This window comes from Strongylocentrotus purpuratus, unplaced genomic scaffold (assembly GCF_000002235.5).
Source record: "Strongylocentrotus purpuratus isolate Spur 01 unplaced genomic scaffold, Spur_5.0 spur5_scaffold_6, whole genome shotgun sequence".
Lineage (NCBI taxonomy): Eukaryota > Metazoa > Echinodermata > Echinoidea > Camarodonta > Strongylocentrotidae > Strongylocentrotus > Strongylocentrotus purpuratus.
The window spans coordinates 47,510,874-47,799,231 of NW_022145612.1; the positions used below are offsets into that span (position 1 = coordinate 47,510,874).

The following is a 288,358-nucleotide window of genomic DNA, read 5'->3' on the forward strand; positions in this document are numbered from 1 at the left end:
CCTCTTCCTCTTCACTTCCATCTTCTCTCATCATCATCATCATCTTCCCTTCCTCATCTCCCACACAACATCCTCACTATTCTCCACATTCACCCGATCCTCAGCTGCCTCCTCCTCTGTCTCCCACTTAAAACTCTGAGGGTCACTCCCTACGAAAGCTCGGGATGACGAGACGAGACGAGACGAGACGAGAAGGAAGGAAGGAAGGAAGACACCTGACCTTTCTCCTACTCAGACAGTGCCATGCCGGCCTGCACGCATGCAGCTACACCTAATGCACCCCTGATGCATGGTGGCGAGGATTCGTTCTGACAAATGAATCTAATGTGACATTACACCAGTAAGCATCACCCGCACTGACGCAACTGTAAGGAGATCTCGTTGATGATACAGACGAAGGGTTTGTTGGGCAAATTCTGTTGTCTCACAGAATAGGATGCAAATGTGAAATGCCCTTGTATCCTATGTTCATCTAAGACGCCTTCAAAGGATTAACCGATGTAGAAGGGAATTTATCTTGCCGCTGTGTGACCTTTCTGGCGCATGTTCTTAATACACAACTCCCATTTCTTCATGTCTAGTTTCTCTGAAGTAACTTTCTCAATATACATCTTTGCTCTCTTTCCAAACCTGCAATAGTTTCTATATAAGGGGTTTGCAAGTATATTTCACAAGAAAATGAATAACAATATCATTGTTCCTCTGACTAGAACACCAAATGCTCTTACATTTCATTTCTCTAAGTGGCCCCTCTTTTATCCTTAATATTCATACACTGTATGTATTTCATACTCCCATTATTATAATAACTATTGTTTGTACAATGTATATTTTACAATATTAAAGAATCAATAAATATTTTCATCTTTCACAGTTTTTTGCCTACCTCAAAATTAATAGAAGAAATAGCTGTTACCTAATTAATAGTTGTCTTGATTTCTCACTCCACCTCGCTTCCACTCATTTCTCTTAGTATATTGGGTAAGTTAGTCTCAGCCCCCTCCCATCTTCATCTGAACCCCCCCCCCCTCCTCCTCCTTTCCCCATCAAATACATCATTGCAACATGATTGCAGCATTCATTGAGTCTTCAATTAATAATCCATTCTTACTGTCTAAGCCCCTGCTTGGCTCTCATTGTGGCTGCCCATCATAAATAAAATGAGGAGGTAATTAAGTCTCACTGGATGTTGCTCGATTCAATCACTTCACTTTAATCAAAATGTATGGTTTCTAATCTATAGATGGCTACCTTGCAGTTAATAAGCATATGAAGATGTTACAATAGAATTACATAATAAACACTCTTCCCACAGAAAATGCAGACAGAAAACAATATAAGAACAAAAGTTCAAAGTAATTAGTGTGGGTGTTGATGTTATTCACAAGAAGACTACTAATAATGCATAAGTGGAAAACGTATTAGAAACTGACAAACATGTGATACCATAGGCCACAGATATTGCTACATGTATATGGGATATTTCTCTATGAGCAACCTTATCATGATTTCTCTGTTGATAATTCAGAAAAAGATAAGGAACAAAAAAAGTATGTCCCAGTGTGACAGAGAGGGGTGGGGGGGGGGGTATAAAAAGGAATGTGAGAAGTTGGAAAAGGGAGCAAGAATGAGGGAGGACAGAGAGAAAGAGAGATGGAAATAGACAAAGACAAAAAGATGTACAGAGAACGAGAGAAGGGAGGGAGAGAGGGAGGGAGGGAGAGAGAGAAAGAAGATGGGTAAAGATAAAGAAAGAGAGAGGAATGGAGGGATAGAGGGAGGGAGAGAGGGAGGGAGAGAGGGAGGGAGGGAGAGAGGGAGGGAGGGAGAGAGGGAGAGAGAGAGAGAGGGAGGGAGAGAGAGAGAGAGGGAGGGAGAGAGAGAGAGAGGGAGGGAGAGAGAGAAAAAAAGATGATAGGTAAAGATAAAGAAAGAGAGAGGAAGGGCGGGAGAGAGGGAGAGAGAGAGGGAGAGAGAGAGAGAGAGAGAGAGAGAGAAAGCGAGCGAGAAATAAGTTCGGGGTATTGAGACCGACTAGTAAAGTATAGAAGCCTGTTCTTGTACTTTTAACACTACCAGCTGTTATCTGCATAAGATGTGAAAAGGTTGGGGGTCGAATCCACATTATAGAATCATGAAAAGAAAGAACAAATTATCCAGGTTCATACATCATCTCTAAAGGTGCAGATGCCTATTGCAGCTGCCGCGCCAACTGTTTCTCTCACCACTGTCGTAGCTAGCAAGCAAACAAGAGGCCCAGGAATAAACATCGATTCTGGGAATATCATTTGTACAGCCAGGATAAACAGTGTATGGGTGGATTATCACATGTGGTAATAAACAACATCAATAAAATGAGCCGATCTCAAACATTGGGAGTCAAAGGAGAATTCTTTCACATTGAAAAAAAAGGACAAAATGTGAGGTCATCCAAAAATGCTAAATTGCAAGGTGCTCTTGGATTGTGAAGAACTCAAGTATAAAACACTTAAACATGCATTAGCCATTAATGTTTTGGAGAGAGAATTTTTGTCTAATGCCATACATGATATCATAGATTACTTTAGGTCCAGACATTGATCGAAAGAGTGTTTTATCAATTCTCCAACACCTCTACTATCTTTCTTTCGCTATTACCTTCTTCTTTTCACAAGAGAAAAAAAAATAAAGAAAATGGAAAGAGTGATATACTACTTAAATGCTTGCATTCCAATAATGATGATCTTTCACTCTTTCCATTCATTCAGCTGAGAGGTGATGGGTTAGGCCGATAAGATGAATCGATATTGCTCTCAGGTAACCTATATTCCACATTAATGAAAATGCACCTTCTCTTTACAGCTAAACAAAATAGGTCTTCATGTAAACTCATGTCTATCTCCGGAGTGGAATCACCACTGCCAGCATCAATCTCCCTCCATTCATGATTAAAGTGACTAACCCTGAGGTTTCTATAAGAGAATGTGTTCTGGATTAAGGCCTAAAAATTTCAACTTGAAGTTTAGCTGCAGGAAAGACATGTTTTCAATTTGATTGTTTGGGGCCAGAAGGGCGCTATCTTTCTGTTAAATATATGAGTTAGTACCTTTCTGCTCCAACCACACGCTATATTCTCCTTGAATAACATCATAGAAAGACATAATATGTGAAATGCGAAAAATGCCTGCTGGTGTAAGCTAGGCCTACTTTCCGTATCTATCAGGTTCCCCTCATGAAGTACAGGACAAGAAGAAATAACACAATTACAAGAAAATTTACCACACTGTAATCCTTATCCCCTATGCTATGGCAAGAGTTAATGAATAAAATGGAACTAAGCATCTCAACGATGCAGAATCATTCATGAGCGATGAAAATGTCTTCTGTTGAGAGACAGAAGGGCGGTAATTCTTTTAGGAGTAAACACATGTCTTACTCTCATTAGGAGATGTAAACTTATTCATTAATCTACTTCAGGTGCGAGGAACCGGACTTTGGGACCTATCCTTTTACATTAGCAACACAGGTATGCACATTGTCTGTAACCAGGAGGGTGTTTCACAAAACTTGTCATCAGTGACAAATGACAGTTGTTGTTATAAGCTACTGAAATCCTTGCTTCTGATTGGTTATGAGCAGATTTGTCACTGATATTTGTCATTTGTCATTGAAAAAGACTTTGTGAAACACCCTCCAGAAGAGGAGTGCATTTGGGTTAGGGCACAAACCTTCTTCAATATCTATTTTAAGATACCAATCAGGTCATCATATGCTTTGATCTATTACACAGGGAAAGGAAAAATCCCTACAGAAATTACTGATCTATCATGAATTTTCTTCTGACTAATAAAGCACTGACAGGCTTTTCATCTTTACTGCTGTGATATGAGCATAAAACATAAAACAAAAGAAATTGTAGTGCTATTCAAGGGGGATTGAGAAGGGTAGAATAGAATCCAGAGTAAGTTTAGCATGCCTTGATAGAAACAATCAAGGAAATAGAACACAGAAATTAGAGGAATTAGAGGAAGTAGAGGAATGCACAAGAAGAAAAAAAAGGGTATACAGTAGAATAAACAGGAATGCAGAGAAAAGTAGTAAAAGGAGAGCAAACACGTGGTGCAATATTCTATTTCCAAGCACGAGCCCTCCTGTCTGACTATGAGGTGATCCAGATACAATACATACACCATGACAAGTGGAAATCTACAATGTCGGTCGGTCGGCCATGTTGCAATCCGAGGTACTACCTAACAATCCAAATTGGAAGAGGAAATGGGAGTGGAGCGAAGGCCCCTGCACTTGGTGTAGAAATGGCAGGGAGCAAGCTTCCAAGGTAGATGAATTGCCGGGATTAGATCGACTCCCTCTATACAATTTTCTAAAATTGATTCATTATTAGTTGGTGGCTAGGGTTCGGGGCTCCCAAATGTCAGAGTTAATAAGGGGACTGGGATGCCAGACATGGAGTTACGCACCGTGTGTGATGATAAACAAGAATTCATATCGCCCGGTGAAATTGGCCAGGCCCAAACGACTCTCATTCAGCCCCAGTGAACTTCATTAAAATGCCATTTGTACGATTGTGATTTTTCTCTTTGCAGGGAGTGTAACATTTAAGGTAAAAAGGTAGCACAGATTTGATTCCTGCCAGCTCTGAAATTACATCACCCAAGAGGAAAAAAGGAATGGAGGAAATTTGAGATGGGAATGAAAAACATGTTCCAAGTAGAACACATAAGCTGTACTAACCAACCTTGAACATGTTTAATCAACCAAGCACTACTTTTTACTTCATTCTTCAATTTCCTTATTGCCTTTATACACTTTGCCTTATTCAACGTGGTAATATAAAAACAAAAATTGCCAAAGAATAATGTTTTCAAAAAGATTTACTTGTAAGTTAGCTATGGTTTATCCTCTAATGTGTTAAATACAATGTATTTTTCCCCATAGATTTAAAGTCATTGGAACCAAAGGAGGTTAAGTTCATGATATTATTTGAGTGAATTGTTAAATGGTAGTTGAAAAACATGACCATGTTGCATAGGGAAGATAAGAGAATTCACCTATACACAGAACTTGAAAAAAAAAAAAAAAAATTCCAATCGTTTAACACCGGTCAGACAATCTGTTAAAGGGATCGTTTAACAATGTTAAATCTGAGATACAAGGTCCCTCATGTTACCAGTGTCTGTGATATGGTGTAATATTGAAGCCCTAAAAAAATTGCACTTCAAAATGATCAAGAAGTGCCTCAAAAAATAAAAAAATCTTTGAGTGACCGGTTTTACCATACTCGTTTTCCCCAATAGACTGTAGTGTTATGAAAACCGTTCGGTGAACGGTTTTCAAAATTTGTAATTCCAATCATTAGTATCTTGATAATCAGACAGGCGATCGGCTTGTAAAAGTCATGGAGTTCCTGACTGACCTAAAGGTTTATAATTATCATCGCAGCATGAGCTTCAAGGATTGTTTTTAAAGGATCTAAGACAAAGTTACCGGATCCCTTTAAGAACCAGAAGGGTGTTGAATGTAGACTTTTACATCAAACCAAGGCCCTTCTGGCTCTGTAGAGATGATACATGTATACCTCCTGCTCCTGCAAGCAAATAGCTACAACCTTTTGCTTGACTGCTTACTCCCAACCTATCCCCCCCCCCCCCCCCCCCCCTCATCCCCTTTCTGGAAAATTCTCATAGTAAAACTGTCAGAGGTGATAGAGCACAAATCAGTCCGAGAAGGGATTTTCCCCTCCTCCAACACCTTCCATAAACACCCACCTAATGACAAAATAATATTCTTGACAGAAGAGTTTTCACAGATCGGGCGTCGAGCAGTCACCGATCAGAAGATGAAGGAGTTTAATCAAAGAAGGAAATGAGGAGAGTAACATGAACCTCACAAAACAAAGAAAATGGAAATATATCGTGGAGTCCATTCTCATTTGATAATTGTTTTGTTTTTTAATTATTATTATCATTATTAGCTAAATACACAAACAGAAGATAAAATGATTTTAAAGCAAGCTCAAAAAAGAATAGTGTATCTAATATTAATATCCTCTTGCTTGTTTGTTTTCTTATGTCCAAATATTTTTTTTTGAGAGGGAGGGAAAATATAGCCTTTTTACAGTGAAATACACTGATTTATACAATTAAAAAATAATCATAAAATGAGTACATTTTCAGAGATGCAATGCAAATTTTTTTCACGTTGGAAGGACAGACAAAAATAAAACAATAGAAAAGATTAGAGCTTATATTTGGGGGGATTATATTTTCCTGATCTCACAAATTGATGAGGGGTCACGACTTCAATAACATGCGAAAATGAGCAGACAATGAATTTGCAAATGTTAAGTATATACCTTTTCCTTTTCATCACAAAAAGAACACCAAATGTGAATGTCTGTATCTCTGTCATCTTTCAAAAAATATATCTGTATGCGATAAAAATATTGGCTTATATATACAATCTAGACTTCCATGATATTTAAAGTGAAGTATTGTCTGAGGATCTCAATATATCTGCAGTCTGGCAGCCAATAAGGTCAAGTGACTTGATTTGTCTAGCCAATGTTTGCATGCATCTGTGTCCGACCCGCAATATCTTCACACATCCCATGAGGACCCTCCGCCCCCCCCCCCCCCCCCACTACCACCACCATCACCCCATCCCATTACATTCTGCACCTGATGGGCAAATAGGTCAACACGCCCATTCGAAATAGCCATAGTATTGCTTTCTGGAATGGGTCTAGACGCTAATGGGTCTGGACAGCTTAGTTATGAAATTTTCCAGCTGACTGCATTTTTCATTCATTTCGGCTGACAAATGAATATTGTATTCAACCCAGTGTCATTCCAGACTGAAATATGGGGGATTTCTAAACTTGATGAGGCTTTCAATCTGTATGGTAATGGATTTGATCGTTTTGAATAAGCACTATGATTGTTGATACACACTGAAAAATCAGACATAGGTACTAACTACACTGTATCTAAATAGACCAGGCTGATGCAATGAATCTGAATGAGAGTAGGCAGACCATTTTACGCCAGGGGTCTGAGCTTCGGTTGACATTTGAGTGGAGCCAAGCGGCACGTTCCGTGGCTCATTGCTTGTTGTATAATTATAAGCTATCACTACAGGGATCCCCCATTCAACCAAAGCATGCAGGGTGTCTCATGTAATAGAAGAAGTGATCTGATTTAATCATATATTAATGCAGGCCACATGCAGCTAGCTCTGCCTGCTCCCCAAGATTCTATTTCATGTATAACTCCATTTAGAGCAGCAATCTCGTATGTATTCCATGGAGCGTGGGTAGAATTCAGAAACGAGAGGCCGCACACATTTTTCAATCACTCGGATTACATAGGCCCCAATGATATCATAATTTTGAATCCTGATTGCACTAACGATCTCTGCAATACAAGTAGTACACAGGCTTAAGAATGGAATTCCCAGTAGAACATATAAATGTGATTTGGGTCTTTCATTATGCACTGCACTACAAGTTTGTGTAAATGTCACACATTGTGTGAGCATTGTGTCATTTAAACAAATGTACATTATACAGCAAACTGCACTAGAATTCACTAAAAAGGAATGGGCGCAATCTTACAAACTTTCAAAGAGATTTAGAATGCCTTATGCGATGAAAGCGCAAGAATCTCAATCTGCATATAATATTTAATAAACCCTTAGCAATAGGAATAGTGCGAGGTCAGCTCTCTTTTCTTCAATAGCCATCTTACAAAATATTCCCTTCTGCAGCTCTTCACGTACAAGGCAACATGCCGATTCCTTTCTCATATACCACCACAGCCCTGCAAAAGCCTTGACCTAAGGCTGGTATATGTAATGCCTACAATACAGAGCTAGCAGCTCCTATCTTAATGCTGTACAGTACGCCCCCCCCCCCCCCCCCGCCAACTTAATTTCACCACAGTAGAGGAACCTATATAACTCTACCCATGAACTCGCATCATACGTGATATACACATTGATGAGCGAGTGGAAATCTATATGGTCCGGATTATGAATAAATTGACTTATCTGTGCGAGATGGAATGCCATACAATCTTGTGAGGCTCGCAGTGCAATCTTAGTGCCTTGCCTGATAACAGTATAATCTCAGTCGCATACCTACTAGATGGTGTAGGGTGTCCCCCCCCCCTCCCATACATGAATGAAAAGAATTAGCACCTGATGTAGAGATGCAGGTGTACATTTAGGTGCTTGCACAACACCACACAATTTGAAGTATGTGCCAACATCTTGTTGTTGGCAATATATGAAGTGTCACAGACCTGTCTATTCAAGTTAATTGATAATGTAAGGTGTTTCATCATATACAAATATAGATGAAATATAAGTACAGTGTTAGCACCTGATGTGTATACAGGTGTAGCTGTTTGGCAAACACCAGGAAGTTTGAGGTCAGTACCAAGGCCCTTTTGGATGGCAATATATTCAGCGTCACAACCGAAGCACTCCTGCCATTGACATTAATGGGATGACATAATGGAACACTTCTTTTCTCTTCCATTTTGATGATTAGGTTTTATGTGACCACTTCCAACATCTTCCCACACATTCAAGGTTCAATTTGGGGGCAAGCTCACCCACACAATATTTCAAGTCACCTTCTACTAATTCTCAGTTGTCAAATTCTAACCTGGTACCGACAAAATGAGCCACTACTGTATTTGAAATAAGGGATATTGAACTCCAGCGAGGGCTTCGTAAAAGAATTATATTAGATGCAATTTAAACATATTGTATAATATAGAAAACTAGCTGATTTTCGTACAATATTTGTGTATATAGTGTACTCCAGATCAAAATATATTCACTTTAAAGAATAACCAATATTAAACCTTTATTTATTTTCCACATTCATCACATTATCTTTTCCTGACAGATGCCAATTTTTTTGTTGCTTAATAGTTCCATATCTACTGCTGATTAAGGCCATAATAATGTACAACATATTTTCTTTTTATAGTGTTTTATCTCTGAGTTCTGTATCATATCAGTAATTCACAATGACAACCAATCTTTATATATTCTGTTGTTAACATTCAAAATATGAAAGAAAAGAAGATTGATGAGTGATTATAATTAAGACCCTATGGAACCATATTTTTTCCATTTATACACTGCAGTTATAATACACTGATCAAATTTATGCATTTCCTTTCTGATGGCGGATAGGGCAGATTTTTTTTTTGTATTAAAATTTTCGACCTACAAAAAGAGATATCATCACTGACGTGGAATATAATTTTGTCAAATAATGACTCAACAGCAAATGTGTTGCAATGTGAAAGTTTGTAACTTTGGTCTCCCAATGTCTCCATTAATTATTAACCTTCTAAAACTCTTTAAAAAATACACTGAAGTTATAATAACTTATGCCTAAAAGGAATCAACAAACTACAATTTTGTTAATGGCATGATGAACTTTATGCAATATACATGCATGGGGAAAAACCTTTGCCAAATGCTCTTTACGATCATCTTCTTAGATTGTAATCAGCACGTATTTCTGCATCATGCAAGCTTGGTATGACCCTAGTAGCAAATGCCCTTTCTTACTTATTCATGACCCAGCATACAAAAGCATCAGTATAGGACTGGATTGACTATAATACACTGAATATATCTTGTCAAGGTGCTATTGTAGAGCTGCAATGGACATGGTATAATTTGGAAGGAGAAACAATGGACGGCCCTGACAATGACATTGAAAGTAATTCATTTTGGCTGAGAGTAATGAAAAAAATTAACTTTAACCATGATAAATAATAAAGAATACAGAATAGTATCAATGTCAACTGAATTTTAAAAAAGCAATTTCATAATAACAGTGATTGAGAGATTTTTTTCGATGTAGTTGTATTATTCGAAGAGCATATAAATTCATTTTCTAACCAGCGGCAAGACCTGTTGCTTTACGGTGGTTTCGTTTGAATCTGTCAATTTCTGTTATTATTTAAAAAGCTTCCTGTGTCTGTAACATCCTAAACCTAACCCTATCCTAGAAACCTTATGCCACAAATAATTCTTACATGTATCTCACCCTTTTAGTTTGTTTGTTTCTCATCTTGTCAGTAAAATACTCGCATCATCCACTCTTTTTGTATACTAAGTCAAACTCCACCTGTGATATCTTTTAATCTCTGTGTATGTCTCTAACTCGGTTGCACCTGACAAAATATTGGCATGGCCTGCCCTCATCTCTAGTTGTTCTTCCTTCTCTGTTGTTCCTTTTGGGTTTTCTACTTAATGTCATCCCTTCAGTTCACATCCTTAGAACGCAGTAGGCAAAGAACAGACAAATACGTTTCTCTCTCTCTCTCTCTCTCTCTCTCTCCCTCTCTCTGTGTCTCTCTGTCTCTCTCTCTCTCTCTATCTCTGTTCTTTCTTGCTCATCTCCTTGCCTGGTTTGATATTCAAGATTGATTGTGTTTGCGTTTCTCTGCTTCCACGCTGTCATGCATTATGTATGCTAAAAGAGTGTACACATTCTATCAGCAACTATGTCTGCCTGACTGCATGTTGTAGGTAACACTCTACACAAGTCTTAGGGTCTAAATGCATTAGGTACCATGGGAGGAGATGCCAGTCCGTGTTAGAACTGCGTCTTTTCAGAGTGGAATTTCTTGGAGGTGAGTGTGGAAGGGGCCGTGGGTTTGATCTTCAAAGATTATTTCTTGCCACATGGGAAAACAAGTTTGAAGTATTAGATTTAAGATAGAATAATTTAGAAAAGTATATTAGAATGCACAAGAAAGCATGATAAACCCACTTTTTAATGTTGTGACGTTAAGATGTAGAGTAAGTCTGTTTAGCGACAGAACAACATTAAGTCCATGATAAAGATTTGAGTTAACATCCTCCTTGCTTCAATTTAATATCAGATGGGTTTTCAGAAGCTGTCATTCAAAAGACATAAATAGGTCAAACTGAGATTTAAAGATGAGGAATTCCTCAGTTAGGAGCCATAATCCTGTTTAAAGATAAACTTGAGTTCTGGTAATGCGATTGCATTGTGAAAGAAAAGATGTGGAATGGATCAGAAAAGTTGATCATATAGCATGTAAGTGATGGTGTGTAATGCAAGATTCTGGAGTCATCAAAATCATCATAAATTTGGCAGAGTCTTGGTAAAGTAACAATCACTTACACAGAAAGATGTATATGGGACAACACATGTGGTGTCGGGGCTAGTACTACCCTGATTTCCTTATCTTTCTATGCTCATTACTCAGCCAGTATACATTTTCTTCCAAAATTGTTTGGCACATGACATTTATTTGTAATCTTGAACATTCAGTGTAAGTTTTGTTAGATTCTCTGAGAATTAATTTTCTTTTTTTACCAGAACTCAAGTTTATCTTTAAGTCAAGATCTGAGTTGACATGTATTTGGCCTCCAGTAGACAATATAAAACATAACTTGTAGAAAGCTTTAGTGAAAGTTATCAAATCACGAAAGGTGAACCGATGTTCCTTAGAGAATATGTTAAATATATCTACCCCAGCCTCACTTTAGCATTATCACTTCATGCCTGTCAGTGCATTGCAGCAATGAAACACACTACCAGTATACATGTACCTAATGTGTTACAAGTATGCCACAAATAGCACTGAAACACTGAATATTTCAGAATAAACACTCTGTGGCACATATTTCTACATGAAACAATACCTACAATATCCTTATATGCCCAGCTGATATCATTCATTGACAATCACTGTCTTCATAATTGCAAATTTCCACATTGTAGTTTATATAGGAAGTCTTACAACTAAAGTCAATTATTTATATCTAGGAACACAGGAGGGATGTCCAGGAAAAGTGCTCTGATGCAAGATTGTAGATTTCTCATGTAAATATATCATCGAGTTTGACACCATGATCTAGCAAGTCTTATGAAGTCTGTTTCAAACAGCCTTAGGACGACCTCAATCGAGAAGGAATTGAATGTATATTACTACTGTAAGCAATGCATTACTGATCATTACATCAGAAGGGCAAAGACCCTTGTGGTGTAAGAGTCTTACTTTCAAACCTTTCAAAATACAGAAAATTTGAAAGAGCTCCAAGAGAGAGACATGGTTCACTCTTTAAATCTAGTGGATATGAAACCTACAGGATAGATAGAGAGCAGCAAGATAACGTACCAAATCACATGTTCATCAAGAAGTGATCATCCATTGATAGTCACATCTAATTAGTCGCATTGATAGTCACAAGACCTTTAAATCTGTTACAAAGCGAGAGAATTTGACTCCCTTTTGAGGCTCCGCAGACGATAATACATTTTCCCAAAAGATCACTATTTTCTGATGTTGTTTGAGAAACTACTGTACGTGCATTCCTATATGAATCAACAGCACATTCTCAAATCACGCTCGTCTGATTTTCCCTTTTCTATTTCCGCCGTTGCATGAGAGATCAAATACAATCAACCACTGTTTACTAATGTTAGCCTTTTGAACTGCAACACAACACAGGATATTCAAAGCCATGTTTCTTTTGTAACGGTTTTTCGAAAAGATTTATAGGGGAAAAATATGGCACAGAGAATGTTTATTGCTATTGACTTCTGGGTGCACAATCACTAGCTATCCCAGAAAATGAAAGAAAATGCAATTTGGAAGATTTCAATCTAAGGTGACATGCTTATAGTGTCATACCTGCTTAGTAAATGGTAGAACATTGTTGGAACAGTTGGGTTATACATTATAAATTGTAAATGTATGAACAATTCATGTTGGGTAAATGTAGAAAGTAAAGTATCCTTGGCTTTAAGGCAGCTATACAATTATATTCAAAATCTTAGAATTCCTTTAGTTGACATGAATATATGCTATATGCTATGTTAAATGTACATGTAAAGGACTTCCATCCATGAAGCACGTCATTTCATTAGAGTATGGTCTGAGATGGCTTCAGATTACTGCGATATTAAGCAATAAAAAATACAGAATAAATCAAAAATGTATTCAATCAAAACATCTTTAGGAAGGTGAAAACAAACTTCCACCTGATTTCTAGTAGATTACTGTAGGATGCAAATAGCACAAACTATTTTGCAATGGAGGGGATTTATCTCAACAACAGGAATATATACATAAATAGCATCTCTGTTCTAAATTTAGAAAGACGTTCTTTATTTTTGGAATCTACAATCCAAAATACTTTTGACATGTGCTGCTTCAACGTAACTCATAACCCCCACATCTTTCTTCAAGGCAACAACAGTTGACTTTTACTTACGTAATCTTGGCTTACAAACGCCTCCAGACAACACCTCATAATTAGCCTACGGAATCCCTCTACAAAATCTCACAGATTAGCTGTTGATGTCATGAGATGACGATCGTGAGAAAAGCTGTAGTTTTGAGTGTCAAGGAAAACAGGTTTGGCTGGGAGAACTCTACTCTATGTCACCTTGATGGGTAGGAATAGAAGCTCTGTGGTACAAGAATTGATCCGAGTTAAAATCCACCAAAAAGGCGCTGAGCGCTATAACACTGGATATGTCCCAGATAGAGAGATCAAAGAATCAAATTCTGAGAATATCCCTTGATATCAGAAGACAGTGAGATATATCCACCAAGAAATATGCACAATCAATAACACACTAGGAGAAGATGATGACTACCAATACTGAAGAGCTAGAGATAAGCTAGGGGAGATGAGGAGCACATCGTATTATTTGCATCCATATCACTACACGCTATCCCGTCTATCCGCATCCGTCGCCGAGTCCGGTTGTGCGCCCTTGCTCCATGCACACGCTTTCACTGGGGGTAAAGAGCGGCGGCACGTGTGGGGCAAGCTGTGCGTCACGCGCATAGCTAATGCACATCTCTATCCTAGCTCACAGCCCTCCATGCAAAGGAGGGGAAATCGAAGAGGATGCCTGCATGCATCCAATGTGAGTATCACCAGACACTCTGTGCTTTTTAAATGCATCTGTGTATGAGTGTATGTGTGTGTGTCCTGTCGGCCTCTGTGTGTATGTGTGTATGGATGCAGATGCCAGTATAGAGAATGCATTGATGTATACGCTGTGTTCCTCAATCACTACTACGTCTTGTTTCATTCGGTACAGCAGGGGAGGAGGTGGTGGTGGTAATATTGAGGTAGTAATAAATACATACTGATTCAAGGGAAGGTAGAACTCTAGTCGGCAATGCCTTCCCATGCTCAACATATCAATTTTCCCAACCCTGATTCCTTCTCCTCTCGCTGCTCTCCCACTTGGGCAAAAGGGTGTGGGTACGGGATCGACGGGGCCAGCGTGGGGGGTCTTTCCTCCATCATGCTTTTAATTCTAAAGACAACCATTCAGTCAGAGGTAAATCTTGTCTCTTATTCAAAGCCCATTGATAACTCTCTTTCTTCTTTCTGGATCAACTTCAAATATACCACCTGCCTTCAGAAAAGGCCAATTGAACCAATTCTCAAGATATTAATTTGATTTTGTGTAAGTCAGCATCTCTTAAAAGATGAAAAGATACATAGCACCTAACACGCCTAGATACATGTACAATGCAGAAAGTTTAAAAGATAATGAAATAGAAGAGAACTTTTGGAAAATCTAAAAGTCTCATCAGTATTTTAATATAGACCTTAGTCCTTTTTATAATCCTATATTTCAACCCTTTTTCGACTCTTGTCTCCCACTGACAGTAATCATTGGTCTTAAATAGTTTTCAATCAAATACCTTGGCAGAATATGGATAAAATTAATGTGAAAGACTAAATACGTCATTTGCTTACGTGGGTATTAATCAAATCTACCAAACTATCAGGCAGTGGCAAAATAACATGGAATTTAATTCTTAGTCCAATTACTTTACACACGTCAGTGATTAGACGAATCCAAATTAGTTTTGAATGCAGTGTGGCACAGACTTCAATTGGAAAAGCATTATATGAGGCGATTTCTTTCTATGTTGCAGATGTACATTAGTTTTCCTACAATGCAGAATTACAAATTCTCAGCAGCCCAACAAAGCACTAAATATAGCAACTTGCATGTGTAATGAAGGATATTAAGTTATTAATGCATTCTCGCCACAGCAGGGAGCAAAGAAAAGGAATTACTCGAGGTAAGCTTGAGGCCTGTGGTGTACGCTGCCATTCAATGGCATGTTTTGGCATTGGATAATGCTAGATTCAGTATTGTAAGTAAATGTATGCAATGTTTAAACACTATCGAGCAACTCAGAAGATCAAATGCAATATGCTCTTTAGAATTAATGAAGCAAAAATATTGTCAGCTGATGAACAACTGCAGCGGGTTAAAAAACTTCTTTATACTAATTTGCTACAATTTGTATTATGAAGCAAAAACTTGATCTGGAATAAAGCAGCCTACTAACTGAAGCTTAATTTTGCAGAGCAATGCAATTGTTAATCAAGACTGTAGGCATTTCTACGAATCTATATAGCAGAAGAAGCCTAAAATTCATAAAACCTTATCGCATTGATTTTCTAATGCTTCACATTCTTTCTGCTTTGTCACAGTGAGTCTCAACTGATTGGGAATGCAAATGAGGGAAATAATTGGATTTGTGATGTTTCCACTGGTTAGATGATCTACTCTACCAAAAAGCAATAAATCACATTACATGTATTTACCAGATTAAGACATGACTGATCTACATTACAACATCATACACAGTCTTAACAAGGTACGCAGATAAATACCTATATTGAGGAACCGAACACGGTCTACAATCAGATTTATGGGGGGGGGGGGGAATCTGTTGATACTTAGTCACTGGTATGGCTGAAGTTGGTTTAGACATTTCTGAAGTTCCTTTGATTTGATGAATTCAAGATTTCTCCATGCTAACAGAAAAACAAGAACTCCATAATTAAGAAATGTTACCAATATTTGTATCAAGTCTCCTCCATTCAAGTGGCATAGCGACCGCCCAACAGACTAAAACTCAACTTCATTAGCCAAAGACATTCTTCAACTCCATTGCAACGGATCTCCCAGAAGCAACCCACAAACCCATTATCAATGTTACAAAATCCCTTCTGAACTAGAAGGATCGCCTTATGGGAGTCAGAGCCTAAATAAACTTGGGGCTGACCTTGGAGTTGCTCCCAAATCTCATTAAGGGTTTTGATTCTCTTTCTTGCATTCCTGACGTAATGAAATCAGGCTCCCTCTGGGATGTGACCCTCCGCAAGGTTCGCTTCATGGCTGACTGCTGGCTGGACATAGGTCACTTCATGAAGTAGACAGTGTTTAAAGGCATTTAACAATGTTAAATCTGAGATGCATGGCCCTACGTGTTATCAGCGTCTGTAATATGGTGTAATATTGAAGCCCTAAAAAAAATCACTCTTCAAAATGTTCAAGAAGTGCCTCAAAAAAGTAAAAATCTTTGAGTGACCGGTTTTAGCATACTTGTTTTCCCCAATAGACTGTACTGTTATGAAAACTGTTTGGCAAACGCAAAATTTGGTTTTGATTTCCAATCATAAATATCTTGATAATCAGACAGGCGATCGGCTTGTAAAAGTCATGGGGTTCCTGACTGACCTAAAGGTTTATAATTATCATTGCATATCATTGCAGTATGAGCTAAATCCAGGACTTTGTTTCAGAATCTGAGACAAAGTTACCGGATCCCTTTAATGAAACCAGCTACATTCGCTTGATGGGGTTCATGAAGTAAAATGAAATCAACTACATTCCCTTGGTGGGTGGGTGGGTGGGTGGGGGAGGGGGAGTCGGATGTTTTGTATGATCATTGATCCCCCATTTTTAATTCAATCAATCAACCACATTGGTTTTCACAAACACGTCAACACTTTGCATTAATTCAGGTAAACATGAAAATTGAAGAAATTAGCGGAACAGAGCTATGATGAAATGTCTGCGCATGCCTAATGAGAGAGTGTACTTAGGGTAATAGAAAATCAATAATTTCTTGATGTCTCCATTCAAATGTCTTCGTGCAAAAGTGTTTGACGTCATTCCAATTTTCTTCTTTTCTTTTTCTGACAACTAAATCATTTCATTTCCCCTGTCCCCTATATCATGTCACATGGGCTTACACATGGCAGCAACTATGTAAAGTCAATAGGCTTTAAACAGACATTTCCCCCTCCTTTTGTTTTACATAGGACATACCAGACAAGGTATTCAACTGAAAAGCCTGTAACACATTACATTGATTTTGTTTATTAATGACATGATGTTTCACATGTTGACCAATTGCTTTACATCTCCTCATGTTTTTTTGTCGCTTTTCATTACAACGTTTATCCGATGTAGATGTGAAGACAGTCTGCCAAAATATGTTATTTGGGAAGAGCCACTGGCCATACATGTAGCTCTTCTTTCTTGGTAGAAACCTGACCCATTCAGGGGCACCAGGCTTACTTACATGTACAAGAACTGTGGGCATAGCAAGGATAGGTTTTCTTTCAATGGAACTACTTCCGCCGGTTAGTTCACCAACGTGGGAGGTAAACTGAGCCAACTTGAGCAGATCCTTGTCGGATATCGTGTCCCACTTCAAAGAAATTCTGTTAAAAAATTAATGGGGAATTTCCCTGAAGACGAACTTTAACAGCGTACAAACTTGTAAACAGAAAGATCATTGAACACAAATGCCTAAACATGCTGTAAATTACATCTGATCTTGAATGTATACGTGACATGAAGTTTGCAAGATACTCCATGTAGTGCAAAACTCATAACCATTAGTCATGCTGTCATGATTTTTTTGTTACATATCTTCAATTCTAAAGGTTACTTTCAGAATTCTTGCCGCAAGTAGCCGATTGTATTCACCAGCACACACGATTTACATGACGTAACAATGGAATGGTTTGACCTCCCGACCCTTTCAGTCTCTTGAATGCCTCCTGTCCTCTTCCCATCCCTGTAAGCACATCATGTTCAAGGACTTCCTTCACACACATGACATTTAAAAGCAGTATTTAAGTGCACTTAGCAAATTTTCCAAGAAAGAATGAGGGAAAACAAATATTCAAGTTTTACATCAAGTGTATCATATTAAAATGACATAAAATGGGACTTTTGTTGCAGATGTGCCAACAATGATGGATCCAAAGTCTTATCAAGACAACATGATCATTTTCATTTTCCTCAGGAAAACTACTCCTCTACAGTTTGGTGCGCTATCAATTCGTTGAGTCCTGAAATCAAAGTGTTAAGTCCTGTATTTGATTTATTGCATTGCTTATTCAAGTGTGCAAATTACATTTGATTGGCTTAATAGATATCATAAATCTCTCTTCTCAAATGTACTATTCAAATCTTACATACGCTTCATGTCTCAGAAATTGAACGCAAGCAATTCTGCATCATCTGCTGCACAAAATACATGTAGTTGTCGGCTGTAAGCACGTGAAGTAAGGGTATGTAGCCGCAGAATTATTCAAGCCAAAGCCACAACTAAGTCAAATAACACAGTACATACTCCTGTGATTTTTTTCATTAAGATTTCTAGGGAATGATGTAATCTTTAAAATACAGGTGATGTTTCATGCACGAGCACATTACAGTGCAATTAATAAGCGATTACAAAAGAGTGCAATATCCGAATACAAAGCAAATGTGTCTATTTTGCATCTGATCCCTATAGTTGAACATATACACGTACTTGACAAATGCAATTTCTTTTTTCAATAATGGTATCAATTAAAGACATGAAAAAACATTCTAAAGCCAACTTTACACTCCGATGCATCATTGTGAACATGAAATTTAGTGTAAATAAGCTGCGCTTCGATGATCAATAATTTCACACCATCTTGACACAATATGCTGTTGCCAATTTGATCATGCCGACATGGGTTTTAATCAGTTGCATACTGACGTATTGATCTAGAATGTGACTCAGCTCAGCTCCAATGACTCACTATCAACCCATTTCTTTATCGACACATCTCCCAACTTCATCTTTCCTTTAACTTGAACTTGGTTGACAGTACAGTTCACAACCCAGTAACCCCAATACTATGTTATCAGTTTCCTTTGATTCTAGTTGATAAATCTCAACTTGGAAAAATCATGTTTCCAAATGGCAGGGGAGTATATCTGATGAGGTGGATACACGGATGAAAAAATGATTTCGGGTCAAACTGTGAATGAGCTTGTCTTCCTTTCTAATAAATCTATGAAATCTTGAGCACGATTGTCTTTCATTGTCTAAAACCGAATAGGTTCAAATTGTATATCCGTAAATTTGGCCTCAAGTGCGTGGAAAAGAACACATCAAAGTTGTGCTACCTATCTTTCACTAATAATAACAAACAATTCTTGTGAGCTACAGCTTTGAGGGGACTTTACCATACTAGCTATTCATGTAACAAATCATGCCTTTGTGGAAGTAGATGTAATGTGCTTGAAGTTACAACTTTATACAACTTCATGAAATCTTTGAGAATTTCTCATTACTTTTGATAGCTGATGAATTCTAAGAAGAATTCTTTTTAATAAAAACCAGAGCTTTTAAAACAGGGCTGCAGTGCATATTTCACAAACGACTTTGGCGATTGGAAGGAGCCTTTTACTGACATTACATCTACTTCCACAAAGGCATAGGAGAAAAGGGTGTGTGCCAAGTCACATTGGCTAAATAGCTGCATATTTTTTGTCCCTCTCGCTCTATCTCTCTCTGGCCTTATTTGACATCTGCAAGAGGCAATCGTCATTTGGGAAGCAATATCTCCACCTTTTACAATCAGTCATTACCACTTTTATTCCCATTAACGCTTAAAAAAAATCACCTGTCAGTAGGATATATATAGGAACCCACATTGTGCAGAAAGATTGAGATGTCATTCGATATGAGCAAGAAAAATGGAGAGACAGGGAGAAATGGAGATGAGGGAAGAGGAAGAGAGAGAGAGGGGAAGAGAGAAAGAGAGAGGGGAAGAGAGAAAGAGAAGGAGGAAGAGAGAAAGAGAAGGAGGAAAAGAGAAAGAAAAGGAGGAAGAGAGAAAGAGAAGGAGGAAGAGAGAGAACATGAGATAGAGCATTCTGCAAAGTGGGAGTCGAAATGGAAAAGAGACAGAGGATGAGGGAGAGGGGAGAGAGAAAGAAAAAGAATAATAATATCTAAAGTGAGAATTTTACAAAGTTGAGACGGAGATGGAGAGAGGTAAAGAGAAAAAAAGGTAAAGAAAAAGCTGGAGATGCAGAGGAAGGGGGGAGAGTAGATGCAGCGGGAGAGCAAGAGAGAGAGAGAGAGAGAGAGAGATAGAGAGGGAGAGAGAGAGAGAGAGAGAGAGAGGGAGAGAGGGAAGGATTCAATTGCTTTCTCTCCTCTATTCATGAAGGCATCAACAACACAGGTATAAAGCGAGATGTATAATCGATTACCCTACACAGTGGGTCTCCCTCAGTATCCATTCTACCACTATTCACAGCTTCCTCTTCGCCTGATTCCAGACAGTTTTTCCTTTTCACAGCTAGAATACTGTCCTAGTCCTCACTATTTGATGAGCGTTATTATTTTATAACCATTTCTTTATTAGGGACAGCTGAATGACATTGCCTGTCTCTGAAAATAATATAAAATATTTCTAAAAATCTATATATACATCCATCTTCATCTTTCCGTCTTTTTTGTGTCTCCAAATGTGCTAACAGCATATACATGTAAGCAAACAAACAACAAACTAAACATTTAAAATATCTTTTAGAGGGAATCAAGAGGTGGAGGCAGGAGGCTTTCCCATCTCCCCATATCGTTTTCTCCTCTTTTTTTTTTTTTTTGGAGGGGGGGGGGGGGGGGGGGGGAAGTACCATAAGGGAGGACACCCCCTAAAACTGCCACTGATCGTTAAAATAGAATACCAGTAACTTGTCATTTAAAGGGTTGCTAATGCTCCAGATTGATTGGAATTCCTCCAATCAATCTCACACTTACAAACTCGTATATCTTTAGTATAGATTTGTAATTGTTTTGAATCAATTGTAACTCTTTATAAGATGGGGTCCCAAGAGCAATATTTCTAGCCTACCGGTACTGTACACAGAAATGACTGAATTATTGATGAGAGGTCATAATACAGTGATACCAGAACATAAACATAAATGGTCACATTCAGTGATTTTTCATTTTTTCAACAAAAAGGGTGGTAGTAAATATGTTGTTAAGGGCATGTTTGAGAGGAATTGCTGAGGAAAAACCATGAAAGGTTGAAGAAGAAGAGGAAATCAAGCAAGACAAAGTTATCAAGTAAACAATGTTATTCAGTAAACATAATATGATTCTAGTATCATATAAATGCTATCACGAAGCAGCAATCCATGTATATGTGGCATCTTATCCCATCTTGTTTGGATCAATCCTGAAAATTGTGTATGCCTTGATTTCCACCACATATCTCCACCATGAAAAATGGCCCGAGGGAAGAACAGACAAGAGCAACATTAACTGCATATCTCCATGAAACTCCTCTAATCATCGTCTGGCTAAGCAAGTCTGTCTCACTAGGCCTGTCCTCATCAGACCAAAGTTGCAAAACAACCTGCTATTTTAACTAGCCCGATCTCAAATAAGCCAGCTAATTCGCAACTTCATCAGCCCAAAGTTGCAATTAGCAGGCTATTTGGTTGAGAAAATATCCTGAGAAAATATCCTGAGAAAACTTGGTCTTGTTTCCCAAATAGCCCGTCTAGTAAGTAGCGGTCTAAAATGCGCCTGTCTGAGCTAGTTTGTGATGAGCGTATCGGTCTGGTGAAAACGCAGTTTCTATGGGAAAATATTCAGAGTCTGAAAATAGCGGGTTATTTCACAACTGCGGTCTGATGATGACAGGCCCTATATTACCTATATATTCCAGGCTAATCACTCTCTTCATTTCCAATATCATGACTCATCTTATAATAACGCTAGTCCAAATACAAGAACTTCCTTAAATTTATCCTAGACATGAGTGTACTTCTTTTTCTCGAAGAAGAAAAATCTAGAGAGCTTGAATAGACGTACGTGAAGAGGGAGAGGAAGAGACCGAGATGAGGAGGGGGCGTTGTGGGGGCGCGGAGATGAGTGAGGTGATAAACGTGTGAACTAAAAACTGAAGGCATGAAGGGAATCATGAGAGGCACATGGGAGAAATTGAGGGGGTGTGAAGGGACATAAAATGGCTGAAGTATTCCAGGAGTATCAGATGATCAAAAGGGAAAGTAAAGCCACTTGCTCTTCTGAACCTCTACTCTGTCATATATGGCAGTTACCACTTGAAATGGAATACACAAATTAATAAAGTGATGGCTGCTACAGTATCGGTTATCAACAACCAAAACTCCACGAACTGAATCAATATCGGTAACTGAAACAAACATATATGTACGCATTACTAAAATACTCACATCTTTACATATTATTACTTCAACACACCGCATGTCTGAAATGTTCCTTGCAAGTTTTAAATAATATTTGGTCATTGTAGGCCACATCAAAACCACTGTACTTTCGTGGGTTGGATTATTCATGAAAATTTAACCACAGCCTTTAAGACGAGCGAAAAGACACTCCTGTAGAGAGCGAGAGGAAGTTGAAGACAAGCCATCGTCGCACACGTCTGACTTGCTCCAGGCTATGCGTAGGTGGGTGCAAGATGCATACCCGAATACAGGAGTGACCCAATACATCAAACAGTATCAGTTTTCAATCAATTTTCTCATTGGGTTTGACCCGTCGTACTGACCAGAACATCAATGTCCTCCTTATAGAAGACATTAGGATGAAAACCAGAAAGACACTAATGCATACACCTATACTTTGACATACAGATATTACCTTACCCTCCTTACTCCCAGCAGGACAATATGAAATGCAGAAGGAAATGTATTTCATGATCACAAGTATCACATGCAAAAGAATTGTAAGCATAAAATGTAACTTACATGTAAGATCAGACTGCAAAATGCCTTGGGATAAAGTAACAACAACAGCCTTGTGAAAATACACCCTTTTCATGGCAGACATGGTAGACAATTGTACAACTGGGATGTTTGACATGAGACACTATAAATCACTTAAATCACTATTTCAGGGGGCTGTCGTATTGCTTGATCTAACATTATAAAGGTGGCATTTGATGGTGTTCAATCGACCATTTTTGAATATATGGTTTGCTTTCTTTTTATCTGTAGTATACATAGCTTAATTTTCATAAAGGGGATCATTCACTCTGTGCAGCAGAATAATTTCTCCTGATTATTTGTGAACAGCCGATTTTCTTAAATAGTACATTTATGTACTCCCATTAACATTGTTCATGTAGAAGATGTGTTAAAGTCACACTTTAAAAATTGATTGCTTATTCTTTTGAGCGGCAAGCCTACATGTATGTGTACTTGCATAACACAAGTCTGATCTGTCCATTCCTTGGGACTTAATCTGCAATTCATGAAACCTGCGGAGAAAGGTCAATTTCCACACATGTCCCCCGAAGCGCTGGCGAAGTCCATGTAATTTTTTTTGTTTTAGAATACTATTAAACTGAAACCATCATTCTAACACTAAAAAAAGCTCCTAAGAATTTGAGAATGTGATTCATAGAGTGAACTTGAAAGAAATTTAAAAGATTGTCAAATCAAAACAGAACATGGAGAGGTTGAAATTCAAATATGAGCGACAATTATATTTAATGTTGTTGAGACTGTCAGTCTTTGACAATGATGATGATGATGATGATGATGTTTGCTAAAGTTTGCAATAGTTTGGTGGTTAAACTTGCTAAAATTCAATTAACATATGAGCATCCTAATCTGAAATATACTTAAATGTATCATTAAATCCAATCCAATCCAATCCAGGAATTTATAAAGTGCCAATATCTAGTTGCCTAATCAAATAAATGAACAAGATCAATATTATAAAACCATCAACAAGTTCTGACACATGTATAGAATTTGGATTGTACAATAACATTCATGAATGTGTAGTAGTGTCATTACACAATTCCTAATAAGATGAATGTGATGAATGTCCATCTAAGTAGCGTCACTTGGTTCTCCTTGTACAAAATGACATCCCATTTTCCCCCGGCATAAATTGAACGCAACAAGACAAGGGCTAACTCTCAAAGCTAATAAAAAGCAGTGAAATGTCAAAGATGAGAGATGCCCAGGGCCAAGTATTTATACAGTGAACCTGATGCAGCCCAAGGACATGACTCTATTGATGTTTCAAGGAGGGGCATCCCTCCCATCTTTCACTCTCTCATTTTTCCCTACAGTTACATAACCATTCCTCACATCTTCAATTCTTTGGTTCTCTTATGTTCATGTATGATCCTTTTTGGGGGTCCCATATTCCACTTTTTTGAGTGAAAGAGATCATATCCATTCCTTACATATTTCATACTTTTTTTTTTTGTATTTCCACACATATCAAATATCAAAAGTTCATGTCTGACTGTTTGGATTCCAAAGTTCAACTTGTTCAACAGATGTAAATTTGATATGGATATCAAATTGTATTTTTCTTTTGCAAATGAACTCTTCTGATCAGTTGGATACAATTTCTTGCAAAAACGCCTTTTCAATAGACTTGTTTTTATCTTGGTCTTATTTGTATCCGGTTAATCACAGTACAAAAGTTATTAGCCATATTTCATGGTAATCATAAGTGAAACATGAACTCCATAGTACCTTTAACTCCTAAAACTATTTCTATTCAAGTTCATTTTGAGAGGTCTAGAGCCTGAGAATATACCATCTATTGAGAGCCAGAAGGCATTACTCCTACACTTTAACACAGAGTTAATGCCCTTCTAGCTCTGAACATACCATTCAAAGTGCCATCTCTATGTAAACTGATGCCCTTTTGCATGAAACACTTGTCACCAAATCTACCCTCTCTCCCTGTCTCACTACTTACACACCTTGCCAGAGGGTTCTACAAAAGCTGGTAATTAATGCCAGTCATACTGGACAAACCATCAACAGCAGTGGTGTATAGAATCCCAAAGTTTATTAAACCGCATATTGATTCTTTCTCTTCAAGGGGTGGAGAGGTTCTAGGGTTAACAGAAGGTGCAGCTGACCTGCCATGTTATAGCTTGCATATCAAGTATACTCGCAAACCAAAAGTAATTATATTCATATTTCAAATAATATATTTATTAATCAGCATAAGATGTGAACGTGTTATGAGAGTGACTGGTCCATGACAATGGGAAGATTGGATGTTACTTCTTGATTATCTATTTTACCCAAGTACTACAAGAGCAGATAGGCCCTCAATGTACTAGAGAACCTTCAATGTCCTGTTAGGGCCTCATTTAAAACTACACAAGGGCTCTGTATGATTTTACACAGATATGGCTCGAGTGGCCTCTACAAATTGTCAGCACCCTGAATGTCCTTCTTTGTGAGTTGTTATAATCTGAAAAGAAACCCCTCAAGAAAATTTACACTTGGAGGGTGCCCTGAGAGGGATCAGGAAACTGCATATTGCACATAGAGGGGTCTATTTAAAGACAGACTAAGTATGGACCCTGGGAACAAGCATGGATATACATGGCTATAAATATAGATGCAAGCTTTGATGGAAAACCAAACAACTCAAATAGGTCATGGACTACTGATATATATTTGGGCGTTATCTAATAACAGATACTCGGCAGGCACAAAGGCTAGCATTTAATGGTCCAACTATCTATGTTGCACATGTGCTCTGGATAATACGAGCTTGGTTAGGGTATTTCTTTGCTTCACTCCAAGGTTCAATCGTTATCCTGTCTCCTCGACCACTCCATCGAGTATCCACTATGCATGCATCCAGGGCTTGATCAGAGACACGTTTCACCTCTCCTCCCGCCCCGAACTTAAACCTCTCGCAGAGAAGAGAAAGAAGGGAAGCTAATATTTAGAATAGCCAGAAGGTCAGTGGGGCTGGTTAAAACAGAGAGGCGGGCGGGCGGACCGACCGAGTTCAACACGAAGGCCACAATGGTCCGATCTACAGCGATGAGGCTCTGCAAAGGGGGGAAACACACAGCCTCTGTGAGACGAGGTGAGACGAGGTGGAGTTCACAGTAGGGCAGCTATGGAGACTAATTTTCTTCTAATCAAGCTGGGGATTAATGCTCCAATTCATTGCCAATACTCGCACTGAGTTGTAAATTGAAACAAAGCTGCTTAACACATGTACATTGCAGTTATTTTGTTGGTGTTTAAATGTGAAAGAAAATTGGTCAGAAAGACTTCCAATGAAACAACTTATACCATGATCGAAGCTGCTAACACAGGTACGTTGCAGCTATTTTGTTTTGTGTTTAAATTTGAAAGAAATTCGAGCAGAAAGACTTCCAATTAAAAAAACTTTTACCATACATGTAGTGTCTTTGAGTACAAGTCATCTTCTTTCTATCTGTACAAAGACAGAGAACATACATGTACTGCAATATTGGTTACGCAACATGACGTGTCTTGCCCTTTGAGAGGTGTGTTTGACCTGATTACATTTTTACAATTCTGAAGAACAGCTGACACCTAGCTCTGTAACACACTAATTACATCTACCCTTTTGCTATCTTATCTCATTTCAAATCAACTTGTAAATTCTATCAGACCTGAGCCTACATGGATATTCATAAATCCATCCTACGAAAGATGTCAATACTAAAGGTAAAGTCTCCAGCTCTTTTTATCCTCAGGAAAAAGTATTTATAAATGTAACTTTTATTGTTGTTGTTATTATTTTTGTTGTTGTTTTTGTTGACATCACTATCAATACCATCACTAGTAGTATTACAATTCTGAAGAACAGCTGACACCTAGCTCTGTAACACACTAATTACATCTACCCTTTTGCTATCTTATCTCATTTCAAATCAACTTGTAAATTCTATCAGACCTGAGCCTACATGGATATTCATAAATCCATCCTACGAAAGATGTCAATACTAAAGGTAAAGTCTCCAGCTCTTTTTATCCTCAGGAAAAAGTATTTATAAATGTAACTTTTATTGTTGTTGTTATTATTTTTGTTGTTGTTTTTGTTGACATCACTATCAATACCATCACTAGTAGTATTACTACTACACTGTAATATAAAAGTAAACAACTATGACTGCATGGCATCAGTATAACCCTGTAATGTAGCATCTTTGCAACACATTCCTTCAAAGTTCGAACTTGGAAAGGAACAGTTTAAAAGAGATAAATGAAAGTTTTCAAAATCCAACTCATGATAACCACTCAGAGAAGTTAAGTGAACTCAAGAGAACGGTTGAGGAAACAAGCTTGTCAATCCACTAGTGTATATAACACGATACTGCCCCTCCTGGAAGAGTTAGGTACTGAGCGTGCACATGTTTGTATTGCAAGAGACAACCACGTCACAGTGTGGCCGGAATGGTTAAATCGCTGGTTGGGGTCCAGTATGGGGTGGTGACCAAAGCGTTTATTCAAAATGGATAAGATGAGCTATATCATTTCTCGGAGTGCATAACTAGGAAGAACGTGATCGAAAAGACTTTTAAGAAACTCAACCTATGGCAATTTCAACAGCGTTATTGAACATGACACTGACAGATCTGACATAATCTGAACATGAATTCTATAAGCAATACCATAGGGAATTGACTCTCCTTGAAGTTAATCTCTTGAAAGTCTTTTTGATTTTGTCAAAGTAAGATAAAAACAGACAGTTTCCACACAAATATAGCAGCTGTTTTTAAAATTCTTCCTTCTATTCCCTTTTATATTACTTTTTCTCCTCTGATTTCCAGTCATTCCCCTTTCACCTGTTTCTCCTTCAGGTTATATCTCCAGTATATTTCAGTCTTGTCAAATATAACATCTATAATAACAACGATGCGTCACTTAAAAGTAGACAAGTTTTTTGAGTACTCTCTACCCACGATATCATTCCAGGCATTGGTCCCACATGTACTATTCAGCGTCGAGGGAGCTGCAACATGATCCATACACCTGGAGGTTCATCTTACCAATACCATAGGTATGAATGTAAGGATCGGGAGGGTGGTTGAGGATCATAAAGAGGTCCTCTTATCCACTCGACAATATCTCTCCACATTGCCATGTTCCAATTCCTAATTTCTCTTTCCCTTTCCAACACCACTTGTCAAGTTGTTAATTAGGACATGCTCTAGATCTAGCTGAACAGAGTCACAAACATTTCCTAAAGTTAGTCACTGCATGGGCAGGTCCCAAAGCATTGGACCTATTGGAATGTGTGACTATTACTCTTTTGATCGCACAGTATTCAGATCAACCAAACAGAGACTCGGTATCAATATTTGTGACCATGTTTAATGGTTCTGTGTTGATGCATTAAAACCCTTGAACCTAAGGCTTTCCTTCCCCACATAAAAAATTGATATTAAAAAAATACAATACACACTAGAACTGGAAGCAAAATCTTCCCACAAAAAAAATCACGAGCCAATCCCTTTGGACTTTAGACTTGCAAAATCAGGAGCTTTAGACTGATGAAATCTATATAGGCCGTTAGGCCTCATACATTTTTTGAAAATATCTTTATTATCTATTTTTACTGTGTTCACATTCCTGTGACTTGAGAGCAATTTAACATGCCTTCGTGAGAAGACCACCCTCTCAAGACTGAAGATTCTGGGTCAAAATGTCATGAAAAATTGCATAAATCATATCAGATTTGTGCAGGTTGTTTGGAAAATGTCAAGAAGGATGTGTATCTTACCCCACTTAGATGACAGCAATTCAGGGAAATTCTTGAGAAGATTTTTGACATTTGAAAATAGTCGTCTCCCACGCTTCCGGTCATCATAGCATATTAGCATACTACGTGCAAGAAATGGAAAACTACTCTACTCTACGAGTGCCACAAAGCAGGATTCAGCATAAATGGATTAACCTTTACTATCGCATATAGATTGGAATAAATTTAGACAGGATAGATTCTTGTACCAGTGCAGTTCATGTTACATATTAGAAGCTGACCTGTGTGGCAGATCTTGCATATCAACCCTGTATAACTGTCTGTGGTACATGTTATTTGCTAAGAATTCCCTGCAAAGAGCTTCAATCATTCATAAAGTGCAAGAATTCTAGCATGGAGCTATAGATATACAGTAGATTAGAACATATCAAATTATATATACTGTAGAGAGAGAGAGAGAGAGAGAGAGAGAGGGAGAGAGTAGATTAGATAGATATATAGGTATATAGATAGATAAATAGGTAGGTAGATGGATACATAAATATAAAGATATAGATAAATAGGTAGGCAGATATATATCCAAATCTATAGATATATAGCTAGATAAACAGATAAATAGATAAATAGATAAATATGTAGGTAGACAGATAGATAGGTAAATAGATCTATAGATAGATAGATAGAAAGATAGATAGATATATAGATAGAATGAAATATAGATTCAGATTGTAGTCATGCAAGAGATTGAAATGGGGGAAGAGACTGTCACACAAACTACTATCTTCCAAACAAGTCAGAGTGATAATTGACTGACTGCCTGCCTCCAATTATTCCCATGATTTCACATCAAATTAACACCATCTCTCTATCCACGTTCAAAAGTAAAAAAAGGCCTGATGAAAAAGAGAAATTGACAGGCAGCCAAGCATGCTTTCCCGGGTGCCTGTGATTTGTTTACACACCATACAATCTATTGAGCTTCTATTCGCTCTGATTTCCTCCTAATTTTAAAACCGAGTCCACCGTCACCTTCCCACCCCGACTAAATAGAGTGAGCGACGCCAGCCACCGCTCCTCTTGTTACCCTCGTGAATGTAGCCATGCCCTGTCATAGAAAAGAATAATGGACTGAGAATAATGCCACCTATATGTATTCAATTCAATCCAAGGTGAAAGTGGTTATAATTATATGAATACATTGCTTGCGATCTAATCTTAATGTTCGCCAGATCCAGGAAAAATATAAATACTCAAGACTGATGTACTTCATGCTATTTATTTCAATTATGAAAATTATATTATTAATGTTCCACTTGTCTATGCCCTTTCAAAGTCTTGAACATCCACTTGGAAATAACTGAAAAACAAAAACAACTTTTCATTCTTTTGTAATCAAGAGCTTAAGGGTGTGGTCAGAGTTGAAATAAAAGGGTTATATTTCACTTGTAAATGTACAAATCAAGGAAGTGTTTATTAACAATGCATTTCTGTTATTGAATGGGGGGGGGGAAGAGTATTCAACAACGTGATCACATTGTGGTAAACATGTTGAATTCACATTGCGCTAGATCGCACTGGTAAATATGATTCCATAGACAAGAATCGCATTTACAGTACATGGAGGCAAACAGTGTACAATATATGTCCACAAAGCTGTCTATACATAAACATACACAGTTACTCCTCAACAAGCTTACTTTATGTCCATACATATATGCAACAGAAAAATGCATAGCTCTGCAGACGAGGAAATTCAACCACTAGTATTTGTAGAAGAATGCTCAGTCAATACTACATGTACATCATGGATGCGTCACATTAACATTAGCCGACTACCGGGGAAATGTTTACATTACATTCATGTCTTTCTCCATTGAATCCCAAAATCCTCTCTATTTGCTAAACTGAATTGATTTGTTCACATTATTGACATAACCTACATGTATGTAATGAAAGATGTGAGCCTTACTCAGGCATTTTTCTTAAATTCCCATGGAAGACCAAATTTTGCTGAATGGGCTACCCTGGTGATATAACAATAAATTTCAAAAAATGAAAATAAATAATGTGAAGCGGAAAACACCTGAAAATGCTTTGATGAAATAAAATGACGTCAGCATGTGCATGTCACAAATCTGTCTATTATACACGGATCAAGGATGACATGTAGAGGCCTTGGATAAGTGCAGCTCTCTTTTGAACTCCAATTTGCAATTCATTTCAGATTAAATGTTTCTTGTGCTGCAGGAGATTTCATTTTCAGGCCGTTAACTATGCCGTATCTGAACAGGGCTTTTGGATTCCACGTCATTCATATCGCATGAGACAATCTCAGTATGAGCAAACATTTCCGTAAACTTTGAGACAGCACATACCCCAGACAGAATTACAAAAAAGGACGAGTTAAAAGTACAACCAGGAGGCTAAATCAAGGACGTAAGCAGGACAAATATATCCTTAAATATACATTCCTTTCAAATGTTCTACTTTTAACTATTCAACTTCATGTCAAATATTTGTAAATAGCCATAAATGTTTTGTACCTTACAGACATAACAAAGATAGCCGAATATGAAGTTACCGCAGGAAATCGCAGACTGATGCACATCAGGAATATTGCAGTGTTCATAGATATTAATAAAAATAAAAACAATTGGGAGGGGGGAGTGGATTACGGTTTAATTTCATAAAACATAAAACAAATAATCTGTAACAATTCAACAAACACTAGTAAGTCTAAACAAAGTACATGAACATATAAATACTATAAGATAGAAAGTTGGTAATAAGATACATCACTGAATGAGAGAGGAAACAGTTGAGTTGAAGGAGGGAAGGTGAGGTCAAGAAATGGAACAACAAGGTGACATAAAATATGCAATGGTGGGGGCATTTCTGTTTGAGAGATATATTTTACACAGGGCATTTAACTCCTAAACTTTTACACAGAATTAATGCCCTTCTGGCTCTGAACAGATGATATTGTCTGAAGATAACCAAAAAGGTGTAAACGTACATGTTTATCCTTCACTACAGAGTTAATGCCCATCTAGCTTTCAACATGCTTCTTAGTGGACCCCTCTGTTTCCAATATGTATTCCTTAATTTTTGAAAATGATTATAACAGATTTGTAATGTTTTGTTGGAAACAGAAATAAAATTGGAATTGGAATTGAAAATACACAACAAATTGCACAAACATGATCGAAGGTATACAGAGATGCATGCAAACAGAAACAAATGAAGGATGATTTTTTTTTTTTTAAATATGAAGAATAACATACAACATCCTGAAATAAAACAATAAACATGTATAATTCCACACAATACAGTACATACATGCATGTCATTCCTTGTAAATGCAGCTCTTCTATAAGTCTCATTAACCATTTATTAATCCTCAAATCATTTCATAAATTTGTCCTGAAAAAAATCCAATCCAATGAAACAAATTTTGGAGGCATAAACCTCTTCAAACTTCAAATAATTATTATTATTATTATTATTTCATATTTTTAGGAAGAATGCCAATGTTGATGAAAGTGGCGTAATAATGCTCATTATAGCTGTATCTTAGATTGAAAAATGTTTTATTTACGTTCTTTTAGCGCTTGCGATTAGAAAAAGAATGAAGCTCAAGGCAGTGAATCTCGCTTAACAGAGAAAAGAGCAAAGAAAAAGAAGAAGAATTTAATTTGAATTTGAAAGTTGCTATTTTAATGACAGTCATCCAAAATCAAATGGACATAAGGTCATTATAAATTAGCTTTAGGATGAAAGAGAAAATTTAAGCAGAATTTTTCAAAAGTTCCAGTATAGTTGCATTTGTTTGTTGTTTTTACATTGTTTTGTTTTGTTTTTAAATTCGAATCATAATTATCATCTATACTTGACTATGCTGTGCAGTAATAGCAATGCCGAATATGCCAAATTAGCAAAGACAGATTAGAATATGATTACTACAAAATTATTAATCGCCTCACTGGCCCGTAAGTGTGCACTAATTCTATGTATTATGTCCATAAGACAAACTCATTACATCCCTACATTCACCTGAACAAATCTCATTGGATCTTGGGAATTGCTCATAGATCAATTTAGAAACTCCACATAATAAAAACTATCAAGGTTATTTCAATATATCAAAGAAAATTTTAGAGTTTGATTGCCTTTACGTCCCTTTGATATTCTTTGATCATCAATGATGCCAACAAGTTATGTATGTCTCTACTGTCACAGTTTATTATTCATTAAAAAAAATCAAAGGTTATTAAACCTTGAATTTCATCAATTGGATTTGCTTTCCACTGCCACATCAATTCACTTGTCATCTATATTACATAGACCCTCCACTAGAATGGATGGCCGCAACCGCTTCATGCCAGGTAATTAGTCAACAAGTCCCACTGCTGAATATCAACTGGTGCTGGGTGTACTCGTGCACATACATCAATGTCATTAGATGGGACTGAAATGCAAATCACACAGGGCACTTTCTCTAATTCTACATGGTAGTAGGATGCATTATGAATCAGGAGAGGGGGTAAATTCATGGAGTAGAGCCCATGCACATGATCAGGTTATTAGCAGCAAGGCAGAACTGAGATTCTGATTAAAAAAAAAAAAATTAAATATTCGAACTCAAAGACGTCAATATGAGGCTATATAAAGCATGCCATGATGTTAGGGATGCAAGGCTATATTAACAAGACATTTGTTCATTTGTTAGCCATCATCATACCTCCTTCCTCTCCGTTGCCCGGCGAGAAAGAGAGGATATCTACTTGTAACCAGCAGAGGGCGCTCAACCGGAATCCTAAAACTCCTGTCTGAATGTACAGAGAAAAAGGGTCAGATACTCAAGTCACACACAAAAAGAAATAGGTGGATAAATGTACAAAATGGAATATACTAAAAAAAGAAGCTAGATAGAAGCAAGGATCAAAATGAACTCAAATCCAAAAATTGAGTTCATTAACACTTCAAGTACATGTACAGACTAGCAGTCAGTGCATATCATCTGCAGAGAGCCATAAGAGCATTAACTCAGGTTTTATAATAAATTAACACCCTTCTGGCTCTTTATGGATAATATTCACCTCCATGTGTATATTTTGTTTAAATAAATATATATAATAGAACACAACAATTGTATTGTACTATTCAACTAAAGTTGGTTTAAAATAAATGCACAAAAAGTCAAAGTCAAATTCTATACATCTTGTGTTACTTATTCATTTAAGGGCAATAATGTCTTGTGCAAAATATCTAATACAAGATATTCAAATATTGTTTGTTAACATCCAGAAAGGCATTTACTCTGTATAAAGGTGTCAATGCCTTTGTGGCTCTCAAGAGATGATTTCTCCTAGTGTTTGAAAGTAATTGATGAGGGAAGCATGGCCGGACAAGATATTCCAGTTATCATAGTTCCGGCTCAGAGCAGTCAATAGACGCTCCTATTCTATTCTAGAGGTCAGTTATATTTTACACCTGTCATGCATTGGCAGGTCACAAATTCTCAAATGAAGTAGCAAACAAAATATATATATATATATTCCTCATTATATTTCGCAATGAGCTGGACAGTAAAAAGGGATCATGGTATTTTACATTTCCTGACTCAACTATTGTACAGAGAAAAAACATTTGAGTTGATGCAAGAATAAAATCATTAAAAAAAAATAATGGCTCTGCCAACTACATTTTTACTTGTTTTTATATGTAACATGCATATACATGTACATGCAGGCCTATCTATTTTCTGAGGACAGCCAGAAGGACATTAATCCTTTATACTTCTACATATATTTAATGCCCTTCTAGCTCTCTCAGATGTCACTGTACTTTATATCTGTATTGTTTCCTACATCATATATCGTGAAGTGTATGTCCTAATGCATGTTTTGTACATCTGTGGTTGTAGGTACAAACTGTACATGTACTAAGATAAATAATATCCAGTGCAATATAAAACTGATTAATTGTTCTTATTACGAGTGTATAGGATTCATGCACATGCATGAACTCTACAAACAATTAAAGAATAACAGGCCATATTCTTGATTCTTCATCAAATATTGAAGAAACTAACATGCATATTTACCCAAGTTCATCATTGGAATTCCGCAGAGTAAATTTCAAAAATTTCATAGAATTTCTGGTTAACTAATTTGATTTTTAATTCATATCTATTTCAATGAAACCTTATAAAGATAATATCATAGAATAGCTGTAAAATTGTCTACATGAAATTCAACCAAAGATTAACTCATCAAATAATAATGTTGATAATTCTGACAAGAATTAAAAATGATAAAGACCCCCCTCCCTCCCCCACATGACGTCAGTTCTACATCAAGTGTGTGCCCTTTATAAATAAGAAACATAATGAATTTGGTCAGAGACAAATGTGGAAGAAATTGTCTAAAATTACCTCTATTTGGTTTTTATTAGTCATTCTTTTCTTAACGTCAACAAAAATTACAACGGTAACTGCCAGATCAAGGCGTCTAAAATAAGCAAATTCCAGAGTCCTGACGTCAATCTGCTAAGGATTTGTAAATAATGATCCTTCTTATCTACTGTAAGATCTGATCAGTATCAGGCAAGGCGTAGGAGGGGGATTTACTGACAGAAGTCTGAGGATCGTTAATTGGGCAAGGTATCACTGCAATTAAAGCAAACTTATTTCAACCTTTGCACACAAGCTACATCGACTGCGGTGAGTAAACTTTAAGATTGATGATAAAACCTGTGGAAGGTATACACTATACTGCCCACCCTTGCATTCAAAGTCAAATTCAGGTCAATGAACACATGTTTAAATACCAGGGTAGATAGATTAACCCTTATATTGTTTTAGAAGTGTAATGTATTAAAATCCTTCAAAGAAAAACTCTGAAAAGTCTTATTTCCTCAATGAATAGTAACTCAAATTTTGTTAGAGCTTGAAACACAAAAGATTGACAATGACTTTGAGTCATGAAAGATCCTAAAAACATTAACAAAGTCATGTGGAGCTCGCTCATTCCAGGGAGTAGCAGCTGAATTATGGAAAAGAATACCCGATATTGTTAACGAGGCAGTCACAGTTGACTATTTCAAAAACAGACTGAAGACTCATCTGTTCGTGAGCAATTTTCCTATTTCCTGTTTTGAATGGTACTTTCTTATTATTGCCTAACTCTATCTCTTCCTTATTCTACAAAGCCTATAGAGACTGAAAAGTGATGTAACAAGTGCTATACAAGTATCGTTTATTATTATTATTATTATCAATCTGCGTCTACACATGTACTTTATAGACATCCAAACACATATCAAATAGACATAATGGTCCATCTAATAAAAGCACTTGCTAGCCATCATTCGCTATCATTATGATATCATTGATGAAAATCAGCTTCCCTCATTTCTCTCTCTTCCTACCCCACTCATCATCATTGTATTGCCGGCGACATCGCATCCCATTGATAATTTACAATTCAAATATTCCCTCGTTATTCAGCAGCACCAAGTGTACACACACAAAGCATCCACCTAGGCATGTACATCTAATGAATAGCACAGACTGACTCGGACTCCCCCGTCCACACAATCTCACGTTTCCATTTTCCACTTTTCAGTTGTATGCGTGACTTTTCACACATCAGCTGCGTGGTTGACGTAGATGGCTTGCTATAAATAGCGGCCATGTTCCTCCGATGGGTGCGAAAGAAGCTACTGTCTTTGTCAGAGCCGACCAGACATGTGATTTGGTATCCCTGGGAATGTCACTTCACGTTGACTGGGAGTTGGTGGTGGTGGGGGGGGGGGGGGGGGGGGGGGGGGGGGGAGGTCTCTACTACTTAAAGATAAAGTTGAGTCCTGGTCATGCGATTGTATCGTGAAAGAAACAGTGTGGAATCGATCAGAAAAGGTTGATCATGTAGCATTATAAGTATTGGTGTATACCGTACTGCAAGGTTCTGGAGTCACCAAAATGATAAGAAATTTGGCCCAGTTTTGGTAAAGTAACAAGCACTGTACACAGAAAGATGTATAATGGGACACGCGAACTTGTGGCATAAAAATCTGTCCCGCTTTTTATGATGTTACATGCCATATTTAGAATATGAAGGCATTTGAAAAGCATTTTTTACTCTGATGTTCTTCCACAGTTGCATAATAACAATGATAAGGCTCACAACTTATTTTTCACCTCTCCCCAGAACTCAACCTTCTCTCTCACTGGTCTATGAGCAACTAAGCATTTAGTATTATGTCTCTTTATCATATGAACTATGCCCTTTTAGTTCTCAACAGACACTTTTTTTTTCTGGTGAGAGCTAGCAGGATATTAAATCTGTTTAAACACACATGTTGTAAGCAACATGTCATCCTAGATGAAGATTTTATTAAATTCTTTTGTTGTTTTTTAATGTAGTTGTACTTTGGTTTTCATGAATTATTCCAAGGACACAACCAAAGGAATCAATCATATTGAATTATAATCTTAAATCATTCAAAGGTTCAAGGCTCACACATGATATTGCAATCACGATGGCTCACGCTCTATCCTGAATTGATTTAATAAGCATTTCACTACCAGCTTTAATAAATGTTTTACAATTGAGCAATACCGAGTGTCAGTGAATTAGTACATGGGGGCTCGGGGTGGCCCGAAAGTCATAAAAGAGCCCCCAAAAATCTGCATGCAAAACAAATTATTAGAGTGCAATTTTAATGCAAGCAAGCTTGAAAAGTAGCCCCAAAATTTGTCAAATAATTTTTTCCCTGCCGAGTGTGCATGAAACATGGAAAGGGAAACTTTTTTTCTTTTAGCACAAATAAAAAGTCAAGCAAAGTCTTTACTTGCACTTTAGAACTTATCACCTTTTGCTTCAAAAGAATGCATAAACATCCTACGTGTACACATTCATGGGATTGGAATCTCCAGCCTCCCCCCTCCCCCCCCCCCCCCCACTCTACAGACATGCACACACATATAGCTTTTGCTTCTTTTCTTTTCAATTTCATTCCTTCTATGCTCTCTTAGTTTTAGCACTTAGCAGCCACGATGTACACGTTAGTACCAGCACATAGATTTATTACCTAATAAAGCAAATAACGGATATGATGAACTTTTCAAGACTTCTACACCTCATGAAAAGAAATTGATAACCTGATACGATCACAAATTCTTCAATGACTTTGACAGGTGGATTTAGCAACCAGCAAGGCCTCCATTATAAATTTAAAAATTACCTTTTAAGAAAATTAAATGATCTAATCACTACTCTCTGGTGATGTAATGATTGACTTTCTTCTCTCTCGCCCTGGGCCAGATCGGTTACGTTCAGTCTGCCTCAGGAAGTCCACATATATTAACATTCAAGACAGCCATCCAACATTTTATCCCTCCCTTCCCTCTCTCCCCTCCCTAAGAGTGCGCATACGTGTGTGTGTGTGTCTCGTACGTAGCAGACTGGGTATTAGATGGATGGCCTGACTTATCATCCGATATATCATGGCATATTTACACCAATAGATGGCGCTACACATACATTGAGAATCTTTAAACTTGAACATGATCTCAACATTTTGCTCAGTGCTATTCCGGCATGGAAATAAATAGGAAACACATCACTTTGTACTATTTTCCTCCATTAACTATTTTTTAATACTCATCCTGCCACTTAGAAATAACTAACACTCAAAACTAACTATTTTTTGTTGTTTATAAAACATTGGGAAATACTGAAAGTCGTCTAAAATTAGGTGCAACACGAGATATCAAAAAAAATCTCAATTCTATCAGCCTTTTATTTTAGTAATGCTTGTTTTATCCTTCTACAAACAAATATTTCTAACCACGGCTATAATAGGCAACCTAACCATTTCAAATAATATTTGTCAAATGCCCTTGAATCGATTGACGTAATGACATTGTGTCAATATGGACTACAGGGTCATATCAACTTCATTTCACCCCCATGTATGTACATAGGTAGAAGAACTTTGCACATCAGCCAAGATCTAACTCCAGTGTTCATATGTATGCCCTTCACAATAATATAAAAAAATAATTTGCTATGGCTGTTCATGAAGGTTTAATAACCAATCATTACAGTATCAAATTACATTTTTATTTCTCATCAACTCATTTCAAGAAGTTGCTGACTCAACAAGGTACTACATTCATGTGTTTGTATCTGGCTTTTATTAACATTAATAAAATGATATCAAAAATTGTATGCAATCAATTAAAAGCCATCATTTTAAGGGTATATTAAGGAACATCTTTTGTTTAATCTACATATATCATACCTCCTTCTCCTTACAGGTATATGAGCCAAATAGTATTTGTCTTAATTGACAATACCTCATATATTGCAATAAGGTACATTTTATTTTTTTTAAAGAAAAGTGGTGGAACTGTGTACATCTATACCAAAAAACTGTAGAAAACAACATTTGTTAATTTAAAGCTTAAATTTTATTTTATGTGATAATATGACTCTCTGGGTAGTTTTTCTCTGTTTTCTAGGTGCTCCTATACAAATTGTTGTATTTGGATACAGACCTGCAAATTTCATTTTGTGAGAAACAATTTCACTACTGTAAGTATTCTTATTTTTCTTGGATATTTTGATGACCATAAAACTTCTACTTTATTCTGAAGAGTTACAAAGAATAAGCCCGGAAAATGCTAATAAATGGCTTACAGAGAGTATATCATTTTCTTTATAACCCATTAACCATCGCTTCAATATTCTCTCTCTCTCTTCCTCTGCTCGCCAGAGGGTATTATCATTTCATGCGGGTAGCATATGGGTGGTAAGAGTATTGAGTGTATTGTTGGTAATTGCATTAGTTTGTGATTATCTTGCTAGAACACATGAATTATGGAAAACCAGACAAGAGACACAAGCCCGTGTGTTAGGGGGATTACAGGGAAAGTTGAGGAAGTTTATATTTATAACAGATTACATTGCGAGTATGTGCTCTGGAGATCTCTAAAGCTTGACTGCAGTTTATGAATTTATCTTGGATTGCGTGGTTTGCCACATTAACCCACACAAAAAAAGAACAAAAAAAAGGATATGATTCATCAAAAAATGAAATTTGGACAAGACATGCACGTGTGGTAAATGGCTAAAATGGGTGATAAATGCTTCGACAAAACAGACAATGATTAATGAAATACACAATTACACAACTTGGACAGAGTGATAATTATCAGAAGAAAAACATAGTTATAGAACCCCCAAATTCTTATTTCATGCATTGAAAGAAGAAAAGGAATGAAATAACATTACAAGATATAAAACATGAAATTATTCTTAAAAATGAGATTAAATCTTCAAGACGATCTTACCGAGAAAGAAATGTTTATGAAGCCCTCTATAAAAAGGCAGCACCTCCTCCACTTTCCTACTCCAACCTGTGAACATAGAAATAGAGAAAGAGAATAATAAGCAAACATATCAAACCATGAATTAGATTATATAATGTAACACACCACTGGAAATACACAATAAGCTTTCATTTTCAAGAATTACAATTCAACTTACCAAACCAGAAGATATTGCATATTCTTGATTTTAAACAAAAATATTCAATTTAGAATTTTCCAAATTCTGTCAGACACCACCAAGGCCAAAGACAGAGTTTGAAATATTGTTGTACAAGATGAATTTTCAATTTAGGAAAGCATACATGTACTGTACAGCGTATGTATTCACTCACTGCATGCTACATTTGTTACATGCAATACGTTGTGGGTCATAAAGAAACATTGCGTGTGAAGACTTACTTTCAAGAAAATATATTCATTTTTACCCATTTTTCGCTACAGTGATTTCATTCAATTCTGGAAAATTACTGTAACATTTTACAGGGCATAAGAGTGCCCTATATTTGAGTCTGAGAAAATACCTAGTTTCGGCCCATTTATCCTGTAGGTTCTGTTCAAAAAGCCCGATTGTCAACGCCACATATTATAAAGTTGATTCAAATTGTATTCAGCTTCAAGTCGATACCAATAACAACTCTGCACTCCAGAAATGGGAAATCAAAAATTAAGAAAAATCATTTCCTGATCGAGAGAGCTGGGAAAATACCTATAGTGAAGAAAGTCAATAAACATGAATGGCCTTACATGTACTATGAAAACCATGCATTAATAGGGGCAACCAACTGTGAATGCAGTCACATTGCTGGCCAAACATTAGATTTATTGATGAATTCTCATTAGTCATCATATAGAACGCATTAAGTACATATACTTGTACAACATACTGTACTGCATGTACATGTACGCATATTATAGAACAGCCTGATTCAACAGAGCCTGGGAAGATTTTTTTGTCCTGCTTAATTTATTTTTAAGAAACCTCAGGGAATATACAGAAAACTCTTCCTGGAGATAAATGAAAGAAAAATCATCTATGAACTTGCCTACAAGCACCCTCCCCCACAATAAAGTGAACAATACAGAATTACATTTTTACACAAAACATTATCTGAGCCTAATTATTTAAAGTAAATGAGTAGTTGAGTACCCCCTGCATGCACAGTACATTGTGTACATAACATGCTTTCCTGAAGTCACAAAAACAGTCCTACAAGTATATCCCTTACATCATTTCCGATGGATAACTAAACCAGTTGGCAATGACTTTTTGCCATTGACTCGTGATATAAGCATCCTACGTCAATGGAAGTTCCTGTCCACATTTAAACTTGTAAATGTTGGTTTATATATAAGGGAGGAAGGAAACACATACTTGTACTGTGGTCCGTAGAGAGGCAACCTTTTTCAATAGAACTATAGCAGGAGTTGTTTTCATTGATAATAGAAAAATAACACTGAAGTGACTCCAGTGAGTACTACTGTACAGATAGCCTACGTATGACAAAGATTTATTGTAACTGTAAAAGCATGTAAAAACTGCTTGATATGACTCTGGATTTAGGTGTTAAATGGATATTTCTTTCTTTTTTTAAATTAATCAACAAGTCATTTTTCATACAGACTAAAATAGTAAAATTCTACATCTCTATTTCAAGCTGGGAGAATTTAACTTAAGGAAAAATGTTGTATTTTCAAATTGACTATACTTATCAACCATCAGCAAAATTTTAGATAGAACCCTAGCAACATGGTACATGTACATGTCCCGATCCCTACGTATATGACAATAGGCGCGTCTTCATCATCTCGTGATTGCCAAATAGGCCGCTATTTCTGATTTGGGAAATACTCCCAAAGTTACAAATAGCGTCTTCATCAGCTCGAGACTCGACCTTGCAACTTGAAGCTCGACCTTGAGAAATTAGCTCAAGATATTTTGCTCAGCGTTCGCGCACAGTGCGAGTCTTCTGTCTGGTGAAGATGCACCGGACAATAGCTGGATATTTTGCCAAATAGTGGGATATTTTGAAAACTATCCCAAGATATCTTGGGATGATAATCCCGACCAAATATCCCGCTAATTGCAACTTCGGGCTGATGAAGACGCAAATTAGCTGGATAGTTTGCGATCGGGATAGTTCAAGTAGCAGGATATTTGGCAATCTCGAGCTAGTGAAGACAGGCATTGTGTGATCAGAGCTAGCTGGCCAGCCATGCTACACTTCTCTCCACTTCCAAGCTGCTTCTGTCTTTAAGTAAATGCCAAGCAAGCAAGGGCCTGGTATTCACATGCTATGCTTCATTGAGTCGCTGGCCTGCATTGCAATTTTACATGAATTCACCTGGTAATTACACGAAGATAAAATCCATAAACCAGGCAGGCTGCTGCTGCCTGAACACTTAGAAAGCGAGCAAAGGATGTGCCCTCTCTCCTACATTGATCTACCTTTATCGTTATTGTCTCTTCGTACTGGTGACCTTTCCAAGTAGACCTTGGCACAGTCCTCCACCCCCCCCCCCCCCTTCAACTTCACCTTCTTAGCCATCATAATCGAGCAAATAAGGGGAAGTTCACCCTGATAATAACTTGGTTTTGATAGAAGTAGAATAATGACAGGAACAGTAAGTTAGTGAAAGTTTGAGGAAATTTCGATACAAAATAAGAAAGTTAAGAAAATTTTCAGTCCAGGCATGCACCCTAAATATAATTATTGCTAAAGTGTTTCCATACAACCCCTGTAGGGGGGAAAAAAAATCACATTTCGTCATCAATGACAAAGAAAATGAAAGGTTATGAAATTTTATGCACAGAGAAAATTGGATAGGACCTCACAAGATACATTGCAGTGTTGTCAATTTGTGTTGGATTGATTGCAACTTCAAATTTCTTATATTAATAAAAATTTGCTGCTCAAACTTCCACCGACCGGTTCCTTTATATTTCTACAAACTTAATATCAGGCTGGACCTCCCCTTTAAGGTGCAGTGGTCTTACTCTGCTTGAACCAGGAGTGGAATGCTACGCACATTAGCTCTCAAGTAGCATTGATTAGAAGGTATTTGCCGCAATGCAACCACAAAAGTTATCCTGAATATGCAGGGCCTACACCAAAAGACAATTCCTCAATTCTGATAAAACACTAGACTGTGCAGATCGAACATACATGTAGTCATTCGCTACAACATGGAATCAATTTTAATTTATTCATTTTTCTTCCTAAAAAAAACGCTTCTAATAGTAACAATTACCCCCCCCCCCCCTTTTCTCTCTCTCTCTCTCTCTCTCTCTCTCTCTATCCTCCCTCTCTCTCTCTCTCTCTCTCTCTCTCTCCTTCTCTCTCTTCCTCTCTCATCCTGTAAACCATTACATTTACTTCAATTGCAAGAATAATTTATAATTTTACATGGGCCCTGTTGCATACAACTTACAAATGATGGTAGTCCATATCAACTACCATAAGGCCTAAAATAAAAACTTGTTGTATTGCCCTTTGCGACCGACCCCAAAATCTGAAAATCTACAGTCAGCATTTAAAAAAAAAAAAAATTTAAAACCGTTTTTTAGATTTTGTTTAATTAATGAATACAAAAATTTGTATTTTGTTTGTTTAAATGGGATATAAATGCATAAAATCAAATTATTCCAAAATTCTCACTCGTGCAAACCATGGATAATTATGAGGTGGAAAAGATGTCAATGGAATGATGACGTTGAAACACATGTATTAAAGCATTAAAAACTGATAAATATCAGCCAAAAGAGGGCGGGGAAAAAAAAAGGGGGGAAAAAAAAAGGGGGAAAAAAAGGTAAAAAAAATAATAAAAAATTCCGACCGACCGACCCATGTTTTGGCACCCAAAGGGCAATACAACAAGTTTTTATTTTAGGCCTAGCAGCATCACTCAACAGCCAATCAAATCAAGGTTTCCATGGAAGTGACTGTTAATGGCAAAGTTCAATCAACACTCAATTTTAATGCAATGGGACCTAGGTGTGATTTCAAGATACTTTCACCAAACAAAAGAAGCAATTTTAGATGGACAAAGAGCTCTGATGAGTTACCCTTGGCCAAGAACTCAAACTCTCACCCTAATCTCATGTTCTCATGCCCAAATTCATGTCTTTTCATTTAATAGAGGTCAGAGAAAATGTCGGTGCACTCCTACACTAGCAGTGGTTAACAAAAATATGATGTATGCAACTATTACTTTCTCTTAGTTTATTTTGGTATTGTATTAATTGAAATGTATTATTTTGTTCATCTTTATTACCTTGTACTTGTCATACCTGTTCGTTTGGCTCACTATTGTATATTTACTGTATTTATAACTGTATTGTATAACTTGTAAACATGATCAGTTTTGGTCCTTGGACCTTTGAATCATGCATATTTATGTGTCTTTTTAAACCGAAATAAATAAATAAATAAATAAAAAAATGAAAATATAATTGGTTCAAGTTCAACCCACATCAAAGAACCTTGATTATTCTAACGATTAATAATTTGCATATGAGAAAAGTAGAACAGAAACAAAAATAAGAGCAATCGCTGTCCTACAGTGTACATGTGTGGGCGTATCTCAAATAATTGCAAAATTTCTTATTCACTGAAAGGTTATAGTCATATCCTATGAATTAATATCTAACTACCTTGAATATATCACTGAGAGAATCGTATTTAAGCCATGGGTCTAGTTTGTTCATGGATTCAGTATTAGATGTGGTAGTTAATATTATCTGTACTACTGAAGAGCTTGACACAACAATATTATGATAGGCATGAAGGATTTGGATCACTCCAATGCAGCACCTCTTATCCAAGATCATTCAAAATCATTTAAGCCATAGGTCTAGTTCGCTCATGAATTCAGGATTAAATGTGGGAGTTAAAGCTAAACTTGAGTTCTAGTAATGAGATTGCATTGTGAAAGAAAAGGTGTGGAATGGATCAGAAAAGTTGATCATATAGCAAGTACTGTAAGTAATGGTGTGTAATGCAAGGTTCTGGAGTCATCAAAATCATCATAAATTTGGCAGAGTCTTGGTAAAGTTACAATCACTTACACAGAAAGATGTATATGGGACAACACACATGGTGTCGGGGCTAGTACTACCCTGATTTCCTTATCTTTCTATGCTCATTACTCAGCCAGTATACATTTTCTTCCAAAATTGTTTGGCACATGACATTTATTTGTAATCTTGAACATTCAGTGTAAGTTTCGTTAGATTCTGTGAGAATTCATTTTCTTTTTTTACCAGAACTCAAGTTTATCTTTAATATTATCTGTACTACTTGTGAGCTTGACACAATATCATGATAAGCATGAAGGATTTGGATCACTCCATGCAAACACCTCTCATCCAAGATCATCCAAAATCATTTAAGCCATAGATCTAGTTTGTTGATGAATTCAGGATTAAATGTGGTAGTTAATATAATCTGTACTACACGTGAGCTTGACACACTATTTTAATAGGCATGAAGGATTTGGTTCACTCCAACGCAACACCTCTTAAATCATTTAAGCCATAGGACTAGTTCGTTGATGAATTCAGGATTAAATGTGGTAGTTAATAATACTACCCATGAGCTCGAGTGCTTGACACAATATTATGATAGGCATGAAGGATTTGGATCACTCCAACGAAACGCCTCTCATCCAACCATGCATTGACTCATGTACAACAGCAATGTTACAGAATTCTCGTTAGAACTATCACCTTTCTTCTTGATTAGAAACCAATTGAGCCTGGCGACCTTGGTCTTCATTAAGGCTTTTTGACTCACAATCAGCATACAGCCAGAAGGCTTGCTCAGTGTACATGTACATTGTATCTATCACAAGGAAACGCACAATATAAAACCCATTCACACACAGAGAAATTATTGCAACTCAAAGTTCAAACATCAATATTTGAACTGCAATGAGAATGTCACTTTTTCGGTGTGAATCAAAAAGTCTCACCAGTTAGTGAGATTATGGTCACGACCCACATCGCAAGTCCAGTGTTTTCAAATAATATCAATTCTCCCTATCGCATGCAGCGGAAAAGAAGCCAATGTAATTAAGTTACTGACAAAATTGCATGATCATGGATTGGGAAAAGAAGCCACTTGTGTTGCAGCGTACATGTACATGTATGAGCTCTTTAAATTGTTACTTGAATTTTAAATTTATTTCGAACTTTCGCCATTCTGTTTCTCTGAATTTTTTTCTGCTTTCATACAAATGAACCATGTACATTTTATCTTGCAATTCATCAGTTATTTGTCTATCATTTTTTTCTTTCTAGCTTACATGTAAACAACGAGGTCAGCCAAATATAGGTGAGTATGGAATGCGCTCCACCTACAGATAATGAAATAAAAAGAGATTGCTCTTCTACTTAAAGCATCAGATTACAGAAAGCTCTTACAACATATATTACAGCATGTCTAGTCTATAATACGATAATCATCTCTAACCGAAGGGGCGTACCCACTCTAAGGAAATTGAGCATACATATCAATAGTCAATACACATGTGCGAATGGAAGTTGAATAAATGACAAGTTTCCGCCATAAAAATTGGAGTAGCTTTGTAATACTTTACAACTGTCAATGTGATTAATTATTTGTATCAAAATGTGGCACTCTTCTTGACATGGATTGACCAATATAATAATAATAATAACTAGAATTTAATTCGTCACGAAGACGAATAAGGTGGTCTGTCTAAGTCTTATGATAGATTGGAGAATGGAAGAAGTTATAAAGACATGTAAACAATGATGATCATGATGAACACGGTGATGATCATGATAGTAAAGGTGATGATGATGATAATGATAATGTTATATGACGATAAAAACGATAATGTTAATGATGATGATGATGAGCATAAGCATGATCCTGACAACTGATTAAAAAAAATGAGGAAATATTTAGATAGCACATAGTCTCAGCTACAACATACTAAAATTTGGGAGAAAACTGTTGAATAACAACCGAGATACTGGTCAAAACACCTTGTCATGCAGATTCATGTTTTGAAAAAAGTGACCTCCCGTAGACATAACACGCAAATATGACAAATTATGCATCGTCGCCTTTAATCGAATATTTAACTATGATGACATCATCTAAATGAAAAATAAATGCCATATTTCTGATAGAGAATTATCTCAGCTACAACATATCAAAATCTGGAAGAAAATCGATCACCGATAAGTGAGATAATCACAAATAAACAAAGACAAAAATGACGTCATCAACAAAATACATTTGTTTGAGTTTAGATGCCAATATGATGACTTTGTTTCACTTTGTACGAGTCAGGGTGGTATGAAATCATATCTCCAACTCATGCATTTTCCAACCATGATATAAAAATTGGGGGTCGATGGACTATCTGAAGAGCTATTTCGATTTTTAAAATGGCATGTTTTTGATCAAATTTGCATTATATTGCCCATAGCAGCACGCGCGGTTTTTGAACTTTGACGCGCGCTCACGGCCTTATTAAAGGTCAAGAGTGACTGAAATTAATGTAAATTGTCAATTTCGTTAAGAGGAATCCAAATCATCTAAACATTTTGAATTTGACCTTTTCCGCGCGCAATGAAATGCTTAAAATGACCTGATTCGTACTCTCGTTTAATAGTTTAGTGATTTTGAGCAATTTTAAATTTTGACGCGCACATACGCGCGCGTCATGACCTTTATGTGACCTATGATAACATGACCTGTTGATTCTTGACCTGAAGTATATGTGATATGAATGTGAATGAACTTTGAGTACGCATCATGAAGATATGATGGATAATGTGATTTAACAAAATGGCGCATGGATGACGTCACGATAATTTAATGACCTTGAAAATGTTCCTGTCACGTCTCATGATGATTACTTATAACTGTGTCAAAATTGAGAAAGATTGGGTGGATGGATATTGAGAAATCAGTTGCACAAAAAAGTGGAGAAATAAATAAAAATAAATAATAAATAATAAAGAAAGAAAATTCTGACGAAATCAATAGGTGGTCTGTTGACAACAGACCACCTAATAATAGCCTAAATAGTCCACTCCAAATTTTATTAAACCGAAACGGAAATTCTTTTTGCCCAATTGATATGAATATGAAGTTGTTTCATGACATGTGATGTACATGTATAACCTACACCGACCCCCAAAATAGAAATCACTTGAGATTACCCATGTTAATACCGATCTACTGCATCACCATCGAAACATTAATATTCATATTGAATGTATGCATATTCATAACAAAGCAACATAAAACAAACTGTCATCTTCATGACTTGCTGAACCATTAAACACACCCATGAAGTAATATGAAACCGGCTGTCCTTGTGACAATAAAACAATGGAATATGAACCAAGGCCAGTTTACCTCACTTTCATTGTGTGAATCAAAGTATCAATAGTTCCGTTCACACTCCCATTATAGTAATATAAACACTGAAGTTATAAACAAGTACTGTAATAACTGTATGCAATCCCACGACAAGGGTTCACACAGGATTGGAACTGGTATTCAAAATCAACTACAAGCTGGGGGAAAGCATTCACATTAACTACAAGTTAGCGTAACCTCAACGTTAAAGTTTCCTCACCATGACCTTAACTTTAAATTAATGAACTGTTGTGTGAACCGCACTATATATTGACACTGCTTGCAATTTGGAGGAACATTACCATTGCAGGATGGAAATAAGAACAATATTAATTAAAGATGTAGATCCAATTTATACTTCCAAAGCTAGTGGCAGTTAGCGGGTAGCCTTCAAAGGATTAACTTCTTAAGAAAAATGCCGATATATAATATATACCCCATTCACACTGAGAAACCAACGCCAGACCAGCAACACACCAAAAAGAATTCAAATTATGACACAAGTTACAAAATTAAGGAATGCATATTTTCGACCTCTTTGACTGTGCATTAACATTAATCAAGTTTTCAGGTTTGTTTGGTTTGTAACTGTTGGCAATAAATCAAGCTAAGCAATTACATGTAGCTTCACAAAAAATGTACAGCAACAGTTCTGCATAACAAAATATGTTCCATCCAACAATTAACAAATCATTTAATATTTCTGAAGATCACAACCGACACTACACTTCCCTTTACAAGAGGCTACCCTGGTAAACAAAACAAAACTGCGCTTTGAGCATGTTTTTGTAAAGGCGCTACAGTAGTATATAAATATCAATATGTTATGTATGTAGTATGTACATGTATATAGACATGCTTATTTTTATATAATTCATGATACACATTCATGTGTATAATGGCAAACTATTCATGAGATAAATAAGAATACAGATTCTCAAATACCCAGTACACAAGGTGAATTAACCTTAAACTTGCAAATAATTGTTGAATCGACATATGAATAGGATCAAAGAAAAAATGGGAATCTACTTGATACAATGACTCTGAAACTGACCTAAACCACCAGAAACTGCTGGTGAGGAAAATATGATGCAATATGAAACCATTATCTGTATAGTGCTTTCAGTTTCACAAGACAGCTACCGTATCTGTTAGTGTAGTTGTCATCTTTTCTAATGTTTTCATAGTTTTGAATGGTATTTTGGTACGATCACATATATTTGTTTGGGTTTGTTTCAGCATGAATTATAGCTAATGCAATCTACTGCACATAGTTTCCTTAACAGGTCCGAACTTGCCTTGCGACAGCGGTGAGTATCGAAACTTCTTGTGATTACAAGGTAAATATCAGCTTTTAAAAGAAGCATGCAGTGTTTAGAATAAAAGAAAATATTTTGTTTGTCTTTTTAAAAAATATTTAAAAAATTGGTACGTTGTGAAGAAGAAATTTTTAGCAAGCTGTTTAATTTTCCCAACATAATCAGTGTTTTGTAGCCTGATTTATTCATCCTATATGACTCGAAATCGCAGCTCACATGTTCTTTTTTTATTTTTGCCCCAGTTTTTTTCTTTCAGAGGCATGATAATAGGACTTACTGTACAAATAACATTGCCAAACATGGATGAAAATAACTTCATATGAGGAACTCTAATCCAAGGTATACATGTTGTTTAAAAGTATGGTATACGGGTGCTGTAAATGTAAATGGTCAATATAAAGAATATTTATAGGAATATCTAACAACACATCTGCCCACACATTTCCATATCAACCACAACCCACATTATTTGTTAACCACCATTTGTCCATTACCCTCCCTCCTCAAGCACGTCATGCAACCATTCACAGTGAAATATAAGCAAACAGAAAATAGACGAAGAATATTTACCTTCAGAGCAAAAATAATTTGAGTCTCTTCGAGTTATCTGTCAAAAGCAGTAATCCATTTCATCTCGTAACATTCATTGCACTAATTTCATATACTAGGTCACCAGATCACCGCACACACATGTGTGCATATTATGAACTGTACATGCCGCGGTAAAGATACATTGATGTACATAGGCATCCGTGGGATATTGACTGTGAATGCATACACACTGTGAAAACCCTCATCATACAAGCAGGCTTCCCAACTACTGCCTGACATTCTGTGTATAGTCTAGCTTTGCAGACACGTTCAAAGAATTGGGAGAGGCTGAATAGCAAAGGCATGGAGATACAAAATAGGCTAAGTTAAATATAGGTCCATGGTAGAAGAAAGATCCATCTTATAAGGTGAATCATTTAAATACATGTATACGCAAAACAATTACCGTACATCATCTATCTTTTGAACAAAATATGCACAACAAGACAATGTTAAAGGCCCTGCACAGTGCAGTCTGCCAAATATGAAACATCATTACTACAGCCCATTAATATGATAGAAATGGAATTATTTTTCATAGAACTATGCCCCCCCCCCCTCCTTAGCCCTTGCTCTGTAGAAGCAGGGGATGTTGTAATCTCCTTTAAATACTTTCATTCAAAGTAGAACGATAAGCCTTTAGGAGCAAACACCTGTTACCCTATACATGTACCTTAACCCAAAATGTGGGGGAATTCCCCCCTATGAGGTCCTTGTTATTAGAAGCCCACATGCAACCATAAAAAAATCAATTGGTTGGAGTACTTCAGTTTACTTTGTAAATACCAAGATATCTTAGAATCGACAGCAGCTGCACAGTCCTTGTTTTATTAATGAAGCAGAATAATATATAAAATAGGAAATTTGCTTTTTGGGAATATAGACTGTACGTAATCAAAATTGATTCAAAGTATTACAGACTTCATGCATATTGGAGAAAAACAATCAGTGAGAAAATGAAAACAAAATTGAAAGTTGTATTATTGTAGGATGATTTCAGGATTTATGACCACTTTTTTTCTTCTTCTGTTTCTATCAATTTGATTGAATCATTCAAGGACTAAAGTAATACTTTATAGATCTATGTCTGCATGTAAATGTACAGCAGTGGAGGGGAAAACCACAGGAGTGGAGAGCCGTTTAGCTCCAGCATGTTCCTGAAAATGAGTTCTAGTAAAAACCTAATAAATACACATTTATATGAAAATAAAAAAGGGGGTAATTGAGCTTTTACAAGAGCAAATCCAAAAGAGCTTCTGCAAATTAAATGCATATTTTTTCAGTGACGAACATGATATTAAAGAAGTGGACTTTAAACTGCACACCCTTTCTAATCACCTTTGGCTGTTCTTGGTGTCCGTTCAAATTTCAATTCCATATAAGTTGACATACAGTAGAAGCTGTTTGTATTTACATGTATTTTGGTTATACTACAAAGTCTACATGTACATACTATTCACATAATATCACTCAACTCATTGATTTTGAAGGAAAATTCATGTTAGGGAACAAGGCCACTGAGTCACTAGGGGCATTTACACTGTCATCCAAATACGCCAGAAAATGCCAAACCGGAGCCTGACCGCGATGTTACCAAGGGCAACTATGCTTTACCGGCAGACATGCCAAGCCCGAAACATTCCAAATCGAAGTGTGATCTTTTGGCGTGTTTCGGCGTGTTTGGCAAGTATAAACGCTCAAAGTTGTAACATCGCGATGTTAGGTCACGTAACTTTAGGAGTGGAGCTAGATGTCGTCCTTGAAGAAAATGATAGAACGATAAATACAAAAAATAACTGAGAAGGTGATAGAAGGAAGAAACAAGAATAACATAAGGAAAGACAGAAAGAGAAAGTGATAGCATGATAAAAAACAAAGGAAAGGCATAATGAGAAGGTGATAGAAGGAAGAAACAAAGAACAACATAAGGAAAGGCAGAATGAGAAGGTGATAGAAGGAAGAAACAAAGAATAACATAAGGAAAGGCAGAATGAGAAGGTGATAGAAGGAAGAAACAAAGAATAACATAAGGAAAGACAGAAAGAGAAAGTGATAGAATGATAAATACAAAGAATAACATAAGAGAAGGTGATAGAAGGAAGAAACAAAGAATAACATAAGGAAAGACAGAAAGAGAAACTGATAGAAGGAAGAAACAGAGAATAACATAAGGAAAGACAGAAAGAGAAAGTGATAGAAGGATAACAAAAACAAAGAATAACATAAGAGAAGGTGATAGAAGGAAGAAACAAAGAATAACATAAGGAATAACATAAGGAAAGACAGAAAGAGTAAGTGATAGCAAGAGATAGAAGGAAGAAACAAAGAATTACATAAGGAAAGACAGAAAGAGAAAGTGATAGAAGGAAGAAACAAAACATAACATAAGGAAAGACAGAAAGAGAAAGTGATAGAATGATTAAAAAAAAAAAATAACATAAGAGAAGTACGTGATAGAAGGAAGAAACAAAGAAAGGAAAGGCAGAAAGAGAAAGTGATAGAATGATGAAATCAAAGAATACCATAAGATAAAGTGATAGAAGGAAGAAACAAAGAATAACACAAGGAATAACATAAAGACAGAAAGAGAAAGTGATAGAAAGTGATAGAAGGAAGAAACAAAGAATACCATAATGAAAGACAGAAAGAGAAGGTGATAGAAGGAAGAAATAAAGAATAACATAAGGAAAGACAGAAAGAAAAAAATGATAAAGAATAGATAATGGAAAGATAGAAGAGAAGATGAAAGATGGAAAAACAATGAATAACATAAGAAATGGTAGAAAAAGATGATATAACGAAAGAAACAAAAAGTTCACTGGACTGCAGCAGCCACAGCCGTGCATGCGCATTACCAACTGAAACACGCCAAAACATCACTGAGCTTTTCAGTCGATGATGTTTCAGCACAAGTGTAAACGGGTGCGTGAAACATCGCGATTTTAGGAAACGAGGTATTTGACAGTATAAATGCGCCTACTAACAGACAATACATGTATCCGGGTTAATGCTCAAGGTTAGAGGCATTCCAGGGTAGCAGATTCATTGTACATGTACATGCTTTCCTGCTCTCTTAATTACATGAATAATTTTCAGGGGTACCCATAATTTGTTTTTTTCAAGGAAAGGCAACCATTTTCCAACTACCGTATTTGCCGGCGTAAAGGCCGTAGTATTTTTGGAAGAGAAAATATCAAAAAGTCGAAACGACGAAAGAGTAAAAAAAAAAAAAAACGAAAGTCAAAACCAACACGAATTTGAACGTATGGGACTAGAAACGGTAATATAACAATACCATTATGGTACAGGACATTTCTAAACATCTTACCGACAATTTTATCTTGCATTGTTGACATGAAGACGAAAATAAACGTCCTAACACAACATTTGCCGATAGATCTTGATCTAAGTTCGTGGTAGGGGTATATCAGACATCAATCTGCCTGCGATCACTTTTTTAGCTAAACTTCCGGTAAATTATAAGAATATGGATGAATTTGGTATCAGTTTGTAAAAAAAAAATTAGTTTTTTCGAGAAAATTATGATTATTTTGTTTTGTCCGTTTGTTTTTTTTTTTCCTTTTTTTTTTTTAAATGTCAAAATCGGGGGTGCGGCCTATGCGGCGGTGCGGCCTTATCGCCGGCAAATACGGTACATGTATCCCTATTATCTTAAAGTGGCACACTAAATTATGTGTATTGATAATTTTTATTTTTGCTAATTAATATAAAGAAAATTTCTGTACGATAGTATTCACCTGTATGCAAGTATGCTATGAATGATTTTCAACTACCCGTAATTGGGAATTTGATACTGTAATAAACAATTTTCCTAATATAATAAAATGTATGTATCTTTTAATTGCATTTTTTATGAAAGAGATCATTCATCTGTTACACAAATTCTATTTCAATAGTCAGAATACAAATTTAATATATTATGTGTTGTGAAATAGAGCAAGCCATAATGTTTTTCTGACCAAGCATTTTGATAATGACATATCAGAGTTGAATTAAAAAGCTTGTCAGTAGGGTTTCAAATATAAGACTGTAAATCTTATTACGTTTTGAAAATGATCCATTTCTTTCTGCAGAAGCTACATTTTAATCAAACGAGCTACAGTACATGTGCATATTATGCAAGAGGCGATTGAGTCCATTTGTTTCTACACAATATTGTGTGCAACATTTGTAGACCATAGGGAATGTAAAGGGAAACACATGTTTCAACCTAAACACATTTCATATTGGGAATTAAGAAGAAGAAAAAATAGACTGGCAAGGGTAGTGGAAAATTGTAAATTGATATAAAATGTTACAAATTTCACATTTGAAACAAGGATTTAAAACAAAAAAAAAGATTCATCTAGGTCCATCTTAATCTCATACATGTATCGCTAAAGCATTCAGATGCAACATACATGTACATGTATGAGTGATGTCAAATATATGTGATTGTGTGCATGTACGTGTAAGAGTTGAGGTAGTGGGTGTAAAAACATTAATTAAAAGGAAATCCAGAGGTAAAATGGATCTACAAGGTATGCCAAGTAGCTAAGGGGTGACTAATTATAACCATTTCCCTCACTTCAGGAAATGAATTATTTGAGAGACATGCCTTAACATTAGTATTGTGACTTCACATAGCAAACTTATACTAGACCCTGCAAGTTGATGAGATATATACAATGTACACCAGTATGTACATGTGCATGTATGTGGATGTATTAAATTTGAGATTACATTGTACAGCTAGGCAACCATTTTCCATATAGTGAATATCTGGAATAATGTAAACTGGCATTAATGAGAATACATCAATGTCTTTCTAGACTATAGTTTGAAGTATGTGTACACTGTATATACATGTAATCTCCTTTTCCAGATTATATTTGAAGTATATTAGATACATGTTACTTCATACTATTTTTATTTTTTTATTGGATACCATGACATTCATGTGGGATCCTCCTCCCCCCCCCCCCCTCCCCCTCTTCAAGGGCAACAAAACAAACATTCAAACAATGAATAGATAGGAATACAATGACTTGGATACATATTCTGTGAAAACATTGACATTAACTGCCTACATATCGTCCTTGTTTTCACGAAGTGACAGTAGTGAGGAAAATCGTAATGAAAACAGCGACGATATGGTCTGTATACTATTTCCTAAACAAGCAGCTATTATAATTTGCATATATGAGTAAACATTCAGATATTTACAATTTGTTGTCATATACGTCATGTAGGCCCATTAAACCACAACCACAGTGGTTGTGTGTACCATAAAGCAATAATAAGCTGTACAAGTACAGTACATTGTATTTGCTCTAGGTTTCCCCATTTTCTTTGGGGTCATTCCACCATAAAATTCTTTTCAAGATGAAAAATGATTAAACCGGATGCAAGAGAACTAGGATTTAGTAGATATACTGAATTAAAGTATTGTGTTAAACTGGCATGAGTGGGTCTGGGTCTGGGTCATGATGGAAATGGGTCTGGCGATTGAGACTACTTCACCCCTGACATTTCCATAGCAGCAGAGGCTGCAGCTAAATATGGCATCCAGGCATGTTGTACTGACTCACTGGAGGCTAGAAGGAGCTAGCTAGCTCCCATGGATGCGTGCAGCAAAGGAGGAGGAGGAGGTAGAGGAGGAGGAGGAGGATGATGGAAGATGGAGACCTAGCTAATAAGAGATCCACAAGGAGGTGTTGCACACCCACAGATTTTCCACCACCACCAATCACAGGATTTACACAGTAATCTGACAACAATGCAATTTAAAGAACAGCTTTGTACATCATTTGTTTTTTAACACTAATTTTCTCATTTGAGTTGTTTAAATGGATGATGTAATGTTCATTTCCACAATTAGTATACCAGTATTATCAACTTTCACCTTCATTTTCTCTATATTCTTTCTTTTTTACTGAAAGGATAGTTAGTCTTTTTTTTCTTCCGACAAACATTTCCCCATTTGAGCCATCTAAAACTTTAAATGAATGATGTAATGTTCATTTCCACAAAGAGTATTATCAATTTTCACCTTCATTTTCTCTATACATGTACATGTACATCCTTCCCTTCTTTCTGTTGGGGTAGTTAATCTTTTTTCTTTTTCTTCCCACCACTATATAATTTCCCCATCTGCCATGTCCTATTCCAACGCTACTTAATTTAAAGGGCAGAGTGCACTTGTAAGATGATTTATTCACAGTAGGCATCTCTCACGAGTCTCAGGTGAATTTTCACGGCCACAAAGCCATTGCCCATTCAATGAACCACAAATTAAGTAGAAAACAATGCATCCATGCATGATACAGTGGAGAGCTGCGGGTACCGGGTAAGGGGGTGGAAGAAACTGCGTAAATTTACATACTGGAAAAAGAGCTTCTGAAATTTAAATCAAGCATATTATTGTTCAGCATAAACAGGCTATTTTTAGCAGTGGAATATGCCACGTTTGCAGATGGCAAAATATGCTTTCACAGTAAAGGACAAGATATTCATAATTCAGTTTCCTACAATAGGGGCAGTTACACTGTCATCCAAACACGCCAAAAAATGCCAAACCGGAGCCTGGCCGCGATGTTACCAAGGGCAACTACGCTTTACCGGCAGACATGCCAAGCCCCAAACATTCCAAAACGAAGTGTGATCTTTTGGCGTGTTTTGGCGTGTTTTGGCGTGTTTGGCAAGTATAACCGCTCGCAGTTGTAACATCGCGATGTTAGGCACGTGACTTCCGGCACTTCCGGATTGTTACCCGCGCTCTTTTAAACCACGTTCTTCCCGTGTGATATTTATAGCATTTCCATCGTCGCGCGTGTTATCCGTTCATTCAGCTCCGTTTGTTCCAATTCCGTTAACTCATCCTTTATTCAATCTTCGTTATTCCCGTCTGGCCATCTCTGTCTAGTAGTAGTATTTGAGTGTTTTGTTAGATTAATTAATTAATCGACGTCGGCGAATTCTCATAATTCCAATTAACAACGATGATTTTCTTAACCTTCCCATATCGTTTTTACTACTAGATTTCGATTGAATTTGGGAAAACTGAATCAGCAGCCGTAGTCCGTACTTCGTGCCTCAAATACTACACGCGAGATAAACAAAACATATCGCATGCATGCGCATGGGATGAATCGCTATTTAGCTAGCTATAGCGCTAGCTGGAAATTGCGCGCGCTAAAAATCTTATAGCAGGCCGGGGTCAAAGGTCGGGAAGACTGCACATGCGCATTACCAACCGAAACACGCCAAAACATCGCTGAACAGCTCCGTCAGTGATGTTTCCGCACAAGTGTAACCGGGTGCACGAAACATCGCGACTTTTCAAAATGAGGTATAGTATAAATGCGCCTACTGTGAACAAGAATAAGAGGCTGTTTGTAACACAGTAACCTTGAGGAAAAGTTAATTTAAATTATGTCTTTCCAATAAAAGCCACCTTGCCATGTTTCGGCATTCAGTGAATTGTAACCCCTGAAGTTGAAGGTTGAGCCAGGAAAAATCTCTCTTTAGTTTTTAACAATTCTGGTCTTCGCAGACATAACATGTACTTTTGAAAATTATGCACATGTACCCTGTATGTAGCTAGAAATCGAAGGGAAGAAATATATGCTCCCCCATGTAAAATTATTTTCTTAAATAATCTTTATATGCCATGAATATTCTATTTGCCATGTACTGTAGTCTGTATGCTACATCATACACTTAGATCTAATCTAATTTGGGATTTTACATGGGCATGTTATTTCCAATCTGGCACTCACAATTCTCCTCTGACAATTTCACAATCACTAAATTTGGCACCATAACCTTTAATGTACTTACATGTAAACAGCTTCAAAACATCATGTGACACATATACATTATACTCATGTGACACAGTGCAGCGGTGTCACTCATAAGCAGAAGGCCCTACATTATATGTTTCGATGAGAAACAGAAGGATGACAACCCCGGTGGGGTCACTCAATGTGACTTCCGGACCGCATGACAGTTACCACAAATGCATATAACCCCCTTTTGCGGTCAATTTCAAGGACATTTTGTGAAATTTAACCCCCTTTTTTACGTCAAAACAAGGACAAAATCGTACTTTGGAATACCCCTATTTATAAGATTGTAAGGACACTTTCGCAAATTTACCCCTATTTTACCATATTTCAAGGACAAGACTCGGCTCCGAGAATTTTTCTTTCTGGTTTTCTCTTTTCCCTTCCCGGTTTTCTCTTTTCCCTTTTCCTGACCCCTATTTATCAATTTCGAGGACACCTGTGCACCCCTATTTTCTTTATTTCGAGGAATATTTTGTCCGCGGACATTGCTTGAAATTGACCCCTTTTTCCGCGATTTTGGTAACGGTCATGCGGTCCGGAAGTCACATTGAGTGACCCCACCCGGGATGACAACCCTCTATCAGCAACTATAGTACTCTTTTCACACTGGTTTTGCTTAACCCCGTACTTTGCTTAGCCCCGTACTATCCTTAACCCCGGACTATTTTTTTTGGCTTTTCACACACGCTGTTTTTAGTCCCGTACTAGCGCCTATTCCGGAATAAGAAAATTCCCGCTGTTCTCACTGCATTTCGTTAACCCCAGATATCGTGAATGTTATGATTGGACATACTTCGCATCTGGTCAGCTGCGATACGCTCCATTGCGTAGTACCGGACTATTTTTCGTTTCTGTTCTCATTCATTTGCTTAGCACCGCAATTGCGGGGTTAGCAGGAGTTAGCCCTGCTATTTTGCAGGGTTAGTTAACCCCGTACTATAAGTGGGTTAGCCAACTTTAGCCCACTTTGGTAAAAACCAGTCTGAACAGAAAGTGGAATAGGCTTAACCCCGTACTATAGGTGGGGCTAAGACCCCCCTTAACCCCACCTATAGTACGGGGTTAAGCAAAATATTGCCAGTGTGAAAACAGTATAAGCTATACGTATGTAACAACCTTCTGACTCTCAACACACAATATGCATTTCAAGTGCAATACTTTAAAGTATTTACAAGTTCTAGTTCCATATACTCGACTATTAAAGACAACATGGATAGAAGTATCTATCTTTATAGAGTTCTCAGTTGTACTCCAACAGGTAGCAAAATGCTGATTTATTTGCAGAACAACTGTACACAGTTATGTAAGACTGGAATTCCATCTTTGTGAACTTGCAGCTTTTTTTTTATCTGATGGCAACTCCTCCTTCACCGGTATGTCTCTTGTGAATTCACTGCCTATTGTGTAGCCTTTAAGGGCGTGTTCATGCTTAACTTTTTTTGGCCAGAATCAGGCATCTGTTACGCGTTTAGTTTAAAACACGGTTGCGTCCATGCTCACTTTTGTAGAATCACCGAAAAACGGCGATCACGATCGCCGATCGTAAACTCACAAAAAGATGCGTTTACAATTTGTAAACGCGTTTAAATGGGGTCAACGCACTGACCTCTAGTGGGTCTACGTAGCATGCGCACACAGGTTTGCGAATCCAGCTGAAGGCCACCCAAGGAGAATTGCCTGGAGAAGTGAGCATGAACAGTGCACCGTGGAACTGCGATTACGATGAGCGTATACGATGAGCGTTACAAATCGCTCATTCTGCCTTCAAAATCAAGCATGAACGCGCCCTTAGAGAGGCTATTTATATTGGGGGGGGGGGTATTTCTTGCCCCTAATGAGCCAAACGAGAAGCTAACTAATTTTAATGAGTAGTCCATCCTAATTATTGAGATTATATTTATACAATAGAAGTGAAAGGTTGAAAACTAGTCCATATTCCATATTCGTGGTATTGAAGATCACCAGTCACCACACAAATTGGCAACTCAAAGATTTCATTCGTGAGCTACTATTTTCACTTGCCTTGTACTTTGTGATATAAATCATGTCATCAAAATACATTTATGCATCTCTCTTTCCTTGATCAATAGAAAAATAGATTACCAGTCTACTTTTTATTCAGGAGAATATAGAGACAAATTTCTGAACATATCACAGGTACCAGTATTACAATTTTTTTTTCCTTTGGAGAGAAAGGACATTTACAAAATTACAAGAACAAATGAATTGAGATTACATGTGTAATGATTAATGTTCAATGTAGGACTTCAATGTACATATACTCCTAATAGAAATTATGCAGTCGCTACATTCTGAGGACATCTCCCAGACTTTAAAAAGTAATTCCCTCCTTATTCTGTAACTATGTTACCGATATGTACATGTACATTGTTTTCTCATACTTCAGTTTCTATCCAAAAAAAAATCTACATTTCTATAAATAAACTTGATTTCAGGGTGAACATCCCATTTAAGTGCAACTTAATACTACAAACGTAAAGTCTTATGAGAGGGCGAAATCCACCTGAACTTAAAACTGGGCTGCGTATGTAACCCTTCAACCGGATGCCTACGCCCACATGGTGCACACCACCTCTCGAGCTCTCGGCATCTCCAGAGGGAAAGATACAGGCACTGCCTGATCGATGTAGTAATGAGTAAATTTAGGCATGAGGTGTAGAAGAGCACCCAAGACAATTTGTCATTTGACAGTCTCAACATGACATGAGAAAGTACATGCCCAGCTGTAGCACACACTTAACCCTTTCAACCCCAGTCACCTTACGAGGAAATTCAAGGTTGTGCCCAAGCAAGAATACTAGCACATGCAATAGGCAGTCAAAATTAAGTAACCTCTAAAGAAATCTTAATTACAAAAAGTTAGGTACCGAGAAAGAGGCTCTTTGTCTTTTTACCCCCCCCCCCCCCCTTCATCTATTCATGATGGCCATGCAGGCACACATGTAGGTGTTAATTTGGATATCCTTTTCAAAACACATTCACAATGCAGACAAACGCACAGACCAATAGAGCTACAGTATGTACATTACATTTACATATGACCAACATAGCCTACATGTAGGCCTAAACAGAAGGATTTTGTTTAGAAACCTGTAGCTTTTGTGGTCAAATTGTTATGTCACTGAAGTTGTGAATTCAAAAGAAATGACAAATGGAATGGGAGGTATGTTTTTTTTTCTTGAAAGAAGCGATCAATCAGGCATGTAAATCCCTACCCTCCACTTACAGACCCCCTCCCCCTCCCCAAAGAGACAAAAAGAAAGAGTGTATGAAAGAGGGTTCAAAACGCACGAGAAAGGGGGCAGGGGCCCAGGGGGTGTACCGTGCATGTGTGATCATAATATGGAGGTGTGATCATAATATGGAGCTGTGATTTTGAATGCAGAATCAAATAACATCATGCACGCAACCCATGTACATGTAATCATAAATGTGGGTCGACATAGGAAGAGAGTCTTGACTACCATACACTGATGCACCCACTGGGAATCATACTACATACAAGCAGTGCCTACTGTACGCGTCATCATGAATGTAATTCTGGAAATCACGTCACATACCTATTCAATCACTCACCGTTTTGCTAGAACCGGGCAAAGTGCATGATTCATCAAATTAGTACTGGTATGTCCATTGAAAGACAAAACATGTACAGTTCATACAGTAGTTGATAGAACTCAATAACTCAACACATGCAGACTGCATATTCAATAATACATATGCCAGTACAACACTGATTCTATTAATTATAAATGTTTTGACTATATACATTAGGCTTGGGAGCGAGAGCCGAGTACCCGACTCTAACCGATTCTGAAATCCAGAACCGAGGAGTCGACTCCAACCTCTAGAGAGTCGATTACTCGAGCACGTCGGTTCCGAGAAAAGGAGACTCGGTTCCAAGATAAGAACCGAGTCTTTAGCGCTGGAGTCGACTCCACAGCACCAAAATTCAAAGAGATACTTTGCAAAAGTGAACGAAGGAACATTGCCCGAACGAACTGGTGTCGATTCCACAGCACAGAGAATGAACAAAATCAGCTCTGTCAAAGCAGAATGCATGCGAGCGATGGGCGCACTAGCAGCATGCTGTTTTGATACACACATTTGTGTGTGTACATCATTCGTAGTACTGTGCATCACTGCTGCATGTTATCTGTAACTGCCCCCCCCCCCCCCCCCCCAGCTGAACGTTTGACCTTTGGTGAATTGCGCAAGAGTCTTGGAACAATGGCCCCATTTTCTCTCCTCTTGGAGCGTGTGATCAAGGAGTTGATTCATGTTTTCTCTCGTGCGCAAACTGATTTATGTGACTTTGTGTTTGCTCTCTCTCTCTCTCTCTATCCCTAGTCTCCCCTTCCCCTAGACATCAGACGTTTAGTTTTCTTCCTCAAATAAACTAAATCACACAACTCAAAATTTCCTCCTCCTTTCTCTCCCTTGAATTCTCCTCATCAAGTTTTATTCTTCTTAAAAATAAGTTTGACAGGTCTACAATTTACATGTACATTCCCCCACCCCCTATATCTTGTTTCCTTCAGTTATTTTGTTTTCCTTACAAGAATAAATGTGGCAGGTCAACATCTCCCCTTCTCCCTTTCTCTCCCCCTCTAGCATCCCCTTCTGTTATTATTTTTGTCTCAAGAATAAGTTTTGCAGATCTACATCTCTTTGTCTTGTGTTCTTTTTGGGGGTATTTAAACAAATAAGAATAATTCAGGCAAGTCAAGTGTCCCCTCTCGCTGTGGCATTAGCGCAATCTCTAATAGTGGCTGAAAATGCAGACTAGTTATTCTGAAACTAAGATCTAGCGCTGTTATCTGTTGTTTAGAAAGCACGTGGTTAGTAGTAACCATGGGAATGGAGTGCCACGAGCTGGGGCTGGGGTCATTAAAGTTTTTGGGTGGCATTGGGCGGGCGGGCGGCCATGTGAGCACGAGTTATTTACACTTAGCTCTCAGATAAAGGTTGGTCCCTGGGAGGAGAGCCAGCGGACCAGGCATGTTTCGGATACATTCCTTTTATTTTAGGCAGGGAATCAGAATCTTTAGTTTTACATAATGGATTGTTTACCGTAATATTGGAAATAATTGTTCTGCATTTCTTACATTTTAGCAGTGTAAGTACGAGTTGATTATTCCATCATTCTATGTTGAAGTTTAGAATTTAAATTAGACCTAACATGTTTTTGTTTGTTTACATTGTTGCCAAGTTGCCATGAGTTATTAAATAATTAATTACTTTATTAGCAGTGGTAATGTTTTTTTCTCGATTTGATCGAAAGTAGTGAAATAAATCATTTCATAACTGTTTATGAAGGTCTGCACTTTGATCTTCTTTATATATTGTTTGCATGTAATTGTAGAGATATCATGAGACGAAACAGATATAAACAAAACATCAATTTACACACACAAGTCACACATACATTCATACTTTTGATACTCATTTTTAAAAGTAAAGTTTTCCAAAAAAATATCTCAGAAAATCATCTGTTGCTATCGGTGCCACTGCTGAGTGGAGCCGACATGCACAGTACATAACATACAGTGTGTAAACACCTCCCTAGTGTGTGTGTGTGTGTGGCCTTTACAGCATTGTGGCTTCAATTACATGTACTGTATATGGCAGCCAGCGGGAGTCGATTCCACTTGGAACCGAGGCCGAGAGTGGGAACCGGAGTCGGTTCTCATCAACAAGGGAACCGCCCAAGCCTAATATACATGAAGTACATGTGTGCTCATGTACATATGGGTTCCCAACAATACATGGTAAACTATTTTTGTTCATGTGCAATACTTTGATAATAAAGAACCCTAAAGTCCAAACTACAGATTTATAATTTCCCGAATATTTACTGATAATCTGAAAGCATAGGCCTAGATATGTTTGATTCCCTTTCATTTTTGTATGGTCTATTTTAGTGCAGATGGTTTTATTTTTTTGTATTTTTTTTTTTTTTTACACAAGTGGGCCTTGAACATTTGATTCTGAGTGGATTTGGCACCTAAAAAATCTCATACATATTATTATTATTATTATTAATTAAATACAATGTCATCAGTGCATTCAACTACATCACACTACTTTGTACAGTTCTGCATTTCTTTCTTTCTACTTCTACACATTTACATGTATCTAGAATGGGGGCAGACAGAGTGACAGACACACAGACAGACCCTCATCACTGGTACTTTCTAAAATTACAGCAAATTGGATAAATGTTAATTAGATAAGATTGATTGTATACATCATTCAGCTGTGTATCTTATCCCATCCTCTTATTGCAGCCGATTTCTAACAAGGCATCGAGTTACAGGGTCTGCATCTTTTATCTCCAGCGCGACAGTACGTCTCCTTCCATTCAATCCTCTTAATATTCTAACGTGATGAGAGGGACTTTCAGACTCCCTTTCCCACTCATCTATTTCCTCATCCCTTTGGGCGTCCATTGTATATTGAACAAAATTACAGAACATGTAAACATATATACATGTACATGGAAAATGTTGAACAGGCACTCTGTGTATGCTCATGTAGGCATGAACGTCAATGTACAGTATATACATGTACAAATGCCTACAAGTTCAAATTGTTGACATAACACAATTTATTTTAAATTCAGGAATTCGGTAACATGACTAATTCACATTCTGGACATCAACAAAATCTGGAAGCGATATCATATTTACAAGGTATACCTTGGCCCTGTATTACAAAGAGTTGCAATGGATTCAAATCACTTGCAACTTCAAATTAATAGCAACAGTGTACTTAAAGAGATAGGAGTTGCAATTAATTTGAAGTGGTGATTGTTTCAAATCAATCGTAACTCTTTATAAGACGGGGCCTGGTAAGCATTTCATAAATGTACAGTACATATCACATCGTATTTGAATGGTTCTACATGTACTTTTAGATGCTACAGGCACCTACATTTAAAAAGCAAAACAGGCCCATACATAATATCTGCCTTGTTAGTTGGAGCAGACAATAAAATAAAATGAACTGACATTTACACCTCAAACTATACACTCACTGTACAGATTGAGAATTGACTCCACCTCACAAATAGACGAGTCGCAGTCATGTATTACCAGTAGTAGGAAGACCATATCTAGTCTTAATGAATCTACATGTAAGTGGCTACCATGCACCGAGGGCAATACCACTCCGAGATTAAAAAGCTTTTAAAGATCGGGATTAGCTTATTAGCAATCTAAAACCGGCCTACGACAACCAAAGTAATGAGGAAAGCTGTGGAACATCTCACTATATTAGAGCATGATTCAGACTGGCTCGTCTGATCATGACCCAGACCGTTTCATTTGTCCTTCTTTCTTTCCTTCTTTGATTTCAATTTTGTTTTCGTGTATGGGAAAAGTAAATTATTCTCACAAGCCTCATTCCTTGATAATAAGGTAATTTGTATGAAAGCAGAACAAAAATGAGAGACAGAATGGCAAAGGTTTTGATTAATTGGACCAATAACCAGGGAATTATGAATGTTTGAAATAGGAGATCTTTAAATCTACATGAATGTCAAGTGGACTGTGACATAGTCATGGAAAACTCTCCAGTTTGTTGTGTACAAATATCTCATTAATTTCTATTTTCTGCTATTTATAATTGCCTTCTCCCTAAGGGCACTACTCAAATTTTATAATGGATAGCACATTATCATGTCTTCTAAAAAGAAGAGTACCTGCTGAGTGCTGAGTCATACATTTTGAAATTTTGGTCATTTTGTGTGTTGAAACTTGAAAGTTTGAAACAAATGAAAAAGCTCTCAGGCGCTATAGATACCAATTCAGCCAAAACTCATAACTTTCTTATTTTTTTGTCCAATTTCATTCGAACTATCATCAGTCTGCTTTTCTGATTTTTCCTCCTTTCTTTTAGTGTACATGTAGTTGTCTTGACTTTCCTTGAATTGCTAATTTAAAAGAAAAAAATGTGCGTACTTATATTTTTCCCCTGAAAATTATACTTACATGAGAAATGTTAATGCAGTTTCCTAAATGTGCATGTACATTGTAGTTTGGGAAGGGGCAACTTCTTCCCCTCTCACCTCATTTCTTTTTCTTTTTTTGCCCCTCTTTTCCTTACTCCAATAAATTAGAATAAAGGATTGATTTCAACATTTGTAGTCAACAATAGCAGTGAATGTGATGCGTACAAATATCAATAACATGCAATGTGTGACTGGAATGGCTTAATATTCTCTACATGGCCCCAGGTATGTACATTGTACATGTATTCAAGCAAGAAGACGAGATTCTTTCTTATTTCTTCACAAAGGAGGATAGTGTGTGGGTGGTAGATCACCACATCTACATGTGATCGTGATACAAGATACTGTAGGGGAAATAGACGAAGGCGTGTTGGTTTACCAATCATCTGCAACACTCTGTATGAACATACAATGTATACATGTCATGCATATGTATGTAGGCAATAATCAATCAGATAACTTGTAGCCTGATGCAGTGTTGCACATTATGCCTCTACCATGCATAAATGTATGCGCACTGTAAGCATACCGGTAGATTAAACTGTACATACATATCCATGTTTATTACAAATCATATCTATTTATATCTGAAATGTACATGTACAGTATGTATGCATACCGTACACATATCTAGTAATTATCTAGGGCTCCAAGCCTCCAAAGTCCAAACTAACATTTTTGGAAGCGGATTCGGATGTAGACTTCTTTTTAATCAATGCATGAGCCTGTGTAAATCGTTTGATTTGTTTTTGTTTTTTAGGGTGGAGGGGGGAGGGGGGAGGGGGGAGGGGGGGAGGGGGAGGGGGGCGGCTCTGGACTGAGCTTTTTGGCACCTACACTGTACATTGACTGGGTGCATCAAAACCAAAACAATGGAAAACCAACATCAGAAAATCCATCTCTGGTCCTCTGGAGTAATACTAATACAATTAGTATAATAATACTATATTTAGAACTTCCCTCAAAACAAAAGGGCTTGAAAATGTCTCTTTGATGAAAAATAATGAGCGTTACTAGTCGAATCGAATTTAACAAGCAGCTCATTTAATTAAATAGTCTGATTTGCAATCAGACCCTTGTACCAAATGGTCTTACATTTTTGTGCTGTGCAAAGATTCAATCAGTTTAAAGGATAAGTCCACTCGAAAAAAATTACTTTCAATAAAAGCAGAAAAATCAGACGAACCAATCAAAAAAAGTTTGAGCAAAATCGGATAACTAATAAGAAAGTTATGAATTTTTGAAAAAGTATGTAAAACTATGGAACAATGAGAATCACAACACAAATTGCCAAGATGGTTATCAGTTTGTGACGTCATGTCCTCACTATTTATCAATTGCTCTACAGTATATGGTTTAATCCCATTAATTTCCCTTTTTATTCCCCAAAACTTGATTTCCCCATGCCTTTGCCCAGGTTATATGATTTGTATCATATTGCATGCATGACATTTCACAAAATCTTTTATTAACTTTGAAGAATTTACACTATTTTCTGAATATTGATTTTTATATAAATAGTTTTTCAAAATTCACATTTTTCATGATTTAACTGGAAAAAAATTGCTCGATATTCGTGCATACACACAAAAACATATTACTATTAATCTAACTTGGATGCTGGTGTGAAGAAATAAGATTCTTAAGGAGAAAATAGGAAATTTATATCATCAATATAAAGAAAATAATTAGTGGACAGTGAGGACATGTCACAGACTCATATTCATAATTCCTGCTAAGTTCTACAGAATTTTATGTTAGCTGCAAAAGGGATACACTACCTTTAGGGCTAACATCATGTCCATGCAATACCAATGTCATGAAACATTTAAAATTATGAACTTGTGATCTGCTAAGTTATACTATCTACCGGTACACATGTATTTTGTGGCAAAAACAAGACCTCTACTACCACTAGTCCACTACCACTGTACCAGTATATGGGACTACACAATGTTTTTAGCTGCAAATAGAATTCTTGTAGAGCCTCTTTTACTTGACAAGCACAAGGTACAATAATACGCCAACGGCGGTAGGCTATGTACTATACTGGAAGAAGGAGAAGAATGTGGCTGTATGGTGGTGTGACCATAGTTCGGGCGTGACCTACATATGATATCACCAATGGAAAGAGGAACATAAATCTAGTCAGAGACGTAATTTTCTTTGGAATTGGGTGTGAAATTATGAAAATATTGACAAAAGATCTGCAAATTTTGCAGTCATTTGTGTTTTGAAAAATTATCGACTTACTGATAAGGGTCTGAAAATCATCATTTTGAGAGCAGATATCCCTCAAAATTGTAAGTAAAAAGTCGTACAAATAGATTGTATGATATCTTGCCTTTAAAGCCCCACTGTACTATTTGTAGCTACTTGCTCCCTCTATATAGAAAACTTGATCCTCTTTTTCTTATGTTATTGAGAGCCGAGTTGATGAGATAGCCACCTGTCAAAGACCTTGCTGGGTGGTCTAATCCCTTCGGGCCGAATTAGTACAGATGGCCTTTAATACAAGTTATGAAATTACCTTATTTTTAATGGATCACATTAAAAAAAAATTAAAAAATCAGCTGTGAACCCCCCGTGCGTGAAGTAAGGTCTCATTGTTTTCAGGACTTTTTTTAGTTGCAGGGCGCACGCCGATCCTACATCAATTAGATCGTGGTAACTCCGGAACCCTCTTTGAAAGTTTGACAATAAATTTTCTAGTTGAAGTGTGAACCAATTTGTATTGAAAAACTTTGCTGCGCATTTGGTAATTGAAAATAAATAAGTTTGTGTAGAATACGAGAAATCATAGATCGAATATCACATTCACATTTTTTTAATATTTTCAAAAATCTCCCCGAACTTTGGTCACTCCATCAATTACAATGTCAAGTTCTTATAAAATATGTCACAATCTACATGATGATGGCTAGACTCTATAGATCTAGTAGTACTACAGATGCTAGCCTAGTCCTAGACCTATGCCTATGGCTAGATGTCTATGCTAAATTTGCCTGTGAGTATTTTGAGAAATAGGCGTTCCCTAGGCTTTAGCCGTGGCCGTGCTGCCTTTCTCTCACTGTCAGACTCGGCAGCTAGCGCGGCCCTACTAGTACTAGCCTACTACGTGTATCATGCACCGTAGGCGTAGCCGTAGGCCCTAGCCCTAGGCTGCGGCCCGAGTCCGAGACTGCACTGAGCTGAGCTTCGTCCCGCGGTCCTCTTCTCATAAAGCCAAAGTGATTCATATTGGTAATGATAAGCTTCTTGTTCTTATAAAGATTCTATGCGTACATAGGGTCTACTGAGCCCAGTACAGATTAATCCCTGCCCTGGTATTGTTATTAACGGACAGTCAAATGAAAATGAAATTTGAAATGCAAATGAGATCAAAATATTGAAAATTGAAAACAAATTTAAAAACGTGACTTACCAGACGAATTCACCCCTTTCTTTAACTCTAATCTGCAATTTGTGATATTACAAATTTTCCTACGATATAGATCCACGGATTCCAAAACGCTAGTAACGTGAGCAGCCTTGGAACAGGAAGAGAACCAAGGCTTTAAAATTATACTACAGTCGTTACTTTTTAGGATCGGCGTTCCGGTTCAGCAACACATAGACTAAGTTAACAATGCAATGCACTAGATCTAATCAACAATGCACAGAGCGAGCTGAGTGGAAGTATACGGTACATACACAGTAGACATGCACTATAGCGCATAGGGCTTGTGCATGCATAGAAAAATCATTGCAAGTCCGCCGCCCTCTTTACTGCTGAAACCACGTGACACACCTGGGGATGGCCTCTATCTCCGACTGGCTGAATAAGCTGCAATACCATTGGGTGATTACTCAACCGACGTGTTGCTTGGCAACATTGACGTCATCGCTCGCTCGCCTGGCCTTCGCCCGTATCTATCCTATTCCTAACCCAACAATTAATGTTTTCTCTCATTATTTCATCCTGCATAGTCTGCATCAACAGTTTAATAAGCTTACAATATACAAAAATATTTACACTAAAAATGAGAGTCTTTACAGTTTATAGCATTGATATGGACATCGCAAGAGAAAGGGACATCCCCCACTTTTATTTTTTGTCCAAAAATCTTGAGCGAACTTTCCCACTCTATAATTTTCTGGGAAATATTAAAATCTGAGGAAATTTAAAAACGTTCAAGACTTCACGAATATGCCGTAATAATAATAGGCCTATACATTTAACATTTACTTCTGTACATTTATCATAAACATGTCATTAAACATTTTCAACGTTCTCAAAATTCAGTTCTCACAGTTTGGTAAGAGGAACCTCTCTTAAACCCATCATTCGGTATAAATAATTCCCTTTTTTATATTCTTCGAAAGGCGACCGCAATGACTTCTGAGGTGGTCATAATATTGTATGCGCCTTTCGTTAGCCTTATCATCACCTTTTGAACTGTGCGAACATTACAATGACGTATATATTACGTAATCCGGACATCCTTTCTAATTATAGGCAACACATTTATACCCTCGGGTTTCGTTCTTGAAAGTCAGTGCGATCGTGTTTCAAGATGACAGCCACTTTTTGTACAGCACATGACACGAAGTCTGTCCTCATCAGACCGAAGTTGCAAAATGACCCGCTATTTTAACTAGCCCTGCAGAGTTTTCACTAGCCCTCGTCGAGAAATAGTCCGGAGAAATGTTGGATTTGTTTCCAAAATAGCCTGCTAAGTTTTGGGAAATAGCGGGCTAATTAACCCGTCCGAGCAGGTTTGTGCGTTTCAGTCTGGTGAAAACGCAATTTCGAGCTACGGGAAAATAGCGAGTTATTTTGCAACTTCGGTCTGATGATGACAGGCCTAGGTAGGTGTCTGTCACGCCTGTAAACCGCAGACGAATAGCGCCCAATCATGATATAGATCTGACACCCGTGATTCCACCTGCATGTCAGTGACTCATTGGGGGATTCGAACCTTCAACCTCTGGTGTATATGCTGTTCTTACGGGCCACACCTATCCCTGTTGTATAGGCTGACAACAGAAGACGCTCATTCATAGTGCCCTTTGGTAATTAAGGCATTAATCCTCACTACCAGGTCCCTCGGAGAGGACCTAAAGCCGTCGGCCGTCTGGTTGCTTACTTACAAGCATTTATGCTTTCTTAGCAGTCAGGTAAAAATAACCATCACATCAGATCATACTTAATTTCAAAGTCAGGCCATTCTTTGAATATTAGCATGCGGTTTCCACATTTCTTTGCTAGTATAATGTTGTTGTGTTGTGTTTAACAAGTATTCTACGAAGACTATTTTTATATTATTAAGGCGTTATTTGAAATAAGCATAATACAACCTGAAATTGGCTTACTTAAATGAATTTAAATTGTATTTAATATTATAGTTCTGTTTTTCCAAAAATATGGTATAGGCTTAAGTCTTGAAAAAAAAAGATGAATAAAACTGAAAAATAAAGAATATGGTTTAGACCCTAAGATCGATGAAGATCGTACCTTTTAAAATCGCAGTCATCAGGCTTGCAACGGAGCCCCACAACCCCCCTCCCACACACATACACACACTTTCAGAGTTGTTCAGATGTCACTATTATTATGTGTTTTGTGTCTCATAGATCCATTGTATAATAGTTCTAAAGCTGCATGTTTTTTCCTCATTTTGACACACGCACATCATGTTCTCTGTATTTACCCGTATTGTGTTAGGCCTATATCGATGTCATTGAAAAGCGAGACTAATCTATATCCGTCTTTAAATTCTTAAAATAGAACTCTATTTGTAATAAGCCCATGCCTATATCTTTAAAATGAATTGTACTATATGGAATGACGTAAATACGTTTGGTCGAAATTATTGACGAAATGTTTGAAGTCCGGCCACAATGCTGGTCACAAGTCATGTCAAAATGTATATGGGCAAATTGACGTCATCACAGCATCGTTGCAAAACAAAGATGACGTCATACCTTCTCAGTAGGCGCTGTTATAATGTAAACAGGCATACATGTGTATGTATATAGTTACCTATACTTACGTACGTATGTATGTATGTTTGTATATATAAATATATATATTATCACTAAAGGTATTATCGTTCTCTTGAACATTAAATTTATGTTAAAAACAACAAATTTGTATCATTTGATAATAGGTGGAAATACATATCGTGGTTTAATTTGTTGTGTCTGTCCCACCAGTCCTGTATAATCAGTTATAAATATACATTATTATTTCTAACTCTATTGTTTATAATTATGTATGTATATTTATATAATTTTTTTGTTATGATTTTGCAAAGTCGAAAGCAATATTGAATAAAGATGACTCCATATCATAGAAAAATATATATAGGCCTATATATATGTTTTGTTATTCCCAAAAGGCATGTATTTTAGGCCAAAAGACATTGTGAATTGATTGAGGTGGACATGAGGTGTTTCATGTGAAGTAGAATATGAACTAAAAGTTCTGCAAATATTTGGTACACGTTCAAAGGACAGAAAATAGGTTTTCTTTGGTTTTCTACTGTTTGACCTTCACCGTGCTTAGCATTATTTCCCCACTTTAACAGCCATTTAAAAAATAGAAATAAACAGTCATTTAGAATATAAGTCCGTAATCTGTTTTCTCCAGTGCAGGCCATATTTGCAAACGCTGCATGTGCAAATGACTGACAACAGTTTGTGCCTGCAAACTAAAATTCCGCCATCAGCGTTTATTACTTGTAAAAATGAAAATATGAAATTATGCTTATTTTTGTCTACATTGACAATGCGTCGCAACAAAAACAAACTAACCTTTTAAAAAAAATGCTTCCCTTTCCCCCATGCACGTGACCCGTTATTCGCCCTAAATTATCATCAATCAGGCCGAATGTCTGAATAATTAATTAAATATACAGTAGTGTCTTATCGTATCTTGATACTCAACATGTTTGAATTATTTATTGAGAGCCCATATACAAAGACCTTTCAAGCAGTCGCGTATAATGATCAAAAACTTTTGGGCGGTCAAAACAAAATTCACATCACCACCAAGTAGCATAATGCAGGGGCGGCGGAGCGTCTTCCAAAGTAGGGGAGGGAGGCACCAACAAAAAGGGCACTTTCTGGGAAAAGGGGGCACCCACAAACTAGGGAAACATAAAAAAAAAAAAACATACACCATTTTCAGACACTGGTATATACCCCTACATCGTCTTGATTGTGACTACACTACCCGGGATGACATCAATATTAGTTTCTTTCTTTACGTGCATGGTACAAGTTACTTAGCAGTTAATTGGGTGTGATGGTCTAAATATTAATTTTCGAGCGAGCCAAGCGTGCGAGCAAACAAAATTTGAGATGTGTGAGGTCCCAGTGCAAAAAATTACATCTTATAAAGAAAACAAAAAACAAACCCTGATGAGTATCAATCACAATCTAATGAAGAAAGACTGAAAGTTCTTTTATAAGTAACAAAGACATAGTTACATTAACATTTATATTTGCGATTCAAGAAAAGGGAGCTCTAAGCCGCCTTGAATTAGGGGTGCATGTTATGGAGAAAGAAAAGGTATACATAGGCACCTATATAAGGGGAAAGGACAAGTTATTATAAAAGAAAAGGTGCTCGTGTCAAAGTAAAAAGAGCAATTATCAGAGGTGAAAATGGTACTTCTGGCACCTAAGTGAAAAGAAAAACTGAAAAGAGATGAACATTTGTAAATCATTTGGTATCGAATTAGAAATAAACCACGTTTGAATTTTAGGGATGGTGCCTCACGCGCATCTCTCTCGGGCACGGTATTTGGAATAGGTAAAATTATAACACAACGTGATATAATAAAAAAGCACTTCTTATAATGCTGAATGACAGCGCAGATTCTTAGGAATTTGACTTCATCTTTCATGCAAAAAAAGGTGGAAAAGAAGAGATTTTGTTTTAATATCATTTTCTTTTATGAGGCTCATCATTGTTGTTGTTGTTGTGGCTGTTTTTTTCCCCTTGTTTTTTCTTGTTTTTCGGAGCCTGGAGCACCAAATTATACCAACCGTGTGATCCAAAGTGATACCCCTGTCGCTATCATGTCTCTACAAAATTGACAGACCTTTTACTCTTTTCTTGTAGAGCCTTCGATCTATTTGTTTCTTTCCAAGTAAAATATAACCATCAAAGTCGCGTGTGCGTAATAGTCTGACGCGTGTTTCACACGTACGTGAGTCAATACATTTTAGGGAAAATAAGCTACCGTCATCGGTGGCGCAGTCTAGTGTCGGCAGTTGTCATATTGTTTTAATGAATTATTAAGCTAATTTAGTTTTTCTCTTCTAAACCCACCACGCGGTATCCTTGCCAACCTTGGCAAGCTTGGCGATACGACTCCCTAAAGTTCGTCATAACCTGCGCAAGAAGATGATGAATTGGGCAGGGTTCCATAATCGCGCCAACGTCACTTGACAGCCAAGAAATGCTTCGGGATAGATTTTAAGTCTTTTATCTTATTATTTAGTATTCTGTAGAAAGACAAAGAGGGTGGGATTGATTCAGCAAAGATAAATAAGGCATATATAGCTATCACATTTTTGGATGTCTATAGCCTATAGGGCATGTACGTAGTTAGAAGAGAAAGAAAAACTTGAGAGGGTTTAACAAATCAGAACGGTTGAAATTGCAATAGAGCAGACCAGTGATGAAACATCAATCAATCCATTTACTTTAATGGAATTTGGAAAATAAAACAACAAAATTCCGCCCCTTTTCTTTGGCTTCAAATATGATGCTGTGGTGTTGTGTTTTGTACGTAAACTAAGGGAAGTGGGTTTTTTTCTCATATTTTTTTAAAAACAGAATGTAGATTATAGTTGTACGTGAATGACTGACATTGGCAATATTGATTCATAGAATGTTGATGACGAAAATGCCAACATGACAAGGTACTCAAAACGGCAAATACGTTAAAGTGGACTTGGAGAAATCCAGGGCATGGCAGAATCCGGCTTTGGTCACACACTTTGACGTCAATTTCAGACGTCGACTACAATTGGAAGAATGAGGTCATGATTCGAAAAAGACCTTCTATCATTGTATCAGTCATAATTCGCTCATCATGACAGACATTTTTTGTTGGGGGGGGGGGGGTCTTTGGCAGGGAACTATAAGAACTAGCAACTTAGAAAATATACAGACATATTATTATGTACAATATTATTATAGGAGGGAGGCAAGCTCGACTGTATATATCTCATTCGATTTACTTTTTTTAAGGGGGAGGCGCAATTTCGCGTGAAGCAAATTAATTTGTAATCATTAGCGTCATCCCACCCCAGCATTCGGCAAATCAAACAAAAGCAAAAATAATCAGGCCCTCGTTATCTTCGAGCTGAGTGCACAATCGGTTTTCTTCCTCCAGGTACCACACGGTTACCATAGCAACGTCATTCGGGCAAACATGAAGAACGTGCGAGAGAAGATTAGCTCAATATTACCGCCTAATCAGGCTGTACATTTAGAAAGCGTGGGGCAGCAAACCAAAGGCCTGCTTGTTGCTCGATTTATATTTTTCCACGATGACGTTTTAAGGGCTGCGGATGTACAAAGTGAATTAAGATAGCGCAATAATTTGTTTTCTAAAGTGGAAGGCACGTACGGTGTTTTCGCTTTAATCTTTCAACCATCTACTGCTTTACAGACATGGGCATTTGCTTTTCGAATAACGAAGTGTGGATGCTCATGTTGCTTTCATGTTTGTGAATAGAGAAGAGAAATAATTATTATGGGCAGAAAAACGATCGAGGGGAATTGGATAGAACGGAACGAAAGAATCACTTTCTTCTCGATAGAGGAGATAGATATATCGCTGCTGGGACGTATATAGGATTTTCATCATGAAGGCGGGTCATGTTTGTGAATCGTGTCTCTTAATTTTGTTATTTTTAAAAAAAAATGGGGAGGGGCAATAGAAACGTATTAGGTTTTTTACGGGGAGATGTTTGTTTTGGTCCACTATGCCATCTGCCGTTCATTGTCCCTATATGACAACCTTCCTCTTGAATCTAGGATGTCTAGTAAACAGGGGCGGCGATCCCGGGGGACGGGGGGGGGGGGGAAACGTCCCCCCTCAATTTTTTTAAGGGGGGGGGGGGTCGTCCCCCCTCAAAATTTGAAAAAAGTGCCCAAAAAAATGTATAGCAAATACTGACTAAAGATTGCAACACACTTTTAGGCTCTGGAGGGCCCAAGAGTGTAGTGTTTAGACAAATAAAAATGCAAAAATTTTCTCACTCAGCAGCTACGCTCCCTCGCATAATATCCTTCAAAATGTATAAGTAAATACCGAGAAAAGTGAATTGTGGAAAAAGTATATATTGCTTGTTTTTATACTATACTGGCTAAGGAATGTAGTTTTTTTATACAACCAAAACTTCAAAACCTGTGAGAGGATAGTAACTTCCGTCACCTTCACCCTTCTCATTCACTATGCTCCCTCGCACTTGCGTATTGATGGTGATGGGGGGGGGGGGGGGGGGAGTTCTCCCTCAAAAAATTAAATTCAAACGTGGTTTATTTCTAATTCGATACCAGTGATTTACAAATGTTGCTGAAATGGCATTTTTCCCTGAGCTTCTGGGGGCTCTGCCTCCTGGACCCCACCAATTAAATGCCCTGAGGCGGTCCTTGGATGCTCATCTGATCGTAATTACATGCCTAAAACCCCTGAGCTTCTGGAGGCTCCGCCCCCTGTACCCTACTCCAATTAGTGACCTGCATGTCAGTGCAAGTCACAAATAAGGTATCAAAATATGCTACTCTGACCGTAATTAAATTCCTAAAACCCCTGAACTCCCGGGGGATCTGCCCCATGGATGCTCATCTCACCTCAATCAGATGCCTAAAACCCCTGAGTTTCATGGGGCTCCGCCCCTTGACCCCCGCCAGGGCTTTGCCCCTGGACCCCACGCCAATTTACGCTCCATTGCTTCGCTCGCTTTGCTCTACCTGATCGTAAATACTTAGCCCCCCTCCCCACTTTGAAAAAAACGTTGCCAGGGCCTGCGTAACATGTGAGAGTGGTGGTAATGCGGTCTTTTCTACCCCCTCAACGTTTTTGCTCATTACGCCACTGCACCCTCGTCCCTCACATTTCGTCCCCCCTGGTCATGAAAAGAAATCGCCGCCCCTGCTAGTAGAGTAGTTTTGAACGACGTGGCCCTTGTAAATATATATTAGAACATTATAGATGGGTCTGATTTCACCTTCGGAAGAGAGGATATTTATTACCACTTGGAGTTAAAGAGGATTGTACAGACTTTTAGCAACAACAAAAATCAAACCGCTAATTATTTATCCTTGTCCATCTATTTAAATGAACGAACTATTACATAATCCGAACATGATTTATTGGGGATTTACAATAGGGTAGTGGAGTTGATTTTCCGACAGCCTTTGCGATCGTATACGGAGATTTTATTATAACATTCTTCCTCTTTTCTACTTCATGTTTTTTTCTCGGTATTGATACACCGAAAGTTTTGTGAATTCATGATTCTTTTATTACTTGTATCAAAGTTATCCTACTTCCAAGAGATTTAAAATTCCATCTGTTTTCCTGTACGAGGTTGATAGTATTCATGGAAGTTAAAATGATTTCTTTGGAATTCATTTGAAAAGTGCATATGTTTCACAAACTACCTCTTTCTTTCCAAGCAACTCTTCGTCCTTGACCATTGTTAATGTTAAGCCCTTCACGATTCCTTTATTATCTATATTAAAGTACATTGTGTGTGTATGTGTATCATTACTAAACTCGCAATATAAACTACACCCTCTTTAGAAAAAAGATTGTTCCTGTCCATCATAGATTGATCTAATTTTGGAGATTCTGATATTCTGAAATTTAGGATCATTCATCGTGCGCTAATTACTGCTGCCGGAGCTAAAGCTAGGGTAATAATTTCCAAAGCTCTTTGGAAGCGCATAGAGACGTTATATAATGTGATATGCTCTATACAAGAACCAAATATCATTATGTCCTATAGTTATAGTCTTATTAACTAAATACAGAATAAATGAGAAGAGGAAGAGAAAGAGATAGAAGGAGAATGAAAAGGAGAAGGAGAGGGAGAAGGAAGAGAAGGAGAAGGAGGAGAAGGAGGAAAAGGAGAAGAAGGGGAAGAAGAAGCTAGAGCATCAACAATACATATCAAAGAGGCATTGATGTAAGTTTTGTTGGGGCTTTCCCACTAAACCCACTTTCATTTTAATTGATACAATGTTTGTTTCATGATATCACACAAAAATAACATACAACCAACAATGTGCATGATGCATGAATACTGAGTAATTCATTGTAATTCAGGGATATGCAGTGGACAATATGTTTTTAATCTTCAAAGTGTTGTTAAATGATAGAACTGTACTAGTAGGAAAAAAGATAAAATAAAGTAAGGTTGAACATCTTTTTGTATAAATCATCCATTGATGGGGAGAGTTCTACAGAGAAATATATATGTAGAAGAAGACTATGTATGATTTACCCGAAGAAATTAGGTTTAGACAACAGTATGCACCTGAAAATTATAATTGAAGAATATTATGTGAAAAGGAAAAAGAAAGAAGTAAAACAATTTCAACCAAATATACTTCAAAAGGCACAAGGTGCTAAGCTTTCTTTTTTGTTGTTGCATACAATCAGAAAAGGTTCTTTCAAGCAAAATGGATATTCTGTTGAAATGTAACATTTAGTAATCCTGTTCCTTAAACTCATAAAACCTCAAATAAAGAAACATTTCATCGAACAAAATGGAAGCAAAATAATCTGTACAATGGTTACTCATCTTTTGTTGATGTGTGTCTCTTTCAACAAATTTCATTCTTATATTTACTAGTTTTAAAATAAAAGAAGTTTACTCTATGAATCTATTCCTTAAAAAAAGGAAGATTAAATGAGCCTGGCCATCACCTGATATGAAGAAAAGGGAAAAATAGAAGTAATACAAATTTATGCAAAGAATGCTCATAAGGCTCTCACGCATACATAAGTAATTAAGTACCTACATATACAATATGTAATTTTAAAAACTGAAAATCAACTTAAATGGTAATATAAATGTATAGTTATGTGACAGGTTTATCTTATTCTCTCTTTATATTTTATTATTGTGTGTACCTCTCCTATAGGTAGAATGAATGCATTTGAATTAAAGGATGTCTGGCCTCATACCTCTTGCACTTGACCGAAAGCTGCATCTTTAGATACAATGTAATGTTTTGACATGATTTCTAACCATTACAAAACAAGATTGGCCTAACAACTTGCAGAAACTTTACTTGTTTTTTAAAACAGTTTGATGGTATTCAGCAATTGTTTTGTTATCAACAACTTAATAATAGTCACAGATACATATTCAACAATGTACACAACCAAATGCATCACAATTAGCAGAACAACAGAAGGAAAAACCATCTACAATAGCTACTTCTACATTGCCTGCAAAAAGGAAAAGAAAAATCGGCATCTCAAGTCTTATTCATTACACTTGAACACTACAGTTTTTTAAAATCACATAAATATTAATTCACTTCATGCTTTGTTGCACCCGTCGTTTACATGTACATTAGTTTCTTGCCGGCCTCTCTGTATATTCTAATTAAGTATGAATGCAATCGAAGGTGCATTTCTAAAAGCAAATTCATCAGCATTTACATTTATTTATGAGTTATCTCTTTCTTCGCTTTGATAGACTGATGAAAAAATCAGTGGACTGCCTCTCTCTACGTTTGTCACATGTAAAATGTTTATATTGTAAATGGAAAACATCCTCTAAATATTGTATTAATAATAATAACAATGCATTTATACAGCACATTTTCCATATGCATGTTTAAATGCACTTAAAAATTATGTTATTAGCAGAAGAGGTGAGCTTTTAGATATTTGGATATAGTAAGAGTAGTTTATATTTATATAGTAGCTGTGCTATATAAATGGACATATTATTATCGTGGCAGTCTTAGAATTGAATGCATAACAAAGAAAGAATTAACCCATTGAGTATGATTTAATCTTTAAATAGTATAACGCACACTTTCCCTGCACTCCAGCTCAAAGTATCTCAGTCCCGGTATCCAACAAGTTAATACAGTCTGTACTATGCAGCTGTGTGTAAGCACAATAACAAGATACATTAACATACAATTGCCTCACAACATTAAAATTCCTTTACTCTACTTCCTAATTGAAATACAAATATTTGTTAAAGATGGTAATGGATTGTGCAATTCCGTGGTATAATGTAACCCAAACGGTTCCAGTCGATGCACAGAGTACATACTTGAAACTAAGTACTACGATTAGATTACTCTCATCAACTGACGTATGCATACAGGGTGCTTCCGCTCAGTGAGAGAAGAGATTTGACATTGCTGGAATTCAGACCTGTTAAAAAGAGAGAAAGAAAAACAAAATGAAGTGTTATCGAATGAAAAGTGTGACATGAATTTTATAATAATAATAATGTCAAGCTTAAATAGTGCATAAAATGTTGCCATCTATGTGTGCTTAACAAATAGCAAATGGTAGTATGAGTTGTTAGACATACAGCTGCTAATATAAGACACAAATGAATATAAATATTGCAAATATCAGGCAATACGAAAGGTTAAGATAGGGGCAAGTCTCTTGTTCATGATACGGTTTTAATATACTTTTACTCTTTTTTTTCTTCTCAGAAATAGTTTGATACAATCTATGTATGTGAATTTCAAGAAAATCATCTTTTGTTTTGATCATCAATACATTTTAAAGATCTTTCTTTTTTTTAAAGCCATTGGTTTACTTATCTGCATGTTTGATGTGCAAGGTAATATAAAAACATTAGGATGTAATGGTGAAAATGTGTTTTCAATGACTAATAATAATATTATACAACACCTACGTGGATCCTTGTCATTTGATTGGACGATTGTTGGTCACATGATATTCAATAGATGGTATATTGCACGGTCGTGCATTTTTGGTTATATGCGCCCTGCATTTTTGGTTATATGCAGACTGCGTACCTCTCTGCTGCATGTGCGCGTATCCCTGCGTGTATCTGACGCGAAGGCAATCTGCATGTAATCGAGAAGGCTTGACTCGAACTTTAATTTATCTTTATAAGGAGTAAAGCATAATTTGTTGATTAACGTTCTATTAGGTCTTCTTCGATGTTGTATAAAACAAATAATGAATGTTTTTCATTCGTTTAATAGTGCAAATATTTTCATTCGTTGAAAGATTAACGTTAATTCTATTCAACTCGGCTGACGCCTCGTTGAATAGAATGTTAATCTTTCAACTCATGAACATATTCGCACTATTGAACTCATAACCATTCATTATTTGTATAATATTGAATGGCATTCTTTTATGAGGCACAAGGGTATATTTCATTCGCTTTGGATTCTACTATTTCACTCCTCGTGCCGACTTGTGAAATATGTTCATCAGCTCATTGGAAATACCCTTGTATCCCATTCATTCAGGCCATTCTATATTATATAAATATCATCATGTCAATGCTAACATTACAATCAATAACAAGCCCTAATCCTTCACTCACCATTACTCTTGTTCTTTGACAGGTACAGCTGGATCTTCTTCCCATGTAGTCCAAAGATGACCCCCACATGGTGGGTCAGCTGGTCAACGGTCAGCAGGTAGTCACCAGGGGGGTTCTCCAGGAGCACCGTGCCCCGCCCACACGTAGCCCCTAGGGTGGGCTTGGCATCACACAGCTCTACATTCACAAACTTGCAGTAGGGGTTGGGGCCGTTGGTTGAAGCAGAGGCAGCAGCCGTAGCACCCCTGGAGGAAGCACCTGGTGCTTCTTGATGACCTCTTGCGATGATCAGCTCAAGGCTGGGTCCTTTCAGCTGTAAAGGTGATAGAAATTTGAAAAATAATGTGAGTACTCAACGAATAACTAAAATAGTATAATGTGTACAAGGACTCTAGTGCAAAATCTGATGCCACAAAAATATCTGGTATACAAAATAATGACATCATTGAAATTAATTTCAATTTGAAGGGATAAAGGATCATAAATTAAAATTAAAATGGTGTGGTGAATATCAAAGATGCATTTTCTCGCAACCTAACATCTGGAGATGTGCGGACTACAGAAATCAAAATTGCCACAACAGGTGATCACCTTGTGGACTTGTCATGAAACCGATTCTCAACTAACCTGAAATGTTTCTCTGATGGTCTCCTCTGTTCCAGCAGGCAATGGGGCCAGTCTTAGTGGTTGCTTGATGGTGTTGAAGATGTACTCCTCATGAGCTGGGATGATCTTCGTCAATCTATCGCTAGCTGGTTCGACGTTGTAGAAGATGGTGATGGCATCTGTGGGCATCAGGCTTGCCTGCAGCGCAAAGAACAATAAAGAAATCAGAATTGGAGCGTAGTTCATACTAACATTTGCACTTTGTACACATCGAGGGGTCAGTGACACAAAGACGTAACTCTATTTTGGCCATTTTGAGAAAAAGTGGTTTGTTGGGTGGAGTTACGTCTTTGTGTTTCCTTGAAAGCCTACATTTTCTGAACATTTTAATATCAAATACTCATTTTGGCAAAATATGGAGTTGAAGTCTTTGTGTCACTGAACCCTCGACATGATCTCTAGCGAAGAGCATGTTGGTCATTCAATTGAGGCTCTTCTTCCTTTGAAACTAAATTAACAGCAATTTAAAGGACTAGCCTTCACTGTGCTTCTGTAAAAGCTACCATTCATGTTACTTATTCCATCACAAAAACCAACAATGCTTGTTCTTTCCCTAGCGTACATACTCATTGTATGTACATACAAATTTACTTCACTGTGGTACCTCACACTGACATACATCATAATAATAATAATAATAATTGATTCTTATTGAGCGCTACTACAGACAAAGTGATCAGAGCGCTATTACAACAGAAAAGAAACATACAAATCATAACAATCAAACAAGGAACAGTAATTAAGATATTATGAACAAAAAGAAATTTAGCTACATCAAAATGTACATCATCCGGGGAAACCTTCCAGGAGCTGCTGCAGAAAGGGATTATCATTTCAAGGATCAAAGTTTTTTGATGATGATCAAACATTCAAAGGAGCTCAACGTTTCATTCAGAGTGGAAGAATGGCCACGTGACTTGAAAGATCATAAGATTTTGATGTAAGGAGGTATGAGAGACATTGTTACCTTTTTCCTGAGCTTCTGGATACGATTGATAACCTCTCTGGCCGCACCCTCGTCCAACATGGATTGATCCGGCGTTACATCGAGAAGTACAAGGATCTAGAATGATATCAAAACCAAACATAAAGAACGACTTTAAAAAACAACATATACAGTGTGTTCCATCATGATGTAGCCTCCTATAACAGAATACACGACAGAGCAAACAATGTCCTACTATGCCTCTTGATAACCCAGAGCTGCACAGTCACCAAATTCCAGGATTTAACATTTTTGTTGGATCCAGAGGAGTTGTCGTTCTCAACATATCCTAAAAACATGATTTTTTTCAAAGTTACATGAAGCCGCCACAAAAATTAACCTCGTTAAGATAGAATTGCACCAAAATTATCTTCTCCGAGATTTCTCCCATGACGCTTCATATCATTTAAACAAAAGTTTATGATTTGATGGTTGAAATACCGATGAGGCCTTTGTGACCCATTAATTACATTAGTAGCTTGGCGATTGATTATTATTATTTGTTCTCCTTCTCTTTAACTGACCTTTCCATCTGAATGAGCCTGGTACTGTGAAGATCCTGATGCAGACTCCTCCATGTTGTAGCTCAACCTCAGGTCATCCTTTCCTAGCACATGACCCACGACCTCTATCTCACCCTTTGAAATGAACCCCTGAAGCTGAGCATCAGTGAGCTTCCGGATCTCGTCCGAGACCTTCTTGAATTCTCCCTTGAGGCGCTTGCCAAGGATCATGTGATCTGGTTCCGCATGCAGGGAGACGTGGTACTTCCCCTTGTCCTGTGAGGTCGTGACCTTCCTCACGTTCAGTTCCTGCAATGAAGATTCAAAATTGATAGTGAGTAAAATGGACCTACAGTTCTGAATTTGTATTCACACTTAGTTCTTAACTGTAAATGAAACTAGAGGTGTTGAGGTCTGGTGGATAAAGTTCAATCCCTGCAACATCACAGATGTTTTCTGGTACTACATCAATCTATTTTTGCCACTCTTGACCTAGGTGATGTAAAGGGCCACCCGAAGGACAAAGCACGACACTTCAATGTACCAGTGTATTGTCAGGACAACGAGGTAAAAGAAAAGTAATGTCATGTGCCTTTGAATAGCTTACAGGATGGTGAAATATAAAAGCATCATATCATCATTATTGACTAACATTGCCATCGTCATGACAACACAGATAACAACATTATACCCAATTTTAGTATTAACTGACAATATGATCATAAAGACCTTCACAGGATTAACTCAGCAATTGTCCTAATATTATTGCCTTTAGAATATGGCCATTCATGCCATTGTTTGCTCTCACCATTTACTGACATTTCATTGTTGAAGTACAAAGTATTATCTAAATATCTCTATTGAGAAACCAATAGTGAGAGCAAACAGTGGCATGAATGGCCTGCCATGGTTAAGTCCAACTTAAAGTCGATCTTACTCTTTGTGAAACACCCCCCAGAACTCTTACCTCAATGACATACTTCTCCAGGGACCTGATATCATCCAGGCACCCCTGATCGGTGTTGATGACGACCACCTCCTTCAGGGGATACTTGGTGGGTATGGTGGCCCTGTCTCGGATCACCCTCGCAAGCTCAATCACCGTCTGCATGTTGGACACGGCCGTTTCAATCTTGCTATCGATCAGATCCTCCCTGTTCAAGAGTCAAGGAGCAATATCAAATTGGCAACTGCAGTATTCTCTTGGAACATTTGGCGTTTATAGGCAGGCATAAATGATATTATATCCTGCATCAAAAATTTGTTGGCTTTTGATTGGTTGAGAGCTCGTCACATGACCAAAAATATTTGACCTATTTTTAGAAAGTACTATATGAGAGTACTATTTTGGTTTACTATTTGGGAGTTGAAAAAAAAAATGTGAATTTTTTTTTGAATTGAATCAATTTTTCTTTCAAATCTTAATTTTTAATGAAAACAAAATATTTTAATCTTTTTTTTTTTTTTTTAAATAATTTTTTTATGCAGGATGTAAAACAAATATACCATGCCTTCTATTCGAGGTACTGGTTAAACTATGGGCCTCGGTGACTCCAAAAGTACCATTTGCTTCGGGTGCCCCTCAGGAAATAGTACTATTGGAGTCACCTCTTGCGCATAGTTTTAACCAGAACCTCTCAAGGCAGTGTATATTTGTATATTATGAGTAGCAGAGAGAGAGAGGGGGATTCAAGGATATGGAAAGGCAACACAGACAAGCATGTTTCAAATGCCTAATGTGTACGGGCATGACTAATTCACTGATTGCCATAGGAAATTACCAAATACAAGTGTGGCATCACTATCATTGTGCATAAATCAGGTTTAGAATTCACAGAGACAAATTATCAACCTAAAATTGGTAAGCCATAGCAAAAATATCACAGTTCTTAGTCTAAACACATAGTTCATCACATTTTTAAGCTACTCACAGAACAGGAGATATCAATATCATTTTTATTTCAAATTATCCCTAACACCTCTCCCTCATCCCTTATTCCTTCTCCTCATTATCATTACCATGACAACCTTACCTTGGTTTGGGCTGCATCAGGTAATGTACACTCCTGGTGTCCTGTGTAGAAGCCACGTCCGTCTCTACCAGGTGCCTCAGGTTCTGGTACATGTGCTCGGTGAGGAAGGGTGTGAAGGGTGACATGACACGCACCATGCTGAACAGCACACTGAAGAGAGCATGGAGAGCGCCCTCACAGTCCTTGCTGCCTCCTTCTCCCTAGAATGGCAGAAAGAAGCGAATGTGGACTTAAAGATAAAGTTGAGTTCTGGTCATGCGATTGCATTGCAAAAAAAAACGTGTGGAAGCAATAAGGAAAAGTTGATCATGTAGCATTTAAGTAAGGTTCTGGAGTCATCAAAATTAAAATAAATTTGGCCCAGTCTTGGTAAAGTAACAAGCACTGTATACAGAAAGATGTACATGGGACTACACAAATGGTGTTGGGCCTACTTACCTTGATTTCCTTATCTTTCTATGCTCATTATTCAGCCAGTATACATTTTCTACCAAAATTGTTTGGCAAATGACATTTATTTGTAATCTTGAACATTCAGTGTAAGTCTCGTTTGATTCTGTGAGAATTTGTTTCTTTTTTCTTTCCAGAACTCAAGTTTATCTTTAAGTTGGTTCCCTCACTGAGCATAAGGGAGATCAATAATATCCCTAAAACAAAAACATTTTTGTAAGGTTAGAGGGCCCTCTGTCTTCAAAGTGTCCATGTCTGTGAATGTGCGTAACTGCAGATTGAACTAAACACGCAACAAACATCAAATTATAGTCTTCCCTATAAGGATACATACTGATGCAAAAACAAACCAACAGTATAGAGAAAAGAACTGACTTTAGCAAAGAAACTGAGAAGCCTTGAATATCATATTTCACAAAAACAAAACAAAAAAGACCAAAGTGCATGTAAAATGATATGAATTTGTATTTATATTACACGCTTGTTTTTCCAATATAAAAAATAACATACCCGTCTTTTCCCCCGGAATGACAATATTTTTGTTCGTATTTCAATTAGGTTTTTTTTTACACAGACTCTTCAGGATATCGGGAATAAAACAAGGGTAATCATTATAGGATTAAAAAAAAAAATTGTTTCTCATTTTCATATCAAATATTTACAGCTGCATGGAGAGAAACAGAATGAATTGATAAATACCTTCAGTCGCTTCCTGTTTGACCGGACATACCAGTTGGTCAGCATGTCCACAAACTTGACCAGTCTCACCACCACCGTATACAGACGGTACGCTGTCATCAAGAAAGGGGAGGAATGTTCAGGACATGATGAGCAATTGTACACCTTACACAAATGATAATCTTCAAGAGAAGTATCTCCTATAAAAGTTCTTGACACATGCTCTGGGGTCAATTGCGCTGCCCTCAATTTTCTACACTAACCAAACTCCTGGACCAAAAACTACACAACCCCCTAACCCTATTGGGTAACTCTGATGCAAGGAAGCACAGAGATAATGTCACCAGAGCAAATGTTGGGTACCCATGAAAGTCCTCATGGAAAGATAATATTTGAAGGTAAAATTACAATAAATGCACAATACTTGTTTTCTACTGGCCTAAGCGACCAGCAAAAGATATCTATTCTGAAGACAATTGTTAAATAACCTAGAAATAATTTCCTAATCGAAAGAAGAAAGAAAAGTGACATACATCACTCGAACATAATTGCTCAAAAATGATATTTATTTATTTAATTATTATTTATTTATTTATTTCTGATATTTATACAGGGTGGCACATATCACCAATTTGAGGCCATAAGGCCCTTTTTGGTAAGAATAAAACAAATAACAGCATCAAAAACAAAATAGATAAATACACAAGCATACAAACATCCTTTGACTAGAATTAAACAACAGGGTTAATTTGAGATGGACCATTCTAAAGAGTTAGACCAGGACCTAGGTGAGACCAGGCCCAGAGAACTCACCAGCCATTTCTTGGTGGAAGAACTTTGTGAGAGACTGTGTGAAGGATAGGATCCACCTATCCATGATGTTATCTGTTGGCTTGAAGGTCTGCGCATTGTGACTGAACTTCACATTCTCCTCCTGTAAGATACAGAGAATGGATGCACATTACAATCAACATACTACAGACACAGAATAGAATTGCTGAAAAATTGTATATAGAGGCTGCTCGAGGAAGTGGTTCAAATGTACAGGGTCCTTGAATACAAGTTTCAATGAGAAAAAAACACTTACCAAGGGAACATATAACAAACAAATGGTCTTCATAGCCAGGTGTTCATGAAAGAAGGTATAACCATAACTCCTTTTTTTACAATCAAGCTAGTGGGGGTTTAGCCCACAGGGTACAATAATGATTTGTCAGACATATTCTGCTAGTGAAATAAAAAATGTCTAATAAGTTCGAAACAAGAATGAATTTACACTTGGACTCGCTATCCTCATTGGCGTGTTGGTATAAAACTAAGACATTATGGAATAAAATTTAGTTTCAAGAAATAGATGAGAAGCACTTGGTTTGAATTAGTTCCACAGGAATCGATGAAAGCTGGCCTTGCTAGTTTTAAGGTTGTTTGAAGCTGAAAATACTAATATTACTCCACCCAATTCAATTATTCTTTATAATTTAGATTTTTCTGACATATCCTCCTAAACGTTTGTCAGAAATAATGAAACTCCCCACAAATCTGAAATCACTTGACATACCAAATGTTGACATTATTTGCATTTCCTGTGAAGGGAGGTTTGAAATAAGAAAATCTTACCCTTTCTAATCTCTCTAAATTCTGCATGAGGAACCTGTAGGCATTGAACCATGGCAGAAAGATATCCTTGAGAACATCCCTCACTCCCGTCTCCTGGAAACGTAAATTCTCAGCTCGGACCACAGGCGAGTTGATCAGATAGAGCCTATGACGAAAATATTTCAGTGTATAATTGTCATCTAGAAGTACAACAGATATCATATTCTTTATTTGTATGTTCCTTATCTGAATTGAAAATGCAGAATCTAGATGCAAACCATAGACAAATTGACCAGATTAGGTCAGGGTAGGTTATGAATATAGAAGTGCATCATTGTAAACTAGATGGATCTTCGACTGCAAGCACTTGTTATCAATAACAACTGCTTAATGACAAATGACAAATTTGCTATCAGCCAATCAAATGCCACTATTACAGTAGCTTATAACTTTTTGTTTAACTTGATATTGATACCAAGTTTTATGAAACAGGGCCCTGATCTGGGAAGGAGATACTGTTGCATTATTGTTAACTCCAAAGACAAGAGTTAACTTCACACAATGATTTATAAGTTTATCTTGCGAACCAATTGAATTGACAGTAAGGTGCCTCTGTGCTTGACTTTAAACCACATATGACAATACATGTGGTCCAAAAGTAGACCACATAATAATCTTGATTAGATGCTAATGCTCTATTTGCTACAAGTGATGTCTCAAGTAACACCCTCGTTTTGAGAGTATGATTTTGATCTTACTGAAAGGTGACCCAAGTATTACTTCATTAAAATAATAGGATTTCATCTTGCAATTGTCAGTATTCTGTTGGTTGTAGATTTACGTCTAATTATTCGAGCATGATTTTGATACTACGCAAAGGTTACCCAGGCATTACTTCATCAAAAACATTTCAGCATTCTTTCGAGGGTTTATGTTGGGTGTAGATTTAGGTTTAAGGTTAGGGTTGGGGGTAAGCAAAGTTCATGGTCCAGTGTTGAGGTTAGGAACTTGACTAGTCTTCAGTGGTGCATGCATCATAGAACCTACCTGAGGGCATCTGCACCATACTGTGTGACAACATTCATGGGGTCAGGGTAGTTCTTCTTACGCTTGCTCATTTTCTGTCCGTCCGATGCCAGGATCAACCCGTTGGCAATCAGGTTCTTGAAGGCAGGCTTGTCAAAGAGGGCCACAGAGATCACGATCAAGGTGTAGAACCTAGCAAGGACAAAGTAGAATAGCCTTGATGAGTTTTTTTTGTTTGGATAGGTTGTAATGCCCAGAAAGAGATAGAAAAATACACCCATATTACAAATTAAAAGGTTAAAGCTAATCTTGAGCTCTGGTATGGGAAAACTATTTTGAGAGAAAATTGCTATGATTTATCCTGGCTTGTTTATCATGCAGTAGATCGGTTGTGAAATAAAAACAAACACACAAAAACATACTGGGCATCATCTTCTGTATTAAGCAAATGGCGTTGGGCCTACTTACCCTGATTTCCTTATCTTTCTATGCTCATTACTCAGCCACTATACATTTTCTACCAATTTTTTGGGCACATGTCATTTATTTGTAATCTTGAACATTCAGTGTAAGTTTCGTTGGATTCTGTGAGAATTCATTTTCTATATTTACCAGAACTCAAGTTTATCTTTCAGACAGTACATCAACAAACAAAAACGTAAATGTATCACATGAACATAAGTTATGGTATGGAAATATGGGAGTGTCAATGTATGGATAAATAAAAAAAAAAATAATATCCTATCCACCTTTCTCCAAAAGGTTTTTCAAAGTTTTCATTAGCGTTTGATGTCAGGAAAAACATTAAAAAAACATGTATAGATATCAGACCTCTGTGTTGATTGATAAATCATTGTTTCCTGCATTGCATATGTATGCACAGTATAAAGTTACTAAGATGAACTTTACAATATTCCTATATCTATAATTTGAAAGTAAATAGTTAAATTACCATCCTCTTGTCTGGTCGATACCCTCAGCAATGAAGTTGGCAGGGAAGCTGTCTTCAAACTCCTTCTTGTTCTCAAACGGGTAGTGCAATTGGGCATAGGGCATACTGAAATGACAGTAAAATAAGGTATGCATTAGTCAAGAGGTATGAATCATTCTCATTAACACAGATACTTATGTATATCCACAAGACAAGTAATAACATTACTAAACCATTAATACGTAACAACTGAACACCCTGAAAATCATGCTGTATTATGAGTAGGTAATTGACAATTTCCTCAAAAGCTGTTCAAGAGTTTTTTTTAAATTCTTCTTCTCATTTCAGAGATATACTTGTTCTATATATGAGGACATCCCATTCAATTGAACAGCCTTTCAAACCATAAACCAATGGCTGTAAAAGTATGAATATTCATTTACATTTATAATCAAACAACATAGTGAAATGTAATATCATTCATTTTTTTATTATTTTAGGACAGCTTATGCTATGGTCACAATGGTTCGTACGAACGATAATTTCGTACAAATCTCCGTTTTTCCATTGTCTTTCTGAATTTCCATTGTCTGAAAATTGTTTGAACTGCGTTCGTAGCAGTTCGAAATGGCATTTGTGACCAAGGCTTTACATCTGTCAATGAAATGCAACAATCATATGGCAGTCATCATCCACCACTGATACCCCCTCCCTCCCCAATGATGAAAGTACCCCCTAAATGTTTAGACTGATGCTACACCACTGACCACATACATACCTGCCACTTTCAAACCAGCAATCAAAGACCTCTGAGACACGACGTAGGGGTGGCTTACCAGGACGCTTGGATGGGATGGTCAGCTTATCAACACTGTAAAGCACAGGGGAACAAGAATCAAAATGTACAATGTCTTCTATGTCAGTGTCATAAAATCAACTTTGAGGATTAGCATTCAATTTTGAATTTCAATATTATATATTGTCTCAATATTTAACCTTTCAAACAATCTTTGTTCTGGTAGAAAGCATTATAATTTTATCATCTTCCATAGAAGTGTCACAAATCAAGTTTGAGGATCAGCATTCCCATGTAAATTTCAATATTTCTTTGCTTAAACTTACGAAAAGATTGACATAAACATTTTTTGATTGATGAAGATTGATGTATGATCCAACTGCAGAAGACTGGATGTTAAACTGTTTCTTTATGAAGAACTTTTAGGACTAGAGTTCTCAAGAACTAGATGAATCTTTGATGCCTCCGCCATAGAGCGATTTAGAAAACTAACAGAAGCAATTTTTAATATTCAAGTGTGATTATAAGAATAAAAATTCTTACCTCTCCCTGTGAAGATCAGTGATATCTACCCCCGTCAGTTCATTGAGCTCCTGGATGGAACCAACGCAAACAATCTCCTCGAGGTCCTCGCTCACCCACAGAGGGATGGGAGTGCCGAAGTATCGGTTCCTAGAGATGGCCCAGTCGTGTGCGTCCCGCAACCAGTTGGCAAAACGCTTCTCCTTCACAAACCCTGGTACCCTGAGTAGATGCAATGGTAGTTGATTGAAATAGATTCCGTTAATGTGAAGATTAAATGCTCTAGATATTTTATAATTCATGTATAAATTAAAAGAATGTACATGTACTCACATGTATTTATGTCAAATTACTTGGAAACATAAAATGTAAACGTAATCCTACCACAGTATATCATAATAGCAATGAAGCATTAGACATCAACTTTGAGAAATAGTAATGAACCAACTTTGTCCTTCAAGTTCGAATAACATGCAAGCAAATAGGTAATGAGTTGAAAAAACAAAGCACAACAAAACAATAACAACAAGGACAATTTAGCAGTTCAAATATCAAATGTATTATAAAAAAACATACAAACACCACCCAAGGAAAACAGAAAGGGTGTTTACAGCAGACAGGTGGCCTTTCTAGTCAGGTTCTATAACACGCGTCTTTCTCAAGGAAAACAATAAAGATGGCCACTATAACATATGGCCTTTATAGAGAGGTGGCCACCAATGCAGGTTCCATCGGATCATAATAGTTCAAGGACTACTACGCTCGTTCGTGTCTCCTTAGATCAAGATTAATGTACAGTTCCTTAATTAAATTAAGTTAAATTAAATTAAGTTCTTCCATCGCCCGATGGCTGTCTACTATGATGTCTCATTGTCTTACCAGTATGTGGTCTCGTTGTTGGCTAGTAGTCTCTCCGACATGGTTTCAACCCTGATAAACCAGCTGGGTACAGCCTTGTAGATCAGAGGAGTGTCTGAACGCCAGCAGAATGGGTAGCTATGCTTGATGTTGCTGCTGTCCACCAGGCGACCGAGCTCCTTCAGCTTCTTGATGATGTTCTTGTCAGCGTCCTTCAAAGGGAACACGGTATAATTTTTGGTTAGGAGATTATAACGGGAACTGAAGATGAAGAAAATAAATGCTAATATACAATGACAAAACAGTCTCATCACACAACCGAAACACTACAAACATGTTGTGTTCTGGGTATCTGTCTAGGTACTTGGTAGCATCTACCGGTTGAAGCCAACAAACTTAACACAAGATGAACTGAACTCTTTGTACTGAAATTAATTAGGATTAGATATAGCTACATGTTTTTAGTGTAAAATATATATTGAATGTATACATAAGACAAAGGGAGGCCCTTATAACATGGTCCACAAAAGCAAAGAACATTCAATCACCGGACACTGGGTAATTAACTATGCAAAATTTGACAAAATCACACCCCTTTACTTCTATAACTGTGGAATACTATCCTCATTCTACACGGCCTGAGGCCTCTGACCATTCAAACTGACCTTCACATACTCTCCAGCAAAGTCTGTGACCTCACTAGTGAATCGACCACTGGCATCCACAGGGCAGACGACCTCCTCCTTGGAGATGATGCCCTGTTCCAGACACACCCGGTAATCATCCTACAAGAACATTAAAGAAACAGAGATAGGTGTCATTCAACTTTCAAAGTTACATTGATTAGCAAGACTGATATGGATCCCAGTAATGAATGAGACAATCATCATTCAAATGATATCATGCTTCAAGCACATCCTGCAATCATCTTGAATAGAAAATGTTATTTGACTTTCAAACTAGTAATGTTAGTAATGTTTTGTATTTTGGATGTATACAATATAATCGTAAGAACTAGTATAACGCTATAGTAATGAAGAGATACACTATTGACATATAGTGAACAGAGAAAACCAATCTCAACCAGCACTTGTGCCAACTTTTGGTTTTCTTTAGCAACAACTTGAATTTTTGAATAAATGTGTTTTATGTAAGCATTAATTAAGCTTTTGCAGTAATTCATTGTTTTGTACATTATGTACAGTTTGTATTTTATTGTTTGCCTTGCATACTTTGTTTTATGATGTACATACCATTTGTTGTTGTAAATAATAAACTTCAAACTTCAAATTATTGCTAGCATGCACTGAACCTGATCAGAATAAACTTCCACTGCTTCATATCTCATCAATCTACATGACCCTCCAAGAGCATAATTCCCAACAAATCATTGCCATGTCCTGGATGTCTGATTATCAAAACCACAAAGTCATTCAGCAAGTACTTCTTGCAAGGCCTTCACATCTTGTGTAATCTTGAGATTTTCAAACGAGTGAAGACTCTCATGAGTAATTCCCAAATTGAAATAGCAAGTGATATAAAATATCTAGGACAATGAGGAAGACAAATCCATTTCTATTCAAATCCAGCATTCTCTCAGGCTCTTATTATGTACAGAATGAAATCTTTGGCTAATGCATCAAGCAAATAAATGTACAGAGCTCTTCTTAACCCTATACATTTAACAACTAAATTATTAATACCCTTGCAAAGTTTTGTCATTTATGTATGTGAAAAACTGATTCCTCCTGATTTATGTTTCTTGAGAATGTGACATATTAAAGCTTAAATGTATTCAACAAAGGCCTGAATCCCAGTTCTCCTCTTATTTCTGAGTTAGGAAACACACAAAAATCAGCAAGTTTATGAATCAAGGTCTTGCCAAGGAAGCTCCTATATGCTCACCTGTCCAAAGAATGCTGCTTGGTGGACCACTCCTGTACCACTGTCATTCGTCACATAGCCATCCGTACAAATCTTGAATGCACCAGTTTTCTTCAACTAGAATGGAGCAAAACAATTTCAAATTACAATTTGTTTTAAAGTTTGACTGAATATTATTACTCTTTACATACATATTTTGAAACAAACTCTTACGTGATTGTTTGATCTTATGAATTACAGGGAACATCAATTTTAAACCACTGTAAAAATTTGTTATTTTTTTCTTCTTCCTGAAATGGCATACAGATTTACAATTCTTATCCTTCCTTATATCGGAGATGTCAAAAAGGGATGACAAAAATACTTCTTTCTCTTTATTTATTCAGATCACATAATATTTATTATGTCTTTAGATCACAACCCTTACCAATTTCCTACTATCTGTAAGAGCTTAAAATCCCACACCATTAAATAACTAAATCGTTACATCTGTTACTTGACTATAAAAGTCAGAGCTTTAGGGGATATAGCATCACTTAATTCTTACCTGAGCAAAGTATGGAAAGAGTGGTTGATACTTCCTACCCTTGAGAGTGTCTCCTTTGAATCTGTTAAATGTAGAAAATAAATGTCAATGGGTTGGTGGTGATGACAGTCATCTGTTAAAAAAGAACTCATTTAAGGCTCGTTCAGATGGTGCAGCAAAACCATGGAATTAGTTCAATGATGACAAGAAGTGTAATACGCTTCACCTTTCTGTACCTTATATAAAACAGAGTTCAGTGAATATGGGCAAATCCTATGCTGTGTGCAGTTGCCATTCATTTACACATTTAAACAAACGTGGCTGCCTTTTTGCAGTGGTTTACCACCCCATATCTGAACAAGCCTTTACTGAACAAAAAGAATTTCTCTCATATTTAAGTATGCAGCTTGATAAGGATCAGGATATTTTTCTTCAAGATATTAGAGTCCTAGTATTGTAATCAGGATACAATGTTGTTTTAATGAAAATAATTATGATTACAATTTTCATAAGGTCTACACATCTTGAAATTGAAAAGGTGGCACACAGACTAGTTTTCTCGGTGGAGAGCTACACAATAAGCACATTTTTTATTGTCTCAATTATAGGTGATTTAAGTGTGATATTATGTCAAATAACTGCACACAAACTGGCATGCTTATATCTATTGATCTCAAAAACAAAGTAAATTCTCTGTAAAGTGCTGCAGAATGAGCACAATTTGTATTGTCTTAATGATAAGTGATTTAAGTATGGTACTTTGTCAGATAGCAGCATATAAACTTGCATGCTTATATCATACATGATTTAATTAATCTCAGAAACATGGTCATTTCTCTCTCAAACAAATGCCACAGCAAAAGTTTTCAAACAGCGATCAACGTTTAGCACAAAGTGAATTCCAGCATAACAACAATAATACATCCAGCAATACCATAAAATCTCGCAATTCTTTTCCTTACTTGGCCATGATTTCATATTCCTTCTCCTTCTTGAACAAGGCACCAAGTCTAGCCTCCATCATGATGTAGACCTTGCCGTCCTTCTTGTGCTTGATCTTGACGTAGTCCATGGCAGCGTTGACGCAGAGGGCCAGGTTACTGGGCAGGGTCCAGGGAGTGGTGGTCCAGGCAATCATGCTGACTCCAGCCTCGTCATCCAAGGGGAAACTCACAATCACTGGTTGAAAGACAGATAGGATGGGAATCAGCGAGTAAGCAAAGTGGCAAACCAATGCAAAGAAGGACAACTTTCCAACTTACTAACGGAGTAGACATGATGGATTATGTCGAAATATACTATTATTTCAGACCGCTGGGGAGTTGTGATGATCCATTTCTCATGGTTAAACTTTGTGGGAGACAAATTTCATAATATCCCCACAAAAGATTGAGGCCCATTCCGTAGCTACATTGATCAAAGTATTATCACACAGTCCTATCATCTGCATATGTCCTCACAGACCTGTCTACAGATCATTGGTCACTGAGGAGCACTCTCTACTAGTCCTTGTGCATAAATATACTTTTATAGAAAATGGCAATTTGGCAAGATTTTCCTTGCCAAAAAAAGGTAGCCTTTGCAAGTTTGCATGCATTTCTCTTCATTTTGGCTTCAGCATGATGAGTTCATGACTTTTCCCTGCCAGTTTTCATGCATTTGTCTCCTTAACTCACCTGCAGGATCTACAACATCCTTGTAGTTCTGCCCACTCTCAAAGTTAGAGAGAGGGGTATTGCACGCAGTGGAATAGGGCATCACCTGTTTGTATCAAGAGAATGAAAAAAGCATACTGCATTCTTAAGAAGATCAAGAGGAGGAATTTCTTATCCGTAGTAAGCCTACAAGAATGGTAGATAATTTGCATCAAGAAATAAAGGAGAGTTAAGTTTTCAACACGTCTGAGAACAAGAAAGAGTACCGGTAGATAAATTGAAATGAATTTGTTATTCCTTGTAAGACTCTCCTAGCATGGTATAAATGAGATGGCATTAGCCACGTGGATGTAAACAGCAGCACCAACAGAGTAATCAACTCACACTGGATTCTTTTACATGCGAAATTCAATCTGCTTACCAAAAAGGTAAATATCCCTTATACAATCTAAGCAGGCCTAGTATATCATTCAGTTAGGGCTTTATGCTACAGTATAAACTGGTTTAAAATTCTCCAGGATAATAGGAATATACCTCAGTAAATAACACATACCTTGAAGCCTCGGTAGACCATTCCCTTGTCAAACAGCTGTTTGAAAACCCACCACACGCTTTCCATGTACCATGGGTACAGGGTCTTGTAGTCTTTCTTGAAGTCTATCCAACGCCCAAGACGGGTGATGATTTGCTAAAAGGCATATGAAAAGCTTTTATCAGAGGTGGTGAAATCAATAGGGGGCAGGCATGAAGAACAAACTTGTGTAAAAATGTAAGTATATGAAAAATTAATATTTAGGAAATCTTTGGAGTACATAGGGCCTGGAAATTAGCTGTCGGTAAAAAGGGTCTCTACCACAACTACACCTACATGAACTCTAGTCATGAGTCACTGAAATGGTTTCTTGTGAAGGAAATATAGATATAACATTTCTTCCTGTTTATGTTGGCAGGTGACTGGATCTTAGAACGAAATAAGGAATAACTCTACATGTTAAAAATAAAGATAGAAATAGAAATATACTTCACAATGGATGAAAAAGGGGAAATGAAAATGAACTTGTCATCCAAAACTTACACAAAGTCATATTCAATCAACCATTGATTCTAACTTGCATTTCCTATCATTTCAACACAGACTCACAGAGACTGATCACTGTCAGATTTCAGCTTACCTCCCATTCACCAGCATAGCGAGAAACAATTTTTCTACACTCGTTGTTGTAGGCTTCAATTCCCATCTTTGCCACATCTTCGGGTCCGGTGATGCCAAGCTTCTTGTCGATTTCATACTCCTATTACAAAAACAAAACACAATAGTCATGTACAGTTAGAAGCATCAAGAAGAATTCCATACTTCATATAAAAAGCAAAAGAAAGTGACATACTTTGAAAGCTAACAGTAGTAGGCTAATGGTAGCATGTTTTAATGAAAAGCAGAGATAGATACGATGTCTAGAAATGCAATTTATTTCATTTGAAATGAAGGCAGGTTACTGAATCCCAAGCCAATCAAGTAATAGAAATATCATAGAATGTCATGACATTTTTAACCTCTACATGCATTATACAAGCATTTATGACTTTCTTATCCTTTATTGGACTTTTCTCCCTCTGATAGGTTTCTCTACATTTCAGGCCTTTTTGAGCCAACTTGATTTCATAGTAGAATTTCCCTTTATAGAGTTGATAAGCCAAAACTAATCTTGCGTATTTGTCCAAAACACCACATGGTGCTTGATAACGATGCACCTGGTCATGTTTACTCATTAAGATTCTTTAGTTTACTGGTATTCATAGACAGGATATGACAATATCTTAGCCTATTTGTAGAGTGAGCATAACACATTCTATTCTTACAATGGGAAGTCCGTGGCAATCCCATCCAAATCTTCTGTCAACATGGAAACCACTCTGATGGGCGTAACGAGTCACAACATCCTTGATAGTTCCAGCCAAGATGTGACCGTAGTGGGGTAGACCGGTGGCAAAGGGCGGACCATCATAGAATGAATACCTTGGTAAAAAAAAAATTAAAAATCATACTTTAATGGTCAGTTGCATTTCAATTAGAATATATCAATGTGACTCACAATTTATTATATTATGGCGAGTCATCTTTTTGGAAGCATCTATATTATCCTCAAATATAAGGACATTTTCTCAACTTCACAAAGCAATTTTTGTGATCATGCTATTTAATTTAGTTTGGAGAAATCACTTTAAAAAAATAAAACGAATTACCAATTTCAATAGAGTTCAATATCAGAATATTAACACAATGAACAATATTGATAACAATGAAATATGATCTAAGGTCTACATCTACATGTAGATTAAACTTTCTTTTAAATTTTTGATTTGGATTGAAATTTAAAGAGACCCAATTTTCCCTCTGCATGAAATGATATGGTCAATTTCAAACAGGCTTTACATGGGAATAAGCGGATTATTAGAACTTTAAAGAGATTAAAAAAAACATCTCTGTAGTTTGCAAGAATTTAATTCTTTCAATCACATCGTAAATCATAAATGAAAAAGAGGAGTAAAATTAGACACACCTTGGTTTTCCTTTGGATTGTTTGAGGCAGGACTGAAAAGCATCCAATTCTTTCCAAAGTTGAAGGATCTTTTCCTCCTCTTGAGGAAAGTTCATGTGGTCAGGAACCGGCTGTACCATGGCTACAGTATATTAGGTTTTCACCTGAAAATAAAACAAAAGCACAAGAGAAACAACTTAATCATTTTATGAACAGGTAAGTACATAGCCATAAGCATCTTATTTTCTTTTTCCTTATTCAGTTTAGTGGCATAAGTTGGAGGGAAAAAAATCTGTACATGTACAACTGTATTTTGATTAAATGTCCACAACAAGATTACATTTGGCAATTTGCTTTTAGATTTAAATTTGACTGCTAATTGATATATTAAGACCGCAAGCTTCAGTTTCTGATATCGACACATTTTTTCCCTTTTTCATGCCGAGACTATGTCTGGCTCCATGCACTGACCTCCTCTATACAGAGACTGAATTCAATCATAAGGTGACAAGGGTTGCCATCTGCAGTAGGGGCGCTGGTCCGAGAATAAGAATCGTCCACATAAACGAGGATCGTCCGCATAAACGAGGATTGTCCTCTATCATAAGCAAAAATAAATATTGTCTGCATTTTTGCAGACGTTTCATATTTCTGATCCGTAGGCTGGCGATGCAAAAAAAAGAAAGGATTCTGCGAAGATTTTCTAAATGCATTAGAGACTTTCACGTTATGAGCAATAGATCTAGATCTAAATCCTCGGGAAGACGGACGATCCTTATTTTTGAGGATGCAATTTGTCAGCGTTTACGAGGATGTCCTTGTATATGCGGATGATCCTCATTCTTGGACCAGCGCCGCTACTGATCTGTGCACGGCCTAGATCTACAGGGAAAGTTGGCAAATATCGCGATGAATTTTAGGTTTTCCACTTTTCCTTTGCATTAAACAACAGTTCAGCATTCTATCTAGATGTCTAGACGCTCTAGGCGCCCGGTTCGAAAGTGCACTGGAGCCCAAAGGTGTTAATATTCATGGCACGTGATAATCAATGTTAAATTAGACCTAGGTCGATGTAGAGTAACATAATTCAATAATATTGTCATTATTGGTTTAAATTAATAAAGACCCTGTGAGTGCAGTGTGAGCCAGACGACGCGCCGCGCCCACCATTGTGTTCCTCGATTTTGCCGCACCCGATCGAGCCTCTCGAAACTGTCACATTTTACCAATTCTAGGTAGTCTATACATGGTATTTGTTAAGAAGATTCACAATAGCAAAGTGTGCCTAAGTATTCTATAAACTAAAATAATGTTATATGAATTAATTCAAATGAAACATTCTGAATAAAACTACAACTCACCTAATTCTCATACGCTGGTCAATTTCTTTTATACACTGCACTGTATACACACACTGCACGTGTAGCCGAAATGAAATTAAAGTAAGAGACAAATTTGGAATGGATGGTCGAGTGTGGTGTGGTGTGGTGCTGCTATTTATTGAATCACCTGTAATACCCACCGAATAAAGAATCTTTATATATTGTATTTTGCAGTCATTGATATTAATACCCATTAAATTTTCATTCTCTTGTAGTTTTCAACTGATTTCATCATCTTTCAATGAACATATCTGGTATGTTCAGTTTGGTGCTTTAAATCTATGGTAGCCTCAATGTGCAACTTGTATGTTGAATAAACAGGGTACGCTATGGTTTTATTCAGGAACATATCCCAGAACGAAATATACTGTTTTTTTGTTGATGTTGAGGGAGGGGGGAAGGGGGGGGGGTCTATAATTCACTCGAATCCTCATCATCTTTTCGACTCATTCACTTTGTATCACATCTTCATTTCATCTCATGCTCCATTTCCCCAAAACTTTGCAATCCATGGTTGCAACAGATAATGCAAACATAGAAGCTAGGAAGAAATCTCCACCCAAATTAGAGTTATGATTGGTTCAAATTCATAATCTTTTATTTGTTCATACTCCTAATAAACTTAAGTTCAAGTGTACACGCACTGCTTATGTATAATTAAGGGGCTCGACTTTTTAGGTGAATTCAAATCAATTAAGAATTCAACACTCCACTCGCTTTCCAATACTCCCATATTCCTTCTCACTTTTATCATTTAAACTCTCATCTTTCCTGTTTTTAACTGATTTGAGTTGTCAAGCCTTCTTGATAAACACAAGTTCATAACATTCTCATCCCAGACTCATTGATCTCTCAAAAAATTGTTATCTGCTTTCATAGAAAAGACTTGGCATCAGGGTGAACTTCATAATACATTGCAATATACACCTTAAACCTATGAGATTCAAAACAGGAGATATCTTACCACTGTTAACTTTCACATAAAAAAGAAAACTCAGGACACATCTTGATCGGAATGAAATCAAATCTATTACTAGAAATAAGTTATAGAATGAAAAATCTTCATTTTAATATACACATGTACAACATATTAATACATTTGAACGATATCATTAACCATATCCATCGACCCATAAGAGAGAAAAAGAGAAGAGGGGAAAAGGAAAAAGAGAATAAGAATTAATACGCTTCAAAGAATATTTATAACAAGAAGATTTAAGGTGAATTTAGAGATAAAATTCATATTCTTATCATTCCCTTAATCAAACCATTTTTCTTATATACATTGTATTATTATAACACACATGAAGTATGATGAAAAACCCATTCACACATTGACGTACTGTATATGTGTATCCAAAGAATAATTGCTTGACATACACGTTTCGCTGCATCTTTTATGAATCATATACGAAAAAAAAAAAAAAAAGAAGGATGAGAGAGAAAGAGGCACGCGGGCGTATGTGGGGAAAACTCCAAAGAAGGCACCCAAGAAGCCAGCAGCCAAGAAAACAACAACATACTACTACTACTACTACTTCTACTCATAATAATAATACAAATACATTTGGCAGGATAAATTAATTAAAAATTAAAAGGTAAATGAATGAAGTGTGAATGAAAAGAAAAGTGTTTATCATCTCATTTCATTGACATAACATGCTAACCATTCTAAAAGGAAATTCTTGTCAGCCGAAATTCACAATATAGCAAATATAAAAAGTATATTAATGTAAAATGAAGCTAAAATGGGGTGAAAAGAAATTATTGTCTATAAATGTACCTCAATTCACTTTCACCACTTTCATTAAAAAAAAATCATATCATGTATAGCATATAATTCTAAAATTCATGTCAGTAATGATTTACTAGTACACTACATCACAATCTTAAAATTTATCAATGGATGATGTAGTTTTTTGTGTGGAGAATGATAAAGACAAAAAGAAGAAAAACAAAATATAAACTCTCTCCATGCCCTCCCCCATATATATTTGAAAATTTAGATATTCAAATATACTATTGATGCATTTAATATATATTGAAATGTATAACTTTAATGCAATATAAATTAAAAACATACTTCAATAAATATCTTGTTACATAATATTCTCTTCAAAGAAAGTTGTTTGGAGAGAATAGTATGACATTACATGTTATATGTACCTGCTGTTTGTCATCAGTCAAGCCAGCCTCAGGTATTTGAGTTTACTAGCAAGACGTCATATGTCAGATACAGTGTACTTCAATAAATTCAATGGTGGACCACTCAGAAATATCAACAAAGTCAAATTCCTCAACAAACATTCATGCACATACTTTAACAATAATTTTCAACTCAAATAACAAATATATACTGTAAATTTTTAGTTTTCAGTTCAGAAGATCTAACCACTCTAATGTAAGATTAGTATTGCACTTGCTGCATTTTGACATGCGCTTCTTGAACAATGTATTTTTTAGAAAAGACCACAAAGATTATACGCCTAGTCTACTGAACCATTACTCATATAATTACTCATACGACATAGCAAGTTAAAGCATATCCAAAGACACATACATGTAGATTCCCGTTTTAAGCTAACTTGGTATTAATTTTTATCGTATGACTTTTATCATTTGATTCATATTTGCAGCACTAACTATACAACAAACTTTAATTAATCCACTACATTGATTGTTACCATGATCATCTGCTTAAAAAATATATTTGGCATTAAGCACATTAAGACACCATTTGTGGCTGAAGTTTGTTTTTTCTATCTGTTTACAAAAACAGAAACATTAAGGACACAATGCTAAGGTTCAACAATTTTCCTGAGTTTTGAATACAGCTATTGAGACAAGAACAGAAAAAATATCCACTCGTAACTTTGGAACAACAATAACTATTCTATGAAAAAAAATCAACAAGAGACAAACTAATCCCCAGCAGGTGAAACGGAAACAAGCCATCTGGGTCTGGAAGACTCCCTGAACATCTGAATGAATTTTGTGTCTGTTGATATTTCTGGTGGCGCCCTACGGCCTACTCCTTGCAGCTAGCTGAAGGAGAAGGCATTTACCTGTGAGGAATAACAAAAGAAATGAAGAAGTTTATGTCCTGATTTGACTCACAATGTAACAAGAATATATGTCTTATATAGAGGCTTTTAACTGATCCCCTTCCCTTTTTGGTTTACTTTACATACAAATAAATGCAATGAGAAGAAAACAGAAATAAATAGAAAAGAGAGAAAGAAAAAAAAATAGAATAAAAGCTGCCAATGCAAAGCCCACTTGAAAAATAATACACAGGTAACTAAAAAAGAATAAATGTAATTCTACATAGTACATTAGGCGAAATGTTTTAAATCTGTCATCCCCCCCCCCCCCTCAAGACAATGTAGAAGAGTGATCGACTCCTCATGTACAGACAGCCTTCATTGTTTGTATCTATTTACTCTGGCATGAATTCTCTTCCTTTGAGGTCAAGTTGCAGGTATTTTGTGCGATTTGACTACATCAAATATTTTAGTGTACTTGATGAGCTTGGATCAGACAAAAGTAAACATCAAATGTACATTTTCATGTTCATTTTATTGCTTTTATTTCTTTATGCCTTTTCCCCCACTTTTCCATTCTTTTTTTTCTTCTTTTTTTTTAAACAATAAATTTCTATTTGTTTTTGTATTTACTTATTTATTTATTTAAACGACTCCAGCAGCACAGATTATTAACATCTCATGAGCTGCTACGATTGTCACTCACCTTCCTCATCCACCTCCAGCAGCGGGTGGTGGAGCTGGTCCTGATCGTCTGCCTCCAAATCCTCCCATTCTTCTCCTGGGCGGGGCAGGGGGTCCTCCGGGTCTGAGATATCAATAATAGACCAGTTTATAATTAGCACTAGTACAAATGACCCCCCTAAATTTATGGATCTTTTAAAGATGGAGAGGTGCAACTTTGAACAATTTAGAGCATTTATTCTCTTTTTATAAATTTTGATTACTTTTGATTCTCCTTTTAAAACAAATACTTCCAACTATGTACCATAGAATGCAACTGTGGAGTATAAATAAATCATGATTACACAAATTTTGTTAAACACATTTGCAGTAGTTCTTCATAACCTTTGTCTACTCATGTATAGATTGTATCTTCAAACAATTGAGCATAAAAACCACCCCATACTTCTTGGTCGTTTGAAAGCATAGTTATAGTTTTCTTGGACAGGCAACCCAAAAACCTACAACCTACAAATTGAGGATGAACATGAATATTTTACTCTAAAAATCAAATTTCATACTATTCTTGTTCATGTACCATTGTGCCACAAAAACTTGATAGATATCAGCATAATATAAAGAGTCGTCAAAAAGACTCACCCTCTGCCGTTGCTGCTGTTGCCTGTAAGGCCTTGTCTGTAATCTGATGTATATCCAGTGCCTCTATTCGTTAATTGAGGCTGCAAAGTCAGGTGGGAGAAATGTGAGGAAGATAAAATGTAACAGAAACATTTTCACGATGTCTCCTAGACATAATGCTGCAAATAAATTTGAATACTATAATTCAAAATGAGAGTACAAATAGTGGTTAGTAATACTCTTCTCTTCAATAAAATACAGTATCATTTGGTCTCAGAATACAGACAAAAACTAGAAAAATTAAGACTGAAAAAACACAAAGAACACATGTACTGTAATACAAAGTTGACTCTTGTACAATATTCATGTTTACTGGGGATTTAAATTTCCATTTCATCACAGGTTCTTATAAAAAGAATTTTTTAGGTGAGCAAGATATAATCATTGTATTCAAAGCTATAATGCAGAAAAAATGAATAAAAACACCACTTACCGAAAACATTGTTCTGAAACTAAGAGCAAAACAAGAAGAGAAGAGAAAAAAAGTATAAATACATTAATTCAAAAGAGAATAGGTCTACACAGATATTTCTGTATTCATACGTGTAGATCTGAAAACAAAATAAATAAACAGACAACTAGTTAGCAAAACATTTTGATCCTTTAAATTTCACTTGGATTGTTTGATGAAGTTTGTCAAAAACAAGGGATCAATGAGCAGGTACCAAGGAACTTTTTAAAAGTGGCTATATATCTGCATGTGCATCAACCTGCTGCCCTTTGTGTCTATAGGAGGTTACAGTGAGGGGTTTTGTAAAAAATACTCCAGAAATCACTGAGACTGAGAGTGTATAGGCCTGCCTATTCTTCTTTGCAACTATTTCGTAGAAAACTAAATATATACAACATGCAATGTGCCTGTTTGCAAAACCAGCTGTCATTCAGTGGTCCAGGCAGCGTGAAAAAGATCACTTACTAGTGTTTCAAAGGAAGAGAAAAAGACTTACAAAAGCGATATAAAATTTACGGCTCCCCAGAAGAGCTCAGGAATGTATGATAGACGCCATGGTGACCTGGAGTCCATGACCTGTCCTGAAAACAAAATATCAGAAAGATGTTTACTAGTTTACATCAACATTTGATTACATTTCAATCATTGCAATATAATTTGAATACAAAATGTTGGATCACCAGAGCAAATATCATTCGCCCTTTTCTATAAATCGCTATTACCATAAAGTGAGTATGAAATTGGCAACACGAAAAGAGCTACTTTCATGTACACCGATTGTATTTGCATTCACGGCAGAACCAACAATGCCAAGTACTCCTGAGCCAGCATTTTGCAATGTAAATCGCACTGCCACTAGCTCATTATTATCAGGATCATGTGGAAGCTAGCATGTAGCAATCAAATCACTTTCAGTAGATCTATAACATTTTTAGATTAAAAATAAATATTCTTGACAGCTTTCAAATCGTCGAGTACGGATTAGGGGAATGGGTGATTAAATATGAATATATTTTACTTTTTAGGTTAGGTTTTGTTCACATCATACGAAAGACCATTAGTGCCACGAAGAAAAAAAAACACACTTTCTACTAATCTGTTTAAACAGATTACGATATTTCTTCTAATCTGTTTAAACAGATTATAATCTGTTTAAACAGATTACGGTATTTCTACTAATCTGTTTAAACAGATTACGGTATTTCTACTAATCTGTTTAAACAGATTACGATATTTCTTCTAATCTGTTTAAACAGATTATAATCTGTTTAAACAGATTATAATCTGTTTAAACAGATTACGGTATTTCTACTAATCTGTTTAAACAGATTACGGTATTTCTACTAATCTGTTTAAACAGATTACAGTACTTCAACTAATCTGTTTAAACAGATTACGGTATTTCTACTAATCTGTTATAACAGATTACGATATTTCTTCTAATCTGTTTAAACAGATTATAATCTGTTTAAACAGATTACGGTATTTCCACTAATCTGTTATAACAGATTACGATATTTCTTCTAATCTGTTTAAACAGATTATAATCTGTTTAAACAGATTACGGTATTTCCACTAATCTGTTATAACAGATTACGATATTTCTTCTAATCTGTTTAAACAGATTACATTACTTCAACTAATCTGTTTAAACAGATTACGGATCCTACTTTTGTCACTTCCCCTGGCCTGCGCTGCGCGTTTTAGTGGCTGTGATGACGTCACCCGCACAGAATGATTTTAGCTGGCGAGAGGGAGGAGTTTGTCGGTGAGTAATTTATGCTTGAATTTCTTGAATTCATTTTTATTTCAAAAGAAATCCTAATATTTTGAGTGATCCAAACCTACTAGTATTTCTAAGGTTTTGAGAAGTTAATTAGGCAAACTTTCAAATTCAATACATTTTCCATCGTCATTATTTTTCGGCTTGATTTGCCGTGCCCGTCAATGCCGTGGCATGGCTCATGTCTCGTGAGAATTTGGACTTGACAGCTTGCCCCGAGTTTCGGGTAGGACATCATCGGAAAATTCGTAGTCTGTCATATCGTAGATCTGCCTGCTTTTCATTGTGTGAAATTACTCCCCCCCCCCCCAATCAATCAATCAATCAATGATTGAATGATAACAATAATATTTCACATTCACTGCTAAACTTCTTGGATAAAAGCAATCTACTTATTGGTTTTGATAAAACTTGTCTTGAAAGAGCAGGCTGTTTAAGTTAGGTCTAGATCTAGACTAGATCTAGACTAGGTCTAGACTAGATCTAGACTAGGTCTAGATCTAGTCTAGATCTACTAGTCTAGTCTAGAGGTCTAGAAATCTACTGGTCTGTGACACTGTCTGTGACTGTGTGGAACTGGTTGGTGTAAAAGTTACCGGTACCTATATAGGGATAGGCCTAGACCTCTACTTAGACCTATTATGTTAGACCTAACCTACAGATCTAGATCTATAGGTCTAGTAGGCCTAGACTAGACCTAGACCTAGACCTAGTCTATGTAATTTAAAGTAGGCCAAGAGTAACTTTAACATTAGCATTGCCATTAACGTAGGCCTAGGCCTACGCTACGGTTTGCAATTCATCAATCAAATGATAAATCCAAGCCAAGACCAAGTGAGGACTTTTCTAGACCGAAAACTCTGTCTTTAATTTCGTTGTTAGCCTCTTATTTGGGTAGGGTCGGCCATAGGCCTACATAAGGCTATTAAGAGGCTAGCGACGAAATAGAGACATGATTTTCTGTCTAGAATCTAGGACTTTTCTAGCCAGGCTAGATCTAGATCTAGACTTCTACTAGAAATCTAGTAGACCCCTACTAGTCTAGTAGGCTAGTAGCCTATCTATCTAGATCTACTGTGAGTGTGAGTTAGTCTAACACTAACAGTTAGTTTACATTTCAATCAAATTCAACTGCATGTAGATCTAGACCTAGGCTAGTTGACATTGGAATAATACAAACGGAATTAGGGTCTACCTGTTCCCTCTTTAAAATGTATTTTTTCAAAACAGTTCGATCTAACAAGTTAGGGCCTACTGTTAGTGTTAGACCCCGGTCCCCTAACAGTTAACGTTAGATCTAGACCCTAGACCTATCTTAATTCTTATCTAATTCAGGCGTAGAAATAGACCTAGAGAGGTCTAGATCTAGTCTAGATTCTAGACCTAGATGATCTAACGTTAGTCCTAACGTTAGTTCCCTAAACTTAAAGTTAGTCCCCCAAACTTTAGCCTTTTAGGGGACTAACGTTAGGACTAACTAGGAGTAGGACTGTAGCTCTAGAATCTAGACTAGATCTAGGTCTATGTCTACTGAATTAGATAAGATAGGGGACTGGGGTCTAACACTATCAGTGACACTAGTAACAGCAACTAAGATGTAGACTCTAGATCTAAATAGACTAGACTAGACCTAGGCTGGGGTCTAACTTCATTAGATCTGGACCTAATCAGAAAAAAATCCGTCTGGTTGGATGAGTCTTTGAACATTTTATTTTTTAGCTCTCTTCGAGAAGAATACGGCGAAGCCAGATGTAGAATCTAGTCTCAGTGGAGCAGATATAGGGTCTAGTCTGTAGCTCTAATAGTTAGAGTCTAGGTCTATTACTTTTAGATCTACACTGTAGACTATCGCCGAATGAAATATAGTCTAGGCCAGGGTCTAGCTCTAGATCTATATTGATTTTTTTTGTGTGTGTACTGACTGTATGGAGACCTAACTTAGTCCGATTGCAAGACACCCCTTGTGGAATAGGGCCCTATTATGCTAGAGGGTCTCATGACTCTGGATGGTCTCTGCTGCTAATGCTATTTCGTGCAAATTTTAATTATCAGATCGCACTGGGTCTGGGAACTGCATATTACTTCATTTATTCTTCAACTGCAAAACAAAATCCCTAAAACCTTACCAAACGAGTTTTATTAGGTCTAGATCTACTCTCTTAAAAAAAAAAAAAAAAAAAAGCAACAACAACAATAGCAAATGGATCACTCAGTTTTGTTGCTCCTCTTGACTTGAGAAAATAGGAACAGCAACAAAAACAACAAAATAACTCTGATTTTTTAGCGATATTTCCATCAAACTGGATAAAGTGCACGTCATTCGACCGCAAATAATAATTTCACATTTTCACACGCGAGGGCACTTAAGTATCAAAACACATATGCAAATCAACACATCACATCATAGGCGCCGGAACCGGAGGAGGGGGGGGGGGGGGAGTGGGGGGCAAAATGCATTTTCACCCCCCCCCCCCCCAAAAAAAAAAGCCCCTTCCCCCCCAAAAAAGGGAAGAGGAAGAAAGAGGAGAAGAGTTGGAAAGAAAATGTATATAACTTCGAAAAATGTTTTATTTTCGCTCGCTCCCTTTGCTTGCTCACAAAATAAAAGATTATAATTATGTGTAATTTATACCTGTGCTCGTAACCAGCTCATTCGCTTCGCTCCCTCGCTTTCGAGTTTCTTTGAAATTTTTTACGCGTCGTATCGCCCCCCTGTGTATGCCACTGAGCCCCCTCCCCTTCAAAAAAGGAGCCCCCTGGGATGTTTGCCCCCCCCCCCCCCCCAATCCAGAATTGCTTCCGGCGCGCCTGCATTACACACAGAGAAAAAGTCACTGACGGTGACCACATCTATATGATCTAAGTTCAGTAGTGAAATTCCAAAACAATGTCAACATTTAAAAATCTAGCTTCCATCGTCAATATGGGGGGCTTAGGCACAATATTTCAAGGCCAAAGCATGTGGTGCTTAAGTCTGGTCTTTAAGAACCGGGTCGGCTAAAACGTGCTAGGACTAGTATTAAGGGTTAATGAATGGAGCAGCTATTATATTACGCATGGGGTTTGACATTATGGTCTTCAAACTTAGTAATAGTTTGTATATGTATCACAGGTAAATTGCCGATTGGTCTACACCCAGTTTGTCTAATGCCCGTTTGGTCTCATCCCACATGGTCTAATCCCATTTTGTGTACAACCAGTTTGTCTAATAACCCTTTGGTATAATTGCCACTTAGCCTATTTACCATTTTGTCTAATTGTCAATTACGCTAAGCCCATTTTGTCTAATACACTTGGTCTAACACCATTTAGTCTGTTTGCCAGTTTGTCTAGTCACCAGCTTGTCTAATATTTGATTCGTCTAATCATCATTTTGTCTAATTACCTTTATGTCTAATTCACATTTGGGCTATAGGCCTAGGCCTACCAACTTTGGCTAATATCCAAAAAAGGCAATTTATCACTTTGTCTAATAACCATTTAGGCAAAGTTTCATTTTGTCTAAAGTAATAACCAGTTAGGCTACTTATCAATTAGTCTACTGACCAGTTAGTCTACGTTCCATTTAGTCTAAAGTACATTTGGTCTAATGGCCATTTGGTCTAAACTCTAAGACCATTTGGTCTAATGTGGTCTGATTTCCATTTGGTCTAATGACCATTCAGTCTAACGTCTAATTGGTCTGTCCATTCAATCTAATGCCAATGAATCTAATGATCATTTGGTCTAATGTCCATTTGTTCCAATGCCCGTTTTGTCTAATCCCCATTTAGTCTCATGTCCATTTTGTCTAATTCACATACTATTGTTTGTCGGCTATCAGAACATTTTGCCCTATGTCCTGAAATTTTGTACCTGTCATTTTCGGTGGGCATGGTATAGGCCCTAATCTCCTGGTGTACGTATATTATGTCTATGTAAATTGCCCTATTTCTTTGCCATCATGACATGGTATGACTCACGTGACATGTATCTTTCACTGGTTAATTGCCACTTGTTCTACACCCAGTTTGTCTGATGCCCGTTCTGTCTCATCTCAAATGGTCCAATCCCATTTTTTCTACAACCAGTTCGTCTAAAAACCCTTTGGTCTAATTGCCACTTAGCCTATTTACCATTTCGTCTAATTGTCAATTACGCTAAGCCCATTTTGTCTAATACACTTGGTCTAACACCACTTAGTCTGTTTGCCAGTTTGTCTAGTCACCAGCTTGTCTAATATTTGATTCGTCTAATCATCATTTTGTCTATTATTCATTTTTTTCTCATTACCTTTATGTCTAATTCACATTTGGGCTATACCCACTTTGGCTAATATCCACTTAGGCAACTTATCACTTTGTTTAATAGGCCTAACCATTTAGGCAAAATTTCATTTTGGGGGGTTGAGTGATGCCGAATATCCTCGGCCGCGGAGTAAAGGACCGAGCGGGGAAAGGGTTTGGAGGTTCCAACGTGAAGGATAGACTAAATAAGCGGGGGGGGGGGGGGGGGGGGGGGGGGGGGGGTAGGACCTGTTTTTTTTTGCTGCCAGTTAACCACAAAAAAATGTTTTCAAACAATATCACAGAGGTACATCCTCATTACTTGAATGAAAACTTTAGGCGATTTGAACCTTTACTTAGAGTATGAACCATATTTCGTTTTTAAATTTTGCGAGCGGGCGAAGCAAGCCAGTTGAAAACTCCATCTTCTAGCTATAAAAAAAATGTTATTTGTCCTCAAAGTACACTCAAGCAATGTAGATAGATATATAGACATATCTGTACTTAGTTTCTCTTGACATAACAGCTGTCATCCACACAACACTTGTTCACCTTAGTTTGTGTTTATTATTGTGTTTATCTATATCTGTACTTAGTTTCTTTTGACATTACAGCTGTCATCCACACAACACTTGTTCACCTTAGTTTGTGTTTATTTATCATTTTCCATTTGGTGTCTATTTTTGTCATTTCTTGATTGTACAGACTTGATGAAGGCCAGGGGCCGAAAGCTTGTATAAAATAAAGAAAGGAATTAAGCACTACGTCAGTTCCCTTATCTCATTCTTTCGCATATATATATATATATATATATATTACCTTGATTTGGAAATACACATTTCTATGTAATTTGATAGAATAACTTGGCAACATAGGCCTACATGTATAATCATCTAATTTTTACAAGCACCTCCATGACTATTAGATTAATGTCTAATTAACACTTTTTTTTGTTTATTGTAGGTTTATCAAGATGGATTTGTATGCATTTATGGAGGAAAGAGGCATGGACAGAAGTGTTATAGAACAGATGAGAAAAGAAAAGGTGAGATCAATTTTTGAAATAGTCGGGGGGGGGGGGGGTGTGCCTGCCCCGATGTATTTACTTAGATGAAGAACAAAAAACGACGCACACGTTCTCTAGTACTGGCTTGTATAGTCTATGCTTCTTGTAGACGTTTATTCTTGTCAAAAGCCGTAAGAACTGAAAATGACAAAGTCAAAACATACATATAATAAGTATAACGGTATTTACATTTGGTATCAATCTTTTAGAAATAAACGTTTCAGTGTTCAACGATTACTTCAATGATCGTTCAATTAACTACTTGATGTACGAAATACATGTATAATAAAATAACTTCTTGATGTACAAAATACATGTATAATAAATTGACATTTAACGTGAACAACGTCTAAACTTCCATTTATGTATCTGTACTTGAGGTATTGTTTCTTTGGAATAACTTTCATGCACATTGTATAAATAATAATACTGTTAAGTGACTTCACCAGAATGATGATGACACACCGAGAATAACAAGTTTGTGGTTTATAATAAGATTAATTTAACACAGCTCAAAATATGAACCACACATCATAATGGAATAAACATATTACAGTGAGGCACTTATATGTAAGCTTACCACTGTGCCTGCTGAGTGCTGACATCAAAGACAGACCGATTTACTTTCAACTTGATGCACATCTTGTTACAGTTACAGCCTTATACTGTTCCCATATCGTTAAACTGATGAAAAGCTCAAGGTTTGATGGCTTCCTTGGCGAGCATTGTTCGTAAATCATCGAACATTTATGTGCATGCTTGGTTTGTTTTTATGAAGCGCTAGCGCCCCAAAACTATGGAGTGCCGACTGTTACAGGGGGGGGGGGGGCTCTGTCATTACAAGTTGGACACCATGCTTGTAAATGAACTTTCAAAATGGACCCTAAACAAGTAATTAGACTTCATCTCAGAATACCCAAACAAGTATTTTGTCAGGTTTTCCCACTCTAAACAAGTAAATTAGCTGTTGTAAAAGTATACCCTTTTCCCTGATTTTGTCAATTTTGATACCCTTTTCATTGTATGCGCATACATTGTCTGTGAAAAACAACCCCTTTTAATGTTCTTTTCTGTACGAGCATGGTGTCCGCCTTGTAATGGAAGTGCCCCCCCCCCCCCCCCCCCCCCCCCCCCCCCCCCCCCCCCCCCCCCCCCCCCCCCGGGAATAGTGTCCTAAGGCTTGTATTGGGGGCAGTTATTATCAGAGTGGTATGATATATCTTATCCATGAAATAAACATGAAACATTTGCATTTGTATAGCCAGGGCTCCACACTAACTCTTTTGGTTAAGGGTCCAGATCTAAATCCCAGGCTCCCCTTGTATTGGGCTCTGTATTGAAATTGTTCACTTTTGGGCTCCCAGACCTGAATTTTAGGCGCCCATGTGTTCCGGGCGCCTGCTAATATCAAGCCCTGGTATAGCTAAGGAAATTGTAAAGCATAAAGGTAAAGCTTTTTTGATGTTTAAATTTTATAATATGTTTCTTTGAATACATAGTTTGAATGCATTTCTTGAGACAGTGTGTAGTTATTAACCGGTATAACACATGCAGCAATCAAGTAAATATAAAAGACAGCACAGGACAAATCTTGCCCACCTTTGTCAGTGACGTTCATTTTGCACATGGTTAACATGGAATGCTTCTTTGTTTTGGCCTTTCCTCAATTAGCCTTTTGCTCTTTTTTGCTGAAAAAAATTAGCTCTTTTTCATATGTATTCTCTCACCTTCTTGTAATTTACAGATTGTTGCTTCCATTCTGCTATTGATGGATGAGGATGAGCTCAAGAAGTTTGTGCCACTATTGGGGGATAGACTAGCACTGCACAAATTTTCAGAAGAAAGCACTCAGAAAGTGTCTACCAGCTCATCAAAGTCTTCCAAAAAAGACTCGCTTCTCTGTAAACTTAGACAGAAATTGGGGATGAAAAGAGATAGGGAGGATGGTGAAAATAGTATTGGGTATGAAGATTCTGCAAGTTGTTCCTATGGGAGAACTCATAAAATGCTAGGGAACAAAAATGCTGAAAGATTGGACAGAAGAATAGATGTCGGATGGATGGACTTTGATCATATGTTAGGCAGATACAAGCAGGTACGTAAGACGAACGGAGGAGGCATCAGATCTCTGTCTGTGTCTAAGCTATGCAAGCCTGCTGAACTGCTACAAATTGTAGAAGAGCTCTTCTTCCCGGATGGCATTTCAGCTAAAGGGGAAAAAGAAAACTTTGAATGCTCCTTAGTGGACTTTCGACAGCAGCCTCTTGAAGGAGATGTTGGACAACTCTACAGCAGATCAAAAATGCCAACCCTTAGGTTTTACCTGCGCACAGTGTCCAAAGTACAGGAGCATGACAAATCTAAGGGCAAGTCAAAGGGCAAGTCAAAGGTCAAGAAGAGGAGGACGGTTCATGTGAGGGATCATGAATATGATACAAGTAGTAGTGAAGCTGATTTGCCTGAAATTTTGCTAAATTCTGGTGAACATTCTACAAGCACCCACTCTTCATCTTCATCTGTATGTTGTCTGGAAGATGACAGTACCAAGTCCAGCAACTTATTTTCGGGAGTGAAGGAACTTGCAGACTCACCAACTATTTCATTTGGGCCATCGCACTCTACTCCAACGCAGGAACAGCTCGATGTCACGATTAGGGACCCAGTTAACTCATTGCCAGCTGAACAGATATTGGCTGAAGTCATTACTGATGAGCCATCAACCTTTGTGCATGAAGAACATCAGCATGAACAACAAGCAGACCAGCAGATTCCTATGGCTGAAGATCAGATGAATGACTTTCCAACTGTATATGTAGAGCTGGTTGAAGGACAGACAAATGACTTTCCAACTAACCAAACACAATTTGAAGTTCTCCTCATTCGAAGAAGTTATTTAATAACAGATATGATGAATGCTTTTTCGGACGAAAGCATACTGAAGGCTAATATTGCTGTCCATATGATTCTCCATGATGGGAATCTAGAGAAGGGCCAGGGTAACGGAGTATATAAGGATGCCATAACCCAATTTTGGGATGAGGTGTATGAACAGATGACAAGTGGAGACTCTTCAAGGATACCTGTCTTGAGACATGATTATGGGGAGAAAGAATGGCAGACACTAGGACGCATCATCACAAAAGGCTGGTGGGACCACAAGTACTTTCCCATCAGGTTGACACAAGACTTTATGGTTAATGCAATCTGGGGATCCACGTTCTGTAATGGTGACATGGTGGAGGCCTTCCTAAGTTTGCTCCCAGAATCAGAAAAGGAAGTCGTGAAATCAGCACTTAGTAATTTCCCCGAAGACATTGAAGAGCTCATTGATATCCTGAGTGGCTATGATTGTCGAAAGGTACCAACAAACGAAAACTTCAGCTGTCTCCTTTCAGAGTTGGGCCATAAGGAAATCATCCAAAAGCCAATGTACATTGCTGACTGCATGAGACCAGTCCTTCAAAACCTTCAGAATGAGCTGACCCAGGAAAGCTTAAGTGAAATATATGCTTCACTGCATCCGACATCGAAAAAAGTGATTGACAAGTTGGAGTTCTCAAGGGATCTCTCACCCAATGAGCGGGCGGTATCAACGTACCTGAAGAAGTACTTGCGGTCATTAAACCAAGGCATGCTGAGAAGATTCCTTAGGTACTGTACAGGATTAGATATTCTCTGTAACTCAGATATCAGGGTTACATTCTGTTCCTTGGATGGTCTCCAGAGGAGGCCCATTGGCCACACTTGTGGTAACGTGATAGAATTGTCATCCACCTATGATGACTATATAGAGTTTAGACAAGAGTTTAATCACATTCTAGAAAGTGGTCTATGGGTTATGGATGCTCTTTAAATACTTTTCAAGGAAAGGAGCTATACTCAAGAATGTTGTGCAGAATTACAAAATGCTAGGTTGAATGTGGAAGAGAGTCACATAATCTTAAATGAAATATTCTTTTTATTGTTTTACAAAACCTATTACTGGGTAATATTTGTTTTATGATGTTTGAATATGATTGACTTTTTTATCAGACTGCATGGTCATTGTTGATTAAACAGGGTATATTCATATCAGACTCCTTTTTAGGGTTATGGTTACAATTATTTTACCTTTGTGATCTGAAAGTTCTTCTGTGCTCGGAGACGAAGTGGGGACTATAATTTTACGTGTGACCTGAGAAAGAAGCAGAATCGTATGTACGATATGGTAATAAAGGCTTTGGAATGATATGTATTTTTCAAAGCCTTTGTAGGTTTCATCTTATGGTGATTGAACATACGATTGTTTAAGATCAGCGCTCTAGTTGTGTATTTGGTTTGTGTAGCAGGTTTTGGCTGTAACAGTTTGCCAAAGTTAATGTTATAGTGGTTATTTTAAAGGAAGGTTTTACTACCATTTAGGGGTCAAAGTTAAAAGATCAATGCTCATTTTTTGATGAAAAGTTTTACATTTTTATACTGGGTCTAAGTATTACCTCAGAAATGGACTTTAATCTAAGTATCATGGAATGATAAATTACTGGTGTTTGATCCAAGATTCAAAGTCAAAGGTCACAGAAGTCAATTTACACCAAAAAAATAATGACACATTTGGGGGCTATTTCAGTATTGGTGTAATTGCTAGGAATGGCAAGGCTCTTGACAACATATTTGTGCGGGTACAGTGTTTTCACAGAAGGCGGAGGCATATGTATCTGTAGTTTTCAATGTACATGTATGACTTTGCACAATTCAACCATAGGAGGGGTTGTCAATAGGATATCTTGAAAAATTAATGACTTATATGCCAATGTTTCATATTTTATGTTTCAAGCAGAATGGTATGTATACGATTTGGTAATAAAGGTTTTGGAATGATGTGTATTTTTCGAAAGGTTTTGTAGGTTTGATCTTATGGTGATTGCACATACCATTGTTTAAAATCAGCGCTCTTGTGTATTTGGTTTGTGTTGATGTTTATATTTTTATCTAAGGTTTTGGCCGTAACAGTTTGCCAAAGTTAATGTTGTAGTGGTTATTTTAAAGGAAGGTTTTATTACCATTTAGGGGTCAAAGTTCAAAGATCAATGCTCATTTTTTATTGAAAAGTTTAACATTTTTATACTGGGTTTGACTTTGCACAATTCAACTTTGAAAAATTAATGATTTATATGCCAATGTTTCATATTTTATGTTTCAAGCAGAATGGTATGTATACGATTTGGTAATAAAGGTTTTGGAATGATGTGTATTTTTCGAAAGGTTTCATAGGTTTGATCTTATGGTGGTTGCACATACCATTGTTTAAAATCAGCATTCTAGTTGTGTATTTGGTTTGTGTTGATGTTTATATTTTTATCTAAGGTTTTGGCTGTAACAGTTTGCCAAAGTTAATGTTATAGTGGTTATTTTAAAGGAAGCTTTTGTTACCATATAGCGGTCAAAGTTAATGTTATAGTGGTTATTTTAAAGGAAGCTTTTGTTACCATATAGGGGTCAAAGTTAAAAGATCAATGCTCATTTTTTAATGAAAAGTTTTACATTTTTATACTGGGTCTAAGTATTACCTCAGAAATGGACTTTAATCTAAGTATCATGGAATGATAAATTACCGGTAAACTTAATTCTTTGATCCAAGATTCAAAGTCAAAGGTCACAGAAGTCAATTTACACCAATAGATATGACACATTTTGGGGTTATTTCAGTATTGGTGTAATCGTTAGGGATGGCAAGGTTCTTGGCAACACATACATGTATGTACGTGCAGGTACTATGTTTTCACAGAAGGCGGAGGCAGCTGTAGTTTTTAATGTACATGTATGACTTTGCACAATTCAACCATAGGAGGGGGGGGGGGGGTTGTCAATAGGGTATCTTGAATAATCAATGATTTATATGCCAGTGTCTCAGTATCAAAAGAATGATCTAAAATACACAAAAGTCTAATGATCCAGTCATCCATCGTTAAAGTAATGATATTATTTTTTATGTGGTAACTTTGCAAACACACATAAAGAATCATTTCATACAGACTCTTTGCATACTTTACCATCAGAGCGAGGATTTATTTATTATGTTGAGGTCAAAGATTTGAAAATATCTGATATGGCTGAGCAACAGTTAGCTGTGTAGCTACAGTAACATGGTCTATCCACACTGTCCAATTCATTTAGTTTTACTGATATAATGTCATAGAGGTTAAAAGGTATGGTCTTGAAAATATAAATATGGCTAATGGAAAGCAATAAAACACTGGCACAGCATGGTTATAAGACATTTATAAACCCCGAAGAGGATATTTTGTGAACACATGGTCTGACTATTCTTTGTTATTTAATTGTTTGGTTATTTACAGTCAGAAAAAAAACATGAGGGCCTTACATTATATTTACATTGCTCAAAAAGCTTGTAAATAGTTGACACACAGTATGCAAGTTACATGTACGTACATTATTGTATAGTCGTATAATATTTCTGTAGCAATTACTGTTCAGGGCGTATATATTTAAGACCAGTGCTTTTAAAGGAAAATTAGAAGCAGCAACACTCATATAATTAAAGGAAATGATTCATCCTCAACAAGTCATTATTACCATCTTTTAGTGTCCTTTGTTGTTTCAGTAGGGTTGTACCAACCATTTCCCACAATATTAGTGTAAGCAATAAAATGTGTTCATAAAACATCTACATGTAGTTTATACAGTAGAAACTCGGTATAAAGAGATCTGATATAACAAAACTCCTGATATAAAGAGGTAAAATCCGGTCCCAGCTCTCTATAACTTATTGTTTAATAAACCTGCTGTATAAACAAGATTACTGCTATAACAAGGTACATGTATTTTTGATGGTCCCAAGCACCTCGTTATACTGAGTTTCCACTGTATACACATGTATTTAAAGCAGAAAAATAAAAAACAATTAATTAATAATATTTCTGCTGGACTGTGTTATATAAAGTTTGGGTGAGATATGCGGACTCAAATATAAGCATATGTACATGAACTTGCCACAATAATCAAAACACTTCAAATAAAACTTGTTTTCGTTTTCGTTCAGCTTGTTATGTCATTAACTGTCGTTCATATTTAACACCGAATAAGCAAGAACACTCCTGTCTCAGTAAAGTATATTTTTATTGTAAGACAGTACTAGCCTTTGAAAGAAATTAATTCAAGAACTCTGGATAATGAACGAATAGCATTACCGTAAAAACGTTAGCATCAGTTTGGCATTGTGATATGATATCACTTTTTATCAAAGTTATTATAAAGTCCTTTATACAAATATAGGAACACTTATTGCTACCCTCTGTTATGAAGAAATAGAAATATGGATAATACTAAACACAACAAAAATAGTTTACCCCCCCCCCCCCAAATGAAAGTAGCATAACTTTTGAACGGGTTGGTGTTTAGTAACAAAATTTGCAGATAAAAGCATGTGTGCAAAAATGAGCATGATTTTAATTGTAACGCCTGAATGGTCACACATGAAACAAAAAATGTCACTTTTTTAAAATCACATATGAATCCATTTTTAGGATAAAAACTGAACAAATAATGGGTAAAACCTTACTTGGATGGATGTGTATTAGTGTCTTTTTGTTATGTTATCAATTATCACACTCTATCCTACTAATCTGGGCACTTTTTACGATCCGATTGCAAAATTGACCTTTTTTGGCGAAAAATGCACTTCCCAATATTTTCACGAAAATCAAGCTTAACCCCCAAAAGGCGTTAAAAAGAGTTGTTTTTCTTGAAAAATATGTCCATCCATGCGCAAAACTAATGGTCAGATGAATAGGAGTCTGAAGATTGGTATAAAAGCAAAAAATTTATTTTTATTGTACACGAGAACCATAATTTACATAATTTTTGGTACATATGGTGCTCATAAAAATACCCTTGTGACTTTTGAAAAGTGACATTTTTTTCTTGACCTTTGTTCATTCATGAATATAGGATTATGCTGATTTTTACACATACGATAACAATATAGTTGATTAATATCACCTGCAAATTTTGTTACTTGACACCTCCCAGTTAAAAAGTTATGTCACTTTCCTTAGGGGGTAAAAACATTTTTGTTGTGTTTATATGCAGATCATTTTAAGCAATGTGGTGAATATGTGAATAAAAAAAAAACGGATCAGACGCTTCAGTCTTCTAGTCTTCTTTGAAGAGAGGAAAGATGTCATTGTGGGGAAAGGTATGAATAAGTCTTGGTTGCTGATCCAAGCATTGTAGAAAAATATCTACTTGTGTTTTTCATTTAATATCAAAATACACATGCAATTAATGCAAAATACTCTGATTAAATCATCCTCAGCAAGTGCATTCTCAAAGTATGATATAGGTTCAGTCCTTCTTCGCTATTCTGCGGTACAGGTAGTTGTTCTTCAGTCATCAGGATCGAGCAAAGGTCAAATACGTCTCTGTCACAAGGGTACTGACTTTTGAAAGTACATTCTTCCTCGCATACTTCAACCTCATCGTTTTCCAACGGCACAAGAAAATCTTGTGTTCCATACACCTGGGGTGTCCTGTACATCACGTTGGGGCGACCAAATGGTCCACACTGGTTCCTTGATTTGCTGATTCTATGAGCGTTCCATTCCTTAGCAACCTTGTCCAGTTCTTCCTGTTCCATATACAAAGAAGAAGAAAATAAATATTATTATTATACATTTGATAAAAATATACTTTTTTCATTTCTTTAAGGATTTATCGCTAACATATTTTAAGAGATTTCAGCTGACAAGTATTCAGTTATGGAGTGGGTTATCCATGGTGAAGTACTGAGAAAATATCAAAACCCTCCAATGGCGTAGCTAGGATTTCATTTCAGGGGGGCGGTAAGGATGAGCACGCGAAGCGTAAAAATTACATACCGCGCGCGCCCTAGGGGGGAGGGTGCAGGGAGGGGGGTTAATTCTCGCGTTTTTAAATTAAGCAACGTAATGATAATAATAATGATAATAATCATAATCACAATAATAATAATAATAATAATAATAATAATAATGATAACAACAACTGGATTTTATAGCGTCTTTTCCAGAGGATACAAGGCGCTATTTTCCAGCTATCCGGTGACATAAGATTGATTGTGATTGGTTTAAAAAGGGGCCCTTTTCAAATTTTATGTTTAGTGCACAATGTTGGTAAAAGTTGAGCCATGAAAAATAAATTTATTTTATTTTGTTATTTTGGGATGAAAGCAGAACATACCCCCATCCAAATTAAAGGCTTAAGTGAGCTATTGGGATCGCTCGACCTCGACCAACACTTCTAGAGCTGGTTAACAGCATGAACACATATCAATTTACCTGAATTAGATTCATGAAACAAAACTGCAGCAGTGACTTGTCCAGGTGATCTCCAGTAAAGTGACCTTGATCTTTCACTTGTCCAAACATGTTCAGCCAGAACTGTATAGAGTGCTTTCTAAGGACGCCCCACCAACTCTCTATTCTTTGGTTATGCTGGCTCGTTCCTTGCATAAAACTCTTTTCAGACGCAAGTGGGTCGTCACCATTTCTGCGCAGAAATTGTTGCATTTGGCGGACAGTGTTATTCTCTGTTCCAAAATCTGATCGAATGACACGAGGACATCCCATCTCTTTCCTAACCGTTTGCATGTAGTATCCAGCTATTACTCTGGGATTATTGTTTGTCGTGTAAGCTTCTAGCCAAACTACCTTCCTTGAATAGCCATCTACACATCCATTGATGCAGATTCCAAAAGGTTTTAATTTGTCATAGGAGTCTAGATGCCATATAAAGTTTGGTCCCCGTCCTCGATATAAACGCCTTCGTAGCCTTCTACGTGATCGGTATTCAAGACCTATTGGGTCTAACACTCCGAGTAGATGCCGAACAGTTTCTTTGTCAATGTTGATACCATTTTGGATGCATTTCAGGTGCATCCATCGATAACCATGTAAGCACCCTGAACTCTGAAGTTCCTGTAGAATAAAGCAAGCTACATCTAACTCATCAGTATGGTTTTTACGACGATAAAGACCAAGGTCTCGCAACTTTCTGTTCAATGTTCGTTTGCTTATCGCTACATTGTGATTGAATAAAAGAGAAGCAATGATTTCGTTGTAATTATATCCTAAATTAAAGTAATTCCGAACCAAGCCTTCACATTCCATTGCCACAAGAAGGTCCTGTTCCAAAGGATCGTGAGATACATTGAAAACGTAAAAGGGTATAGCTATAATGCAGCTCCAGATGTCCTGTCCTGCACGCTTGACCGGCCATCAGTTATGTATTTGTAACAACGTGATTTTCTATTATAGAACGTAACATGCAGACTACGGTAATCTGTAATAACAGATTATAATCTGTTTAAACAGATTAGAAGAAATATCGTAATCTGTTATAACAGATTAGTAGAAATACCGTAATCTGTTTAAACAGATTATAATCTGTTTAAACAGATTAGTTGAAGTACTGTAATCTGTTTAAACAGATTAGTAGAAATACCGTAATCTGTTTAAACAGATTAGTAGAAATACCATAATCTGTTTAAACAGATTATAATCTGTTTAAACAGATTAGAAGAAATATCGTAATCTGTTTAAACAGATTAGTAGAAATACCGTAATCTGTTTAAACAGATTAGTAGAAATACCGTAATCTGTTTAAACAGATAATAATCTGTTTAAACAGATTAGAAGAAATATCGTAATCTGTTTAAACAGATTAGTAGAAAGTGTGTTTTTTTTTCTTCGTGGCACTAATGGTCTTTCGTAACATCACTCTTCTCGCAGGGTATATTCTATATTATCACCTATTCAACTGGTCCTTAAGACCTTAACTAAGGCTAGGCTTAAGCCTGTGTTCAGAAGAATCCATATAAGTATTGGCAATTATCATGACTGGCAAATTGTGTTAAATCACTGTCATTTCTAGTCTAGCTAGAGTCAGAGTCGTGCACTCACCGACTCAGTCTCACACTCAGTCTCAGTCTCAGTCCTCAGATTATATGAAACATACACCAACCTCCTCAACACAGGATCAATCAACATATTCGTACGTTCAAATACATATATAAGTAATCTTACCACTTTGGGAGAGGTATGGCATCTTTGTATTGATCTTCGGGTTTCTTAGCTGAAATGTAAAATTGTCAAGACCGCATAACACTGCACTGCACTTGATAATGCATGCAATAATGATTACGTGTATAAATTTTGCATGTATAAACAATGATAAAGCTAAGGTCCGCGCGTGCGAGCGCGGACCATTATTTCGGCAAAGACTAGGTAGTGTCAAGACAATTCACTCAGTTTTACTTCCGTAGTACGCTCAGCAGACGGAGGTTGTTCACCATTCACAAATTATTTCCCCGTATTTTCATGAAATGTCTATTTTTTCTTGATATTTCATTTTATTCAATCTTTTCATAGTCTGACTTTTGTACAAGAGAAAGAATAGAGAGTTCAAAAAACATTTCTAACAAAAGCTTCTGCTGAACTTTGGAACAGATTACCTTTAAATGTAAAAAACTGTCAAACTGTTCAAAACTATACTATACTAGTCTCAAGACACATTTATTCAAAATTGCGTTCTTTTTAGTAAGATGTAATTGTATATCAGTCTCTTTTGTGTGTATAGCGCTTAGAGACTTTGGTGGTAAGCGCTTTATAAGTAACGTTTTTATTATTATTATTATTATTATTATTATAAAAACAACTAATTTTAATAATTCCCAGGGACATGATGGACTATAAAGTATAGGCAAGCTCAGTCGACAGTATAGTCCCTATAATACCAGTGAATAAATTACTTGAAATAATGTAAAATGTGACTTACTTGAATTTGTTTAGGGCAATCCAAACTTTGTATTCAGTTAATTTGTATGACAGATGACAAATCTGAGGAACAGAATGACAAAGGTTTGAAATAAATCGGACGATTAAGACTAGTTATGAATGCTTGAATTGGCCTTGATTTGGTCACTGAGTGGATCGTGACCACTCAGAACTGAAAAGTATTTTTTCAAATCGTGATGAATATTCTGTATATAATTGATTTCAGTTTTTCTCCTATGATTATACAATCATTCGCGTTCTCTGTCGGAGCAATATTGAAATTGTCCTTGAGTTGATTTTTCGAAAAATGGTTGCGACCATGTTTTGTTTATTAAGTTGAGATGATGAGTTGAGTCAATTTTATTGACTTTTTCGACCCCATTTTGATCAGTATAACATGCAAATTGATGCAATCAAATACATAACCATATCTCCTGGTGTATATGCCTAGACATATAAAATAAAAAATACAAATGAGAATGAATAATTAATTCATTGTTTATAAACTACAGTATAGATAAATAGTACAACACAATACTTAAAAGTCATATGAATGTTATAAGTTACAAGTCAAGCCGTGAAGACGGCTTAACGTTAGACCGTCTACCACAGCCTTCTTATATGTTTGATTCATGAACTCTTTGGTAAGTAAAAGTGAGACAAAAGTTGCTAGAAAATTATTGTGATTAGCTTTATGAGTTGCTTTAATTAACTGAACTGAAAAGGATTCGCATAATTATAGCACAAACTGTTGGTTTAATTTGTCTGTAACCAATTAAATGACCTTTTAGATGATTTGTCTTTCTTTTGCAAAATATATATGGGCACAAGCATCACCAGAATTACACAGAGAACACTGGACATCGTCAGTATACTGAGTATATACTGAATAAATATATCCATGCAAGAGACCTTCTCTTCACCTTGCATGCAGCCACCATATAGATCTAGGTTTGCAGCCATTTTAAATCATTTATATATTATTCCCATATTTATATAAATTTCGATCATATTAAAAATGTGACTCAAATATGATTTAAAGACCTTCACAGTTTGTATTGAGGCTCAAGGGTTCCAAAACTCCGCATAAAGCCCAGGGACTGTGCATTTTTTTAACGCCCCCCCCCCCCCAAAGGAATGTATACCACAGTAGCTCGCATGCTTAATTTCTTGACGAACCACTCTTTGCTATTGTCTCTCTTTGCCTGCATAGGTAAGCGCGCGCGCGTACCAGCTTGCCAATCTTGGATCTGAGCTGAGTGGATCACCATGTCAGGAGCTATTAAAAAGGTGAAAAACTCGGTTATTCTTCTTACAATTATGTTTTGGAGCTCTTCTTACATATGTTCAACAATCAATCTTTATTTATATCGTTATTGATACACTATTACTACAGGAATTGAGCCAAATAATGTCATGTATTTTGAAAATATATTTTAATTGGAATGTTGCTGACGTTGAAATGATGGTGTGGGACTGTAATAAGTATTACTAGCAGATCACTTGAAGTGAATCGACAGAGGCCCCTGCCTGAGAGCACACATAGGAGTAGACCGAAAGCTTCAGTCTCTATACCGTCGGTTGTTCCACTGAGACTACGTCTGGCTCCACTAGACCTCCGGTTATAGAGACAGAACGATCGCCTATGCCAGCCTATGTTGAAGATATCACAGCTAGATTTTAGCCGTTAGGCCCCTCCCACAAACATGAACAAACTTGCCACGGCCGTATTGTTATGCCCCCAAAATCCCCCAAAATGTCATTTTACCTCGTGCATATCCAATTTTACATTAGGCCTAGGCTATAATACATCGGTTCCACTTACTAACTTGATTGAAATAATCCGTTTAATGGTCCGTTTTAAGGAAATTATGGGTCAAAATCGACATCCATGTTGAAAATCTTGCAAGCCGTGTTAAACTCTCGCTGCCGTCAATCTCATCCCTTCTAGTCTACGCCAAAGGCAAAAATGATTATGAAGGAAAAACTGTGATAACGCCATTACGAACGTGTAGATGGCGCAGAGGTCAATACGCTTTAGCATTGACTCTCTATGCTTTGCTGGAGTGCCTGAGAGGGCGTACGTACGCTCGATCATAAAATATACACTTGACTTCTGTGGCCCGTTTCTCGAAACCGTCATCTCGAAACCGACTTCTTGACTAAATAAGCGTCGGTTAGCTACTTGTCCGCTACGTGTTTCACGAAGCCCTCTTTGCCCAGATCAAACTCAAACCATAGATCAAAATCAAGATCAAGATCGAAGGGATGTGTAATGTGTTATCTGCATCTGCCACGTAGACTGCACAGGGTTGCGTGCGATCTCCATGGGAAGGGCTTTAGCATACATAACCGAGTGCGCAATCAGATACCCTACATTTATTGTGGTTTGAGAAGGAATCCACTCATTCGTCAGCACGTACATTACCAAAAACATGCTTGTGTGTTGAGTGGGAAAAGGGAGGCAAAACCAATGAAATGCTACTGTGCGAAGCAAATTGTGGTTTATGCCTTTATGGTATGGGGGATCTTTTGCAATTACACTTAAATTCAGCATTTTGCCACCATATCAACGCCAGCAAGACACAGACGTCTTAGGAAGGGGAAACATTATCACAAAGTAGGAAACCATCGTCAGAACTATTATTAAACAACACAAGAAGAAAAGTCTAAAAATTAAGAGTCTTCTAATCTCAGACCATACCATACCATACCATACCTTGGAAGTAGGCATAAAGTTATACAAAACTTATTTGCCCCTCGATGTCCTTTAGTGAGTTACTGTTGAATTTGGCGTTGCGCGGTTACGGATGAACATGGACAGTTGAATAGTTCATCAGGATTAAACTTGTCCTTCTTCAGTGACCAGTACTTGTCAAGATTTGATTTGAAATAATTGAGTGATGGACTTTCTGCTACATATGATGGGAGACCATTCCATTCGTTTACTACTCTCTGTAAAAAAAGAGCTCTGCCTCAATTTAGATTTTACATGTTTCTTTTGTCCTAGTCTAGTATGATGGTGTTCATCAAATTTTGCACACATTTAGCAAAAGAAAAAGAATGTGAAATTCAATCAATGATTTCTCATACCGGTATGCTACACATATTTATTTACATTAACTAGTAAATGGATGGCAAAATTCTAACTTCACATGGTGCAACTAAAAAATATATTGTTACAAAATTCCAGAGATATTGCAATCTCAAAATTCAATTAATTCTTAATTCGCTCACAAGAGTTTACAGCTGATTAAAATAGTCATATGAAATTGAAGGCAAAATTTCATACAACCAGTTGGTATAATTTTTTACTAACAATTAAGGTGTATCTTTCCTCCAAAAGAAGATTTCCAGACCTTTGTCAGTGAGTTCATGTTTTGGGGGAACTGTAACAGATGCAAAACACAAACTAAAAAATGAGTTGATCTTCCGTTATCATTAAACATAATTTCTCACCCAATTTCATAAAAATGTTATCACTAGCCACTAGGTGATTGTAGGTTCCTCTTTTCATTTGTGGTTTCAGATTTTCGAAATCTTCTGGTAGTTCTGGATTTGTGAGATATGGAACTGTGCGTGAACTTGGGTCACGCTCAAAGTTTTAACTTTTGTCCTACTAGCAACACTAGTAGCATATAGACCACTAGCTAAGCCCACATATGTGTGTGTAATATAGACAAATTTACCCATCCAAAATATTTCTAATCATATTAATACGTATGTGAGTTGACATTCCTTTCAGTCTGAGTGCATGAGGGGTATACGCCAGCACAATGTAATGAAAAGTGGCTTACCGTAATTATCTAAATTATTGTGTGAATCAATTCTTAAATTCTTATAGAGTATGAGAAATCATGGATCACATAAAATTCCTACCTTATTTCTTAGTCCTATAATCTGAAGATAAAAATGTGTTCCCTGGCATGCAAAATCTATTGCTCTGCAGTGTTTTCATCATTACAATCAGTGGCAGTGCTAGAGCCTGAGATGTGAGTGTTGTGGTTGACTATAAATCTCTCCCCCAAAAAGAAAAAAGAAGAAAAAAGAAGAGAGGTGGACATTTTATTAATCTTATTTTGTTGTTTTTAAGTAAGTCAGTTAAATGAGACACTGCAGTTATCTAACCATTCATTTTGAACATTTTTTTTTGTAGACCACTGGTTTGGTTGGACTGGCGGTAGAGGCTAACCCTCATGAGGTATGTTTAATGACGCCTTTGACGGGCCATACGCATTGATGTTATAGATTCAAATTAGATTTTAATTAGTCTATGGATTGCCCATATTAATAAATATATAGGGAGAAACAAAAATCTCACTCCCATACAATTTTGCCATTTGCTTTTTGTCCATGTGGAGCTTTCCATGATTGTAGTTCTGTAGTGGTGGACTAGTAGTTACATAAAGAAAGTTTGCTTTAAAGTAAACCTGTGGAAGTATTTTGGGCACCCTGAAAGAATTCATATGTTTACTGAAAAAAAAAATTGCTTTTTTATTTTTAGTAGATAAATGAAAATGCTTACTTATTATGCCATACAGAATGTAGATGCTGCAAGTGCATTGTATCTAATTTAGAGCAATATTTTGATGTATTTAAATGTGAATATGCATACATGTATTAGTTTGAATTTTCTTTGTACTTAAAAGTATCTAAGGTAAGTACAATCTTTGAATTTTACACCCTTTTTGACTACAGAAATTGAATACATTTTGTAGCGATCTTTTTACACAGATGTTTGGAATATAAATAATTAATGTGAACCTAATTTTTTGCATTTTACATCTCTTTTAATTACAGAAATTGAAGATATTGTATAACAAGATCCTATCCGCTGTGAAGCAGATGCCTAAAGAGGCATCATACAGACTGTACACTGAGCAGGTTGTAAATGACAGGCTTTCTGTTGTACAATCAGTAAGTTTGCAACATGTTTTTTTAATTGCAAGTACCATACACATTTGTTGTTGCTTCATTCAATTAGCGAGGCACCATTTTTTAAAAAAAGTTTTGAAATCAGTGGCAGAAAGTAAATTTTCTGCAGATGTTTATAAGGTCTAATTGTGACAAAGATTCCATGAGTTATTTTTTTTTTAAATATAATTTTATGTCCTGAGCCAGTAAGTTATTAATAGAAGTTTCTAAATGAAGATATATGAGCCTTATAATATTCAAAGAGACATATGAAGAGGAAAAATTATCATTATTCTTGGATGTTTGTAATGAAATGCTCTCTAGGCAATCATCAACTATTACCATTCAAGTTTAATATTTGTTATTCTATTTTATATTTTTCAGGAAGGTAATGCCGAAAAAGTAGAACAAAAGCTCAATGCAGGCCAAATAGAAGAAGTCGTCCTTCAGGTAAAGATGATATTAACATTTCCAGTAAATATTGCTCCAATTATCTAATACTGTGAAGTTGCTTCAGAAACATACATTGTACATCTGAGGTGTTTTATCAAGTTGTGACCTGTTACTGTTAGTACTGTGTCTGGCTTGCATAGAAATTAACATTGTGTTTGTTTTTTTGTCCACGAGTGGTAGACTTGTAGTTGGAATATTTGTATTACATGTATCATAATAATAATATATAAATCGCATATATCCATTCTAAAAGACTGCTCAAGGCGCTCTGTACAATTTCAAAACAATTATATAAAATTAAAACTACAACATACACAAATGGTGCTTAAGTTTCTTCTTGAATCTTTTTTAATATTTCATTTCCATGGCACGAAGCACTTTTGGATTCATAGAAATTAATAACTGGGGTGTCTTCATTTTCTTTTCTATAGTTACACCTTTCTTCTCCATCAATTTACTTTGATTTTTTTTATATGACATTGTTTCTTTATCCATTGTAGGCAGAAGCAGAGCTCTCACTTGCAAGGAAGATGGCCGCCTGGAAGTCCTGGGAACCCCTTCGAGGCGACGCCCCTCCCGGACAATGGAAGTGGCCATGAACTTTCTAGTTGTATAGCAGAATGATTCAGTTTTATCTATAATAGGATGCAATTAATGGCAGAGGTCTTTATTGGTGTGTTTGTTATGCACAGTTATCACGTGGGGTTCTGCATGTACACCACATTTAGTCAGCTTAAGTTTTGTCAGAGGTTATCCTTTGGGTAATCCTTTGCCCTTGGAAATGCTCCGCCTTGACAGGATAGCTTAATACCATTAAATGGTGTGCATTGTTTATTATCTCTCTTTCTTCAAAGTCCTGTGGCAGAGAATACTTGGACTTCATCACCTGCTGATGTAGAATTACATGACATTTTTAGAAATGGTGTTTCCCAATTTGAAATCTCTAAGTAATATCAACAGGTTATGAAGTCCATTTGAATAACATGTAAATATGACAATTTATGTGTATCACGTACTGTGAATACATTATTTGCAGTGTAATATGGAACAAACTAATAAAATGATGTTCATTTAAAGTTGTGTGATCTTGATATATTTATTTCATTATCTCTTTGGAACATGTGTTTGACCATTGCTTGTAACCTCAAAATCAATTTCCAATTTATTCAAAATATGGACAAATTGTAGATTGCTAAACTACACATTTATAAAAAATGGTTTTCATTGATGGGGGAACTAAATAATTATAAACTTCAAGTTTATAATTAACAGGACTTGATACACCGTAATATAAAAACTGAAAATGTACCAATTACCAGAAAATATTTTGCTCTGTATGATATGGGTTCAATTTTTCTATTCTATAACTAAAATATGACCTTCAAATATTTCTTCATGAAAAAATATTGCCTTTGAAATGCACTTTCAATGAGCATAAGAACGACTTGTGAGAGAAGAGAAGAGAGAAAACCATGAAGAGATAGGAAAAGAGAGTCAGAGGAAAGAGATGAGAGAGAGGAAAGAGAGAGAGAGAAAGAGATAAAATTGAGAGTGAGAGAGAGAAGGGGGTCGAGGGAGGAAGATGGAGGTATTATTAGTGTGATCCTTGGGAGTATGAGTGATATAGAGAATAATTATTTTGTAGTCCACCATGAAAATTAGTTTGTTTTATTATTTGTTTTATCATTATTGAGGAGGCCCCTGCCTTCAGGCCCGACCTCTACGTCTCGATTATTCCCCTTCCAAACTGGGTAATTTGATTCTTTACAATTTTTCAATTATAATTCTAACTCATTAATTAACTCTGTCAGGGTTTTTGTCAGATTATTATATCAACAACTTCCCAGCGGTCAAAGAAATTAGGTCTAACTTTATTTTTAAATGGGTAGGGGCAGCTCTTTTCAATTGCTTTTTATGATTGTGACTTGGTACAATAAATACGAAGGAAATTGGTCAAATAACAAGTATGATGGGGGGCTGCATGGGTGTCCGCTTAACAAAGATAACAAATTCTCTTTTGCCTTTGAATTTAACGGAAAATATTCATCAAATAGCACTAACCATTGTGAATATTTGTCCTTCACGATAATATTATCCTTTATAATTCTAAGAACATTTATGAAATATTGCTTTAAACTTCTTCTAAATGTTGTTTTATATCAACTGTCCAGATACACGACGTCTGGGTACACAGATTTCATCTTTTGATAAAGTTAACTATTCTAATAATTATATTCTATTAATAGTAAGGCCTAAAATAAAAACTTGTTGTATTGCCCTTTGGGTGCCAAAACATGGGTCGGTCGCGTGTGATTAAAAAAAAATAATGTTGTTCTTTTTTTTCCCCCGCCCTCTTCTGGCTGATATTTCTCAGTTTTTAATGCTTTAATACATGTGTTTCAGCGTCATCATTCCATTCATATCTTTTTCACCTCGTAATAATCCATGGTTTGCAATGTTGTGTTGATCGAGATGTTTACGCTAGTAGGATTTTGAAACTAGGGCAGAAGACGAGTGAGAATTTGGGAATGATTTGATTTTATGCATTTATATCCCATTTATCCCAACAAACAAAATACATTTTTTTTATTCATTAATAATAAACAAATCTAAAAAAAACGGTTAAAAAAAAAAAAACTTTTAAAAAATGCCGACCATAGATTTTCAGATGTGTGGGTAGGTCGCAAAGGGCAATATATTAGTTTTTATTTTAGGCCTAATGGTACTTTTTATGTCTCTGTCTCCAAAAACTGGCCAGTTTACTTGAATTTGTTTTAAAGAGAATAACTAGAAATGAATGAAGTATATTATCAAATAGATAGATATGGTAGGGGAAATGAGAATTAAGAACAAAAGGAAGAAAGAAGAAAAAAAATGAAGCCTCCTTGGCGGGGAATCGAACCCCGGTCTTCCGCGTGACAGGCGGAGATACTTACCACTATACTACCAAGGAATTCGCTGAAAGAGCGGGAATTACTACAGTAGTCAAAACATTGTTTTGCCATGTGCACTGCACTGAGTTGGTACGCACGGACCGCGCCCGTAGACAAATATAACGTGTGTATAAGATTGAGTGTGTAAAGCTAGTATGTACACCAAAGACGTACACCAAGCGTTACGTATAGGCATTACATGTTATAGCGCAGAGAGATCGAGGATCGAGTGAAAGCTGAAGAAGCCACTCCTCCTGACACACCCACAAAACCTTTCCTCTCATTGGCTCAAGAAATTTCTTTGACTTTGTATTCTCCACTTGTATTGGTACATTATTATTCAGTGTTGCGCATGTGGCTGGTACGTAGAGGCGCCAAGCATCCAGCTGTAACGACCTTTATTGCCTGTGACCTGTATAAATGTGCACCTGAAAAAACAAGATTGCATTAATTGACATCATGTCTTCCTTTGGGTTAGGGTTGCGTTTGTCTAAAGTTACAGTCGAGCTAGCAGCAGGAATAGCCAGGCGCAATCAGACCGTAAAATCTGGCGCTGTCTCTCTCGCTTGCTCTCGACTTCAACACGTTGATCAGTCCCAATCACTTCACACGCTGTCAGCTCATACACCTGCGAGATCGAGATCAAGGCTTCTTCAAGAATATAATAACACTTCATGTAATTTGGTCAACTTTGTGAGAAATATGTCTGCTGAAACTCTTCCTGATCCTTCAAATCTTATTTTTAGACAGGTGAGTAGTCATCTCAACCTTTCTTCTTTGTTTTGTTTCATCAAACTGTCAAGTTATTGACTCATATAATTCAGCTCTTAGGGAGTTAGGCTGGCCAAAAAATAAAGGAATGTGATTTCAAAAAGAAACTTTTAATCAAGGTTTTCATGTCCATTAATTAAACTGTCAAGTCAAAAAGATTCATTGTGGTCTAATTACTGTATTTATCTTCATGAGATAGGCATTATTATATTCCCTGCTGAATATTTTTGAAATTGGGTAATGCACAGATACAGGGTCTAGTAGTAGTATTGTTTAAATACTTTCCAACTAGGTCTAGACTAGATCTATATTTATCTAGACCCTAGATCTAATACAGAAGACTTTACCAATGTTTTCAGATTCATTATTTTTCTCTCAATCCATGTGAGCAACATAGACATCTAGATCTAGATCTATTTACCAGTTTTTCTGTCATTCTTGTACTTTGGTCTAGAAGTCTAGATCTAGATCTAGTACTAGTCCTAGAGAAAGTCATACTGAAGAAAAATAAATTGAATACAGTAATTCCATTGCAAAATACAAAAGTTGCCCATGAACTTATAAATCTGTCTTGTTGTTAATCATTACCGTTTTTCATTCTGTTCAGCTTTTTGACTACCAGTCTTACACATACACCTATCTGCTTGCAGACAAGGATACTAAGGATGCAATCCTCATTGACCCTGTCATTGAACTCGTTAAGAGGGACTTGCATCTTGTGGAAGATCTTGGGCTTAATCTTATCTATGCTGGTAAGTCTCCTATCAAACATCAGGGGGTGTTTCACAAAGATCCTAGTCAAACTTAACTCTAAGTTGGACTTAAAAATTATGGCGAGCCAATTGTAGCCTTAAAATAAAATACAATACAAAGCAAAAACTAAAATATTTAGACCTTTTATAAATTCCACATCAAGAACATGAAATCTCCTTGATAATAGAAAATATGAATGATTTGAATCAACAATTTTATGCCTTTTCAGATAACTTTTACAAAATATTTCATAGATGCTAACAGCTTTCCATAATTGTTAAGTCCAACTTAGAGATAAGTTCAACTTAGGATCTTTGTGAAACACCCCACTGGTTTAAGCTTTTACAAGGTATATACAGAGTTTCTACAAACCATGATATTTATTAGGCATTGCCGATCTAATGATGGTAATTGTGTATCCAGCCTTCTGTGCACAATTTTCCTATCTGTTTTGCAATTGAAAACCCATTAAAATGGATATTATGGATATAAAAAATATGCATCAAATAGCTGCCACTAGACACCATAAATATTTGTCCTTAATAATCTTGTCCAACACTAGTCATTTATAATTGATTTATGGTCTATTTTTTTCTTTAAAAGATTGTTGGAGATCAACTGACTGGTTACACAAACCGTCTAGACACACAACGACGTGTGGGTATTTAAGATCAGTAATTTGACTCCTCCTCGGCTGTGACATATTGCATCATGTTTTGATAGACCTGGAGGCTGGAGCCTTAAATGTAAATCTGCAGACTTATCAGTTGTTTGACCTGTCTTGCACTCTTTAAATATTTACCCTTACTTTCCAGTTCCAAACAAGTTAAAAAAGTACAAAAACTTTGTTTTCTTTAACATAATGGGTTTAAAAAAAACCTTCACAACACTTTTCAGGAGCCTATTTGTAATAGCTGGTATATATGATGAAAGACAACCATATATACGGTACATGTACTAGATTAAAGCATTATTTCATGATCAAACTATTTTATATGTTTATCTTTATTTCTTTATAAATCTTACTATTTCTACATTCACTCTCTCATTTCTCAGTAAACACCCATTGTCATGCTGATCACATAACTGGAAGTGGTTTGCTCAAAGAGAAGCTACCGAACTGTAAGAGTATCATCAGTGGTAACAGTGGAGCCAAAGCAGATCTCTATATTGATGAGGGTGATCAGATCAAGTTTGGTAATTTGGTGAGTAACATAATCCCTTCCATGCCATGGACATGTGCAGCAGTTCCCTCCCAAGAATGTTGATTGATGTTCTACTTAAAAGATAACTTACCACTAATAGTAACTTTGCCATGAATAGTAACTACATTGGCAGCATCGCTCAACTGTCAGCAGCCAATCAAATCAAGGTCTCCATGGAAGTGTATAAGATTACCATCAGTGCTAAGTTTTATGCAATGAAGCCCAGTCTCAAAGCAATAGGGAAAGTGTAAATGATTATTGATTCAGCTTTATTTTGAAATGATCAAAGTGAAGAGAAATCTCTTTTTACATAACCTCGTTGAAATTGCACCCACTGTACACATAAATGAGTATATGAGACTGCACATGAATTCTTTGTCCAAAATTTCTAGCTATGTCTTGTCAATTTGTCATTTATATCAAATGTGAACCCATTTTAAGAGCAATTCTTTTCAGGGTACCCTTGTTGTATTGTATTCTTCCAAACTTACACACAGATACACCTGTAATGAGAAAAGCTCACATTCGTTTCTTCTTCATCTTTACCAGAACTCTTCCTTCTCTTCAATATTTGGATAGAAACTAGAAATGGGTTCATATATACTTTGTGAAGGTTGTCTCAATAGATTTGAAATAAAATTTAAGAATGAAATATATATTGAACACTCATAAAAAATGAATCTTTGAAGTTTATTTAGTTAAAATGGCTTCCACTCTGTGTGACACGGGAGAGGTTAAAATCATAAATTTATGGATTTTACTACTATTTCTACACAAATGTACTACTATAAATGAATTAATAAAAGCAATGATACTAATGGTAGTGACTTCTTGTTAACCATTATGCTCTTCAAAGTTCACACTGTGATGCTCCTGGCTTGGGCTGCAGTATTTTGTTTTACCCTGGTCATAACTGTGCTCAAATTTATTAAGTACCCCTTTACAGCAGCCTAATTAATGGACAGTTTAGCAGATGTGAATTGAATTGATATTATCCTAAATAGCATTAGTGCCATATCAAGGCTCAAACGTATGACCTTGTTTTCCAAAGTCAAAGGTTGAAAACACTCAACTATGAGACCTCTTGTAGATGTTTAATCTGTGTTAGAATACTAAGCCTGTGATAAATCTGACTTGGGTCTGTGGAAAATGTGTGGTATCCCCAATCAACTCTTATCCAACATGTCATAAGGAACCAGGGAAAAAATTATTATTATTATTTTTTTTTTTTTTTTTTTTTTTTTTTTGGGGGGGGGGGGGGGCTACTTTTCAAGCTTGCCTGCATAAAAATAACATTCTAAAATTTGTTTTGCATTGAACTCTATGCAAATTTACGGGGGCTTTTTTCTGATTTTCGGGGGCTCTTTTGGGCATTTCGGGGGTTGTAAGGAACACTTGCATGACATATAATATGATTACAGGAAATGCTGTTTAAGAGACCTTCTTAATTCAGGCAATGTTTACTCGTGGTCCACTTTTTGCTGAGCTCAACAATAAATGGGTTTTTTGTAAAAGAAGCTGTTCAAGGAAGTCCAAAGTCTAAATTTAAACAAACAGACAGATCACCATCAATTGTGGTAATGTGTCTGCATTGCTGCATGTAATCGCAAACGGAACTGTTTTGACTGGCCAAGGGTAATCCTTACAATGTCTAATGAACTAAATACATTTATCTACTGTTCCAAAGCCCATCACTTGTTATTCATTGAATGCGGCTGCTTTCAATATATATACAAGACGAATTGGAAGTCCTTCCTGCTTTCCCTAAAATCTTTTTTTTTAGACCCCTGGTTCTTTGTCACGCTCATTTACAAAAGCTGCACTACCTAGCTTTTTTTCCATCTTGAAATATACCGGTACACATATTTTGTAGCAAGAGTGAACTCCTATACCAAGAAATTTCTTGTATATTCAGATATCTAGCTCCCACCCTCAAATAACATGGAAAAGCCCCACCCCTTCCTACATGTACATCATCCAATTACTACATACCATGATTGAGGTATAATTCATGAATGACATATAAGTGGAAATTGTAAGTAGTAAACATTTATTATTCAGTTAGAATGAAATTATCATAGAAGAAACCACTAACTTTCTTGTGTCTCCCAACTCCAATTTGGTAGGCCCTAGAAGTGCTTTCAACCCCCGGCCACACATCTGGGTGTGTCACCTATGTATTGCGCAATGAGACAGGGACACCTGTGATAGCATTTACTGGAGATGCCATCCTCATCAGGGGATGTGGAAGGACAGATTTCCAGGAAGGTAACATAAATTTACTGTAACATAGAGAAATGGCCTCAACCCCCCCCCCCCATCCCCCCCCCCCCCCCCCAAACAAAAATGAAAAGTTACTCAAAGTCCAGTATTGCCAGAAGTTATGTCGTATTTCCCTCAAAAAGACATGGTATATACAGACTGACTTCAAATTGTTAGAATTCAGACATGCTAGCTGTGTTTCAAATAATTCTCAAATAGTGTCTAATATCTCACAAAATACAAATCATTATTCTTTGTTAAAAAAATTAATGAAATAAGCTGTGATCTCTTTGCACCATGCCCTCGGACTCTAAAGGGATTTTTGAAGTCTCAGTTGATTGCTACCTTGCCTAATGACTTTCTTAGCCGTCATCTTTATTTTTTATCCTTCATTAAAGTAGTTACACCATGAACATATTCTTTTAAAGAAATAAAAAGCCCTTAAAATGACAGGTGAGCCCTCCCCCTTCTCCCACCCCCACACCGTAAGAGCTCATTCTTTCTTTAGTGACAATGTACCTGTATTTCTGTTACTCTGTATTGAATGTATTTATGGCTTTGCTTGATTTCAAACAGGTGATTCTGGGATGCTCTATGATAATGTACATGGGAAGATTCTCTCATTACCTCCAACAACAAGACTAATGCCAGCCCATGACTACACAGGTATGAAGACTATATTAATCAATTAAACTATTATAGATGCCTTTCACTTTCAGATTGGATATACCAGTAAGGATTAAGATTACGATATTTGTGCTTAAAAGGTGTTTTACAGATATACTCTTTTAGAACATTTAAAAAAAAAATTAAAAAAAATTGATTTTTTTTTTTTTTTTTTTTTTTTTTTTTTTTTTTTTTTTTATCTATTTATTTATTTATTTATTTATTTATTATTATTATTATTATTATTATTATTATTATTTTTTTTTTTTTTGGGGGGGGGGGGTTTGAATGAAGATTTGAATGAAGACAGGGCTATTAAAGATAGATGATTATTGATATACATGTTAGTGAATAATGAGGATGATGATGGTTATTGTAATGATGACATTCAGCTGTTGATGGAGATGGTCATGATAATAATAATAATGTATGATGATGGTCATGATGCCGAGTTGCTGACAAGAAGATCTAATGATAATAGTACCGGTACCTTTATTGTTGCATCTACTCAATTAGGTTGATATTGTAATGGTAATGAACGACAAAATATATTTGTGAGCATATGTTCCTGATAGTCTGGGAGCCTACCGGTACCTTATTATGTTTGATGGATATTGGCATCATATCACCGTAAGCGACTGACGGGTTATAATTGGAGAGAGTGCCTTTTCTATACAATCTGCAGGACAGACAGTAACAACAGTGAAAGAAGAGCTGCAGTTTAACCCCAGACTGACCAAGACCAAAGAAGAGTTCATCAAGATCATGCAAGAGCTCAACCTCCCCTACCAAAAGCGATAGGTGAGTAATCCAATTTTGCTTTTGGTCAGAGGTCTATTCATTACATTTAGGGACTGCTCATCTCTTAAACAGCCACGATGTATAAGTAAAAAGAAAAGATATATGTCATAAATGGGTTTCTTTTCTTCCCTGCTATTCAGAGATATACTAGAAACCCAAATTATCTTTAGAATGAATTCCTGTAATATTCAGGGTGGACAGAAGTATTTCTTCATTTGGACGAGCTGTTTTGGAGTTTAAACAGAAAATGCATACTTGCAGGTTGTATGGGTCAGTAGCATATTAAAGTGCAATATTATAGAGGTAATATTTATTTTTAAGATGGGATGGGCAATAACTATACTCTTCTGGTATCGCAAAAGTAGCTTTGTGCTGAAATTTTCCTATATTCTGTCTTACCACAACTATACCATAACTAGCCACTACTCCCATCTTTCCATAATTAATTGTTGACTGTATTTTGTTCTTCAATGGAACAAGTGTCTTTGATTAGGCAGCGAGATATCATCACTCAAGAAGTTACCAGATTGCATTGAATTTAATGAAAAATTAGTACCTCAAGTCCATGAATTGTTAATAACAATTTCTTTGCTGCTCATTTTGTTTTTCATATTATTACTCTTCCTTACTATTTCAGACAAAGCTCTTCCTGCCAACTTGGTGTGTGGAATAGTTGGAGAGGGATATGACAAGTGAGATAGAACTGGAGACAAAGACACAACGTGTGAATAATCCCATGTGTTAATCCATCATTGAAGGCAAAGTCTTCTGATGAAATGAGAGGTTTCTAGCTGGAGATGGTGTCAAGATCATAATTCATATTCAGGTGGAGGCCAGATTTAATGTGCAAGGCGATATTATGTAGATGAACAATAAACTATACAATGTGTTTCTGAAAAAAGGGGGAAATCTAATTTCCCCCCAGCTGTTTCTTCCATAAATACACATTCATGTAAATGCGTTATTAGACATATACCATTATGAAAGATCATGTGCTTCCTCTTTGATATTATACCAAATTTGTGATCATAAACCTTTGGATCAAATAAGAACCAAAATAAAGTTAAGATCGTCGCTGTCAAAATTGATTTGGGAAAGATTGGAATTTGTTAGACATAATAAGTAACAATTCATTGGACCTTTCTTCTCCTTCATTTGATTTTCTTTTTTTTTAATCCTTTATTCCTAATCATAATCAGATGTTTCACAAGACTAAGTTTAGACCCTGGTTTCATGATGAAAAATAAAGGTTGAGGTGTATGATGTAATGGTCATATAAAAAGCCTTTGGAATCCAGTTGTGAGATTTAAAAAAAATGCAAATTCCATGCAAGTCTTTGAAGCAAATGCTCCTCTATGTGAACTTTTGTTTGGACAAAAGGAACAATTGCTTGATTTTTTTTGTTGCTTTTTGCTTTTCTGATAGCCATTTAAGCATTTATTGAAAAACCCCAACAACATTGGGTTAATGGTACCAGTGTACTATTTACCGATGTATGTTGGTGTGTGTGAATTCAATATCTACACTGAAAGAGAAAATGCCATTTTTGCTGCAAGGGTTCCTTGATAACTGAAATTGTAATGTAATAAAACTCAGATGGATTAAATAATAATGCAGGGCAAAAGGTTGAATATCTTATAATAGGGAATGTATTTTTGATACAAGTCTCAAATAACATTCCTATTCGCAGCAGAGATGAGTGACTGCTATCAAATCTGTAGTCAATTTATCTATGCTGCAAATGTTACTTGCAACTTGTTGTATATTCAACCTTTGCCCTGCATTATCATCTAATCCATCTGTCAACATTGAATTACGCATTGTGATGCAATACTGTAATTAAATTTTAAAGATTATCTAACACAATTAATCTGTACATGATCTCCTCAAGTGATTTTTTATCCAATTGTTATTTAACTGGTTGCAGAAGCTAAAAAGAAAGAAAAGTGAAGAAAGAAAAGTCTCAAATGATTTTCTTGGACCTACTGTATAATGAATAATATGCCATAGTCCTGTAGTCAAATTTTCTCCAGAATGTCTTTCGAACGGTCTTCATGATAAAAATGTGTATACAATATTCTTCATTGTATATTCCCCATGTTTCACAGTTTTTATATATGATATTCAGATTATCTACTGGCAGATACTTTTTATTATTCTAGCATCAGTAATATCTTGTACATAATATTATGACAGAATGTAATTCTTATATGCAGCTGTCCTTGTCTTTGTTCCGAATATTAAAAAATTGAAGAAATGAATACTGCCCTCTGAGAGGGAGATAATCCAACGACAGTTCTCCTAATCCACTAAAAGAAACTCATACATATGTACATACATACATACATACACGAGCCAGTATGATACAATCCAACATTATTTGTTGTATGACAATTCCAGGTGTTTTTTGTATTTTCGTAACATTCATTCAACATAACTGCATGCCTCTTCTCGTCAGTATCATGCTTTCTTTAAAAGAATTTCATTTTGTATTGTGTTACCATCTGGGCCCTGTAACACAAAGCTTAGCGATTGATTTTACGACCGATTGCGTTGATCATGTTGTCCAATTAGTCGTAAAAATCAATCATACGATCAGTTGCTAAGCTTTGTGTTATGGGGGCCTTGTTGCTAGGAATATAACGCTGGTGATTTATGTCAATATGCAGCATACCAGATAGGAAAATATACACTGTACTGTATTTCATCTAATGTACGTTTGTCACATGATATAATCATAAATTCTTTTGAAATCAAAGGGTTTTCTTACATTTTATACTATATCACTAAGCGATAAATATTATTAGCTTTTCAAAATGAAAGCATTTGGTGTGATAGAATCTGCAATAACACTGAAGAGTATGTTTGTACTACACATGTTATTTACTTGTTCATGATAAAATTGTGAAATGTTCATCTGTTCATGATAAGATCATTAAAATTTTTAATAAAATTATGAAGGTAAGAGTGCATCATCAAACAAACCAGAGTATTTTCATTATCAGAGGTTTGTCATGAAGTGTTCATGAATAAATCAAATTATATAAAAATGCATTTTTTTTGGTCAATATTTGTCATCCCAATTCATATTGAATATACGAACAATTCAAATGCACATCAGATTCTGTTTTTATATAAAAATGTGTTTTTTTTACAAGAAAAGCAGTATGTGTAATACAGAGAAAGGGAGGACGAGACTGGCCAACATCAAGGAAATCTATAGAATCGAGAGAGAGGAAGACAGAGAGAGAGAGAGAGAGAGGAAGACAGAGAGAGAGGGAGACAGAAAAAGAACATTTACGATGCAGGATTATAAAAGTAATAAATCAAAAATTAAATCCACAAATAAAACCTGTATGATTTGTAAATAAATATTGAACTTATGTTTATTATTTTAGAAACAAGACTATAAAACACCACTGAAGAAAAACAAATAATGAAGTTTTAACTACTAACATGAAAGTAAACCTGGAAATCAGATACAAACGTGTATGTAATATGGAAGGTGATTGAGAAAGAAAAAAATTGACTTCGAGTCTGGACCTGAAGTACATAAAGTATGACATGAAGTACACACAAAAAACGTGTTTGGACTTGTTCAAGTTTATAAGCTATAAATATTTAGTCTTTGCCTATAAAAAAATTCTATGGCATTAGAATGAAAGCTGACAGACATGGCATGTTGGCAGCATTCCATTTAGTTTAAAGAATTACTCGCATGTGAAAAGTTATAAATGTACTGAAAATGTAATCATATTCTAGAGCATGTCACTTTTTCAAATCACACTTTCCATTAAAACGTATACTTGTAATATTAATTAATGATCTGAGAAGTTTTGGCAAATTTGTAAGAAGAAAGACCCCCCCCCCCCCCCCCACCCAAAAATATATAAAAAATCAATAAATACATTTTTTTTTTATTTAAAAATATAAAATAAAATAATAATAATAATTATAATAATAATTTTAAAAAAAAACACAAAAACACAAAATATCTTCAAAGTGTCTGTTGTTAAGTTTAATCACTTGTCATTTCATTTTCTTATGAAAATACTATAGGTCTCTAAAAGTCGTACCATCTTAACGAGTAAAATTTTCACCAATTATCTACAATCCTGTTAAAAGTATATGTTAACAGGGGTTGCACAGGAGTCGGGCCATGCTACAGGAACCCAATCTTGCCTCACAGAGGTGCCTTGATATTTGTTAGGCATGTGAATAATCCAGGACACGGGCACAGCTCTTGCAAGGGGATGTTCACATTGTGCATGCTGTGTCGCACAAATACCAGTGTCAGGGGCACAACTAATTCTCAATTAAAAAAACAGAAGGGATGTTACAATATGATATCAATTGCATGAAACGTGTTACTGTATAGTGGCATCTATCTATCTACATTCCATAAGATCTTGTGAATAAAGAAACCTTGTTCTCTTGCCAGGTATAGCTCATGTGTGGTTACTTTGTGTCATTCAGAGTTCAGAGTGTCTCTATTAAGAGTGGTATAAAGAGACTAACCATCACACATGTCACTTTTAATTCTGGCTGGTTGAAAACAGATCAGCATGTGTCCATCAGGTAATATCGTTCATGTAACCCCTGGCACAACAGCAAGACGGCATAGTATCACCATGAGGAGTGTCTTTTGGAGGATGAAATCATCCATTGTCTGCCAAGTCTGTCTGATCAAAGTATCGTGCGATGATGCTAATTATAAGATTGAGCGCTACTAGATTCTCTTCTGTATTTGAGTCCTGCAGGAGAGTAAAGAGAAATAATACAGATGATATCATTAATACATTTTACGATTTGTAAATTTTGGTGGAGTTTTTAGGCCAAGTTAGGTATAGTGTTGGATCTAGAGTTAAAACTAGAAATATCTGTAGTGTAGGGAATCCGATCGACTGCAGAGCAATTGTTGCCTGAGTATGTGTCATAGAACCTCAGCTAAAGCTGTTGTTTTACTTAGAAGATTTTCTTTCCTTATTTTTAATGAAGCTTGCTCTTATGGTTCACTTTAGCATAACAACCAATTCTTGATATCTTAGAAAACTGTTGCAAACATCATGACGAGTATGGTGAGGGTTCTTTTCCATAATAATAAATAATAATAGTGGCTACTTGTATAGCGCACAGGTCCACCTTTCAGTGCTCATGGCGCTTAGAGAAAAGTACATGTAACAGACATAAGAAAGAAAAAACAATAAACCGAAAAACAAAATTCGAAATTCTCCTACACATAGTAAATTAGAATATTGCAATAAAGGCAGTATATCACCAAGCAAATGGTCTGGCAACAAAATTAAAATTACATGTATTTCCACTGGAATATATGAGAAGAGACCATGATATGATATTGCATACTGAGTTATATCATAAGATTTTGGAGCAGGGCATTTGTAAGGCATTAACTGTCCCGTGTTTTGTCTATTTTTATTCTTTGAACTAGTTTTAAGCATTTGCCAAAATAGGGTTTCAAATTACAAAGCGAAAACTGTTGCAATTATCTACAAGTGGGTTGGTAGCCATAATTGTGGAAAGATTTATCATACTTGGTGCCAGTGTACTATTGCTCTGTTATAGCACCTCTATGTCGCACGTTTGGTACATGTACATACATGTATGGGGTTGTTTTATTTGTTTACCGGTGTATGGCTGACGTGTGAAATGAAGCCTACATCTCAGAATTTACAGGAATCAGAACTTAGAAATAAAACCCCTCTATCAGATAATAAAACTATTGGTAGTTTCATTTTACCAAAATCAGAATTTGTTTATTAAGGCAAAATGTTGCAATGATTTATTTATGGTGGTAAAAAGAACATAAAGACTCAAGATTTAGAGTATTAATAGAAAGGTGGTAAAAATAAATATATCCCTAGTACGGGTAGTACAAATAAATATAATTTCCATAAATTAATCAAATAAAGTATGTGTCTATTGACAAGAACATACATAGAAATAAATATAATGTACATAAATCAATCAAATAAATTACGTGTCTATCGACAAGAACATACAAAAATACCCATTTGTGTTTGATCATAAAGACAAAGATGGAATATGGTCAAAGTGCATGTAAATATTCATACAAAATCAATAAAAACATTATCATTCTACCATTCTCTTTAACCCATTTGTTAAGGTTATGTATTAAAGCTATGTGAAGAAAGTGAGAAGAGAGAGAGAGAGAGAGAGAGTGAATGAGATAGAGTGAGAGAGAGAGAGAAAGAGAGAACGGTTTTTAGGAGGCTAACAATATATCGCCATATCAGCTATATTAAATAGAGCTAACAATAATTTAATAGCCAAAAATGCATTATTGTGCAGCCCTAGGCTATTCATGTATGTAGATGACTCTGTATTTTGCTTGATAGAACATATCATTAGCTGTACGACACATGCTCCAGTGACAATTGCTTCACTTCCAATAACCTCAAACCCAGAACCCAACCGAAACCTGAAGTTTCCAAACCATAACTCCAACTCTAATCCTAAACTAAAATCCAATTGCAACCCAACCCCAACTATCCATCTTTGACAGAAGAAAGCCTGAAACAATTGTTGCAGGAGGAAATGTCGGAGCACTGTTTGTTACATCATACTTACCATCACAGCTCTTAGAGTAGCACAATGCCTGGAGAGGGTTCGTATGGTAGCCGTAGAGTCGGCTAAAAGAGGTTTCTCAAAGCAAGACAGGAGAGCAAACAGCCAGCACCCCTGCGCTATAGAGAAACCCAGCATTTCCAACCACTCCACATGGTATTCAAGCAACTTCTGTACCATTGCCTTTAAATGAATAAAAATGAATAAACAATCAAATAAATAATATCTATAGAATCATTAAGGGTAGTACGTGCAAAAATTAACAATCGTCTGTTCAAGGACAAGTCAGTTTGAAGATTATGATGTCTGCTCGTAAAATTGACATTTTATTACTGATTGCCATGTTGTTAAATGGTATTTAAGTAATGTAAAATAAATATGGCCTCCTAATAATGTCTCTGACAATATCAGGATGATAAAGAAAATGAGAGGAAAGTACAATTTATCGACAGTCAAAGGATCTATACATACATGCACGTACGTGTTCCATGCTCACAAAATTATTGTTTACCCCTATTTTGATTTTTGGAAAGCCCCCAAACTTTTCATTTAATTTCTTTTAGTTTGTTGATGAATGCAAGATTTTGCAACACCCAGCTCCTTGTAGTTAAACAAATAAGGAGGTAAATCTAGGGCCTTTTATAATACAATCAGGCATTTTTTTCCAGAACTTAGAATAAATAAATTGGAAATCACAGATGGAACATATCAAAGATGTTCATGTACATGTATGGGTTAAAAGTCGTTCGTGAAGTCGTACGCTACCGTGCCTACATTCGTGTGCTACCCTCTATATACCCACACATGAACAACTTTAATATCTCAAAATATCTCAAACATATCTTATGATGCAAGTAGAAATTTTTTTTGTATTTGTGCATTTCAATCTACACAATGTGTTTTACTATGTTATATACATGTATAACACATTTCATTGTAAATTTCTTTTTACTAGCATTAATTACTGTTCCATATCTGTAGTCACTTTGATGATTTGTATAGCTTTGAAAGGTGAAATGATAAAATTTTCTCTTCTTTATTTATGTTTTCATTTTTCTGTGGGAAGGTGGGGGGGGGGGGAGTGAATGGGTGACTGGTTCCCTTTGATATTATAGTAAAACTCTTGAGCACAACTGACAATGCACAATCAGCAATACCATACACATACTAAGATTCCTTCATTCCCAGATAATACGGACCATACAAAGTAACAATGCATGCATGTACCTGGTCGAGTGAACTGATGACGGTGACCAATGGTGGGACGGGCGTGGTCATGGTCACCTGACCGCATATATTCTCTTCTTCATCATCTACCGGAGGTCTCCCCTGCTTTGCTCTCATCCTATCCAGGAATGTCCGCCCCAAACAGAACTGACACCAGGAGTCCTCATCTTTGTACTTTGGCTGTAAAGAAGTGACAGAATAAGTGTGTGATTGGTTAATTGAATAACCGATCAATAGTTGATTGATTGAATAATTGAGATGATAGCACAGTGGAACCGCATCATAACAGAATGTTGAGTACCAATCAAGGAAATTACAAATAATGTTAGTTAGAAAATTTGTTTTGTTATGGTTTTGAAAAAATAGAATGCAAAGAAATGAGAGGGGTCCATAATTGTACAAGCATTGCTTTCTAGTGGACCCCTCTGTTTCCAATATGTATTACTATGTTGTAAATGTTTATAATTGATTTGTAATGTTTTGTTGGAAACAGAAATAAATTGAATTGAATTGAGAATAGTAGTGTGAGACTGAGTAAATCACCTTGTGTTTTTAAAAATAAGGTTCAACTCCACAATGGAAGTGGGTGATTAACTTATTGAATAACTTATTGAATTGCTTAATAAATGTTTTGATTACTTCAATGGTTGACTGAATAATTGATTGACTGAATAATTGACTGATTGACTGACTAACTGACTAATTTGTTGATCAATTGACTAATCAACAACTGGTTGATTGACGGGGTAAATGGCTTAACAACTAGCTGACTGAATGAACGATGCAATTTGATTGTTTGACAAACTGACTGTTACTCACTGACCAACAGACTGATGATGCTTGATTGATTGATGCATAACATACATAATTGTCTGTTAAAACATACTTGACTTTCGGACATCCCAGTTTAATGATATTTGATTAATATTGAATAATGTTTTGGATTCATTTTATACAAACCAATTCCATCTTTTCCTTTCTCTCTCCCGCTATCCTAGCCGTGACTCCAGCTAGCCTCTGACGCAGTTCTGAGAAGGATGCAGACTGCCGACGCTGCCACATTGTGGTAGGAGCAAACCCTCGAGGAGCAGGGCTGAAACCTGTAGACTACCAAAACAAATGGGGTGGTAGGATTAAGAAATAGCATAGAGAGAAGAAGTATAGGATTAGTTTGAGAGAGGAACAATCAAGGAAGATAGAATATAGGAAAGATGAAAAGTCACAGAAAAACCAGGGATTTTTTTTTTTTTAATTGTATATTGGTATCAATTAACCGTCTTTCAAGGGGATGGCATATATCAAAAAAGAGAATTATGACATGTCCATATTGGCTAAATTTGTAAAAGAGTTCTCCGGTTCCTAATGTCAATATCTCATCCCCCCTGTCATTCTCCCTTACTCAATTCTTTGTCGGCAAGGGTAGCAAGATTGTGAATCTACACCAAATTTCACAAATGACTAGAACAATGCTTGAAAACAAACAAAGATGATACCTATTCAAAGCACCCTTGTCATGTTACCTTCCAATGTGGTATGACTCTCTTAATCAAAATAATTTTGGATATAGTGACGACCTTACAGCTTGGTGAATGATTTTTTAGACCTTGACACAGTCCAGTAGATGCGGCATGATCGGGTTCAAGGATGGCATGACAATAACTTGGACATGAAGAGCTTTTCCACAACAACAACAACAAATAGCCAAATGAATTTGACAAAATTTAACTGTAAGTTGAGGCCAATGGAACTGTTTAAGTCAAGTATAAATGAGGATATCTATTGTTTATCTTAAGTTACTCAATCACAAAGATTCTTACATTTCATCACTAAGTAATACTTACATTTGAGACAACAACTGTCTGCTTGCTTTTCAAGGTATCCCGGTCAAGGTGTGCTACTACAACATCTGGGGTTTGCCTTGCTTCATTTCTGGATTAGAAAAAATAAATAAATGAATAAAAATCATCAGATTTAGACATTTGTTAGTGATTGTATTTATTCCAATAGTTATATCATTAGATACAAACTTACGATGTTAATCATACAAGAGATACTACAGTTTCTTTATTAATTTTGTTTGTTTGTTTTTTGTCTTTCACTCTTTCCTCCTGCCAACTTCTCTAACTCATTGCATTATTCCTCTCATTTTATCTGCCCTTCAACTTTCTGACATCGATACTGACATCAATTTGTTTTACTTGGGACTGGAAAAAATCAATAGATACATCTTGACAATCAAAGAAATACACATTTTCACATGTTCTGCCCTTGTACACTATCAGAGAAATAAAAGTATAAAACATTGTCTCTGAAACTCAACTTGCATTTTGGAAGAAAATGAATGAATTATGTGCCCTTTGGTTGAAAGGTACCATTTTTACAAGTACCGTATCGATACACAACTTTAAAGAAGGTGCTGGAATTATCGTCCTTTAAAAAAAATTACTTAATCTGAAGCCAACTGGCCTGCAGTTGCATTATACAATCCTGTAAAGCTACAGTCCCATATACGTCCCGGACCGTCCCGGACCATCCCGGACCCCATCCGGGGTGATCCGGGATTCGGTCCGTGTTGACACCGTGTTGGCACCGGGGTGGTCCTGGATGGTCCTGGATGGTCCTGGATGGTCCTGGATGGTCCTGGGCGGTCCGGGAGTCGACCCCGGATGTTTTTGACGGTCAAAAACTGCCGGGGTGGTCCGGGACGGTCCGGGACAATAGTTTGATCCGGGGTGATCCGTGTAGCCACCGTGCTGGGTCCGGGGTCATCCGTAGTGGCGCCGGGGCGGTCCGTGTTGATCCGTGGCAGTCCGGGAGTGAGTTATTGACCGCCCAGGACCATCCAGGACCATCCAGGACCATCCAGGACCACCCCGGTGCCAACACGGTGTCAACACGGACCGAATCCCGGATCACCCCGGATGGGGTCCGGGATGGTCCGGGACGGTCCGGGACGTATATGGGACTGTAGCTTTTAAAGCATCACACTTTTTTGAACAAAACATCCCGGACCATCCCGGATCACCCCAGACCATGGTCCGGGATGGTCCGGAGTGGTCCGTGCTCGTCCGTGCTGGTCCGGCTTTATATGGGACTGGGGCTTAAGGCATTACAAATTTAATTATCTGCGGGCTGGCAAGACTCGACTGGCCTTGGCCCTCGTCATGTTAACCTAATACTTTATATATTGGTGTCAATACATTCTCTCCTGTTCACAACAAAATAAACTTTACAAAGAATAACCCATGGTATAGCCAGTTAAACCCACACGGATTTTGGGGTTCTTTTAAATAAATTATTATATTGCACAAACACAATAATTAACACGTGGGACACACGAAAGGTTTCACACGAACTTATCCACAACAATCATTTCAAAGTTACCTTACCTAACACGTAGTAAATATTCTTCAGCAGTTGCTGGTGCCCTCCCATGGTCTTCTTCAAGATCACTATTAATACCTGGACGTCCAATCGGTAAAGCTACTGGAAGAAGTTCATCCATCACGCTTTTCTTGCTTTTCCTGCTTTTCCAAAATAATTCTGCTAGTCTTAATATCAGACAGCATTGCTATTTAGCTAGCGACGTTAGTAATCACTGTGCGCTGCGGTATGGAGGAGTAAACCCTCAACCCCTTTGTTTTCTTTATAGCTACACAAGTTCATAGTGTGACGAACTTTTGAGTTTATTTCTGTCATTCGTTCTTGCAAGTTTAGTTTAACTCATCAACCAACCAGCAAATAATTCTGATTTCACTCTTTTTCTTCTCTATTAAACCAAATTCATCTGAGCTGACACTCTTATAGGGCATTTGATCTTTGAGGGGGAGAAAAAAAGAAAAATTATATACCCCATGGCCATATTTCTCAATCCCTCTCTCTCTCTTCTCCCTCTCCTTTCTCTCTCTCTCTCTCTCTCTCTCTCTCTCTCTCTCTCTCCTTCTCTACCCTCTCTCTCTCTCTCTCTCTCTCTCTCCTTTTTTTCTTGTTCTCTCTTCCTCTCTGTCTCTCTCTCATTCCGATGTTGCCAAATAATTCAGTATATTTCTGACAGTCTATCTGTTAAGAGCATACTGCATGATAAGGTACAATCATAGTTCAAAATGATGGTCACAATTCTTTTCATATAATATATCATATTTTAATTCACAAAACATAAATTCCATGATTTCAAACATACTGATGCTAAACATTATTTGACAATGAAGTTACATGTATAACAAACACGTATAAAAATTACACAATTTAAAGAAAATTAATTTGTTTTAAACAAAGATATATCGACAAATTGCACCCATCACTTGTAAGGCAAATATATTTTCTTATTCATGGAAAGTTCATTGGCAGATTCATATGCAAATACTAAAAGAGATGGGAACAATATAACATGTTGATGAAACATTGGCAAAGGTTTTGTTTCAAGGGACCTACCGGTAAATCACTTCATAGTTCATCTCCCAATGTCAGAATATGTCAGAAAATATCAGGTTCATCAAAATGTATTCGGTAAAAGAATTCAGTGTAAAATAATGCATTTCTTCCACAAGCTAGTTATTCTTGCATGATAGTGGTAAATTCATTAGTTATTTTAGACATATTCATCGATGACTCTCCATATCGAATTTACATCATACATCATATAGGCGCACAAAATGAACATTTTATGAACTTTATTTGTTTATAATTAAATTTGGAAGAATATCATAAGATAATGTCATATGAAAAGGACTAAATGAACTTCAATCATGAGAGCCTAGGTCAGATTACATTTAGGTTAGCATCTACAGTTATTAATTAATAAAAACAATATTGTTCAGTCTTATTTTTTTATTTTTTTTATTTAAAAAAAATTCTAATCTTAACAAATTACCACACATTGGGCACGAGTTGTCTAAAGGTCTTCGAAACACAAGCAAACCATTCTTTGGGACAGATGGAGAACTTGCACTCAGTAGGGCATAGCAGCCACCTCGAGCTTCAAGGATTCAAGTCATCTTCAACATGTGTCAAAATATGGATTCTTCATCCGAATGTCAACGAGGGGCAAATAAGTTTTTAACTTACAATGCCTACTTCCAAGGTATATTTCCAAGGTATATAAAAATATCTTCACTGCATGCTTCATCACAAGAGAAACTGTGAAACCAAGCTCGCTAAACTGGGTGTCACAAGCAATGCTAGACGGATCGTTAGTTCGATCTATGGACTGTGGCCTCATCAGCAGATGCTCCGGTTGTTTGCAAAAATTTGATGACCGAATGAATGATCCCCCAAAAGACCTTATCCTAAGGAAACTTGATTTCAGAGAGTGGGTGGATAAGAATAGTGGGGAAATAAGGAGAAGTCAGTCACTGGTGCCTACCTATTACCACTTAAAAATCGATTGTGTGCTCATGAGGTATCTCATCACTCAAATTAAGGACATCCTCCTGTATGATGAAGTGAAAGAACAACTCTCTGAAGAGCACCTGACAAAACTCTGTAACTTTGCCCTATAAGCTTTCATTAACAAAAGGGATCGATCAAGATACTCTGGAGATTATGGCATTTTTGGTTTTGTTCACGTTTTTGATTTTTAACTTTCTTTTACACTTGTGAAACGTAATTTTAATTGTTATTATATAATTGTGTTAAGTGGGGGCATGGTACAAGAGTCCTATCTCGCACCCCGGGGCTGGTTGGTTGTAGCAACTACTCCGAAGATCAAGATTACATTAATCTTGATCTAGGGAGACACGAGCAAACAAACAACACATTTTCAAACTGTATTGCAACACAAATTAAGTTGAGTATTATACAGTCAGACTCAGATTGTCTTAGTGGCCACCTGTCTATAGTGGTTGCTGCATATTGAGGTCCCATGTTTATAGTAGCAGCTTTTGTTCTTCTGTTTCCCTTGTATAGATGTAATAAACAGATTCGACTGTATTACTGTTCAATCTTTGGTAAATGGCTGGCAATCTTAAACCCTACTTTTAAAGAACACCTGTATAATAAAAAATAAAAATAATAAAAATGGTAAATTTATTAAAAGAATACTATTATTTGAAACAATTCTTTAAAAAGGCTCTGAAGGGACTGCTACATAGAAATTATATATCTGTTAAACAGTTTTTGTCATTTTTGGATCATCTGTTTCTTTGTGTCATAAATGTATCTCTTGAATCTAAGGCTGATTTTGATTGGTTGATGCTCTTCATGTGACTCTTTGGCTGCACTTGGTTCTGGGACAGATTCTGTAAATCAAAGCAACAGAAAGAAAAACAAAGAAAACAAATAAACAAAGTACAATCAAGTAAAACAGAGTAAAGGAAATAGTAAAATAAAAGTTATTGCAATTATCTGATAAAGATTCATGAGATCTAAAGTATTTACATGCTTAAAGTGTACCACTCACCTACAAAAATAATTGTGTTCAGATAGACTGTATAGAATCAAACTTGCAAAACTTTCCTTGGCATTCTATGGACTTATGGTTAAGGAATATGAAAAAAATAAAGGATAACATACAACCCTGCACATGGCACTTAAGTCAGACTTGGCTTTCACGCAAGTGATATATATGAGTGCATACACTGGTCTATTCACAATTCTATTAGAGAGTGTACATATACTTACAATATCTCTTTATAGAAGTGAATTTTGAAGCTCATATTTTGAATATGGTGTAGCAATATGGAACCCCTAATATACAGAGCACGTTATACTTTCACTTTAAATCAAAGTATTTACCTGCTTTTGCTTTTTTTCCTTTCTTCTTTCCACCTAATGCACTCAGCATCTGCACTGTTTCTGATTGCAATCCATCTGTGTTTCAAAATAGAAAAAAAAATTGATAATATGAAACACATAATGAAACACAAATGATGTAAAAACATTCCATTGAAGGTCCAATAGAAGTATATCAAAGATGTGGAACTCAAAATTAAAACAGGAATGGCTGACAAGTGACAAGTGTAACAATCATGATCGGTTTTCATAACACTGATTATTCAAAGTGATTCCTTGTATTCACAATGCAACTGTTATATGATGTTATTGAAATAAAAATGCAATAGAATGAACAATTTCATGATTCATCCAAAGTAAAATTAGTTTAAAGTTTACATAATGACAGTGAATATCCCAAACCAAAGGTCAAGCATATTCAAACAAATCGAGAAATTATGATTGGTGGCTATTTTAAAAATATTTCTTTATTCTACTTCTTTTTATATGATAAAACAAAGCTTCAGAAAATCAAGCCAGTACAAGATAATAATCTAATTTTATTCTATGATATAACTACCTAGGCAGAAACAAAAATCTAGCACTGGCATGAAAAAATAAACATTTTAATATGTGAGTAAATCTAAAAACGGACAGACATTAAACTAAAAGATGTTAAATGACTAATATCAGTTTCTTACTTGGTATCCTGACTTTGAACTTTCCACTCTGTCCGAATCCTCCCTCAATGACACCCTCCTCTCCTGTCGAGAGTTGAACCTTGAGATTGGTGAAGGTTTGTAGGTTTGTCTCCTTCTTGAACAATGACCTGCCAATCACACTATACTCATCTGTCATCTGTTGAATTAAAACAATTAAAATGTTTTTTACCTCTTTTGTCATGGATTAGGTATAGAGTTGAAGGTTGACAATAAATAACTGACCTACAAATCATGCTTACTATACAGAATGACATAAATGATATCCCAAACCATAGGTCAGGCACATTTGAAGGGTGTATTCCAAAATACCAATACCAGGTATGCAAATTTCTAATTATGTTTTGCGAAGTAAATTTGAAACCAACTTAATAACCATATTCATTGTGTAGGGAGCACGAGACACAGATAGGCAGACAGAGAGGAGCAGACATAGATGGAGAAGGGGGGGGGGAGCGAGAGAGAGAGGGAGAGAGAGAGGGAAATAAAGAGAATGAAAGAAAAACATAAAAACACAGTGAAACATAGAGAAACAAGTACATGTAATTAAACTTACCCTGTCTATGAGTCCTTCTCTTAGTTTTGTTTTATAGATCTTCAGTTGAGGTAGTACTGTTTCAACATAATTCTGGAGAAGTAAATCAAACAGTGTGACACAGTATGATAATAATGATACATACAGCATATAATCTAAACATTTATTGTTTATAATCTGCTATATATACATTCCAGGCAAAAATTGTATTTCTTTGCCTTAACAACTGACTTTATGGAACTAAATTGAAATTTAGAAACTCATTAGATGTTTTATTTTTAATTTGAAATCTCTTTCCTTTATAAATGATGCTATCATCATAATAAATAATATACATAACAATATACAACACAAAATGAAGACTAACAAAATTAATAAAATTATTGAGATAGTCAATGCTACAGTGTAGGTCAGGAACATTATTTTGTGATATTTTAATTTGAACACAGACTCAGAACAATCCTGTTGGAAGCACGAGACATGTTGAAATACAATGCTCCCGTCCCTTAAAGCTGTCATTATATCATAGATATTAATCACTACATGTACTTTTAACAGGAATAGATTAGGCCTATAACTGACAAAGTAGTAAGATCCCTCTTTCCATTTACTTTGATGATTACCAATACATTACCGTATGTAAATCTTGCTAGGAATCTTATACCAAACACTTGTACCTACCTTGTCTGTTATTGCATGTAGTAGTTTACCATGGAATGCTAATCTACAAGTATTGGTATGTGCAGGAGTGTAGTCAAGGAAAAATATAAACACCTACGAAACATGTGTCATGTCAACTACTTTGCTAGACATTTAACAAAATACTTTCCTAAAAAAGATTTTAAAATTTGCTATAGAGATCACTCTGGGTTCAAACACTGAAAACTCTATTAAGTACATTTATCACCAAATATCCGCAATCAAATTCAAAATTTGTAGAAATGTTCCAGTACCTAACATTTATGGATTTTACAATTGATCTTCACTAATCAAAACATCTCTATATACATAATAAAACAAATTTCAAACAATGTACAAGACAGTTATAAATATATAAATACCATTTATGGCAGTCTTAGTTTAAACAACCAAAATACATAAATTGTCAAAAACATTGGATGATTAAAAGGATATGAATGTCTGTATCTAATTTTGACCCGATGATTAAGCAGTTCCTTGGACACGCTACTGGCTTTTCAAACTCCAGCAGGGCCCACTGTTGAGTTGGCAACGTCTCCTTCTCTCCTTCACTGGTGGCTCCTGGAATGTTCTCCTTGTTATGCTCCTGCTTGCCCGTACTGTCCACCGTGTGGAGTTCTTCTTCGTACAGGTACTCTGGTTCAAAGTTAAACTCTGACAAAAGGCAATGGTATCATGTGAAGTTGACTGACCACCATCGACATCGCTACAAGGGGGTGGCAGTTTGTCACCCTATTGAAATTTTGTCGGCAAATCAGTGGGTTTTTTAAAATACAAGTAAATCTAATTCTTGTTGGAAAAAAATTGTAAACATCTAAGGGCAGATTTTCAAATTTGAGAAGCAATTTTCATCTTTGTTGGCAAATTATAAAATCTGAACATGTTTAAGATTTGCTTTTTGGAAAATTGTTTACAAGTTGGAAAATCTGTTGTATAAATCTGGCAAGACTTCACGCCCCCCCCCCCCTTCAAAAAATTTCAATGTAGAAATTTCCTTCCCAGAATAAAATCTGGAAATGCTTAGTGTGTGACAGGGGGTCTGTCAAGCCCCCCCCCCCCCCTGAAAATGTTTCTACATGACTTTGGAGATGGGTGCAAAGTTTTGCGGGGGTTGGTTGCTTCAAGGCAGAGATCCTCATCTTGAGAGTAAGGCATTCCCCCCCCCTAGATTTTAAAGCCTCCAAACATTCATATTTTTAGGGTCAAATAATCCATACCTAATGCTTGATCATGTGTTGATGAGCAATTTTCATCCCTGTCTGCAAATTATAAAATCTGAGCATGTTTGGCTTTTGCTTGTTGGAAAATTACTAACTCTGGCTTAACATCACCCCTCCCCCTAGATTTTAAAGCCTCAGAAAAAGCACATTTTTTAAGGTTAAATAATGCATACCTGATGCTTGAGCATGTGGTTGATATTGATGACCAGGGGCTGGTCCAAAGAAAGATACCTTCCCCATCACAGTCTCATGGCCCATGGTCACTGTAATACATACATAGAAGATAAAAAAACTCATCTCAAGTGAACACAGAATAGTTATAAAGCGCTTCCAAAAAGATTATTTGTGTTCAGTTTAGTACAATTTATACTATTTGTCTGCCTTGGCAGCCCAAAGGGAATAATAGAATTACTAAATAACACTTGCAATGCACCATAATATCAATTAACAACTTATAAGCCAGAGGCACAAAGTGATATCGAAAAACTTTATTTTAAAACAATTCAGGAAATATGAAATTAAACTTAAGATACAAAGGTGTTTGTATCTTTATGCTTTTTTTGCTTTTAAAGGTAAAGACCAGTTATGGTCATGCGATTGCATTGTGAAAGAAATGTTGTGGGATCGATCAGAAAAGGTTGATCATCTAGCATCTAGCATCTGCAAGGTTCTAGAATCATCAAAATGATAAGAAATTTGGCCCATTCTTCGTAAAGTTACAAGCACTATACACAGAAAGATGTATATGGGACTACCCTATATCTCTCACAGACCATGGGAGAAACAAATTTACCAAATATATGAATTAGTAGGCGGTTTCCCGGCAAATTTGTTATCATCATGTATTAGTCAAAACATATTCTTTCACATGATTGGTAATGAGAGCTTCCATTTCATTTTTTGAAGTTGGGGCGTTTCTAATACTGGTCTTTACCTTTAATGGAAATCTGTCTGTCTAAATGTTTGAGGTACATATGAAATATTAACTGTGCGAAATCCTGCCAGACCAATAATAATTGCTGGTATTCTTTGTGAGTGCCGTTAGCTTCATAGACAACTTCATGAAAAATCTCCAGCATAAATACAAAAGGGAATTAGAGATATATTTCACTGAATCATATATACTTTTTTTGCATCAGGGAATCTGAACCTAAATTTCATCTATGTTTCAATTACATCCGACAGTCTGGATATGTGATCATTTGAGTTTCTCTACAGGGTGATATAAGTCAGCAAAACATACCATGAAACTTTGCCTTTGTTGCACATGTTCCTTTGAAGTATGGTATTCTGTGTACTGATACAATGGCAGCTAGAATAAAGAAAAATAATTAAATTGTTCATTATTTCTCTAATTTATGCAGGATTAAACTTTCCTTAACTGAAATTGTGACGTATTATGAAGTCCATATAAAACAAGAGCAACAAATTTGATTATTTTGATTTTCTTTAGTAGACAGGATCCTATTCAAAGTTCAGGTATAAACAGATTCCATCGTAATATATAAACTAATGAACAATCACAGAGACACTGACTGTAAATTATTTTAAAAATACACAAGAGCTGTAAAATATACAAAAGTATAGGGAAGCATGGATTTACATTCAATATCTTATAAAGACTTATATGCAGTGACAGACACTGACGTATGATGAATGCAACAGATGTTGCAAAGTATTCAAATAAGAAAGCTAGTCAATGAAATAGCACTTAGCTTTTCACAATTCTTGTAGAATTGCCTTCACACATACATACATACATACATGTATGTCAATATCAACCAAATGCTTAGCAGCATTGTCTCGTCCTCCTATTTCTCAATGAGGCACACTCACCGCTTATTATGGGCAGTATCCCTGGAGCACACACTAAACCCCTCTCCAATAGCTTAGGGTCAAACTGAGTAACACACAGAGCTACACGATCACCCTGGATGGCCGAGTTGACAGGTTTACGAAACATCTGCATGGATTTGACTTTACGTGTGATCTGCAGTGACGGCACTTCAACATTCTGAGAGAAAAGATATCATAGAAGATTGTCCGATGACTTTCAATTGCTTCATCGATAAACAAATACAAAATTGAAACATAAATTCTAATATGTGTTATTATAATGTATAACAGAACTTTAATTTTCAAGACAACAATTTCTTTCTAAAAGTAATAAATATAGTAAAATTTATTGAATGTTACATCCCATCTCAATTACATTTAGGAACACGGCGATGTTTTGGTGGAAACTCAATTAATTTTCTAGGTGAATTATACATCATATCAAATACAAGAATGGGAAATCATTTTATTCCAATGACATACAAGTGTATTATTCTATTGTTTTTTTGAGACAGACAGATGTCAATCAACTTATCTACATTCTACTCACACATAAAAACTCTACTATGGTCTATGATTTTAACAGAATTAAAATCAATGTTAGTTTATTTCCTCAGACTCTCTCGTTAAATGAACTCGTGACGTTGAAAAGGTTACTGTTGGACTTACATCACCAATGTTGATTTTGCCACTGAGTACTGTACCGGTCATCACAGTGCCCTGACCTCTGATACCAAAACAATGGTCAACAGAGTAGAGCAAGGGACCAGAGGAGTCACGCTTGGGGACGTACGTCTGACGCTTCAGCTCCTGCATGTTATAATCAGAGAAAATGCAAATTTTCAGTTTCTGACCAGTTTTCCTTGTCTTCATTACTAAAATATGAAGGAGATATCACGAAATTCATTCCAAGGATTTCTTTTAAAAGAAATAGGATAATACTGAGCCAAGAGAGGTTAATCTCCATCCCCCTTATAAAATGCTAGTCAATATGAAATGTATTGCTAAAAGGCACTCAGCCTCTGAATGCTTGAAGTCAATATTGCAGATATCCATCTCCCCAAATTAGCACATCTTCTCATCACAATACATCCAATACAATTAATGTGTGAAGTTAATGAAGTTGGAAGGACCTGATCCTTTGTGAATGATCTGTAACTTGGGTATAACTGCAGAATACCCCATGATGCATCACTACAATGAATTGGGGTCATCATTAAAGGGATTGGGTAACTTTGTCTCAGATTCTGAAACAAAATCCTGGATTTAGCTCATGTTGCAATGATAATTATAAACCTTTAGGTCGGTCAGGAACCCCATGACTCTTCCAAGCCGATCGCCTGTCTGATTATCAAAATATTCATGATTGGAAATCAAAATCAAATTTTTTTGTTTTCCTAAAAGTTTTTACAACACTACAGTTTTATAACATTACAGTTGGGAAAAATGAGTATGGTAAAACTAGTCACTCAAAGATTTTTACTTTTTTGAGACACTTCATGATCATTTTGAATCGCAATTTTTTTAGGGCTTCAATATTACACCATATCACAGACACTGATAACACGTAGGGCCATGCATCTCAGATTTAACATTGTTCAACGATGCCTTTACGGTTAGGGTTAGGAATCAAGTCAGTGACAGATTTAAGGTTAGAGTAACAGGGTTAGGGTCAAATTTAGTGCAAGGGTCAGGGTCAGGGCTATGGTCAGGGTTAGGTACTAGGGTCATAGCTAGGTGAACATGTATGTCAAGCTATTCTGGAGTAGTTCTGCAACCGTACCTCAATAAGAGTCTGTATTCCTTCCGCTCCTTCTTCTGGTGCATCAGGACCTCCAGGTTTGGCTGCTACAGGGATTACAGGACAATTAGCAAACTTGGTAGACTCCAACGTCTTCAGCATCCTCTTAGTCATCTGCAGGAGTGACAATATTTATTCATTGTCAGTGATTTTCATTGTATATATGGAAGTTAATAATCACCTTTAGCAGCATTGAAGAATTGATAAAACTTTTGTTCAATATCATAATGAGACTGTATTTCTAGAAATTTATTTTTAGGTTTGTCTTTCAAGAGTTATTACATGCAGGGCATCAGTTTGCACATATCATCTGTTGAGACCAGAAGGGCGTTACTGTAGCTCATATACTTTACACAGAGTTGACACCCTTCTGGCTCTCAGGAGTTTGAATGATTCAAAACCTCCTAAACACAATTAATGAACGTACTACATAATCCCCAATACCTTCTCGACAGTTTCTTTCACAATTCAATTGCATGACCAGTACTCCACTTTATCTTTAAAGCCTCAAGAAGCTAGAATTTAATGTATGCTAGTGACTGAGTACTTGACCTCCTGCTACTTGCCTTTTCGATTTGCTGTTTCTTCTTTTCTGGTGGTAGCATGTCTACTTTGTTGAGAACAACAAACATCTTCTCACAAGCAATCTGACCTATCACCAAACACTGCACAGGATAGAGGTGGTGAGAAACAATGTTAATAAGTGTTATTGGTTTTAAATCAATTTTTTTAAATTGAAAGATTCATAGATAATTCAATTTCAACAATGTCAGGAAAATAGGCATTTGTGTATTCAAAATGTGATTTGAAAATTATTACCTCAGTTGATCCAATCAGTCAACCTCTGGAAAACCAGCTGTCTTTACTTTCTTTCTGATTCTTAGATTTTCTTTATCCACTTAATGATATTTTGGAGGAAACTTTTTACAAAAGTATTGGTGGTACAAACAAACATAAAATAGCTAAAAGCACAATGGTACTTTAATATATATATATATGTCAAGAGTAGTGACATCTTCATGGGAATAACTCGTGAAGATCAATAAAAAAACACTTGGTTTTATGGTAGCTTAACTGGTTTGGAAATACATGGAATACTGCAGGACTAATAATATTTGCAATATTTACCTCTGCTGATTGTGTCTGCATTCCTTTTGTTACATCTATGACCAGCATCATGAGATCAATGATTTGTGCTCCTGGAGTAGAATAGCATAAATAAAGTAGCGGTCAGTTCATTTATTTTTCATCATCAACCACATCACTCTAAATGCAACAAACTGGATCAAGCTTATGGTTATTGGTTGTTGTTATTTAAAAAATACTTTTTAGTCAAACCAAAATATAAATGTTATATGATCCATAGCATCTATAGCTTGAATGGAATACTGTCCTACACACTTCAGTCATACCCCCATCTAGTCTGATCAGGCGCGTACACAGGGGGGGGGGGGTGTTTGGGGGGTTAAACCCCTCCCCCTTTGGTATTTTTATGTGTATAAACCCCCCTAAAAATAAACCCAACCCCCCCCCCCCCCTTTGGGTTTTTTATTTTTTTTAAATAAAAAAATAAAAAATAAAAAATTATTCCCATGGCTGACCTAAAAAAGGCGACCTTACCCCCCCCCCCCCCCCCCCCAACGGAGCAAAATGTCCAATTTTCAAATTTCGAGACCAAAAAAAAAAAAAAAAAAAAAAAGGGTCCTCTTACCCCCCCCCCCCCCCCCCCCCCCCCCCCCCCGCTTATTCAGCGGCCGGGCTGAGTCGTTGTGATTTTTTGGGGACAAAAAAAAAAAAAAAAAAGTCTTCTTACCCCCCCCCCCCCCCCCCCCCGCTTATTCAGCGGCTGGCTGAGTCGATGCGAAATTTTCGGCCCGATTTAAAAATGTTAAAACCCCCCCCTTGAAAAAATCCTGCGTACGCGCTTGAGTCTGATTAATAGGGAGAACATAGAAACAGCACCATGTAGCAGAATTATACACAACTAACACAAGTCAACTGTCTACTTTATTTCTCCCACAAATCCTAACACAAAATGATGCCACAAATACAATATTTTTTATTTCGCTTTATTTAAAGAAGGGCTGTAACAGCAATGTGTGCCTTGGTTTCTTAACAAAAATAATCTGATGTGTAATATATATGTAATAGTTACCACCTTAGAAATGACAAAAACAAAACTATCAAAGTATTTCTCTACCTCCAATGATGGTCTTGATGAGAGAGGCATGGCCTGGGCAATCCACTAAGGTAAACTGTAGTTTGTCATAATCACTGGCTGGTATGTGATCAGGAACATCAACAGAAAATGAAGAAAATCCTGCAGGATGAAGATAAAACCAACACGAAAAAGAAATGTTTCCAAACCTAATTAAAAGCAATATATTAGGAAAATACAGAGGTATCCTTAACCTCTTTCAGACTACAGCTCAATACATAAATGACTATAGAAAAGTAATTAGATATGAAACACCTAACCATTATTTTTTTTCTCTTCTTTTTGAGCAAGAAATATGCATTGTGAGCCTAATATTGAATTCATTTGTTCTAGAGATATTTTATACAACTGTAGGTGGTAAACTGGTAATCCATTCTTCCTCGTGCCTTTCCTCCATATTTACTTTGAAACCTGGTGGGTGTTTCACAAAGATTTCTAAGTCAAACTTAACTCTAAGTTGGACTTAGAAATTATGGAGAGCCATTTGTAGCCTTAAAATAAAATATATTCAAAAGCAAAAATTCAAGTATTTAACATTTTTCATAAATTCCACATCAAGAGCATGGAATCTCCTTGATAATAGAAAATATGAAAGATTTGAATCAACATTTTATGCCTTTTAAAATAACTTTTACAATATATTTTTAAATATGCTAACGGCTTTCCATAATTGTTAAGTCCAACTCAGAGATAAGTTCAACTTAGAATCTTCGTGAAACACCCCCCTGGTCTACAAACATGTGAGTGTCTTTTGAAGAGTAGACCCTTCCTGGTTTCCCTAAACTTACCTAGATCCAATGTGATCCCTCTCTCTTTACTTTGTGGATTTTTATCAAAAGCTGCTGTAGATGCTGTTGTGCTGAGTGCCTTGGCTGCAAAATAATGGATGACGAATGAATGATGAAAATATTTCAAAATCATGATCAGTAGAGTGACGTAGAATAACTATGGTGTACCAACCAAATACCAAATAGAGATCAGGTATTTCTACCTCACAGTCACACATATTTTGTTTATTGACCGAAAGACAAAAGAGAATAGTGATCTTCCAAGTAATGGCAAGTATTTCAATGGTATTTTTACAGACTAAGAATATGACTTATCAATAATATATTGTATCAGCATGATCAGAATTTATATTGCAAGCCGTAGTCGTAGACGTAGTCCAGTAAAAAACATAGGATTTAATTTCTTATTAAATAGATCTAATTGTAATGCTCATTATTTATGAATATGATTTAGAGTAAAGGAGCCCGTTTTCGGCCACTTAAGACAAAATCCTATTTTTAGGACTCTTTACTTCCTATTTATTATCATTTCTTGTTCAAATCATGAAGCAAATATTATTATTATTTAAACAAAAAAAGAATCCCAGAAAAAAATCACGAATTGCCATGACAATATTCATTTCAATTTTCACTGTTTTGGAGCCGGTTATCGGCCGAGCGTTTCAGTTTACGGCCGCATGTACAAAGTCAATAGGAAGCGCGCTCGCGCGCGCCGTGCGTTTCCGCGCTGATGTACAGCACAAGCGGGCGGAGCAGGTATCCCACGCCAGAGCTCCCTGGTGCTCGCCTGGCCGAAGACAGGCACAGCGGTGATCGGAAGTTGGAATCTGAATTAGACAGAGATATCGTGTGTGTGTCGCGGTGTGCGGCTGCATTGATTTAATACATGCGATGAGATACTTTTGAGCTTGCGACTAGCACAAAATCGGGCTCTAAATCTGAAAAATACTTGAAATAAAGCTCATTTTATGGTACCCATATTTCTTACATACACGCGTAAGATACTCGATTTTTCAGATTTGGGTAGCGGGACCGGCGATTACATCGCTAAAATGTGATATTTAGGATATATTTTCCATCGCAAATGTGGTTCTTCAGTGACACTGGCATGGTATGGTATGTGTGGGATATGTGTTATGCTATTATGCGATGTATTCTAGAGTGATTTTACCTTGCATCCAACCGATCGGCCGAAAACTGGAGCTGGCCGATTACCGGCTCCTTTATAGCCTTAAGGGCTCTCTCGAAATGTTTTTTTAATGATATTATTCGAGAGAGCCTTAAACGGCTCCCATACCCCTGCACGGAGAGGCATGTAAACAAAACTCAAAAGTGGTCAAAATCACACTTTCGCGCACCCGACCAATATTGGACAGTGGCTTTGATAAATTTTGTTGTAGTTTTGGTCTTAATTACCGCTTTAATTTCAAAATCGGATCTTAAAATAACAAAATAAGAGCAATTTTCTTACCAGACCGATACAGCTCAGCTCCCTTTTCACGTGTACCGTGTGTGTGAATTCACGATGTCTACACAATGGTGATGACCTCTGACTGGCACTTCCGTAATTGTGGGTAAATTGTGCTGCTTCCGTATAATGCGCTGTATGAGTGTTATTCAGCTTTAATTTCAAAATCGGATCTTAAAATAACAAAATAAGAGCAATTTTCTTACCAGACCGATACAGCTCAGCTCCCTTTTCACGTGTACCGTGTGAATTCACGATGTCTACACAATGGTGATGACCTCTGACTGGCACTTCCGTAATTGTGGGTAAATTGTGCTGCTTCCGTATAATGCGCTGTATGAGTGTTATTCAGCGCATTATACGGAAGCAGCACATTTACGAAGTGCTAGTCAGAGGTCATCACCATTGTGTAGACATCGTGAATTCACACGGTACACGTGAAAAGGGAGCTGAGCTGTATCGGTCTGGTAAGAAAATTGCTCTTATTTTGTTATTTTAAGATCCGATTTTGAAATTAAAGCGGTAATTAAGACCAAAACTACGACAAAATTTATCAAAGCCACTGTCCAATATTGGTCGGGTGCGTGAAAGTGTGATTTTGACCACTTTTGAGTTTTGTTTACATGCCTCTCCGTGCAGGGGTATGGGAGCCGTTTAAGGCTCTCTCGAATAATATCATTAAAAAAACATTTCGAGAGAGCCCTTAAGGCTACTCCTTTACTCTAATTTAAATATAACAAGACATGTCATGAGATAACATATCATGTGTATTTGTATATTCTACCTTTAGCAAGGCAAAGGTGACAGGTACAGGTGATTCAAATAACACATGCAAAGACTAGGCCTAGTAGTGGTCAAATGGTTCAATTTACTCATGTTATTTTTCCATTCGCTTCAACTTACACAAATATATCGCAATGGGACTGTACATGAGGTAGCTCTCATATTCATTAATATAAAAAAAGGTACACAAAATGATTGAAAACATACCAAGTGAGGTTTTCCCACTGTCAACATGGCCAAGAACACCAACGTTGAAATTCAACAGCTTTGTTGTGGCCATCCTTTCACATATATTCAAGTCGATTCTGTTTAATTTTTCTCTCACTCTGATTTCTGCTCTGCAAAATAAACCTTTCATAGATCGTTTAATAGAGGGCGCACGCACCGTCGTCTGCTACTGCAGAACATGATAAAATGGGTAGGACAGACGATCTCTTTTTCAATATGTCTATAAGTGAAGCTAGTAAGAAGTCGTGTGATGAGAAAATTACATTTGGTGTATGTACTTCAATGTTAAATAAAATGTCTTTCAACAAATCGCCTTGGAATGACAGTTTGTCAGTGGAATTCTATCTTTTCGCCTGATATAGGGAACCTTGTTTTAGACTCCTTTGACTTTGAGAAAGGTGAATTGTCGACCACGCAGAGACTAGGATGCCAAACGGTAATAAAAAAGAAGATAAAACCCTTTAAACATTTGCAATTACAGACCAATTAGGCAATTACCCTTCTTAATGTTGACTATAAACTTAAGTGTTGGCTGAAAAAATGAAGAATGAATCGGAAAAGGTGATACATGTAGATCAAGTGGGATTTTTGCCTGGTAAGAATATAGAGGAGAAGCTGTGAGAATTATTGTCATATTTTACAGGTATACAATGTACAGGGGTTTTAGTAACAGTTGATTTTGAGAAAGCTTTCCACACTGTTTTACACTCATATATGAATGTATTAATGAAAAATATGGTTTTGGCCCAGTTGTTGTAGATGGATAGAAGTAAAGTATGATAATGCAGTTAGCTGTGTCATGAATGGCGCCTTTTCCACATGCTATATTTCAAATAGGCAGGGGAGTAAGACAAGGAGAACCTTTGTCTCCATATTTATTCTAGTAATCTTGTTAATCATAGAAACATTAGCAGTGGTTATTCGTAATGAACAAAAATTATAAGGCATTTTGATCGACAATATAGAGACGAAGATAGTAATGTATGCAAACGATTGGTCAATTTTTTTTTAAAGATACATAAGATATGAAAATCTTCGAAAAAATAACGGATTCCTTCACTCTGGTATCTGAATTAAAAATTAATAGGGACAAAACACAGAATATGAAGCTGGGGGTCTTCTAGTCACAGTAATGAAAATGTGACCGGTATTACATTGGTTAAGATGTTTTTTTCTGGTAAAGGTGCTTGGGATATATACTTCTCTTTGGATATCTATGTTAAAGAAGACATGAATTATAAAGAAATACTGAGCAAAAAATAAATGAATTATGCCACAATATTCTACATTTCTACATGAAGTGAGTTTCATATAGTCTACTTCAATAGATCCATATGGGCGTTCTATATTAATGGCGTATCCAGTGGCGTATATCCGGGGTCTCGATCCAAGTCACGAAACGACACGCGCAGCTGCCTAGCCTAGAAACATTCCATCTCTTCCCTCAAGGGGATTCTGCAGCCTCTCGACCCCTCCTAACCCCTATTAATTTAATAATATATCAATAATATTAATAATACATAGGATTTATAAGGCGCCAAATTCACTTAATCTTTTCGTCAAAACCCAAATTACCCAACTGATATCTTACCGATTTTGAAACATTTTGAATTTGAGCAGACAGAGTCATATTTGTATCAAAGAACACACCATGTTACAACACATTGTCTTGTGAGTTGTGACACATTGATATCATAATTACCCAGCAAGGGTAATGCTAGAAACAATTTTATCTTAACGATTTATTGAACTAGTTACTAGACAGCAACAATCGCTTTTTCGAAGTATTGGGGAGAGTCATGTGAGGTGGATTAAACCGTGTTCCATACACAATAAAATGTTACGGAAATGTAAATGAAATTATTAAAAAAAAATATATATTATACAGGCACACAATTGGAAAGATAGAACAAGGAAACCGACGACGGCGGCAATTATAAGCTACAGGGATCGGAGAGGAAGAGAGGAAAGGTGCTCTGGTGAAAAAGCTCATCAAAGACACGGGGGCTTTTTCTCACCCAAGCACTAACAAAGCAAATCTAGAGTATATACAAATTATACGCAATATTCAAAAATTATTTTTTCAAAAAAAATCTATGGGACACAAAAAAAAGATTACTTGGGGTCTAATCTTACGCGTAAAAAGAAGGTTTTTGCTTATCTGTATAATCCTAGATTTTTTTTGTTTCATGCTCGTAGACAAGACGTAGAGCAGTTGCCTTTTAGATAATTTGTTTATATTTTGTAATTAAATGTACACGTGAATCATAACAATTCCTTTCAAAAACTCGCAAAATCTCTGTCTAATTAACCAAAATAAATAATAATCTTTACATATTTCAAGGTACGATCATGCACAGCCCCTCCTGCCCACCCCTGAATCAGTCTAACCCAGATATTTTGTTAGTTTGGTGTAAAGTTTGAGCGATAAATTTGTATAGATTGTAATAAATCACTAATCGATCGGTGCCGTATTATTTATGTTCAATATTCACAGGCTTTGATGACCCTTTTATTAGATTCATTGTCATAAAAATCTGAACTTTAAACTTGAACTTAGGCTCGTTAAGCCTGATTGTATTTTTATAGTTATTCGCTTGGCCTGGTGAATGAAGTGGATTGTCTATTAAGTCAATTGATCTAGTGGTAACATTACGATAATATTTAAAGCTAAATATTTGCTGATGAGCCTATTAAATATCACAATAGATGCGTTCTCGCAGTTGGAAATTCAAAATAAAACTAAAGATTATTGGGAAATTATTCAAGAAGAGAAGAGTCTTTAAAACTGCACTTGCATGCATGAAGATAGTGACATAATTTATTATGTGTAATTTACTATTATTATTTATGTGGCATTTTAAACATACAATAGAAGGTACAATATAATGGCACATAGGATACCCTGCTGCACCTCCCGAAATTGCCTGGAAGATTAAAAGGAATGTGGAATTCCTGTAACCCGTAAGTCTTTTCTTCCGAAATAGAATGATAAATTTTATTGTACTATAGTTGTCATTTAGTTCCACAACAGTAAAGTAGGCCTAAATTGTCGCCAGTGCTCCCAATTTTTGAAATCATTGTGAATTTGAATTTTCTTTCACTTTTGTATACTTTCAAACTTCATTTGGCGTAAAAAAAGGGCACAACAAAAAAACTATTCATTTATTCAGATTATGTAATAGATACCTTCTCAGACCAACCTCGTTGAAAATCATACCTTTACCATCATGTTATAACACCAACAACCCTCTGTTTGAATGTTTGTAAAACTTAACCCATCGAAATCACTGCTGTGTTTGAAACTGTAATTGATAAACTCGAAAGCATGAGTGTGTTTATTCTTCGGGCCAAGTCAAGCTAATTGTTTATTCTTGATCGTAATCAGGCCAAACTTATGCGTGACAACGTAACTGACTGTGCTCAAGTGCCCGATTAGCTATTCGGAATATTCCGTGTTAAGGACTGTTCAAATATACTCGATGGAAACACATATATGATGATCATAAAAGACCCAGTTTCTGTAAGGCCAGATGGCATTGTTCCAAACTATACAGCGGCAGTAAAAATTTGGTGGTCGATCGTTGAGGAGTGTCCGAATTGATAAAGAAGAGGACAAATTGGACGTTCTATTATTGCAGGCATGACGAATGCCTTTTGTTTATGGAAATTCACAACAGTATATAAACATAATCGTATTTTCTGTTTTGGTTACTCATCAACTGGCGCACCAAGTATTTTCCACGTGAATGGCGGCAGTGGAAGTAGATGAACTGAATACATCAAAGCTCCAAATTGTAATATTGGCGCCTTTCGTGTAAGAGTAAATCTGTTTTCATATACCCTGGAACGTTGGGACCAAAATATTATGCATGGAGAAAACATTGTTGATGGAAAAGTGATGTCAAATTAACGACTAAATTTGACAGGAACTGTATGAGTCGTCGTGCAATAACATCATTTTGGAGCATCGGGGGAATGATTTAGTATTTGACACAAAGCTGCAGTGGATAATGAGATAAAACGTGAGAGAGTGGCGCTAAAGAACAATCAGCATCAGATGAAGAAAGGTGACAGCATTTCAATGGAAGGTGGCTCTCGAACAGGAGAGATAGCGGTCGCTAAACCGCGCAAGGTCAGTCAACTCATTGAAGCCAATCTATCCGTGACATCAACACGAGCTCGAGCGTTGACGTTCAGTGATGCCGTGAGCGACCGCGACAGCGAAGCTTCGACGTCGACGCAACGACGACCACCGGCGCTTCATCGAGATCGCGCGGCGAGTCTTATGAACTTGAAGCGAGGGGCGTCGCTCTATTTTGGCAAAGACATTACGACGTCTATGTGGTGGAAATACCGTCAGATCCATGGCGGCGTCGGGGCGCTACGAGGTGATCACCGTGACGGGACATTGGAATATGAGAACTCATACCAGCTCGAGCCACATTCGGGACACAAATTCACGCCGGGTAAAGTGGAGGAATGTATTCGAGAGGTACTGGGGTATCTTTTTGAGCATGAGGATTACGACCCAAAGAGAGCCGCCGTCTTGGCAGCGGCTATATCCGACACGGTTAAACAGAAAGTGAAAATGATGTGCGGTTTCGACCGGTATCGTCTGGTAGTCAATGTCGACATCGGATCGAGAGTGCCCGGTCAGGAAGTGGTGATCGCGAGTCGGTATCTTTGGAACACAGACACGGATGGGTTTGCGACGGTGTCCAGTCAGAATCGAACCATGTATGCTGTCGTTACAGTGTATGGTGTTTATATGGATTAGAATGACACCCTGCTTGACAAATTCAATAAAAGAACAGTATTCTGCAAATATATATTCATCAGTGACATATACAGAGCTTATTGACGACAAAAACTTCATTGAATTAAGCATAAACATAATTTACTGTACTAGAAATGTATGGACAAAATCATTATTGTTTTTAGGGAGAGAGAGAGAGAGAGAGAGAGAGAGAGAGAGAGAAATTCCATCTTTTGCGCACCTCAGAAGTTCAACTTGTATAGTTAACCAACTAAACAGTACTTTCGTATTGAATATCCCAATTCTTAGCTAGGGTCTATTTAGTTTTTTTTGTTGTTGTCATATTATCATTTACATTGTGCATTTCAATATCAATTAAATTTTATTTTATTTCACCAATTAAAGCGATTAAAAAAAAAAAGCATTCATAGAGCTATTGTTTCATTAAAAAACCCGAATACAAGTAACAAATGTATACATTGATGCAAAACTATAGAAGTTACTTATACTGTTTTCACACTGGCAATATTTTGCTTAACCCCGTACTATAGGTGGGGTTAAGGGGGGGGGGGGGTCTTAGCCCCACCTATAGTACGGGGTTAAGCCTATTCCACTTTCTGTTCAGACTGGTTTTTACCAAAGTGGGCTAAAGTTGGCTAACCCCACCTATAGTACGGGGTTAACTAACCCTGCAAAATAGCAGGGCTAACTCCGCAATTGTGGTGCTAACTCCTGCTAACCCCGCAATTGCGGTGCTAAGCAAATGAATGAGAACAGAAACGAAAAATAGTCCGGTACTACGCAATGGAGCGTATCGCAGCTGGCCAGATGCGAAGTATGTCCAATAATAACATTCACGATATCCGGGGTTAACGAAATGCAGTGAGAACAACTGGAGTTTTCTTATTCCAGAATAGGCGCTAGTACGGGACTAAAAACAGCGAGTGTGAAAAGCCAAAAAAAATAGTCCGGGGTTAAGGATAGTACGGGGCTAAGCAAAGTAGAGTCTTGGAAGGTAACAGCCAGAAAAGAAGTGACCCTTATAAGTGGCTAATCTAAAGAAGATATAATTAAAAGTTAAATGTAATTGTTAGAGGGTCAACCCTTTAAAATTATCGTCAAGTAGTACGAGACCGTCGTATCAAAGAGCTCTTTGGTCGTATACGAAATTATTGAATTGTTACACACCAACAGACTAGGTAGTAACTATGGCAATAAAATAAACAAGCAACCACATGACTTTATCGAATTCAATCAGTCCACTCTACAATCGGATGTCAATAAAACAAGTTCAGCTCGCACAAGGAATGTAGGCTAATGAGCTCACTGTCGCCAGGGGGGCCGAGATCTCTTACCAGAATGTTATTTTTTTCAGTATGTCACTTTTGCAATCAAGCGAAGCGAGGTAGAATAAAAGTGTTTATTATTGTGGTAAATGTGTAATTTATTCACTGTAACTAGACCACACGAACATGAAGTGGCGAATATTGGTCATTTCAACTGGGGAGGGGCGGGGGGGGGGGGGGGGGGAAGAAGCCACAGCAACCCACCCCCACGGTTGCTAAGCCTATGCCAGAAAATACACTATTGGCGGAGACAGGGGCGGAGACAGCCGGCGGCAGGGGAGGGGGCCGAATTCGTGAGAAAACATTAAACGGTGAAAGAGCCAGCCGGTGAATAATTTTGCCCCCCCCCAAAAAAAAAAAAAAAAAAAATTGAAGATTACACCTCTCCCCTCCCACTTGAGCACCAGGGGAGGGGCCCGTCTTCAAATAAAGGTAAAATTAACGTGTTTTTACCTGTCCCCAGGGAAGGGGGGGGGGGCCCGGCCCCCTCCCTGGATCCGCCACTGGACGGAGGTAGTCAGCTTTTAATGATCTCCAGTTAAGCTTGAACCTCCCAAGGGCTTTCATTATAATGTATGATTGTAAGAGAGGGATATAGAACATTGACAACATGTGTCATGTTTGATTTAAGATTGATAGAAAAAAGCAACGACAATATTTTGTATTATCACTATTTATATTTTCTAATTATTTACTCGATTGACATTATTTTATTTCGTCTGACATTGTGAACACTATTCGTCTTGTGCAGGTCGATACAAAGTCATGTTTTTCATGTTTAATCTTTATACACTAATGTTACGTAATTTTCCGTTTGTTTATGTGATAAATGTAAGCAAACGTTGGCAAGTCAAGATAAACGAAATCGCTAAAACAGTCATCGGATCGTGTAAAATATCATGTTACACCTTGGAACAAAGCCCTCTATATTGTAATCTTATCATGCAAAGTGTTTGCATTACAAGGGAATACATGTTAATGCCTTGTGTAGTACACTTATGAAATAGTGAAGTGTCTAATTAATAAGTATAAAAAACAAAACGGTCAGAAATTGACCTTGTATATTATAGTTTGTTCCATGTAGTTTTATATTTTATGAATATTTTATTTTACATTGTACAATTTACAATATAATGTGCATGCCATTCCATCATAAACTTCTATTACTCTATTGTTCGAATAATTGAATACAATAGGAAATGCATTCCTTCTGTTATATGATATTCAACCCCATTTTGTTTAACAATATAAAATACAGTAAATTGTGTATTCTGAATCAATAATGCAAGAGATATCATGAAATGTGAAGTCAATTAAACGTTTTATGAATGCCATGACCTTTGTGTGACATTTTTCATTTATACATGTCATGTATGTGTTCTACAGATTATTGGCGTATCCCTAGTGAATGATGCTGTCTACTTCCATATTCCTTTTTTTTCTTCTCGTATATGTTTTCAACTCGATTTTTGTGAATTTTGTCAGTCTCTCTCTCTCCCTCTCCCCCTTCCTCCCCGGCTCCCTCCCTCCCCTCCCTTCTCTTTCTTTCTATCTCTTTCTGTCCTCCTTTCTTCGGAAGGTATATTGGACTGTCCTTGTCCGGACCGTATATAGTTGTCACCTTATAATGCTTAATTACGCGTACAGGGGTCATAAAACTAATGACCTGCGCAGTACTTTAATTTCTAAAGCGGGAAAAGACATGGGCTATTGAAGGACAAAAGCTGTGGATAGCTTACGTGGGAAACGTGATAATGGGTATCATATTTTACAGAAAATATTACGTTGATGGAGATGGAAAGTGACAAGAATAAAATGTGTTTATAAAGTTTTGATCGTGAAAAAGGGAAGAAAAGTATCAATAAATCAGAATTGCTTTGATTTGACCATAGCCGGTAATTTTTGATAAATCGTTTGATTGGATTGCAATTCATTTGATAATAAATGAACGATGTAATCACATTGGTCGAGGCGATAGTCTTCACGCTTTTCAATGATTGTGAAAATGTGTATTTTGCCGAGGGAATATGAAAGAATGTCACATGACCTCCAATAACATTCACTTATCAATATATATGATGTCATTGTGTCACTCCCACTCAATTCATTTCAACTAGAAGTTATGAATCACAGATTAACTTATTACAATTATTGTTCACTATTTCATATTATAGGAAATAGATTTTAATTTTTGTATTTCAGTATAAGGTAATTGAAATGCATTCCAATGCACTGGTATTTCAAAATGTTCACTAAAAAATGAAAGGGAATGAAATTGTATGCATCTATTAAAAGTAAAAATGAGAAAGTGATTTCATAGTAGAAAGTTTTTTTTGTTTTGTTGTTGGGGGGGGGGGGGATCATGTAGTTACACAATTATAGTGATTCGAGCAGGTTGAAGAGGTTGACATTTTACACTTATTAAATCTGTAGAAATTTAATAGGCGGCATTTGCATATTGACTACAGTTGGCCGGTTTTTACAAATACAGTCCAAAGCACGCTGTTTAAACTATCACATGCCTTTCAATTATGCACACTCTCCACTCATATTTTTCAGCTACTTTTCACTTCTTAATTTCATTTCACAACCAAAAACACAACCATAAGACCATAGAATTCATTGTTTTCTTGCATTTAATAATGATAGCATCTTTTTCATATACACAACACTGTACAAATAATATTTAGCAAGAACAGAATTTAAATGTTCCCAATATTTGCAACTTTAACATTCATTCCATTCTCCAAAAAAAATGGAAATAACAATACTCTCTGAAAAAATGACAGAAATATATTACTCACATACGACTTTTATTTGTAACATTAAAGAGATAAAAACCAATGCATGCATATTATTTTGGTTTGGCACTACTATTAAACTATGCAACATGATTAGGAATTATGCTTCTAAAGACAATATGTTTAGAAGCAATATATTAACTTGCATTTACATGAAAACAACTTAAAATAACTTTGGATTTATGTCTTAATTAGCAGTCACCTGATTGTCAAACTAATGAATGAATGGAATAAAATACATGCCATTAGCTGTGTGTATATGGCCAAGGGAGTATATCATATCGTCCTTGTGAGGAAAATCGTAACGCAAAGTGAATGCAATTCTTTTTCACTACCGTCACTTCGTGAAAACAGCGACGATATTAAGCATTTGGACATATTTTGACCATATATTTTGTGGCATATTCTTGAGGGAAAAAAACAAAAAAACACTGACATTAGTGTCCGTGGCATCACACATGAATTTGAACAAATTTGTTCTCATTCAAATATCCCATAAACAAAAACTAATGTGTGAATAATATTAATACTTTATTGCATAAGACGAAGGGGTAACTCAAAGAAAATGAAAACATTACAGGAAAATACAAATACTGAGTGACATAAAGGAGATATAAATATACTTTGGCAAATAAAGAAATAAAAAGAAGGAAAGCATAGAACAAGCCATCCAACAAATTTGCATATTTCAAAATGAATAATTCCTGCTCATAGGAAGATAGAGGCAGTGACTGAGATCTGTATCTCAGAAAAAAAGTGACCTGTAAAATTTGATATGACAAAAGAACGGTGGGCAGGCTCTTGAAGACAAGTGTATAATGCGCTCAAAGAAAATATGGTGGGATTTGTGACCTCTGGAATGACCCGAGTACATCCTCATGTCACACTTGACCTGTAATTGACCTATCATCCAAAATTACATTATGGAATTGACAAAGTATCAATGATTTTTTTTTTTATGAGACTACAAGAAAAAAAAATGTCTGTACCTGATTCTTTCTGAGTTCAAGGAAAATGCTTATCTCTTTTGGCAAAACAAAAAACAAAATTAAGAAAAAAAATTAAGATGGGAAAATTGGCACATCTATTAACATAATTGGCAGTAAATAATTTGGCAATTACTACACATCCTAACAGGGACGATGCAGGGTACAGATGAATAGACTCACAAGACTTGTACAAGCGATGAATTATATTATAGAATTGTTGTTTTATAGCATACTCATTCAAAATATTGTTTTGTGTGGGAAGGGGACTAGGAAAAAAGCAGATTTAAAAAAAGAGAAAATTAATTAAGGTTTAAGAAACAGCAATGTGCATAGTGCTATTGCTTTCTGTCAAGCAATGTCCTTTCACTACGAATGAACTTAAAATTCCACATATAGAAATATCTATTACTTTTTGCTTTCTTTATCTCCATGTTTTCTTTCATTACACTGCTTTGGTTATAGCCATACACTTACTGACTTTCTATAATAATATACACTTTGCTCAATTCCTCTTTGATGGTTTTTCTCTTGAGAAACCGGCACACTACTTAAATTATTTTTGTTTTCATCGTTTCTTTCTTCTTCATATTGAATAATCGGCAAGTCAGCACTCACTTGCAAACTTACACATACAGAGGTAGAATAAAAATACACAAAATTCAATAGACTTCCTTCCATCGGAGTTAAATATTCCTCATCTCCATCCATCCATCTACAACATACAAACCACATAGATTGTATCACACATTGATTTTTACTTTTCACATATTCATAGTCTTCTCTTTATGTACACATTTCACATGTACACAGATCATATAACCCTTTTCACTGATACAATAAACTTAGTCATGAAGCCAGAGACTTTGGTTGATGGTTTGATTTTGTGTGCACCCAAGTGTGAAAAATATGAACTACCGGTATTGAGTTAATCATGAAAATCTTGAAAAATGTTAAAGAGAGTAATAGAATACGATGACCTGATAGAAAAGGTGTGTGTCCTAAAGTTTCTAGAAATGTATTTCCATTTCAGGTAAACCAAGGAACATGGTTGAAAGGAGAAAAATATGGAATCTGATCTCATTATGATCTTAAAATGTTTGTTACTGATATCATTATTTGAAGAAAAAAATGTGATGTACACTTGTATATACATTTTGAAATGTTATTTCTTAAGTAGATGTTTCTAAGACAAATATCCTGTCCTTGTTTTCTGAGATAACTTATAAGGCTAGTAACTTGATGTCGTAAAATTCAAGATTTGGTACTTTTAAAAAAGTCCTTGATATATGGATTTTAAAAAAGGGACAATTTGTAATATGGAACTGATAAAACTATCTCTAAGAAGTAAGAATATTTGGTTTTTAGTCTCGGCTTCATGACTAGATTTCTTTCAATCATTTCTTACGAAACGGTTCGGTTTCTACTATAACAACATCCATAGAAACCGTAACACTGGCCTCTTCGTTCAAGTCTGTACATACAATGCATTCCAATCATCATTGAATTCATAACCCGTTTATAAGTATATCACATATCCCTGTTCAACTACAGAATATCAAATCACATCTTGAGTTTGACAAGAAAAAATAATAGCATCCACATGCATCTAGAGTGATTTGATTTGATATCAAAATAAATTAGCATAGTTTTGAAATAGAATAAAGACATGAGTTCAGTCATGTTATATGCATCAAAAGTAAAGAAGACACAAATGATTGAATTAAATAACTGCGGTGGGAAGAGCATAAAATGAACGCACCTAACTGCATAATTTAGGTCTTCATCATTCAAACTATAAACAAAAAATATTGTCTCTTTGATTGATGAACATAGATAGTAAATAACAAAACTCCATGGTTAGCACTATCCTATCACATAACCAAATAAAAGAGACATTTTACATAAAAAATATGACTAATAGTCATCATTGCACTTCAAAATAATAACACATGCTGCAAACAATATGACAAAGGTCAAGTTTTTAAAGCTTTTCTTTCTTCTCTTAACAATAACAGGAAAAGTCACACCACGTATTACAAGAAAACACAAACATATTTAAGGTTAAATCAGTAATGTCCTTGTTTAGCTGACAAAAATATCCTTCTATTATTCATTGAGTTTGCTCTTCAACAATGGTTGGGTCATATGGCATAATTTTGGTCACACTTTATGCTTTGATGATTTATCAAAAAAGAATAAAAGTGACTTTGAATCTCTACAGTTTTTATGAATTCAACCCAAGAGGACCTTGGGGAATATTTTTTTGACAAGAAATGCCTTAATGGTTTTTCGAGAGATTTAGCTCTAAACAGAAATAAAGAACGTCTGGATAAAATTTATCATTACATAGGGCCTCGATGCATAGATTTATGCAAACTGCATAAAAGGTTACGTGAAGAAAATTCTTGCCTGATATGACTGATCTAACAAAGTGAGAAAAATTAAGCTAAAGAAATGAAAAGGCCAGAAATACCCAACATTCTTAATGGATGTACATGAGATGCATACACACACACATAACTGAGCATCTCACGATAATCGCCACAAAATTCACAGGGGGACACCTTCAAAGCACTTACAAAGTATTTCAGATCCTACACAAATTTGATTTCAAACTAACAACATGCAAAAGAATTTCTACAAAGCTATATCTACTGATAGATCATTTTGGTGTTCATTTCCAGGATAGAAGGTGAATTACTTGACCTTACATGTAAAAACAAGAATTATATACTGTCAAAAATCGAGTTGTGAAGAAGAAATAAAAAGTTTGGCACTCCATAGCATCTACATAGGCACATCTAGCTGTAATCGGTGGTGCTGCAACATCGATGTATCTTGTTTAGCGCAGATAACACAAAGCGGTAGAGGAGGTGATGACTTGCCTTCGGTGGTGCTGAGTAACATATCGTATAAATTAAATGTTTCACTTTAATATCCAGCTCTGATATACAGCTCAAATAACACAGGCAGAAATAACTGAGATTTGCATCCACATTTGTAAAAAGTTACATGAAATATTTAGCAACCATTTACAGATTATGTATTCCATTTAGACATCCTAGTTGTTTGCACACACAATGAGCATATTTCCATCATCGATCACCCTTGATAGTCCAGGTACGTATGTATCCTAAGCCAACCCATCAGGCTTCCGTGAGTGATGTTAACGTGGGTGATGTCACGTGATGAGCAGGATGAGCATTAGATGATGGTAAATAAGAAGTCCTTGGTATCGATTGTCCCGATTTGGGTGACGTTTTGCTTTTCACGTGGTGCTTCTCCGGATGGCGACCCGACTTTCGCGAGTTTTGGTGGGTCGGTTTCTCGTTGTGACGATTCGGGTGGTGGGGGCGGTGGTGGCTGTGCAGGTGGCCATTTTGCACTTGGTGGGTTGTCGTCGGCGGCGTCGTTGGCGATAGCAGCGCCCCGATTCCGGGCGAGACGTTGCCCGTGGAAGATATTGCAGTGGGAATGCTATGTGATTGTCTGATGGGATCAGCAACGGGGGAGTGATTGGTGTTGCTGTTGTTATTAACATTATTTACATGATTGTGGCTACGGCATAGATGGCCGTCTATCAAGTCTTTGTCTTGAGTGGAACTGGTGGGATTCTCGTAGAGGTGTACGTTGGGAATCCGTCCATTGCAGGGCAGTGAAGATGATGACATTGCCATCCTACTGTATGCGTCTCCCCTTTGTGCATTTTCTGAAAAATAAAAACAAAAAGTACAAAAGGTTAATCACATTCCAATCACATCTTTTCTTTGTCACTTCCATACAAGTTTCAATCTTTACTACTGGACTGGAAAAACTTTGACCGTCCTTTTGTGAGAAATTTCAAGGTACATTCAAAGACATATATATGAAGCATTTTACTACTGAGTATCAATATAAAAGGGTGCGTTTTAGCATCAACCTACAATAAATATTCATGCATGCAATGTACAATATTTCATAATAACTACCCAATTTTCTCAGTGGGGATCTTACAAGGTGCTGACACCTTGTAAGCCAACAAGCATGAGCCTTACCATGAGGTATGTTAAAGCTGCTGGGTGATGTACATCGTCCCTCTGGTGATGACACTGAGGTATAGGAATGGCAGCACTGGGGCGGTGGGTGGTTGCTCCTCCGATAATTATGTCTATTGACCGGTGAGGCCGTCTGGCTACCCAGACCCTCATCCGAGTTTGTCAAGAGTCTTTCTCTCTGCAACCTATCCCTGGTTGCCTCATCCATAAATACTTCATCCTCATCCTCCTCCTCAATCTCCCCCTCCTCGCCGTCGCTTCCCCCCTTCCTCAAGGGATGGTTACGCCCTCCTCCGCCCCCGTGGTGGAGGTACATGTGTTTGTTGATTGCACTGTCCAGAGAGCGACCTGTCCCGTTGCAGCAGGGCAGGGCAGTGAGCTGGCCACGCCTTTCTAAGGTCGTGCGATCAGCTTCACTGAGTGAGTCTGAAGGGCAGTACCTCTCCATGCCACTCTGGTGAGGCCCATCTAAAATACACAACATCAAACAAAATATGTTAGGCTTCTTATTGACAAGGAAATTTTTCACAACAGACTAGTTCACAAATGAACTGAAAACTAGAGATGATCCAAAAGCTTTCTAGAGGGTGTGTCCAACATAGCAAAAATTAGTTTATGCAATCTACATTTTGACTATTGGAATACTATTTACTTAAGAGGTTAATGCAATAGTTCATTACTAGTGTTCTCAAGTAGCTTTCATAAAAAGTTCAATTCATTTGTCAACTGGCCTATTGCAACCTCAATTCAATTTTATTCATCAATTTGAAAGTCAAGACAAGTAAGCTGAAGATGGAAAGTTACAAGGAAAGGAAGAAAGATGGAGAGAGAGAACGAAAATAGATAAATGGGAAAGGGAGAGAGAAGGTGTGGGCAGTGAATGAAGAAAATGAGAGAGAGAAGAAGAGAGAGAGAGAGACCTGTACCTTGAATGTTGCAGTGATGTTGACGAGGGCAGGGTGCTAACTCTGGTGGCTGGATGACTTTTGTCTCGCTGGGAAAGATGGCTGCCATGCGGACCTGATTGGAGAATCTGAAGGTACTGAGCTTACCCACAGGTCCGTCTAGAGAGTCACAGTCACTGGCATTGTCATCTTGGTACTTATCAGTAGCTGTAGAGAAGAGGGAAAAAAAGAGAATTTAAATGTTATTTTCACCTGTAATTTTGTTTTGGGCATAAATATCTTTCTATTGGGTTTCATCAAAAGTTTAATATCTTTTGTCTGTTCTCAATTTGAGTATATTTCTCTAAAGTCTAAACAAGTTAATTGTCCCTATTTTTTCTTCTTCAATGACTATTGAAAACTGCCCCCCCCCCCCATTATTTCCACTGTTCTACTTCCCTTTGTTAATTATGGACATATATGCATCCCCCTTCTCTCTCCCTCTCTATACTTTTCTCTCATATTTTCTTTCATATCTCAAACACTTTCATGATCAACATTATCATAACTTTTCCTTCTTAACTCATCTGCCCTGCACATCTTTGTCATATATATATTTCCATCTTGATATGTTTCCACCTATCTCTCTCTCCCCTCATCTACCCCTTTCTCCTCGCTACCTACCTGCACTAGAGACGCCACTGCTCGTCTCCTGATGGATGGTGCCTTCTGATGATCCGTTGAGGGTGGAGCTGGGAATCTCTGGGGGTACCACGTGATGATGGGACTCTTCCACTGTGATGGAAAATAAACATGTAAGATTATAGCCTACCATCTAGAAATTAACATCAATGGTCATGTGCCACACTTTGGATTGTCCATTTACTAATGAGCAAAAAAATATATCAAAGACATTACATCATCTATTCAGAGCTGAAAGGGAGTTAACTCAATGCCTTTTTGACTCTGAACAGATGGACTGATTTTAAGCTTATTCATCTAAAAAATTAGAAGGAGAAAACTCCAAAGTACATCATGCAGGCTTCTTATTATGCATGTTACATTCTCTAACGCTAATCTGGTTAAGCCTACATTTGTGACACAAGTGTGAAGAAACCCCAAAATACAAAAATTTACTTTTTATGTAGAACAGTGATTTCTTGTAGAATAGTAAATATGTTTTTTTAACCTCAGGGCAGCCTTACCTCTATATCTGCTTGTGCGTTTGCGAGTGTGATATATGATGACAACCCAGATGAGTGATGTACCCAGTATACAGCAGATGACCACTACGATGATGATGCTGGTGGTAGTCATGTTCCATACTGTACCAGAATCTAAACAAAAATAATAAGTCATTTCAATTAACATTATGTAATGATGCTTGGTAAGAATACTTATTGACCAATCAAAGCAAAGTCATGTGTTTCACAGAACAGAAGATACTTGTGCAGTAAATTTGATTATATTCAGGCTAATTGGTCATCATGCGTCAAGAATATTGTTTCTAAATGGATTACCACAAACAGACTTAAACAAGATGGATGTGATTGCATCAAGCCATCATTGAGTGAATTACATAAATATCATTTTCAAATCTAGATGGATACTTTTTACTATCAATTATTAAATACATTCATCTTATGACAAAATCATGTGATCCGAGGAAGGAAACTTACTCTGAGTAACAACAAGCTTTGCAGTGTCTGTCCGTACACCCAGGGAATTGGTTGCCTCACACGTGTATGTGCCACCATCTCTGCCTGCTGCGTTCATGATAATCAGGTAGCGATCAAAGTCAGTCAGGTGCATGCCATCGGACAGTGTGAACGGCTCCTCATCCTTGAACCACCTGATACTAGGACGGGGACTCCCCTCGACGTTACACTCCAGGACAGCCGGCTCTCCGACCTCGACGGTCAGGTCCTTCATCTGACGGGTGAAGAGAGGCGGCTCGAGGACGGTCAGAGTCGCGTTGGTGCTGATGGTGCCTGCGGCGTTGAGGGCGGTACACGTGTATACACCCGTGTCGCTTATCTGAACGTTGTCGATGTAGAACTCTGCAAGTTCGGTCTTGACCTTGATGCGGCGCTGGCGGGCGGCGGGGAAGTTGATGCCTCCGTCCTTCTGCCAAGCGATCTTTGGGGTGGGGTGTCCCGTGGCAGCACAGGGGAGTTCAGCGATTCCTCCAACACGTACGCTGACATGGCGTGGAGTGACAGTGAACGATGGGTAAACTGAAGAGGGAATAAAAATATATTCACAATCAATACAAAATCTACATTACTTTTGGCAAAAAATTAGTTTCTTCTCCACAATATAATAAAACAAGCAAAATCTGTTTAAACGTTGACTAAGAAGAAAAAGCTGTTTCAATGACCACCAAAGTTTTAGTCCAAATCTTCCAGTGAAGCATATATAAAAGATGGCCAATATAAGAGACACAAATTGGTCAGGCTACTAAATCGCAGAAATATTTGGAATGAGATACTCACTGTGCACTGTAACTCTGGCCTTCTTGGAGTATGTGACGCCAAACTCGTTTGAGATGATGCATTGGAATCTTCCCTGGTCTGCCTCCTTGATGTGAGGGAGGTTGAGAACAGAGGTGTACTCATTCACACCGCTGGGGTTCAGCCTCTCAAAGTAGATAGGGTTCGCATCCTCCATGATCGCCTGAAGATGATGAGAACAAAGAAAATCATCAAAATTAATCAAGAGTCGTACTGTTTGAAGAAAAAACAAATAATATACCGTACTTATATAGCGCATATCACAATATGTCTCTATGCGCTATAAGAAAGAGTAAGAAGGAAAGGCGGATAAAGGAACATGATAAGAATTGGCACGGTCATTTTGGAAGACAACGTCAATTTAAATCTAGGATGTTATGTACATCAGGAATCCAGAGACTATATCAACTACTTTCCCACTGTGCTTATAATTATGGATGTATTAGTCTTCACTCATAGAGCGAAAGTAATATCTCATCAAGATTACATTTTCTGAAAACGTCTTTCTTTTTATCAGAAATGACTATATCTTAAAGTTTGATTATCAGATTTTCCAGACAAAAACCCAAGCTTTGCTACTACTTATCTTTGCAACTGGTAGCTGAATGAAATTTTAACATTAAAATCAAGAGAGGATGGTTTTTACCAGGTGTCATTTATAGAGATGTTGAAGGACAAAAATGAAGGAAGAGTATGGAAAGGTTTATGGATTTGAAGAGAAGTGGATGAGAAGACACGTAACAAGTAGTTGAGAAGGGAACATACCTTGTCTTTCTTCCATAGCATTGTGACCTGGACATCGCTTGTGCTGCCAGCTGTGCATATCAGAGACACATTGTCATTCTTCAGTGATGTCACTGTCTCAGGTTCACGGATGATAAAAGGTTTCAACCGATCATCTGCAACAAGAAAAAGAAAGGTAACAATCATAATAAACCAAAGGGAAAAGCAAAAACATCCATTTTATCTGTCAAAAACTGTAGCAGAAACATAACAATTCAGAGTTAAACAAAACAAGACATTCCTACTTCCCTGTCATACAGGATCTTTTCAACCCATGCTGATAGTCTTGACATTTGCCAAACCCTCTAGCATGTAACTCTGGATGAGAAACATGACAGGGTAATTGGCCGTTTGTCAAAAAGTTACAACATCACTAACAGCAATATTGAGTTCAAGTATCTTTTAAGTCCAATATTGTCCCCTTTCCTGCCAACGAGGATGCACAAATATGACAGGTTGATTGCTAACTTTTTAATCTTATCGAAAAGGGTGATAAACACTTGAAGAAAACAGAACATATTTCATATAATATCCATAAGGCAGTGAGGAAAGGAGAAAGGAAGAGAGATAGAGAGAAAAAAATAAAGATATGAGACCTATACAAAAATGATAACAGAAACGATGAGAGTGTAGAAGATGTATAGCAGAATAGATGAGACACTGCATCAGGAACAAATAGTTAAAAAGGAGAGTGGGAGAGTGGGAGAGTGAGTGAATAGAATACGACAACCTATAATCTAGCCTTTCAACATTTCTCTTATTTATCTTACAAAACTATGTCTGCTAGGGGATGTGGGGGCAGGGCAGAGCAAGTTGCAACAATTTGTAACTTGTCAGCTCGACTTAAAGTTTCCTCGAGGAGGTGAAAGTAGGTTATCTCATGGCTTAAGATAAAGGTTAGAGGAGGCTGATATGGGCCAGCATGGGAGGGGCAGAGGAAAGGGTATGTGGGCCAATGTCAGATACAAAACTGGGAGAGTGAGGGACAAAGATAGAGGTAGAAAGAGACAGAGAACGAGAGAGAGACAAAGAGAGAGAGAGAGGGAGAGAGAGATGGGTAGACAGAAAAAGAGAAAGAGAGAGAGAGAGATAGGAAGACAAAAAGAGAGAGAGAGAGAGAGAGAGAGAGAGAGGAAGGGAGGGAGGGGGGAGGGGGGGGGGGGGGAAGAGAGAGAGAGAGAGAGTGGATGGGGGAGGGAGAGAGAGAGAGGGAGAGAGAGATGGGAAAGGGAGAGAAGAGGGTAAAAGAGAGAAAAGAAAGGGATGAGGGAGGGTGGGGAAGAGAACAAAATAAAAGAAAGGGAGAGAAAGTAAGAAGACAAAATGGATACAGAGGAAGAGAGAGAGGGAGAGTGAGTGAGTGAGAGTAGGGGGCTACATATGGGTAGGTACCCCCAACATAATCAACATCACATACAATTTCCCTTGTGGGACCTACTTACCACATGTAAACACTTCCGGATCGACACTGAAGATATCCAAGCCCTGGAGAGTATCTGGATGGGCGCAGCGTCCATCCACTCCTTCACCAAGATTGTTCTCCTTTATCCAGACTGGGAACCATGCCATCTGACAGTCACACACCATGCTAGAACTGTTCACCAGTCTGAAAGAGGCAAGGTGTACAAAAAAAAAGTATTAGATATTATGTCTAATATTAGCGAAGTGACAACTAATACAAAATTTGAGCGAGTAAAATTCTTCCATCTAGGTAGATGTTGTATTACTTATCTCTCTATATTTTCATTAACCAGAGAGCTCGATTTTGTACCGAAACTGGTCTTAAATGCATGAAATGTCATCAACATTGTCGGGCTACTTCATATGAATGCAGAAATGGTGTTCCAGAATGTAATACAGTATTATTTTGATGCTTATACTTACAGTTGGGTGAGTTGGGGCATGCCTTCAAATGCATTGTTCTCCACTGTTGTGATAACATTCCCAGCAAAGTCCCTGAAGAAACAGATATGAAGAAGAAAATATAGCTTGTCAACATTTCAATAAATTCCCTTCATAAAACCACTAACAAAAGAACAAACTTCAGTGTAGCATCTCAAAAGTACGCTTCCAGGATCTAGCACATGAAGTTGATTATTAACTTGGGTTAGTATGGTATTCTATCATTGCCATGCATAGTTTGACCTACATAAAATCTAGAGATTTTGAAGATTTGAAACATGTGCAGCCACTTATGACCGGTAACACTGTACATGACGGTGCAGTATGATTCATTCATCGAGAATGGCATTGTCTCGTCGGAGCGTCGACCAGCTTCCGGCTCGCCCGTCATACAAACAGCTTTGCAACTGACAAATGAACAGATACATGTATCTCTCCAAAGCTGAGCATTTAATATATGAAGGATGCTATCTACAATGACTCTACAATTTATATGGAAGGTTTTCTATGAAAACCATATCAGTTTGTAGAATAATAGAGTTTGTTTGCAAGTGATTAGAATCCACCACCTCCCCAAAACCCTTAAAGCCTATCTGCACTACTTTAGCCAGGAGGGATTAGACCTCCATGCATGGTCACTGACAGGTGGTTACCTCATCAAATCAGCTCTCAATTAACATAAGAAAAAGGGGACTATGGGGGACCAACGGGAACCGCTTGGGCATTGTTTGCTCTATAGAGGGCGCAAGTAGCTACAAGTAGTGCAGTCCCGCTTAAATGACAGAGACATTATTGATGTGACTTACAGAGACTGGAGATTGACAAGTCCACTGAATGCTCTCCTGGAGATAGAATTGATGTTGTTATTGGCCAGTCCTAATCTCAGCAATGATTCAAGACCCTCAAAGGCACCCGTCATGTCATCCACTGTCCAGGCAATGACGTTATCGCTCAGGTCCCTGCAAGGTGAAACCATCGAAGAAAGAGAAAAGTGTGAATAAGGAACACTTCAATGCATCTCATCTCTATGTGAAACTCTTGTGGGTAGTGTTTCAATACATCCAATGCTGGAAGATATGCATGGTAACACAAGATATATGGCCAAGTCTTGACACGTGGATCTGGTGCTGAACATATGGAAGGAGGAGTTGAAGGACCATGCCAATACAATAAAATTCTGTACAATAAATCTATTTATAAAGGGCTCTTATACCAAGGTTTCACAGTGCTTTACAGAGTTCAAACTGTGTTTATCAATCAAAAATATACTATTAGGTAAAAATTGTAAATGTCTTTATATGTAATACAGCTCAAACTTACAGGACTTGGAGTAGATTGAGCTGGATGAATGCTCCATCAGCCACCTGAGTGACCCTGTTATGATTGATGTAGAGCTCCCTCAATAGAGGCGGCCAAGGAGGAACCCCTACAGACCCTGGAGCGCCCCCACTGGTTCCCTGAGCAGCAGGACCCCCGCTCTCTCCAACGCTCTCCTCCTCCGTCTCCAGCGTGGTGAGCCTGTTGTGAGAGAGGTCCAGGTACTCCAGGTTGGGACAGAACTCCCATCCGGAGGCCTCCGTCTCGTTGATACGGTTGTGGGCCACCGTTAGATGGAGCAGGGACTTGAGACCAAAGAGCCACCGGCGGCTGATGGTGGTCAGTTCGTTGCCGTCCAGCTCTAGTTGTTGGATGGCGTTGAGCCCGTAGAAGGCGCCGTCCATCAGGTCGGTCAGCTGGTTGCGACTAAGGCTGAGTTCCTCTAGAGACTCTAGGCCACTGAAGACCAGACTGTCCACTGTGGTCAGCTCATTGCGACTCAGTTCACTACAAATAAAAACAAGAACAAGAACAAAGAGAGAAAAGTTAATATTATATATAAGAAATTAAAGATTTAAAAAATTGATACTGCAAAACAATCATACCAAAGAAGACAGAAAATTAATACAAGTATCATAAAATGCCAGATACCAATACAAGATTTTCTGGAACTTCTGAAAATATTGTTGTATACCGGTAACAGGTAACATAAACACAATAGTAGTGAAAATATAATTGTCAGAATATAGAAGCATTATAGAATGGTCACAGAAAGAAAGAAAAATTCATGAAAAATCGAAGGAACATCATTTCGAGCTTGAATGAGTCATGAACTGAAAAGCCTAAAACAACAGGGGGGTTATTCACAATACGTGTACTTTCACAAGTTGAATTCCTGGAGGCAGGGGACACAGCTACATTGGCAAGAAGAAGTTTTCTTCAAAATCAATTGAGTACCATCTGGTAAGGGAAATGGGTTGTTCTGCATCATTAGCACCTGAGGATTATCAACTACCTTGTATTACCATCCCCTACAGAGAATGTACTTAGCCTAGGTAGTCCAGGAAAGAAAAAAAAAGAATGACAGAGCTTTTTACTTTGTTCTACCGGTATGTGTATGGGGATGGGTGGGGTGGGATCATGGGGGTAGTCTAGCACCCATGTCAACTGATTTTCTGTGCCATACTGGCATACTCATATTAGCGATATTCCAAACATGGGGATTCATTACAACAGAGATAACGCTTCCATTTCCTACTAATCACAACATGAAGTAACTCCATCAAGTTCTAGATCAAAGATTTTATGAGCTAACAACATACCATTCAAAATGTTGTGAGAAGAAAGAAGGGAATGGTATTTGATTTCTTTGCTGGTAAAATAAATGTGTTGTTTTATAATGCTATGTAATGTATATAGCTAAAAAAGAGATCATTCTTATGTTAAATTCCCCCCTGACAATAATCACTGGAAAGCCTATGAAGGAGAATTACGTTCACATGAGTATCATCAAATTACTAAGTTTGAGAAAAGGACAGAAAGAAGAATAATCAAAAAGCTCTCTTTATTCCTATGTAATACACATTTGCTGTAAGTCCTGCTCCCTACACAAACAAACAGACATGAACAATGGATGAATGAATGCCTGACAAGCAGAGACATCGTTCAGAGGGAGAATATCAAGAGCAGGCAGGGGTATGAAACCCGAGTCTCAAAGTCATATCTGGAAGGAATCTCAGCTATCATCAAGATTGGAGATCAAGTGCAACGGGGGTGGTGTCTCTAATCCCGGGAACATGTGTGAAAGGAATGTGTAAGGAGGAGAAAGAAAAGAAATGGAAATATGGCAGTCAGCAAGCGAGCCCAGGCCCTGGTACGTTTCACCTTCAACCTCCCCCCCCCCCTCCCCCCTCACCTCCCCTCTCCAGAAAAAAATGCCTTTGAATGTCCTCATACAATCATATAATAAAAAGAAATGGAAGAAAAATTTGGACCCAACTTTCATGCCACACATGCTTGAAGTTCCAAATAAACATTTCTGTGTTCAGTGCAGGTGATTTTTAGCAAATTGCATCAATTTCTTTATTTCAAAACCTCATGGTCTAAACAACTGTTAGGTTATCCATATTCAACTTTTTCCTATTGCTTCATTACACTTTCTTCCATGATGTAATTGTATGAACTGTACTTATCTTCATATTCATATAAGTTTCATTGTAAAGCTAAATTTAAAACTAAAAGGTATGTAATAAAGGAGAAGAAACATAATTTTTTTGTTTCCTCAGCACCATGTGGAATTAATATTTCACAAATAAGCTGTGTTTCTTCAGAAAAAAGAAAGAAAATATTCCAGTATATCCAAGGATAACGTGGACTTAATTTCAAGACTTAGAAAATAATTCAAAACAACAACTTCTAACACTTTTTTCAGGAGAAGGCCTTGAACAAGTTCACCACATCATCCCTGAAGATATTCCATAAAAGAGAAAAAAATGTATGAGAGAGGGAGCGAGCAAGGGAGAAAGGGAACAAGCAAGATTTCTTTTATTTTCCTTGAGAGTTTATTGTTTGCATGTTTTCTGTGGCTCTGAAAACACGCCAGGAGGAGATTGGGGAGAGGAGAATTAGGAGGTCAGCTCGCTGTGTAAAGAAACCCAAGAAAATAAGGGTCATTTTGTGTAGTGGTGTAAGCAGAGTCCATGAGGCTGCAAGGCTCAAGTGAGCTAAACTTGGCCCATGTGTCCTTCCAGCGGATTATCTCTCTTAATTTCTTTCAGTTTGAGAGCGAGCCATGCCTTTGGCAGTCTCTGCCAAGCCGTGGCAAGCAGGTGTTGGAAATTGTACCTCTGAAGAATCGGCCTTCGAACAGAGGTGAGAGAAATGGTGGTGAAAACAGCAAGTTCTGAAGCAGCCGAAGAAACATTATGATTTTTTTTATCAACATCATGATTTCATACAATGCGACTTGCTTAGAATGAATACTGAACAATTTCATTAAAAATAGTTGACATTTCTTTTTGGCTAAACCTGGTATATGATTAAAAAAATTGATTGTCAATAAAATGCTATTTTTGTCATCAATTGCATCTGGCTGGTCATTACATAAAAATTTATTGAAAAGACCATAACATAGCTTTGTTCAGCTAAATGCTTATAGGACAATCAATATTCTATACAACGAGAATCTCACATCCACTTTATCTCAAAGGATATGACTATAAGTATAATCGGGAGGCTAATGGATATTGGCGACACTAAAAGTCAGAGCAAGTAGACTTTAAAAACAAAGAAAAACAACAAGGTACTATCAACAGCCCCAGACAGACGGAGACAAGAAGAAAAGGAAAGATGTGCTAACGATTTAATTACATGAGCTACAGCCAGTGGGCATTGACTGCGTGACATAAAGCATGTATGTACCTGCTGCAAAGCCGAATATTGCAGCCTGGATGTACGAAACTCGAAAGAGAGCAAATCTAAAATTGCAACTCAACTAGGAGTAGGATATTTCTTACCCCAGGTGACAGGAAGTAACCATGGCAATGTCTCCGGTTTGAGGATACTGGGGACACTTGAAATTCATTTGGGGTGTCAGCTAGGCTGGATGCTGCAACCATGCTCACTACCTTATGGCATTCATGTGATATGGCATTTTTAGTTTAGGGAGGGGGTGTAATGTACAGTTTGGGTGTAGTGAGTTACCTAATGTACCTTTCCATGTTTTAAAGTATAGATCTCTTTCACTTGAATCTTGAAAGGTCAGTAGTAATAAAATGTAATCCTAAAACAATTTTGCGAAGCTTTAAGTCTTTTCATATGATAAATGTGATCTCTGTTGTTAATTTGAAATTAGTATATATAGCAGTAATTATGTAATGTACCAAATGAGAGAAGCACTTTATAATTTGCTGTGAGTCCTATCATGGGGATGTGAAGGAACATTATGAAAATTGTTACATTTGGGGAAATTTTCATTTGCTGTCTATTTGTTCTTTAGGTTCGTATCATTATCCCACTATACAGACATGTACATGTAACAATTCAGATACCTACATGTTATGTGAGCTTTCATAGAACTTGCTACACATTTAGCAAACTTTATGAAAGAAAAAACAAATCAATCACAATGTCATAACACTCCAGAAGTGCTTCACAAGTTTAGGAAGCAAAATAATAAAAAGTAACTAAATAAAGGGTAAAAAAGACAAACTTTTAATCAAAACTTGAAAATAAGAAGAGGTTGAAAATGTCAGAGTCCTTTTGAAGATCTTCTGCCCATCCAACTGAAGTGTACCTCAAATGAAATTGCTTCAATCCCGGGTGAAACCTACTACGAAGTCCATGGTGAAACCAGCCAATTTTCTGGGATGGCAAATGAGAGGATTTCTCTTTTCCCCTGTTCTTGCACCAAGAACATCTTATCTTGCGAAACCTGATAAATGGGTCATCTACGCTAATCATCTATTAGTCACCGCGGAGCTTGAGTGCCCGTGGTCGGCTCCTGTTTCAAGCGTGCTCTCTTTTGGGCGCTTTTTCCCCCTCGCCTTTTCTCCTTTATTCTCCCTTATGAAAGTGTTGCGAAGATTGCGTGGACAATTGGCCCGAGAGGGGATGGACGGGGGCCCCGTGATGGGTTGATAAGTGAGAAGAAAGAGGAATATCATTACAACTTGGAGCACACTCAAACAACCCTCCACAATGCCAAGGCAGGAGATGAAGCTTATTCAAATCATGCTTTCAGGAGGGATTTCCAGGTAGCCCAGTTTAGCAGAACCATACCCTATACCTACAGAACAAGTTTGCAAATCAAGATATCCCGTTACCTGAGAAAAAACTTGAGATGGATGCATTTCTTGATTACCACTTGTGTGAGAGAGAAATACACACACTAGAAAAACCACTGAGAGTTAGGAGATGTGCTTGGAAGCATATTTCAGCAATTTAATATCAAACACAAAGATAGAAGGACTTTGTACCAACTTTATGTTTTCCCTTGATAGAATGCAACCATGAACTTTATATATATATATATATATACTGAGTACAATCTTAGTTCACAAATGATGTATAACTCTCAAAAAAAGAAATGCGATTCAGAGAGCTCGATACAGCATGAAAATTGATCATAAACTACAAGGAAAAATGAGCTTTTATCAATTAGAAAGAAAACTAATGTGAACAATATGCCTAAACATCACTTTCTGGAATAACTGCAAAGTTTCAGACAAGATATCAACTAAAAAGTCTAAATGGAAAATATATGCACATCAGTATGATGGTGGATAAGATTTAAAGAGATTGTATGTGCAGAAATTGTTCTCTCGTCATACAAAGCCATTTCCCGGAATAGCAAAATGAGAAGACAGTCTTGATTCTACTTCTTCTTTTGTGCGTACACTTCGAAGGAAGAAACAGTAAATGAATGAGATGCTTCAGCATAAAACATAGGCATGTAGATAAACAGTGAAAAGAGAGTATAACTACATGTACAAGAGGAACAGCAATGGATGGCAACAGTGGGACCCATCGAGGGAGGGTAACCAAAGCCGGCCACTGACTGAGTCACCTCCAGTACAGGGCCACAAAGCTGCGCATAATCGTAATCAAACCGGCAGAGAAGCGCGGCCCTCTGTTTGTCAGCTTGATTGGGACATCAGTGCTGACTACGAATAGTCTCCGCATTTCAAACCTTTTGTGAAGGTACAGGGATAGTTCTGTAACGATTCACAACACAGCAGTGCATCAACTATTACTCAGACTAGTCAGTATGAAATGCACACGTCTAGCTTTTTTATTCCAATTTCATAAAGATTTAGATTAAACCTCATCTACAAAAGGACATTTATCCCATAACTATAAATATACCTGCACACCACACTGTTAATTCAGAACAGGTTCTGCAAGGACGAGACTATCGCCTCTCTAGTTGAGCATAGGTGATGTAGCCGCACTGCTCCTAGATGCAGTACTCATACTGATTTGCGTGGGGGAAAGGAGAATATGAATAGGCATTTCTAATGAGAGTAGAAGCCGGAGAGGATGCACCTTATATCTGTCTTGAGAGCTACAGGTCAATGTGAGCGCTGCTCTCCACATCTCGCAAAACATCCCTTGTGCTATTTTATTCATCAGAGATGGCATTAAACTAAGAGAAGCATGGGAACGTTTTGTTTGTTTCCTACATTATTCCTATGTCTTTGTGTGATCCATGTAGATTTAGATTTTCAATTGTGATTATTTTCATGAGTCTTCCAAATATTTCAAGATATCACATGTATACATGTATATGAAATAGAACTATCATTACAAAGTTGCATGCATCACTTTCAGAATATGCTTGACAATTTTGTGCCAATGAATAAATACCGGTAAATATTACTCAGTCCGAAAAAATGGGTAAAGAAAAGTTTAGACAGGGGTAATATCAACTCATAGACAAATAGCCACTAAGGGTGATTATCAGCGATTCTAATGAATCAATGGATAGTTGCTTTAAAAGCTACAAATCAGGCACATTTTGTCATACTTAGGAGGAAGTTTGAGTTTAAAACCATGACTTCTCTTTCTAACAAGTTCAGTAGACCTTATTAGTAACAAAAAATGCAAATAAATCGTAGTAGAATGAGTATACTTGATGAAACATTGTTCATTTTTAGGGCTAATTAGGGAAAGGTCCTTTGGTTCATGTATTCACTGCATCTTCGTTGTTTTTCACGTTGCTAGGTGCATTAATTAATTTGGCACGCACATATTTTGTAGCTTTCCGCATTTAAAAATATTGTTAAAATAAGATTTATCACTGAGGGAATTCAGGCCTTTGAGTATAAGGCATGATCATGTAATATTTCCAGACAATGGAATTTCTTATTGTTTTGAAAGAACTTGGAAGGTCAGTGCGAATGAAACCAAACAAGACAAAGCAAAGGGTTACCAGGGGACCAGCTTGGGAGTTCTTTCTTTCTTTTGTCTTCAGGAAGTTGCGTGAGAACCCTGTCTAATCAAGCGCAGGGGGTACGGTGGAGTGGTGAAGAATGAAGCTTCCTGATACCGTAATTTCCTCACAGGACGTGCGCTATTTGCACAGGTTGCGCCGCGCAAATGGGTTCCTCAGCGTCCAAGGTGCACTCACTCAGGTAAGCCACAAATAGCCGGCCCATGAATCAGGAGTGCCAGGACCAAATTAAAAAAGTACAGGACAACCTCTCCTCCCTCCTGCCACCGCCAGCCATGGAATGTCAGACACATGACCGTTCAAAAATAATTCTTTCTGCAAATTTACCCCTTTCCTTTTGGGGTGGTACTATTTCAGATCTTGATGTCTGATATCATGGATGTACTTTGTGGTTCCTGTTATATGCTTATTCTCACTTACTACAGAGCGCCAGGCAGAGGTTCTTAGTTACTAGGGTTTTAATGAAATAATGTTTGTTCGACTACCTTTTCTTTTCCTACATTATGTCTCCCTCTACTTCCCCTTTTCAGCGTCATCAATAAATAGAAAAATGAACAGCACAAATGATCACATAAGACTTTTAACTGTCGGAATTCAATTCTACCTCCTTGGTGACCACTATGATCAAGAACTTTGAAGATTTACTATCACTCAATGAAACGTTCAGTCAGGAGTGTGCCTAGGATTTCTGCAAGACAGTGACACATTCCACAACAAACAAGGTACAAATGAGATAAGTCTGGGAAGTTAAGTAATTAATCCAAACTCCCACGAGAATGATTAATTCAGTTGGTCCTCGCTACAGCAACAAAAAAAAGTCTTGTATCTTTTTGTCTTCTGAGGCCTTCCCCGGGAGGAAGACAGTGACCATTGCGGTGAGTTGGGAAAGAGAATTGGATCACTCAACAGCTTCTTCTGCCACTGATTCACCATTGATGATGAAGTCACAGATGAAGTCATCAGCTCCATTCAATGACAACCCATTCCTGACAATATCACTTCAGGGTGGAATGAAATCAAGAATTAATTTCAAAAGCTCTTACAGAAAACATTTTGAATACAGAAATAAGGAATTTTGAGTTGATCTATTGAAACAATGAGATTGAATTATAACACTGAGAATTACTATTTCTTAAATGCAATATCACTTCATGCAATCGTGAAATTTTACATCAGCATTGTTAGGATTTCCTTGAAAAATTCAGATTTCCTCAGGGAAATTTTCTGAATGTGCTTCCTTTCTTTCTTCTTTTAAAGAGCTCTATTGAAATTCACAGAACCAAATCACTCTCGATTCTTGAGTGATTTTGTAGCTGCCTTGCTGTGCAGAATCTGAAATCTTTGTTGGGATTTCAAAGAAAGTTCTTCAATGTGGCACTGTAATAAAACTGGTAAGGAAAAGGAAACTGAGTCACTTGAATGAAGATCTTATCCTCTCAAAGAATGCTAAATCACTAGCAATTGCAGCTGTTGAAGATTCACTGGGCAAAATGATTTCTTTCAATTAGGAATGGATATAATCTGGACATCACAGTCAGCGTAGATAGGTGTACTCGCTGCTTCATAACTTTTCAATCTACATCATCCCTCCACCTCTTGAATGTATTAAGTGTAAAGTGGCATAGGAATTGGACATGTATCAAACAAACCTGCCTGGAGCAAAATTGATTTTATTCACATCATTCTCAAGGATGCATTTTCATGCGTGATTCACAACCGTTCCCAATGCAGGTGATGAGAAAATAAAGGGGGACTGATTTGGGGGTTATCAGATATAAATCGGAGTACCATGAACAACTACAACACTGTACTAACTAGCAGGAATTTAGTCCCCCAAATTCCATTTTCCTTACACAAAAGAATGAGACTGATTTATGCACACTGCTCTGGTTTGATGAAAAGCTGTAATTTCAGGATTGCACGAGCATGTATGTACTTGATGCAGGCAGGCAATGACATCTCCAGTATTGTCGCCTAGGCTTTTGTCAGACAGTAATGTCTTCGGTAATTTATGACAAGCTGCACACCCCAATTGACCTAATAGCACAGATAATTTGGGACAATAACACGGCTCCGATCGATGATGCTGCTCTACACAGCGCCCTCGTGCATGCGTATTGGGTGACTAACTCGGTCTGTGAAAATACAAATTCACACATTGCTAATGCATGCATTTTGGCTTGCGTATCTCAATGAGGTGTCGGAGGCATGGCCGCCCGCCCGGGCTTGGAGAACGCAGGAGGATAATTGAAAGGAGAAGACCGAGAATGAAAAGAAGGGTTACCATAATACCCTCAGGTGACTCCGCATCTTAGCAAAGATTATATATGGTTACGAACAGTATTATGAGAATATATAAAGTCATCTTCACTCTCATTTCAAGCACAATCTTAAGGGAATCAATTCGATTTTCAGAGTAAAAATAAAAGCCTGGATTATCAGGAGAAATGGGGAGAGTATTATTTAAAGAAATATAGCGAGATGAAATTACTTCTTGCCTTCTTCTTGCATGACCATTGCACACCAATACTGTAATGGTTTTATTCCATCAGTTTTATTCCATCAGTTGTTGACTTATTTTGGGCTTTCTTTCAATGAATGCCCTATTCTTCAGTTCAGTTCTACAAGAACCTTTTCAAACTTGGTTCATAAAAAACACCACTTCCCCGCTGATGAAGTGTCTTATGCTTATAGTGGCTAAAAAGAGACACCACTGTTTTCTTAACTTGTGACCCATGTGCTCCTACAAACAAAGTGGAATGTTTTCCTACAGAGGCACAGCATTCTCAGGGCATATGCTCCAGAATAGTTCTCCCCTCTCGTCTTTCCATGCTCAGTGCAATCACGGCAAGGATTTGTGAAATACTATTTGATTTTCTCTTTGTAAAAAAGATGGAGAGTTTATTTTCACTCTTTAAAAAAGAGCACTATGAATCTTATGAATGTTATGAATGCAACATATACTTTCCTTACATGTTTTTGAGCATTAAAAAAGAAACAAAAAAGTGCTATGACAGTTCAACTTGAAATTTTCTAGACATGATCAATGACTTTATTCAAATTGATGAGAGACAGATTTAGACATAGGAAGGCAACAGGATGAGAGAAGATCTGATTTTTCTTTCAAATCCTAAAAAGTAAATGTCACTGATAACGAACTTGATATAAGCGGTTACAAGATGACTTCATACCAAGCAATTTAAACCAAATTCTGTCAGCCACGTCTTCCATTTTATTCGGTATCCTATCCCTCATGAATTAAAGAATCCCACCGTTATATCAGGGATATCAGCAATCAAAACAAATTAATCTCATGAAAGTCACATAGGTCCTAAACCAATGGCTTATGTTCCAATCAGGGCCCCTTGAGAGTATGCTACGTTTCCCTCTTCTTCGGCCTGTGCTGAGCAGATTACGATAACATTTTTAAGGTTCGTTTGCGATCTTGATCAACTCCACTGAACTTGGCCCATCGTCCCTCGAAACACCTCAGGAAATTCTACATTGCTCATGTGGGCTTTTTCTTTCCTGGAGAGCTGCAAGGAAATTGGCCGAGCTATTTGACGTTGTTCCTGGGACACTTTGGATTGAGTGAGAGGGGTACCTTCAAACAGCGGCAGGGTCGATCAAACAATGGGTCTTTTGGGTCTACGATAGCACATATCCATCTTTCAACCATCTAACCATCAACCATCCATGACTTCCCTACCTGAATTCTTTCCATTCTAAAAACATTTTTTTTGTTGGTAACAAACTATAACCTAACTTGTTTTACATGAACCTACAAGTGCAAATCATAATTCAAATTCCGCTGGAAAATAGAATGAAAAATATTGTCTCCTCGCTTTGACAGGGTAGTTTTCTGCATGTTACCCTAGTGGCCTAGTGTATCTCCCCTTTGAGAAATAAACCCTTTTAAACTCATTGATTAGCTTTCTCCTCTAAACTCCCATGGTGTCAGACATGTGATTCCTTCTTCATCAGACACCTTGTTTCAACACTTATCATCATGGAGACACTGAAAATTGAATAATTTCCCCTTCCAAGTTGAGAGCTGGGCGCACATCCCCATGTTCAAGACACATCGTGAAAGCAACACAAATATGTGTTAGCCATCCTCTGTAAATCTTGCGGGATAGAGATTTCTCCCCTTATCTTTCTATCCAGTCCTTATTAGAGAATGCATTACCTCATAATAATGTTCATGATGATCTTGGGGGGTTTCACAAAGGACTTAGGTGGGACAAATGGTTCCTTGGTGGCCGAGACTACAATTACGTGGCCATGCACTGGAAGTGAGTTACTTGTTGTGACTTCCTAAGCAACAGCTATAAAATCTTAAGATGGGACCCACAACAATGTTAATCGGATGTTTGATAAACATGAACTCTTTTTTTACTTTTTGGCTCTTTAGAAAAATTGGTCCCCAAGTATGGGAATTGATCGAGCAGCCTACTTGTGTTGTAATTATGCTTGTATAGTAAATAAAATGAATCAAGATCAATTTTAAGACAGCAATCACTGTTAAGTTGGTGGTGAGAAGAAACAGCAAGTTGGATCCGAGACAGGACAAGAATACGGATTCCAGTGTGGCTGAATATCAGACTAATGATTTGGACAAGAGGAAACCATGACAACTTGGCATGATGTCATGAAAAGTGAATTCACAACTTGTAGGTTTTGCTGCCAAATGGAATGGGTACATGTCTCATTTCCCTGTGCTCAGGAGAGAAGGCTGCGTATAGGCTTACAAAATAAGTGATGGGGGCAACAACAAAAGCAACAAAGGGAGGGGGGGGGGGGAGACGTGCCCGATAGCCGTGACATTTCAAACTGTCATCGGAACTCCAAGTTGAGTGATTTTTCCTCTCCTGTCTGTTGTTTCACACTATTTTTCCCATTGGCCCTTGCTGGAAGTGCAGAAAAGTAATGCAAGCAATCATATTGAGAATTCCATTTATGTTTCCTCACATAGTCTACCTGAATCAAAACGACACCATTAACAAAACCAGTTACTTCATCATTTGTATATTTGCCCACTGGATATCATTTACTGTGAAACTCTACAAATATCTCTAGGATACATTCATGAGAATGGAAGTTTTGTTTACCATTTTGAGATATTGAATTTAACATCTAGAAAGATCCATGTACTGTAATAAAGACTATAACATTGATTTTCATGAACATTTTCATTCTAAGCACCGCAGAAATCAATTGACACATTACACAAACAAAAAGAAAGTAAAAAAAAAAAAAAAAACTATCTAAGCCAAGGGAAAGGAAAGGATCGCAGTCTGCCTGTCCAGTAAGGGTGACTTATGTGAAAGCATTTCCTTGATGTTACGTAATAAATAATTGTAGAGGAGACATGAGCAATCTCCCTTCCTATTATTCCAGTTGGCTCGTAAAAATCTGCCATGTGATGAAATACAAGCGAATGATTAACACTTCTCTTGAAGCTTAAATTTTATTGTAATTAATTGTTATTACTCTGATTTGTTTTTACTAGAGATAAGACTGTCATCATCAGATGATAAAGGGAAAATATTAAGCTTCTTGATAAATAATAATAAATATCTTTAAATTTGGTTGAATTACAATCATTGGGAATAATTTCTGTTTCAAAGCTACAATATATTTACAAATGAATGCAGATCTGGAATACTACAATTTGACCTCTGGATATATATATATATATGATGGCTTCTAAATTAATATTTCCAATATATCACTTGGGAGATTCTGCACAATTGTAGGGGCCATGCACTTTCAGTTGGCTATTCCAAACTAGATCCAAAGATGAACGACTTTGCGTTGTAGTTTTTCTAATACACTATATGAAGGTTTACTCGTCGTTCCAGGAATGACAGGTTTTCACAAGGTAAAATGTATTACGTAACTTAATTGGAAAGGTTTGGCAAGACTTTCAAGCTAATTAGGAGACAGACAGCTGGGATAGGGTTGAATAAACATTTCAGGAAAACAATTTCAAAGGAATTAAAAATCAATTGTTGTTTTGCTCATCAAGTATCCATAGGCACGCCACCCAAAGCTAGTCGCAGGTCATTACAAGCTTCCAGTTATCACTCAACACCCCAAACAGATGATCAATTATTGTACAGATTAGTGACTACACTGTAGTAAAGATTCATGCAAGTATCTACATGGAACAAAGCAATATGAGGGACGAGGGATAGGGGGTTGAAAAAATAGGTGTTTCAAGGAGGGAAATTAGTGTATCATAGGCTACTGGAAAGGATGAGTTCATGTAACAGCTCCCTATAAGGTCTCTCCATAGTACAAGTCCATCAAAAACAATTTAAAGTCCGTCTGTACTAGTTCTGCCAGAAGGGATTAGACCATCCAGCGAGGTCACTGACAGGTGGCCATCTCATCAACTCAGCTCTCAATTAACGTACAAAAAGAGGATCATGGGGGACCAATGGTCACTGATTATACATTGTTTGCTATATAGAGGGTGCAAGTAGCTACAAGAAGTACAGTGGGGCTTTAAAAGATCCCTTCTTTTTCAATGCAGTTAGTAGAGAGGGGCGGTGTACTTACAGGAGGTTCAGACTCTCAAGGTGGGTGAAGAGATCACGGGGTAGCGATGCAATGCGGTTACGGTTGAGCTTGAGGATCTCCAAGGAACGAAGGTTATTGAGGCATCCCTGCTGTAGTGTGCTGATCCGGTTGTTCTCCAACAGCCTGTCATGGCAGGAAAAAGATGGCAGATAGCAGTAGGAGAAAGAAAGAGAGAGAGAGATAGAGAGAGAGAGTTAGAGAAAGGAAAGAAGAAGGGGCAGGAATATGAAGGGAAAAAAGAACAGAAATAAATAAATAACAGTTTACGAATTCCAATTTTAAAATAAGCTTTCATTGGATAAGAGAACACGAATCTGCACAATTGTTATTTTTGTTTTCGGACTGAAGCTATAATCTTGACTTTCTTGCAATTTTATGGCACTGGGTTAGCGAAGGGGCATGTAATAACGCATTTTTATTCATTTTTAATTGTGGCTCCATTTTATTGGACATGCCAATCTAATCACTCTTTCGTCTGTTTTCCTTGTGCATTGTCAATGTGCAATCATTCCACCTTGATGGTCATTGCAGTATGATAATGTCAACATGGTCATTTCCAGCCAGTAAACCATCAACAGATACATGACCACTTCAATGACCTTGCCAGAAAGCTACTGTCATCATCCATTAGACACCTCACTCTACCCCCTCATCCCTCCATCAAGCAGCCTTCCACTACCACCACCACCATCATCATCATCATCTACATCGTCATCCCTAACCCTGTGCTCACCGCAACCACTTTAATTAGTATCACCACAGCCTGCATGCCCCGCGTTAGGCTACGTAACCCCCTTTCCACCACTCTGTGATGCCACAATCGTCTTAACCCTGCGCCATCACTCATCCGGTCCCAGTCAGGTAAAGAATGGCCACGACCGAAGAAATCATGTCCTATGCAGTTCAGGCCTAATGCACATCCGCATGTTCTTATGCATTTACGCAAATGGGTTGCATTAAAGAATATGTGAGTTACATTGTACTGTATTAGTGAGGTCCATTTTGATTAATGAAAAGTAACCTGTCAAGATGTGGCAACTACCCTCCTCCCGTCTAATCACAGAATACAGATACACTGAAAACATATTTGATTTGTTGATTTCTAAATCTAGTAATAACAATACATTTCTAACATCAATAGCCTCTCAATGTTCAGTTTCCAACCATCTACCAAAACTACTGGAAAATACCTGGATGCTTTTGGGGGATTTGATGGGAGGACATCATTTTCTTGTCGGTCCAAAATATTGCTGACATTAGTCTGATACACTGCTGTCAGCACAGGCAAAGCTTCTTTTCCTGCAGTACATCAATCTTGCCTGCCTGCCTGCCTGGGCTTTCTAACCCACTTGCCTCAGGTATTATCCTGCTATCCCCTGGACTACCCTTTAATGAATTTGGTCAGCTCCTCAGATTATGGCACAAAAACCGGGCTCTCAGCGAGTTTAGATGAAGAAATAAACTAGCCAGTTTAAAATTAATGTTTTTTAATTTGAACTGTATGTACATGTGTTGTGTTATATAAATGTATGTCAACAATGAAAATTAGTGTTTTTGTTCTCTTTTAAAGAATTGTTGTTTTCATGATTAAATTTTAAACAAGGTTCATATCAGAATATTGCTGAAGTACTTCAACTACATTTTTTTTATCTAATCTCATGAGGTTTTTTAAGCGCTTATATTCAATCTGAATTGAGAATTTGCTCAGAAAATCTTAAATACCACATCCGAATCAACCCTTTCAATATTCCTGCACATCCAATTCTCAAAATTAAAAGCAACGTGAGGACAGAATCTATCTATAGTTTCTAGAAATCTCCTTTCATTTCCCACTGTTCACGTGTAATTCTAATCTCTTTATTTCAATCAAGTTTGGAGGAGCTGGAATTAACCTGAAAACAGTAATCACGATTTCTACCACCCCTCGGGGAAAGTTAAAACACTTGTCACCGAATACGGGTCTTATACAAACAGTTGCAGAGCGCCAAATGTTTTAATCCATTACGAATCGGAAATGGGTGATGCGCATCTCTACCTTTGTTAGCCTACTAATCCCCACTAGAGGATGAAACAGCACTCCAATTTACAAGAATGGAAGAAGGTGAAGACGAGTAAATATAAAAATGGATTGGAAGCTAGCGAGAGGTGAGACATGCTAAAAGGCACCCCTAGGTTATACGACGTTCCATGTACGGAAGAGGGTTACAGTTATTTGATTTGATTTGTAAACCCTACTTTAGTTTGAATACAAATTTGCCCGTGAGAAATGTGCATTTGTCCCCAAATGAATTCAGAAACTGTGAAGAAACAATTTCACCCTTATTCAATCGAAATACAATTTCAATTAAATAATACTCCTGACAAAAAGTTTTATGAAAGCAACATTGTGAAGGCCAAGAACACTTATAAAATGTTCTGCTATTTTCCTTGGATTAAACAAAATAACCTGATGTTTTCTTTTCTTCACCCAATGAGTGACTAAGCAGTTACAAGGAAATTCAGAAATGAATTCAAGACTTACTATTAATAAAAGTGGCCTTAAAACCAAACCCAGGATCTTTTATAGATCATTAAAGTTCAGATTTCTGTTTCACCCTTCTTCTTCTTTTATCTTTTTCACATCACTACATGTTCAGATCTCTATTTTGCATTTTCTTTTGTCTTTGATCAAAACCTTAAACGTTGCTTACAGGAATTGGAGCCGATTGTCTGTCGGGAAGGTGTCCGTCCGCAGATGGCCGATACGATTGTAGCTCAGATCTAGGGTTCGTAATGACGTCAGGCCACGAAGTGCTGCTGGACTGATATTTGTTATCCGATTGTGATGTCTGAAAAAACAAAAAGCAAAGAAACATTATATGGTCATCTAAATCAAAACTTGATACAGTATTTTCCAGCATCATCATCATTGCAAATAAGATTGGTACCAGTTGGGAATTTCTTGCGTTAAAAAATGAAACCAACATGTAATAAACAAAAAAAAAATACTTCCCCCTCATATCTACCATGATTTTTTCTTCTCCAAATCAAATATCAAATTAAAAGAAAGTACTAATAACAAACTTAGAAATGATTAATACTGTCTCATAATCACTTAATGTAAATGACATTTACATTTTTGTCCTACTATCAAATCTACTCTGAAAAGCTTGAGCCGTAGAGTACTTAATTCAAATGTATTTATCATCAACAGCCACAACTCATTCCCATGGAGTGCAAGAGAAAGTGAATTTAGGTGGTGGGATTAAAAGGATTAGTGATTCGAATTATCACCGGATGACAAATTGTAATCCACTAATCACTGATATGAAGTGATCATCCTTCAAAATTTCTCAAATAAAATCAAGCCTTCTACCTTTTTCCTCTTTTAGTTAACATATATCTTATTATAGATGTTTTCCCATTAAAAACAAATTGTGAAAGTCATGGGAAAATGGTACAAAACACAAATTTTAAAATGTAACTGTTGTAGTTATAATTTTTGCCTATTGCAAAAGTCACTGAAAATACACCTTAAGTATGTTACATAAAAATCATGAAAAGTTTTTTTTTTCTCACTTTAATTTTTAAATCATTTTGGACTTTCAAATTAAGTTGTGGTAACATATATTTTATCTTTCCATATTTCATATCCACATTTCCATTCAAATTTCTCCTTGTATATATTCATGAAATTACTTATGAATGTAACAGGAAAATTAAAATATAGCCCTTATATAACAGAACTACCCCACAAATTACAAACCCTATAGCATGAATGTGACAAACAGGAAACTTAACGAGTCCATCAGTTTTGAGAAATCCTACTTCACTATGGGCCTACCACCTTTAGCTCTCTTTTTACTTATTGATGTAAACAAAGTGACGACAACTGAATCTGACTAAGCTTCCTCGCATTTACTTCAAGCCAGCTCATCATCACCGATAACAAGTTTTGGGCAGACGAGGGCGCTGCTTCTGGTGTCATCCAAAGTGCATTCCCCCTCCCGTGTCTACAAGATTTCCTTTAGCAGATTATATCATACCCGGTACATACTAGAGTAGATGCTCATCAGATTAAAACAATGTTTTTAGAATTTCCCAATGATGAACTGAAGAAATATGTCAGGGTTTTCGTACAGAATGGTAAAATGGGATAGGCCTATCGGATCCTTTTCTATTTGTACTACCTATGCCTATTTGCATGGAAAGGAAATCATAAAAATCACACACCAGTTTGTAGCCAGACTTCAAGAATCGGCTACTAACCGGTTAACTACTAAATTCTCTCATTCGCACAGGCTTAATACAGGGACTACATGGTTCATGCACTCAATGGGTTAAGAATATGTGACCCTACAATAATATGTACATGAACTTTGTCACACGCCACTGAGTAAATTCATATATGAGACTTGTTTTCATTATCAAGCGTCTTATCAATTTAACTCATCTTTTCTAGAACTGGAATGCAATTGTTCACATTCCCTCATGAGGGGAATACATGTCGTCTGGAATTTTGTCTAGCTATTATTATTATATGTGAATCTTTGAACTTCCAACACCGTCTACTGACAACCCGGCTAATAGCTGTTTAACACAAGCGCCGAAAAATGCTGCATCACTCTCACAGATGCCGCCAGAAAAATAAAAAAGTTGATCATCGTTAACAAGGTGTGTCATTGCACCTGAAGATTAGTCTTCAACCACAGACAAATTACAGCTCTCATCCACTCTTATGGACTTTCTCAAGCAAAATGATTCTTGAACACAAATTGCCTACTCAATCTTAAGGTTGGTATTACTATTATAAGATTAAACTACATGTAATGATCCCCTCCCCACAAGGCCCAACCAAAGAAAGTTTTCTGTATCGGCTCTAAAATATAAGAGGAATGGATCAGGGACACTAGTCACAACATTCTATCAAAGCAAATCTTGGCATAGGCATTGAATCTTGTTATCATAAGCCTATAATGAAAGAGTGGAAATGAGATTTTCCTCTATAACAGGTCCAGGGTTCTGACGTTCAAAGTGCCTCAATGCTTTATCGAAGCAATGTTACATACATCTACTTGACTTTGTATGTAGAGGGACAATGGAAGTGTAGGGTGCAGAGTGGATGGGTTAAAGTCAGATGGTGCTAAGCAAAGTGGTGCCCCTGCAAAGAGCCTAGGACGTGTGACTCAGAGGAGCTGACAAGGCTAGATAAAGATCCGCGGGTGGAGGGAATACCATTAGGTGGATCTAAACTTCTAATCCCTTTCATACCTAATGGGGAAACTTGTTAATCACGCTATTTAACAGCGTTTTAATTCATATCATACACTACATGTAGTCTATATGAAACAAGTTCAAACCAAGCCTGTTTCACAAATCCATATAATGTACAACATGACAATGGGAAACTAAATATTCTCAAAACTTCTCTTGAATTTCAATTTACAAACATGTAATGGGCAAAGAACACAGAATTCCATTAACCAAATGAACAATCAAAATTAACTTAAAAATCTGACTTTGACCCACTATAACCCCCTCTCACTTCCCAATCATTCTAATGAAAAATCTCAATCTGTCCTGTACCTCAACAAATGAAAGGGAGGGTGTACACCTAGTAGTAATGTCCAGCAGTGCTTTCACTTCAAGTTTTAAAGTGTAGAAAGCGCAATGATGAAGCACATCTCACCGGGCAGCACTCAGGAACAACACATAGCCTTCCTTGAGGAAGATATGTCTTCTCCAATAAGCATCAATCAGCACCGTCAATGAACACAAATAGGAGAGTCCTACTAAAAGCTGGGTCAAGGCAATGGGCGGAATAAAACAGCCAAATGGGGAGGATGCAAAATGAGTCCCCGACAAGAGCAGAGTAGATAGAAGAGCTGTGGGGTTGCAGTAGGGAATGGGATAGGAAATGAGGAGTGGAGGACAGAAGAGTGATCTTGCCCATTTAGGAGAACCTCCCACTCCAATGTAAAGTTCATTGTGATAAAGTGTGTTTGGAATTGAGAGGGACCCAATACAGGGGATTGGGGGAAAGAGGACAGGCAGTGCCGCAATGCATGTATACATTCAGCAGTACATTGGCATTTTCTTTTCTCTTTCTTTGGATAACAAATATATGTATGCATAAATATGCTTATGAAAATTGGATAGAATATGAAGATATATATCTTAACAAACCTTTACAACGTAACCCTTCGTCATATGCAATTAAGCAATTAAAATTGTAAGTCAAATTCTATTACGAGCTATATGTTTAGTAGTCCCACAGTTTAACAGTCACTTTGAGATACAAAAGGAACTGACATTTTGCATATTTTCTTAGTCTTACAAAAAGTTATAAGCAACTGATCTACATAAATGCAGCAAAATAAAGATTAAAAAAGGTAGATGTAGCAGTGGGTGACAGGTTGGAAATCACGGTAGAAATAAATGCAAGAGAGAAATTGTAAACCATGGGCCTTGTGTGAAAATGCTCTCAAGAGACAAGAGAAGAGGAGGGCAGGGTAAAACGAAAGAGGATAAAATGGGAGTAAAGAAATCCCAGTCATTCTCAAGATAAAAAGCCTGATGATGTGTTTGCCCATGTTTTATTCCCAGGCAAAGTTTTGTTTTTGTTTTATTCATGGTCGTTGAGAAGCCTGCTTGAATATCTTGTGCCTCATCCAAGAGTGACCCTGCTATGCCTACATAGAGGTGTGTAATCACTGCTTCATTCACTCAGGCACCAGGCCCTGCATAACATACATGTCGTTTGAAAGTCAATGAGACAAATTGCTCCAAGGAGTGAATAATTTATGATGTCGACATAAAATCGTTGAGAATGGCAGCAATGGGCCCAGGCAGCGCTCCGTTCCAAGGTAGCGCACACAACAACTTTTCATGTTCGCAAACGGTTCTGAAAGGAAGGCTTTAGGAGGAGAGAGGTCACTCCCTATTCAGTTGTTTTGATCGCCAACGTTTTGATCGGCACAAAGACATAATTTAGCCTGCCACATTCTCACCTCCGAAGAACCATGAAAGCAAATCACCTTTTGTGTGTTTCACACAGCCCCCATCCAATTGGCCAATTGGCCAATACAAAGGTCGGAGGTTATGGGGTGCTTTTGAGAAGCACTCATGCATTATTCAATCCCGCACTGAATGACACACTCCAAACAGGGCACTTGAAGGGAAAACGCCAGTGCTGAGTGAGTGAACGACCACTGAAGGTTAGTCACAGTGTTGGGCAATGCAAGGGAGAGGCACTGGGAATGGACACTAGAACATGGGCTAAAATCACCCATTATTATGCCACCATCCCTTCCTCTAACTCATCTCACATTACAGGTATATGCATCCATCATACCTAATTGCAAATCCGAAAGAAAGTATCCACCTTAAATAATTAGAAAGGCAGCATTGAGCACCGTCCGCGAATCGTGCCATAAATACAAATTCATGAGTACAGGTGTTTAAGGGGGGAGGGGGGTCACAATCATTGATTTAAATTCAGCTGCAAAACAGAGTGGATATCAAGAATATCCATTTGCACTGCATTCACAGAAATAGATATGACTTTGATTTGAGTGGGTTCCCATATTGAAATGGCAATGACCTCACACCAATCCCAATGGTACGGGACTGATACAGGTTCACACATTTTGGGTCTTTTCAGTCACTTATTAGGGAGTACCTCTTGGAGGGGTTACAATCTTCATTTCTACAGGCACCTCATGTGTGAAAAGAGGTTATATCAGGTCAACTTGAACATCGACTTAGTCTTCAAAATATATAACAAAGATGATGTCTTTCAACTTTACTTTCCTTTAATTTTTAAATTTCAAACCAAATCAACACTACCAAAACAGCAATGGCTTTACCCATTCTTATAAAATCATACATAGTTTGACTAACCCGAAGCACAAATATTCTCAATTAAGGAGGCCTAACAATTTATAGCTTTACTAAAAATTTGTCATTCAGTGTATATTTTATGCCTACTATGATATGAATATATGCTTGCCTGCTTTTGTTCAACATAAGGAAGCATAAAACTAAAATCATTCATAAAAATACACTACCAAGATAATTTGAAGTTTTGCACGTTCTCTAGCATTTTTACGAGATGAATGCGAAAGGGCTAGTCTGGTACAGGTAGACTAAAGGCTAATGACCAGATTTCTCCAGCGCACCTTCTTTCTCAACACTAACCTGAAGATTGTTGACTTCATGTGGTATCCATAAACACCTTCTGTTTTCATCCTAAACAAGGGAATTACATGGATGAGATCACCCCCCTTTTGTTTCCTACCGCAAGATAAGTTTCGCTATATACATTCCGGTCTTCTGGATACGGGGATTGAGAGTAAAAACATGGCTGGATTGTCATGGAGCTGGAGCCTATCACATTCCCGCCTATGCCCAATATTTTATTCATGATGGAGATTATCGAATTCGGAAATCTCCAGTCGTATGGGAATAATATCAACAGTTATGACAAACTATTTCATCTAGGCCTACTCCCAGTTTCAGAGATGTACTGCACAATGTCCATATAAATTTCTTTAATTTTTAATCTCAAGATTAATCTAAAATTCATTGCCTAACTTAGCATCTCCCATGCAAATTCATAGCTGTAGAGGCCTATCTCTCTCGCTACTTGTCTAATCCTTTGGGAACGAGAACGAGAGTTCATCCCGACTAAAACGCTTTCATCACCTAGCGTCTCTCTAATGAGGATACCAGATTGCTCAGGTGTTCGCTTTACACCACGTTTTTTGGATGAGGGTGTAGGACATCAAAGAGACAGGCCAGGGTATTCATTCTCCTACCTAGCCCTGCTTCGCGACCACCGAGATTCAATTTCCTTTCGGCACATATGGAATGTTTTTCTTCCCTCTCAGCACACCTTTCGCTTTCAATTATAAGGAGGTCATTCACTCCTGAAGGAACTGCTTGCAGCCATCTGAAGATCTCAAGATACCATATGTCATAGAAGGGCTGCATATATAGCAAGACACTTTGGGGATTTTGAATGTATAATGTTATGAAATACACAGAATTTTAAAGTCATCAATTTGACAGGCAAATGTACAGCTTAAGATCTTAATTCCAAAACCTATTCATTAACAGTTTCGACTCTAATTTTCATCACAAACTGTTAAACATTCTGGCAAATGTTTAATCTATAGTATCTGTTAAAACCTCTAAATTAAATTAATCCGTGTATTTAAACAACCAAAAGAAATGATTGATGAAAGCACTGAGGAGAAATGCTAAAGATAGATAAATATCAATGACAATGTGTGGGCAGTTGTACATCTTCCTATTACAGAACAGTGATCCTGTATGGATACACTGCATGCATGGTGAAAACACAGATACCCCACAAGAAGTTAATAAAGTTCCTATAAACCTTGTATGAAATATCATTAAAATTTCTTGTTGAAAACCTAACCAAGGCATACACCTACAACTTTTAAAAAATCCACCCATCATCATAAACAAGTCTCTGTAGTAAATGTAGCCTACCACAAGGTAATTCCTCCTGCTGCCAAGCAAGAGGGGTCAATTCCATTGCTTATGAGAAAGAAACGGGGGAGAACAACAAAATTTGCCTGAGACACGAGGTCAGGAACGTTTCTTGTTCTTTATTTTCCATCAGGCAGGGGAGCCTAGTTCAAACAGGGTCCTGTTATTTAGTCAAAGGGGTATGAGATGAGTGACAGTCTTGGATCTAGAGTGTACCCTGAAGCCCTGTTTTAATTGATGGTCAAACCAAGGTACTCCTGTACACACGACTGTGTTGGTCTTGCCTCGTCCTTGTGCATGATGCAGGAGGGCAAGGCAACCAATGTTGGTTCAAGCCCCAAGCATACTTCATTTGCCCGAATATTCCTATTAAAAATACATATCTCACTCTTTCTCTTGATTTTTCTATGATAAGGAGTTAACGATGTAAGTAAAGTCAGGTTGCAAGTAAGGGCTCAATATATGAAGAATTTTAGGTTGGCTTCAAAATAAAAAATTGCACCAACATTAGGCAGATATCTATGTCCTCTTACAATAGTGTCCTGGAAAAAGTATAATTTTCGTATCTGAAAATTTTGAATCAATATTTTATCGAGCATTTCTTTTTTTTGGGGGGGGGGGGGTGGGGGAGGTAGAGCGAGGGGGGGTGGGATTTAGCAGGAGGATAGTGAAATAAAATCATTTATGGCCCTCTCACAAACCTTGGATGTTCAATTTACAACACTCAGTGCCTTTGAAGTCCTGCCCACTGGAATTTATGTGAGGAAATTTGGGAATGTAATGATGTGATCAAGATTTATATTGCATCAAGGCTGCATCCAACCATCCACCCAAGTAGCCTACAGACCTTGAAAATGGATGAGCAGAGCCAGTGCAGGGCTCCCTCTTAGTAGTAAGACAATTTAATGTATAATGTAGTTGAGGACCAAAAAGGGGTAAGAAATAGGCTAATGTTGTCTCTCAGTGTACAATGCCATTTTAGCTCAACCATTAGGATTTGAGAATTTAAAGAAAGAACCCCCTGCACAAAAGTAAATAAATAAACATGCCTAATAATTGAAGAACTTACATTTAAAATGGAGGAGAGGCATTATAAATTTCTAAATAGATCATACAACACATGTACATGTACATGTACATGTAGGTCAGCACTTCAACAAATCCAGAAAATGAAACAAAAAGAAATCAATTAAATAAGGGACAGTGAATTATGAATGAGAGACTAGAATCTTATAATATATTCTAATCACTTCCTAAATGGTTTTGACAACTGGGTCATACTGTTTTATCATGGATCTGGGTCAACATTAATACGTTTTTTCTCTGATTCACCAATTCTCCAATATTTATCGATTTCAACACGGCTGCATGAATGAATCAAATGATTTGTAGCGAGTATCACGCTCAGTAATTGAAATTCATGACATTCTTAATCTGCCTGTCATCAATGTCTGATGCTACAGAGCAAGACAATTTTTTGGTAATGAGAGTTCATACATCATTAACAGATTTTGTGCGTAGAATGGCAGGGTGCAAGTGTACCTCTCCTTCGCTGCATTCCCCTCTCTGTGGGTTGTCCAATTAGTTACGAGCCATAACGAGGTGCGGGCGCAACGACGAGAACCTACCAAAGACCTCATCAAGAATAAACGAGTATGCACTGGGACTATGGAGTATAAATGAATGGGCACCTTGGGACTGGGACGGGAGATGAAAGACGTAACTGATGGCTTCCTGATTTGCGAGATGATTAATAGACAACATCAATTCATTCATGAGGAGCGATGAGTTGCCCATCATGGTCGGAGAGAGTTATCACTAGACTAGTGAGCCACAAAGAGAGATTGCTCCATCTTTATGGATTTCTCTCCATATAAATATTGCTAATTTCTCAATAGAAAGGCAATTTCACTCCAGCCAGGATGATTCATGCCGTGGAGATGTGACCAGTTAATAGAGCAAAAACTCACCTTCATTTTGAATTGTGTGTGTTAATCACTGTAGAAATATCTCTATGACGATCTAAATTTGAACTCCACTAATACTGTCTTTTTAGGCTTGGTGTATGATAAACTTTTACTAACTTACATCTTCAATTCAATTTCCCCATTTCTAAAGTCTGTTGCGAAAAATATGTTGCTGGAGACAATTTATTTTTAAAAGGAAACACAACACCTAATCAGTATTTTCATTGCTGCATTAAAATTAAACATTCATTACATAAAATTTAAAAAATCAGTGTAAAAGAAGCCCTCATATCAGAACCATAAATATCACAAGGTGATATCATTTGTAAATATGACTATGTCTCCAATAATGAAATAAAAAATCACAAACTTCTCAGTTACAATATTATCTCCTTTTATTTCTTTAACCCCATTTGCACTGTGTCAGTCATTTAAACATCCTGCTTATAATTGGGCTAAATCAGGAAGACAGGACATACAGTTGATTGGTCCCGTATACCACATCATATCACTTTCAAGAACTAACTTCCTTCGATGTTTATATCACACCTACAAAATATCACTATCAAGAAGGTTAGCTACACTTTGGTCTCAAGTGGCTTCTTGGCAATCAGGAAATTGTCTCTCTTTGGTTTCTTTTAAAATTGAGCAAAGGTGTTCACTTTCATTTCTTGTTGCGTTTGAAAAAAGGTAGGTCACTTACACTTTTCAAGAAAAGCATACCAGGTGATTCTTTGTCACACGAGAAGTTCACTATAGTTCATTCCTTCTGTCCTAGAAAAAAATCTCTTCCTTATTTCACAATTTATTTATTTCTGCTACATAAGGATATACCTGTAAACCATCATTGAAAAAAATCCTATAACAGGAATACTATTGATACTCAATGTTTTCTGAGTGGCATTTCTTTCATTTCAAATTCCATTCTGTACTTACAATATCAACTGAGTCAGATTTCTCGCAGATGGTCCGAGGATGGGTAAAGATGTCAGTTTGTTGGATGCCAATTTTCTGGAGAGAAGAACGAAAGAGAAGATACAAAATATATACTGTAAACATTGACACCATGTAGACATAACAAGATTGATAAAAACATTTCTATTCTAGTAGCTTAGATAAAGCTGTTCTTGTAACCCAAGAAATGATTATGAACATGCATTCAGAGAGCTTCAGTTTAACTTTTTTCCCCTGTAAGAGGTATGGAATATTATTTCCTTTAACATGTAGGCCTACATGTAAGCCCTATATACATGTATATTCAAGAAAAGGTAAAATCATTTTTCATAACATCAAAACATCAAGCACACGAATATTATCTCTTTTTAGAGGGGTCGTGGACATGGCCATTGCCAACCATGAGTAGTGGCACGCCAGGGCATCTCTTCAAATTGGCAACTCCAATTCAGGGTTTCAAATGATGCCTGCGATGACAGGGCCTGTTGCTTTGACCTCTTGCAATCTTCCTCACCAGGGGAGTTACTTTCACACCTTGAAGCCCCCGCTGCCAGCTAACAGGGGACTTGAGAAAACAAGAGTGGCTGGGGCACCCAGGGAGGGTGGGGTATCACCACGGCCGCTAAGGATGGGATGGGGGGTGGGGAGGCGGATGTGCTCTTTAGCCTTAAATCAAGAGGCAGAGTTATATTCGCCAAATTATTTTAAATGGATGATATTAATAAAGGAATATGTCCTAGAAAATGAGAAATATTGCAAGTACCAATCCAATCTACTTCATTTCAATCCAGACTTTAAGAATCTGAAGATTGAACAAACAAAAATGAATAGGACAACTGGGGTATGCCAAAACTAAATCCTTATCCCTTCTATTTGATTGATATTTATTATTTTATCATGTTTCTACTAGATTAACATCGAAATACGTTTCTCTGTTCATCCATACACCATCACTTTCTGCCAGCCAATTTAGACAGAGATAGAGAGAGCAATAAAAGAGAGATATATGACTAACAAGGGAGAGGAGAGGGCAACAGCCTGAACTGTCCCAATACAAACACGACAGATATGTGATCAGAACCAATGAGTGACAAGCAGGCAAGCAAGTTGAGCTAGCGAGCGAGGGGAGGGAAAGCGTGTTAACTTTGTTGTAAGCCACGACTGCATGGGTCAAATGCTACATTCATCATCGTCAGAAAAAAACGTTGAATTATCTAAGCTGGCGCGTTATACGATAATAAACAATATAAATGTTGTTACAGTTTGAGTCTAGGAATACCAATATACATTTGGTATGCCCTTTTTTCATGTATGGCTGGCTGTGCCAAAATGTTGGTACATCCCTTCTGTCTCACGGTCTGTCTCACTGTGCATCACTCATGGTGGAGAAGATATACATTATTGAAATGCAAAATGGCCCCTTTCCTGTGCTCTCTCAGTAAAATAACACTTTCAATTTCATTTTTTTTAAATAACTTTCAATCCAATGATGATTTATATGCCACCGTGAAGTAAAACATCTGTAGTTGGTACTCATTTTGGGTACCATACAGAATAGAGCCATCAGAAGTCATTTTATGGCAATTTTTTTTCTTTCTTTTTTCTGCATCTGGGTACATAATAAATCAAACATACCAGAATATGTTTTCTCAGAATTCAGACCACAATGCAATATTTTCTTTGCACAAAGACACAAATGTATATCGAATAGAATATGTCATCTCATAATATCAAGCCTGAAGTTGTATTCCAAGTTTTTAGTTTAATACTTACAATTGTTGAAGATTTGATAGGCCATCAAAAGTGCTTGCGTTCAATCGTCTTAATTTGTTGGAGCTAAGATCCCTGAAAGAAACAAGAGAAAGGATGGAAATCAATTAATCACCTAAATTGATAGCATTCTTTCTTTCACAAGAATAATAATCCAAATTAATGAAATCATAAAGAACTAGCCTTCATTTTTATAAATGGCTACAATACATAAGGAATAGGTGTCATGCAGCATGCCTGCATTGAGGTGATGACTTTGTCACTAATTAATATGTCTTTATGTGTGGCTTCATCCTATACTTATTTAAGTGACTAATGTATACCATAACTTATCATGTACTTTTATTCAGTTGTACAGCAGGGCTCCACACAGACTGTTTGGAAAGGGTGTCCGGATTTGAGTGTTTAATATCTTTATACATGAGCCTTTTGTAAAAATTTAGAAATGTTGAGGGTCCGGACCAATATCTTTGGCACCCATGTGTCCCAGGCACATGTTAGTGTTGAGTCCTGGTGACAGTTTTTAATATAAATTATTTCATCCTTTTAACAACATCATGTAAATGTCCCAAAATAGGTATATTTGAATGATGCTTGAAATGGGCTCAAAATGATTGATTAAAATGTGATCCCGGTAACTCAAGACCTTTCAGTTTTTAACTTAAGCAAAATATAAAAATCCACCAGAATCACTTCTCTGACCCTCTGCCAATTTCCGTACAATAGCAGGAAATATTTAAGAGATAAAACAAAAACGCTTATCACACTGTCCTTCAGTTTACCTCACAATTTTCAAATAAAGTTTTAAAAGTGATAATGGGGATTTGAACTGAGCTGAATAATCAACTGTTCAACGATAACGGTCTTACAAATGGCTTTCGTAAAGAGCCCCTATCTTCCTTCAATGTGTAATAAGTAATCAAGATATCCCGGTCACATGACTGGCGAGCAAATATCAAGCACTGTTCAAACAGCCGTTAATCTGATTGTGTTTTGGAAAACAGACCTTAGTTTTGCCTTGTTCCGAGGTGCCACCCAACACACGATTTTCACACTTTTTTATCACATAGCACACACTGACTGGGCCAGTCTTTCTCAACATCAAATAACAGGACAGGGTCACACACACATACGTCTTGGGATATTAAAATGGGAAGCAAACACACCATGCCATGGTCCTCCTTAGTCCACCACACCTGACTAAATAAACCAATAACCTTTTACTAAAAAATGTCCAAGCCCCCCCCCCCCCCCCCAAAAAAAGGAGGGATTCTGCGGCCATATTGTCACTGAGATATGAAACAGTTAGTGAGTATTCACATTTATGGATAAGTTGTCAAAACATCTTTAATGAAAGCCTAAGTTTTAAAAAAAGTACTACAAACTACAAAGAGAGACTTTTTTTTTAAATGACATATTCTGGGATGTACATGATGTACAGTATTTAAGATAACAGAACAAGGAAATGAGTCCAACTGGAAAGCCTGAACCTTTTAGCAAATCTCTGGCATTCATCTTTTGCATGACTATCACATAATGTAGTGATTATGCTACATGAGGATTACTGGATAGCATGGGTGGTATGTCAGCCCAGCTCCAGAGCGAGTACCCATACAAACCCCCATCCAATAATGCCTGTTCCGCTCCTACACACTCCCTCCTTGTGGGAATCCTGTTAGCGGAGCGAACCCATGCCTTATTTTTCTTTCCCCCTAGTTCAGGGTCGGGCGGAATCCACCCTAATCCCGGCAACCTTAATCTGCGCTTTGCACTTCCAAACTGGAACCATAGACCCAGAGCAGCATTTACATCATCACCCCCCTTTCTAAAAACACGCTCCGATAATCCCTGCCTGTATGGAGTTGGTAATCCAACCCCAGACAGAACCTGGTTATCGCATACCCTGATAGAGAAGAAGACGGGGACGATCTACCCCACCCTCATAACCTTGCCCTATCTACAACCAAATATGAATGATAGATAACCTATGTATAAAATGAAAGAGGTGTAAGGGCAACCAAGCCTCACAGTACCTCTAGCCTAGGCTTATTTGTTTGTGTGAAGAATATACTGTATGTTTAGGAAAAAGATGTCTAAAGCATATACCTTAGTTTTGAAAAACCACCGCACATCTTAATTTGTCACACAAAAAACCACGATCAGCAATATATCGCGAGTTATTTGAAAAAGTTTTGCTGTAAAAGTGTGTAAGATTTCTGTTTAATTGACTTCACATGCCCAGTAGAATTATTGAAAACAAAAAAAAAACTTCTTGACTTTTTGTTGATTACGATCATAGCTAATAATACAGATCTTCAAACCTACATTAAAATCTGGGACATAAGGGCCTACAGTGGGGATAGACAAAAGAAAGAAGGAAGGAACATACATGTAGGTGTTGGGCAAAATCTGAGGTACCAATCGGAAACAGAACCGAGTATAATTCCGCGGGGATCACATTTCGCATTCACCTCCCGGCCAGCTTTAGTCCACTTTCGCTTGCTGACTGACGTAGTGTAATACCTGTGTCCGTTTCTCTCTCCTTCCTTCCCCAACCCCCCCCCCCCCCTCGCCCTCGCCATCTTACTTCTTGCTGAGCACGGGAGGAAGATTAATAAGAGGCAAAGGGACAGGTGCGAAATGCACCTCGGGAAATGAAGAGAAGAAGAAAAATAAAGCGCTCTGCTGCATGGCGTGAACTTTAATAAGCATTAGTCCACTAACTGGATTGGTGCATATCGAATGCCCCCGTATAGGCCTAGTCTGATGCTGTTCAATACAAGGCATAATTTGCCGAGCCAAGCTGCATACCCAGATTTCAAAATGCCTGAGGAAGAAAACAGATATTATAGATTTTTCTCTCTCTTCTTCCCTCTTTCTCCTTCTCTCTTCTTGCTTAGTGCATATAGGATGAACAACGCAGACATAATGGGATGTCTTTGCTATGTGACGCACTTTACGTATATATCTGCCAAGTGCTCCTTACTCTTTCACTGTATTGCATGAAAATAAATGAATGCCTATAATATGAAAAAGAAAGATGCACACTTTCACTCTGCTTTAATCTACATGTATACCATTATGAGGGTGATAATGAATTCTATCACCTTGGATGATATTTACAGACAACAGTACCCAGCACTAGTATTTCCTTTCTTTGAAATTTTTTTCAAAATTTCATAAATTTTCTGTTATCTCATTACAATTTTACCAAAGTGACAAAAAGACAGATTTTATATTCTACCTTGATAACATTGAATGGAAATGCCACAAATATTAAACATAATATTAACAGAAAGCACAAATTTTATTTTTAGCGATACAAGGGCAGCTGCAATCTACATCAAGTTAATTCCATTAACACAATTTGGATGGTATGGAAATGCATCTACATGTACTGTACTAGTCTAAATAAAAGGTCAGAACATAGGTCAAAATGAAGAAGTAAAAAAAAAGAGAAATAGGATTATCACTGATGCCCCATCGCAATGATTTCTTCTAATTACTGACAGCTCAATTTAGTCTTCAAGTGATTAGGATAGAGTGAGCTGGTATTTTCATGCACCCGTGCTGTTTCCCGACTATCCTCGGACCATGACACACAGCTGTGTCCCCTGTTCTAAGTGGGCCTGTCCATTGTCCCTTCCTAATCTACAGCACAATTGATTTCTTTTTCTCCTCTCCCAACCAACCTTTCTTTTCACGTCTCACAGCCCCCAAATCTATTGAAAATGCCTCATTACTCTAAGCACCCACCACTAACACCACCCATTCCTGGTACGGCACACTCACTCGCGCCTCTCTCTCCCCGTTCCTCTCTTCTCTCGCAATTCGGTCTTTTCCCTCGATCCCATCACATTCCATCAGAGTCGAGTGCTTGCTGACAATAGAGGAGCACTCTTTCACAACACCTATTGTGGCTCGTCTCTAAAGCGCTCCTTTCATGGAGCATGGCCCAACAAAGGCGGGCCCTGCTGAGGGGTGCGAAAGACGATCAAACGACACAAAGGAGTTCCCCTCAGGGAGAATGTGAAATAAACTGGCTTCACACAATGTGGCTTTGCACTAGTCTTCAGACCAAGAGAAAATATAGTAAAAAGAGAGGAATAAATCTTGTGATTAGATTCTATGGGCAGATTACATGGATATAAAGGCAGTCAGTGCTGTGGATGAGCAAAGAGAGAGAGAAAGAGGGGGGGGGGGGTGTAATGGAAATTCGGCTTCAAAGTGCAGGTTATCTGATGACTGATTATATCACTAAAATATAATCAAAAGGAAGCCCAATAAACCATTTAAAATGCAAAAACATGCGCCATTGAATTTTCAGTGTAATTCGGTATCTTGTTGTCAACCATTAACATGTGGAATGTGCAATTTTTGGTCTGACAGACAATTGGAAAATATGATGGTACGACAAGAGAAAGAGCCACATTTTGCACTGCGGGGAGGGAGAATTGTTGTCAATTTCATGCGGGATAGCGTGGGTCCCTCATAATCACTTTCCTGGCATTCAACAAATTGAATTTGAAGACAGTTGTGTGCAGAGCCCTCTCTTCCTCGACACTTGCCAAAATCACATTAACCAGAGCTGGATTACTGCATGGTGTTTATGCAACCCCCGCCATGCTGTGTGGCCCGATCCAACCCCACCAAATTCCCCCCAAAACACAGAAACTAATAGCCCTGCATCAGAAAAACAGTGGAAGAAATTGACGGATTAGATATTGTTTAGAAGCATAACTCCACTTTGCTCTCCCCTCCCTTGTACTTCTTCACTTCTCTCAAGCAGTTTTCTAAATGCCTTGCCACAAAGTACAAACACAAAAGGTGTCGCCGCTGACAAGTTTTGGAAGGGTCCGTCACAGGTGCAGTAAATAAGCAACTTGAATTAGGGTTGAGATGTTGGCACGAAGGAAGCGGCGGGACGGCTGCTGAGTGATGGAGAAGTGTTGGCCAAACATAGTGGTAGTTGGAGAACATGAATGCAGAGATGCTGTCTCAGCCCTCGGTGCATTATTCAGCACATAGCTGGGATTACCCAGTGACAGTGTGTACCCCTCACAACAAAAATCAAACCATATTTTTCTGCGGTGTGCACAGCATCTTCAGGAATTATGAGCCTTGCCAGATCTGTACACTAAAGCCTCCCTTAGCTGATGATTTCACTGTCAAAACAAACAAAATGCCAGTTCCATGTCGTCTAAATCTCACTGCGCACTTGCTGAAATTGATGCCATTATGACGTGATCTGTAGGACCTTCTCTGTCATCTTTTATAGTAACCAATCATTCTTCTGATGATGAACATCTTTTGATTTCACGGATGAAACATTACGTGAAAATTTATAACTCATCACTATACAGTGACCCCCCAAAATGCTCTCTTTGAGGATGTATTAATTAAGCATGGTACCTAATTATTAAGTGTTCTTTTTTCCATTTATTAATTAATTTGTTTGTCCGGTTGGTGGTGGGGGGGGGGGGGAGATAAAGTGCTGTCTTATCCAATTTTCTTTCATAGCCATATGCAAATTTCACAAGCAGATATAACCCAGAGCTGCATCAAGTAAACAACAAAATTAAATTACGCAGCATCTACAAATTTCTTTTGATTTCTGTTATGGGAGAGGTTTAAGGAGCAGCATCTTGGCTCAATCGCAGTGCGGGTTTGCTCCTCTTCAGACCCTAGGTGTGAATGGACCCTGTGGGACTCCACATACCAACCATGAAACTAAACACCTCTTTCCCACTGAGAACGCTGCCAACTTTTTCATCTTTCACATCAAAGTCCACCATCTAGAGATCAAAACTCAATTGGAGGGGTGCAAGACGCACCGCTGCTTCGTTTATTACCTCCAAAATGAAGGTTCATAATGCAGCGGTCAACAACACCCTCGGAAGGGTAGAGGAATAAAAGCAATGATAAGTCAGGTATGAAGAAAATAAGGAGAGCGTTTGAAGTACAGCATACCGACAATTTATCCCAGCAAATTGCAGCATGAGAAACAATTTTCACGCATTAAGAGAAGTGTATGCCTGAGTCAACAGCATAAGAGTGCTGGTGACTAGTGAACTCAGAAGGGTACAGTATGTGGTGTGGAAATGAAGTTCATTTCCATGTCCAAGCACATCGAGAACCGCAAACTAGTAATCAGAAATGCAATGATTGTAAATTCAGAAGCAAATCACTTTTCAATTTGAATGATTTCCAAGAAACCAGTAACCACACATTGATCTGAACAAAGTACTTCTCAATTTGTGTTACATTTTTTATTATGAAAAAAGGGGGAATGTAATTATAGCTATAAAAGTTTTTAATAAAAGATTCCTAATCTTATCACGTTTTTGAAAATAATTCCAACGTATGAACAGAGTGAGAGAGAGGGGGGGGGGGAGGCTGGAGGGGTGAGAGAAAACTTGTTAACTGGAGTTCCGTTTCCCGTTCTCACATCTTGCTCATCTCATAATTTGTTTAAGCGTCAGTTTTTCATGGGATTATCCTGTAACTCCGCCCTTCTTAATTCAATTAGGGTTGTTTTCCCTCCTTGATCCCTTTCCAACCAAAAAGACCTGTCACGTAATTACCTGGGTGACTGACACCTTGGAACTACTAATTTTACATTTATACAAGAGGAAAATTATAAAAGAAAAACACAAAAAATGAAGACAAATTGTCATGAACTATCCCACCAGTCCCCAGATTTTTAGTAATGATTACTGTATTTTTCACATCTTGACATACAGAGAGGTGATAATCTTGACTCATTTGTATGTCTTGTTCTCAAAAGCAAGCATACAAAGGCCTATACATGTAGATGAATGTAGAGGTAATGTCCATCACCAAAACAATAGAGACCCTTCTTGGGTGTTGCTATGCCCACACAAATACAAAGGGTCTGCATGGGACTACAGTTTTACTCTTGTTTCTGTTCAAGGGGCTCGACAGTGATTAATTCAGTGAGACAGTGATCAGATAAGGTGGACAACTGTTCTGTTGTCAAACAAGCCTACACACATACACACACACCAACAAAAACCATAGAAAATCAGAAACAACTGCCTTATGCAATACGTGAAGTACCAATACAGTGTTCAAATAGGCCTAAAAACTGTTTTTTGATTTTACAGACAACATAGCTTTCGTTCTACTTTAATTATTATTCTCTTTTAAAATACATTCAGGGAAAACATGTAGACTGTTGAGTCTACACTGTGTGTACAATTGGCCCTACACCAGCAAGGTAAGATGTAGCCTGAATGTACATTGTACATGTAAGCCCTGCACGGTTATCTTGCAAGAGGAGGAGAATAATTGGTAAAATACCTTCAATTTAGACTAAGTAATAAACCACTGTCTCTTCAGGCATACTCTGTCAAAAGGCCTATTCATTCTCCTTATTTGTCATCTTGCGCTGTTCAAAGCCCTGCTTTAATTATGGCAGTGCTATGCCACAATGGACAAAGTGACAGCGCTCACTCATTTGCCATTCATTAAAAGCAACTGCTCCCCAGTCGCTTGTGTACACAACCAGCCAAAGCTTTTACATATTAGAAGGAAATAGAAAAGGAGAAGGGGGAAAGAATAAAGGGGGGGGGGGGTGGACTGCACTTCAAACACTTTCAGTTTGCTTGCCAATAGAGAATAACAAATGTTACTTTACATGTACAGTAAAGAAACTCTACTGCATCAGATCCCTCCTCTCTGCTAGAATTCTGCTCGCCCTTTTACTCTTTTCTCTTTCCTATCTTGCAACCCCTGTAAAAATTTGCCACATCTCCTCTAAAACAAGCATATCTCTTTGAACAGGGATTTTATCTCCTACACGAGTTTTGGCATATAACACAGCACCTCATATAACAGAGGCCTGCGAAAGCTAGCAAACGAACAAGAACCCATGACAACACATAAAGAAGCGTGATCTTCAACCAATTTCAAAGTTTGTGCTCGCCCCGACTCTGTTTGCCTGCGCCCGGTGGCAGCAAACAACATGTAGATGAAATTTCAGATGATTTGATTTCTAGGATGAACCTACAGCCCCATAAGGGCAGCCTTACAGAGGAAAAGGAGATTTTTCAAATCCTAAAATAGAGGACCATATTCACATTCTATTTTGGGGGGTAATTAGTTAATTCTATTAGTTTTGGGGATAAAAAAACTCTAATTAACTATGTTATGTATATCCCACTGCAAAATAAAATCATCTAATGTTTTGCTCACATATCGAACATGTATGTTTTGAATTCCATAACAGTAAAAAAAAAAAGAGAGTAAATTTAATCATTTTGCAATCAACTACATCATCCCGATTCCTGAACATACAGTACCAAGTGTTCATGTACAGTACATGAAATTTTCATTTCTGACACTAATATCCCTATTCCAAACTGACTTATGTGATGTTAAGTGTCATCAGATGCATTATCAATTATGTATTTTACATCCATGATTTGTCTTCAATTTCTGCATCTATTGAACTTTGTCAATGCACCCATATTTAGTACATATAATATATGTACTAAATATGGGTGCATTGACAAAGTTCAATAGATGCAGAAATTGAAGACAAATCATGGATGTATACATGTATACATGTACAATGTACACTGCAAAAGGGAACAATGTAGTGGAATTAGCAGCCTACTCCCAATAATTTCTTGAGGCATGAAATGAAAATAAAAACCATTATTCTCTTATTCAACTGGACTACAAAAGATCAGGGCCATAATTCACTTTGCCAATACACAGGCGAACGATAAAACTGCCAATAAAAATATCCCTGATCATCACTGGAAAAAAAAGACGAGATTTTAACTGAGAAAAGAACATCCGCAGGAAGGTCACGATGTTGATGTTAGCGCAGTTATCGGAGTGTGAAATTTGTGTACACTTACACCACAATGCAGGGATTTCAATGGGCCAAAACAGATTGTATTGTGGCTATCAATGGGACAAAACTGAAAAATACCTCCTTCTTCACAGCCATAAGTTATTTCTGTGCTCAATGGCCCAACAAAAGCCAGAAGCGGAACTCGGTAAAAAATTATCTGGCTGCAGTTTGGAGAGCCGTGAGGATCACATAAAGGCAATTTCTAACATAATAGAAAAGACATAATAAAGAAAAAAAACACTTTACTATTAAATTGATAACCTAATCAAACCCTTAATTTCGACCTTGCTGACTGAAACTCTCAGGAATCATTATAAAATGTAATTATAAATATTAAATTTATCACAAAGTAGTGTTGCCTAGGACTTTAAATGATTGAGATGGTACAACATTGTTAGCTTTTTCATTTGGAATCTATTCTGCTCCCATCAGTACAGTATCTTGTTGCGTTTTGCCCATTTATACCAGACAGGTAATCGTGGAACACGCAAGTTATCAGGCGTCCTAACAGCAGGTTAATACCAATGAGATGCACGGATTGCACAGCACTTAGGCACTTGGGAGGAGGAGACGGATCCGAGAGAGAGAGTGGAAGACAGACAGAGAGCATTGAGATGGCATCAAGCTACAGAACCTGCACTAGCTTGCTGGCTGGCTGGCTTGGCTGCCTGTGAACGTGACCATGCCTCAGCACACCAATTTATGCATGAAGCTTTTGGCAAAGCAAGGCTGTACTCAGCGGGGTGTAAGCCTATTTAGCACATCTCAGCTGTGAAAAATGCAGAATGGAGAAACACACTGTCCCCATTTTTTTCTGTGCGCCCTTAGAGGCAGGCTTTGTCAAGGTGCGCTAGGGCCATGTATTAAAAATGTCTATCAAGACAGCAAGAACACTGGGTGTTCATACATGTACATAGTGGGTAGGGAAATCTTCATGTTGCCATGTGAAAGCAGATTGGATTAGAATAAGATAAATATTCCAGTTCAACTTCAAGCTAATGTGTAACTTTCATAACCCATAATCAATTAATCACTCTATAATATATCAAAGTTCTGCTATAAAGAAGCATGAAAAAGATTGACAAGGAACAATACATCTTATCTCAATCTGAACAGAATTCACATGAATCATGCAGTTCTTCATATTCATGCACTTGTTCAAGATCAATTATCACACATATTTTTTTGTTTTTCTCCCTTGAGGAGAAGTAATCATTTATGCACCCAGCATGCCAAAGTCATAAATTACATTATTCATCACCAAAGAAATATGCACCCCTACATCCCACCTACGACCCGCACATGTATGCACACAGGAGCTCTCTGCATGCACTGCATAAATGCTCTCGTTCTCTCCGATGCATAATCAATTCAATCTTGCCACATTTGTCGGGGCAAAGCTATCAATTTTCACTGATAAAAGCCTTTCTGCTAAGACAGTGAAAAGAGAAGCCAGCTTCCCCTAGCTTTTCCATCGCACAAATTTCTCTTCCCCAAGTTGTTTTCTTCTCTTATCTTTTTTTTCTTTCTAATATGTGGGCAGTCCATTTTGGATGATGAGGCTGGCTAGCTGTATCCGTTCTCACACATCTATAATGGATCATTAAACCACCAATCGACTGAATAATTCTGTCGGAAGCACTTCATAGCTTTCAAACAAAAAATGATCTAAAAACTAATAAACAAGCCACTGCACATGTGTACTACTATAAACAGGTCTATAAATAGTGCCAGCATGAGCATACTGTACAGTGTAGCTGTACTTTGTAAACAACATTTACAATAATTTGAATATATCAAACGATTGATGATTTTCAACTTCATGTATGATAATAAAATGAAAAATACTGTTTGTAAATGGACTAGTCTCTGTGTATATACAATTTTGTACAAAGATGTACACTGTACATGTGCATGTGGATATTATATACAGTAGATCTGCACACAATGTCCAATCTATGTTAATGAACACTGACTTTGTGACTAACTATTAAATATTCAGGAAATATCTTCAAAACTTGTCAAGCACATGGACTTCAGCTCTTAGAGAATGATCATAATATTCTTGTACACTGCCTCATACATTATGTGTGGTTACGAGACCCATTGCCCACACAAACATGTATATGAACATGTAGGCCTACATGCGAAACCCCTACATCTCCTTGCACCTACAACTATGCCGTCTTACAGTCAATAATGCATTGATTGAAACTTGAGCTTTGCACCTGACCCTTGCAGTGCCTTGTGATATGCAGATAAAAATATTACTTTCATCGATCTCTCAAGTGTGTAAAAACAAAGCAATGCTCAAGACAAGGCTCATGAGGTTCATTTTCTATACTTGACAAAAATGACAGTGTTGTATTTTTTTGTTTAAGTTTGACTTGTTTCATAAGGTTGTTGAAATAATTTCTCGATTGCAACAATATTTCTGACCATTTACTTGAATGCAGATGCATGAACAAAAAATGCATTTATAAAGAACAGAGATTTGCGATTTAATATTTGGGTACTTTCAAATACAATCAGATTTATGTCTGAATATATCCTGTTTACTTTATAAAAATACCCCCACCCCCTTCTCAGTTGATGAAAATTTGTGCATTTGTTATTTATTCATAAATACTTATATAGTATTCATTTGCTGTGATGAAACTGCAAAAGTTAAAACCAAACCTTGTTTTCGTAAATACAAAGATATCAATGTTTATGTTTGGGTAATAGTATCACATGGGAGGACTGTACATGTACATGTTAAAGAGTTCCAGACTAACAGTATTAAACCTTTGCTTTAGTCTTCCAACCTGTAAGAAGTAAAATTCTTCTTTGAGTTTGAAGATAAATGATTTGGAAGTGATGGCTTCCCGAACGAATAGAGCATGTTACATATTTTTCACGTTTAGAAATTCCTGTCCAAGATGGCCAGACGGAAAGATTTGTCGCTATGCAACCGCTTCTTCAAGTAATCAAAATGACACCAATGGGATAGGCACAGAGCTCTTTGATGAGTCAATCTACTCACATGTCCAGTCCCATGCAAAACAAACAACTATTGGGTCTTACATGAATCTATTCTTGAAAACAAATACAACTGATTATGAAATTCATGTACACAGGAAAGAACAAATGGCCATGTGATGATTTACAACAGAATCTAACACCTCCAATTCTGTTCAAGATATATTCTCACAAAATACAAACATCCTAAAATAATCATACGACTGTCTGGACTGGAGTGCACTGTATTTGAAATTGCTTTAATTCAGGGCCCCATCCCAAATAATTGTACTTGATTACAACAGAATCCAACACCTCCAATTCTGTTCAAGATATATTCTCACAAAATACAAACATCCTAAAATAATCAAACAACTTTCTGAAGTGCACTGAATTTGATGTTGCTTTTTTGTCATAATTCAGGACCCTATCCCAAATAACTGTATTTGATTCCAAACATAATTTACCTCCATCTTTCCCACTCTGTCATCTCACAATTAGCCTACAATCAAGGTTTTTGACCAGGAAATGACATGCCATTTAACATACGTCAATATGAAAGAGTGAAACACCCCTGTCAGACCGCTTTGGCAATCAATACGCAGCGATCAAAATGGGCTGGTTCTTTTTTTCTCAATGCTTTTAAAAACTGTTAATTGGATTGGAACACACAATCTGTAACTCCTCTAGTACAGAGCACAGTATCCTCAGTTAACTTCTGTTTTATCGGTGGTAATGTTTTAGAGGGCCTACCAGTACCATACACAAAAAACATAGATTTCATTCATTGTGAGCAGTATTATACCTACATGTAAATGCATAGTAGAGTTAATATACTATAAGTAAGGGCTAGGTCAAGAGTATAATTGTTTTACTTACAAGTCTTCTAACTGTGATAACCTGTCAAAAGTTCCATCTGGGATGCTGGCGATGCGGTTCGATTGCAATTCCCTGTAGTAAATAAAAGCCAGGAAATAATAATTACACATTACTTTGAGTAAGAAGTAAAAATCTATGATATTAAATTTAACAACACAAAACAAACTGTAGGCCTGCCTTCATGTCATTAGTATTCAATAATTACTAGAACACTGTGTAAATGCTTTGATGCATTCTTCAATCACATGTAAATGCATCACTTCTTGAGTTCTTAGACATAAACAAATTATTTGGCTGCTTGGCAGTTTGGCTACAAAGGGGACATCATGGTGTGGTACCCTCATAATGATAAGAGCATGTAATTTACAGAATATAACAAACAAAATTGTAAACATAAACAATTAAACATGGTGCTCAATTAAATTATCCATTCCCAGAAAATATGTACTACTACAAATGTATGTAGAATTGTGTAGATTATATACATGTACATGTAGGTTAGTAGGTTTTTACATCCACTTTACATTCTACCAGTAACTTTTTATTTCCCCATAAAAGAAATTGTAAACATAAACACGGTGCTCAAGTGAAATATCCATTTCCAGTAAATATGTACTACTACAATATTGTATGTAGATATATATAGGTAAATAGCTTTTTACATCCACTTTACACTTTACCAGTAACTTTTTATTTCCCCATAAAAGAAATTAATCTTGGTCTGGAAATCAGGAGGTAGCACAAAAGACATAATGCTAACTCCCATTTCCTGTTACCCTAAATGACAATAGGATTTACTTTAATGGAACAATGGGGGAATACAAAGAAAAGGAAATTCAGCGTGTATATACTGCATGGGTCAATGTGCATGTACATGTATGATGCAGGCACTGTACAGGTGTGCACAGGTCTATTATTAATCAAATGAATAACCACAGTCAATGACAGGGTAAGCTGTTAGTGGTGCATCAATGATTGTCCAATCTAAAAAGGTCTATTCATATGGACTGCACTGGCCATTATGGGATATGCTTAAAGTTAAGCCCCTTTCATAGTCTATGATCACTAGACCTTGTTTTCCATTCACAGTATTTATAAACCTACAGCATTTCTTCTACTGAGGATTCCCCCAAATAATGCTCCTTGACAGGGACACAAAAAAACATAACATAAACATAAACTTGTATTTATAATAGGTATACCGATTCTTGCTGGAATGCAAAATTGCAAACACAAACACTTAGTGTATTTTGTTTGCGAGGGTCTGAAAATGTATACTAGCTATCCTAAAACCAGAATGATCAATCAGTCAAACACCTTCTGGTCAACCACAACATGTAAGGGGACAGGGGAAATAAGATTGGCTTATACATTGTACATGTACCTGACTCAACTGTCTCTAGGAAGGAGAGAATTAATCTAGATGACAAAGTGCAAATCAATGCTTACAAACAACACCTGAACACAGGATGGCTAATTCAGTATTACTTATAAATCAAGGATGCAGCCTTTAATAACAAGAGGACTTGCATTTTGTAGGCCTACAGAACTGAGTAGCTGTGGATGTATGTTTGATGTACACAAGGCCTTGTATACATCAAACTCTATACATGACATGTACATGTACATGTAAATGGCCTAAAATGTGTTTGTACACAAATAAATGTACATGTACATGTGTATGTAGGCAGTACATGTAATGTCTTTTTGTCTCAAGCACCTTATATTGCTCCAAGAAGAATTTTTGACATAAATGATTTCAGATCATGAGACAAATAAAATTGAAATTTTGATCATTGTGGAAAAATTGAGATATAACGGCAATGAGTTAAAGAAACGAAACGGCAAACAGAACCACATAACTGTAGAAAGAGAGGGCCTTAATTTGTCATCACTGTTCCATTTATGTGATCCAGCAAGACAGCTTTGGGAGGTGTTGAGATACGAATATTAAACCCAGCCAAAGTGGATTCGGGCACTTTCTTGGGGTAGACCAACAACAATAGCCCGGGCTAAATTTGAGGGAGAGAAAAAGCACCCATGTTTTCATAATCTGTGGGGACAAAGATTTCCCCAAATTTGAGCTGCACTCTGGCTCAGGGCAACATTCCTGTCTTAACTATTTGGTCACGCCTTGCTGCAGGAAAATCTGCTGCCCATTATAAAGGTCATGGCGAATGTATACCCGCTCACTAGGCACAAACATGGCGCAACAAAGAAAGGCTCCACAAATTAGACTTCTTACACCTGCAAAAATGTAGAGGATTACTTGCGGAAAAAATACCCTTACGCGGAAACCGTTTCTGTAGACATTTTGTCACAGATTGGAAGTTTATAGCAATATATCACAATCACATGCACACTGTACAGCAGCCTACATGTGGATTTACAATTTTAATTATCTGTTACTTTAAACACAAATTATCATTAAATAAAGTTATTAAAATCATGCCCTTGCTGTTATGATTTTCCATTAAATAAAGGGACTTTTCAAAATATAAGAATCACAAAATTCTACATGTTTTCATTGATGATAAATCAAGATATGCAATCTTCAAAAACCAAAGTATTCAAGAAGACAAAGTCCAGCTTAGTTGGGTCCATAAATAACCAGACAAGGATTTCCAAAGTCCAAGTCTACAATTAAAAAATATCACACAACAACATACCTCATGCATATTATGCCATAATTTACACCACACTGTACTTGGTATGACATACCCCCACCCCCTTGAATACATGTACATGTTCGCTGTGAAAAGTTGTTTGCATTCATTGTACAGCATGGCATGGAGGGTTGTGTTTGCAGAGCAAAGCAAGCTTTCAAGCACAAAGAGTTAGAAAAGCCCTCCACACTTCATGGCTGTCAGTCAATGGCAGGAGGGTGTACAATGTTCAGCAAAGATAAATTAACTTTATCACAAGACAATGATCAATTTACATGGTGAAAAACCAAGAATTTAAATTATTAGATTTATTGTAGGCATACTTGGAGAATGTTGATGTTCACAAAAATTATTATTTTCTAAAACTTTCATTCAAATGTTTTTTCGATATATTTATCATCTGAATTCTGAACATTATCCTCTAACTTAGTGTTATTGTATTGTAGTTGACCATAAATAAAGTCTCAATTGCAAACCTGTACAAGAAACTCTTTTCTTCTAAACCAAATGGAAACTGTCTAAAGAAACATGTAGGCCTACATGTCATGTGCACATCTATTTGCACATGCCTTTACTGGTATAGCTTGTACTGTTTTAGAAAAGCTACTGCATGTACATGTATGTGTACTTCACAGCAAATCAGGATTACAATTTCTCTTTAAAAGAGATGATTAATCATTATTTTGTAAAGGACCATTCCTGGTCTAACTCCTGTGTGAACACTAATTTCTGCAATGCAGCTAGCTCACTGGAGTAGGAATTTACGCTAGGCCCAATCTGACAATTAGTATGAATGTCAGGACCAGTGTCATTCACTGTCTGACAAATGATCCACTCGAGGATTGCAAGGACCATGCCAGGGTTGCTTGTACTTTCTGTCAATCATTAAAAGCTAGAATCAGATATACATGTGTATGTACAATTGTACATACTGTATACCGTAAAGGTAAAGACCAGTATTGGAAACGCCCCAATTTCAAAAAATGAAATGGAAGCTCTCATTACCAATCATGTGAAAGAATATGTTTTGACTAATACATGATAAAAAATTTGCCGGGAAACTGCCTACTAATTCATATATTTGGTAACTTTGTTTCTCTCATGGTCTGTGAGATATATAGGGTAGTCCCATATACATCTTTCTGTGTATAGTGCTTGTAACTTTATGAAGAATTGGCCAAATTTCTTATCATTTTGATGATTCCAGAACCTTGCAGATGCTAGATGCTAGATGATCAACCTTTTCTGATCGATTCCACAACGTTTCTATCACAATGCAATCGCATGACCATAACTGGTCTTTACCTTTAATATACAGGTACCTACAACTTTGCTACAAGTACATGTGCACATGTTATGGCAAGTGGAACACTGGAAATTTGTAAGAAGAAAAATGCAGTTTATAACTTAAGAAATAAAACAGAAGGCTTGCGTTGTTGGTACCCAGCCCATGTTCAGGAAATTCCAACTTAGGATTTTTTTTCTTCAAAGTTTAGACATTGAATACATAATATCTGCATCTAAATGATATTAAAAATGTATACCAGTATACAATATACATGTACATGTATACAAGTAAAGTAAGATCGGCTATAGTTTACAAGGTACAGTAGGAACTAGGCCTAGTAGGAACTAAAGACAAAAAGAAGACAAAAGAGACAATTCTAAGGGACAACTGTAACTCTGCATCTGTCAAGCTGGAATTACATCCTTGCCATGTTATACCCTTCGTCATCATGATGAAACTATAAAATGTTCAGTTTTAACAAGAGCAGAATTTGGAAAAACCGTAATTTTTTAAGGGAAAATCTGATAAGTAAGAAAGTTCTATCCAATTTACATTGCATTTACATGTACAATGTATCTATTCCTGATTTGTGTCACTATGATTTCATATTTTCCAATTTTTGGGGGGGTTGTTGATGTAGAAATAAATCATTCTCATGAGAGGGTGTGTAAAACATACCGGTATGTCTTAATAATAGAGCACATGTGTAATGACATATCTCAAGCGAAATGAAACAAATGGGAGAGGTCGGTGATTCCCAGGGTAATCTTAATTTTCCTAATTTTCAATGATCGCCTGTTTTTCTCATTCCATGCTTTTATACTGTACAAGCAAACTTATTGACTTATTCCAAGAGTGTACTTGTTAATGTTATTTAACTAAAAAACTTGAGTGATACATCACATCACATGTACAGCCATGAATTTAAGAAAAAAATAGAACATCATTAATCAAATATAACAATACAGTCTCAACTCTCTAATATACTAAAAGCGAAAACTTTTTTACACATTCTACGAAAGCCTACACTACATGCACTTAAAAATTTACTTTCCTTTTCAGAGAAACTGATTATCTTGCATTTGCCATATTGGCAACAACATACAAGGTACAATGTAAGCCTCATGTCTCAAAATTATTGAGCAGAGGATGTTGGGATAAATTTATCATTTCCAGTTTGTAAACAGCAAGGTTATCTTTCCAAGCATTAATTAATTTTCATGTCAATTTCATATGCAGTGTACTAATTTATTTATACAAGGGTCTACAGGTGGATACAAAAACACACAAGCTCAAATTTAACTAGGGTATGGCTCGAATTACCAGTTTTACAAGCCCAAACAGTATAAGCCTTTATCTTATTTGGTCAGCTTTTAACTTAAGTTTGGTTCTAAGCTACAGCCACTACAGTAGTATAGAGTAACTTGCTAGCAAGGCTAGAGTTGCGCTTCTATCTATCAATGAAATCTCTTATTTTGATAAAAGTTAATTTGAAGAAAAAATCAACATGGATAACTAGCATAAATATGAGCTATTTCATTTGCTACCTCACATTCGGTTGATTAATTCACATTAGTAGGTTGATACAAGTTGGGTATTGCCATCTAGTGGTCAGTCCTCTCGTCATACACTCACATTTGATTTGGTGTTACCTCTTCTAGATGTTAATTTGAAATAAAAGGTCGGCCACTTAGCCAACAAAAATGTACATGATTGATCAGCGCCCAACAATTACTCAACACAAACACACACTAGTGTGAACTGTGATAATCTACATTAAATCCCATAGTTTTCTGAAAGAAATCTATAGCATCTACATCTGAACTTAGTATTTGAAAGAAAACGATCTGAAACATTAAAAAAAAAATAGAAAAAAATAGAAAAAATAAAATGACTAGTCTAGGAAGCAATCCATAGGGGTAAATATTAAGCATAGTCTAGTCCCTCACCATAACTGCAATGTGAGGGGACTTAATTCCAAAATGTTCTAGATGCAACAAACACTCTCTCTCTCTCTCTTGAAGGATAACGTTCTTATTGGTCACCTATATATATCCCTTTTGAGAAGTTGAGGATCAGGACCAGGATCAGAACAGAATCAGAGACCGAAATTATGACCTGATGTTATGATGCAACAGATGCATGCACAATATGCAGGTTTGCAAATGTAGCCAAACAAACATTAGCAAGAACATATTTATTTCCTTTTTTTAATGTCAAAGTACATGTACCATAGACAGCTGCAGGCTTTCTGTCTGCAAAATGTCATTAGTCTAGACCCTAGCCAGGTTCATGTACATATTTTAGGCCTATGAAATAATTAACATTAGAACTCACGACAGTCTTGTCTCGTTTGATTAAATTTTTTATTTTACTAGACTCTAAAGCAGGCCTTCTCAACTGGCGGCAGTCAGAGTGGCGCGCGGCTGTTCCAAAAAATCAATAAAAAATAAATTAAAAAATTAAAAAACTCAGCAAAATCAAAAAATCGCAGTCGAAGTTGAGCCCAAAATGTAAGCAAGCCATTTTGTTTGTTTGATTTTCACTTGATTTTGACATTTTCCGTGTTTATTGCACCAAAATAACTACATGTAATTTAACTTCCAGTGTAGATTTTAGCCAGGAATTGTACTAATTATTTCACATCAATATGAAATTATGATTGATGTTTTATGGAACAAAAAGGCGTTAAAATGCCCTAAAATCCACTAGCTTCGGGGGCCTTTGCCCCCTGGACCCCACTCAGTATCGGCTTGGTCGTTTCGCTCCTTCGCAACACAGTCACCAAACATACAGGTTGGCACTTCAACCTCAATAAATTTTTGTTTTGGCACTTCTAATAAACTAGTTGAGAAGGCCTGCTCTAGATTCTAGACCAGCTTCTTTGTCACAACTTGTTTTCTTGTTCATTTGTTTTCTTCATTTTCCAATTGTAAAATATATAAATAAATGATTAAATCTGTTCCTTAGTTAATATTTTTAATTCTCTTGCTATTGACAAATGACCGGTCAGTGCTGTGGCTGTGTTTATGTCATGGACTATGCGCCATGTATGATGCAGGCCTACAGAACTGAGCGGGCTGGTTACTCGTAAACAGCGCGGCGAGAGAATAAATTGGCTTGAAATGATATGAAGATATACTCACAGCATTGTAACCCATGTCGGCAAGTCGGTCGGAATACTCGTCAAATGTCGTTTACTGCAGTCTACCAGGGATCCCAAGCACCAGCATTCTTCTGGGCAGAGAACATTCTGTCCTGATACATACTTGGCAGTATCCAAAAGTAGGCAGTAGACGACCAAAACCGTGTAAAAACATCGGAATATCTGCGAGGAGTAGGTCGCCATTTTGGCACCCCTCGTAGAGCCGGGTGTTGACCCTGTCCAGTGCCCGACGCTGGAGCGATTAGTTCTCGCTGTGGTAAACAATCACTTTCGCAACGTTATCGTCCTCTCTGTAAGAATAAAATCCAAGAAGAACATACTGTCAATGACAGACAATGTACTTTCAACAAATCCATTCGTGAATCCTACATTTCAATAATAATGTGGCCACACGAAAACAAAATCTTAAAAGATATATCGTCTTTCCCCGTGTCGGTTCGTTCAATCTGTTTGTGCGTGTTGTACGGGATCACCTACGCACATTATTTACCTCAAGTATTTTGTGAGTGAGAAGCACTCGAGTGTGTAAACCACCCACGTTTTGTGTATGATTAATTATGCATGCGGCCATTCGTATACGCAGCGCAATTGGCTGAAAACGGTCACGTGTGACGGGTCAAAAGCTAAGCTTACAGCTCGTTTATGGAGGTGATGACAACCGTAATTTCTGTTCTCAACATAGCTCTCAAGAAAATAGATATTATCCAGCTGAGAAAATGACAGAGGGAGATGTAACGCTAGAATATTATCCTTCAGTTTTATCAGTATAGTCTCACCTCCCTGGTGTTATTTATGATACACGTCAGCGAAGGGATTTTTTTGAGGGTGTAGGACATGTGACAGACTGGGGAATATATTATTGGTTTTATTTATGCTATTTTATATATACCGCTTATTTTAGATCGTTGCCTTAAAAAACAGATACGATTTTTTATGACGGAGGAACAAAATGGTAAACATTTCAAACATTACTTCTTCCATCAAACAATGAGGACCCACATGTAGATATGGAACCAAAGTTAGTACAATAAATATAGCAGTGCCAGAATAGCACGTTAATGTAAAGTTAACATTTGTATTTTAAAAGAGAGTAAGCCTACACCCTTTACAAAAAAAAACAATAATTTATATGCAACTTTTCTTATAGTTGCATAGGCCTATGGTTCTTATGGGAACATCAATAAATTATGAGCCTGCATGCACGATACATATGGTAAAACTTCAGACTTTCGCGACTGCTTACAAAATTTACAGAAAGTTACACATTATCACGATGAAGGGTGTATTTGTTACTGTCGGGTATAGTAGTAAACTATAGTAAAGGCCCTATTTCTGAGCTCATCATAAACTTTGCCGGTCATAACTGACATACCCCGACACTATTGCAAGCAAAATAATATAAATATTGATCATTACAGAGATATTAATAACAACAAAAGTAACAACACCACCAGCATCACAAAACAACAAAAAATACCACAATGATAACATTTATGATAACAATGCTATTAAATAATGATAATAATACTGATAACGATGATGACGCTAATAAAAACTATATATATATATTAATATTAATAACAATAATAACATGAAGAAGGACGGATGAAGAAAAAAAAAAGAACTTTATGTTCAGCAAGAGTTCGCATTGGCTGACTATACATTTTAAAATCCATTTTCATACTATAACAAATAAAAGGTCATTTGTATTTCTAAAATGACACTATACCAGAAAAAGTAGCTTATCAAGGAGAAGCTGTATTGAACCGACACAATCTAGGTTGTTTGAAGAAGAAAGATACTAAATATATGGCGTTTTAAAATTTCATTTTATTAACAAGCGTTTTAATTCGTAGAAGGAGCCTTTTTTTAATATAACAATTTGTAAGGCTATACAGATTTTCTCCCCTTTTTGTATTTAGGGTAGTTTTGAAATAATGAATGTGGAGTGTTTGCTGATCTGCTTCATCGTCCCTGGATCAAAGAATTGCGGCAGATTAAAATAATTTGTAATCTGTCATCTATATTGGCGACCGATAGTAGCCTGTAAAACCATTTCCCTATAGTCTCACATTATTATGCCACTGTATACCGGATTTTTAATAATTTTTAGGTCGCACAGAATTTAGAAAATAAGTTAAACACAGAGGCAGGCATACATTAAAAAAATATTCCTATGATGCAATGGAGAAAACTAAATTATCCGAGAGGCTCATATTTAAGAAAAAACAGCAGGATGTGAAAATAATAACTAAACTGATGATGAAATATGATTAATATGGATCTGTAGGAAGATGCTGAGCTAAAAATGCTGATGAGAGAGATAAGGGGGGGGGGGGTTATGATATTGAATTTAATCACGCAATGTGGTTTGAAGTTCCAGCTAGCTGTACAAAAAAGGGGGAGCCTCACCACTATCATTCAAATGAGTTGCATTGGTAAGTGTGCAGGTGCACGCCGATTGCCCGTTTTAATCTTTTCCCATTGGTCGATTGATTGATGTGTGCCTGCGAATCGATTGAGGGACGAGAAACGCGGTCAATTAAGCAATTAGAGGCGAGCACATTTTGGCACATTATGTGGAGCTTGTTTCTGTTTTCACTGTACGAGATTCATACAAAAGATCATTAAACAGGTCCGTCCATAGTCAACAGTTATACTGTCTGGTTTTCCCCTTTAGAACAGTCTGCTTTGTATAGCATTGCTTGTGGGGTTTTTCTTCACAAAGATTTTGCTTACATGATGTTTAATCACGTTGAATGATATTTCACCCCTCCTACACACAACTATAAACGAACATTTTCTTTTTCGACCCGGTCATGGGCATAGGCGGATCCGCAAAGGGGAAAAAATATGCTGCCCCTCTCTCTTGAAACATAAGAGCTATAACACCTTTATTCTACTCCTCGATTCCCAAATGCTCTTCCCGTCCCCTCCTTCGACTTAGTGAATAAAACTGGCCTGGTAGAATCCGATTCGATGTAAATTTGCAGAGTTCTGGTCATGTATATTTTCACATTCAAATTATTCGAGCAAAATAAAACCAAAGTAGTGTTTAAACCCTCAAAAAATGAAAACTCCTTGACAATGTAAATGTGATGGCGCTGTTTGAAATAATATTGCACCGCCTCCGCTGAACTCGCGTAAATCGCTGTGCGAAGTAGAGTTCAGACTTCAGTGGATAAACGTGGCAATGGTGTCACTTGTCACTACACAATATAACTTTAGACGATGATTGGGCTATATCCTTTCATTTTAATACTAGGATATCAGCAAAGTGGTGGAAATGGAAATATGAATAAGGACGAACGGAGGAATTTCAAGAGTAATATGCCTAAGAATCGGGGGGGGGGGGGGGGGGGGAATAAAATAAAATCAGACAAGCACATTAGGCCTGCACAATCATTTATTTATGGGGAAGAAAAGGAGAGAAAGAGCAAAGAAACTTATTTTCGAGAAAGAAAAAGAAGCCAGTGGAGAACAGGTTTTTCATTATTTCAAGAAGTCTCAATTCAGAAAGTCCATTGACACATTTTGACAACAATTGTAATTTTAATAAGTTTTAACAATTTTGTTTAATCACCCCATCTGTCTTATTCTATTTCAGAGGTTCTACCCGATTGCCTATTTTATTTATAAAATAATAACAAATAGTTTGCAATCGCCTCTCAATGTTGCGAACTTATTAGAAAATACTTCCTGTGTCCTGATCACTACCTATACTTTTCTATCAAATCAATCAAACTAATTTAACCGTTTCCTAGCTCTTGAAATGTATTCAGTATCTATGGACCTGCATAGCAATAAAAACACAAGAGGCGATATACCTTCAACACCTGTAACACAGGCAATTTACTCGCCTCGTTGCTTTTTGAACGACTCAATTGTTGTAAGCGATCGATATGCCGTTCGTCCATTATACGTAAACAGTGAAAACCACCACGTTCTCTTTTATCTTGCTGTAGCCGCATTGTTTAAATAATAGGAGGGATTTGCTTAATAGAAAGTTTAAATAAAGAATTTCTCACCTTTCCGTAACGGTGCGAAATTTTGCACACGGCCCGATAATGCGGTACCCTTATTCATTGCGCACGTCACGTGTTCGTGCCCTGAATGCTAATCACCTTCTTGGAGCTAGGCTGTGGTTCTCGTTTTTCGCAAACCTAAAGCTGTTTTTCAATGAATCCTTTTATTTTCGAGCATAAAGGTGGAGCTATCTGCCACACACCTGCACCACAAACCTTGATATAATGCGAACAAGGCGGTGTATTCTCATTAGGAAATAGACTCCAATATTCCGCGCGCGATCGTATAAAGGTTTGTTTTTCTTCTTGCAGTAAAGGCTCAAAGCAAAGGTTTATAACCTCTTGGATTTGCTGGTCTCCACATTTTCAAATGTTTATTTCCCTCTTAAATGACTACCATCGTATTGCAGGACTTTCAAACTTCCTGTATTGTGAATCCTTCAATAATGTCTTTCTTTCTTGAGATTAGGTTTCATGCCGAATTATACAAAGCAGTTCGTGTCAGAGCACAGCATCGGCGGCTAAATTTTGCTTTCATGGTGCAACCTTTGTACTCACCCCTCCCTTTCCAACATTTTAAGACAGAAAGTAATGTTTTCTTAGATTGATGTCTTTTAAATATAACATTCTTCTTTCAATACCGTATACATCAAAACTATTGTTTGTCTGTTTGGTCGACTTTCAGTGTTATTTCGGACGAAAAAGGTTACAATAAAACCTAATTATTTCAAGTATTTGGCATATTGATTACGTAACAACAGAAAATGGCTAATTATATCTTCTATGTTGATGACATCTTTGCTAATAATAATATAATAATAATAGACATATCAAACTGCACAGAATAGAAATTGAAAAGGTTTTGGTCACTGTTTCAGAATGACAATGTCGTTCTCGGGGCCTATTATTAGTACCAAAGTGATATAATATTGCTACTCCCAGGAAAATAAGCTGCCACAACCACGCCCCTAATTTGTTTTACGAGGTAGTTTATTGTCCGGGGTAGTTTTTGCAATGGATGATTATCCAGTTTGCAGTTATCTTATATAGAATAGTCTTTAAAGATTTGTTGAGGCCTTTACTTCATTAATAATTTCATCGTTCATGCAAATTTCATATCCTCATTAATTTGTTTGTTTATGAACATGGATGTTTAAACTTAGGTGGATCCGGAGAGGGGGTGGGAGGCTCACATCCCTTACATTTCTGTGCCAACTCCTATACAATTAGGCGCACCTATATGCGCTCTTTTTCAAAATCATGTTCACGTCAATTTAGATATGGTTTCCTATATCTCTGGATTTGCAAATTTACATCAAATTATGGAATATAGTCATACTAAAGTTACCGTTTATTAATTTTCAACTGGGGTCACAAAACTATTCTTTCTATGTTCAAAACCAACGCAACCGGTGACCAATATCTTGTCAATTTTTTTCTCCTTCAAAATAATATAAACTAAGAAGGTTTGTGAGAGTTTCTGATATTTTCAGGGGCAATGACTAATTAGTATAAGTTTCTCATTGGTCAAAGCAGTGGTCAAGTCCGGAGTCTGTGGCTGCAACAGGATTTGGAAGATTTAAAAATGTTAGGTGACACATTCCCGTAAAATAATTGCAATTGCCTTCATAATTATCTGTCCACGTCTAGATTTTGTCCTCATTATATAATTACTAGTGAACTAAAAATAAAATTGCTGTTGATTATGAGGCTTTCACGACCTTGCGTTCAAATAACCGTATGCCATTTAATAGAACATTTCTTATTTCTCAAAATACTCCTCGTCTTTATGGACATAAGAGTACACCATGTTAGTATCGAACCGTCCCCTTTTTTCCTTCTTTCTTCTTCCTGTTCCTCTCTTTCATTTCCCCCTTGTTTCTCTCAGTTCATCACACCCTCGTATTTCCCCTAGCCAGCACTCTCTCAACTTCTCCCTTGCTCATCTGGCATGACATTTTATGCCAGGATCCATGTTTAGCCTAGATTTTGCCCCTCTCTTTTCCACTCGGGCCCATCCATCGCCATCCCTGTCGTTCGATGGGGATGTGTCTCTCCGATTCCACGGTGCTCATATCACCTTTCACGCCGCACTTTCTGGCAGGGATCACCCGCAATCCGAGCACGCCATCCTACCTGCTGCAGGCGATGAAATTATTTTAACGTTATCATCGACCAATAACCCACGGGCATCACCCACCAAAATGTATGAGGGGTCCCCTCCACCATGTGGATCTTTCCTCTTTTCTATTTTTCTTGGGTTGCCTGGCCTTTGCGCCCTCCAACTTCATGTTCCTTTCATCAGAAATTCGGTCATGTTTTCTTAACTTTTTTTTAGTTTTCAACGCATTGTATGGTTCCACTGTAAGGCCGTCATTGTGGTGACCGTAATTACCTCCAGCTTCTAGGCTTTTTGCTATGTATCATGGGTTGAACCCCAAAATGTAGAGTTAACGCCTAACAATGCTTTACCATATCAATTCAAATCATGATCAATGAAACTGGTATAAGGCGCTGCCCATTGCTGTATTTTGTTTATTGTTAATTTATTCACTGTCTTATTCACTTACCCGAGTAGGGGCCTACACATTTCGAAATGATTTTCAGAAATATAGGCCTTTCAGTTTAAAACCATGTATTTGAAATAAATAATTCAACGTGGTATAATGTCACATTATTATCTAATGCTTATGCAATGGAGTTCTTGTGCAAGTGAAAATATAGTTTATGTGCAATGTTGACAATACCACTTTGATAATAATTACACAAGTACATGAAGTTAATTTTTTTTCTACGAATGAGAATAAATTAGGAGTATAAATTCATTATTTGATAAGGTTCAAAACAATAAGCACACCTCTCCTTTTCAGAGGAGACAGCTGACAATCACGTTACAGTTTGATGATTATTGCATGTACATTATTCCACCCCCGCCACAATCACACTAAAACTGAAATGACAGGTTACACCGCATTTTTAGTGCAGATCTCGAATGCCAATGTACATTATTTTTTATCTCGTCTCTATGAACAATGAAGGCATGAAGTGATGTGGTCTAGTCACCTTAATCCACGTTACAAACTAAATTATAACTCATCATGTCATATCTACGACAATAGGCTACTCAAAAAGAAGTGACAGTCTCCATGGCTCATTAACTCACCTGGGAAGATCAGCCTTGTGGCGCGATTTATCGGTTAAAGTCATACACTAAAATGACAGATAAAATCCCCCGGTGAGTCAGTTAAAAAGTTTGGCTCCGAAGCTTGTATATACACGAATATAAAATCCAGTTTTCATAACTCGGTCACAGCTGTAAGTCTGTTGTCAGCCGCGTTAACACAGAGAGAATGAGAGATGATGCATTCAAAAATGAGACGAAACATCACACCACTCCGCTTCAATGCCTAAAGAACCTATCTGCATTCCCAAATATTTCATCTGAAAATAATCCCTAAGCTTTCCACTCTGGTAATTTCCACATCAAGTTCGAAGAGAACGTAGAATGTATGATTGTAGAGAATGAATAGCGGGGACATCGATCGTGGATTGCGCATCTAGAGCAGAAAAGTTTAACCAGAAAACCAAGAAGCCGCGAATATATAGAGGATGAGTGATGGAGGTGGGATATCTCCTTCAAGCAAGTCTCTCTCTTTTTTTCTTCCTCGTCGAATCCAACGTTCCATCAAGCGAGACAAGACACCGCAGCGAGCAGTCATTCATTCCTTTACAGAGAGATGTCAGACACGACGTGCATGTGTGCCCCCTACAATACACCATCAAGATATGAAACTACTGCCCATTCATTTCTCCAATACCTGTACCTTTATTGAAAACATCATAACCCCTGTTTATGTGTCGGGGTGCACCTTTGTTCCCTTTCACGCGGTGTTTAAACGTTCCAATTGCTTTTGTGTTTGTGGAGAAGGAGAACCCCCTTCACGAAACAAAAGGGGGATAATGCTCGCTGACACCTTTGTGAATAGACCCTCTAGGCTGGCTGAAGAGCACACCTGGATACCCTTAAAGCGGGTCAAACAAAGCTGAGTCTTCCTTATCAAGAGCGATGTCCTTCCGATTTGGAGGATGTCGTATTCACAGTCTTCAAGTAGGAATATCCCTCATACGAAAATAAGCTGTCAAAACTTCCTCAAGTATTCGACCCCCTCAGAATCACTTCCAAAATCTTTTTGAATCATAAATCTCTTATGAAATAAGGATGCATGAGCGTCCTTGAACGAAGTCAGAAATTTGCTCTATTCCGGTTTCCTTCTTCTCGTGTCTATTTTCGTAGGGTTGTAGCGAGTTTTGAGGTAAGCAAAGACGTCTTCATTCATTCACTTCCGAAAAGCAGGTAAGATCACGTTTTTCTGCGGGCGCCCCGCCCTTGATGAATCACGTCGAATGCAGGTAAAACAAGAGGTGAGCACCGCTCATCGATCGGATAGTCAAACAGAACGAGATCGAATCTACGATTTATTCACAAAGTGGACATTTACAGAGAAGACCCTTTGCCATGAGAGGATGAAAATCCCAAAGCACGCATTCATCCGGTTGTTCAAATAAAAGTACATTTAATTCGTAAATACTCGGAGAGGCTGTGTACTTCTCCCTCTTCCCTCTTTGGAAGGACTGTCTCTTTATATTAAAGCAGTAGATGACACACCTGGAATACTGCCGATAGCTTTTTAGGAGAAAAAAAATTTGCAGAGGGAGAAGAAAAGGAAGAAGTGCCGTCTTGGTGAGCGGAAAGTAAGGTCCACACAAGTTTTCAGTGATATTAGCATGCATCCAAGCACGGCGGGAGGCCTCGGAAAGGTGCGACGGAGATGCGTCAGCGGCTCTCTTTAGAAGTGATACGGTACACACATACACTGATGTAGAGTGAGTGTGAGAGAGTGATTGTGCAAGTTGTTGAGTGAAAGAAGAAGAATCCCCTTTTAATAGCCTACGTGCATATACACCTCACAGCCAGTCCCCAGGTAAGGTACATACCTCCTCCCCCTCGCGAGATGCAAAAGCAAGAAAAAAAATGATGATGAGCACCCGTCGTGTGTTCTATTATTTTTCCTTTCTTTTCTCTACCTGTTTCTTTCCTCTTTCTTCTTTTAACTCCCTTTCTTTCTATGATTTTTTCGGCTCACACGCGGGTGTGACAAGGTTGGGATGACTAAATAACATGCCCTCCAATCGGGAGCGAGAAGGGGTCGGTTCGGGCTCGAAACACTCACCTCTAAACCGTACGTGCATGCTGCGCGCTGTGGTGTCCCCGTGCATACCTTACGGGGGCCCACACGGCGAAGCTCTGCTGTGCACGTCAATCAAATCGTCACTTGATATTCAGGTAACACGCCAGGTAAACGCTATACTAGTTTGTCCTCGCAGACCTGATTGTAGCCCAGCATGGAACCCATCAGAGAATACCGTTGTCCCTGGCGGAAAATTACGCCTGCTTTCTACGCCTAGTGGGATATCGGGCGTATAACATTACACAGTGGCGTAGCCTGTGTCCAGTCAAGGCAGGGGGGGGGGGGGTGGCCTAGCATGGGGATGATCTGGAGAGGCCCGATATTTCCTGTTCTAGAATAAGGAATGTATATTTTCTTACCTGTCCTTTTTGTTGGGGAGGGGGGGGGATCCCCATAACCCCACTCATCTGGTGCTATACTTCAGGTGTTGCAATGTGATAGTTAGTCGGAGCAGGGAGTTGGAATGTCGGAGAGGCAGCGGTGGGATAGGGCAGCGTAGGAGTTGAGATAACGCATGGTACGCATGCGTTAGACTCTACAGCCAATACGAAACGTATAATTCTACTAAATATTATGAAATGAGCCACTCAGTACTGGTGCCCTATACGTTGCATACTGAACGTTTTCAACATTTACACGTTGTACTTGTGGAACATAATACCTCATGACGAGCATGCACAATAATTATTTCAAATGTTTTATAGAATATTGGCCATTGGCCGAACTCCAAATGATTAGTATAAGCAATACACCGCTGACTAGTCTGGAGGAGGTTAGCATCTAACCTAGATTAGATGACTTTTTGTGAAACTTCAATAAATTTGTATCACGCTTTAAAGTTATTTGTACTGGTGTTGAATAATACTTCATTTATTACCAAGGCAATCGTCAAAAGTAATGATATAGCTTAACTATTGTGATGAAAAAGAACGAATTAATATAATGAAAATAACCGCATGCATAACTAGTTATCGATCGACTTAAAGAGAAGGTTGAGTTCTGATAAAGACGAAAAATAATATTGGTTTCGGCCTATAAGCTTTTTCATTCTTTTTAATTAATAGTTGGATCAATATCATAAAAGAGGTGTACTTTGAGAAAAATAACTTTTATGCCCTAATATTCTAAATATTATGACAAGAAATAGCTGAAAATGTTTGGAGCAAACTCTCTGATTCGAAACCTGACAGTATACATCAATTCTTACTACACAATACACCTTTCCACATTGCTTACAAATAAAAAACAATTCACACTGCAATCGCTTGTCCAAAGATATTTTTTCTTCAAAGCACAACCAGACTAAGATCGGAATAAAAACATAACTGAGACATCAATTAAAATGTTATTCTCAATCTAGTCTAGACAGCTAATTTGATTTGAGCACCGTTTTATGTAGCATAGCAATAGGCAAGGTAATTATAAAGTAATCAAATATTCTTTTCTTCTCATTTTACTAAATCCGAATTTACGGTTCATCACTCAAAATAAAGCTTCTTGAAATACAAAGGATAAGGAAAAAAGGAAATTTATCAACAGGACTAACTTGTTAGAAGCGAGCGATGAATACTAATTAAAAAATAACAAAGAAAGAAGATCTCCCTCCATCATGATAGATGATGACATTTCCAAATTCAGTGTTTTATCCGACAAAAGGAGAAGTCGTCGTAAACCCCCACCCATCCCGTTGGAAACACTAGAAAAAAAAAAACTACTACTTGCCATGGTTCCACAGTTGTTGAGGAGCCCCCTTTAATAAATTTCTGGATACGCTACTGTCCAAACCTACCTATTCTCATTTCCTTTAACCATCTATTTTTTTCGGCCTAGAGTTTGAAGACTACCAACCGCCCTTTTCTCACACCAAGCACAATCTCGATGGAGGTGCAAACACGAAGCGAGAAATTGAGTAAACCTTTCAGCAAATTTACTCAACCTCTAAAAGATGCGTCCAAATTGAACAAAAGGATTATTATTTTACCTCATAACTATGACACAGGATAATTATGAGATTGTTCAAGTGCCACTCAATCACCGATGTAGCAAGGGAAGGCGACAATTTCCCTCACGTTTATTGTCATTCAGTGATGATATTTTAATACCAACTCTAACGTCCAAATGTCGTCATTCGATTAATGTTTATTGTTAAGAAAAAACCCTTAACCATCTTCATTTTTTTTTTAAGGTGATATTTTAAAAATAAAATTTCAAGAGAAGAGTTATTGGACCCCAATATTTTCGTGTTGTGTGATTACTTTCATAATAATATTATAATCTCTGAGTTAATGTATGGCCAAATCCATTTTCCTTTTGCAGTTTACAAATTATTATAACTTGTTTCGAATGCATTTCATTAATATCAAATAATAACAACTCAATAAATATTAAATTCGATTCATCATAATAAATTTCCCTTTGAGCAGCATTATGAATTACCTTAAGTTCGTTATTGCTATACACAAAGCACTTTGTAAAATTGCTAATGCTATTGTGTATTCCGGAGCTAGGTAACACGCCATCATCAAACACCATAACGACAGCTTTCCTTAGCCTCCTACAATTTTCGTCACCTATTGTTGAACAGATGGCCGTGATTTCGACTATGAAATAATCCGCGGAAGTATCAATGCATAACTTTAATCGAATAAGCGTAAAGCCTCGCAGAGCATCCCAAATTATAACCCTAACATGACTGTAATATCGGATCACCACTTTCTTACACCATAAAAAGCTTCAAAAACACTTCAGAAAGGGAGAGTGCACTGTGTGCGCGCGGGTCCGTATCCAAATCGCAAAGCAAGTAACTAGTTTGCGCAAAAATTATCATGCGTGTGCGTTTGTGTAGGCGAGGGTGTATCTTTGAAAGTGTGGGTGTGCGCCGTGTGAATGTGGGAGAGAGATGGAAGCATGCACTGATCTGAATAGAAAGAGGTATTGCATTTCATTAGATGACGGGTATAATACACGAGATCAACGGTGCCCTTTTTATAGTATAAAAAGTTCAACAAATGTTTGAATATCTGGATATTAAACATTTTTTTATATTTTGATTGCTGTCAGAATATTGTTATTCGAAATTACACATCTGATAAAATACTGAATTAATTCAATTTACAGTAGATACCCGAAATAATGTTCAGTATAAAAATGCATGAACATAATTAATTTTAGGCAAAAGGACATATGGAAATAAATTCCGTTTTATATCATTCTGTCTTTTACCCATCAACCTCAAAATAATTTTAGGATTACTCTCACTGCTTCCCTCCAAACTTTGTACTATCTTTTCACACTTTATTGCACATTAAACGAAAAACAATGATGCTATGTGGTGGAATAAACGGGTTAGAGAGTTGGTGATGGTGGCGGTGATGGAAGAAGAATGAAGATCACTGTTATTGCCCCTTCTCCTCTTTAAGGACCATGTCATCTTTTCATGCTTAATCGCACATTAGACGATAAATAATGATGCTACGTGGTAGAATAAATGAGTTAGGCTATTGCTGATGGTGATGATAATGGTGGTGGTGGTGGTGGTGGTGATGAGATGAAGATGGGGTAGGATGACACATGGAGTGGAAGCTTCGTTTCACCAAACGCGAACTGTACGGTCGCGCATCGCTACTCTTGCGCGCAATCTCTAAGGAATTAAATCAGAGGTATTTGTGCGTGTATGGAATCTTTAAAGTTATGGGGGTCAAAAATACAACTAAACAGGAAAGGTGGCTAGATGAATGCCTGACGGTTTATTGAACGTAAGAACGTTCTATTTCGTTGTTTTTATATATCCCTTTCCTTCTTAACGAATACACCGCTGTATCTATTAAGTAACATTCATGACTGATATTCCCTGCACATTGATTAGCGTGATGGGATGGGACTGAACATTTGCTATAAGGGTAAAGTTATAGGCTTATAAAGATCCTATACTCGGAGAAAAGAGGAAATTAGATTTACATCCGAATTTTGAAGCGAAAAGTTTCTTTTCAAGCTAACAAAAAAGAAAGAAAGTGGCATAATGATAATGATTCTACGAAATCCTCATAATGTAATAGACCTATAAAACAAAGAGGAGTGTATAACACCGCGACAACTTTGGCCGATCGTATATTATCTTAAACTATTTCTGTTTTTTTTTATTATTGTGCAATGCAGTTTTAACATATTATCAGTGCAGTAGATAATAAGCTTATAGGTAATTAGCCATTTAAAAATTTATGTTACATTATTTTATTCATGATTTTCTTTTTAAAGTAGTCTTATACACCACTTACTAAAGAATGATATTCAAAATGAATTCATATTGTAAATGTTAATATCGTGAATGCCGCTGATCGCAAAAAACACAACTCATGTTTGCCTAATCATTTTCTTCCACTCCTTGTCAATAAAAAACACACTGAATCTCTAGACTCTTATGGAATATGACAGGTAACACGTGGTTCAGATCAAGTTCCAATTAGTTCATTTTGCCGTATCTCTAATCCCAGTAAATGCCAAATAATACAAAGACCAAAGATCGATAAAAGAAATAGTCATGAAATATCCATCAAAAAAGACTAAAAGGGAAAAGTCAGAATGCGATAAATATAATGGTGGGCGATGCCCAGTCCCATGATTCATTTCCCGTGTGTGACTTCCGGCCTACCCCTTTGCCTTTCCCTTCCCGCGTTTGAATATCTACACTTATTTGATTCGCTTGGGAACAGCGTCCTGTCAACGAAAGTCTGATAACTTTGTCCCATTTACTTCTTCTGAAAGGTGCTCCGACAAAATCTGACTTAAAATCAAAGAGACTTCAGCTGTTGAAATTGATTTGGATGTGTGTTTGTGAATAAGTTAGCGTGACGGGATTAAACAGAAGAAATAAAGGAGACATAGTTTGAGAGGAGGAAGGTTTAAGGGATTAAATCATTAACTCGTGGTCAGTGTTATCTGTAAGATTGCCAAAGAGGAAGGAACTTCCACAATAATATCAAACTTCTCATAAATTCCGTTGCCGTCACCTCCTGACATCTGATTAATTTCCTTTGAAAAATTGAATTCAACACTTCACGAGTACAACTTATCGCTTAAAGGCCAATTCCTTCCTGGCATTCATAACGTGACGTGTATACTTAATTTAAATACATGCACCAATGCATTTAGAAGGAATGGCTTTCACATTTCCACCATTATGTTAAAGCAAAATATTGCCATTGATTTCATTTATACATTTTCGTTTTTTTTCGTCATTACACATTAGAAGTATCTTTCAATAAGTTTGTTTCCACCTTATCTATACACTAAGAACTCTGAGGAAACGGGGCATGGTAATTCAACACACTCGAACGTATTTTTGTGACAATGTAAAATTGGTAAGGTCAATTTGCACATCATGATTCCATTGATTTCTTTCATTTAATATTTTCATTTTAGGGGATTATTTTGCGATTGGTCATAGCATAGATGAATAGGATGAATGTTGTATATAAACTATAGTTTTATAGAGAACATCCTACATGTTTTATCGACAGGGTTATCTTAAGACTTAGTATAAACAATGAGCTAGAACTGAAATGTAAAAAATAATGCAGGACGGATCGTATAATCAATTTCACACTTTGCCAAATAATTCATATCGCACATGTGTACCTTTATGGTTTTACTCAATTTGTTTCTGACATAATATGCGCCATTTAAGAGTACAAGCAGGATAACTCTTGAATTATTGATTATTATACAAATATTTTTCGTAATACTCTTGATACAATAATTTTTTAGTCTTAATCAAAAACTTAAGCAAGTTTTGCAGCTGTACTGAATTTATTGACTTAAAATGACTCCAATTAAGGTTATCACTAAGAAACTGAATATAGATTATTTTCGGAATGTATTGACTGGCTGGATGCTGACGTTTAAATCGAGCATCTATTCCAAGACTAGCCGAAGTTCACTTGCCGTGTTTTTAGCAGGGAATGCATAATTCGTAATTTCCCAGGTATGCGCACACACATAGCAACATGCACATTATACCATCACACAGGCTTTTAACCGTCAAAATGCGGACAGGTATGAAAGACTGCATGAATCTTACATCATCATCAACATACAGTGACTCATCGTATGGCACACATTTACATTTCAATGTATTTACATTATCTATACATTCAAACATGGCTTGCGGGTTTGTGAGCTCTACACAATTCCTTGCCTCCATACCGTATCACATTGACTAGCTGACCGCACCCGTCAATGTCCGAATGCGTGAAACAGTGGGTGAACCTCGTCAGATCCGCAAATATTTCATTTTAAAGAATATTAAGTTTATCTAGTGTTTTGTTTTCGTTTTTCTTGATTTTCAAACAAATTCATATCAGACATTGCAGATGCCCTAAAATGTTAAAATGGATACCAACCCCCGAAATATGAAATGTTCTGTCTACTGTGGGCATATGTTTCATTTTACAGCTATAGAAGGCGGGGCCAAAATAACGACCAATATTTCGGGGAACAGTCACCTTTTCTATAGGCAGGGAGGAGTCCGAATATGTAATCTTATAATCTAAAAAGTACTTCGATGACAAAATATAATAAAAGTCCCCCTTTATTTGCTTGCCCGTCCCGCTCTCGGCACAACAGTAAGAAATTCGAAAATTAATATTCGGGCAAGAGGTACCAGCCCCACTAGCAAAAATGTGTCCCTAAACCTTCGTCTGTAGTATATCATTTCGTTCCCCTAATAGGCCTTAAACCATGTCATTTATGAATAGATACCCGAATCATGATATATAATGATATCAGCTACATTAACATTTGAATACAGCTATAATGACGATAGTTTCGGGTCATGCAAGAAACAAGGGTCGTGATCCAACAAAATGATATACATGCATTGGATTAAGAATATCTTAACTGCTTATTTTTACACAGATAATTATCTAGCTGCACGATCTTGGACTGAATTATACTAAGATTTTAATTCCCCATCTTTCGCCCCTCCTCCTTTCATAAAATAGGAAAGATAATTATAGACATTTAAGAATAAACAACGTAAGAGCGAAGCAATCTCCTCTATGTTGACAGGTAGAAAGTAGCAGCAGGTAGATATCGCAGAGTCGGAGACTATTGAAGAAGCGAGGGACATTTTGTGAAGACACAAATGCATAACTTAGGTCGATAAAGCATAAGTAAAGAGGCAGAGAAAGACAATGCAATGTAGACAGTAAACAAGGAGGCCCGTTGCTTATAGTTGGGAAAGGGGCGCGACTAAACGAGTGTGAATTAAGGGGAGGGGTGACGGATACAAATTCGTATGGCAAGCAAAATTGGTGCAATTAACCCTCAAAACTAATAGAAAATAAATACATAAATGTACAATCAAACAAACGGAAAGCACAACGGACAATGTTGTTTTTTAATTTTAAAAAAAGATAAAAAAAGGCTCCTCGCAATCTTAGATTAAATTTTCCGACAAGGATAAACATGGTAAAGCTGACCGTCCGTTTTTAACACCCCCTCAACTCCTAATCATTCCAATTTGAATTATCAAATATTTGCGATTTCCTAAAAGATATTCAATTTTAATGGCAGAAAGTTTTAAAATGAGGTTTCACCCCACCCCAATCCACCTCCCCCTCCAGCGACGCCCCTAGTTGAGTTGAGGAGTATGTTGTACACTGAACACGTCGTCGTCTGATCACACTTTAGGGGTAGTCGAATGATTGCATAAAAGTGCAGTTACCCCCTTTGGGTCCCTCTGCTCATTATGGATATCATCCAACCTTGAAACACACCTGAAATCTTTTTAGGAAGACCCATAATCGTGACTCATCCCGTCATCGTCATACAATACAACACAGCATGCTTTAAGCTGCTCTGCACACGAACACTAACTTCATCGCATGTTGTATTATCATGTAATGAATACATTAATGTGTGGTGTTTGTATCAATTCAATTATTAATGACACTGCTCAATGAAATTGGTGACTTAATAGAGGTGTTAAGTTCTCTTGTAATGAGGTGGTGATGTGGGAAATGAAGATGACTGATGGGGAAATAATTTTATTAATAGGCTGTTTTTGAAAGAGAAAATGATGCTGACATGAGACTTGTAATAAGCTGTTTTGATAAACCATCAGCTAATTTGTTAACTTTCGCAAATGAATAACCATTTTGTGCTTTAACCCTGTCCCACTTTTATCTATTAGGATAGCTCATAAGAATCTGATTTCTATTATTAGTCAAAGATTACAGGTCATTCGTGTTTATGTAATTAAGAATATTTCTTGAATAATATTTTTGAATTAAATTCACGAACAGTAAAAATTGACATGCAAGGAAAATTGATATCAAAAGCAACAACATAGTATCAAGAGTTTGACAATTTTGTTATACTTTGAATACAATGGATTTTTGAGATTTAACATCATCGACTGCCAATATCTGATGAAGCGCAATCTTTATGACAATAGAAGATAATCTATGTTATTGGGTGGAGAAGGGGGAACATGAATAGCGACAATTTCCGCTTTATAATTGCTTCGATTGGAGAGAGAGAGAAAGAGAAAGTGTGTGTGAGGGTGTGGGTGCGTGTGTGTATGGGAGAGAGAGAGAGAGAGAGAGAGAGAGAGAGAGAGAGAGAGAGAAAGTGACAGAGAAAGACAGAGACAGACAGACAGAAAAACAAAACAAAGAGAGAGAGAGAGATAAACAAAGAGAAAGAGATAGAGAGAAGGGGGACGCAAGATAATTATGTGGAGGATGGGGTTGATAAGCCCAAGTGAATATGCCGACAAATAGTTTATTAATTATAGACTCATATTTACCGACCGACCTTGAAAATAAGGTACCGACATTTTTTAAAGAATATCTATTAGCTAATAGGGGAGGAAGATTGCCCCCACCATCCTCTCCAAACATGACTACGCGAATGCTGAGTATATAGAGGGAATTAAATGAGAAGAATCTCTTTTCAAATTCTCCCTGGGCTACGGCCCATGAGACCGACAGTGTCGGTCACGATGCCTTCTGGAAAGTCTTGAGAGTTCATGGGACCGACGGAAGATCGACAGCCCTTGAGACCGAAATGTTCGATCTTGTAGGGATTGGTCGCATGGGCCGTCAGCCTGGCCATACTTGCTATGCTTTCTACTGACTGACATGGTACTATTCAAGTGTGCAAGAGATCACAATCTTTTTTAATATATAAATGGAGGCCGATATTCTTAACTTTTTGACATATTAAGTAATCATTGTAACATTTAAGAGCATAACGTTGAAACAATGACGAAGCAACGTTGAAATGTATGAAATTGAATTGAAACGGGGACACCAGGGGGGGGGGGGGGCAAGGAAGAGAGACACAAAGGTATAATCAGAGGACGAAACCCCCAAAAGATGAGTTGCCAAATGTCAAGAATACTCTTGAGATTTCATGATATCTGCATAATTCATTCTATTTCCTTCTACTCTATCTCCTATCCCGCGGCACCTAACATCAGAAACTGTTTGACCCCCTCATTGAGACGCCGAGACCCCTTCTTAGCACCCTCTTCATAGAAATGTGCGTCTCAAAATGAAAATCAATGCCAATAGCTTCGCCATCTTGTTTACGGGGAGGGTTGCCTGTACTTTAGGACATAATGACGTCATCATGAGAATGTTCTCTCATCTTCTGAGGAGCCCGTCGATGGTGGCCATACGGCCATGATATTGACATAGGGTCGTTGATAATTGAACATTCTTAGATCCGTGTAGTGCATTGTGACGTCGGCATCTTATAGATTCAACCTCAAAGTAAGCAGAATCAATCAATTAATACTTTTAACCCTAATAAGGCCGGGGGGGGGGGGGCCATTATGGCCCCCCCCTCCACGATTTTTCCAATTTCTCGGGAACGCATAATTATGGATGGCGCCCCGCCGCTCGCTGACTTTTTTCTTTCGAGTCTTGCGCAACTTTTAAAAGAATTTTTTTGAAAATCGGACCTACGGTTTCAAGGTCACGTGACCTTTTGTCATTGCATGTCAGCCCGAAAATCGCTCATTTTCGTGATTTGTGTACAAAACATATGAAAAAGTCATTTTTCCTAAAAACAGATCAAACATGGGTTATTGGGTCTTGTTTAAAGTTTAGGTAGTTGTTTTGGAGTCAATATAGTTGAATTGTAATAAGAAATGAAATAAAACAACAAAAACAATAAAATACATAAGTTAAAAAAACAATGAAATACATAAGAAATTATCAAAACAAGGGATAACATAAGAAATAAGCTGGCTCTTCCGAATTTTTTTGTCATATTATTATTCAGAATGGTCTAATGAATATATGTAGTGAAAAAGAATGTTTAAATATGAATAATATGTGATTTATGGGTAAAAATGTGATTTTTATGACTTTATTTGCATAAATTACCATAAATATGCAAATGAGTGAATTTTTCAAAAAATTGAAATTATCATGTTATTCTATACACTTCACTTGACATGCGTGCAAATTTTCGCGGCGATCGGCCGCTTCGCGGCCGAGATCTTAAGGGGGGGGGCCATAATGGCCCCCCCCGGCCCTACTAAGACCTCAAATAGCCCGGCCTTATTAGGGTTAAGGTGTCTTTGTCAGTGTTTACATTTCTAGACCCTACGTAATTGATTTTAAACAGTGAATCCGTGGTACTTAGACTGACAAAGAACTTTTATAGCTATCTAAAACCTTTAATAAAGTATTTTAAAGTGTTCCGACAACTTTTCAAGATGAGAGGAAGATCGAGGATTTTGTAACAATTTAAAATAACGTAACAAGATTGATCTTTTTCTAAAGCAAGATAAAAATAAATATTAAAAAAAAGAAAAGGATGTATTACTGTTAGGAAAAAATTAGTTAAATGAAAGTTACTTCTTAATTTCAAGATTACTGTTTTGTTTTACTGTTTTGTCTTACTATTAACCCAAATTCGTACGATTCCGACCTAATGTATATACATACCTATATAAACACGATTCACCGAAACCTTCCCAGTTTAAAAACTATCACGAATTCTCAAAAAGGAAAGCTGTAGAATATAAATGAAAATCAAACCCTAGGAGTGGCCTTGATTTTGAAAAGAAATAACACTATGATGTAAATTACATGCCATAACATTACGATTATGTTGATAAACGTCAAAATCAATGTACTCAATCTGCTGTTTATTATGGCATCAACTGATAATGTGCTTCTTTCTTTCTTTAGCTGGATATTCTATAAAAATATCTATAGAATATTCTTAAATCAAGTACAAAACTAAATATAATTCCCGATTTGATCCATGACATTATCATATTACTAATGTAAGAGATCAAAGCTCTTGTTTATTAAGCACAATGTTGTTATGGAAGACACGGGGAAACCCCCGATAATGATACGTTAACTCATCATTCATATCCTCAATTACTAATATTTCTTTTGTGACACGCTTCTCTTAATAGCATCAATCATATATGATGATGAGAGGCGTCGAACAAACTAAAGCAAGGGGATACAATCTTGTTATAGAAGTCACGTACACTTCCCTTTCCCATTTACAATTACAGTACACTTTCCCATTTTTGTAATAATAGTGTTAGCGTTGAGCATATTCTTGGGTTTATGGTTAAGGGTCACATTATCAAATTAGTGTAAGATAATATATATTGATAGGGGAGCAGTAATCAGTTTGTGGTTGGAACTCGTTAAAAATGTTACTTTTTCCCCTTTGTATTTTGTTAACCTCTTAAAAATGTGTTTGTTACTTTCTTTATTTTTGTTCGTTTATTGTTACTGATCTCCTTTCCTAAAATTATCAAATTTTTGGTGCATTTTCTTTCGCTTTAGTTTTCGTTGTTCGATGTTTGCTGATGATGGGCCACGAGCAATTGATTTTTGAAATAAACTAATGAAGACGTGTTTTCTCTCCGCAGGTCCATGTTTATATAAAATTGTGAGCAGTTGCATACATTTTTGCCAGGAATCGTAGTCATGTAAACATGAGATAGCCATAGAAGTGCAATATGAATCATTATTTTTTTTATCATTTTCGAAGTGGCAAAACATGCAAGAGAGTTGAAGAATTTTAAGGTTGACCATCCACAACACACCCAGGCTGAGCTGCTTTTCTAGCTCTCATCAGCATCTACTCACTCATCAACGGGAGATCCCCGTTCACGCTTCAAACCTCTTTTGGAGGTCGAACCCTCTTTTTCTCTCCCTCAAAATAATAATATTTCCTTCCCTTTATATTTTTGAGAATTTTCACCCCTTCCCGGTCAAAAAGGAAGAGCAGTTACCAATTTTGTGACAATGCCCGACTGGTTAGTCTGGGCACTGACCGAAGATGATTGTGGCCCTCTAATACCTCGACTGTAAGGACGAGATGGCGTCACGGTGCCGTTTGAACAAGGAGACAAGAGGAGTGTCGCGACAATATGCGTATTACCATTAAAAAAAATCTACTCCTCTCTCTCTCATTTTTCTTTTACTCTTCTGGTCTCTCTCTCTCTCTCTCTCTCTCTCTCTCTCTCTCTCTCTCTCTCTCTCTCTTTCTTTACCCCTCTCTCTCTCCCCCCCCCTCTCTCTCTCTCTCCCCCTTTCTTCTCCCTCTCGATATCTCCATATCTCGATTTATCTCGCTATACTATGCCCTTCCTTCATATTATTTCTATAACTGACTTGTCTCACAGTATGCCACCCCTCTCTCTCCCTCTCTGTCCACCCTCTACACCTCATTCTCCCGTTCTCTTTCTTTCGACCCTTCATCATAGAGATTATACCTTTGACTTTTTTCTCCATCTAAATCGACCCCCTCTCTTTCTCTCCCTCTTTTTCCTATCCTTATCGCACTCACCTGTTCTCTCTTCCTGTCTCATCTTTAGTTTATATACAATTATTTGTCTATACTCTGCCAATCTCTCTCACTTTCTCTCCATCTCTTTACCCAGTTCTCTTCAATGTGTTAACATAATGATTTTGAAGACAAATTGTAGGCGTAAAACAAATTTGACATCGCTGACTTATAAAAATGGTGTTTGCATTTGAACTTATTTGAACTCGCTTACATACTATGAATTCGTCTAACTTAAAACCTTGTTTGATATAATATTGCGCCTTAAAAAAAACAAGAAATAGCTAAAGCTACAGGCCTATATAAATCTTGAGAGAAAGTAAAACAACATTGAATCGTGTGCCTGGAAATAATTGATAACCAACAGCAATTTAAAAACAACACAGTCGATCTCATGATTTTAATTTCAGCAGTTTTTGATTTTGTTAAAGCATGTCAGATATAGAATATTGTACCAATCCAACGTACCCTATAATGACCAAACATTTGAGGTTTCAACATACGAGATTGTACGTGTTCGTGGACGATGACGTTGCACTAAAATATGGTTTAATGAAATTATGCTCTGAAATTTAGCGAGGCCGACTCAAATATACTGTGTCGCCACTCCAATATCGAGGTCAGGAAAGACACTTGTCGTTTATAATTTTTGCCATTAGTTTAATTTTTAAGCGTTTTCAGGTTCCTTCTTGCCTTCTTATCAGCTTATGTATCAGATTAACACATTAAATTTTGGATTTCCATATACATCGTTTCTTAAATTCTTGTTCTCTTTATTACTTTGTACTTCTCTCCCCCCCCCCCCCTCTCTCTCTCTCTCTCTCTCCTTCTCCCCATCTCTCTATTTCTCCGACTTTATATCATTATAATCAGTTCTTTTCTTCCCTTTCTCTGTGTATCTTCTCACTTATGTATAGGCCTATACATTTACGTTCTCTCTCTCTCTCTCTCTCTCTCTCTCTCTCTCTCTCTCTCATCCCTTTCACCATTTCTCACTCGGTGTTGCTTGCGAAGTAAACAATCGTCCACCTATTCAACACGCCAGTCAAATTTGTATGAATTAAGTTCACCAAGCTGACCGGGAAACGAGTACAGGCAGTTAATGCCATCACCGATTCGCGCCAAATTAAGTCTCCTTAAAAAAGACGTATAATAAGGAGACAGAGGCGGAAACAGACGAAGAAGCTGAGGAAAATGTATACACCCACGTCTGACGCCTGGTCGGGCAGAAAGAGGGGGGAAGACACAGACAAGTGACCGTTCCTGTCATAGGGGCGTCCTAATAATTATCGCGATTGCATGTTAAATAATTAAGTTAAAGATCCCCACCCAGGCCTCCCTCCTAATAAAATTAATGTCGCAAAGCAATCGCACACAAAGATATTTATGTTTACGGTTAACTTTGTTTTTTGAAAGAAATTATTTGATTGGTGTACCTTACTAAAGATTACGGCTATGACATTTTTGAGGCTCTTGAGGTCAACAAAATTATCAAAGATAGAAATTAGAATGAATGAAGTATTCCTTCAAAACTGAAACTTGTAAAAATAGCCCCCCGATGCAGCCCAAACTGTGACTTTCTCAGTATGCCAAACAGGTGCCATACAAGTCGGGCAAGTTTAGATCACCTTTTTTAAATATGAATTTTCTCTTGAAAATTCATATTATGAGCGTTCCGAAAGGTTGGTGCACAATAGCCGCTGTTATTTGACTTCAAGTACCTCTATAAGATGGCAATTACATAATGTTATACTCACGGTTATTTTCATTGGAAGTAGGGCCTATATTTGTTTGTTTGTTTGTCAGTTTTGTGTTGCTTTGTCTGACTGCTGAGAAAGTATATGTATGCTTGTAAGCAGCCAGGAAACCGACGGCTTTAAGTCCTCTTCGAGAGACTTGGTAATGACGGGCACGAACGCATCGACCTGGTTTCGAACCCTGGACCTCCCGGTTACGAGACTTTTACGAACACAGTCAAGCGAGGGTAAACATAGATCAAAACGGTAATGGATATTATTTTCAATTTTTGCCCAATTATATAGTATTAGCATTTTGGCAATGATAGTGAGTTTCTACGCAGGGAAAAGCAGATCATTCAGATAACTTGTAATTTGGCTAATAAATTAGATTTCGCTTGGCACGCCCCTGTACGTTTTCTTGGTACCGCTTTTTAAACTTCTCGAACATTGATCAAGAATATTTGACATTTAACGACGTGTTTGAAGCCCATATGACAGAATATGTCATATTTTAGCATTTTTGATTATATTGGGGTACAGAAAACAATCTAACCCAGTGGCAGATCCAGGGCGAACCGTGCCCTTTTTTACAACCGATTTGGCATACATTAAGTAAACAAAAAATTCCCCAACAGCGTTTGTAATTGTGCCACTCTTTTGTGTGTGAACCCCCTTTTACAGGATACCGGATCCGCCCTTGATCTGAATTGAAAGAAATCACCTGAGAAAGAAAATCTATATATATCATTTTTTTTAAATATGTTACTTATTCATTTATTAATTTTTTAGTTATTTGTTTACAACCTGTGTGATGGAATACCCTGATCAGCACGAATTTGTGTTTCATAGAGGTTCCACTCACATTAAAAACAAAATGAAACAATACATTCACATATAAACGAACTATAACAAAATAAAATCAGTGAACGTAGTATTCATAAAAATCCAAACCAGAAAATCAAAGATAGATACTCATACATGTAGGAATATAATATTTACACAAATAACCGTACACACACCATTGGCGTGTTTCGGAATCGAATCCTGCTATTTTATAACCTATGTGAGGATTCAAATATTGATGAAGCTTTTATTTGAAGAAAAAAAAATGACCTAATTCAAACCATTGCAAAATTTACAAAACTTGTCATCTTTCCTATTCAATGTTTTTTTTTTTGTGGGGGGGGGGGGGAGGGGTATGTGTGTATAATTCTAAGAAGCATTGGAGGAATATGTCATTGACGGGAACCTTTGAATAATCCGATAAATTAATTATGTGGAAGGATTTAGAAAGGGGTTGCGTAGATCTTGTCAGACAGTTTTCATCAAATAGGAGTGGAAACGAGATTAGGGTTTAAATGTCGAATGAAATGCTACGTATTCTATGATTGGATTAGCATTGTGGTATAAGAGTACAGGAGAGGGTGCATATGAGGCAGACAGTCCTAATGCAAGACGATGGGCAGCGAATGTGAAACTCGTATGATTATTATTTACCAATAGGCAGAATCATACATTTAAGGTCGTTATTCATGTATAATACATTTGACAAATATACTTTGCTATTACAAGGTGTAAATGGTACACGGTATGAGCCTTTATTATATCAATCACCATCAAGAAAATATTTGGGAATTACTTCAAAGAATGCACACAAAAAAGGTCTTTGAATAGAAGAAATAGTGAAATGAATAAGGGGGAACTCAGGTGGAACTCAGATGATCAAGGTACATAAAATTTCATATCTCGCATCATTTTTACAGAACATATTTTATCACACATTTTGATGGCAGGTGTATTTCATAACATATTCTAGACAATATATACCATACTTACATGAATAAGAAATGACCTATCAATAGCTTTTAAATGCAAACTTTGCTTAGATATATTGCCTGTATTGGCAAAATCACCTTGAAAGTTGAAATATGGCCAACAATCATAATTATAGTTGAAAAAGGAACCAATTCGCAAAATTTATTAGTTGCACAAAAGCTTTTGAAAATTGACATGATTTGATATAGCCTATAAACTAAAGTAATGCTGCAGAAAAATACAACCTTGAACCTTCCACAACATTTCTGATTAAAACATATCCATTCAAAGTTTAATCTGGGAGTACTATCAGAACATACATTCATCATCAGTACTGTTGCCATGGATACGCGGATATTGGCATTACAAAAAATGGTGAGAAATAGCATTTGCACAGTAACTGAATTTGTGTCGATAATTAGACCACACACTGTGTCTGAACTTCCAGGGTGCGAAATGCTGCTTGGCGGAGGTACATAACAGAGAGGGGGTGCTATGGGGCTCACCTTTTTATTCCAAATAGGGCGAAGTGCCCTCTCCGAGAATGGAAGATGGGCGTTAAGGTTGAAAAGAAAACAGTTCTTTATCTTTTTTCTTACTAATAATTGTTCAAACGGTTGTCCTTTATAACATATGTTCTTCCTTTTCATAAAATGATATGATCAATATTGAAAAATGTGTACCTTTATTCCATTAACACACATAATCAGACACCATGATAATCCTCCTTCCGTTAATTTTTGTTTTCTTGTAGTTTGCCCTGAGATGTCGAATTTTCTGGGGGTTATCTTAAACTTCCCGAGTTGATATAATTATCCGCATCTAACAAGTGTCGACGCAATTCGTGTGTTTTTCTACTCCTTGTAAAATTAAAAATATGGTACTGAGAGAAAAAAACGTTCACTAGTAACCCCTGATCTATGAATGGTATAAGATAATAGAAAGTCGATTCACCGCATTAGAAAGATCTAAGGCAAAATAACCAATTCCAAATTTGTTAAAGATGAAAATTGATATTTCTATAAAGTTTTCCAGTTCTGTTGTCATACCAGATATTCCAAACATTGTAGTCAGAAATAAATTATATTACATAAACGTTATAGTGTGAATTTCAAATAATAGATATTTAGATATTGGTCGCTATTTGAAGTTAGGAAAATTTGGCATCTCCTCGCCATCGGGAACAGATTAAATTTGTCATTTTTGTTATCATTGATGCCAAATTGCCTATTCCCCCAAAAAAATAAAGATTACAAGAGTAATAAAACAAAACAACAACAACAACAACATTAAATTGGTCAATCAGAAGAGATTAAAGAGATCTTCTGGAATAGTAGCAATTCATAAGGGTATGGTTCTGTAAGACTACAGCCTGGTTTCATGTGAGAAGGTCAATGGTCTACGGCGCGAAGTTCCCGCGGAGTTTGGAATGCGTACGCACGGCGGGCGGCGCGTACCGTTTGGCACATTGACCAATCAAAATCGCGCTGATGCTGGGGTTTTATTTTTATACATGCTCAGTGGTAATGTATAAATTAATGTTAGTTTGAAGGAAATGAATGCAATTATTCGTCGCTAAACAGATAATATAAAATCCCTGACAACTGCAGTTTTCCATGTTGCGTAGGCATACCTTTCGGTCCGTTGGTATAAAGTGCGTGAATAAGAAGAACGAGAAAGATAGAGAAAGAAATAAAACAAGTAGGCAGACAGTAAAGTCAGGCAGAGTGAAACAGAGAATCAGAGAAAGCGGATAAGCGAAAGAACGTAAAGAATATGATAGATAGATAGAGAGAGAGAGAGAGAGAGTAATTTCGACATGAAAATTTAATTATCGCTCCTTTACAGGTCGACAACCGATATACCGATTTATAGTAAAGTACCCAAACAGTTTAGAATTTATTCAACGTTTAATATATCCAAATGCGCCTGGATTGACTTAGTGGAAGAGGGAGATGGAGATGGAGACCGAAGTAAGAGAATGAAATCCATATAGTAGATTACACATTATCAGTGCACGGCAGGCCAACAGCCCTACGGTTCCCATCCATCTAAAGTACCGCTTTGTTTCTCGATATATTCGTCCATGTATTTTAGAAGTTTCATTAAAGCGGTTACATCACAATATTTCGTTACATGCATCCACTGTCATAAAGTTTCACACCCACCCACCCACCCACCCACCGCCCCTTGGTGGAAATAGCCCACTGGCTACGGTTATTGTCTATAATATTATATGAGAAAACAGATGAGAACTGGAAAGATGAAGTATAATGAGGAACAATAGGCCTACGCTATGTAAATATAAAATACGAAATTGTAACAAGTAACAACGAAGAAGGTGACGGATACAGATGACAGAAGCGGAAGATGGCAGGAACAGGATTTTAAAAATGGCTATACAAATCTTTACTTTTTAGAATAACGATCTAGATCATCAAAGAGATGTACACAGACATGGTTATTGTCTCTTGGTTTCAAGTTTACTTTCCATGAAATGACTGCTTGAAGAATCTTCGATTTCACAGTGCTAGAGGCTCGATATATCACCTTTGACCTTTTGTCCACACCGGGTGCTCATGGGAAGACTGCCCGCTGACTTTAAATAAAGAAGAGGGTTTGACTGATAATGTCTTAGAACTAAACAGAACAAAGAAAGGTAGGCTGTTGTCACTCCTCATCTGAGATCATCGTTATGAAACTGATATCAAACCTTATTATAGCACTGATTTTTGGTCAAGTCTGTTCGGAAAAAGAGATAATACTAAACGACACTTGCAAGAATTTTCATGAAGGGCACTTTTTATAAACTAGATAGAGAACTGTCACATACCTTGAGAGGTCACTTCCTTCAAGTTTGAAATCGTATTTAATAACGGGGGTGGGGGGGGGGGGGGGTCGAATAGGAAAGTCAAATCTAAAAGGCTCTTCCTATATAGTAATTCATAAGTTCTTAGAAGTACACGGTAACTTTGGGCAGTTGTGAAAAAGGTTCAAGTTTTGATGTAGAAAATACCATTTAGCGACATTCTTTATAAATGCAGGGCTGTGTCGGGGGCTGTGTCCCTATACTTAACGGCTCAAAGGTTACCCAAAATCTTTTTCATGTCCATATACGGCATATAAATCTTTAGCATTCTGCTATCATTGTCAATGTACATGTAGTTTCATTCCTTCGGACTTGTCATCCCTTTACCCTGAGTCTATTAAATATCGGTGGAAAGAACAAATATCTACAGAAAGTTTTAAGAACCCTGCCGCAGAAAATTGATTAACGTAATTCGGGCTGCTTTCGTACACGCCGATTTCATAGCCATTTTATCAATTTTGCTTGTTCTGTAACTTTAGTATGACGTCGGAGTGAAATTCGAGTTTGTCTGAGCAAACGTAATATCGAGCAAAACTGGAGATCTCGTTTGCCCTTCTTTTGTCATAATCGAAGTCACGAAATTCGTGAACAGGCATGAATACAATCATGCTCCAGACTATTGAAATACGTGTTACACGTCTTGATTAATATAGGATGATAATACAAAAAACGTAATGCATAGAATATTATTCAGGGGCATCGCTAGATCATTTCGCATGAGGGGTTTCGACCCACTTTGTTAAGATAGCCAAAATGTACCATACAAGGTTAAAATAAGTACAAAAATACAGTTTATGAGATATGCCTCCTTATTGCATAAAGAGAGTTGAAGCGGAATAGGTCCTCAGAATGTGCAATTTTTCAGTAAGTTTGTTTAAAAAAAAACTTTCCTAATCATCATGGTAAAGCATACTCCATCCAGACACCCCACTCCATAAAAAGAGGTTTAAAAAAATTAAATCAATACAAATGGACAAGCTGACTGCAAGTATGTCCATCACATTACCTTCATTACCTTTCTCGAGCCTTTCCCTATCCCGTCACCAGGTTTACCTATTCAAGCCCCCCCCCCCCCCCCCCTCCCCAACGCCCTACCCTCACGTGTATGGCTTGGATCGATCAAAGCGAAATGACTAGAGCCAGACCTGGGGGAGAGAGAGGGTGTGTGTGTGTGTGTGTGAGAGAGAGAGAGAGAGAGCGAGGGAGAGGGAGAGAGAGAGAAAGGGAGAGAGGGGAGGGGGGGGGGGGCGACAGGGGGAGCTGTGGAGCAAGAAAACATCGGAGTGTAAATCCGTGGGCGATGCCATGTGAAACCGAACACAGGGCGAGGGGATTTGGGCCCGAGTATTTGTTCACTCTTCATCCATGGAACGGTTTCTCGTTTTGTTTGTAGGGATTGACACCATTTTCCAGCAGATAAAGAACCCAAATATCTAGGTCAAAAACCCCACCATGGATTTACTCAAGATTTTCTCGTACCCTATTCTACATCTGTCTCTCTTTTCCACCATCTTCACATTTCATTCTCTTTCTTTAACTTTACCCCCTTCTCTCTCTCTTTTTCTTTTCCTCCTCTTATCCTTTTTCCTCTTTATGTTCTCCTTTACACTTCTTTTTATAAATTTCAAGTTTTTGTTGTTCAGATTTCTCTCTTCAGCCTTTCTGTAATGCTGCTTGGCTTGTATTAAACCTTGCATACCATTTCAAAATCTTAAATCCTTTAATGTGGTCCGCCAGAGGGATTGGCACAAACCGAATACAATCAAGAAAACCTAAGAATGTTTTCGGAAGTACTTTTCCCGCCTATAACATCTTACTTCTCCACATGTGCTAAAATTTCAATCGTCGTCAGAAATCTCCTGACAAAATATGTTTTTTCGTCGATGATTGCTCGGAAAACGGGGGAATCTTTTGAAGGGTTTGACTGAACTTAAACGTTTTGAATCCCGTTTCGGATTCAGGTCTGAATCAGTTTTATGCCTTTGAAGTTTCCGAGTTCGTTGTTGTTTAGCTACCTTTGAAAATACTATGTATTCTTCACTTTAGAATACATACTGCTTTGGTTTCATATTCCTTCACTGTTCTTAGTGTTTTTCTCCTTTATAGTTGAATTACAAGACGGGAACAAGATATTAAAACTGCGAAACACAAGCGAAGGCTCTCAAATCTAAAAGTACATTGGCGTCCTAAAAATGAAATACATAAAACCAAGTGATAGTTCAAATGTTCTCAATTTTATGAAATAATTAGAGAAAAAGGTTAGTTCGCTCCACCCATGGCAAACACATGAACATTAAAATAAAAATAGATTTGTTTATAAAACTTGGGGGAAGATTCTAGTAGACATTGTGAAGAGTCGGATGGTTTGTGACGAAAACAAAAAGACAAATAAACAAACAAACACAATATATGCATGGTAGATAAGGCAAAAGGATGCTTGTTTTGTTTGTTTGTTATTATAGTGTCCCTTTACTGGAAAATGCAATGACAACAAAATGTCCATGAATTTCGACTACACTAATTTCACTTCCATCATTGATCACTACATTGTTAATAAAAAAAAATCATGAGAGAATAACATTATACTTTTAGGTGTTACTTCAAAGTTTCAAAGCATTTAGGTCTCGAAACACACACTATCTCCTGTACTCCTGTAGCAAGTAGATGAGAGGAGAGGGAGGATGGATTTCATGTCTTCGAACTACATCACACCTTCTGACCGAGAGTCCCTCTTCTTTTTCTTCTTCTTCAAAATCTGATTAGGATACTCTCGGTGATAGAAAGAGGGTGGCAGTCGGAGGAAATTCGGTCCTCTAATCGGAAGCAGAAGGTCGAACTTGCTTGGGACTTTAAATCGGTAGGGTATATTCTGGCAGGAATTATACGGAGGAGTCGGCGAATGGAACGATACAAATTATTATCAACGCGATAGATTATTGGTTTGAAACAAGGGAACGTCTTATTTTAAATTTATTTCCTCTTCTTCTTCTTCTTCTTCTTCGTTTGGTATTATAATGGCTATTAGTCAAATTTGACTATTGTTGCCTATTTCATCGCATTTGGTTAATAACGGTATCTTTGAATTATCAACATTATATAGTTTCTGAAAATGTGTAATGTGATCCTTTAAAGCACAATATAACATTTTATTCCTTTCCCGATTTTCTTTTTGATCCAGCCATTTTTTGGGTCCATGCTTATCAATTTCATCTATCTTAATTTGGCATCCAATTCTATTTTCTTAACTTTATGAAGAAGAAATAAGTTATGAGGATGGACAAACAAGTAAATTTGTGACAAAGGCCCTTCAGCAATATTAATAATACGGAAAACAAAGAACTTTTAACTGATAAACACACAGAATATTTTTTTGAACGAGGCCTATACAGTGAGCAATAGTATTTACTAATTAATATTGCCAAATATTGAATGTGTTTGCTCCTGCAAAATTGATATTATTGAAAACAAATTTACTTTGCAAATGACTTTGGAATCTAAATAATCTCATCGAGACAGACCTTCCCGGATTTGCGTGGGTTAATCTCGTTGAGACGACACGTGCAAATATGAGACATAATTATTAGCAGTTCGACAATTATCTTTAAAAGGGAGTTCATTAACATGGCCTTGACCGGCTTTTACTACCATAGTTCTTGAGAAACTTGTCAAAAGGCTGTAAGAAATAAAGAAAGAAGAGAAGAGACAAACTTCTCAAGAATTTCACACGTAACATCGCGCTTTTTGTAAGAACAGGGTAAACAAAACCTATGCTTCTATATACCGTAATATTTGCAAAGAATATACTCTTCTCAAATTAACATCCATTTCTCCGATTCTTTACAATCATTCCTTTGTCCGAGCAATTAGAAAAGTTTTTTCCCCGTTCTTACTGTTTGAATATTCTCTTGGTTGGAGGTTTTCCATTATATGTTTGCACGAAAGCCTTGTCAATATTTGATGCTGTATCCACTATTATAGGAAGAATGGGAAAGTTTGAAAAAGAAATAATAAAGCGGGACTCATTTTCACGCAAAGAACAGGTGACAGCTATACATTGGTGCTGACTCATACTCAAAGTATTTCCCCTTTTGTGTTATTTTGAATTTTATATGCTTACACAGGCATAATTACTGCATATAAATATTGTTCTGAGATATCTTTTTTACAAGATATGACATTTTAATGTTTTCAGAACTTTGTGAAAACGATATCAGGTGCTTAATGCTCAAACTAATCATACGCGTGAACTGTGTTCGGTGTTTAACTTATTATAATATTATGTTGAACTTCATACTGTTGGCTAGAACTTAAAGATGTATTATGCTTCAATGAGCTTTGATACATGAATTGTTTTAAAATGCATTGTATACTTTGGTATTTTGCCTAGTACTGCAAGCCTTACTCAACCATTATGTGGTGACGGAAATGTGTTACTGATCTCCTCAAAATTCACAACTTTCCCTTTTTAAATTGCGACCACTGAAAAGATAATCCCCATCTCAAGGCTTGAACCAAGAACCCTGGACGACGGCATCTCTTATGTTCCGAACACACGGCTTGTTTCTAAGCAGGTATACTCGGTCACTAATTGCTAACAGGGACGGTATCATCCAAGACACTCGCTACACCTGTGCAAGTAAGTCGAGTATTGGATAACGGTTGTCAATCAGCCCTCCAGGTAGATACAGATTAAAGTCACATTCTCCCTCTTCTCTTTTAGAATATTGTCATGTTCGCCAAATACAGAACCAAATATTATTTCCAGTCTTTTCACGAAATTATCTACCAAAAGAAATTCGTTAATGTTATTTTCATTCAGCAATAATATTGCAATCATTTGAACATGATGACAAACAGTATAAGCGTTAACAAAATATGCAGATTGCACTAACATAGATAATGACAAAATAAAGAACAACTTCTGGTACAAAACCTGCGATATCACAGCAAAAGGGATCGAACGATGTCAATGGAGAAGAAAATTACGAATTAAAGGTATATTGATAGAAATCGCATATGATTAACTAAAGAAATCATCGCTTCATTTTGGTGGAGAGTGAAAAGCGTGTATTCTTATACTGGAAGAAAACAACTATTTGTGATTCTACCTTTAACCAGTGCACCTGAATTTCAATGTGATCATAATAAGATTTTCCCTTTAAAAGCTGCAGCTGAATTTAAATCTGCCTTGTGTGAGCACAGCATATACCGACACCAGGCTTGATATCACATTCCATCCAGGTGAGCTTGAGGAAAGTTTAAAAGCCTCTTAGAATTAGCACCTACTGAGGGGTAGACTGAGAGAATGGGAAAGAGAAGGGGCTGGAAATGGAAGCAAAGGAGAAAGAGGTGGAGACAGAGAGAAAGGGAGATATGGAGAGAGGAGGAGAGCGAGAGGAAGTGGAAGGTGAGAAAGAGAAGGAGATGAATGTACATTTAAATTTCGAAGATTTCGGGACATAGAGAGGTAGTAGAGGGGTGAGAGAAAATAAAAAGACAGGGAGATAATGGAGAGAATCGATGAAGGTAAATGAGAAGTAGAAAGAGGTTAGCTATAGAAAAGGCGATAGTATGGAGAGAGAGGGGAGAGATGGGAGGGGGTGGGTAAATGTAAATCACGGTGATACAGGATTACACCTACGAAAGAAAGAGAGAAGGGGGGGGGGGGGGGTTCTGGGTTCTGGGTTCTGGGGGAGAAAAGGGGCTTACAGAAGAAGAACAAAATCCCCCCAAAATGTCGGTGTCATTTGAAGTTTGTTGGAAATGCGATACCTTTCTCTCTCTTCATTATTCTGGTTGGTGATCTGAAGTGCTGTTGGCCGAGTGGAATCTCAAATATTGGATTATCATCAAAGCGAGTGCTTCTCACATGTGACTTCAAGCGATCTAGTGATCATGGTGATAGCCTACATGCCCTACAAACACGAAATGATGCTCAGGTACATTGAGCACTGCAAGATGTAACCGACTCGTATGATAGCTACAGGAGAGAATGCTGTGACCAACTGAAAATATTCTATATTGCCCCTTCCTTCATCATTCATGTTTCTATTTGAGATGTCTAACCGTCTCTCCTGGTATATCTTATAAATTATACAATTTTCACACAACTGCGCCAGGAGTGTCATTTTTGACAGACATGGCGCATTATAAATGTTCACTATTATTATTATCTATCTGCATCTTCTTCCCCCTGTCCTCATCACTAATGATAATATATCTCCTTTCTTTTTTAGTTCATACTATTACGATCACAATTTTACTCTCTTAATAATTTAATCAAAGCGAAGACAAGTAACAGAATATTGGTATATGTTTTAGTAGAAGTCAACATCAAGATGGATGTCTTCAATGCGTTGATAATCGTCACAGCTAATAAAGCAGGGGTTAATGTTTTGACTGTTATAATAGAGATGTCCGAGATTATGTATCTTCAAGTAACATGATAACAAACTGGTTTAGAAATATATATCTAGGAATTCTTCGCCCAGAAAAGAAAATCCAGAATGCACCTGGGTGGATTTAGCGCGTCTATCGGCGCCGTAATTCACCGATGAACGGCAGGAAGGAAAGATAGTAAGGTGTGGAGAGAGGGGCTTAATGTTTTGAGGTATCCCCCTCTCACCCCTCACCTCCTTGTCCTAGCCCTATTACCCCTCCCCATCCTAATACTCTGTGCCTGATAGCTTATCTTATCACATTAGCAAAGGGTAAGAGAACTTTTTGAAAGTTCAAAGTACGGACAGCAAAATACTTTCAAAAGGTGATGTGGCGGTGGTGGGGGGGGGGGGGGGGTTCCTTCCAGGTGTGGCGAGATCGTCTTTAGACTGGGCAACTACGGTTACGAAACGATCCTTTTCCAACATTAGTGACCAATTAACTGAACAATTAGTGTTATAATAATTATATCAACACATTTAACACCGCTTATAGATCCACCAACTTATTCGGAAACATTAAAATAACATCAAAGGCAATTGCTTATTCTGATATACAACCAAATTAATTTTTATATCCCGACTTTTAAACATCTTTTGAAAATAATAATTCGAACAATTCGAAATAAAAGGTACATCAAATATGCGAGATAAGGCCAGGTGAGTGTTTTCAATTGATAGTTTCATAAAAGGGGAGATCGTTAATTGATTCATCATTATAAATACTGCGATGCAAAATATGCAATATGTTATTAACAAGAACGAACGACAAAATGGGATAAAATGGGATAAAAGAGGCAAGCTTAAGAGGCCGCGGTAATGTGATAAGAGCGTTAAATATGGAAAGCAAGGGATTAAATGGGCTGATCATAGCGTTAATCCATGGATTATGCGTGATCAGGAGAAGTTTACGTTCAGGTGAGAAAATATATAATGACGATTGAGTTTTATCTCATTATCCGTTATCACATTTTCCGTCATTATGTTGAGAGCTCCAGACAGCACACATGCAAGCCAAACCCACAAAGGTAGACCAAAACGTGCAGTTAAATTTTTCCTATAAAAAAAAAGGTTAAAAAAAGTGTTTGGTATCAATTCAGTTATTATGAAATCATGACTTATGACAAAACTTCGGTTTTGTGTATGTGTGTGTGTGTGTGTGGAGGGGGGGGGGGCTAGGTATAAAAATATTAGTGGCGAAGTCAGGATATTCAATGAGAAGGGGGCTAAGAGGGGAACCACCAATAACATGCACGATGCATGAATAATTATATTCTAACCCATTATGGATAAGGACAGGTTGTTTGTATATTTTCCCTGCGCGGCCGATTTTGTTAATGTTCAATTTATTCCTATTCTAAGCTTATCAAAGGGAGGAGGGGGGGGGGGACTGAATGATATTGGCATTACATAGAATGCAAATCAAATATCAGGGATAAAGTGTCATTGTGTTGGTGTAGGGCTCTTTTTAGGACCAATTGTATACAGGCCCGGTTGAGATTTGTTTTCGGTTGGGATGGCATTGTATAATATTGTGCATTAAGAAGGATTGTACAATTTGTGCATAGTTATGAAAATTCAGATGATCAGAAAAAGAGGGGACGTGTCTTTTTAAAAGAATTTGGTGTCTTTAAAATATTGATTTTATAGAAACTTACGTCTGATATGAGGCATAAAAATTGTTTTTTTAATGTGCGACGTGCCAAAGAATGTATTTCTTCAATTTCGCCACAAATAGTATTCAGAGCACATTCACAGATCTTGATTGCTGCCTGTCTATCATCAATGTCCATGAAACCGCACGGTTGGATAGAATGACCCTGATCACGTGGACAAAAAGTGAACGCCACAACTTGGTCATCGCACCACGTTTGTATAGGCTATATTTATTTTACCGCAGTTATCTTTCAATCTTCACTTTGAAACAGGAAGAATGTCTTTGGTAACTCACGTTTCCCACAAATATTTTCACAAGGCTCTTAAATCGAATTGCGCTAGTGGACATTTCCATTTTTATTGGTGTATCTAATAACAGAAAGCGTGTTGGATTGCATGCCATGGATGATATTGACATCTAGCGTCCATGGTTTTAGCACGTGTCCACCCATCCAGTGACATTGATTATCACCTGCAATCCTCAGAACATATTCGGATGTTTCGTCGATAATATTTTGACAGTTTGGTAACAGTAAAGCGCTTTGATGATGGGGTGAGACCTTGTCGTATTTCTAGTGTACTCCATCGAAGATAAAATGACGCTTTTCTCGCTCTCACTCTCTGTCTCTCTCTCTTTCTCTCTCTCTTACCCTTCTCTTTATCTTCCCTTTTATTTCATTATTGTTCTCATGTTCCAGAAATAATCTCCATCTTCAAAATTGACCGTTACGGCAGAGGAAGTATGGAGAATCCATTTCGCATCTGAAACAATTTTGCTGTACACATTGCTCACAATCATCGTGTATATACAAAGGTTTGAGGGAATCACTAGACCATTTTTTAATAGGAAGTGTGGGGTTGCTTGTTCAAATTTCCAGACAAGTCGGTTGGAAAAAAAAGCAAAAAAAGTTGTTAATGTTTTTTAATTTGCTGACAAGGCTTTAAAATGAACATAATTATCTGTCTAGAGAAAATATATAATGATGGGAAGGGGTGTGATGGTTACACTCCCATACCCCATCTAGCGACGACTTTTGTTGATAATGATGACATGACATTATACAAATACGACAGTTTAAGGAATAACGGATAGATGGTTGGTTAAAGATTTTAATCCATATGGCAGAATATATATCGATGGAAGAGTACATATTATCTAGAATAATTTTTTCTGAATGAAGGTATAGATTAATGGGGGATAGAGAATGTAAAGAAATGAAATAACGACCTGAGTAATGAAGTTTTGAAGAGAGGATATAAGGAATAGAACGGACACCATCGAATTTGGATATATTATGTAACTTAACTGTGAAAGTATGAGCAATCGTCAGAAAGAAATGAAAGGGTATTAATGCCTAGGTTAAGTGCTTAGATTAAGTGAAAGAAGAAAATGGATTATTACGCTTGAGTGAGAATAAATAGAAGATTGGTGTAGAAGCGAAATGATATTGAAGATAAACCTTTGGGTCTTTTTGTAAACATTTTGTTACGTTATCTTGGACAGAATTATGAAATCAAGGTGTTAGGATTAGAATGATGGAGATTGGTTGGAATGAGTTATCAGAATCCAATCTGTCTGACATTCTCTCTTGCTATATAAAGACACGGTCTCATAAAATAGGAGCAAACATTCAAATGCACACTGTGGTAGAAAAATGAGAGCATGGGGGATTGAGAGAGAGATAGAGAGAGAGAGAGAGAGAGAGAGAGAAAGAGAGAGAGAGAGAGAGAGAAAGAAAGAGAATCGAAAAAAGACGTAAATAGCATACAAAAACGATTCTCTTTCAATTATTAGTGTATAAATATATGCCCCATACAAAAAATGACGGAAGTCTAAGTTAACATCTACTGTAGACGAGTTATGCAGTAACACGATTTTTGAAAAGCGCGGGTATCCTTGGAACAAAATCCGCCCACATTTCACAGATGATATTTGCTCGGTACTCTCTCTCTGTCAGACAATGTTTATTTCGCATTAAACATGGCCGCAGGATAATTGCGATGCTTCTGTTAGGTTGTCCTAGTTAGTCATGTCATTTTTAAAACATCTGACACGAATATGACAACCAAACAACGTGTTTTGTAGCTTTTAAGTTAACATTATTAAAATTTCATTAAGATTTAAAAGCGAGTCTTTTTTTCATTTTTAACGCAAAAAGGGTCAGGGTAGTTGTCGATCTCAGGTTAGGTTTAGCATGTTCAGTTATACACTGGTACCTGAAATCGTAAACAAATCACGGATCTCGGCCTGATACTCAACAAAAAGTTTTCCCGAATGACTTTGAAGAGAGTGAGCGGTCTATATAGGGCATCTATCTCCGTTTTTTCTTCTCTCTCTCTCTTTCTCTCTCCCTTTCTCCCTCTTTCTCTTTACTTTTCCTTTACTTTCTTTCTACTCATCGCCCTCCCCTCTTTAAATTCCTGTACCCATACCACAGTGTGACGATGGCTGTTGGTTTGCAGAGTGAGCAACCATGGTCGATATTCAAGTAGTTTGGTGAGCTTCTACCCTATTCTAATTCTCTAGCGAAGCAACTGGACCTCATCAACTTCACATTCAAACCAAGGGTCATGACATCAAGAATTGGTGGACACTGCTTTTGCACCTTCCCAATGTTGGATTGCCAAATGATTATAAGTTTGTTCAAAGAATATAAGGGAATTTCCTCGAGAAAATGAGATTCATGTATGTGTTTACTGTGTCTTTTAAGACATATAGGGAATCGAACGGGAGATAGGGCTCCCCAGACACGCTGCGATAATTATTAAGTTTGTTTGTTATCATTTCCGACACAATTTTCATACATTAATGTGCAGTGTTTTATACAAAATTAAACTCTGTGAAATATTTTAAATCACATGCCTGTAAGATTTCATTAAGGTTATAGTTCAGGGTTATTGCTGGCCTTTGCCAAATTTCATGGAATTTTACCGCAAAAGGGATCCAATACCTTTAGTATTATACAACTTAACGCAACACAATACAACTTATAAGGATCACTCCGCCATTTTGAATTCCACCTGAAGTTCCCGGAAATGCTACCCTAGTAGTTCAAGAGACAGGGCCGTAACAGAGCCTGGTCGTTTATCCGAACGACTATTTAACTTCCCTTTCTTTCCTTCCATACCTCTCCTGTTTGAAGGATGTATCATTATCATTTTGGTTTACCTTGCATGACCCTGACATATCGCTTACAATACGTTTTTTTCATCGTGCACGGTTGGCATTCTGTCGCTTATTGCATCTGTAAAGGTGCGGGGAAGATGTTTAATAGCTGCACTTAAACGCTAAGCACTTCTCACAGAATTGAAGATGCTCTATAGAAGAAGAAGGAAAAATGGTTGCGTGTGTAAGAATAATACCCTATATATGACTTTCCCACAAAAATAATTTGGCGTATATTCTAGATGTAAATCATTGTTATAAGTACACACTAAAAGGTTACTGATTCCTGTATATATTTGCCGACTTACCGGCAAAATTCGAGGCTGGAATTCACAGGAGTGTCTTTTGTTCTTATGGCATCCCTTGTGAGACCTCTGAATGCTGTAAAACAAGAAAATTTAAATTTTATTAAGATACGAGTAAAATATAATCTTGTTGAAACAGAGACAGACAAACGGAACGATGTTATGGATGTAGATATAGGTTAGTTTATATCAGTGTGCTACCAATGTATAAACAAACTGAGAATGATCTTATGTGTTTGGATTTAAATAAAAAACATTTGAATTGAATTGAATTATAAACTAAGCTACGGGGGCACCCCCATGGCATGAACAAAACAAAAATAAAAAACGGTGAAAGGAGAAATGAGGAAGTACAAAAAAAAGCTTTAATTAGGCGGTAGTCGACCCCTTCCCATACCTCCTTCACGGTGACCATACACATTCTAGTAATACTGGTGACTCCCCCCCCCCCCACACACACACACACTCACACCGTCCTCTGTGCCAGCGCCCCTTCATAAAGTCACGCTTCGCCACGTCACTGGTCAGTGTTAGTATACATGATGGGAAAGGGAGAGGCAATAAAAAGAAGAGAGAGAGAGAGAGAGAGAAAGCAACATAGGCCTATATGAGCAAAAACAAAAGATAAATCGTTTTATCAACATGATAGCAGAGATTTATCTTACACATAATATTTAATGTTACAATCATTTTGTTTTGCCATCTATCACTTTTGCTTTAATAATAGTGTTCTTCAAATTCATGATGTCCCTTTTGGGAGAAACTTACAGAACCTGCCATATCCAGTATACACTCTTCGATATCCACAGCAAGTCAGTCCCGGCTAATCTGACACGGATAAAACTCCCGAATTAGGTGGATTTCTAACGGAAATTCCATGTCTTTCTCAGGAATACAACCTAAGCTTCATGTACAGCTGCCTACATGGATTAACATTCTGGGCAGCGGGGAGAAAATATGAAATTCCAGATATGAACGATTTTAAGCTTTATTTCAAAGGTGAACGAACTTGGTCAGGTTCACTGTGAAAGCACCACCGAGGGATCATTGGGATGGTGGGGTAGACAAATGTTGAAAAGGGGAGAGATAACTGCGTGTGGAAGTGATTTATTATCATGAATTGGGGCTATACGGATTTCAGAAACTTCGTGACATTTAAGGAAGAATTCTTCTAAAGAGCCAAACTGTTTCTCTCATAATGTTCCTCAAAAACAACGACTGGTGACGGGGATACCACACTATATATACAGACAGTCCACAAGACCGTTAAAGTCGGCCTCGTAAAATCAAAGAAAAGTTGCCAGAAGGCCCGCGAGACTAACATGTCTGTCTCGCGTCGTACAAATTGTGGAAATCAGAGCGGAAAGGAAAGAGCGATGTCTAGCGAATCCAAATCTTAAAATGGATATAAATTTACTATTTGTGAATCCGTAATTCCATAACAATTTTTATCACGCTGGTTATGTATTATGTACAATAACATTTGCAATGTAGGAGTTGATCTACGATCTCTATCTATAAATAAACTGCGAACAAAGGTGTTTTCAAGGGCAAAAATGATTTTACCTTTTTTGTTAATGAAGGTATTAGATATGGCGAATGAGTAATTAATCGACTAAAAAGAACATGAAAGTCATGCTGATATGTGTCAAAGAGCGAAGATTGATTTGATATCAAGAGCAAACATTCTTCAATTTTGTATCATTTAAATTTTTCCCCGTCATGTCCTTTCTATTCATGCAAAGGGATGAGAAATAATTTGCAAATCATGCAAGTGGCATTGAATTGACACGCGATAAAGCGAAAGAGGGATGATCATTTAGAAGTCAAGCTTTTCATCTATCACAAAGGGACTTCCCCTTTTGTTCAACCGTCGGCATTTTGAAGTCAACACCTGGCTTCTGATTAATTGTCAAATCAAAATGAAGGGAAAAAAAAGTGGTATTCATCATATCATTTCGCCCTCCAGCGACGAAACCTTCATCGATGAAAGACGTGGAGATGAATAGAGGCAAAAGCATGAAAGATGAACAAAAAGATTGCTCGCAAACCGTAGGGAAAGGTCAATATTACCAAACCGGAAAGCTCAAATAGAGTGACAATAGACGAACGCTTCCAGCAATGCATATTTGAGCGAATTTTTTTCACCTCATACAATTTTTATTTGTCCATATTTTACACCATACATCTCCTTCTTTTCGTACACTCTAGCTTGAATCGCTTTGTCTGTACGTCTGATGCTTTACAGATCGTCAACAACAGGACTAAAATGGAGGTGTCACCGGCTTGTTTTTTCCTTGAATTTTCCAAACTAAATATGCTTTAAGCATCTCATCACAGTTCAGGGAAACAAAAATCAAAAGCTTGGCGCTTGTTTGCGATCTCCTGGTGATTTTCCATTGATCGACGATTTGTGGTTGTATAAATTGCTGTCACTCATATCAATATGATCCAGGAAATGAGGTATTGTCAATATTAGAGAGCAAATATACCATGATAATGTTGCGTTCACACGATAGTGATGTAAGTTCTGTCATGTCACTGTCGTGCCTTCTGTCATATTATAGCATGTTATCACGATTATGACGATAAATTATCACGATCGCTAATTTATGGAAGGTATTTTAGTCGATACTCAGATAGTGAAGCCATGCAGAGTGAAGAACAAGATATTACTGTTGTAAAAATGCATTAATTAGCATACATCTTAATGGTGCGTCTGCGATAAGAGTAAGAAAGGCTTTAACTCTTTTGACACCTTCTTTCACGTTCCCTTTCCCCCTTTCCCTTCCTCCCCTCTTCACTTTTCGATGGGGGAGGGGGTAGACAGGCCCCCTTCCCAGTAGCTACGTTACCACTACCAGCAAGTAATTTCAGGGAGAAGACCGTCCACGCATGATCACAATGATATGACACATTACCATACTCTCATAAAATCAAAAACTGTTCACATGATGTTCATGCAATTTCAAGGTAACCCGTCGATGAACTGTCCAAGGTTCCTGCCCCTTTTGAAGAAAAAAAAAACGTCAGCAGATATCAAAACTGAAACTGACAATTTTACTGATAAATAAATATTAAAAAAAGTATCGTTTCTGATATTAGGAGGAGGCTGTATATGTTTCCGAATGTCACGAATCATGATAATAAATGTTTCTCAAGTTTTTTTTAATTTTTCTGTAGTGCTGATTCTCCTTTGGAGAAACTCTGACGTAGTAGTCAATATTTGAAATTTATCATCAAATTTGAATAGCACACCATCTATACAAATAAATCTGTAAAGAAAAGAAGTAAGGACATCTAGAGAATTGAAAGAGAGGGGAGCTGCTTAGATAGTAAAAAAGAAAGAAGGGAAACAGACGAGAGGGAAAGAGAGAGAGAGAGAGAGAGAGAGAGAGAGAGAGAGAGAGAGAGAGAGAGAGAGAGAGAGAGGGAGGGGAAGAAAGAGGAAGGAGTGATTTTGAGTTTTGGTTCGTATTTGGAGAAGTGCGCGGGGCTGTGAAACTCTCACACCGTTCAAATTATATTCTGTCGTCGAAGTCCAAATTTCATCAAACATGAAATTAAAAAGATTACCATTTTTTGGTGGGAGGAAGGGGGGGGGGCTGCCCGGCTGGAACTTTTGCCGGCAAAGTAGAACATGTGAAGATGGCAATTATTTTCGAAATACGTAATACAGAAATACACCATTGTGGTGTTCGCACATTTAGGTTATGGACAACAATATCGGAATTGCTGATTTTTACAAAAGTCATTGCCATCGTCGTATAACGTCGCTTTTTCATGAGTATGTCAGTGTGTATGGGCTGAAGGAATGGATATACACATAGTATAGTTTTGGGGGTTAAACTGCTCGCTAAAAATGTAGCGTGCTATAATCCTATAATAAGAACAATTATTTCGGTATCGCATTTGGAAGAAATTAGCTGACTAATAATTCTCTCAAATCTTCATTTTGTTTTCAATTACAGTAGCGGGTTACATTTTGATTGCTAATTGTATCAATACTTTGGATGAAGTAGAAATGAATCATTACATACCAACCACGACTGAAACTATTGCCTTATAAGGCTATCTTCTATTGCTGCCCTGACATAATTATGATTTAGCAGGAACGTGCGCTTGTTTTAATAGTTGAGATTGTCGCAAATTTTGTGACCCGTGAACGATCGCTAAACCTCTTCCTATTCGGATCATCCAATCATGTCGATTTTATCGATCGAGGATATCAAAAGTCAAAATCCATTATCGCGAGGGAGATAAACAAATCTGTTTTAAAAAAAAAGATTTCCACAAAACTAATGTAGGCCTAATTTTGGTTATTCAATGGTAAAAAAACGAGGCCAAAGCCTAACTTATCGCGTTCAGTATCTGATGGAATATAATTTTACAAAATAAATAGGCCTACAATGAAAATCAAACCCCAGAAATATTAATATAGAGAAGCAGGCGCGTACGCAGGGGGGGGGGGGGTTGAACCCCCCCTTCGGTATTTTCGACGTGTGTATTTTGGAGGAACCCCCCCCCCCCTTTGGTATTTTTTTTTTAATTAAAAAAAAGAAGAAAAAAATATAATACCAATGGCTGACCTAAAAAAACATTGACCTTACCCCCCCCCCCCCCCACCCAACGGAGCAAATGTCCATTTTTTAAATTTCGAGACCAAAAAAAAAAAGTGTCCTCTTAACCCCCCCCCCCCCCCCCCCCCCCCGCTTATTCAGCGGTTGGCTGAGTCGTTGCGAAATTTTTTGCCCGATTTAAAAATGTTAACCCCCCCCCCCCCCCCTTGAAAAAAATCCTGCGTACGCGCCTGTAGAGGAGGATAACTTAGAAATGTCCTTGTCCTTGACCTACGATGTAGAGACGACAGTTCCTCTTCCTGTTCTATATAGTAATTGATTTCATTATTCACTAAAATGCTAAGAACAGTTCTTGCTACGTCGAAAAAGAGTCTTGCAAGCTCGAAAGTTGCATACTATTTGTGCAACAACAAAGAAAATCAATATTCTATAATTTTTTATTCAAGTCTTCTTAATGTTATTGTTGATATTTCATCATCATGAGATTATAACTACAAAAGATGCAGGGATGTCGTCGGCAAATTTGATCCCCCCCCCCTCCAATCTATGTGGACAAATAGGAAAGACAACTCTTTTACTCGTTGGAAATTGTGGGGCAAACTTTTGTGAAAAATGAACAAACCCCCTTCTACTCCATTCAAAATGGTCTACCGATGCCCCCTTGTGTATCATCAATCGGACTAGGGTGACAAGTCGCAAATCTCTTTACGACGTACGTTTCCCTCGACAATTCAAGTGCGTTAAGATTTGAGTGAATACGATTCTAGGGTGTCGCAAAGGACACTGGGGTTCGGCGTTCCGATACTCCGGAGAGATAGAGAAAGAGAGAGAGAGAGAGAGAGAGAGAGAGAGAGAGAGAGAGAGAGAGATGTAGAAATCATGACTAAGTTGGCGCGGATCCGATCAAAATTCAATTGATAAAATGTGATCAGTTATACAGGACGAGTGAAACCAAGCGTTAATGAGATATTTCCAGGGAAAGTAGAGGTTAACTTTAACACGTCATGTCAAACTTTTAAACGAATAAATACTAAGGGACCCAAGATCATTATCGTTCCCCACTTTTCTCTCTCTCACTCTTTTTTTGAGGGGGATTCGAGGTGGAGAAACGTCCTCCTAAGCAACGAATAGGTAAAGCAGCGTGACTATTTATTTCCGCCTATCAGGAAACTGTTTAGTTGTCGTCGGGAACTCCTCAGCAAATGAAAGACGTGCAGTGCACTATCTAAGGATATTGGCCACTGGTATCAGAATCGATTCTATTGCCGTATTATCTTGATTATCAAGCTAAGGTGGGTTTCTCTATAGTGCATACACCTTTCAAGGTGCAAAATATCTTTCACTTAGTGAAGTTCCTGCATGTATAACTTTCACCCAGGTCACTTCCCTCAATACGTCAAAATCTATTACTGCAGTGAGGTCTGCATTTTCACCTCGTCATCAACAGTGATTTGGAACTGATTCCATTAGGGTCCATGTTCTCAAATAGTTTTTCAACTTTGTTCTTTACCTCAAAGAAATATATGCTACGTTGAAAATTTGATTTGTGGACCATGTATGATGTTGTACAAACATGTTTACTAATGAAAATAATTTGTTGTTTTTCCGAAACTGTTATTCTGAATTTATTTAATATAAAAACAATACAAATAAGCCTTCAAATAACAATTTTCCCATCATAATAACATAGGCTAATTCACTTAACTTAAAACATGTGCAGTGCATAAATAACGATATAATTTTTTGGAATGAAATCAATAATAACTACGAAAAAGAGAGGGGAGGGGACGAGCACACACATAAACACACAGACACAGAAACACGCATACGCACACTCACGCACACGCACACATACGCACGCATACCCACACGCACACGCACACACGCACAAGCAAACGCACACATGCACACACGCACAAACACACACACACACACACGCACATATATACATGAATTATATATATAATAATAATAGAGAGAGAGAGAGAGAGAGAGATAGAGAGAGCGGGGCGGGGAGGAAGTGGGGGAGGGGAGAACGTGGGCGTTCAACGCACAACGGAATATTGAAAAAAGGTGTTAATTTTGTTTGCGTCCACAATAATATTCGCGTGCCAAGAGACTATCATCGTCAACGCATAGCTAGCCACATATTAAAATCTTGTTTACATTCATTGAATGGAAATAATCGACTCTGTATTATCACGAGAAAGGTATCATAATGGAAAAATGACATAAAAAATAATTCATCCGTCAGGTTCAAGGTTTCATTATTTATTGTTATTCGGAGAAAAGACAGTCTTGTGGATCGAAAGCTATTGGTACAGAATTTTCAATTTGTGTGTTATTTACAATGTACCTAGGCAATTAGCACTAAATTGATATAAATTGAACATTTTTTCCTTTGGGAAGCTAAAAGTAGTGTTGGATGATTTTTATTTTCTTTACATTCAATATCCTGCCCGATTAAAAGACAAGGGTGTCCATTTAGATGGCTATGATACTGTAGTGAGTCAACCCCAATTTCTATAAAGAAAAAAAAAAGCTGCACAGCAGATTTTATTTACTTAGGATTATAAAAAGAGGGTTGTTCCTTGTTACTAAGATGAGAAATATCATAAATAATAAATATATTTATCTGATATACGTATAGAAAGTTGTTATGCAGTGGCAGCTGCTTCAATATCGATTACGTATGAATTTTAAAGTACATTGTAACCAAGTGAATTAGCATTATATATGTGCATGATTTATTTCTAAAATGATATTTTGAATTTGGTGAATGAACTAACATCTGGAGTGCTATGAAGGAAGAAATGAACCAAGGTTGCTGTGAACTAGGGTTCAAAACTGACACTTGAAGGAGATTTGTTTTAAAGTCAAGTCATTGCTGCTTTGTGTGAGGAAAATAATGCCCATTTATTCAAAGTTAGTCTCTGAAAAGGACTTGTTATTGCGTGTCATGATAATGTGAACGTAATAATTGGCTTGCATTAGTTGAAGTTGTTTATGTGATCACCATGGCTATAACGTAAATATGATATGCAAATTAGCCGTGAAATTGGTGCCTTTGATGGCGGTAGTGCGGTTGGGTATCAATATATATTCATAAAAAATGGAAGGATTGAATAGTATGCAGGTGAACGCCTATTTGATATGATGATAAATTTCTTTTAATGGGGAAATAGTTCAGATTTTGGCATGAATAGATGACGTTGTCGTAATGTCTCTGTTTCATGCTTCGAGTCAGAAAAGTATGAGCGATTGTCCATAAAATATATCGAAAATAGAATTGTATCACAAACATCATTAGATCGACATTGAATGGGTTGAATTTTTATATAAACGTTTTAATTTTCGTCAACTCACTCTCTTCGATGGAACACGTGAAATCATAGTAAAGTTATACTTCAGATCAAGGGCGAAACAACCAATACTCGGCCTTCGATGATAAAATTACATTAAAATGCTGTGAAATTAACTAAAGCTGGGTTAACACTTCAGCTAAAGTCAGTAAAAATTGAAAGATTTTTGTATTACGTGATTTCATTGGTCATAACATAACATTTTTTTATAATTGTTCCTCTTTTTCATTAACGTATTTGGAACATAATATACAAAATAAAACTTTTAATATCTCCTTTCTTTGCCAGGGTCACATCAATTTAGGTCCACAATGAACGTCCACCATTAAAGTCCGACCAAACACACACATTTAGAAGAAATAAACAAAGGAAGAAAAAAAAAAAACAGTAGCGAGTTTTACCGAAAAGGCCAAAGGTTTCACAAGAACATAAAACGTGTGATAAATTCGGATAATGTCCCAATTTATTCATTATTTGGCATGAAAGTGAGGGCATAATCCTCTCCCTCTGTGACTGATTTGCCAATTCATGGCACCCTACTTTGTTAATATTAATAGAAACCATATCACGAGCTATAATAAATGAGCATATTAACACCCCGGGTCTATTGTATGCGACAAGAAGGAAATAAATACAAATCAATAGAGAAAGGAGTAGCTAATGCGGCCGGCAGCTGCTGCGTGACTACAGGTTAATGAATTATTAACACAAAATGGAAGAGGGAAGAATAAAACACACGCAGTTAACCAATAAACAGACATTTCGATTTTGAAAGTTGGACGGAATGAAAACATGAAGTTGCGAGTGATGAATTTCAATCTATTTACTATAGCTGCATTTACTACATGCGCTTTGCAGTCTATTAGCAATCATTATTACGCTCAGTAAAATACGTTATTTCTAAATATTTGTTAACTACAGCCAAGAAACATAATGACGCTTGAACTCTATCTGTATACCCATGATTATATTTTTTTCTGATTCTTTCTCTGGTTTGTGTCTTTACCCTCATATTTTCGAGGATGATCTTCTTTGAGTGGATGCACATAAACAATTTATATGGAATGTTAGATTTACTGTAAAATATCTACAGTTACTTTTTAATTAGTTTCTGTCATTTAGCCCTTAAAATGGGAATGCCGGTTAGCTTCATGACCATATTATGCTGCGACCTTTCGCCGAATTCAATTCATACCGCATCACGAGCGCTGTTTTCAAACCGTTCGGTTGAGTTCATTCAATAATCACCATCGCTCTATTTCGAGTAGCGCTGGGTAATTTGACGTGATGGTTTATAAAAAATAATTTGTTTTTACTTTATCCCACTACTGCGTGACCTATGTTTCCTCTGTGCCATCTTAAACCGGTTCTTGGATAAGGAAAACGTGTGGGAGACACCAGTGAGATGCACGCTTCAATTTGAGAGAGAAAAACGGTGCAATGTTCAATCTTCATGAACCTTTAATTGAGAGAGAAAGAGAGAGAGAGAGAGAGAGAGAGAGAGAGGTGGGGTGGGGGCAGAGAGGGAGGACGATACCCACCCACACGCACTAACACACACAGATGATATGTTGAAGGGAGGGATGAGGTACATGAAGATAGAAATGTGGATATATTATAATCATTGGATAGAAGGGGACGAGGAAGAGAGAGAGAGAGAGAGAGAGAGAGAGAGAGAGAGATTGCTTAATGAAAACCAAAACACAACATTAACAAACAAAATAACATTACAATAGAGGAAGGCCAAGACATCTCTTCTTTATTTCGACTATCATATCGACTTCATGACTTTGAGAAGGCAGAAAGGAAAAGACGCGAAACACGAAGAAAAAACCAAGTTTTACAAAAATCATTATATTGACAAAGGTCTCAGTTGCTGACATATGACCTCTTCTCGACTAAATGCAATTTCAAATATGAAAATGATATACGTTGATGTTCCAGAAGCACGGATTACAAGACAAGTCATAATTACAATTTAGTTATCTAACACTACTGGGGATCTTATCTTGAAATCGTGAAATATTGCCAAGTCATTCTCACCTTTCGGTCGTGACACGGGAAACTTGTCAATCACGCAAACGCAAAACAATTTACGAAATCAAATATTCTTAGTAAGATGTTCATAAATATTGATTTCTTGTTATTCTTGTTTTTCTTTTCCTATTTCACGTGAGAAATGAGGTCAACCTGTGTATCTGGCATACTTTAATCACCTTTCATGCAGTATTATCTTATGATCACGTTATAAGAAAGCTTATGGATAGCACGGAATGTCCATATCATACGTATTTCGGCTTCAGTTGTCTCTGTCGATTCAGATAGGGTGATGTAATAACCTAGTAAACAAGAAATTTCTTAATATTTACGTCATAAGAATGATTTCTAATCAAAGCAATTAAGCCAACCAGGACATTGAGACAGTTTGCATATATGCCGGAGGTTGGAAAATTGCGTCAGAAACTATAAGATCAAGTTGTGAAACTTTTTTGTATGGATGTCCTAGATTCCCAATTTTCCCCGATTACACTTTGTCACCTTCATACTCCTTGTGGTCTTGGAGCAGAAAAATCGAGAAAAACAAAATATCAGTTTACATTGATGATAAAAGAAAGATGAGAGGGTTTAAAGAAAACGGTCACAACCCGTCTGCATACCTTAACTTAGTTGAATAATAAGGTTACAAATCTTGCAACGATACCATCACATGTTTAAGTCCAAAATGCTATAATACAAATAAAGCATGTGCAGCGCGAAGAAAGTGAAATTTATGGAGTTTTGTATAATTATGAATGCAATATTTACACCATTCAGTGTCTTTGTTTTGGGAAATAAGGAGAAATGTGTGTTCTGAGAGTGCCTTCTTCCGTTCCTGATGGTAGAATAAATAAAAAAACTTTTTATCGAATTCAGGTGTCGGCTGAAGATACAGACATACATGTTATTGTTGACCCTATTTTGAGTGTCATGATACTTTGATTGGTAGCTCAGCATGAAGGCTACAACATTCACATTGGACATGAGGTGCGGTCTTACGGTGGGGGTAGGTGTGTACGTGGGCGAGTGAGGGTGAGGGGTGTCGAGGGGTGCGCTAAGACTATATTTTGAGTGGGGAGGGCAACGTCCAGTTATCTCACAAAATAGTTGTCTGAACAATGATTAACACCGACTATAAGTTTTTCTCAGTATTTAAAAATGAGAGATCATCTTGGTTAGTGCTTTAATGCTCCCTCGCACAGTCGGAGATCGCGTACAGAACGGGGGATTGCACTCCTGCAAATTTGTTTGCCCCTAATCCAGTTGGACTCCATGTATTGTATTTCAAATGTCGAAACGTATCCATACGCTCTATAAAAATAACAGTTTTATTACTTACAGTATGAATGTGTAATACTGTGACATATACTTTCTCTAAATCCAATTGGTATCATTCACAACACATTAGGGTTAGACGCCGTCATCTCAGTCCATAGCAGACTCTTGTTTTGGCAATGGGAAGAGACCCTAGCTAGGTGGCAATGTGTCTCCCACGCGTGCCTCATGTCAAAACGCCCCATAGCAAGTCAAGGGGTACTGCTAACTATTAACGAGCCCCTCCCCCTTTTCCCGACGAAAGAAGGGTGCTCAGATAGTTCAACATGACGATAATAAAGCAAAAGAAAAGGGAAAAGTTTAGCATCATGGATTGGGAGTGTCATCCCACCCCATTCCTTGAGCTCATGTCATCACAGTCGTTCTTCATGTTCTATTATCATTGTCTCTTGAACCCTGGATCCAATTTACCAAAATAATTTATACTAGCCATGTCTCGGTTTCATTGTAGTGTAGTTCTCTGAATAGACTTTTAGACAGCTGTGTGGAGTTGTATAAATCAATTTAGGCAACATAAAAATTGGCTGAGTGGTTGCTGATTCCGAGTGGGTAAAGTCGGTCACTGCCCCCTCGCCCCTAGACGAACTCATCCAGTGTTTGAGATATGACACTGGAGTTACAAATGTCCGTTATTTATACAGCCTAAAGCAAAGATGTACATGTAGCTACCTGGGAGTGTGGGACACGTGCCCCCCCCCCCCCCATCGAATGGGAAAAGATGGAATAGAGAGAGAGAGAGAGGGGGGGGGGGGGAGTGGAGGAGGAAAACAATCTGAAAAGAAGATAAATATATCACCTCCCACACCCGCCCTCACGCGATAACATTGTTCTCTCACAGTTTATTTATCTAATACATCTGACAACCCCCTCCCCTTCGGGCCCCCACTGGCAGGACACACGCTTCGCCAATTGATTACACTACTATGGGATGCAATACAACATTATCAGTTACTGGTATGTATCTACCAACTACATAGTATCGACGAATTTTATATGCATGCTCACTTCAACATTAATTCAATGAAATTTGAAAGCATAAAAAAAAATCACAACCCCTTTTACCATACAAACGACTGGCAGTCGAGAATATGTGATTTAATTCATAAAATGGCTTGTCTGAAATCCTCTTCTTCGATTTCTATTTTCTGATAAAAGTGGTCGCTATGGTTACCTGCTCCATCTCTCTCTCTCTCTCTCTCTCTCTCTCTCCAATAAGAAGCTAGACACAAATAAGAGAACTCATGAATATTCTATGTCGACTTTTTAAGCTATTTTCTTCTCGCTGCAAATTCGCGTCAAGCTGGTCCAAAACCAGCGATTGTAAAATTAGGTCTGATGCTGGGCAGATAATCTCTTTCGTCAAAGGTCTTCCTTCTTGCGTTTCTGAACAGAGACCTCAGACAAACCTCTATCGGGTATTCCGACCCCGGCACTGTAACCAACCATTAGGAGCTAGGCGACTGCTGCTAAAGCGGAGATAAAAATGTATGCATCGGGGTGTCGGGTACATTGTCTCGGAGTGAGGGCATTGGAGAGGTGAAAAGGGAAATTTATGCTATCGTCATCAATGAGGGCGATTGAAATTTTATATTTAGTTTGTACAAATGATCAGGAAGAGGACTAATTTTCCTGTCGTGATAAGCTATTTTCTTTCTTCTCTACACAATCGTTGCTACCAGGGACGCTGCCAGAACATCTTAAAGAGGGGGGGGGG

The 288,358-nt window shown here is 37.1% G+C and overlaps 9 protein-coding genes, 2 long non-coding RNA genes and 1 other non-coding gene across 15 annotated transcripts; 3 read left to right on the plus strand and 9 right to left on the minus strand.

Annotated features, from left to right (window-relative positions):
• Nucleotides 1-29,453: 29,453 nt before the first annotated feature.
• Nucleotides 29,454-70,092, minus strand: LOC115919155. Of its 2 annotated transcripts, none has more exons than XR_004061726.1 (3): nt 69,726-70,092; nt 40,063-40,128; nt 29,454-33,529 (listed from the first exon to the last, which is right to left on the minus strand). It is a non-coding gene; the product is annotated as an uncharacterized LOC115919155 (long non-coding RNA). The 2 variants fall into 2 exon arrangements; XR_004061727.1 differs by lacking the exon at nt 69,726-70,092 and adding an exon at nt 50,396-50,695.
• Nucleotides 70,093-78,503: 8,411 nt separating this feature from the next.
• LOC577472 (isoleucine--tRNA ligase, cytoplasmic) lies at nt 78,504-101,140 on the minus strand. The gene is made up of 25 exons (XM_796806.5): nt 100,894-101,140; nt 99,554-99,696; nt 98,853-99,009; nt 98,168-98,287; nt 97,549-97,683; nt 97,017-97,101; nt 96,303-96,519; nt 95,362-95,422; nt 94,836-94,931; nt 93,596-93,715; nt 92,952-93,142; nt 92,094-92,294; nt 91,533-91,625; nt 90,776-90,880; nt 89,845-90,015; nt 88,819-88,963; nt 88,015-88,135; nt 87,223-87,314; nt 86,074-86,273; nt 85,008-85,194; nt 84,062-84,349; nt 83,520-83,615; nt 82,514-82,690; nt 81,887-82,199; nt 78,504-80,721 (listed from the first exon to the last, which is right to left on the minus strand). Exons 2-25 carry the CDS (start codon nt 99,670-99,672, stop codon nt 80,651-80,653), a joined length of 3,561 nt encoding a protein of 1,186 aa, XP_801899.2. The 5' UTR covers nt 99,673-99,696; nt 100,894-101,140; the 3' UTR covers nt 78,504-80,650.
• Nucleotides 101,141-102,535: 1,395 nt separating this feature from the next.
• LOC580102 (selenoprotein K) lies at nt 102,536-124,078 on the minus strand. 3 transcript variants are annotated; one of them, XM_780176.5, is made up of 6 exons: nt 123,946-124,078; nt 106,268-106,352; nt 105,754-105,772; nt 105,282-105,361; nt 104,665-104,766; nt 102,536-103,979 (listed from the first exon to the last, which is right to left on the minus strand). In XM_780176.5, exons 1-6 carry the CDS (start codon nt 123,965-123,967, stop codon nt 103,976-103,978), a joined length of 312 nt encoding a protein of 103 aa, XP_785269.4. In that variant the 5' UTR covers nt 123,968-124,078; the 3' UTR covers nt 102,536-103,975. The 3 variants fall into 3 exon arrangements, with proteins under 3 accessions (XP_785269.4, XP_030856255.1, XP_030856256.1); XM_031000395.1 differs by lacking the exon at nt 102,536-103,979 and having other exon boundaries at nt 104,661-104,766; XM_031000396.1 differs by lacking the exon at nt 102,536-103,979 and having other exon boundaries at nt 104,670-104,766.
• On the minus strand, nt 112,967-113,934 carry LOC115930038. Its single transcript, XR_004066803.1, has 2 exons — nt 113,466-113,934; nt 112,967-113,023 (listed from the first exon to the last, which is right to left on the minus strand). It is a non-coding gene; the product is annotated as an uncharacterized LOC115930038 (long non-coding RNA).
• LOC105443655 lies at nt 118,905-123,282 on the minus strand. The gene is made up of 2 exons (XM_011677080.2): nt 122,200-123,282; nt 118,905-121,511 (listed from the first exon to the last, which is right to left on the minus strand). Exons 1-2 carry the CDS (start codon nt 123,028-123,030, stop codon nt 121,185-121,187), a joined length of 1,158 nt encoding a protein of 385 aa, XP_011675382.1. The 5' UTR covers nt 123,031-123,282; the 3' UTR covers nt 118,905-121,184.
• A 1,826-nt stretch (nt 124,079-125,904) lies between the features above and the next one.
• Nucleotides 125,905-131,138, plus strand: LOC585599 (NADH dehydrogenase [ubiquinone] 1 alpha subcomplex subunit 5). Its single transcript, XM_031000394.1, has 5 exons — nt 125,905-125,985; nt 128,852-128,896; nt 129,496-129,612; nt 129,994-130,059; nt 130,563-131,138. The coding sequence occupies exons 1-5, from the start codon at nt 125,965-125,967 to the stop codon at nt 130,659-130,661; spliced, it is 348 nt and encodes a 115-aa protein (XP_030856254.1). The 5' UTR covers nt 125,905-125,964; the 3' UTR covers nt 130,662-131,138.
• Nucleotides 131,139-132,943: 1,805 nt separating this feature from the next.
• On the minus strand, nt 132,944-133,015 carry TRNAD-GUC. The gene has a single exon. It is a non-coding gene; the product is annotated as a tRNA-Asp (tRNA).
• Nucleotides 133,016-133,186: 171 nt separating this feature from the next.
• LOC585574 (persulfide dioxygenase ETHE1, mitochondrial) lies at nt 133,187-142,714 on the plus strand. Its single transcript, XM_030972733.1, has 7 exons — nt 133,187-133,745; nt 134,374-134,518; nt 135,576-135,724; nt 137,851-137,992; nt 138,563-138,652; nt 139,338-139,453; nt 140,091-142,714. Exons 1-6 carry the CDS (start codon nt 133,455-133,457, stop codon nt 139,451-139,453), a joined length of 933 nt encoding a protein of 310 aa, XP_030828593.1. The 5' UTR covers nt 133,187-133,454; the 3' UTR covers nt 140,091-142,714.
• Nucleotides 142,715-143,430: 716 nt separating this feature from the next.
• On the minus strand, nt 143,431-150,853 carry LOC585551 (gem-associated protein 2). Its single transcript, XM_030973148.1, has 6 exons — nt 150,676-150,853; nt 149,128-149,215; nt 148,247-148,393; nt 147,287-147,466; nt 146,063-146,242; nt 143,431-144,207 (listed from the first exon to the last, which is right to left on the minus strand). Exons 1-6 carry the CDS (start codon nt 150,789-150,791, stop codon nt 144,112-144,114), a joined length of 807 nt encoding a protein of 268 aa, XP_030829008.1. The 5' UTR covers nt 150,792-150,853; the 3' UTR covers nt 143,431-144,111.
• A 1,277-nt stretch (nt 150,854-152,130) lies between these two features.
• On the minus strand, nt 152,131-166,422 carry LOC100889974 (selenocysteine-specific elongation factor). Its single transcript, XM_030973117.1, has 16 exons — nt 166,269-166,422; nt 163,811-163,894; nt 163,005-163,124; nt 161,933-162,003; nt 161,371-161,469; nt 160,787-160,918; nt 159,673-159,813; nt 159,004-159,181; nt 158,411-158,479; nt 157,341-157,430; nt 156,383-156,601; nt 155,930-155,988; nt 155,270-155,341; nt 154,696-154,852; nt 154,019-154,093; nt 152,131-153,522 (listed from the first exon to the last, which is right to left on the minus strand). The coding sequence occupies exons 1-16, from the start codon at nt 166,417-166,419 to the stop codon at nt 153,404-153,406; spliced, it is 1,836 nt and encodes a 611-aa protein (XP_030828977.1). The 5' UTR covers nt 166,420-166,422; the 3' UTR covers nt 152,131-153,403.
• Nucleotides 166,423-169,747: 3,325 nt separating this feature from the next.
• LOC105440589 (tctex1 domain-containing protein 1-like) lies at nt 169,748-171,469 on the plus strand. Its single transcript, XM_011670918.2, has one exon. The coding sequence runs from the start codon at nt 170,350-170,352 to the stop codon at nt 171,067-171,069; it is 720 nt and encodes a 239-aa protein (XP_011669220.1). The 5' UTR covers nt 169,748-170,349; the 3' UTR covers nt 171,070-171,469.
• A 4,673-nt stretch (nt 171,470-176,142) lies between these two features.
• On the minus strand, nt 176,143-243,493 carry LOC580332 (leucine-rich repeats and immunoglobulin-like domains protein 3). The gene is made up of 19 exons (XM_030971969.1): nt 242,421-243,493; nt 235,213-235,522; nt 228,113-228,184; nt 215,350-215,421; nt 213,559-213,633; nt 203,848-203,985; nt 201,137-201,280; nt 187,621-188,124; nt 187,107-187,259; nt 186,283-186,354; nt 185,841-186,004; nt 184,381-184,514; nt 183,598-183,778; nt 182,782-183,339; nt 182,308-182,439; nt 181,787-181,897; nt 181,145-181,330; nt 180,219-180,686; nt 176,143-179,893 (listed from the first exon to the last, which is right to left on the minus strand). Exons 2-19 carry the CDS (start codon nt 235,413-235,415, stop codon nt 179,331-179,333), a joined length of 3,930 nt encoding a protein of 1,309 aa, XP_030827829.1. The 5' UTR covers nt 235,416-235,522; nt 242,421-243,493; the 3' UTR covers nt 176,143-179,330.
• Between the last annotated feature and the right edge of the window lie 44,865 nt (nt 243,494-288,358).

Coding starts and splice junctions, on each gene's coding strand:
- LOC585599 (XM_031000394.1), top strand. CDS start 125,965: ATGTCAGGAGCTATTAAAAAG. Junction 125,986..128,851: donor TGTCAGGAGCTATTAAAAAG/GTGAAAAACTCG, acceptor TTTTTTTTGTAG/ACCACTGGTTTGGTTGGACT. Junction 129,613..129,993: donor GGCTTTCTGTTGTACAATCA/GTAAGTTTGCAA, acceptor TATATTTTTCAG/GAAGGTAATGCCGAAAAAGT.
- LOC580332 (XM_030971969.1), bottom strand. CDS start 235,415: ATGGCGACCTACTCCTCGCAGATATTCCGATGTTTTTACACGGTTTTG. Junction 184,515..185,840: donor TCCGGAAGTGTTTACATGTG/GTAAGTAGGTCC, acceptor TTCTTGTTGCAG/ATGATCGGTTGAAACCTTTT. Junction 183,340..183,597: donor GGCCAGAGTTACAGTGCACA/GTGAGTATCTCA, acceptor TTCCCTCTTCAG/TTTACCCATCGTTCACTGTC.
- LOC577472 (XM_796806.5), bottom strand. CDS start 99,672: ATGGTACAGCCGGTTCCTGACCACATGAACTTTCCTCAAGAGGAGGAA. Junction 93,716..94,835: donor AAGCAGCATTCTTTGGACAG/GTGAGCATATAG, acceptor ATGTTCTTGTAG/GATGATTACCGGGTGTGTCT. Junction 90,016..90,775: donor ATCGACCAGACAAGAGGATG/GTAATTTAACTA, acceptor TGTCCTTGCTAG/GTTCTACACCTTGATCGTGA.
- LOC585574 (XM_030972733.1), top strand. CDS start 133,455: ATGTCTTCCTTTGGGTTAGGGTTGCGTTTGTCTAAAGTTACAGTCGAG. Junction 134,519..135,575: donor GCTTAATCTTATCTATGCTG/GTAAGTCTCCTA, acceptor CTCATTTCTCAG/TAAACACCCATTGTCATGCT. Junction 138,653..139,337: donor GCCAGCCCATGACTACACAG/GTATGAAGACTA, acceptor TACAATCTGCAG/GACAGACAGTAACAACAGTG.
- LOC105440589 (XM_011670918.2), top strand. CDS start 170,350: ATGAAGAAAGGTGACAGCATTTCAATGGAAGGTGGCTCTCGAACAGGA.
- LOC105443655 (XM_011677080.2), bottom strand. CDS start 123,030: ATGGAATGTGAAGGCTTGGTTCGGAATTACTTTAATTTAGGATATAAT. Junction 121,512..122,199: donor GTTTCATGAATCTAATTCAG/GTAAATTGATAT, acceptor TATATGGAACAG/GAAGAACTGGACAAGGTTGC.
- LOC585551 (XM_030973148.1), bottom strand. CDS start 150,791: ATGGATGAACTTCTTCCAGTAGCTTTACCGATTGGACGTCCAGGTATT. Junction 148,394..149,127: donor AGACAGTTGTTGTCTCAAAT/GTAAGTATTACT, acceptor TTGTTTTGGTAG/TCTACAGGTTTCAGCCCTGC. Junction 144,208..146,062: donor CTACTCTAAGAGCTGTGATG/GTAAGTATGATG, acceptor ACTCTCCTGCAG/GACTCAAATACAGAAGAGAA.
- LOC100889974 (XM_030973117.1), bottom strand. CDS start 166,419: ATGAAAGGTTTATTTTGCAGAGCAGAAATCAGAGTGAGAGAAAAATTA. Junction 162,004..163,004: donor CATCAAGACCATCATTGGAG/GTAGAGAAATAC, acceptor ATTCTACTCCAG/GAGCACAAATCATTGATCTC. Junction 154,094..154,695: donor GTTCAAAGTCAGGATACCAA/GTAAGAAACTGA, acceptor TTTGAAACACAG/ATGGATTGCAATCAGAAACA.
- LOC580102 (XM_031000396.1), bottom strand. CDS start 123,967: ATGCCATACCTCTCCCAAAGTG. Junction 106,353..123,945: donor GCCATACCTCTCCCAAAGTG/GTAAGATTACTT, acceptor TTTTGTTTTCAG/GACAGGTCATGGACTCCAGG. Junction 104,767..105,281: donor AACAGCAGCAACGGCAGAGG/GTGAGTCTTTTT, acceptor TTGATATCTCAG/ACCCGGAGGACCCCCTGCCC.